Source organism: Lagopus muta, chromosome 2 (assembly GCF_023343835.1).
Source record: "Lagopus muta isolate bLagMut1 chromosome 2, bLagMut1 primary, whole genome shotgun sequence".
NCBI lineage: Eukaryota > Metazoa > Chordata > Aves > Galliformes > Phasianidae > Lagopus > Lagopus muta.
In genome coordinates, this window is record NC_064434.1 from 74,691,312 (window position 1) to 74,949,466 (window position 258,155).

Consider the following 258,155-nt stretch of genomic DNA (forward strand, 5'->3'; position numbering starts at 1 on the left):
AGTAACAATTAAAGTTAATGAGAACTTCTCATAACACTGTTGGTATCTGAAAATTCTCAATATTAGACAGGCAAGTGGAAGCATCTGTGTAAAACAGCTCTAGAATAAACATGAGATGTTTCACTAGGTATTTGATCATACTTGATTTTTGGGACACGTGGTGAGAAATGAAAATGTGGATAGATGGAGAAACATTGACAAAACTAAGAACCTGCCTTGGCATATTTACTGGGGAAAAAATTAAGAAAAATGACAGCCAGCATAATTATTACTTTTTTTTTTTTTTTTTTTTTTTTTTTACACCACATGCTTTATTTTGGTACTGGCGGAAAAAAGAGAAGTAATTCCATACCTGTGCTCTTTTAACATACTCTGGAAAGTTTTGCTTTATCCGGCCTTGAAATATTTCACAGAAAGTTATAGCATATTTTTCATGAATGCTGAGTGTACATCAATGTAGTTTCCACTCAGGGACAAAAAAGTAGGTCTTTCTCAAAGATCTTGGAAGGAGCAGTAGACATTAGTTTAAGGTTCAGTTGACAAAATGCGACTTGAACGCTACAGACTGAACAGGAGATAATAGATCAAAGAGAAACAGTAATTTGTTATTGACTGCTAACTTTGCTGCAGATAAACAACTGAATCGCATGGAAATTTTAACCTCTTGAGATGGATTCTTATATCTTCACCAATACCAAATTTCCTTCTTAGTTCATTGTCTTCTTTCTGTTGTGCTACTCTCTCACTTCTCCTTTGTGATTCTTTAGATGGGGAAGCAGCCTTCTTGGGGAACTGAAATGAGAAAAAGTAGAACTTTACTGCTTTATTTCTTGAATAATTCTGATTGCAAAGAACACAATTTCAGGAATCACCTGATATAAGAACAGTGGCGCATAATTCGGTAACTCCTGTCTCTTCAAGACAAGAAAACTAAAGATCAGGATTTCTACCTCAAAAAAAGACTGGAGGGAGTGTTTGTATTATTACAATAAAATAGAAATAGTAATAACAATAAAGTGAAGCAGGATGAGCTAACTGAAAAATGTCAAGTATTTAAACCTTGCTCTCTCCAGATATTTTTTTTGTGTCTGCCTTGTCAGTTCAGATGGATTTGATCTGGTGGCCAAATAAAAATTAAAAAGTTGCTAACAAGAAGAAAGAATGAAAACAAAGCCTTGACTTTTTAGGAGATAAAATGTGTTTATGTTGTGTTGGTCTTGGCACAGTGCCAGAAACGTGACGCTTGAGGAATTTCTCATTCTTATTTCTAGGAATGAATTTTGGAGAGAACTGGCTATTTTGTTTGTACTATATAGCTTGTATATTATTTGCCAGATGTGGAGTGTTTGTGGGAAAATTATAGCTGGGAACTCAGTTTTGCAAAGATAAACTGGGGCTGTGAGGTACATACATGCAGACTGCTGCCTGGAGGAAAGTTGCAATGAGGGCAAACCAGGGTAGAAAGCAATGTACCCCGCTGGGAGAGCTAGTGGGATAGGGCTTACACTTTGCACACTTCTTTAGTTTGCACTGTACTTTAAAAAAGGTAATGATGAGGAAGCTTGCTGTCACTGAAATACAAATTCACTGATGGGTAGAGGAACCTGTAAAGTGGCAAATTTTTTCTGTCCTGATAAATTTTTTTTTTTCCTTTTTATAAAACCCACAAACCCAAAGCCTTCAAGACTTTTTCCCAAATTTGCTGGTAAGTTTACTAATAAAAACGAGATAGCTTGTCAGATTTATTATGCTGTGTTAAAGACATGATGAATAGAAAGAAATAACAAATACAAAACAAATCTGTCAATTTCCGCTTGCTGAATAAAGTACCCTGACCTAACGCTGTACTCAATGCCACTTCCAATCTTCCTATTAACTTTGCTTTCACAAAATGAGAGTATAGCAGTGGGATGTATCCCCATCTGCACACAGCTAGCAGCTGTGTAGTGCTTGGCTTTCAGTAGGCACATTCAGAATACAATGCGTGTTCTATTCTTGTACTCTAGTTTCATAAGAAAACTCAAAAACAGTATAAACAACATATCAGGCTAAGGTTTAAACTCTAAGAACTCTATTTTCTGCTAAGGTAGTATGCCAAAAGTTTATATTATTTACTGTATTAGGCTGTTTAAGGTAAAATTAAGGACTGAGCTCTCAGTCATTTGAGTAGTGTTGTTGGATTCCACAGCGAAAGGATCCACACATTTCCTATGAATACCATATAGTACCTTGCTGCATTTTTTTCCAGTGATGTCAAGAGGAATAATCTCTTTTTCAGGCTTTTCTGAAAGCTACTTGGCCTATATCTAGGCCTGCCTGTAATACTGTATGCTGAAGAAAAGGGTTTGTCCAATGCTCTTCCCAAAAGATACTCAGACATCATGCTTGGTGTTCTTTAAACTTTCATACTGCATAGACTAATTATGTTTCCCTTTCTCATGGTCTCTTGCAGTGCTACATCTCAAGGTTGAATAAGCTTTTTCTGATTACTCCCACTCTTTTTTTCTTCGCTTTGACAAACCTGGTTCAAGTGGCTGAGCTTGCTGCTGAACAAGAAGGATCTAACATATACACACTGATTTTACTTTAATCAATTCTGATGACTCTTATTAGACTGTTTTTATTAACTGAATACGATGATGTAACTGAAGGAAATCTGGACAATTCAGGAGAAAAAAAAAAACAAAAATCAGCTTTAGAACAAGACTTGTTCCTGTCCATGAGGAGATTCTGGCGTTATTCATGTAGTGGGCTCACCCTTAGCAATTCATATACAAACATTTTGTAGCAAATAGTACTAAGATCTTAAAAAGGACCTGTCATGGTTGCTATCAATACTAACATGAGCTCACTACATTAGTGAATTTGAGTTTTTAAGATAAACTCCAAAAGAAGTGCCTTTGCCTAAGCCAGTAGATTAATTGCGCTAGTAAAAACAGATCTGGGCTGCAATCTTGTACTTTGACTAGTTTCACACTTGAGGAAAATTTAAATGCATATATTTTCATTTCATGTTCTACACTCACTTGCTTTGTGATTACTCTGTGTGATGTTGAAAGGCATACAATTGCATCTAAGAAATACATAGAAATTCGGATGAGCATACTATTAAGATACTATGAATTATGTGTTCTTTCAGAGCATTTATACATTCTTTAATACAACATTATTAGTTATCAAAAATAACTTTAAACATACACATAAAAAGATGCACTCCACTAGAGCATAGTGCAGCCAGATGTGAAGTACAGATTAAGACAGCAGGGATCTCCCACTCCTTATATGAAAATGTTACTTATTTGGAATCTTACTTATGATAAAGGCTATCTTCAGCATGATGTGCTACTCTTTGCAGAATGTTCACACAAAACTTGCAGAAATGACAGACTGTAACAAGAGAATGTAATCTGCAAAGACTGAGTTTCCTGACTTTCAATAGCTGATACAAATATGTATTGGTGCTGTAAATCTTTATAAACATTGTCAGTTCTCAAATAGAAAATGTTTTATGACAAAGGCTCAAAAAGCCCAAAAGTTTTGGAGTACTAATAATGTGTAATGATCACTTCAAGGTAATGAATGCTGTATATTTTTACACTGAGAATTAAGTGTCCTTCGTATATGGGCAAAAGCTCATTTTTTTCCATTTCTCTGTCCTGGTGGTTACCTTCCATTTAAATGTAGAAGCTTTGCCAAAATCTTCCTTAAGTTCACTGGGATTTATCCTCTTGAGATGTATTCTTATATCTTTAACACCACCAGATTTCTTTCTTAGTTCTTTGTCTGTTTTATATTGTGCTTCTCTCTCATTTCTATTTTGCAGTTCTCTGGATGGGAAAGCAGCCTTCTTGAGGAACTGAAATAAGAAAAATAGAACTTTACTACCTGAAAGTGAGTGTTGGATAGCAGTTTTCCTCCTGCCTGAGTCTCTTTCATAGCTCATTTCTAGATTCTTCTCTACTTCAGTGCTATAAGGAGGAATTAATTTAATTCAGTCAATTCAGTCAATTCAGTTAATCTCCTGCCAGTAGCCCTTTCTCTCTCCTCTTTAATTTCACTGTTAATTTAAGATATTATCATGTTGGCACTTATCACCTGTTTTTAGAAACAACTTCTCCCTTGGGAATGGGGAAATACTGGTGGTAGGTGGACAGCTGGACTAGATGGTCTTGGAGTCTTTCCCAACCTTGGTGATTCTATGATTATACTGAATTTGAACTTATTATTCTCCAAATAGCACTTTGCTGCTCACATAAGTGCAATGCTTTCACCCTGACCACTTACTAAAAAAACACTGATAGACACCTTCTCAGCATTATCTAATTTTATTTAATTTTAAACCATGAAAACTCAAAGACCTGCACCGATCCCTGGGGAACACCACTCATGACCAGTTGCCAGCTGGATTTAATTCCATTCACCACCACTCTCTGGGCTTGGCCCTCCAGCCATCTCCTTACCCAGCAAAGAGTGTACCCATCTAAGCCATGGGCTGCCAGCTTCTCCAGGAGAACGCTGTGGGAGACCGTGTTGAAGGCTTTGCTGAAGTTTTGTGTACTTCATCAACATTCTTTCCCTCATCCACCAGGAGAGTTACTAAATCATACAAGGAGATCAGGTTGGTCAAGCAGGACCTGCCCTTCACGAACCATGCCTGTTCCCCAGTTGTCCCACAAATGCCACATGATCTCCCTCTAGACAGTCTGCTCCATAACTTTCCCTGGCACCGAGGTCAGGCTGATAGGCCTGCAGTTTCCCAGATCCTCCTTATGACCCTTCTTGTAGATGGGAGTCACACAGGCAAGTCTCCACTCCTCTGAGACATCTCCAGTTGGCCAGGAACACTGATAGATGATGGAAAGCAGATTGGCTATCACCTCTGTCAGTTCTCTCAGCGCTCTTGAATGGGTCTCATCCAGCCCCTTGGACTTGTGGCAGTCCAGGTGGAATAGTAGATCTCTGACTGTTTCCTCTTGAATCATGGGGGGTTTACTCCACTCTTCATCTAAGACTTCCAGGTGAGAGAGTAGAGTACCCTGACAATAGCTAGCCTGACTTTTAGAGACAGGTGTAAAGAACTCCATCTGGGTTGCCACAGTCTTCTTGGGACAAGCCTGCTGTCCGCTGGAAATCATGAGTAAATTGCGGTCTCAGAGACCACCAGAGAGCTGGTCTCAAGCAAAGAGGGACAGCACTTACGTGCCCTGCCACTAAACCCACCTCCTGCTGCAGTACCATATGGGCAGCATGGGCTGTGCTCATGCACCGATTACCCTTCCCTATTCTCAGTGAGTAGTGAGGCCGTTTACTAACCATGTGTGATCACCCTAAGGCTGCTTATAGCCCAGCAGCCAAGGGTCAAGGTGAAAGGTGGGCAGTGGCAGCTCTACCCCTGCTTGCTGAGCAGTCTGCCCATAAGCTGCCAGCCCCCGGCACAAGCACAGCACTTCTGCCGCCTTCAAAAATCCCTAAAAAGAGCTTTTTTGTTGCTCTTTTTGCTTCAGATTCATTGCTCAGTGCAGCCTTACCTGTTCTGTCCTTTCACGGATAATTCTGCAAGTAACGAAAGAAACTGTGATCTTCCTGAGCAACGGATCTTGACTGTGTATTTCCATTTCTGTTGACAAAATTTCATGTCTCATTATGTAAGGGATGTAGACTTCTCCATTATGAATTATCATAGCATTTTCCTTAAATGGAATTTTCACTTTCTTTCCAATAGGGCTAATAGATGAAAGTGGTAAAATATTCTTACAATCCTTATTCTCAGCATTAGCCAATGACCTCAGAATTCCTGAAACAACAGTGTTGGAAGATTTTAAAATAAGAGGATATGATTTTGTTGTCTTGCTGCTTTGCTCTTCTTGTACAGGCTGTTTCACTGGGGTTACTTGGGAACACGTTACATCTTCAGTTACTACATCAGGACTAGAGCAGTACCTTGCTAAGTTTGGGCTGTTTGATATTAAGGAATTTGGAAGTCTGCCCCAGGAATATTTGCAAGCCTCTCCTATCTTTAACACTGGCCAAATATAAGTAACAGTTGGTATTTCTGTAGGTTCCCTTACTTCAGAGACGTGTTTAATTCTGGTAAATACCAGTTGCTGCATTAAAGGTGAGAAGCAAGAAAGTGGTGCTGATATGACTTGGGCTTGAGGTGGTATCTCTAGATTGTAGTTTAAAATCTGTGCCTCAGGTTCTTTGCTAACTTCAAGATTTTCAGAAAATCTTGAAATCGATGCTGTGTCAACATGAGTGAATGAGAGGCATTTCTGCATATGTAGCTTTTTCGCTGACCTCTCATTGCTCTGCATATTAAAAACTGTTGAGGAGAACTTCTTTTCTGTCAGTAGAGGTCATGCCAACATTTTCTATTACATCAAAACTTTTAGCAGAGAAATTTTCTTCACTCTTCACTTGCTGATACTCCAGCATCAGAACAGATCTGTTACTATTACTGGCAACAGAAAACCATTATGTTTTTGAAAATGCATTCAATGCTCAGATGAGCTACCACAATCAGGCAGTCATATGCAATGGTAAGACTTCCAGGCAAAAGAGAATGCGGAAGATGTTTCAGTAGGTCTTCATGTATTTCCTGAAGGGCTTTATGTCAATCTAACAAACTTAAAATAAAAACTGAAATAAATTAAAACATGATTATATATGTGTAAATGCACAGAAAGTGATTTTTTTTCTACTTGGCTGCCATATGATATGTCATTCTAAAATAAAATTTAAAAACAAATATATTTGTGATTTAAGTCTTAACTAAAGCTTATCTAGACAAGAGGATTTTTCTACAATAATCATAATAATTCTTCTTCCAAGATACTTCCAATCATTAATGAAATCAGCAGTGACTTTCTGCTGCTTTCAGTATGAGTTAGATTTTACCCAATACTGCAAACTGCTGGTTGACAGGATGTATTTTGTTTAGATGAAACACTCCTTCATATCATACAGTCTTATGACAATGCCATTAAAACACATATCTAACAAAACTGGTCTTGATTGATGACCTTCAGATGTTTTCTTTTTTTTTTTTTTTACCTTGCTTGCAGTATTAATTGACATCAGCAGTTAGTTCCAGCCTACAGCAGCCTCCGCTGTTACAGGATAAGACCCAGTAGCTCTGCAATAGTTTTTAATAAAAACAAGAAATCAAGTACCTAGCTGAGCCTATCATAGAAGGAAAGATAAAATATACATTTGTATGGCAAGACAGGCAAACAGTCCGAGAAGGATTAAAACCAAACTAATTTTGAATTTTCTGATTGCATTCCAGTGCCTCTGTTCTCTCAGGAGTAGCCTATTTAGCATTACAGACACGATTTTGTAAAAAGTAAACACAAATATGTACTTTTTCTGCATGTCAATCACACAATTAAAATGTTTTTTATCCTTCCTGATTATTTAAAAAAAAAAAAAAGCTGAATTATCTCCTCCATAACTGAAGGGATTCTACTACTTTACTGACAGCAACAAATGTAATAAAGACAGTAATTTCTCTCCTACAAGTTCTGTGAGCCCCCTCTTAGGGATCACATAAATGAACCTTCCCAGGTCCTTCTAACTAGTAAAAATGAATAAATTGAAAAATGATGTTTCTTCACCTTCTAGGTGGTGCCTCCTGAATTTATGATACATAGATCTTGATGTAATCACATAATTCCTAACTGTAATCATTTTTTATTAGAAACAGTTATATTAATTGTCAACAAATTATTTGAATAATTGATTGCATGTCTGAGGATAGCACTGCATGTAATGAGACAAGCTATGGTCTTCCTAGAGCAGCACACTGTGGAAGTGTATTTCCATTTCTGGTGATAGAGCTTCATGCAGATTTTTCTGCAAAAAAATTATGCAGGTTAGATAAGTTGCATTTAATACTTAAATCAAAGATGAGTGAGGCTCTCAGTAAAAGCTGGAAGTAAACCCAGTGTTTTTCCTTTGTTTCCTCCCAAGTGTGTTCTTTCATTTTGTTTGATTTTCTGCTTTTGGATTTACAGATTCTCTCTGTGTTCAAAATTTCAACATAATCAAGCTAGGACAGGTCACCTGCCCTAGGAAGCCTGTTACTGGCTTCTGCATTTGCTTTTGCATTCTTTTCATTGGCTGTCAGTATTACTCCACTAAGTATTCATCTTCTATTGCGCAGCCACCACTTTAGCAATTTCTGCATAATGAGAAACTTACTACTTACTACTTTCTTTCCATCAATGGGACAGCTTCTCCAACACCTTTAAACAAAAATGAACCAAGAAAAAAAAATTCCCAAGGTTGTGAGTTGCTGACACATCCCAAGGTCCTCCAATTTTGAAAAAGAACAACGATATTCACATACCTGAAAATGTCCTTGTTTACACATAGAATAGATTTCTCCCTCCACCTTAAAACCAACTAACTGCAAATAGAACTTCAGACTTAGGAAATAAGCAGCACAGATGACCTTAGCTGACGTATACAAATCTTTTCCATCTGAAATGATATTACAATATAAATTTTACAGATGACTCACCAGTGCTCTGGCTTAATCAGAGATTAAGACAGCAGAATTTTTAAGAGTACATGACTTACAAAAATACTAAGAATACTTCTTATTTTTTCATATGTTCACATGAATATTGCAACCAGGAACTTACGGAATCATTTGTGTTCTAATTTATTCTAATTAGATTTTCATTTGCAAAGCTTTGTCTTGGCATCTTAACTTAGTTACAAGGTCTGTTATAAATGTTTCTTGTCTCATTCTTAGCAACAGTTCAAGGAGGATTCCAAGGTAATCCCCGAGAAAAGTGTGGACTTCCTGAAATACAAGCATGACTGTTGCTGCCATGGCATGGACTAGTTTGGCCTGGACTACATATAACATCTAGGCAAAATCCATTTCACGTGTTACATCGAAACACATTATCTTAGTTAAGTACCCTTATTTCAAAATTGGCTCTACATGGAAGGGTCATTTTATGAGGCCTCCAGGATTTCAGGATGTGTGTTACAAATTCCAACTATAACACAGATCACTAGTTCTGCAACACGGTTTAACACACAGTTCTTTCCCTTTTTCAACAACTGACAAATACGCTGTCATAAGTGCAGTAATGTTCAGAGACAGCAATTTTGAGAGTTGCTAAAATAGAGAGATGTTTTGTTGTAAAGCCACAGTCGTAACAGTTCTCAGAGTTTTTCTCATTTTGGGCAAATAGTACTATTTTCTGAGAAGCAAGCATTAGTAGGTCAGGTTGGAATCCAAAAAGCAAGCATATTTTGCTGTTAGCAATCTCTCTGCCAGGAGCTGGACGTTAATAGTATATGTAAATTGTAATGGAAAAAAATCAGTGAGTCAAAGCCTGAGCTGGCCTTCCATCCTATCTCAGAAGACTGTGAAGACACTTTTACCATGTACGTATCACCCACAACCCTGCTGCCCAGCCATTTACCCTCTTGCAGTCAAGGTTTCCCTCTCTGGCTCTTTAAGCAAGGACACAACTCTGGCACAGAAATTTATATTAAGCTTCACAGCAAAGTTATTTTAAGAATAAAAATCAGATCACCCCTTCTCAAAACCAGTAACAGCTTGAGAGGAAAACAATCTCTATGCAGAGAGATACTGCTCCCTCTGCTACTAAGCCTGACATGAGAGTGAGGAGAGCTGGATCCAGGCTCCACCCCTACCAGTCACTCAGATGCATGGCTTGCTCCTGAGCTTCCTGGGTTAGACACGTCTTCTCACCTGGTGCTCAACCATTGCTTCAGGCTCTGGCCTGGCAATTCCAGTGCACAAGTATAGTGTGAGGACATAAAATATAATTTATTTACAGCTAAGTAGCACTTGTGAATATTTAAAAGACCTAAATATTCACTTCATAAAATGCTCCACCCTGCTGCAGTTTGCTGCTTTGCACTAGCCCTGGCACAGAGGGTTAATTACACTATTGCTCACAGGGGGATCAAGGGTCCTTCCAGCACAGTCCCTCACAGCAGCCATCTGCAGAGGTAGATGGTCCACAAGAATTACAGAGCACATGGTGATACACTCTTGAATAGCCCCACCACCCAACAGCTGCGGCCACAGAGCCTTTCAGAGGTAGTTAATTTCCTGTTAGAATGAAGCCCTGCTGTGCAATGCTGCCCACATCCACCACAGCTTCTGACCTTCATTTGGGCCTGGCTGGGTTGGATACAGCTGTGAAACCCCTTCAAGTCCACAGTTTTGGGGACAAATTTTAAATTCTTTGGACAAAGTCTAGCCTTTCCAGTAAGGCCTAGCAGCTGCAGTAGGCTGGGCATGGCTGGGCATGGGGATGTGAAGCTTGGTTACCTTCATGGGAGCAGCACAGTGCTCAAGCAGGAAGACCCGGCTGCTGTGGAAACTACCACCTGCACAGAACCTTTCAGAGCCAGGGGGCTGCAAGCACTACTGGCTGCAGACTAACGGCTGTCAGTTTCAACAGCCTTTCCAGCACCAGGGGCTCTTGGGCCCAAACAGTGCCACTGCTGTTGCCCACAGTCACTCAGGGTGGTTCAGGGCATGAGGCAGAGATGCCCAGGGACCACTCCTCCCAGCCCAGCCCTTGTTCTGTGTCCTGTGTGGCTGCTGTAGGGAACCTGCTTTGGCAGGGGGGTTGGACTCAATGATCTCTGGAGGTCCCTTCCAACCCCTACAATTCTGTGATTCTGTGATTCTGTATCTGCCTGTTTGCCCACCTGACCTCTCTTTTCCTGTGCTTGCTCTCTGTTGGTGCCACATAGACTGTAGTGTCCCTGTACTCGGCCTGCTCGGCCTCCACAGGGCCACAGTACTGGAGTTCCCATACTAATCTTATGTTAACAAATACAATGTAACCCTGAACATATTCAAGCCTCCTCCGGGCTTAGCCCAGCTCCCTGCAGCTGCTAAGTCTCACTGGGAAGGCTAACTGCCCACAGGTGAGAGAGAGAGCAGGCTACTGGGAGAGATACACTGCAGCATGAATCGGAAGGGGGGGCAGATTTCTGATTGGCTTGACAATGCCCACAGCTGTGTAATTTCACTTTCTTCCACAGCAGCAAGATCACCTAAGCCCTGGTAATCCTGTGGAGCTGAATTGAAGCTGAACACCCATAAGCTGCCACCAGTTGAAGGCTCAGAGCAATGCACTATGAGGAAAAAGGGCTGCTTAGATGCTCACTATTCCTGTAAGGGAGGATGCCACCACACAAGACTTAAACAGGCAGTTGTTTGTTCTATTTGACTCCTAGCATAATGTGCTCTGAAGTAGCCTACGGTTTTAGAAGGTGCTGGAAATGAGTAAGCTATTTTATTGTTCTTGTCCAGTTAGCTGCTCCTCTTAGAAATCTCTCCACAGAGCAGTGTTATGGTTTACTCTAGAAGGCAGCTCAGCAACCTGTAGCCATTTGTTCACCCCTCCAGCAGCAAAATGCAGGAGAGAGTTGAAATAAAAACGCAGAATTTGTGGTCTGACATCAAAATTATTTACTAAGGAAAGGAAAAATAATAGTAATGATAACTACTATATATATTGATATATACAGTATGCATACGTATTTACCAAAGAGGTGATGCACAAAGCAATTGCTCACCTCTCACCAACCAACACCCAGCTAGTCCCCTGCAGCCAACTCTCCCAGTTTTATTGTTCATGTGGTATGGACCGTGTCTTTGGCCAGCTCATGTCAGCAGTACAAGTTCTGTTCCCTCTGAGCTATTTGTGCCCCCACAACATCCTGCTGGCAGGATTGTGTGAGAAACAGAAAAGACCTTGACTCTGTAAGCAGTAATCAGCAACAACTAAAACATCAGTGTGTTATCCATGTTGTTTTTCTCCTAAATCCAAAACAGCATCATACCAGCCACTAGGAAAAATAATAACTCTAGCCCAGCCAAAACTAGGACAAGGAGAGTCAAACATTTTATTTTGTTCTCATCAGTGAAATAAAGCTAGAGAGATACGAAACAGACATAAAGTAGCTGGGCAAGATGCATTATGAAGATAACTACCTGGTGCTCTGAGTTTGAAAGTCTGGTCACCTTCACAGAATTTCACTAGCATTAGGTTAAATTCAACTGACATATGAATTTCCCAAGATTGTTCACTGTCAACCACCATCTGCCAACAATTTTTATATTTAGTCAGAGGACAAGTTTCAGAACTGTTGTGTGAGATGAACACCAGCTGCTACTTGCTTCCCACAGCTGTAAGGCTGCTGACACTCAGTATTTGTTCTCTGTTAGTGTCTATGGATGCCTCAGAAATCAAGGCCACTTCCAGTCAGGCAATAAAAAATATAGTCCTTGCTCCAGAGAACTTATCAAGCAGAAACTTCAGTAAGAGAATAAGGACTTTTTCCCCCTCTTCTGCTGACCTACAGAATTTTGCTGAAATGATGCCCTGTTGGGGATACAAGCAGATGCAAGAAGCATAAAGAGACATATGTGATTCTAGAACAGATAACTTCTTTGTTGTGGGCAAACGTAGGAATCACCCTAACCTTCAGCATTGTCTCTGAGTGTGACAAGATATTCAGTGTTAGCCTCTTACATGCAGATTTGGTGAGAAACAGAAGACATAATGGAAGGCAAGAAATGAGCTGAAGGACAAGGTAAAAAGCAAAGTCAATCCCTTACAATTTTGCTCTTCCCTCTCTTCTTCCTACCAGTTTCTTTGTGTGAGCTGGGAGACAATGTAAGTAAGGAAAGAAAAGCACTCTGGCTGACTGTGATCTGCCCACCTACAGCTTTCAATAAGAAGTATTTTAGGGAAGGTAGGAGCTGTGGTGCAGCCTAACACAGAAGAGGATACAAAGATGTTAACCCTAACTAGTGACATCTAACCAGGCATGACAAGGGCAGTGGGTTTTCATACTATGTACACGTGTGCTAGTGGGGGGGGGAAGGGAGGAATGTGAGGCAAAATTTTCTGTACAAAACACCATTTTAAAAAAGAGTAGTTAACCCTTATTGTTTCAGAACTTTCCCTACCTCTCAGTTGGTGAACGTACCTTTTGTTAGGTTAGCAGAAACTCAGGGCCCTTCCTCTGGCATTGTTTTTTCTTACATCCTGCAAATTTTTGTCTTTTGGTACTACTTAAAGCTCAGTCTAGTCAGTCACACATCAGAAAGGAAGACATGGCAGCAGATTGGCTGGAAAGTTGCTTCTAGCATTTTGAAATTGCTTCTCTGTGTTAATCTTGCCTCATGCTCCTTGGCCACAGCTATTGGTACCTATTCCCTTGTAGTTACTCATGATCTTATGTCTTCACCAAAAATTGACCATAAGAAGAAGGAAGGAAACATCAGAATTTTCTCTGATGCAATTCTATGATTCTGCCCTTCTGGTAAGAAGAACCGGCAGGCTGTATTCCTTACCAGCTCACAGGTTGGAGAGAAGGGAAGAGGTTTCATTAACAACTCTCTATCTGCCTTTTTCACACTAAGTTGGAACTTGCTCATTAATTAGGAAATAGTTCAGTGATAGAGCATGCCACAGACACTGAGTGATGTTACATTTAATCTTAATTAATTTTTTTTTTCTACACAACTTTTCTTTTAATACCTACAGAAAGATTCCAATTTCAGTGGGTTCTGGACCAAGTCCTAATATATCAAGATCTTGCTAATAATACACCCATGTTTATTTATCCATTTCAGATGTTGATTTCTGACATATAAATAAGATATAGTGCACCAATTTTGGATAGAGGTGATCTGAAATTAATCCTGACTTGGAGCAGCACTCTAATTAACACATACACACACACAAAAGTAAAAAAAAAAAAAGGAGAGGTTGAAAGCAGCAGTTATTGAGGATGTATTACTTTAACCAGAGGAAGAGTCCTTTTCACACTGCTCCTCAGTTCAGTGGAAAAGTTTCCTTGCCACTCCACAATACTTCTCCAGCTCTAGATCTAGCAACTTAACAGAAGCATTTTACTTCAACTCTGGTTCTCAAGGTACCCAATTATTCTCAAAGGCTCCCAATTATCTGTAGGCACACCTGCAGTCAACAGATTATCCATCTAATAGGTTGCAGCTGACATAGCCAAGACAGGCTCATTAGCTAATGTACCACACTGTTCTGTACAATTGCTACCAGGGAAGCACAGCTTCACAGATTTCATACCCTCATGCTTTAGAATGAGAAGTTCTGGGGAACACGGCATAGATGCAATCCTGAGCTTGACAGGAATCTACCAAAATCTGCACAGGCCCTAGTAAACTGAGGTTTTATTGTTTCCTCAACTAAGGCCTGGCAGAGAGCTGCAGTCCACAGTGCAGACAATGAGGTGAATGAGCTCCGTTGGATGAGAGCTCTGCTGGAAGCACGCTGCCTTGAACAGCTCATCCACCTCAGCACATCCTTCTAATCTGCGCTGTAAGGATTTTTTCCTTTACCGTGGGCATCCGAGCTCCAGGTAAGAGGAGTTCGTTGCTTTTCTTGGTTAGCGCAATTTGCAGTGCTGCCAGCAGATGGCATAAGATACTCAACGGTCCGCCTGCGAGGTAGCGTGAAATGGATTTCTTTGTCAAGAAATCCATTTCTTCTTAATGCTTCTGCTTCTGCTTAACAGCATTGCCAAGCGCGTCCTCGACAAAAAGAGAGGTATTGCAGCATTCCTATGTGGTAATGCTAGTGTGGTGGTGTAGTAATCACTGTAAAGTAATGCTACTTTATGCACACACACACAAAAAAAAAGACAAAATATACATCAGTGATGTCTAGGTAATAGGAAATGGTAAGGAAATGGTATTGAAATGCCAGCTCTCTGGCATGGAACAATAGAGTGACAGAAGAACTCCTGCTCATGTCAGAGAGAGGAATTATCAACAGGAAACAGTGACATATCAAATAAGGGCTCTTAAATATAAAAATGCAGCTGTGCATGCAATCCAACAGGGTACCAAGCAAAGCATAGTCTGTAGTTCTGTCTAGTGAAGCAGAATTAACTTGATCTCATTGCTTCTATACCTCCTCCAGAGCTGGAGGAATTGATTTCACTCAAATAACTACCTTTTAAAGTGGCTCTGATTATTTTGGGTCTTCATTTATGCCTGTTCCTAACTGATTTTACCTGACTACATGCACTCTAGGGAGCTAGGTATTTTATGGTCAGTAGCTCTGACACTAAAGATGAAGGAATTACCACTTTTGCTGGCAGATTTTTGGGTCTGTATTTGGCCCTGAACAAACATTGCTTTCCACTTTTCTTAGTAGTAAATGTAGCTTCTTATTGGGCACAATAACACAGCAGAATTCAGAATCATGCAGGAGCATGGACTGAGCTAAGAACTGTTGCAAGGTCCTCTATAGCCTGGCACACAGCAGGGCTTTGCTCCATCTGCACAGTATGATCTCCAGTATGATCTCTAACTTCAGGAACAGCTGTACAGAAGTTCTCAAGACAAATAAAAACTAGAACAGGAAGAAATTTGGGAAAAGGGAGAGCAGGGCAGTTGAAGATGGACTGTTGCTAACAGTTGCCACAGTTGATTGGGGCTGCTATACCTGCAATTGTCACTTACTGTTTATCATGTCTGGGAGCCTCCATTGTCTGGCTCTGTTCTAGGTTATTTCTCAGTCAGCTGTGGACAACTAACTATGCTCATGTAACAGTGCTTAAACCTTTAATGTTTCACCAGCAACTGAATTCAGAGGTATTTCAGCACTGAAGCTATTATTGCCTGAGCATCTGGCTCCTACAAAAGGCAGACTACAGCATAACAGGAGAGACAAACAGTTATTATCAGCCTGTCATCTGCAGTGCCAGTGCTGACATCAAGATTATTCTAGCCTGAGAGAGCACAGGGAGGTAAGGGATTTCAAAATTAAGTGACAAGTACAAAGATAAAAGGCCCATAAAGCTGGCTTTGTACCTTCGCACTTCCACCCAGCTGAAATACTACCACTACATGATTGGATTGGAAAAACCACAGGTGCAAGAGGGAAAGGTTGTGCCCAAACACAGAGAAGTTCAAGTCTGGACTTGCAGAGCTGAGAAGAAAGCAAGTGCCCTGAGTAATATTTCCTTGTAACATAATGCCATCTGCTGGGATTTGCTATTAACAGATGAGGTAGTTCAAATGAATTTGGGATAAATGAGTCCACAGGGCTAGATGACATGCTGTCTCACAGCCAGATTAGTGCAGACAGAATACAATCATATTTTCAGCTAGCAGCAATGTTTGTATGAAATAGAAGCAATTTTTAGAGATTTTTCACTTCCTACTGCGTAATATTTGCCACTATGTATGACAGTGTACATCCTATACTATGCTCACGCAGGCTGTTACTGCTGCAAGCTTCTCTGGAGTGAAAAACTGAAGTTGTTGTGTCGTGACAGGGTAAATGAATCACAGAATCACAGAATCATCCGGGTTGGAAGGGACCCCAAGGATCATGTAGTTCCAACCCCCCTGCCTAGCAGGGCCACCAAACATACACATTCAGATCAGGTTGCCCAGGACCCCGTCCAACCTGGCCTTAAACACGTCCAAGGACGGGGCATCCACAACCTCCCTGGGCAGCCCGTTCCAGGGCCTAACCACTCTCCTTGTAAAGAACTTCCCCCTAACATCCAACCTAAATCTTCCCTCCTTCAACTTAAAACCATTTCCCCTAGTCCTGCTGTTGTCAGCCCTTTTGAAGAGTTTACTCCCCTCCTGGGTGTAGGTTCCCTTCAGGTATTGATAGGCTGCAATGAGGTCACCCCGCAGCCTTCTCTTCTCCAGGCTGAACAAGCCCAACTCCCTCAGCCTGTCCTCATAGGGGAGGTGCTCCAGCCCCCTGATCATCTTAGTCGCAATGAAGCTTGCATGGTTATCCTGCATCAAGTGCAGCAGGTTGCCTAACAACCTGCTTCCCCAAGGACTAACAGAGTCAAAAATAGAAAGAGACCCCATCACTTGCATTCAAGATTGCTTCTTGAGAGCAAAAACTGCCTGCCACACAAGAAAATGAATGGGCACACAGCTTTGTCATTGCTCTTGCCCTTCCAGAACAAGGCAATGGATATATTGTAGTTATTTTTCTCACTTTTACCTATGTAGAGAAAGCATATAATGAAGGGTCTGTAGAGCAAAGTGTATGAGGAGTGGCTGAGGTCCCTGGATGTGCTCAGCTCAGAAGCAGAGGAGCTGAGGGAAAACCTCAGGACAGCTGCAGCTCCTCACAGGGAGCAAAGGAGCAGCGCTGAGCTCTGCTCTGTGTGACAACAACAGGGCCTAAGGGAATGGTATGGAGCTGTGTTAGGAGAGGAGCAGTGAGGGTTAAGGACAGGTTCTGCACCAGAGGGTGGTCAGGCACTGGCACAGGCTGCCCAGGACAGTGATCACTGCACCGAGCCTGCTGTAGTTCAAGGAATGTTTGCACAGTGTTCAGACATAAGGTTTGAATGTTGGATGGTCATGTGTGGAGCCAGGTGCTGGATTTGACAATCCCTCCAGATATTCTACGACTCTATTCTGTGGTCTGTTTGATAATAACAAACTGGGAGGGAAGACCCTAAATGAAGGTGTTGCATTTTTCTACTTTTTGTTATTTTCATTGTTAGGGATGCATGATTTTTAGACAACTTGGATGTTTAGGCGCTGTTTTGTTGTTGTTGTTGTTGTTGTTTGTTTTGAATACTCAACTGTTGCAGGTTGGAGACTGGTTTGTGCCCCATTCCTTGTATGTGCTGCTTACAGCACAGCTTACAGCAATAAATAGACTGAAGTTCCTCTGCAGTTGGGCATGTCATGCTGGATCTCGTTTCAGAACAGCAGCTTGGGAAGGCAACTTTTAATTGATTGACTAGTGTTTTTCCTGCTTTTAAATGAATGTATGCTGGAAAAATGTTCAAAGTTTTGTTTCATGCAAGCACCTTCGAAAACATGCATTCAAGTCCTCCTGTCTTTTCAGTGCCTACTATATAAATATGGCTTGGAACTTGATGGATATGCTGACATAAATTATAATTTATTTTAATTTATTTTTCTTTTACAATGATCCTTGGGGAAGGAATTGTTTTGCTTTGAACACCTCTGTAATACCTTATTTTTTCCTATTTTGGTATATCCTTTTACTTTGTGTGTCCCCTGAGAATCACACTGGTGGTGACCTGGGTGGCACAGAGTGCTGGGAGGCATTAACCTGATTACAAAAATGTGACTGAATAGTCTAACGTACCCTCCAGAGGCTTCAGACTAAAAGACTGGGCTTTGAATCTTATTCTTGATGCATGAAGCCTATGGTACCTAAGTTTCCACGAAGTATGTGCTGGAAAAAACTGTTTCAGTTCTGCAGTGGATGTGTTAACTTTGGTTGCGAAGGTGAGAGTTCTTAAAAAGAAACTTGTGCTGCCTGTGCTGCTTTCTTTTTACTTTGCAAATCCCATAGGAAAAATGCTTTAGTGACTTGTCATGCTGAATGCTTCAGGTTGAGATTTATTGTTTCAGGAAGGCTAATAGGTAGCTTAATGACAACCTTATTAAGGTTGAAATGATCAAGAAAAAAAATACTTCCATAACATCTCGTCTGGACCATCTATACTTCTGCGACGTGGCTACGTTGTCCCTATAGGTACTTTTGAATCCTTCCATTCTCACAAATTTTAAGAGACTTGATGAAATTACTTCTGGAGATCTGATGTTGAACAGATAGAAAAACTCTTTAACTCATAACAGTATTTGTTGTAAGATTATTGAAGGCATGGCTATATCTGGCTCATGCAGAAAGAATATATGTACGGGAATAAAACTGAGATTTTTTTTGCTCTAGAATGTTTATTCCCTAAGAACTCTAGTACCTACTATATACCTAGCTCTTGCCCAAGTAGAGATATTTTGGGTATGCCAAGACGGGCTTACTTGGTTGAAATGCTCCTCATTTTTTGATTGTAGTGAATGATGAATGTATGCCTTGTTCACTTTTGGTTTGCGGCCATGCAGGGGCAAAATGATTAATAATAGACAATTACTTGTCCTATCTTTAGCTAACAGTCAGTGTTAACATGTGACAGTGTGTGAGACTGCTTTTATTAGTGCTATTTTTCTTAAAATTTTCAATTTCTGGTTAAGGTTTTTGAGTCCTTGCAAAGAACCTTGGAGATTTTTCCTTAAATAATGTTGACTACTGTGAAGTGTGGTGGATGGCTGCAAAGAGCAGGGCCTAGTATACAGGTGTCTCCCTGTAAACAAGTAAACCTGTTTTTCTGGTATTTGGGAATGTTACTGTTTTTCTTATGTCTTGCCTACTTCATTTGGGCAGTACTGGCAAACAGTAGGGTGAAATCTACCGAAGGATTAGGGTAGGAAAGAGTTGGATTTGTGTGCCATTACTTGTTGTCAGAAGTAACTCCAGATGCTTAGAAATTTAGTTATACCTCTGAGTTCAACTATTAAATTAGCAGAGTTTAAAGTAAGCTGTTTTATGTGCCCTGAAACAGTTCTCACGTAAGCACTAGGGCACTGTTGAGGGTTGAAGGCACAAAGGTTTTGCAATCCATATAGTTTTTTAGTTGTAGAAGCAGTTTGCTGCAAGAATATGATCCTCAGAATGTCTAGCACACCAACTTTGAAAATACCTAGGAAGTTCTTAGATTATTTGTGTGTGCGTGCGTGTGTGTGTGCCTCAGGCTCCCAGGTTTCATTAGGGAGTAATAGTTTAGTCATTGCTGCACACTTGCAAACATCTCAAACTAGGTGCTCTTGCTCTTTGGAAGGCTGATGTAGAAAGGATGCTCCCACTGCACCAAGTACGCATAGCTTTGTGCAGAACACAGCTCTAACTGCTTGTTAATGATGGGCTGGAACGGTAATGCTGCCTCTCTCCCCAACGCTGTAATTAAGAACCTGTTGTCCAGATAGCAAGAGAGGAGACCTAGATTTGGTTCTTGTAAATCGTTGCTTGTGAAGTCTCAAATCACATCTTTTGCTTTCCAGTTATGTCTTGACTCCCAAGTCTGTGTATTATGAAGATAGATCAGGTCTGTGCTCATTCTTCACCAAGATGGGAGAGGAGGCAATCTTTTAGGACCCTTAGCGTGATGCATTTGTTATCTTCTTAGCAGCAGCTATAGCTGTCATTAGGAAACAAGCACGCAAAAATACCGATCTTTGACTGTATGATATGCAAATTACTTGGATAAAGGGCAGGTAGTCAGCCTTAACTGCGGTATCTGTTACTTCTGGTATTCATTTCTTGCAGTTAGCCGTTAAACAACAGCTGTCCCATTTTAATGAGCTTTAAAAAAAAAAAAAAAAAAAAAGCACATCATCTCATTATTTCTGTCTTTCCTAATAGGCCCATTTTAGAGGCCTTCAGTTAGCAGCCTTTGTGATTTATGCCAAGCAGAACTCATTTCCATGACTATTAGGATCATTTGCAGAGAGTTACATATAACACAGCATACATTTGGTGTGAACCCTCTCCGACAACTCATTTTTCTGTTGGCAGTGGCTTGTATCACAGAAGCACTGTGACCATCTGTGGATCTCCCTGCATCTGTGTGTACAGAAATTCCGCATAAAACCCAAAAGGTTAAATGAAAAGATCTGCTGCCATAAAAACCTGAGCAGCTCTGTTCTTTTAAATGTGCTAAGTCCCATTCAAAATTTCATAATGGAAGAGACCCTCATTTTGCCCTGTATTGGACATGCATACATACATCCCAAACCAAATAGCTATTTCAGATGCTTGAGGAGGACTAAATATGTGTCTGCTGGATGTCTAACAGAATTTTTCTCTAAGATTAAGAAACAGCACAATCTCAACTCTAATTCTCCAAATTTGCAAATGCAATTTTGAAGGCTAAATAAGGCATAAGCATTCAGAGCTTCTGAGTTTTACTCATAAGACAGACAGGAGGGCATTCAGCTCAGTGTAGGTTCTTGCATAATACAGACCTGCCATCAAGACTCCAACCCCACAATTGTTTTCTGACAGATAAATAGGAGAGCAAAGCTCGACCCAGTAGTCAGTATCAATGTGTAATGATTTACCAGTTTTTGCAGTTGTCATTCTCTGAATTGAGACACGCTCTGTGCAGATTTAAGTATTACCTAGAAGTAAGACACATTTAAATTAAGTAGAGTCATGACCCCAAGCCAACAGAGGCAGTAACAAAAAGGTGATTACAGTCACTAAAGGAGTTTAAAAACTCTGGCCAAACTTTCTACTTAATGAAACAAATACACTTTAGTACCTATCGTAGCTGTTATGGTAAAGGAAGGAGTAATGAATTCTGATCCTGCACATATGAATTACGGAGACTTGCTTTTGATTGTATTTTTCATAGATTCATAATTTTTTTGATTGTATTGTAAGAGAATGATGCTTTAGATAACCTGTAAGTTATACCTGTTAGAGCTCTTCCAGGCTGATGATTTTATCCCCCATGTCACTGGGACTGATTACAGGACACAGATGTTTAGCTGCAAATGATATATGATGTTCTTTTGGCCAACAAAGGACTTTTCCCCTAAGTACTTTTCCTGTGCTTTGTTCACCTTTCATTGTGTTCCTCTAGAGCCTCCTGCCTGTTGAAACAACTCTCACCATCAGCTTTTCATTACACTTTCTTTCCCCTGAATTAATCTGTTGCCCAGAGCTATAACCTCAACACATTTAGGGGCTGAAAAGAGCTCTAAAATTAAATCCCTGCAGAGAAGCTGCATTTGTTCTTTCCCAAATAACTTAAAAATGACTATATCCCTTTCAGAAACAAAGGAATTGATCCTGTAGAGAAATTAATGCTGCTGTTTCTTGTGAAGGGGACAACAGAGAAGCCAAATGCTGCTTCATATTGCTAGAGACCTTGGAGCAAAAGGCAAAAGAATTGTACCTAGCTTTGTACTTCCAGCTACTCACAATGGGAATGTGAGAGTCAAGCTGTGTGGTGTGCTTGACATGCTTGGTGAGGTTCACCTGGGCCCAATGATTGAGCCTGTCTGGGTCTCTCTGAATGACACCTCAGGAGATTCAACAAACCCAAGCGCAAGGTCTTGCACGTGGGTCATGGCAACCCCTCTTCAGTACAAGCTGGGGGTGGTAAGGATAGAGCACAGCCCTGCAAAGAGGACCTGGGGGTACTGGTAGATGGCAAATTAGGCACGAGTCAGCAATGTGCCCTTATAGCCCAGAAAGCCAACTGTATCCTGGGCTTCATCAAAAGAAGTGTGGCCAGCAGGATGAGGGAGGTGAGTCTGCGCTGGTGAGACCTCACCTGGAGAACTGCATCCAGATGTGGAGTCCTCAGTACAGGAGAGACATGGATCTGTTGGAGTGTGTCTAGAGAAGGGCCACAAGAATGATCCAAGGGAATGGAACACCTCCCCTGTGAGAGAGCTGGGACTCCAGGGAGACCTGAGAGCTGCCTTTCAGTATCTAAAGGGGAGCTGTAAGAAGGAAGGAGACAGACTCTTTAGCAGGTTTTGTGGTAATGGGACAAGAGGAAATGGTTTCAAACTAAAAGAGAGAAAATCTATACTGGATATAAGAAAGAGTTTTTTTTTTACAGTGAGTGTGATGAGGCATTAAAACAGGTTGTCCAGTTCTCAATGCTCCATCTTTGGAGGTATTTAAGATCAGGCTGAACAGGACTCCAAGCAACCTGATGTAGTTCTAAGTGTCCCAGTTCATTGCGGAGGAGTTGGACAAGATGGCCTTTAAGGGTCCTCTTTAACTCAAATGATTTTATGACTCTAAATGAACATTTTCATTTTCCTTGGGAGATCAAACAGCTCTGAAGTTCTGGTTTATTTTTCTCCTTTGTTTACAATTGTACTTCAAATCCCAAGCTTTTTCACTGAATGAACATGCTATAGAGATGTTACCTTGTGCATGGCAAATAACCCTGCTGCAGATGAGTCATTCTGTTTCCACTGTACATTTCTACTAGAAAAGGCATTTTTCAGTAGCTTGGCAGGTAAAGCAGTGGCCAGCAAAAGGTGAGATCAGCCCGTATTTACTCCAGCTTAAGCTGCACTACACTGGGAACATGTATCTTTAGACAAGGGGGGAAGAAAAAAAAAAAAAAGACAAAACAAAGCATTCCTCCTTCCCAGAACTGTATAACGGCGCCTGCAAAACACGCACGTGTAACAAAGACGGAGCCACGCGCCGGCCGCCATTTCAGCACCCACCTGGTGGGCAGCACCGGGGCGGCTGCACAAGATGGCGGCTGGCTGCGGGTGGCGTTGGACGTGCTGTGCTGCATGCCGGCGTGGCTGCAGAAGCTTCCAGAGCCTCGTGTAGGGTAAGGCAGCGGCGGGCCGGGTTTGGCAGGTTGGTGTGTTGGTTTCCATCCACGGTGCAGAGCTAGATGGGGACTGGTTTCTGTTGGTGTGTGTTGTTGCTTTTTGTCCAGGATGTGGGGCGTAGGCAGCAGGTGCCTCCAGGTGCTTTTGTTTCCCTCAGAGCTTTGGTAACTTGTGCTCATTTGGCGCAGCCGATCATAAACAAAACCTTGTGAGTGAGCTGCTTGCTTAGTGATGTAATCTGAGTGTGCTTGTGGTACAAGAGGTGGTTTTGGGAAGTCTTTTAGGACAGAAAATAGTTTCAAGAGTGTTGAAGATTTCTGTGCAACTAAATGTAGGATAGAAATGAATGGTGTTTTAACTGAAGTTATTGTATCCCTTATAGTAGAGCATGGGTGTCCAACCTTTTGGCCTGCCTGGGCCAGCTGAACAAAGAGGAATTATCTTAGGCCACATCTAAAGTATATATACAATATAGTTATTGTATATAAGTAACAAAGTCTATTTTATTTTTTAACGTTAAAAAAAAATTAAAGCATTTAAAAAAGAGCAACCACACCGTAGCACTGGTGGGATGTGTGACCTTGTTTCTGTGAAACTGGTGCATCAGTCTGGTTTGCTGGCAGTGGCTGCAGTTCTTGGTGAGCTCTGAACGCATTTGGATTTTTGGTGAGATTTACTCTTCCCTGTGCTTTGTCCTTGGAAAGGTTGTTTAGAAATGTATGTAACTGCCTGACAGCAATCACAGGAATAAGGTATGACTGTGAAGCAAGAGATGTTTCTCGCTGCTAAGAGGAGGCTTGTAAAAATCTGGTGAAGAGAAACAGTCACATTGTTGAGTTGAATGTCTGATGGCATTCCATTTGTAAATTTGTACATTCCTTTTGAAAATGTGCAGGCAGTTTATTTTGTTGACTGAAAGTGGAGTTGCAAATAGTCCCAGTCTTGAAACCTATTATCAAATTTCTTTATGGAATTTGAGGAAAAACTGAAAGGAAGGCTGTATTTTTTCACTGTTCACAGGACTGTGCTTATCCAAGCTATCAAAATGCTCAAGTTTATTTGCATAACTTGAGTTACTACTGCATTGCACTCTTTCCTTGTCCTGATTTCAGTGGAGACAGTGTTAATTTTACACCACTGTTTGGTTGTTGCTGAGTGATGGTGTGTGCCTGGAGCTGAGCCAGGCTGCTTGAGGGGGAAGAGCTGCCACTGTGCTGATGCAGGGATGCATGCAGCCCATGGCCTAGATGTGCCTCAGTTAAGTCATCCAGGCTCCTGATGCTCATTTCCTGTAACTGAGTTTATATCTGGTGTTGCTAATTTTGCTTCCTTCATTTTACCGATGCAGTAGTTTTGCAAACATTGAACCAACATAACACTTCAATTTTAGGAGCAAGAAACTGCATCAGTCTTTGTACTAGAGCCAGTAACTGATCTTTGCACAAGAACAAGCATAGATCACTGTTGCCAAACTTCACTGTGGTACCTGTGATTATTTTCTGACTTTATGGTGGTTGTGGACCATGTGGTGTTGATTTTAAAAAAAAGAACAAAAACAAACAGGCGAGTCATACTGATTTCCAGAGGTAGGAGTGTGTGCTGCTCTCTTCTGACGCACTGCTGGGATCCAGTGGTAATGATCTGGTTGGTAGCTAAACTGAGGGTTTTGGTCTTTGCAGGTGATTCAGTCTTCTTTTGTCATTATTCAAAAGCAGTTCAACCTGGCATTTTGCCCTTCAGTTGTCACAGAAGAATTAGTAATGTATTGCTGATGCCCAGGAAGCAGTACATTTATTAATAAAATTAAGACAGTTGTTCTGCCATCCCCCAAGTTTCTATGTAATATTTAACAATTTAAGTAGGAGAATCAGATCTCTGCATGAAGCTGAAGCGAGTAAATGAATGTGGGTGTGGGATAAGTAGCTGCAAAGATACCAGTGTAGTTGCTATTACTATGTAATAGCACAGATGCATTCCTGGAAGCTTGGGTTACGGTAGGAGTGTGGCTGCCATACAGTGGAGATGCTACCTGTAATGCTATAATTGGATAATAATAGCAGGCTGGCAAAGTCTTTGGGTACAGCAAATGAGAGTGAGCCCAGATACAGCAGCCATGGATGCGGAGATGAAGGAAGAGAGCTGCTTATTTTTGGATGGCCTCAGGTAGGTAGGGATCTCTGGCAAAAGATGCCCTCACCTCCACTGCCAACCCTTAAACGAAGTGTGGAAAGGGAGTGGATCCTGGCTCCACTCCTGATCGCTCAGGTGGATTGCATGCACTTGAGCTCCCATGGATTGGCCCCACCTCAGTCGCTGTCTCAGGCTGTGACTTTAGCATTTCCACTGCACTGCCATATCCAAGGAAACTGAAAATCCTGGTTTTTTTTCACTGTTGACTCTCTTACTTCTGGAGTCCCATGTTCTCTGGTTCTGGGCTATTTCTGTGCTGCCTTTCTTGGTTGCTGTACATCATAAAATAGGGGAGAACCTTAAGTATGCTGTGTGAGGCAAGGCTGTGGTGCAGATCAAGTTACCAAGTTCCGCGCAATGTTTTGAGAATTGTTGAAGAACTGAAAGGCCAGGTTATTTCGTTATTTCAAATAGTCATTTTGTGAGACTGGTGGGGTTGGGTTTGGTTTGGTTTGTCTGGTTTTGGAGGTCAGTTGAGATGACAAAGCAGTTTCATGAAAGCATGCAAAAGGCCAAGGGCTGATGCCACATGGACCACTTTTCAGCCTTATTTTCTTCTGTTGTGTCTTTATATGTATTTATATGTATATGCGTATATGTATATGCATATATGTATATATACACACACATGCATATATACACACACGTATGCGGGTGTATTCAGCCTGGTAGTGTTTCATAGCATGGTAAATGTGGTCTGAAAATGTCTCAGTTTGACACAGGTCTTCATTGTTTTGTTGCTGCTGCCCATTATGTTGAGAACTCGCTGGTGTAAAACTTTGAGAGAGCACTTACAAAGACTGTTACCAGCCCTAGCCCTGACAGCGGGTCTACAGATGGGTGTTGCTGAGTAGATTTTTCATCCCTTAAGCTCCGATGTTAAAAAAGATGAGGCAATATGAATATAGGTGTTTCCAGGCTTGGTTATAATGTCATCTGTTTCAAGGTGCAATGTTTCTTTATGTCAAGCTCCTTATTATTTTCCACTGTTACTCCAAGCAGGAGGACAGAGAAAAGAAAAAAAAAGGGTAATTAAAAGTGTCTTAGCAGGTCTTGTAGGATTTGCATTGGTGCTCTGAGGGGGAGGGAGGTAGTCATTCTCTCCCTTGGAGCAAAGCAGAAGACCAAACACTATGTCAAGGGTGCTTAAGTCTAGGCAATCAGTTGGCAGAAAACTGGTACCTATATTGCTGTTAAAAGATCAGAAGTGGAAGTGAGATGAATCCCTTAAGTGGGATTGGTGGTGATGTAAAATATGGAAGAATATTTTTATGCCACCTGGAAGTACCTAAGTACCTCAGCATACTAGGCTGCACTGTTTGCACTGGAGAAAAAATGACAGAATTGTAAGACTGTAGCCAGAGAGTGGTGGTCAGAGGCTCTGTGTTTGGATGGAGATCAGTGACAAGTGGTGTCCCTGGGATACTCTGTACTATCTGTATCAGTGTCATTAGCAGAAGGATTGAGTGCACCCTCAGCAACTTTGTGGATGACATTAAGCTGTGTGATGTAGTCGACAGCTTAGTGTCTGCTACACCAAGGAGGAGTCATGCCATTCAGGGAGACCCAGTCAGGCTTGAGCAGTGGGCCCAGGTGAATCTCAGGAGATTCAACAAATCCAAGTGGAAGGTCTTGCACCTTGCAGAATTGGCACATATTTAAATTAAAGACATGCAGTGAATTTACTCAGACCTTTATCATCAGGTACTCCTGATGTGTGTGCTCCTTTGTGCTGTGACAGTTCTGATACTTGGCAATCTCTAAAATATTACACTTCAGAGCCAACAGTTCCTAACGTAGCTGAACGTTGGACATTAAGGATTTGAGTTAATGTGCACTCGTCTGGGTCACTTGGGGACTGGGACTTGTTTTGATTCACAGATCCTCCAAAGATCTTTAATTTGACCTCAGCCGAGCCAAAAGTTGTTAAAATGTTATTTTTTTTCTAATAAATCACCAGCCACAGGATCGTACTGGCCTACTTAGACATGTGCTATGTTTGAAGTCAGGCTGTATTTGTTTCTGAAGAAATAGGGTCAATAACTGAGACAGAGTGATACTGAGCTTACAAGGAGAATGTCGCTTGGTTGAGATCGCATTCCCAGACGCTTTGACTGCAGAGGTTTGCCTCTGGAATGCGCTGGTGCTGTCCTGCACTTCTCTTCAGGACACTGCAAATTCGTCTAATGAGGCTCCAGCAAATGCTGCAAACTAATCTTTTGGCTGTTCTTCAGACTGCAGCCTGTATCTCATGGAGCCTTTTTACACAATGTCTGTTACTCTTAAGCATCCATCTAGGACTGTACTGTACCTCTGACTCTGGCAACTGAAGCCTTTCTGGTCCTTGCAGAGAATTTCCTTCATCACGTGTGAGCGTCTGTGGGTCCTGTGAAAACTCCAGTTGGTGTTGGGGCCTGCTCTGAGCACTTCCCTCTTCAAGTCTTGTGTTTGTTAGAGAGTCTGCCTTTGTTCTTAAGGAGACGCTGTTGTGTATAGCAGGTGTGAGGTATCAGGGGGGGTGAAAACCCAGAGGAACCAGACAGCATATTTAGGTAAAGGCTTTTTCCAGATGGGAGCTCCTGATTGTCCCATTAATCACTTAGCTATTAATATCATTCCAGCACAATTCCTGTATGTGTTCCAGAAGCCATAATGGTAGTAAACCCATCTTGCTCATTACTCATCTAACTAAATTCAGAACAAGGTAACAAAAGTAGGTAGAATTTCAAATAAGTAGTATAAGAGAATATATATAGCTTGCAGGAGCTGGCTTTTGTATTTCTTCTTCACTAAAATGGCAGTGGAACAAGTTCTGTCTTACTTGAACTGCTCATCCTGGCATTTGTTATTAGTGTGATTTGTCTGTCCATGGTTTGCCAAAGGCAGCAATGTGCAGTCCTGACAATATGGACTTTATGCTGAAGATCGCAATTTTGCCATTTTGATTGCTGTTATGTTTTGTTTTTAGATTATTCCAATATATTTTTTTTTACATTCGGTTCACAGTAACAACTGTGAGCATGCTTTCTTGTGGTTACTGCCATCTTTTCATGTGATTGTTAAGGTAAGCCAGTATCTATGAAGTGTTTTGTCCTTTTTTGAATGTTAAATTGTGGTATCCTGCTGCATGATATTGCAGTAATTTAGAACGTCTTTCTCCAAGTCAGATGATCAAGAAAACAATGGTGATCCTGCTGTCAGTTAGATATTGGGGAAAAAAACTGGGGTGTGGAATTTACAGGATGGTAGACACAGTTGGGAATGCTGTTTTTATTGCCTGTGTCCATTTTCTTTAGCCAGTACCACTAGCCTCCCCCATCTCAATTTTCTGTGCATGTAGACCAAAGACCTTTTTGTCAACTGGAAAGGGATCAGGGTTGTACCTTGGACTGGAAAATGGCCAGCCATAGGTTTTGCTACTCTACATGTCTGTAAGTACTGGCTGCACTGCTGATAGAGCTGCTGTCTAATTTGGAAAGGCCATCCATGAAAGTCATGACTTCAACTCCAAATGCTATATCAGAATGAAATTGAATGAATTTGTTGGTCCTTTTCTCCCTGCAGTTACCACATTGACCAAAAGCTCCACTTAAACCAGAAATTTATATGATCAGAGTTTATATGAGCATATGAGTTTATATAAAATTTATATAAACCAGTTTATATGAGCAGTTCTGTAACATAAGCAGTGCATAGCTGTAGTAGTATGACAGTTCTATGTGTGTTGAGATGCTTTAAGCATCTATAAGCATTTAAAATGAACTTGTGTAAGCTCATTTTGCTGCACAAGATGTCACCTTTCTAGTAGCTCATAAGTCCCTTGAAAGTTCAGCATTAGTATTTTGTTGGCTGAATGTAGTCTTTGGGAGTAGTGTTACACCAGCAGTAAAAACCTATTTGATGACTTAATGCTCTGCTGATTGATTCTGGCTATAATCATTGGAAGGATACAGAGTAGAGGCTAGAATGTGACCTTCTGGTACTGAGACCGATTATGTGTATTGTGTTGAAGGGATTGTTCAACTATTGACTGCGGGAGTGATGTGCTCCAAAAGTTTTATTGTAGTGAGCCAAACATCCATGATGTGTGTCTTTCTGGCTCTCCTGTTGAAGTCCATAGTACGTTTCCATTGACCTGAATTATAGGCTGTGGAGACCGCTTAAAACCTGGGCTGTCTTCAGAGGAGTTGTCTTTAGGTGCACCAGTTTGATGTTGGGGCAACAACATGGGGTATGCACAGTTTGGGTGTCTGTCACAGCACAGTATTACTGTGTTATGTCCATCTGCCCCTTTAAAAAGTGTACCATTTAAAAACCAAAGGCTTCTAGGAGGAGGCGGTTGTGTATCTTACAGTGTTATCAGCACAGTCCAGAAGCATACCACAGCTACTCTGCTGTTGCTTTTTTTCTGTTACATGTGCCATCGCTTGCTGGGTTCTTCCACTGCAGCATGCGACTTAAGTACGTTTGTGGCACTCAGTGAGTATTGGGACCCAAAATTAATCAGAGGTTAGAGAGGACTCTTCATTTGTAAGGAGCTGCAAAATTCTGAGTTTGAAATGTCGACATCTTCAGGAATCAGTGCCCTACCTTATTAGGTTATATCCCTTCTGTTCCTTGTGGTGGACTGCTTGGCCCACAAATGCGTCCCTTTGTGGAAAAAGCTTTCCCTTCCTAAGCAGAGAAACAAGGTCTTTGGGTAGAGAATTCTTGTTACTGTTGTTCTTATTTTCATAATCCAGTTTTTAGGATGTGAGGGGACCTGGACTATCATATAGTACAGACTGTTTTCTTTTTGTGCATTAATTTTTCAAATGCTTTCTTGCTCTGTGAGATGTAATGGGAGGTTGATAGCCTTACTTTACATTGAATTAGAGCTGCAAATAAAATTCTGGGCCATTGATTCAGGGTGTGCTGTCATTTCTGGCTGTATCCTAAAACAAACTATTCTGGGATTGAGGGAAATGGCCAGAGGCCGAGTATTAGAACTAAAAGCATCAGAGGGAGAGAGCAAGGGAGGGAGGCTGATATGCAGTAGGCCAACAAGTCTTGTTCTTTAATAACCAGAGAAAGTAATAAACAAGGGAGAAGAAATTACTCGTTCTTTTATGCAAATTTCCAAGCATGAAAATCTGCTGTACATTTTCACACTTAATGATATTTGCCTGTATCAAATGTCACTGCTTTTGTAGGCTGTTGTTCTGTGCAAGAGTAATTACGAGTTAACATAGAAGTTGTACCCACTGTGCTGTTACTGAACCAGCTACTTCCAGGTATAAAGCATGGAAGAAAGAAAAGAATCTGAGCTTGTTACAATCTCCTTTATTGGTACCATCTGATAAGCTCAGCTACTCCAGTAATTTACTGCAGCATCTTCAGGTGCTTCCATTTCATTACCCTATATAAAATGTTTTTTCTTCCTCCTTTGTCATTAGCCTCCTGCTGGTCTGAACAGCTATAATCCCAAGAAAAGGCTGGGGCTTGAAGTGCAGAGTGAGGCTCTATGGCCTTGATTTTTGGCAGAGCTCACATTAGATGTTAGCTTATTTGTTTCTTCTAGAACTTAACAACAACAACATTACAAAGAAGCAAAGAACTTAGCAGATTTTTTTTTTCCTATTGTTATAATATCTCTTCTAGTAAATGCTGTTCTTTGTGGGTGGAATAATGGGACATTTTATGGTGTCAGTAGCGACTGGTTCTGGTTAGTTGGGGAAGAATTGGAAATGCAGAGACAGAGTTCCTTGCTGGATTGGAGTGCTCTTAGGTAAAGGACATCCTGTAGAAGGCTGCACTTCTACAGGATGCACTTTGCCTGAAAGCAAAATTTGCTGTTTAGGTTCAGATCTGGATGGTATAGTGTTGAGGGTATGAGAGAGGCCAAGAGCAGTTCCTTGGCTGTATGGCTAGGTTGCACAGATTGATACCAGCTGTCCAATCTGTGCTTTTCCTCTTCTTTTCCAGGGCAGCTGCAGCCAGCCGTGCTTTGCTGGGGCACTGTCCGGTAGAGAGCAAGCTGTGGGCCAGCAGGGGGGTGGGTCAAGCTTGTACTGTGCTACTGCTTGACTTACTGGTGTTGATACAGTTGGCAGAGCTGCCTTACAGACTGAGAGTCTATTCAGTGTGGACATAGGTGACAGAGGGCCTGATGTGCCTAGAAACCAGATTTAGGCGTAGCTTTAAGAGCCTGAAGCTTAAAGCAGGAGTGAGCAGACTTGTGTTGCTGTTGCTGTGGCAGCACACAGCCTCAATGGAAATCTGTGAGTGAATGCCTCTGTCTGTGCCCAGGGCTGGGAGCTGGGCTGGGCTGCACTCAGAGACAGAACTGCTGACTGAAGCACAACCGAAATAAAATAGGAAAAGCATCACATACTGAAACAGGTTTTCTTTTATTTCAGTGCAGTACAAAGAAACAGGAGTTACTTAGGAGTTAGTTTGCTTTGAATGAAAATACCAAAACTAAAAAACAAAGCAGATGAAATTCATTCATGTAGTACTAGGAATCCTTGGATATCAAAGCAGTGAAAAATAATAGCTATGGTGCTGCAGCATTAAAATAAATATTTACATATCTTTAATGCTTTTTTTTTGTTTTCTTGAAGTAGTGTTATACCATTGGTAACTTAGTTTGCAGCTGTGCTGTATAACCCACTTCCAAAAGTTGATGATGCTCTGTTAGCCATCAGTCTTTCAGCCAGTGATTTCCTTGTGTGCCATGTGCTGCGGTACAGCAGCACCCATCCTGTACCAGGCCACAGCTTCCCTGCTCTCTGGCCAAGCCAAAGTCAGTTGTTTGTAGTTCCAAGGAATGAATCTGCTCATGTACATTGAATGTTGGGAACACAGAGTAATGCTGTAAACAGTGGGCCCAGTTCACAGACAGATACCACAACTCATTGTGGTAAGATCATAAGGAAGTTAAGAAAACAATAATAAAATAAAATTGTTACCTGTCCTGTCATCCTGCAGCATGAAACACAACAACTGCTCAGTTTGCTGTTTTTAAACAGGAGTGTTTGCTTTCAGATTGAATCAGGACAGGCCAGCTGTTTCCTTAATAAAGGCAGATGAGTTAAGTTTCCAAAGGTATCAAAAGATACGAACGTACTGGTTTACATCAGAGTTAATAACCCCATTTACAGACTGATTTTTTTTCTTCTAAGTACATGTCCATTGCCCAGGTATTGCTATGAACCAAGCCCATTGTAGAAAGGAAGCACATTTCTTGCCAAGTTAAAAGTCTTTATATAAGAACATGTTTTTATAATGGATTTGAAGAGCTGCTGTGTGAGTTATTAAAATCGTGTGTCTTCCTGCTTGCGCTTTGTAACAACACAGAAAATGGATAAACGTGGTAAAATGTAGTGTCGTTTAGAAAATAACGTGTAAAAAAAATTCAGTATCTTATATTAAAGCATTTACACTGCATAGGCATTCATATAAGGATATAGTATAATAAAACTTATCAAATATATAAGCATGCAGCAGTTGCCTTATTCACAGTTCTAGAAATGACCACACGTTGATTTCCTTAAATACAAATTGGGTTATCCAAAATAGATTTTGCAGCCACTCTCCTTTGCGGAGGCAGACTATGTTCTCATGTGCATTGCAGGTATTGACCTATATAACAGGCCTAAGCTATGCCACTGTATTGTACACATCTGTGATAAATACTGTGTTCTGAAATAGGAAGGCATGATGAGAAGTTATCCATACTTCTCGTAGAAGAGACTACACAATGCTTGAATTAACAAAATATATAAGCACATTTACTGTATTCTCCTTAGAGAGTAATACTGCAACCTTGCCACGTATCTAACTACTGCATAAGCTGGCCATGCAGTTTTCAAAATAAGTTTAGACAGATTTTTCTATTTGATAGAGGAGGCATAGTAGTAAACTCGTATAGTACATGTCCTCTCTGCCCTGCAAACTTGATGAAAGACTCCTGTTGCTCTCAGCTTGTATAGGGAAATATAATACAATGCAGTGCCAAAATCACACCCACAGGGAAATTTTCTTTTTTTCATTTACTTTCTTGAAGGCAGTGTTTGCGTATACAGCGGTGAGCTTGAACTGTTCGTCATCTATTGCAAGATGACAGTACCTAGATTAGACCTCTCTGTGGCTGCAGGGAATCTGTTGGAGAAAGTGAGGGCTGTGGAGCTTGCTGCTGTGTGTAGTTTAGCCTTGCTTGTTCTGCGCAGCTTGGCAGCTTCACCTGGTGTGGGACTCAGGACAGCAGTGAGTAACAGGTTTGGAGGCAAAGCTTTGTGTTAAAGTTGTGTGAGCTTTGATGCTGATAACAGGCCTTGGCCATGCCACGGTTAAACTGGAGTGAAGATTATAACTTAAAACCCTTCCTCCTTTCAGCTATTCTATTCTTCTTTCCTTGTCTTTGTATGTAGTAAAACTAAAATAAAAATGTGTTCTTTAACCAACATGGACATCTATCTCCTTTCTCTTGGCACTTCAGGTAAAGCTAGCAGAGGTAATGATGGAGGATGTCACAGCATCCCCGATGCAAGCTGCAGGGATTCATCGCTTTGTACAAAATAGCAAAGGAGTCCTACATAAAGGGCGAGTAAGAAATAACAGCTCAAAAACAACAACAAAAAAAGAGCCAGGTAAGAGGCGGAGGGGAGGTAGCAGAAACACTGTCTGATGGAAAACAGGTGTGGAAAGAGAACAGGAAGAACTGGGGGCAGTGGTAGCTGGGGGGAGGGGAAGGAAAGTGTAGTCCTCCCTGTAGTGTTTAGTTGAAAGAGTAGCATTGCCCTTTGTTTTTTTTAAAAAAATAAACTTTGGCACATATGTATGTGAGAGTGAAAAGATGAGCAGACTGCTTTGGTTTGTGCTATTGGAATCTGTTACGTTAATGTATTTCTATGCTGTGGCCAGTTTACTTCTGCAGTTTATCATCTATAGTCTCTGCATGCATATTCTGTTCCTATTTCCTAGTAGAGGACATGACATACAGCCCTTCCCAGTCAGGGATGTGCCTCGCAATAGAACAACAGTAGTGGAACAGTCACTGTACTAGAGATGTTTCTAGCTCTTCTGATGTACCCATTTCTCCTATGAGCATGTAGCTCTGAGCATTTGTGTGTGTGGTGCCTCAACTCCACATCAGGAAAGTGGTATGGAAGATATTTGGAATCTGAGATGGATATGGGGGCATCCTGATCTCTTTGTTGTATTAGCTACCTGACTACTGGAAAATGGGTTTACGGTGTATTCTAGTTGGTGTGCTGCTGTAAATATATTTTTCTGCTTTCTCCATACTTGAGATTTCTTTGTTGACATCGGAGGACTGTCAGAAGTGATTTGTTTTTTTGTTTTCTTGGTTTTTTTTTTTTTGTTTTTTGTTTTTAAGTTACTGTTTGGCAGTAAGGTTTGTAGAAATACACACAGAAACCTTATTTTTTTGCCTAATTTTCAGCTATAAATTTTCACAGGTGGACCATAAGACCTTTAGTGCCAAAACTTTGGGCTGTGCATCAAAGCTAGTGATGCACACTCTGCACTCTCTAATATTCAGAGCAGCAGTTTACATGTGGGGACTATCCACAAATCTAATGGCTTGATTATTTAGAAATGTCAGCTTTATTAATCTGGGATACTGTGCTGGCCTCCCAGTCTTCTTCCAGTTCTTGTTTATTTTTAAAATACTGGCAAAAATGAGAATGTGTTTCATTTTTGATCCTGACTTCTTAGGCATTTTAATATTTGCATTAGGTTCTTTATGTTTCTCACTAAACCTGCCATTCTTTGTTCTTTCCACAGGGAAAATTCCTTCAGTCTTGCCTGGGAGTTTATTTAAAGCGCTTGCAGATTGCTAGAAGCAGGTGCTGCAGCTGCTTTTAGTATGGTGCTCTCCTGGAAGTGGAACAGATTGTACTTTGTTGTGAGCCCCAAGATCCCACAGGTATGTATCACCTTTTGAGTACGAATAGAATCTGGATGGGTAGGACCTTTGTGTTTTCTAGAAACCTTATTAGCTTTGCTTATAGAAACCACTGAACTATTCCTTGGAAGGAAGAAAAAGTATATTTTCCACTCTTACCTGCCTCTTTCACCTATCTCTCAAAGTGAAGAAATGAATTCAGTTCCTAAAGACAAGTATCCTCTCCCCTTATTGTGCTTAACATCAAATTTCAGTCATTAAAATCTGGCTGCATGGTAGAAAAAAAACTAAAAAAAAAAAGTAAAAAAAAAAAAAAAAAAAAAAAAAAAAAAAGTAAAAAAAAAAAAAAAAAGTAAAAAAAAAAAAAAAAAAAAAAAAGAACAAAATGAGGCCATGAGAAGGCTTTCACCAGAACTTCTACATCACTTAAAACTTGCCAGATTTTTTTTTCTCCCATTCTTTATTCCCTTTCCCACCCTTCTGTATGTGTATTTCTCCAGGTGAGCACACCTTCCTTGTGGTTTTTATGCTCCTTTATTATGCTTTCCCTACTATTAATTAGGTAAGAGCTCTCTGAAAGGGCAAAAGCTTGCTGAGCAGCCCATGGTTTTCATATGGAGCAGGTAAGTAGAAGTGTTTTTTTTCTTTGCTCCTCGGGCAGTCACATGTGGAAAACCTGGAATGTGCTGCTGAAGGAGAAGGAAACAGTGAGAGGGCAGGTGATGTTGGCTCCTCAACCTTTAGAAAGAAACAGTTGTTCCCATAAAAATCCCAGGAATCTCCTCAAGGTTACAATTTGAAAACATATTTCCAGCTTCTGAATTGGAAACTTTATCTAGGGTAGCATTTTTGGTTTAAAAAAATATATACTTGAGTGCAAGTCATGTTTGACCTGATGCTTGTGCTTTGTTTGCACCAATTAGTTCAGAATGGTATCTGCCCAACTTGACAGTATTTGTAAAGTGAAATACCAAAATATGATACACGATACTTTATCTGGAGGTATTTGCTGCGTTGAAATCTTTTGTTTGTATAGCACTAAAGAAGTATGATGTACAAGAAAAAGTTGTATTTCTAATATTGCTTTAATTCTCAGTACCTGCTACATAGAATTCAGTGGTCATTCGTGCTGATTTCTTTGCTTTCTATTATGCAAATAAATTTTGTAATTGTTGAAGTTTTCCTCCTCGTCCTGGAAATAATCATGGGAATTCTCCTGGAGAAGAGAACATCACGGTGCCTAAGAAATGCAGGATTTTGCAGGGAAAGAAACAAAACAAGAACTTAGCCCAGAGCCTTTAGGACAGCATCCAGTCTGTTAATCCAGTCCGATTCAAGTTGCTTTGACTCTGTGGCTATTTGTCCTTCCTTTCTTTCTTCTCTCTGGAGAGGGACCTGGGTGTCCTGGTGGACGACAGGTTGGCCGTGAGCCAGCAGGGTGCCCTTGTGGCCAAAAAGGCCAATGGCATCCTGGGGCGCATTAAAAAGAGTGTGGCCAGAAGGTCAAAGGAGGTGATCCTCCCCCTCTACTCTGCCCTGGTAAGGCCTCATCTGGAGTACTGCGTCCAGTTCTGGGCTCCCCAGTACAAAAAAGACAGGGATCTCTTGGAAAGAGTCCAGCGGAGGGCCACGAAGATGGTGAAGGGCCTGGAGCATCTCTCCTATGAGGAAAGGCTGAGTGAACTGGGTCTGTTCAGCCTTGAGAAAAGAAGACTGAGAGGGGACCTGACCCAGGTCTGTAAGTATCTAAGGTGGGGGGGGCAGAATGGCGAGGCCGGACTCTTTTCATTGGTGAGTGGAGACAGGACAAGGGGAAACGGCTGGAAACTGCAGCATAGGAAGTTCTGCACAAACATGCACAAGAACTTCTTTACAGTGAGGTGACGGAGCACTGGAACAGGCTGCCCAGGGAGGTGGTGGAGTCTCCTTCTCTGGAGATGTTCAAGACCCGTCTGGACGCCTACCTGTGCAACCTGGTGTAGGGAACCTGCTTTGGCAGGGGGGTTGGACTCGATGATCTCTGGAGGTCCCTTCCAACCCCTACAATTCTGTGATTCTTTCTACCCAAATAGTGTGCAAAGCTGTTGAGGATGGGACTGTTATCAATTACTCTGTAAGATATAAAGGCCAGTGTGTTTTCATGATGCAGATACTCTACGTTACACACATTTGTGGCCATGTAACGTAAAACTTTTGAGTAGGAGCACTAAATAATCCCCTGGAATGCTACAATAGTGAATTGTTTTGCCATATTCTCTTTTATTTTGTTACTTCAGTCAGCTATCAACCTTATTTTCCTTTTTAAAGAGAAGCTTAACATGTTCAGACATGCAGCTCCCTGACTATTATAAGACTAGAATCTATCTGCTGACTTCAGCATCCACACTTTGTAAAGCATGTGAGTTTCTTTCATTGTCTAAACTGCTTTGCATGAGGTCTCTTTCTTTTACGTGCTACTTTGGCAAGCTTCTAAGGCATTTGTGTGAAGCAATGATGAAAAAGCTACCTGATCCAACACTGAGAAATTTCTAAGTAATATTCAGTAGTATTTATAGTGGAAAAATTACAGGTGAAAAAGGTATTCTGTGTAAAGTAACAGCTGAGCTACTATAGAGCGTGGTGTTGTAAGTGGAACATGTTCAATGGTGTGTTCAATTCAGGAGGTATCACTGGGAACTTAAAATACACCAAGGATTCATTTTTTTTTTTACTGTAGATTAAATTGGTCAAGTGAAAAAATGTGAGTACGTATGTGTAGAAAGGATAGGAGTGGAAGTAAAACAATGCCAAAAGTTAACATCTGCAAACATACAGTGGGTATGTGTGGCTGATATTTTTGTATTGAAAGAAAGGGTTAATTTTGAAGTCCAAAATGGTAGCTTACAACTCCCTATAAGGCCATTCTCAGGAGTCAAGTACATGATGTTCAAGAGAAAGATATTTGTAAAGGGCTTCAATTTGAAAATCTGGAATAGCCAGCTGATGTCTTACCATCTTATTGGAAAAGTCTGTGCTGTTTTCAGTAAGTACACAGTAAAGTCACAAAAAAAAAAAAAGCAAATAGAAATTCTCTGTCTGGGTTTCTCTTTGGATTAGGATGACATGGTAGGTAACATTAATGTGGATCTTAGTTCAGTTTTTATGAGTGTAATGCTCAGTGAAGTAGTAGAATTTAGATAGTTAGTAGAATGCAAAGATGGGTAGCTCTTAAGAGTAGAATTCTGAGCATTTTTACTCATTTCTCAGGCTTTCCCCTGAGCTGTGTTCACAGTCTGGATTTATTGGAAGGAGTACTGGGCCCTGAATTGTGTGTAATACATTGCACAGCAAGGCCAGCCAATTCACTTCAAAGATGCATTACTTACAAAAAAATAGTAAATCAGACAAAAACTTACTTAAATCTTTTTTTAGTCAGGGTACATCTGTGGCCATTGCTTTACTGGTCTTTGGAAAGAAAGACTAGAAAGAAATAAAGAGTAGCTGTAGGTATTTCTTCAGGGCAATAGTTAAGTGCCCACTCTATTGCATTTTTTTTGTCTCCTTCTTCCAGATACCCAAACAGACCCCCAACAACCAAGCCCCCAGTAACTATCGCCTCCCTGGTTTTAGCTTGATAAATAAGATGATATGCTAGAGGCAGAAAAAAAGCAGTGTTCTGCCCAAAACTACCTGAGCTGTAACATGTGAGATTTGTGAAATAACCACTGTATTGGACTTCACCCTGTGCTTTAAACGAATTCCTGTGGTGAAGTTTTGCTGTCAGCCATGTGTTGGGAGAATTTCGATTTCACTTGTTTCTATATTTGAGCAGCACAGACTGCTTTGATTGCTTTGTGAGTTAGTTGATAACAAATGCAGGAGGAGTTTGTGGAGTTCAGTTTTAAAACTGGGCTGGGATAAAAATTCTTGGAATTACATGCTTGACATTTGGACCAACATCACATTTACAGTTTCTGTCTTTTTGTGACTTTAATGTCAGGTACTAACCTGTAAACATAACAATGTGTAGTTGTCTTACTTAGGAGGCTTGCTGTATGCCTCAGAACCAAGTACAAGATCTTAGCAGGACTTGGCTTGAAGAACAGTTAAACAAAAACTATGAGTAAGGCACTAGTCAATGCAGCAAACAACAATTACAGTCTGTATTCTTTAAGAATAAAGCTGTTCTGTTTAGGAAATTGCTTGTAATATGACAGAGTTACCAATGCCAGCTAGAAGGGGATTAGAGAAAGTGCATCTTTTGGATTATTTCTCTGAGGTCTGTGAGACAATGCTGAATGGAAATTCCTGTTAGGTTTGGACATTGTGCAGTGGTGATATTCGGAAGAGCTGAAGCGAGAGGTAACTGGCCTAGACAGATCTCTGGTAACTTAATGTGAAATAGATTTGTTAAAGAATTATTTACATTGGCAGAAAGAGCTGAAGCCACAGTTGAGGCTGCTGTGGCAAATCTAGTTAAGCAGGAACAATGCTAGCCAGAAACAAATAATTGGCTGCAACAGCTTTAAAAAAATAATGTTTGTATGATATATATATTTTTTTTGTCTGTTTGTTTTCTCCTCAATTTCTTACTTGCTGAAGTCCAAGGATGCACTTTGTCTTTTGGCTAATGTAAGAGACCAAAGCCTTCTGTGCTGCTTTGGAGCCGCTGTCATTCCGAACAGCTATTAAAACACCAACCTGTGCTTTATACCAAATGAAACTTGAGCCTGCCAGTCTGGCTGTGGGATGGCTGACACTATTTTGCATTAGAGCTGCTCAGAGAAAACCAGACCCCTTCCATCATAAAAACAGAATATACTACTACATTTGGGGGGGGATCATTGAAGCATCACAATTTGTTCATCAAGTCAGTAAGAATGTAGTTGTAAACAGATGGACCCGGTTAATGCTCAGGATTGTATTTCCCTAAAATCTGTCCGATTAAACTACTAATTTGAATTGTTCATTTGGTATCCTGAATAGAAGGTCAATGGCAACTCCATTGTCTCATCACTAAATACTAAATCAGAAGAGACAGATTTGACAAATGTCTCTTTCACTGAGATTCTTCATTACATGTACAAAACGCCATTTCAGAAACTTAAGACATTGTTAGTATACATAATGTGAGGGAGAAAATACTACATTAATTGAATTAATTAATTAATTGAATATTATCGCCATAAGGAGCTACAGCTACCAACTCTGGACAGTGGGGAGAAGGGGTTCTATGTAGGTTTTCTTTTCCCTTTTTCTGAAGACTCAGTATTAAATTTATCTTGAGCTTTAAGATCACCCATCCATGGGGACTTATTCTCAATCTCAGAAAATTTACAAGTATTGCAACCTGTTTTTAAAAATGTTACTTATTTTTAATTCTTTTTTCCCCCATTGACTCAGAAGACAAATTTCATTGGTGATACAACTTAGCTGAGTGGTAAGAGTTTCACCAGAGATGAATCTGGACTAATCTTTATTTAATAATAATAGAAAAAACACTGTTAATTAAGTGCTGGGGATCTGTACCATGCCTGCTATACATATGCTGAAGTTATATACAGAAGAAGGAAAATATGAAAGTTTTTCTTTGCAAAGACTTCCTTCAAAGCAACTCAAGTAACTTTTCTCTCTTCAGATTACTTTTCTTTGTTTCTTAAATGAATGTCAGGATATATGCTCTTCTCTGTATGTGTGAAGGCTAATAAATTGCATGGTTTATGTGAATGTTACAAAATGTTCTTGAGCATTAGAGCTCTGCACAGTTTTTTCTGTAAAAGTGACAACTAATAGAATGATTTTCAGTAAGATGATGTACAGCTGGGAAATGGCAAAACAAACCGTGCTTATGAGAAGCATGTCAGTCACAACCAGTTTCATGGTGTGTTCCTCTCTCTCCAGTGGGAAACTGTCAGAAAATGGCATTAGGAAATTCTAAAAAGGTGCACATTCAAAAACTGTGCTTACTTCAAGGTAAAACTTTTTTTTTTTTCTTCAAAGCTTGTAAATGAAACCTGCATTCTGAGTCAGGGTGTCTTTTTAATTAACTTGTTCTTAAGGTGAAAGTAATCCTCTGAGACATTTCTTTTCAGTTAACCCACAGCTTTCAGATAGTCCCTTCTGTAACCTTCAGCATGGTAAGAACAGTCTGCATTTTGAATACAGTACGTTTTCAACAAAATGAAGAATGCAGTTTGCTTTTGCAGCTGGTATCATTCAGCAGAGGATAGGGATTTTCATTAAGAAACTAAGCTATTATGGGGCTGGAGAAAATTCCATTGTCAGACATTAATACCTTTTTTTTAAAGAGCAAATTCACACTTTTGCAGAACAGTTGCATCTTAGTGCAGCTGAGTCATGGTTGTAGAAGGACACCATTAATGCCAGCTGAAACTGGGGCCTAAATGAAAGCATCACATTTCTGTTAGACTGATATTTCTATCTATATGGATGACATTAAAAAAAAAAAGCTATTTCACGTGTTTTTTATTGATGTGAAGGGGAAAAAGAAGTATGAAATTAAACAATTCTTGCATTTTTTGCAGAACCTTTTACTATCCTAAAAAAAACTAAATAAAAAAAAAAAGTTTACATAAAGTTGTCTGAAAATGATTCAGCAAGCAACTGCTGGCCTGCACTTGATGAATATTTCAGTAAAATTTTTTCTTGAGATTGCAAGAAAAATCAATCCTCGATCTTTGCTTTTACTAAAGAGATTTACATTGTTATATACTATTGTAATTATAAATAGCAGTTATGTTGAAAGGAATCCATGTTATGCTATTGAAAATTAAGATTTAACTGAGAGGTTCCAGGGATTCTAATAAATTTGATTGGGTCAACCTTAATCCCTCAAAACCCTTGTCCCCTTAGAGATGAATAAATTACCAGTTACAGAACTCAAATGTAATTTAAGGCTATTTAGAAAACACACAGGAGTGATGCTCACACTAAATGCTGAAAACTAGGAAAAACTTGTATGACTGGATGTTTATTTAGAGGGAATTGTTTAAATAGTGAATATATCCTTACTCTGCTATCTTTTCTAATATAGTAAACCTACCACTACTTGTACATCAATAGTAACTGATCTTAGAATGCCATTTCATAGCCAGGATCTCAGTTCTGCCAAGGGTTTGTTCTAGCCTGGATGGCAATTAGGGGAATTCTTAAAACAGTATGAGTCAATTCTTCTGTTTCAGTTAAGTTCAAACGAGGAACATAAAAATTAACATGGAAGCAGAAATGACATTCAGTGTCAGAAGTAACAAACCTTGAAAGTCCCAAATCAATAGAGAATATATTTTAGACAGTTTTTATATAAGTGTGCTTTTTCCTAAAAACAATCACCCCCCCGAACCAAACTTTTTTTTTTTTTTTTTCTGAAGTCTTTTGTCTGTAAATATGAAAGAGGGCTACACCCCAGTGTAATTCTTCATTGCCATACTAAACAGTAAAATAGTCTCTCTAGTTCACATTGCTCATGGCAGTCTTATTTGATGTTGCTTTACTGAGTTTGTGATTAAAACAGTTTGGCATTTTTGTTGGTTGTAAACTTTTGGCATAATGTGAATACCAGTCTCTTTCAAAAACAGCCTTGAGTTGCTTTATGATGCTTGTGCTGTTCCCCGCGTCTGCTTGGTTGATAACGAGGCCTGCTCCAGCGTTCTGCGTAAAAGCATTTCCTACCCAATCAAAATTACCTACGAGTAAAGGCAGGAATACACAACAAGTGAGAACAAGTTACTTATTCAAAATTCATTTGCTCTTGCTTTTTATATATTGTGTGTGTGTGTGTGTGTGTGTTTGTCATCAACCTTTTCAGTGCCAAGAATGAAAATATTTTTGGGTCTTATAAGCAAGCTGATGTGATAGATAGTGGTTGCTCCATAATGGTGAACCAAAGCATCCCCATTGACGACTACTTCAGAAAACTAAAACAGGATTTTATGTTTTATTCCAGTTCTTACCACCTTTGTCAAAGTCTAAGGTAACTTTACAGAGTATCACAGATCTTAGTGATAGCAGAAGGAGTAGCTGCATTAATGGAAAGCAGGTAATCCAACTATTTCACTAGAACCCATAAATCCTTAAGATCTACATTTAGAGTGCATGGAGTATTTTGGAGAGAAATGCTGTTATTAGATGCCATATTTTAAAAAAGTCTGTTTAAACATGCACATACAAAGTTCTGAGGTATCTGAGAAACTTGCATCCTTTCTTTGGGAGTTATTTCAGCTGCTTCAGTAGGAAATGTTAAGAATTCTGAAGTTGTCAAGAATGGAAAATTGACACATTGTGAGGAATCGTTATTCCTGTGCTTGCAAGGAAAGGATATATCAGGTCATTAGCATCACTGTGGCACAGATTTAGTTGTATATTTCTTTGTCTGTAAATCCGTGTGTGCATGTATCTATCTATCTGTAGCAATGAAAATACAGATATGGAAAAGACTAACAGAAAACAAAATCCCAACAAAAGGCTTAGAAGCCATGCTACAAGGCACTGAGATTTTACTTGTGTATTGGAGAGAATTTAAAATGGAGTAAAAAAGATGAATAAGAAGCTCATACAGCTCAATATTTGGGGGAGGGGAGAGCTCAGCTGTTTGAAGTGAAAAGTAAGATTTGGATAGATTGAGAGGGATGCATCAGTGCATACCGTTCAGAAATCTTGTTACTTTTTAATTCAGTAGCTGTTTTTGATTCTGCAGCTCAAGCACACCTCTATCAGTTTTATTATCTTGCATTCAGTGAGCATTTGATAGTGAAATTTTCTAGGTGTCATGCAGAAACTTATATTAAGTGTACCTTCAGCCCAAAATACCAATTAGATGTGTATCTAATGATGAAAAGAAAGAGAATGTCTGAGATGTCAGTATAGTTAAGAATAAGAAGATGTCAGAAGGGAGGATGACAGCTGTTTGTATTTAGTAGAATTGACTATCAGTTTAGTAATGATGTATCATAGTGTATTATAATAGCCTTCCAGTATCTGAAAGGGACCTACAGGAAAGCAAGGGAGGAACTTTTTATAAGGGCAGGTAGCAACAGGACAGGGGGAAATGGTTTAAAACAGAAGGACTAAGTAGATTTAGTAGATTTAGAAAGTAGATTTAGACTAGATATTAGAAAGAAATTCTTTACTGTGAGGGCAGTGAGACACTGGAGCAGTTGCCAGGAGGGATTGTGGGTGCTCCAGAAGGTGTTTATGGCCAGGCTGGATGGGGCTTTGAGCAGCCTGGTCTGAGGTAGGTGTCCCTGCATATGGCAGGGGGCTGGAACTAAGTGACCTTAAAGGTCCCTTCCAGCCCAAACCACTCTATGATTCTGCGATGTGGGAAATGAAGAGCAGTCCACCTTTGTTGCATTGTGGAAACAGTATGTTAGTCGTATTTATGCCTATTTCATGAATTATATTGTATTTGTATTTTCTGTCTGTATTTTAAACTCTGAAAACATCATGCTACTTTAGAGAAACTGATTCAGGGGAAAAACGAAATTTAAGAGGTTTTAAATAAGAAACTCAAAGCTATCTTCATTCAGAAATTAGACCAGTAATTTAATTAATGAGTAAATCAGCTGTAGATTCCTCACTTATAAATGAGTGTTATTTCAAGCTTGATGGCTGCAAGTTAGAATTGCTGGAGAGATGGTAACTTACCAATGTACGCAGCTCCATCAGTCACCATGTATTTGTTACGGTTTAGTTTTGGAAGGGAAGTGTTCTTCTGATCTTTGAGAAAGCATGCACCCTCTTCCTCGAGGTCAAAGAATTTCTGCCATAAAAAAAAAAGTTAAGGTTAATAGGAACCATTCTGTCATGGATTAAAACAAAATATATGCTCTTCTACTCTTTATTGAAAACAAGTTTGTGCTGTAGAACAGCTCACATTGTAGAACACTGAACACTGTATAGAACACTGCACATTGTATTACATACTGAATTCTCACTGTGATACTTAGTATTCCTTTGCATTGTGAAGCATACAAAGTAGATGGCTACTGCAGATTAGATGTGATAAAATGCTGCATAATAGTGGCTTTGAAATAAACAGCAAAAAAAGCAACGCAAAATTGTTGTCCTCTGCATGAGAGCCAGAAACTTGAGCTCATTTCCCTTTTCATCAAGGAATCCTGGCAGTTGAAGATTGCTTCAGGGATACACATTTCCAGGTATGCCAGCAAGTTGAATTCACATCTTTACTTTAGATGTTGCGTAGTTTCCAGAAGGAGACCTGCAGATCTCAGAAACACTTCATGAAAAGTCATGAAAAGATAAAAATTTACCAGACAAGAGAAAAACACATCTGTTTTACCCAGAGAGCGATGGTCTGATTTGTTTTGAGGAGCTGTATGCTTTCCTTACTTGGTTTAGTGCCAGACAAAAATGAGATTTCCAGTACAATACCATGTTTTACTTGTTTTATGGAGGAAGCTAATAGCTAGGCACAGATTCCAAAAATAGAGATGGGAAATAATACAGTGAAGTAGAAATCAAATATTTACTGCATGACTTGGAAACTTTGAGGTGATGGTGTAGAACCTCAAAAGAAGTGTAATTCACAATACATTACTGATGAAAGTAACCAGCTGTACTGCTGCTGTTGCCTCTGCTCTGATTGCCTGAGGAATCCCTACACAAGGATGCACCCACAACAGAAAGCGTGTACTTAGCAAGTCAGAGATGGATCTGAATCATTCTGAAATACCTCATATTTCTGGATAAAGCCAGAAGAACAGGGCTTTCTTTGCAGAACAAAACAGGAACAGAGAAAGTTAGCAGCCATAAGGTGTCCTTCAAGTTTACTTGCATTAACTTTTCCCAATGATTTGGAAGATAAAGCAAACCGCTGCATTTGTAGGAGCTAGTCTAGAAGTTGTGCGTGGGAGAGGTTTTCAATGCCAGGCACTGAAACATGACAAGCCTAGGTTATGATACTTAACAGAAAAATTACAGATCTTGCCACAAAAATAGCCAAGCACAATCATCATACAAGCTTAGAATTGTCAGACTGAGATAGGTTCAACAGATGTGCAAACTGAGAGTTTGTATGCTAGTTTCCTGTTTGTATATGCTGTTAGAAGAGAAAATTTCAGCTTCAGGCAGGAAAAGATAGGATGACTGAATATATAACGTGTTCTCTGGCAGCAGCTGACAACTCATTCCTTATCAGTACAGATACCAGTAGGGAGCTGCATCTGTGCTCACAAACACTACAGAAATTTCCCTTAGCTAAGCAAGCAAACCATCACCAGCATTAAGTAGCTCAGATTAACATTCTCTTCACCTACCTTCAGCAGAAAAACTGTGTTAATAACAACACCTTTTGCTAGGATTTCATTCATTGTTTCCATCTTTATTTTAGGAATTTGAAACTTTAAAATAAAATTGGTGCTTAGGAGTAAAAGTTTCATAGTTAATGCACGATATTTTTTTGACTCATAGGGCAGCTCTATTTTGATGTTTCTGGAAAATCAGTGAAAGGTTCTGTTTTTTCCTGCCCCTTACCTTAGCAGGCAGTTGGTGCCGTAGACCTGTATGCTACTCTACATCTCTCCTTTCTAGGCTCCATTTCTCTAGTATCGCATCTAGTTACTTTCAGTGGGCCCTTCAGAAGCATGTACCTGCATGTGTTCAGCATAGTAACCAACAGTGCTGGGTCTCTTCTAAAGCTCCTTTGAGAGTTAGAGCATGCATTCTTGTGTTGTAGGATGCACTTAGAATGCCGAACGTGCAAAACTTAAGTACAGTACTTAATGATAGGTCAAAGAGGCGCACCAGTGAATCTTCACCTGGACTTCGAGCTTTACTTTCACAATCACATTTGGTACAATGCATGGAGCAGGATAGAGGTGCCTGAAGGAGAGCAGTTTGGTGGCAGCATACCTTGGTGTTTGGCGATGTGCTCCTTTTTTGTCCCTAAGCAAAGCTTCTTCCTCATGAATTCTTCCCAGTCTTTTTTTTTTTCCTCCACAGTATGTGCATTGAGGTTACACACTCAAAGCAGTGTCAGGAAGTTTTGTGGCAAGAGAAAAAGTTGTTTCTAGTCAGAGAATGCTGTTGAAATTCAGTGTTTGCAACAGGGAAATTGTCTTGCAGTCTGCTGCCTTTCTGATGTCCCCATCAGACTGCAAAATGACTGCTTCTTGTTCTTGCTCAAGGCACTCTTACACACAGTAGGTTTGCAGAGCCCTGTTTTTTAACTGCATTTGTACCAAAACTTGCACTAGTCTGGTCAGCAGCCACAGAAAGCCAGGAGGTTCCTCTCTAATGGAAAAATTACATCTGTGCTGCCCGCTCCAAGGTGACCGAGTACCTTGGGTTGCTGCCTTTGGCAAAAAACTGCAGAGTGCTGTGCAGCTGTAGCAAGCCAAGCCAGGCACCCTGGTGGAACCCCCCAGGCTTTGCTGCTCTTTCCAGAAGAATTAAAAAACAAGTCAAGGCGTACCACAGGAAGCAGAAGTTAATGGGAAGAAGTTCCTAAATGCACTTTGTGTAGGACTCAGCTATGCTATTTCCAAGAGAACAGAAGATGGGAGGGTATGATTTTGATCAGAATACTGTTAAAGCATTAGCATTAGCTAGAGGTTTAAGTACATTTTCAATCAGTTTGTAATGGAAGTTTCTCTTAAAATTGCAGCATTCTTCTATATAAGCCTATATTGTACATGTCTGCACATGACAGTAGTTTCTGTAGAGTTTTGTGTTCCCTCCCCCCGTGCACACATGTTATTACACTTTGATCCTGGCTAGAACAGATGAATACAAAGGATATACATTTTAAGAAAAGCAGTGCTCATCTCTCATGTTTTGTGAATCAGATACATGTCGTGGTGAAGCCTGAGGTACAGTTCAGCTCAAATCAGATGGTTGCCAGCAAACTCTGAGCCCTAGGTTATTACTCACACCAAACTAGTTTTTCTTTTGTTGTCGTCAAGGCAGGGACTTAGTGTAGCATATCTGATGCACAGTGCAGAGGTAACTGAGCTGTGCTGTGCCTGGAGCTTTTTTTGGAGATTGTTATGTTTTTATTTTAACTACAGATACTCTGGCTAGGATATCTAACTAGAAGAGTTGTCTAGGAATCTTCACCCCCCCCCCCCCCCCCCCCCCCCCCCCCCCCCCCTCGCCCCAATCATTCAGCTCTTTCCAGAATAAATTCTGTGCTAAAGATTTTACCTATTCTGAGTAGATGGAAATAGGTACAAGTATGTACACCATTTGGTGCCACTTCAAGAAAACATACATAGAATTTTCATGCTTAAAGATGGAACAAGTTAGAAGTTAATCAAAATAGAAGTGGCTTAAGCAATGTCATTTGTATTTGTTTTGTTGGTCTTCAGAATACACTTTATGCTGCTTCTCACATAAGAAATAACAGTGCCTTTTATAGCAAAAATGTCCATTTTTAGATACATACAATAGATCCCACATAACATGCGAAACACAAACAGTACTTCTTTTTTTTCTGCAATTCATAGAGTCACAGAACAAAGCCCACCCAGCCCCATGCTGTGGGCAAGGCTGCCCCCCACCAGCTCGGGCTGCCCAGGGCCCCATCCAACCTGGCCTTGAGCACCTCCGTGGATGGGACACCCACACCTTCTCTGGGCACTCATTATTTTTTCTTGTATTTTGTACTTAATAAACAAAAAGCAGGTGCCTAAGCAGTTGGACAGTAAGGTTGCACAAATCCAGACTAAAAAACATTTGTGCTGTTGCATTTACCAGCCTTAAGGCTCCAGTTGCCTTGGTTAGCTTTGCTGTGAAAGACCAGATGCAGTGTTTTATGCAAGCTGTCCCCCACACAGACTGCCTTTTGGCATCATTCTATTTATCTCTTAATTTCAGTGTCTGTTACTACTAGAAATAAATTTAGTTTACTATATTATGCAGGCTGCTCCAAAAGTAATGTCTATTACTTATTTCCATGGGAACTACAACAGGCACAAAGAGCACAGTAACACCAATTGATAAAACATTCTCATCTACAAAACACTTCTTCAACACAGTCACCACCGTTAGCTTAGCTGTGCATTTTCGCAGTGATGAACAAGAGCCTGTGTGCTGCACGTGTAAAAATCTGCACCAGTGGAGGTGTTCTGCTGTTTCAAGATGTTCTGTCATTGCTGGAAAGCACCACCCACCACCTCACTTTTTGATCTCCATCAACATTCAGCAAGCATTAATAAACGTCAGTGGGTGCCATTTTTTCTGCATGGAGGAATTGAATCCTGCACCCTTCCTTCATATGCTTTTCCGTGTCAGATGCCATTGTGTCACAGTGCTCTTCTGCTGCCATCTGCCACACAGCTACAACATGTAATGGAATAGCAGTGGGAAGGTTCAGCCTCTGCTGCAGTACCACCACCCATCTGCCTCTGATGCTGTGGGCCAACATAGTAACATAGGAGGCATTACTTTCAGGGCAGCCCTCATCCATTTCCCTTGTTCTTTAATGGCGTTCAAAGGCTTTGCTACTGATGGAGACCACTTCTCAGTTGTGAAATTTCTTCATTTTTTTCAGGACAGGGTGGGAGGAATATATAGGATTAAAAGAAAGAATACCGTTTATACTTACAACTTTCAAACTACAGCTTGGAACTTCAGTGCAGATAGCTTTGAGAGACGAAACAAAGTTGAAAGTAAGAGGATCTGTGTCTCTTGAGAAACTTATGAGGAGTCGTACTTTAATACTTCGTAAAACTAATGCTTCTCTTATCTTCCCATCTAAAAATGGCCAGTATCTGTGGAGAAAGAATACAGGATATTCACATAACTCTAAAAAAAAGGATTTTTAGGCAGCCAACGTAGAAGACATTACAGGGAAAACTAAACACATATGAATTTAATTTCCTGTTTAAGGAGCACTGCTCTCATCTGCAAGAGTTCTCGCTGAGAAGATCAGCCAGCATCCTGTTCCATGTCACTCTGCCCTGCCAGGGCACGGAGCAGTGCAGGTGGGGATAGTTGAGCTGTGTTCGCTCATAGCTGTGCCAGTTGCTCTTGCGTCACTGCCTGTAGTGAGAGTAGTAGGAGAACCAGTAGAAGCAGCTACAGCTAGAGGGTGCTGCTTACCTAGCCTACACAGAGGAACAGGAGAGATTTTCTGCTGGTTGCAGGTGTAAGGGAACAGGGACAATGAAATCTCTGCCATGCTCTCCCTTCTCCTCTGTCTTATATATGGAGAGGAACGGAAACCTTGTGTTAAATTCATGCTTTGAAAAGGAGAGCTGCTGCTGTGCATGGTGTCTACATCCTTTAATAGCGGAAGGAGATGGATTGTTAAAGGAGGATGCTGCTTTTTCCTGATAATTTCTGCCATGAACAGGATAGTGGCCTCCATGGTGCTATCCTCACAGCTGGTGAGAGATACTTTTGTCATTAGTTCTAGCTTTGTGTTCCCAAGGTGAAAGCAGGTCAAGACAAGACAGGGAAAATTAGACAAAGAGACAATACACTTTTGTTCTAGCAGTGTCGACGTTCAACCTAATGAAATCTGATCTCTGTAATGCTAGAAAATAAAAATAAAAAAATGGAAGCTGAACAGGTAGGGAAGCTGTGGCCTTGAATGCAAAGCCATACTACACTAAAGAAAATGTTGCAAAATTCACGCAGGTGACTTTCTTGGATCTCCCTGAATCCAAAGGATTTCTGAATTATTTAGGCACGAGAACAAAGAAGGGAGGAATACAGAAGGTAACATCACGTGCAACACTGCAGCAGTTCTGCATACATAGACCCTTTCCAATCTAAGGAGAGATCAGATGGATGGATGATGTGAGATTGAGGTTCCTGCAGCTCGCAGTACTCAGTACATCATTACGATGATTCCATCATCGTAAGAGAAGCTATGTGTAATGAGTTTATCTGAAAAACCCTCTTCTAGATTTGAAATAGTTTACACAGTATATTAGCCAAACCTTTTTTTTTTTTTTTTTTTTTTTTTTTGCATGTCTTCATGCAAAACTGGAAAAAAGCACATTTGGCCTAATGGCAATCAAAGTGCGTGGGTAGAACAGCAAGCTTAACGAGATGCTCCGTTCATAGGAACTGTTACTGAGGGACCGCTGGATACTTGCTGAGTGGAATGGTTTTCTAAAATTGTGGCTCCAGTTTTGGGTGACAGGTACTTTTTAACAGTTTACACAGACTATGTTTAAAAATGATTTTTGTTTTTAGCATTTCTCAGCCTATCAGTTATGATACAACTTAAAATGTGATCTACGCTGAGTTTGGGAAGACCTTTAATGTACCTGTGTATTTCAGTAAAACTGTGACATCTCCCATGCTTCAGGAGAACTCACAGCGCATTGTCTCTCTTCTGCATGCACATATATTCTCTCTCTCTCCTGCTGAATAGCTGTGTAGTTACGGTATCAAAGCAGTGGATATAACAGTGTAAGGAACAGGATTCGTGGATGTGTAGGTTCTTGTACTCCTGGGTCTCAGTCACTTGCAGATGGTCTGACTAGACAAGTTCTGAGCCCCTTTGATAGGCAGATCCAAGGCTTAGGACCCTGAACTGGAAATGTCTTCTTAGGTCCCAATTCTGCTCCCATTTAAGTCAATGGCAGAACTCTCACTGATTTCAATAAGAGCAGAATTGGGCCCCAAGAAATTGGTCCACATAGCAACTAATGTCCTGTGGGGTCATTATCTCCAGCAGACCTTATGGCATCGTGATAGCATGCTAGCCCTGCGCATGGACACTCACCGTTTAGCATTTGTGTCAATGACGATCGGCAAGTAGTCCATGACAGCTATGTATACAAACTGTTTGGCATCATCGATAACATTGTATATAGCTTCAATATCCAGGACTCTGTCCTTTGGGCAGAAGAGTTTAGGTGAATTCTGTGAAGGCAAAATTCAAATATTGCATTTAAAATAGAAGGACAGATTCTTTTCTTCTCCCTTCATATGTCTTAAGGTAATAAGCAATATTCTGAATTTCAGTAGAGACTGTTAACTTTACCCATCCTGCCGGAATGCTGAAACATCAGAGTAATTCTCAAGGCTTATTTTTTCCTTGAAAACGTCAGGTAGATACAGCTGGGTAAAATGTAGACATCACAAGCTTGAAAACTGTCCTCTCTGAAGCTCTGGCTGAAGGTGTTACATTTCAGATAAATCTGTTGTGGAGTCCCAGGACTGGTTACTGTTAGATAGAGTAAAATCTGTGAACCTAATCTATCACTTACTACCAGAAAGTAGTCTGTTACTCATGTTTACATGACCATACAGCTACATTTACTCAGTCACTGTTGCATGGAGATGCTGCAGTTTTGCAAGAAGCTTATCTTTAAAATCTGGCTTCAGATTTTACCTGGTACTGAGCTGGTAAGTAGCAAGCCCAGATTTCAGCTTTTCTGGTCTGTGTGTGGGGATGCAGAAGGTGACAGCCTGCTAGAGTCACCCACCTGCAGCACAGGCCAGGGCCTACTGCTCTTCTGCCCAGCAGAGAAGAGGTGGAGCCACCTGTTCATGGCACCTGAGAGCAGGAGTTACTAAAGGCATTTGTAGAATTAGAGCAAGTGCCAGTTCCTGCACTGCTGGTTCTGCCAGTGCACTGCTTTCCTGCTGCTGTGCCATCTCCTTTGTTTTCTGCTCGGCTTGCATCAAGGCTATATGTCTATTTTTTTTTTAGGGGTGCTGTTTTTTTCCCCCTCCCTTTCTTTGTACAGTGACAGTAGTGCCTTAGTCACTGATTGGTGTGAAAAGGCTTCTTACAAATAAAGTTAGGAAAATGTTAGAAAATTAACAGTAGCAAAATTGTAAGACCAGTATTCCAGATGCATTCTTGAATACTAAGAAAACCAAACAGAATGTGTTTTTTCAACCAGTCTGGAAGATGATCATGTTGCTAAGAAACATTACAGCAATGACTCCTGACTATAAGAAGGAAAGTTCAGTGACTTAGTGTTATGCTTGTTGTTTTATATAGCATAAAGGTTGAAAGTGAAAAAAGTTTTCAAGGAATAAGTCTAGACTCAAGAAAAGGTGTAAAATGAATTTGTTAAACATAATTTATATCATCTGAAATTTAAGGAGGCTGTTACACTGTTCTTATGCTCAATATCTTCTTGCAGAAAAGTTGTAAGTCACACAGAACAACAAAGAATTGCTACACATTGTCATTGTCAGATGCCTTCATTACAAAGACTAGGAAGTCAAAGATGCTTCAAAGAAAAACCTCTGTTCTGCCTGTAACAATCATTTTAAATATCCTTTTTTTTTTAGCCTTCCACTTGGTACCTTTCGGTATGGCTGACCTCTGGTCATCGTGGGTATTTTAGTGCTTTCCTCAGTATTGGATACTACTTTGTCAAGACAGCAAGCACTGCAGCAAGCACAAGCAGGCCCCATAAGAAGGGCAGCGATGAGGAAGTGAGCTCCCAGCCTCTTACAGGCTGTTCTTGTTGGTAGTTTAGGAGTAGCCAAGGTAGTAACACTTGGTTCCTCCAAACCCACACAACTCCAGGGCAGCCTTTCAAATAGGCATGCCGATAACCAGCTGCCAAATTTCTGAGGATTTTTTTTGTAGGTGAGAAATTTATTGAAAAGTCGTGTTTTCTGGAAGAAAGAACTGAATCTATTGATAGAATTTCCTCACCATACCGAGCAAACTTTGTAGATTAAAACAAAACGATAGTATAACTCTTATTCTCAACTATATCTTCCTGAGGAGAAAGGAAGCACAGAGACAAGCACTGCACTGAAATGGGGATACCCATTCTTCTAATGAAGAAGTGTTTCGTAACTGCAGTGTGATGGCCATCATCTCCCTTCGTACCAGCGAGGCCTCTGACCATTTCAAAGTGTGTGACCTGTTGGTGATAGACAGTGAGTGTCATAAAGAAGGTCCTTGCTTTGCTCTCCTTGCCCCAGAGGGCTCTTATGTAAAAGAGATACATGGGAGCAACTTCAGATCTAAACATTTTAGCAGCTTGTGAGCAGACTTTTGCTATTGCACCAGAACAATATATCAGAACAGTGTATGTGGAAGTAGCTCAGTTAAATTCAGATCTGCTTTGCAGCCTGCTGACATAGGAGAAAAGTTATTTTTCTTATGATAGATAAGCTAGTAACTAAACAGGCTGTGACTACAAATTCAGGTAGCTCCCAGAGTTGGACTTATTGATCTAAGCTTCTGATTACTGTAGCTCCTTCCTGTTTGTTTCATGAAGTGGAATTCCAAGATGAGAGCCTTTTTGTCCACAGAAAAGGAGAATGCAGATCACAGGGAACAACTGCATGTTCTGCAAGCTGCAGAAGAATAGTTTTTGTAAGAGCTTTCTCCGCTTGTCTTCGTCTAGAATTAATGGTCCGCTTAGGGACGGCCTTTGCCACATGACTGTGTGTCCCCAATGCAGAAGGCTTCCAGCAGCATTTCTTAGTTTCTTACAAATTGGTAAGAACAGAGTAGGATAATTTTTATAATTTATAATAGCAGATAATTTTAATAACAGCAACTACTTCATGTAGAATTCATTTTGCAGCTCCTCAGCTGTCTTAAAGTCGTTCTCTTCATTTTAGCCAGTCCTTAAGACTGTCCAGAATCAAGAGAAGTATATGTCTCCTCAGAAGACTGTTAGTTCTGGTTGCCTTAGGCACTTCAGATTTTCACTCGTTTCACTCCAGAACAGCTCTCTGTCTCTCCAATGACTGTAAAAGTCTGAAAATCTTGGGCACCTGAACTTTCTGTGGCTCCCAGCAGGCGAAGGTAAATCCTGTCCCATTTAACTACTCATCTGCATCAACATCTTGTGCCAGTAGCTTGTAAAAATTGAGTGCTACATACTTCATGTTGCTTTAGACTTAGCTGGCTATAAAACAACCCCTTGCTTTGTGTAGAATGGGAAATAACTCTTATAATCTTCAGTCTATTCCTGATTATGAAGGCTGTTTTATTTTACTTAGGTAATAATGTCCAAAAGAAAAGATCCTTCAATATCTGTATCAATCTGTGTACTTTTTTCCAGTTTTGCTACATCACTTCTGAAATGGATGAGTGTTCCATTTCTTCCCATTAAAAATACAAACACACAGGCAGTGAATCCACAGTGAATGCTGCTTGAATTTTAGAAGTTTGAAAATACCATTTAAAAATAAAAGTAGATCATGTTCTACAGAAGCATGAATGTCTCAAGGGAAGAGTGAAGATCCTTATAAAAGTCTTGTACAAAAATTCAAGCTCTGACATTAAGTTTATAATGCAACATTTTGGATCCCTGATTAAGAATTCATTTACTCCAAGCTATTTACCTTGTATCCACCATTGTAAGTAAATTAGATTATTTGAAGGTCGTCCCTACCATTTTCTAGATGAAAGAGGAAAAGTAGTGAAAATTACAGAGGAAAGAATAAGAATATTGCACATATACTGCAGCAGTTTTCAATCATGGCAAATTGCAGATAGGAACAATTACACAGAAGTCAAAAAGTAAAAACATACTGTGATTAGTTTCTATTGCAGCACAGGAAAAGATAAAACTTTCTTAAAACCTTTCAACTACTGAAATAACCACTTTCCCAGACAACAGAGTGATGTATGGATAACAGCTATAGTGGTCTTATCTCTGTATCTGTTTCCAGTCACCTGCACAAGTCTCATCTCAGCATTAATAGCTGCTTGTAGCTAAGTACATAGCAGTAATGCACATTTTCTTCTGTTAGGGTCAGTTGAAAGAAACACGTATGTACCAGCTTAAATTACACCACGTAAGTTCATGTTTATGGTAATTTCCATCAGTAGTCCTGCTAATTTGTAATGGGTTTATGTGCTTTCCTGAAGATTCAGGTGCTTTCGAAGAGCCACAAAACATTGGAAAATAAAATAGAAGATAAAAAAGCCAAAGTACTGAACTGTGGAAATAAAACCATTTAATATCTGTCAGAGAGAACACAGCCATGTGATGGACTTCATCCAGAGAACTGTTGAACACCTTTGTTTCAGTAAAGAGGTGCTGCAGTATACATGAGTTAAGTAATCCTCTCCCCTTCCCTCCCTCTCTGCAATTCATTTCAGAACTTACCGACACAAAAGCTTCGGATTTTGTCTCATTCAGCTGCAGCGTCAGTTTGTTTTGAGTATCGTAGACTCCATAGAGTCTCTTAGACCAACTTGGAGGTATTTTATTCTTGTATTTTAACGAACTGTACAGGGCAAATATCCTTTGTAAATCCAGGACCAGGCAGCTGCAGTTGTACACGATGACACCAAGTTCTTTCATCTGTGAAATTAAAAGTTCTTGTTATTAGTGGTGTTTTGGCTGAGGGATCAGTGGAAATAAGCAGCAAGAACGTAAACACTTTCTAAAAGGTGACTTCCAGAGGCGCACCTTGGACTCACTAGTATTATTCTCAGCTGCAGGAACATTTGTGAACAATACTCTGTTAAAGGTAAATGCAGGAACTAAATTTTCAAAGTCAAAAGAAGGCAGAAGTTGTAACAAGGTTTGTATGCATAGCTGTGTCACAGCCACGTGTCCTGACAGTACAGGACACCTGAGAGATGGACACAGCTTGAGAGCTGATATCCATTTGTCACAGGCACCTTTTTTCTTGCAGCTGTTGCTCAAGAGTTATAACTCTTAGCTGGGATGGGTCTTTTTTTTTCTTTTTTCTTGTTTACAGAGAAGGCCTCCTTTCTGCCTAGTGACAGGAGCACAAATGCTAGTGGTGACAGCTTCTTACATCAGAAATAAATTGTCTTCTCTGACTCTCAGAAAAGCTGAAAGCAGAAGGCTTAAGTTATCTCCCTGCTGAAGAAGAAATACAAATCTTCAGCTTCCAATTAATGCATGAACAAAATAGATTCTTCATACTTTCAGTAGGTGGGTGCATTACAGGCAATATGATCCAGTATGTGGAATACGCAGTTAAGGCACAAACACATTTGATTCTTAGTGCTACCATTGCTGTAGTACCTCATCTACACAGTCCACATTTCTGGACATCAGTTTTTTTGCATGTGAAAACAGAGACAGTTAAGCACTTTGAAAGCATCACTGTTCTCACAAGTAAAGATGAGGGAAAATAGCCCAAGCAAACGTAAGTAGTGTGAGACAATCAAAGTGCTTTAACAGTCTTCATAGTCCATTTAAGTGAAGGTACATCTCGTGATTATCCTTAAGTCTTGGTTTGGCAGAGATCTCATTAATTACACATACCCAGTACTTCTGTTGTTGAACTTACATTTATATTCCACTTACAAGTTATTTCCTTGGATTCTGGATTCTGAAATCGAAGTGTAACAACACAGCCTCTCTCCCTTTTGTTTCTTTACACGCTAGGCTCAGGAAAGCATTGCTGTGGGCACAAAAGCTATTGACCTCTTATCTGCATTTCACATTACTTCAGTCATCTTCAAAAACTAAGACAATCTGCATGTCACTTTTGAAAAACAACACGTAGGACAAATATTTAAAGGACCAATGCTGTTTTTTTGCAAGGCCATTCTCTTGGCAGCATGTCCCAAAAGTCTTCCTGACATGATGAAGAAAATAAGGAGGATGTGAGTTCTCCTGCATGCTCGGGCTTTCAACGACACAACAAATTCCTCACTGGTTGCCTCCCTTCAGATGGGCTCACCACGGTCACACCAGGCAGTTTCTGAGAGAAGCGTATCTTTTTGTAGAGCCTGTGTGAACTCTGAGACACACACAGTTATCTTGGAGATTGTTCCTGCACAGTTCTGTCTGCGGATAAGAAACACTCTGCAAGAGTGGGCAGAGGAGTACAAAAGAAGAGAGTTGAACCTTTGCTCCCTTCCAGTGGTGGGAGAGGAAACAGCAAATCCCAACATTCCAGTGTGAAAGAAATACGATGGTTGGCACCGTCTTCAAGTCCCTGAGTCGGAAGTGCCACATAAATAAGAATATACAACTCTTAACAACCTCATTCCCAAATACTTAACAAATTGGTTTAGCCACAGGAACGTTACCCAAACTTGCTATTGCCTAAGTCTTAATATTACTATGAACTTTTTTCATTTACTTTGGAGAAAAATAAGGTACTCCTCCATTAACCTGTACAGCTAGCAGTTCGTGGGTAGTTGAAAAACACAGACTGCTTATTGCACTGCAGCGTCTTATTCATAAGACAGTAAATTCATTTTGATGATAAATATAAATAATTCCAAGCTGTGCCCAGCATCTGAGCCAGTCTGTTTGGAGTAACATCTCTTTTTTTCCCCTGGGTGCCGCTATCTTTGAAGATGCTCCTGTTTTTAGTTTTAGGCTGTCTCTGACCTCTGCACACTGTTTGTCTCCAAACATTTTAAACTGTACATTATCTCTGTTTTCACTGAGTGCTGCAAATGCTGCTCCGTTAATTGCCAGGCACGTCATTGCAAAGGACTTACTAATAATATTCAGTTACATGTATCTGCATAATATAGCTTAATCGGCTTTTCATGGCTCTTAGCTGATTCCTACATAATTATGTGGTTACAGGTTTCCTTTCACTTTTGAGTTCCACTATTACTATTCCACTTTATCCCTTCCATTAAGCAGAAAGATAAAATAGTGACCAAACAGCACACCAGAGGCTGTCAGCCTTGCGTCTGTGAGAGCAGCCCTCTTCAGAGAAGCATGCTTTCTCCCTCTCTGCAAATCAAAGCATTGCCCTTCTGCCTCTTCACTTCCTTACCTACAGAGATGAGGAAGCAGCCTGTGGTACTACCCGCTTTGTGCCTCTGCCATTTTTACAACCCACCTTGCACCCACTCCGCAGTGCTCGCTGTGCCCAAACAGCAGGCCGCAGCGCCAGCCAGACCTTGCCTGGCACATGGGCTTCGGTGACACCACTCCAGGATGTGTGTTCACACTGCAGCAATGAACCTGGCTGCCCGCAGCACTGCAGTGTGCAGTTGTCCTCTCTGGAGGCACACAATGATCAAAGCTTTCCCTGCTTCTGGAGTCACGGTAAGAACTCTCCCCATGCAGGCTCACCACCATGTGATACCGACCGGACTCCTCCTTTTCCTCTGGCACAAGAGTTACTTCCTTTTCCCAGCTGCCTGTTTTCACTGAGCTTCATGGAGTTCAGTCAAAATTTGCCTGAATTTGGAAAGTAGCTTGAAAGTTACTGGAAAAGGGCAGACAGCAACTCATACACTTACTGTGCAGAGCTGATTTCCTTAGAAAATGAGGTTAGATGTCGGTCTGGGGCCTTGTTACAGTCAAGTTCAAGTCACCTTGAAAGGAAAGCAGCACAAAAAAATTCACAGAAACCTCAGCCCCATTGTTGTGGAACAGCCTTAAGTAGGTTTGGAGACTAAAACGTTGTGCTTCTGCTTCAGAAGCATCTTCTACACAGAGCCTGTTTTTACTCCCATACTGAGTTGATGAGAGACTGCTTTTTTCCCAGTTAATCACAAAGCCTATCATCCTGCAGGCACTTCTGAGAGTGGGTTACAAGGATGTGCTAGTGACAGATTTAGTATGTCATCTGGACAAGGGAAAAGAATTTCCCTTCAGTTTGAGAGCTGCTGTTATTACAGGCTTTTTTTTTCCCTCTCAGTAGTCTGACAGGAGAGGCAGAGAAAACATTTAAATTGAAAGAATCAAAATCTGAGTGTTGTTCTCTGACTTCCACTGACTGAAACCTGCAGCTAAGCATCATCTAAGATACCTGATGTGGTAAATTCCTCCAGTACTAGAGCTTATAAGGCAAGGGAAGTTTTTCTTCAGCCCAAGTTTTAAAAGCAACTTTTAACTTAGTAATGAAAATACCAGTGAAAAATTAAAGCGAAGAAGGTCTCAAGAAATCAAATCTATGGAAGATAAATCTGAAGTGAAAACCACAAATTTGAATGCCTCAGAATGGAACTGAAATACTGAGATAAGAAAATCTGAAAAAAAGCTGTTTGTGATATTTTAGTTGATATTTTCAAAACATCTGGGAACGGGGAATTTTATGTCCTCTCTTTCCTATGATCTCTGGAGGTCCCTTCCAACCCCTACAATTCTGTGATTCTTTCTTTCTGTGATCATTAGTGCCCTTTTCAAAGAATGAAAAACAAAGGAGCGGGCTGCCCTTGTTCTTGCTCACACCATTTCCATTTGTACAGAGCATCTGTTAAAGACTGCCAAATCAACATCTGTCTTTCTTGCCAGGAAGTGCTTTCTTAAATCACCAGAAAAGTGAATGGTTACAAAGACTCAAGGGAAAATGGCAGTGGCCCTGTATGATGATGATCTAACTACAGAAGACAATTAAGCTGCAAAAAGTAATAGAAAATTAGAAAATTAAGTATTTCTAATTAGAAAAACCGATTTTTGTGACAAGAGGAAGAATAATCTACTAGACTGGATATGAGCAAGATTTCACTAATAGAAATTTTTGCTTGTTCTTTGCTCTTACACGTTTGACAGGTGTCACTTACAAAATGAGAAAACAAGGGGAGATAATCTAAAACAAAAAGGTTGTGGATTTATAACACTCCAGTTATATAATATTAGAAACGGTGTTAGTAAGGCTTTGTAGAAATTGTGGATGATGGGGTTAGGGCTCATGTTTTCTCCTTAGCCCACAGTGCACAGACCAGACAGCGTGTTCTGTATTTATCTTGGGATAGACTCCAGGAAACAGCCCCCCTGTGTAGGCAAGGTACTATCTGACCTACATAAGAGTGGCACAGTCTGGTTCACAGCTTGTAGTATCTGACCTGTGTGAGCAGAGCAAGAGGCTTTAGAAAATTCCTTATTAATTTCTTAAAAAACAAAAAGAAGGTTAATGATTGCTCTGTCTGAAGTCTGATCATCCGATCCTGAAAGTGCTCTGCAGCTCTCCTGAGGCACCAGCTGCCATTTGCCTGAAAGCTCAGACAATCTGCAGGCGCCATCCATTGCCTATGCTAGAGAAGCACTGGAATAACTACAGGGAGTCCGTTGTTGGACTCTAAATTTACTCAGCAGACCATTACGTATAGGGCTGCATGTGTTTGCCTCCTGTCTGCCCTTTGTCTGTGTTTGAAAATGTATTTCATTATCTTTTCAGGTCTGTGGGGGGCTTTAATGAGCAATTTCCGAATGTATGACTGAGCAAAAGCAGAATGACAGCAGTAGGGCAGTGGGGTAACAAGAAGTGTGATCTGTCAGTTACTGAGGTTTTAAATGTCCTCACGTTTTCTGTAGCTTCTGAAGAAAAATAACAGTGTATTAATTACCACCATAGAGCAGGCTGCAGATATTTTCAGTGGTAAACTCAGGATCTTCTCATAACGTGCTATAGATACGTGGTCAGCCTGCGCTCCAGACACTGGGTTCCTTTTCACTCAGTTATCATCCTCATGTGACACCCCCTCCCATATCCCTCCTGTTTCCATCTGGCAGCAGACAGTGCTCAGTGACTCTCCAGTCACACACACATTACCCGATGGCTGCTTTCACACTGCTGTTTCACAGCCCTTACCAAACCCACTGAGAGGGACAGGAAGGATGTGTGCTGGGTGCTCTGCAGCCCTAGTGCAGGATGACCATCCCCAGGGGAGGGAAAGCTGGGAGACCTGAGAAAGGGAGAAGTGTTTCTTGGTTCTTGGTGGTGTTTGACAGGAGTGTTGTAGCAGGCTTGGCTCTAACGGGATTACAGGAGTAGTGCTCATCACAAATTCATTAGGTGTAACAGACCCCACTCGAGTGGCTGTCACTTTGATGTACAACAAAAACACAACCTGACTCTGAAGAGGCTATGCAGGCTGCAGCACTTCCTCACTTGTCTCACAAAACAAATGCAGACATTAGAGCTCACCAAAATAGCAAAGCACAAAGCTCAGCTAACACTTTGCTAGAACCTGCAACAAAACCCTATGCATCAGGAGCCAGAATACTCCCGCCATGTTTGGTTCTTAATACAGAGCAGAGGCTTCAAAGATTTGTTGTGTTAGAAACAAGAGAGAAAATTCAGTGAAATCTAAATCCAGCACAGTCCTGCTTCTGCTCCGAGTTCCAATTTTCCCTTCCATGCAGGTAAGAATGAGACCTACAGTACTGTTGGAAAATACTAACTAGAAAAGATTAATACAAATAGTAAAACACTACATTCTCAGGAAGTGAGTAAAACTCTGTCTCACATCAGCTACCTGACAGTAAGTGCTTCTGTGGATGTTAATAATGGTATTCAGAAATTCGTAGAATTAAACTCTGAACCATTCTCCAATGTATCACCTTGCAAGACCTGTTCATAGACCACCCTGGTGCCTTGCCTAGATTCCATAGTTATCTAATTAATATAGAAGTTATCAACTGTATCATGTTGTCCTCTGGGACTCACTTGTCCTAGGTGGTTTCTGTAACAAAATACACTGCATAAAACAACAGTTAAAAAGTCTAAACAGTACCTGTTGGAAGGGTTTACACTTTTACAGACCTGTATAAGTTAAAGCAGTGAGTCACAAGATGGATAAACAGGGTCCCAGGCTTCCGTAGTATTTGTGCGCAATATGGTATTTAAATGTTACTGAGAACAGGATGTTTGTGCTTCTGCAAGATCCAAGTTTACATTAAAAATAGTTAATGAACAATAAGAAAATCACATAAGAGATATAAGTCAAGAGCTAATTCAGAGAAGTACAGCTCAACCCCTGAAAACCTGGGTAAGAGTGAATTTATTCAAGTTGAGTGTTCTTTACTGTATGAGCAAACTGGAGGTGACCTGTATCACTGTGCCACTGACAAGAAAAGTTTTAAAATCTTTGCACATGAAGAGTCTTTCCTCCTAAGCTCATGGTTTTCCAGACTATTACAATAAAGAAGAAAATAGTACTGAGATACGTAAGACAATACAAGCCCCTGAAGGCAATAAATGACCCACCTTTCTGTAGAAAGTTTCAGTGGCGTGCACTAAAGTTTGTTCAGTAACGAAAAGCAGAATGCTGAATAGCTGTTGATTTGGTATGGATAACCCATTGCACAGCTGGAAGAACTAGAAGTGTTGGGAAAAACCAAATATGTCAGTAAACATTATTGCAGTACCTATGCACAAAGTAGGGTAATGTTACATAGGCATCTTTTCTAGCATTTCTGCAGTTTTGGCAGCTTTGTTTAGTTTAACATACTGACGCTGTATTAGAGGAATTCTGCGTAAATAATGCCTTATTTTTTTTCTTACAGAATCAGCTTTCTAAATTTGTACAATCTCATCTGTGCCCCTACCATAGCCCAGTCCAGCAGCTCTTCCTAGTTCCATTTTTTTTGCTCCCTGTCAGTCCCAGTGTTTTCTCCTCTTGCTCGCTCACTTCAGTGACAAGCACTGGGCCCTGTGGCTCAGCCAGCACTCTTTACGTGGTTTCATATATTCTTAGCCATGGTACTCAGCTCTTCAATTTTGTTAAGTTTTCTGGGTTGTTTTTTTTCCACTGCTTTCAACCGTCCATAAACACTGCTATCACTCAAGGTTAAAGGTTAATTCTTTATCATCCTGGTTTTAAGCAACTCGAACATAATTGGCAGGCAGAGTTTCTACTAAACTAGAAAAAAATCCCTTCCATTTGACATCAAAATACAGTCTCAACCTAAGCTGGAAACTAGATCCCATCACTGAAAATGGAAAACTGTCATTCAAGCTGCTGTGCTGAAAATTAGCCTGAACACGTGACTGAGGAGAGGTCACGCAGTTGATGCATGGGGCACACTGCATTTGCATTGAACGTCGGTACAAAGCCATGCTATGCTCTCATCAAACGACAAGAAGGGACATCAAAATGGACTAGCTGTACTCTGCTGGAGTACAACTGAATTAGCAGCCTCTGTCAGTTCACTGGTCTTTAATTCTCACTTCTAGAAGGTATAGTTGATAGATCTCAGTCCACGGCTCTCACAGATCAGAAGTGTCAGAGGAGTTACAACTTCATGTGTTATTTTTGCTTTTATTTCCTAACGGTAAAAGGCTGCCACGATAAGGCAGATAATTCCAGAGCTGATAATTTGGTTCAGCGTTTCATTTCTGTTGACAGATATTGCTGCAGAGAGGCAGAGGAAGCTAGAAATGCCAATGAAGGGTCTTTCTATCTCATGGCACAGTGTGCAAAAGGCTTTGTGGGAAAGAGATATCCACGTATCTTCAAAGTAGAAAACAAGAAATCCCCCTTGTCCTTGGCACATTAGAAAACAGCACCAACAAAAACAGTCCTTGTTTTTCAGCTATCTGCTCATCAGTATGGAATTCATCAAAAATAAATGCACTTTTTCAAACAATACAAATCAAATTTGTTTAAACAACAGGCCACTCTGCGGTGACGTTCCCATGGAACCCAACCTAGCACTGAGTGGAAGTTTGCGCTTTATTACCTCCACTGCTGCTTTCACTAACAAACCAAAACATAACAACACATCACTGCCTGTCAGAGCAAGCCAGAAGGCAGAAGAGAATCAGTTAAAAATTTCCTGCTGTAATCTCTATCAGCATAATTAATATTGCTTGGCATAATCATAGCCTAATTTATCATTATCAAATGACTTTTCAGTTTACAGTTTCATAGCCCCCTCAAAGCAAGCACAAGTGTCTCTTCAGGGGGAAAGCAAATGAGAAACTGCAAGAAACCATTTCTCCAGAATCAAGCTTGATTTATTTCTTTACTGTAGAATTCACATTAATTAGATTTCCTAACTTGGTTCCATTTCTCTTTCTAAACGCAGTTGTTGTTCATTCTATTAAAGAAGAGGGCCGGTAAGGAAGGAAAGGAGCACATGGTGCTGCCCATCATTTCACTGCTGACAAGATGCATCACATTCAGTACCCGTGTCACTCCTATGAAATCAACTCACTACCTTACTGGAACTGCAGCAAAATTAAAAGGTGATCTGAAGGATCCTGCTGGCTTCTGGAAGGCCCTGGAATCTCCTTTACCACACACATGCGCATATATGCCGCTGCCTCTTTCTGACGCATCAGAGCCTGTATCGCCCTCCGTCAGCCCTTATCTTGCATCCTCCTCACGCAGCTGGAAATCACAGCGTGAGCTCTGAGCATTTGTTCTCACCCTTAGTAATGCTGCAAGGGGCAGCCTCCCTACATCTGCTGCTGCACAGTGCATGGAGGAGAGCACAAAGGACTGACCTCAGAATAAAGGCGCTGTTTGTGTATAAACCTTTTCTATCAAAGCACAGTTTCTTTGGGGCTTTCAGATTCAGGAGCTTCAGGGAAATGCAGCGGCACATAGCTGACTAATTGAATGCATTATTTATAACACTACTGACACACACAGTGGGTTTCCATTTTACAAACTGAATATAGATTGGTGGCAGCCATGCTGTGGACGGAAACTGGGACAGTGACATTGCATATGAATTATTGCTGTAACTGTTCAGCCTTCCCCTGCTACCTGATCACTGACTTAGCAGTGAGGGCCAAAGGCTTTTTTTGTTGTTGTTTTTTTTAATCTTGATTAAATGAAATGTATAGGGCCTTAAGGTAAGCTGGAAGTCCAACCAGCTTAGATAAGGGATTTAGTTAAATATTACATAGGCATTATATAGGCAGCCCCAGGATAATGGCTAGCCTATACAAAAATGTGTTTTAGAAATCCATACTTGCTTTTTGTTCCTGTTCTTCTGAGTAGTAGCTTTCTGGCTTCTTTAACATGGAAGCTGTCACTTCTGTAAAGATGTGGCCCTACTGTATTCTCCAGTGGAAAAAAATTGGCATTAAACTTAATATTTGATGCCATTTCCAACTGCAGTACTGAGCAGTAATCACTAACTTTATAGGAAAAGGAAAGAAACACCTGAAAACACACTTGAAAATATGTTATTCAAATACAGCATTAGCAATCTCTTTCAATCTGAAAATAGGGAGATAATATTTTTCTCCTATAATTTCTTTTTAAACTGAGTTCTTTGTTATGGCACATAGAGTGTTGAAGGTATTAAAATATCGGTCACAAAGATGATACAAAGTATTTTCAATACTTTCAAAAGTATTATACTTTTAAAATAATACTTTTAAAAAAATTTTAACTGTATGCTAAAAAGCAGAATGTACATCATGAAAGTGTTATATATACGCATGGTGCACGTACCTGGTGCGTTTTTTCTGTACCCACGTGGCAGAGCTACATACAGAATGATCTGCTGTCCAGTCATAGAAATCTGCCATACCATTAACTTCAAAGGAAATGCCTATTAGTCATTGTATTGATTACAGAACTTTGCCTAACAGAGGAATCCTGAAATTTTCTGAAGATACATCTCACGTTTCTGTTGGCACGTGCTGCCTCCCCGTGTATCTTCATCAAGTGAATAAGTTTGCCACTGAGCGCTTCCATGCAAACACTGATGATCTCACTGCTTTGGAGACTGCTGTTTACTTGGCAAACTTAATAAAGGTGAATGCAAGATGACTTCCAAACCAGGCTTTAATGCTTATGAAGACAGTGTCAAAATCTGAAAAAGTTTAGAGGTGCTATTAATTCTGCACATTCATATGGAAGGAATGCTTTGTCAGAATCTGTTTTGTTCTGCTCGATGACTTGTGTATATAGAAAGATGAGATTTTATACTGAACTGTAGACTCATTATTCCTTTCAGAGAATGACTGAAATGATTGTCCTTCTTTGCCATACTCATGGAGATTTATAGCCTTGTCTTTCAGCCTGAGGTACCATGTATCTTTTTCACAGAATATTAAATCCAGTTTTCCTTGAAAGGCCTCCACTGTAAAAGTGAGAGATTACTGGGCTGCTGCACCAGGGAACTTTTAGGAGCTGAGGCAATTCTGAATGAAGATATTTATCTAGGAGGGAACTGTCTGCGCAATATCAAAGTATGTATGCATGGATGGAACCACTGACATACTGGGAATATACTGTCATGATTATTTTAATGCTGTTATTTTAATTGTTTAGTTGAACAAGACTGATCTGGTGGGGTATGCTAATAGCTAAATTCCTCTGAGAGGAATCTGCCTTCATTCATTAACATTACTGACCAAGATTAGTTGCCAGCATGTTCTTGTGGGAGATGACAACAGGCTGTGGTGCAGTACCTCCTCCTCAGAGATTCAGCTGTATTTTAATGATCAAGTTCTCTTTCAGCTCAACATATATAGAATTTACAGCCTTTCTTCTGTCCACCTAAGTTCACTTATTTAAGACTCTGCCACCAGGCCAGTGCAGAAATCAAACAGGATATTCCATTATTTTGTTCTGTAGACGTACCATCTATTGATTTAACCAACTTATTATTGATTACTCCAATGGAAAGTGAACCTCTTCTATGGAACTTTCACAATAAATGAAAAAAAAAGGGATGAAAATAGATATCTAATTTCAAAGGTCAGAATGATGAGCACGTTCTTTGAGTCAACAGAAATCAAATAAAACTATGCAGCAAGACAGAGTTTGCCCTGTTTTACCCTGAGTGCATCAAGCAGATGATACATGTGAGAATGGACATGGCCTTAGGAGAGCTATACTATCAGGGAATGCTTTCCTAACGTGTTGCAGTTTGGGATTGGCTCTGCATCTTGAGAAACTAGCAAAGCTGATGCGTTACAGGAAGTCTGCTTGGCTTTAAATGCAAGGGAAATACACAGCCCTAGGCTATTTTCACTCACTTGATCGCAAAAAACAGAAATCCACAGAACTAAGGAGGAACCAAAAACAGTGCCAGGCAGCAACAAAAAGCACAAAACACAAGTATAGTAGTCACATTATCCATATTTCCGTTCAGCTTTAATCAGTCTTGTGTTTGTTTGCAGTGTACAGCAATGCTGGCGAGAGGCACGACAGCCCATTTGCGTCACTGAGATTTGTTTGTAAACACTGAATGGCAAGATAAAAAATTTCAAGCCAAGTAAGTGTAACAGGGAACGCTGACTTTCCTCATCTCTGAATGTAACAGAAAAAACTGGCCTGTCTCAGTTAAAGAACAAAATAAAATGCCTGACTTCCAAACATACAAACTCTGCACCATGACAAAGGCACGTTGCGTGTTCTGTGCATTTCCAAGAACAACGTGTCTCCTGCCACACACTGTCCAAAGAAGAAGAAAGAAAGAAAAGAAAGAAAGAAAGGAGTAAAGAAAAGCTGATATTTTGGAGAAACAGCACTCATTGAACTGTTGCAGGTTTGGTTAAAGAAAAGATCTGGCCAAAAGATCTGAGCAAAAATAATAAATATACTTCCAGGCATCCTCTGAAGGATGAGCTGTAACAACGTCACGGCAGAGTTTTGACAATCCAATTTGCTTTCTATGCTATGAGAACTAAAAGCACAAAAAAAGGTATTTCATTGTCAGTACAGCTGTGTAATACCTACTCGCGTATGTTTTCTTCACATCTTGACTCATCCACATATGCTTTAAGATCTAGGTTACATTTTAATCTTTATAATATGGGCTAGTTTTGGAAATAATCCCATTGAAGTCAATCAGACTAGCAGTACGACTATTTTCAGGATTGGATCACGGAGTTAATAATGTATACAAACTTAGTAGCAGCAGATATTCTCTGCCAGATGTGAGGGATAACATGGAAATTTAGTAGATGGAGTATACAGGTAGTCTGCTACATGTACCGTCGGTATAACACTTACCTGTCTGAGCTAGCTTGAGCTTTGCTGGATAATGAAGTTGCAGAAGCTGTTTTAAGTTGTTCAGCACTTGAGACTACGCCCGACTTACTAATAACAATAAGATACCTCCGGGACAGTAAGAAAATTAAGCAAATTATTAGAAGAAAACAGTAGGGATTGGCTATAGTCTAAAATGCACATTAGGGACATAACTGTAGTTATACAAGAAACAGCATTCTATCAGCAGAAACACAGTGTAATGTTTGCTAGAGTGAAAAGATGCAATTCCACTAAGTGTCAGACAAAGTATCTTATCTCAGAAGGACCAGATGCACTGTTACATAACTTCAAGAGACTAATTTAGATAAAAGTTAAAAAAAAATGACTGACCGATAATAGCATGTTTCTTGTTCTGTGCAGTTCTGTAAAGATAAGATGCAGCTGTCATTACTAGAAATTGCAAATGTACAGATCCTGCCTCAGTGATCAGTTTGGAGAGGTGGCTGTGCTATAGCAGGATTTTCGGAAAGCAGCAATAAATGAGATCACCATAACGTACTTTAAAGTGTAGAGAAGTTAAATACTTACATATATTGTTCTTAAGGAAGGATAACATAGATGACACAAGTAAATAGAAACTACGGTTTTTAAGGATGCAGTTTGAGATAATAATTATTCCTCTTCTCTGAGAGAAAAAGAAAAGCCCTATAGACTGTATTTGCTCCTAGAAGCATTCAAGATCATCCTGAGTTTCAGGAAACAACTTGTTTTAGACCTGTCTCAAAGGATCAGATCCAGCCAGCATGGGTTCATGAAGGACTGATCCAGTCTGACCAACCTCATCTCCTTCTATGACAGGTGATTTGCTTGGTGGATATGGGAAAGGCTGTTGACACAGTCTGCCTAGACTTTAGCAAAGCCTTTGATGCTGTCTCCCACATTATTGTCCCAGAGAAGCTGGCAGCCCCTGGCTTGGACAGCTGCATTCATTGCTGGGCAAAGAACTGGCTGGATGGCCAGGGCCAGAGAGTGGTGGCAAACGGAGTCAAATCCAGCTGGTGGCTGGTCATGAGTGGTGTTCCCATCGGTACTGGGGTTTGGCCCATTGAATGTCATTCTTGATGATTTCGAAGAAGGCATTGAATGCAGTCTCATTAAGTTTGCAGGTGACACCCATCTGGGGGAAGTGTTGATCTGCCTAGAGGGAGAAAGACCTTACAGATCTGAACAACTTGGATCAATGGGCTGAAGCCAGTGGGATGAAGTTCAACAATATCAAGCTGTGACAGAAAAAGTCCTCCACACATAATTGGGATGAGACTTTGAGTAAAGAACTGGATGTATTGTGTCTCATTGATTTTACTCCTCGAGCAATCAGGGCGTTGCTCCACCATTCTTTTGTACTTTAGGAATTAATATTACCATATTTTTGCCCTCTTGTGCAATTTATTTAATATCTCAAAGCACTGAATAAAAACCAAGCCCCTCAGACAGAATAAGTTACTGCTTGTGTCCTAGTAGTGCTGGGACAGTTTATCCGTTTTTCTGATGAGCTTTGATTACGCAGATAACCAGCCATTTCTAACTTACAGCCCCAAGGGAGAAGAAGAGTATTGAGAGAGTAAAAGACCACTGACAGAGAATGTCGGGGTTTGTCTAAGAACAGATAGGAGGCAGCTTTTCTAGCTGCTGAATTTTTGCAAGCACATTTCCTTGTTGTCCACCTTGGGCCACTTCCCATCCCTTCAGGGAGGTGGCTGCTGGTCTGGGATGATGGAACAGAAAGTTGGGGCCATCCCTACTTTGTGGCTGCTGACATTCACACCTCCCAATTGTTGCCAGCCAAAATCTGTGGGACATCACTAGCCTCCATCTTCTCACGGATCCCTGATCTCCAGGACTTCTCCTACTTCTAGGATCCTTTCTCCAGCCAAGAACTTAACCTTATTTTCAGGCTTCTTTTTTTTTTCCCCAAGAACGTTTCTTCCCAGCACTCCTACCTTTTCTGGCATGCCAAGACGCACATTCTTCCTCAGTCTAAACAGTTTGTGTGCTGAAGTGCAACACAGGAGCGACCTCCTAGCTGATGGTTCTGACCTCAGTCTTGTCAATAACTGGAGGACTCTGGATATTTGCACTTGATTAGTGGTCCACATGTTCACAACCAGTCTACCAGTTACAGGGAAGGAACAGACAGCAGCCTTGTTGAGAGCTCAGAAGTTCAGATGTGGACATTAACTGCACACAGATGTTTGGATTACCTACCGCTTGTTAGAAGTCACAAGTTGGGCTATTGTTAGCCTGCAGCATGAGTAGTTAATATTAGCCTGATTCCACTTCCAGGAAGACAACTGGATTAATTTTTACTCATTTCAGTAATTTTCCATAATACATTTTCCAAGGGCTGATTACAAACGTTCTTCTGAAATGGTTCAGCTAACGCATTGCAGTTGTTTGCCCACTGGATTCAGCTGCTCATGTGTGAATAATAAAACTTTTCCAAAAATGCTGTTAGCATGAAGAGCTTCAGAAGTGTATTTTGAGCTGATTAACAGTTCTGTTTGTATTACAGACACGGTCCTTTAGAGAATTAAGGAGCAAAAAGCATTTTCAGGTTCCACTAAAATTATTTGAGGAAGCCATGGAAAAAATGAAACATGGCATTTTTTGTTAGCCCTCTCACTGCTATTATGGATGATAATTTATTTTAGGTACATTGTTAAGCTACCTGGTTGAGTAACCAGGTAAAACAAGAGTATGGCATCATTGCTCCTTTCACTGTTACCGGTGCAAATCACAGGCAGCAGCTGATGGAGTGAATCTGTGCAATTTTAACCCTTCTTAACCAGACATTTTAGCAGGGATGTATGCATTTTGCTGACTAACTGTAGACTTCTGTGTGTCACTGCTTTAAGTACATCCTTAAGTGGGTTGCCCAGCTGTGGCCCAAAGATGTTGCTTGGCTTGTTCAAAGATTGCAAGACTAACTTCCTAGGTGAGAGCCTGGCAACACTGGGAAGATGCTTCACCAATTGCAGCAATTAACAAATATGTCAGTGAAGCAGAAGATGGAAGTTGTACAGATGACCACATAGATCTCTCATATGAGATACAAAGTTCAAAAGTAATTTAAAATTTTTTCTTTACAATCTACCTGTTCTAATGTCCCTCCTAAATCACATTTTAAAGGGCAAATGACACCACAGAGAATGAGTGACTGCCTTTATATAATTCTTCCAGGTATACCAGCTTGATGAAAGAGTAGTTTGTAGTCTTCACACCATTTTATCAGTTTAACAAATGTACAAGAAAGAATCTAGATCAGTGAGAAGACTATTTTACTGCTATAGTTCCAAAAGGAGATTGGAAAACTTTCAAAGAAACCATCATTAGTAGCATAACAGTTTATATCCCTGCTCAGAAAGAATGGGTCAGTAGAGCAAAATTTAGAAGAGAACAACAAAAAAATGCAGAAAAAGCTACTGGACAAAATCACACACTCAGTGTTTGAAAAGCATTTTCACCACCTCAAAGGACTGTAGAAGGTATATTTTCCAGTCAAACAGAATACTACAATTAAGAAAAACAACAACAGGAGCTTACTGATGACACTAATTTTGCAGTGCTTTTAATGTTTTAGTTAAGCACGTGAATGATGGTACAAACCAGAGCCTGAACAAGAGGCAGAGACTTTCTCAGCCCTTGGCTCCCAGTCCTTACCCACCAGTTCCCATTGCAGACCTCCACACTGCACCCGCAGACTTTGTCTTTTGACTGAAACTCATTTCTCAGTCTCAGCTCCCAGCCTCTTGTCCCTGTTCTGCTTCTGCTCAGCAACCCTCACATGTGTTTTCCTAGCACATCACCATACAGTTTCTCACTTCCTAACTGATTTTGCAATTCTCTCAACACCTGTGTAGTCTGCCATCTTTTCTCTACGGCAAACCTGTCCTGCAATTTAATCTGCCTGGCTTCCTCACATAGCTAATTTCACTTTTCCCCGGGATCATTGTTATTCAGCATCTTCTTCCTTCCTTCCTACACCTCCCCAGCCTCATTATCTTGCAGTGACAGTCTCCTGCAGGTTCCTCATCCCCTCCGTATCTGGCTTTCTGTCTTGCCGGTGCTTTTTTTAGAGCATCCAAACCAAACCCATGTCCCTTTAGGGATCTGTTAGGTTACTTGACCAGAGCATCCAGACCAGTCCAGCCAACCACTTCTCCTTTCTGGTCTAATCTCCCCCAGTTACACCTCTGCATCTCAGTGGTACTCCAGACCCAAAGAGTCCCCAAGCTGAGGTACGTAACCACAAAAAGCTCAGAGAATGAAGTGAGACAGACAGGAAAGGACTTCCTGAAGAATTACTGTTAGGCATCGACAAATGGCAAACTTCCAATAGATTATGTGATTGAGGAGTACTTGGCATATATTGTTAACAGCAGTAAAAGATACATGTTCAAAGAAAAGATCAAAACATTCCACTTTGAATAAGAAAACATTCATTTTTGTAAATGCCTTTTTTCAGAAAGGCTAAACACTGTTTTTCACTTGCCTGCAGGGTTTTGACTTCAGACAAAAGCAGATAGCTGGCATAGATGATTTCAGCCAAAATGATTACAGTCTTGGAAAACTTGCAACTCACTTGAAACAGTTTTGCACAGAAATAATATACAATATAGCCTATGCTATCAGCTTTGTCAGCAGTGTTAAAGATCAGATTCAGGTAAGTTTTCAATGGCAAAAGCACAAGGATATATGCAACTATAAATGTTATTCCATAAGTGATATACAACACAGTATATGAAAATCTCTCTTCCTGAAGCAGAAACACTACTTTTAAAAGAAATGCTAGCCCTGTTTCTTGTCAGCAACAGAAAGTCAGGAAAATAGCAGCAAAACTTAGCCAGTCTCATATGAGATTTATATCTAGTGTCAAGCTCATAAAAGCAGAGAGGAATTCTCCACAACTGTTGTAGAAGGAAATCTGACACCTTTGTACATGTAAATCCTGCTGCTGGTTTCAGAGAAGCTGTTGGAGTTAAATAATTATTTCGGCTTTAGATTCAGATTCACAAGTATAATGCTGTAACAGATAGGGACTGAACTACAAGACAATCAAGTTATATCTACCACAGTAACCTTGCATAAATATTCTGTTTTGTGGAGATGTTTGACGTTACAGTACAGAGCATTTAACGACTCCTTCTGCACTTCCAGCTCCCTAGCAAGCAAGAGGTAAGAAGGGTAAAAGATTCTGGGACTGTAGCCCAACATATTTGCCAGTGTACAAAACTTGCTCAAGCTCAGAAGGCTGTGAAGCTGTCAGGCTCCATTCTGAGCTCTGCTGCAGATTACCTTTGCAACCCCTGGCTTGTAAACTTGATCTGAATACAAATGAAGTCATACAAGCTGCCTGAGCACATGGTGCTTCCAGGGAAAAACATTCGCCAAAGGAAGGAGATGTGCAGATATTATGGAGTACATTACAATCCCGATGGCACAAAAATGTTAACCCACAGCTCCTGTTTATAGTTACTCCTCCACCCCCCCCCCCCAAAAAAAAAAAAAAAGCTAGACCAGTTTCTTTGCTGCAGTTTCACATATGTAATTCTCCAATAAACACCACCTTCTTCCATGCTGAAGGCAAGACTATTGCTGTTTGAATTGAGCAGGATACAGCAGTGAGAAAATCTGTAAATAACTACCTAGGTAAAGACAGAAATACTTGGAAAAAAAATCTTGATTTCTCAAGAGTGAGTGATTTTTTCTTGGAGAAGGAAGTATGTCATATGCGGATTGTAAATGTCAAGTTAAAAGGGCTAGCTCCCCACATTTCATCTTGTTAGTATCCTACACAGTTCTGAGAATATGCTTCTTTGTGTAAAGTCTGTAAATATGGAAATCTGTATTCTTCTCTTGATTTGTACTTGAACTTGATTTGCACACCTGGAAAAATAAATCTAAATGAACAGCCTGAATAAACTCAATGAGCAGCCTACCTTGCAGCTTCATGGCTGCACTGTGTTCCTGTTATTTTTTCCGCTAAGGCTTTCCCTTAGAACTGGCCTGTTACTAATTCAGACTCAGTAACTGAAGTTACATTCTGCTAATACTCATATATCAACACATACCCTGTAACTAATTACCAATGACACCTTTTAAACTCCTAACAAATTGCAGAGGCTTGCATCTTTTTTTGTTAATTACAGCAAGATGAACACAAAAACTTCACTTGGTTGTAGAGCATTGCACCAGCCTCATGCCTAATAGAATTGGAGATGCATTTGCACAGGTCAGGTGAGCAAAGCTAACAGCCACCTACTTGTATTTGGTACAGTATTAAAAGTGAGCATCTTCAGCCCTACCACTGCATCAGTGGAGCAGGTGCTCCTAAATGAATAGTGCAGTGCAGTGGCCTGAACGTATGCAAAGTCTGAGTAGGGAGAAAACAGTAAATTATGCACACAGAAAATACAAGGGGAGACGTTCAAAAAAGATCTGACAACTGTGCACAGCTAAAATCTTAAGCTTTTCATTGCATTTCAGATATTGTGAGATGTGAGTCTGAATGCACTCAAATAATTTACGCTTAAGCTGTGCTGCTGAATAGAGCTGCTGCTAGTGACACTGAGACTGACTCATAGGAATCTTTTTTTTGAGTGAGAAGACGACTGCTGTGCTTGACTGGCCGAAGTACCATGTGTCTCTAGAATAGCACAGACCTACTTTATCCTGCAATTTGCTGTCAGGGTCCAGAGAAACTCGCCCAGGTGGTTTGCTGATTCAGTATCCACAGTTGTGTTAGTCTGTAAGTCGGATGAGTTTTTAAAGAGACCATATGTGAGTAATCAACAGCCCAGTCTGCCTTTTCACAGCCCCTTCCTTGTAGGTAAAACCAGGATGGAACAGTAAACATGTAGTGACATCTTCAGAGACTTCCCTGCTTTCACTGCAGAAATGCAGGAGTTCTACTCTGCTGCCAAGAGCACGAGTACGTGGCTCTGGATGATATCCCTTGATCCTCCATTTCCCAGTTATACGTGGTGTGTACTCTTTGAGGCTGCCTGAAGAAAAGGAAAGTGGGCCTGATCCCTCTGACATAGCTACAGGAAGACTCTGATAATGAAATCCAGTGGGAGCTGAGTCTCCCTAGTGATGACTTGGCTTATTGTGACACTGGGCCCTTTGCACATGCCAGAACGTTCTCCTTAGGAAGGCACTCATAATAAAATGGAAGAACTCTGTGCTTGTTTTGCCTCTTAAGTGGAAAGGTCAAGACAGATTATTATTTTAGGACTGCATATCAGATCTTTTTGGCAGTTATTCTAATGTATTAAACTATAACTCTGGGGTAAGGAAATTGGATATTCATACCTGATGTCAACAGAAGCCAAGCATCTCATGTCCTTAGGCTCTTCTGAAACCCCAGCATACATTTCTCAGCTAATTGAAAGCATATTTTGTTTAACAACAACTTGCAAGAAGTACTTATTTTTTCTCTGTGCAAATATTCCTCTGGGCTTTGTCTTATCACCACATATAAAAATATACTGGTATATGATGGTAACAAAATTTCCAAACATATGCAAAAAAGACAATAAAATTAACAATGAGGAATCATATTCAAAATACTAAAATAGCATCCAGTTTAAGGTAGGTATGTTACATGAGCAAAGATTTACTTCACTCTGACAAGACTGATCCTGTAAGAAAATCTTAAAAGCTTCATACTGAACATGCCTTCTTTACAGAATTCTTACAGTTATCAAAATTATGGAGTTTTTTTTCTTATGTTCACGCTCACATTAAGAAAATACTTTCAAAATAGAAATTAATAACTATCAACCTAGAATGCTTCCTTTTTCTCTGTTGTGCCATACAAAAGTACAGGTTCCACTCCCTAAATATAACTGATTATGATCTCACAGGGCCATTTATGCTCCATTACACTATTACAGTCTTTTGCATTCCTGAGACATCTGAGGGAGAAAAAAGCTACAGATACCTACAAAAACATAAATGACATTACTGATTAATTATTTCTTCATAGCAGCAGATTGTAGTACCTCAGACCTGGTGGTTGATGAGGCTTACTCTTCATTTTTAATTGGTAAACCAGAAATTATAACCTTCAGGCAACATCATCATCCCAGAAATCAGTAAAAGGCAATCCCTTTAAAAAACAAAGAAACAACAACAACCAATCCCAAAGCATAACTGTTGAGGATAGATGATGCAGAGAATTACTGTTCATAGTAATACACTTTTGTCAATGCAGAAGTCATCAAAACTGTAGCACCCCTCTGCCAGCAAATCAGAAACAGAAAGCAATGCATCTCCACTTGTTGGCCTCAAAAATATTACATGTTCAAAGACTGTAGGGTTACTTTTTCCATTGAATTACCTGTCCCAGTGATCTCCAGTCCAGGCTTGCACTTCCAATGTACACGTGCTGTTTATCTACAATCCAGAAAGATGACTGAAGGCGTCCTTCATTATACGCTGACATGTTCATATATAGCACTTCAGCACCTAGAAATTTAGGGACACGACAATAAATAATGTTGTTTAAAAGAATAGAAGTTGCAAGCATTAAAATGAAGAAATTTCACATTCTGTGGTCTCAGCTGAGAGACATAGTTAAACATGTTATTAAGGCTTAAAATCAAGGGTAAAGTGTCACTATCCCACATCAGACTTCATTAACATATATTTAATTAACATATAAGGGGGAAAAAAAAGGTAAAGGGAACATTCTCTTTGTTTATTATCTCCCATTTAAAATCAGGTAATTGCTTTTTTTCTGTATGTTCCTAAATCCAGTTTATTTTTAAAGATCTATTCTGTAACTCAAACCTGCTACGTATCATAATGACCTCTGAAATAAAGAAACCCTTCCTGAAAAGCAAACTCAGCTCCTTTGCTCTGCGCAATGCTTTGAGCGCCCAGCATACAACAGGCTGCCACATGGAGCAGGCATGGGGAATACGAGGGAGTGAGGAAGGAAGCAGAGGCCTGAAGTACACTTAAACTGCTTCGTTCAGCTGTGACGCCAAACCTGCTGATCTGAATGGCATGGTTTTTATTAGGATCAAGGGCCACTGAAATCAACCTGCACATGAGGAGGTAAAAGCATGTTGGCTCCATCACGAGTGAAAATGCCTGGATCAGCCCCGTCAGTCTGTTTGCAGCACTAAATCCAAAATATATTTGACCTTAGGTAAGTTCAGGGGATTGTTAGCACCATGTTTTTTCAGTGATATTTATTTTTAAGATTAGGTGATTGATCTGAATTAATTATTGCCAAGGGTAATTTACAGTAACCCAGTGTGACAACTAATATGAGACTAACTGATGAAGTGAGAGTAGACTGGAAAGCAGTAGCAGTGCCAGCACCTCCCTATAAGCATTCCTGTGCTCATCAGTACCACGCGTTTCCATCATGTCCAGAAAGAAATGACAACTTTAAAAACTCCAGGATACTTAGGGGAAAAATAAATATGTTTTTAACTTCTTATTTCTGACTAAGAAATATTCTGAATTTTAAGCTGTAATTACCAGAGCTCAATATTCCTTTTATTCCTTTTGTTCCTTTTACAATTTTGAAAATTGTAAATCTCACTTGAATGAATGATTCTAGAAGTTCAGGCACCAGGAAGAGAAAAAAAATCAAATATGGTGAAGCACCAAACACACAATGCAGAGCAAGAAAAAGAACATGCCTTGTGGTCTCTACATTCATATGTACTTGGCACTAGCCAGCCATGCTTCCAGTTTTTTCTAGGTATCACACATCCACATTCTTCAATGCTAGGAAAACAAAGGAAAGGCTGGAAACAAAGCATTACCCCTTTGAACATTTCTGCTTTCAATCCATGTGTTAATGAGTAGAATTATGCTAATGAATGAGATAATGTGTGTGAAATGGGAAAGAAATGAGAAATTATTATAGGGGCATTAAATGGATTAGATTGTTTTCTGATGAATAAAGGTGATTCCTCCTACTAGCTAAGGCAAACAATTCTGGAAAGCACTGAACTTCTAGCTGCATGTCTGAAAACTGCTTAAAAATCAAGTTTAACATAGCAGTTCGCTTCAATCAAATTTTCTTACATCCTATTTGCAACATTAAACAAGTTTGAATTTAACACCCACAGCCCACCTACAGCGAATAGCTTATAAATGAAGTGTTAGCATTTTTGTATAGGAAAGGTAACACTGTCAACAGAAACAATGGTCTTCCTTCTCACAACTGAGAGCCTAAAATAAAAGTCTTTTTAAAATATTCAGTGCCGAACAAAAATGCTGATGGCCAAATCCACAGCAGTAAACTATTTTACCAACAACATGCACATTAAAAACAGTAGCCATGATCAGTAACCCAACACAAAATTCTGGCTATCAGACCTAAGTAGCAGTTCACATATTGGTATGATCACTGGGACAAGACTATCACCCTAAAATATAAACTTAAGTTTCAATTACCAAAATAGTGAGTACAGCACGCAGACAGCACTGCTAGCACACATACAATTAAAAACAAAACCTGGAACCCAATTTATTTTCCTCCAGGAAGCAGCCCACTTACAAGGTTGAGGAAACAGTATCTCCAAGTTAATTAAAAAAAAAGTCACGTGTTGCAGCAGCAGCTGCTGTACAGCCTATTACAGCCCTTAACTTTTGATGAAAGGAAACATGCATCAGTATTGATAATTGCCTCTGTTCTAGAAGCCCTTGAGATGTTTTGTTAAAATACGCTTATCGGGCCTTCAACACAATCCATCATCCCTAGCACAGCCCAGGTCCCATGAGGAAATTAAACTGGACTGATCAATATGAGAAGCCATAACAGAACTCTTTATCATACCACAGCCTCAGTTACACAAGGCTGGGTCTACTGAGTTCAACCAAAAGGCACAATTTGTAGGTTTGATTGCTACCATAGATACCGGACTCTTAGAAAATAAATTTAACCATTTTGGTTCACTAAACATTAAAGTGCAAGATGAGAGCTTAGAGAAAAACAGTGCTGTCACTCAGAACTCAAGTGGATTTCTCATGAAACTGTGCACTGTAAGGGTTGGTTCAGAGTGCCCCTTTCCTGCAGGAAGAAAGAACACTGTAGGATAGGTATCAAAGCACGCTTTAAGTGTCAGGCATTTCTCCGAGTACTCTCTCTTGGCCTAAATGTTCCACACTCCAGAGCAGAGCAGTGACTGAATCAGGTTGAGGTGCACAGAGAGGCCCCTGCCCTTGAACACCTGGGCTTTCTGTGAGGCAGGCTGCAGCAGGCCAGGGTGCACAGGGCTGCCCCTCAGCCTTGTTCATGCCACAGACTGGAGGGGGTGAACAGAGGCTTTAGATCCTACATCTGCATGCAGCCTGGAATAGCACCAGGCTGTCCTGGTACAAAGGCAGTGTCACCGAGCCAAATCAACACTCCAGTGGACACAGTAAATTGTTTTTATAAAATAACCAGAAAGAGCAACTGTTTAGGCTGCAATGCTGCTTATGGCTCTTTGGAATATTTGCTGTTTGAACCTGGCAAACGTTCCTGCCCCACATCCAATCCACCATGCATCCCCCCAGCCACTGCTCCCCACGTCACCATGCTGGCCACAGCAGGACCAGCTGCTCTCGCCGAATTACCCATCTTGCTGTCCCTTCGCTCATCGCCATGTTGCATACCCTTTGCTCATGGCACTGTTGTTTTCCTCTTCTAATTCTATGTATTCCCAAGCAAACATACCAAGTAACATGACCTTTCAGAAGGAATCTAAGGGTTTGAGCTATGGCTAATTTGCTTTGCACTGCTGCTGACAGTCACTTGGCGCACAAAGAGATTCATTTTGATGCATATATTTTGGACAGTGGCCTCAAGCTAAAGCCAAGAGCGGGCTTACCCAGTCCATACCAGGAAATCTAGAGCTCACAAGGCACACATACACTTGAGCACAGGGGTGCTTGAGCACTCACATGCGGATAGGAGGCATTACACACTACGTACTGTGCCGCTGTTGTGCCAGGGAGCAGCTGCCCTCCTTCAGCTATTTTGACTTTTCAGAGCAGCTGCGATGCTGTTAACATGCAACTCAAAGCTCAACAAAAGATCCTTTATTACCCCTAAAACCTCAAACTTACTTTTTAAACACAACTTGCTCACTACGAAACATGAACACGTGTACACACATCTATGTAGATGTATATATTTTCAATATATAGCTTTCAGCTACAAGACAAAGTACACCTATAAATAAAAATCAGTTTCATTGTACTGAGACAGAAATCCAGAATTTTCTGTACCCTGCCAGGTGGCAGAGTAGCTGTCCTGTAGTGTACAGACACAAGAGACCCCGGCAGAGGATCAGCTCCCCAGGAACATTTCTGCTTTCTTCTTAACTGATTGCAAAACTTCTGGAGTTGTTCCAGAAACTCCATTAGTGTGACCTGCCAGTGCTCAGAGGAGGACAAGTACAAAAGCAAAGGAATGCACAACTTGACAACACAAAGTTGTTTTTGCCTCTGAATGATTAAAAGGCAAAATAGACTATCTACTATTTCTTGCTCTTTATGGAATATTGGATTTGAAATGTAATTTAAAAGTCTGCCTGGTTGCAGAAGGATTAATGATTCAGACTAATATTACAGAGAGAACACTCATGGACTTTTAGGGAAATCTCTGAAGGCAATACCTTCAGTGCAAATCAGCTGTTTTGCTTACATACTCCCCTGTTTCTCTCACACATACCCCTCTCATTGCAAACAACCAGGACTGGTCCTGACATTGTGGAATTATGTGCTATTCACCAGTTCAAACCCATAGTAATTAAAACAATACAACATCAAACATCCATTATCTTCAGCAGCTCCATATGCGACTGCCAGGTACATACAAAAATGAAATAACTGTTACACAAAGAAATTATGTTCTAGTACAAGGCCAATAAAACCAAGAGAGTCTACTTATTACAGCTAGTGTTCACAACACCTTGACTTTGTATTGCCTGTCTTAAACTGTAGCAAACTGCCTTCCAGGCAAAAATGTCTTTTTTCTGAGTGAAATTCCCACTTTCTGCCGATGTACAGTCAAACTACATGCACACACAGCTTCTCTAAACATTATCAGTGCAGTAAATGGGTCTGCTTCTGTTTGAGACTTTATAGTGGAAAATTACTGGATTGCTTGCTGCCTTACTTTACATCATATTGTAGTTCCTGATACAAGGGCAGCTTTGAGGAATTCAGCACACGGAAAAAGAATCACCTGCATCCCCAGAGGCCCCTCCAGTCCATCACTGAGAGATGTGGCTGCCTGCAGTAGCCCCTAGAATTGAACTGGATGGGCTCACAGACCCAGGGCTGCGGTGTGAGTGGTTCAGAGAGAGCACACAGAAAGCACACAGCTTTGCTGGCACACTCCCAGCCGGCTCTTGTGTCCAAGCTTGGCTGTAGCTCGGAGGCTGCTAGGAGAGCTCTTCCCTGAGCAGATGGGCTACAGTCAGGGATCTCCTTGCAGAGATATGGGCGTGAGCAGAGAGGCCTTTGCCACTGTCAGTTGCCTTCCCAGCCCCCTCTCCAGGCACGCAGCCAGCTCCTTGGCTGCTTCCCTTAACAGACCATAACATGCTGCTAGGCTAAGGTCCGTGTGATTAGGGACAGCAAACATCCATGTTCAGCAGTGGGTTTTGCTTTGTTTTGCACATATTTAGTGATTAAAATAATTTACATGAACCATGATTCTATGATTCTACAACCAATGCAACCCCAGAAACTGCTCGATCCTGCTTTTTTAAATTAACAGTAATAGAACACATCTCATTTTCAGTGATTCCTTCCTTCCAACACCACCTCAGCTGTGCCCGAGTCACTTTTTGGGCATCCAAAGAATGCACTGGATCAGAAAACAGATTAGGTTAAAAAAATAAGTATATAGCAATAAAAAAAAAAGAAGAACAATTCAACCAGGCCCAGTTCACCATGTAGCTGTGAACAATTTATCTGACAACTGAAGGCACAGCACAAGGATGGGAATGAGTGGCTTGTGAGTGGCTGTGGCAAGATGCAGGAACTGCTTTCTACCAGAGCTGCCATTTAAACATATGCCCGTGTGAGCAAACTCGCGGTGCCTCTCAAAACCAGACGCATTCACGGTGCCATTTCCCAGTACAGGTTTGCCTTTCACCTCACATAACCACTTGCATCACACAAAGTAGATACGAGGGCAATACTGGTATTTGATTGCGGTGACATTTCCCGCATGCTTACACAATGGTTCAGATTGACATGGAAGATCCAAAGAAGACTCATCAGGGGATGCACGTGTGTGCGGTTTGCTCACAGTATGCGGAACAACAGATTCTTGAGAACAAAGGAAAGGTCAGAATTAATTTATTTCAATTGCTTGTTTAACTGCAGTGACATCTTGGGAACTAGTTAGTTCCCAAGGCAACATTTATCCAAATACACCATAACAGTAGTTTCCAAGATTTCAAATGTCGGCCTTTGTTGCTTGTCCGCGTAATCAAAATACCAATTTCTCAGCTAAGTACATTGCTCTGGACAGGGTTCAGCATCACAGCATTACAGCTCTCACCCATGTGAATGCATTTTACACTGACTGCTGTGCCCTTTGATTTATTCAGCAGAAAACCTGACAAAAACCCAAAGTGTTTCTTTCCATGGCACAGGAGCGATGAAAGAGAGGCCTGACAACATTTCTTTGTAAAACCCACTCACAGCAACTAAACAACATTTCTGATTCACTGAACAAAACACCAGAGGTCCATTTTAATACAAGGTGGGCAAACCATGCCATATATGACAGTGCAGAGAAGGGTTAAGAGATCGTTTATAATACCATATGTTTGAAGGGGTTTTTTGTTGTTTTGTTTTTTTAATCATTTGCACTACAAGGTTCTTTCCTTTCTTCCTATTTTGTCTTCTAAAATCCTGCGGTGCGTACTTGAATTTTTAGGTAAGAATTTCATCTGTTATTTTAGAGTTTTATATGCCACATTTTCCAGAAGAAAGCAGACAGAGTCTGTAAGATAACTATTGTACAACAAAGTTTGATAGAATATATATCTATAATTTTAATTTCCACACTTTTTTGGCCTTCCATTGTTGGAGAGTGTGCTGCTCATTTACTAGATGAAGCTATAAAAGTGATTGCTTTAGAGATTGGGAGAAATAATTTTCTTACTTAGCTGATTCAGGCGACAAAGCATATTATCACTTAAAGGAAGACTATTAACTATCAATAAAAGCATTTACTAAAGCTAGATTGTGACTTCTTTTCTTTGCCTAATTATAAATGCATGAGTTTTTACTGTAAAAGAAAGCTATTTTAAATATAACAGAGATTAGTAAACTCATGCACTTTCCATTTTCAAAGATCCTTTACTTGGATTAGCATTATGAAGAACTAGATTCCTTTACATATTTCCTAGATTAAACATTCTAGAATTCAGGGACATTTTTTCATCTTAAGCAAGGAATGAGAATCACGACTCTCCAGGAATGAATATTTCAGGATTCAATCCCTTAAAAAAAAAAAAAAAGCAACTATTTACCTCTTTTTTTTTTTCAAAGCAACATTATTTCATTCTGATATTTATATATCTTCTAAACCTTTCAATATTATCATCAGCCACTTCTAAATGTTAACTGCTCATAACCCAAAATGTGCTCTTCAGACACCTGCAGTTCTGCTTTGGGTAGTGTTAATTTCCTTTCCATCAAGGAGAAATCTTAAATCTAGGTGAGAAGGTGTACTGCAGGACACGCAAAAAGAAGAAGGCAGATTATACCTCCACAAAGGGCAGTGTTCTCTGGTTCTAAGATGCTGCTTTTTATCTTTTGTTAACAACACCTTCAAAATAGAATTCATTTTTTTTCCTGCGCTTGCATTAACTGATGTTCTGAGCAGCTCTTAAGTATTATCAAAGCTACAAAAGCCCAGGATGATGGAGCCACAGCAATTTAAAGAAAACAGAAGCACAGCCAGCACTAATCTGGGTCTGTTAGTGACACAGCCATTTCCTTTTACTACTCATTTCTTTCTCAGCATCTTTCCCTAACCCATTCTATCATCCTGGCAAATCAGCCTTTAACTTTTCTATCTTTTTTTTTTCCCAGATCACTGCTATCAGAGTTCCAATTATACTTTCATCTACTTTGTCACAGGCCCACCAAGAATGTGCCTCTGACTAGCATTCTTTTCTGATGTTTTTCTAAACAAATTAATCAGTTTTCTCTTCCTGTCCTCTTTCATCTGGTTACTTCCTCATTAAATCATAGAACGATTCTCATAGATCTACCTTTTATTCCATCTGCCCCACTACTTTCCTCCCAACACCATTCTTCACACTCTCCCACTTCAGCCTTAGTTCATCATTTCACTCTCGCCTTGCCCACTCATCCACTGCTTCATTTATTCAGTTTTCCATTCACTTAAGGAACATGTCTTATTCTCTAACTACGTAAGTAGCATGATGCATTCTACAAGCCTTAACAGAAAAGTTTGTGGAAAGAATTATTTTTTCTTGGAGTTTTAAGACTATTTACAGTTTTGGGGTACGCAGTTTGGTCCTAATTTTATTTTGCATTTGCTAGAGCTCCTGCAAGTGTTAACTGAGGATATACAATTCTAAGGTAGTCAGATTACTGGCAGTTGTTGCAGATTAGGACTGGGAGTGTTCTATTGCTTTCTTAGTCCAAAAAAACACCTGAAGCTGGATCTAAGGTTTTTAAAAGAATAAAGCACTTCCTATAGTTTCTTCTTTAATAGAAGAAAGTATGCAGAATAGACTCTGCAGCTCTGCTGTAGCTGGCTCAACTGTGTCACACATGATTTACTATTGCCTCTGACCACACTGGATGCATTTCTGAAGGCTTTAGCACTCTGCTTTGGCTACAGAACTGCTTCATGCACTAAAATGAAGAAATTTTAAAGGGACAGCTGTACAATTCCCCAGTTATTGGCCATAAGTAGAAAAATCCACACAGTGTGCTGAGAAAAAACAGAAAGTACGTAAGGAAAAAATACTTTGAGGATATACATAGGGGATGCAAATCAATAGCTTGTCAGTTATCAGCTTTTTAACACAACTTTTATCTGAACAGCCTATTTGAAACTTAGAAAGCAAAATAAAAGGATGTCACAACTCCACAGATTCTGTCATTAATTGAGTGAAGGGCACATGCACTGCACAGTCAAAAATTAAGGAACAGCACATTGAAATCACAGAGGAGCTTAGTGTCCTGAAGGACTAGACCACAGGTATCATCTCATTTCTTCTTTGTAAACATCAGCAACTGTCTGTGAAGGATGACAATAAAGATCCAGTGTTACTCTCTCATGACACCTTCATCAACCAGGTCTGTAGAAATTTCCTTACACTGGAATCCTTATGAACGTGAAGTCAGAAGATAGCACACACACTTCTAGGCCCAACAATCACATCACAAACTTGATGCCAATCCCTTCAAAGCACTCACTCTAAACTGCAGGAGAAAGCGCTGTCATTATTTCAGAGGCTCATCTGAATTAGCTATCTGAAGGGGAACCCTGAGGGACTAGAGTGTAAGAGAAAAGATAGAAGGGAAAAATCAACTAGATTCAATGAAAGGTCAAACTGACAGCAGTTAACAAGGTCACACACAAAGCACAGGAAACAGTTCTGCTGGGGAAGGCCTTGGAATAAAGCAGTCCACTGCTGAAGGACCTTTCTCATGTGTTATGAAAAGCAAAATGGAGCAAATGAGGCTAGTTTTCAACAGAAAAAAAGAATTGCCTCATATTTTAAGCTGTTTCAAAGTACTGAGAATTTCCAGATCCCACAGTTGATGTTCCACAGAGTTGCTCTGTATGACAGAAGGCAGCACAAGACAGCTGCAAATTTCATATTTCGAAGAATTGATTTGAGCCCTTGGGGTCTAATTTTATTCAATGATGCATGCTGAGTGCTACACAATCATAAATATCTTTAAAATCACAGAATCACCAAGGTTGGAAAAGGCCTCCAAGATCACCCAGTCCAGCTGTCCACCTACCACCAATATTTCCCTCTAAACCACGTCCCTCAGTGCAACACCTAAATGCCCCATGAACACAAAAAAACAAACAACAACAAAAAAAATCCCAGATTGTGCATGTCACAAACTGGCATCAAAATAAGTGAATGTCTTGGCACTTATCTCTGCATCATTTATTCATATGTAAAATGGGAACTAAGCTATTCCTCCTCTCTGATAACTACGAAAGTTTATTCTTGAATATTAATGAAGCATACCTATTTCAGCATTAACGCCATAGAAAAAAGAAAAAGTTTATCTACAGATTAAGTCTTGATCAGTGCTCATTAAGCAAAAGATGAGACTGCACAATGAAAATGATAGCAAGATAAAATACTATACACATGCTTACATCATCATAAGTACCCCTGCACATTAAATTTGATAGGGTCCAGTGGGAAGAAGAGTGTCATATTCAACTGACATCATAGCTATAAACAGTTTAATGGCATAAAAAGAAATGACATAAAAAACGTGGTTTTTTCGTACCATAAATTACTGTTTCTCATATTAGGGAATGCACAAGTGAAGTATCAGCTCTTAATTTATTTTGAGGAATACACAGCATCAATTCAAAATGCAACTATCAAAACGTCCTTGCAAGGATGACCACTCTATACTTAATCTTGCTATCTTTGGAATGCTAATGCTTCCATCTCTCTAGGCCCTTCTGGTAATCCTTAATTTCAGGAAGAAGGCCTTCATATTCCAAGGATGTATGCTACAAAGAAATCGAAGACTAAAGACAAAAATCTATACTGGTTTCCTGGTAATACTCAAAAACATTCTAACAGAGGTTCAGTGTTAACATAAAATATTACCAAAACCCATCTTTCCCAAGTGATGATGCAAATACAGTTATAAACCAGGCTAAAGAAAATATTAGTTTTTAAATTGCATCCTTCCATAAGCATATTTGTGTTCAAGAGATCAAAATATTTTGGAAAGCAGAAAGGAAAGAAGATAGAATATGAAAGGAAATACACTCAGATAAGCTAATTGTTGAAATAAATAAGAAAAAAGATTTCAAGGAACAATGGATATTGAAGCTGCAGAACATTGCTGCTTGGGTAGTGGTTTGTGGATGACAAAAAGGCAAACAGAATCAGAAGTATTTGTTGAAAGATCAAACAAAATGACAGATTTCTAAATTCCATCACAAGGGAGTTTGGAAACTACAGATTGCGGAAAAAATATAAAGGGTAAGAATATTTTACTCCACTTGTTTCCATTATGCTTCTTGCATGAGCATGTGATTCTGATTATTGCACCAAGGCAAACAATATACCCTCAGTTTGTTTCTATTATCTTACGGCTGGAAAAAGTTGCTCAGTGACCATTTGCATGAAAAGTGTTATTTTTGAAAGACACTGTAATCTTAATAACACACTGCTGACATAATTTTGAACCTTAATATAGATATTATATTGGCCTGTAACTTCACTGGTATTTTTCACATCACTTTGTATGTATACATAACTCCTTAGATTAAAATGACCAGAAACAGAAATCTGTTCCACTTTGAGTGATGGAAGTGACTATAAATTTCTGCACTAGATGTTAATATTTGTTCACTATATACACTTAATATTCTGTCTGAAGGACAGAAAATATGCGGAATGTACTCTCTGCCAAGTGTCAGCATTAGAGATAATCACTCCGTAAGAATGGGCAAAGAGGGATGGAAATGATGGAGAGTAATGTAGAGACATTATTCTGAGATCTTAATTCCAGATGAAGTACTTCAGACTAAGCTTAACGTAATTTCATTTCCAGCCACTAGGCTGTATAAAAATTTATAAAACACCTTAGCACTGTAGAAATCTGTTGTTACTTTAAAAATTAATGCATGAAATCTACAAAAAAGTTGGATGGGCCCTGGTCAGCCTGGTCTGATGGGTAGCAACCTTGCCCACAGCAGGAGGGTTGGAACTCTATGATCAAAGCACAGTGCTAAGAAGTCAGTCAAGTTTCAAGTGGACAAGAAACATCTATGATCTGGATGAGCAGACAAAATTCATCAGAGAGAAAATATACTGCTTTCTTTGGATCCCTACATAAAACATCATTGGCTATCATCACTTTTTGGGATGAGATAGCACTAGTGTTTTTGCAACTAAGAGAGAGCATGGGGTGCCAACACTTCCACAAGGGGAGCACAGCTACCTAACAAATCTTTCCTGAGCTCATACAGTCCTGGCAGCTCTTACCAGCTCTTCCAGTAACAGTAGGTAGGAACTTGCATGCAGTCTATATGTTGTAGAAATGTCATAACTAATTTTGTCTAATGCCATCTGCTATTGGTTTCTCTGTGCCAAAAAGTGTCAGTGATTCCAACCACTATTGTCATACAAAAAACCATCCATGCAAATTATCAAACAAGATTTGGAGACATTATCTGTGGTGTGAACCTGCTATGTTGGACCTGAGTTCTCATCACTAAACAAAAGCAATGTGACTGTTGACAAAATGGCTGGATTATCAACACTTTTAACTGTTCTGGAAGTTACAAAACACAAGCACGCCCACTTCCACCAAATCCATGAATACACATGCATTAGTAGCAGTCTTAAATGCAAATAAATTTGCGAACTGCAAATATGTACAAAAATACTGATCCATCAACTGTGAAAGACTTTTTCAATTAAAGATTTTAAAGCAGAAGAATTATGACATTGTTTCTACTAAACATCTAGCATGTTAGAAATGTCTTAATTCATGATTCTTAATTCATCAAGTCAGATGTATTACTACTACTATGGTTCTTTTAAACAGTGGCTACAGATATTGGAAAACAAATGAGTGATGTTATATAATGCAAAACTGCACATTACACATACATTTCCTTCATAGAATCTCTCAGGTTGGAAAAGCCCTTAAAGAGCATTCATTTCTAAATCCACAGAAACAAATGTTGTAGAACTTAAAATTAGACTTTGTCACCTGCATATCTGGCTTCCGTGGGCACCAAGCTTAAATAAACGTCTTCCCCTCTCTCTCTCTTGAAAACAAGCCAGTACAAGCCAAGGCCCTGATTGCCTCTAGAATTTAAAGATTTTTTTTTTATTTATAAATTATTAAATATAAATATAATTAATATAGTTTATTGGCATAACAGCCACATACTACTAATTTTCTATTGTTAGAGCACTCTTTAAGGCAGACCACGCCTAAACCTTCTTAAAATTGGTGGGTTTCAGATCTGTAAGAGAAAATAAGCTGTTTCACACTGCAATCTACTATGGTGCCTATTTTGAGGATATTTATGCATCTGATGAAGTTTTAATCCCAGAGCTGGCATTGTTTCCCATAGAATATTAAACAAAAGCTGGACTACAGCACCTTCTGTTTTTGAGCTAAGACATCTAAACTAGACAGTTGGCAACGACAGTAGAAACTATGCCGTTTACCTCAACAACTCATTCAGAACTGCACAGAAGGATCCATTCTCTGACCAAGTTTCAAAATCCTGTCCTGTAACCAGAAGCTTAAAATAATTCTTCCAAGTTTCTTTCAAAATACGTGAGGTTAGAAGGACGAACAAGGCAGAGCAAGGACTAAACATCAGGTTTCTTCTATCCCAAATAAACATCATATTCAAATGAAGGCAGAAATTTCAAGAATTTCTGCCAACTGTTAGAGCTTAAATATCAAGGACCCAGATAGATCCTCCTCAGAGAGACATATCTTCTACATTTTCCAAACTTTTGTGATTACACTCCTATTTTATGAGGTTAAGGATCTTCAATACTGGCTCAATCTGATTTCTGTCACATGTCTGGTAAGGTAGATAACTCTCTTTCAAGTTGAAAATTTACAAACTTTTAGATGGATCAGGATTTTGAACCTATTCTTCCACAATTCAGGCAGATGTTCTGTGTCAAAAACATTTGTCCATTTATATGCATCTCTAAGATGTAACAGAAGTTTTACCTGCCCTCTCTTTTCAGTCATGATTAATAAGGTTGGACATGGCTTGGCTTACCTTATATTGCAGGATCTAGCTCCCCAGCTGAAACAAATGAGAAACATTTCTTATGAGTCCTCATGGGATTTAGGCATAAAACCAATGCTGAACACTTCCTTGCTATCAAGGCTTCAGTGGATGTGTGTACACTTAGTAACATAAAATGAGTCAAAGAAGTTTAAGTGCCTAAATAGAAAGGTGTTTCCCCCCCAGAACAGCTAAACAGGAGTTTCTGCGTATTAGCGTGTCCAGATGTTCGGTAGATACTTGAATGTCCAGTGTGAAACTGAATTATGTGAAACTCAGATACAAATTGCTTCCTTCAGGAGGACTCACCCTTGATCTGCTCAAAGGATCCTACTTACTTGTTACTGAAAAACCAAAGATGAAATGAGTGTGTTTTTGGTAGTTATGAATTTTAAGAGATGGAGCTCGTCTCTATCACCCCTCCTTTCACAGTTTTACAGAACCTGGCCTAGGAAAGACTGACTGATAAGAAAACAGTGGGGCTACAACTCTATTCAACACCTTAGATATAGCCATCAGCTGGTTTCAGCTCTCAAAAGCACTCTTTACACTCCCATGCATCAAACATCCATTAGCATCCATTCCAGTTTCCCACTGAATGAAGTGTATTATTATTTTAGCCTTCACACTGTTTTTTACATTGATTCCCAGCATTATCTTTACATGAAGAGGGACTCAAATGCTACTTAAATACATAAGTTTAGGTTATTCTTCTATATAATGCAACTATTAAAGCAACCCTTTAAATGGAGCCTAGACCTATTCTACACACCAGAGATAAACACATGAGACGGCACTCATAGAGGCCTACCTACTTTCTTAAAAACTCCTGTGGTTTCTCTTTCATAATCTGCTCAAAGTCCACTGTCCACTTGTTTGGAACATTTTTTTCTAATATTAAAACCAAATATTCTAGGCTGAAAATTTAATCATGCTTTACCCAACCACCTGCCTACAGAAAACTGCAAACTCACCCAGCTCTCCTCTCCCTCCAAGCATATTTTATGTCAATTGAAACTTATCAAAAGGTGCCCTTGCTAGCTCTGATGGATTTGTCTTTTCCAAAGAAGTAGTTTTCTCCCAAATGGAGGACTCCACATTCCTAGGACTTGCATTACACGAAGGCTCTAGGTTAAAAAACAGCGCCTAACTGCCAGCATGTTTCTTAAGGAGAAACTGGACTGAGGTTCTCAAACGTTCTCCATCTTTCGACAACAAAACACAAGTTTTTCAGTCTTCCTATAACATATTAGAACTATGAAATCACCTTCCCATTCGCTCACACCTTGACATAAAGAAAAGGAATGTGATTGTGGTTGAAGATAAGAACTAACATTCCAAAAGCCTGACAGCTCTAAAACCAATCTAGGCCTTAAGTGTGCCAACAAAAGCAGATAGAATATGGTTTTACAGACATGTATGTATGGATATATGCATATTTGAGATACAAAATAAATAAACACAATTAAATATTCACTACTGCTGTCTGTTGGGGAACAATTTCATTAAAACAAAGGTAAAGAAAAAAAGCATTCAAAAACACTCAAAATTCCAAAGCATTACATGAACTTGCAGATCAAGTCTGTCTAAACCAAGTACCAGAACCAAGTGGTTCTGCCTCCACTGTCAACTGCAGCTACGTGTTTCCTATCCTTATGTTGTATATAACCTGTGAGATAACACGCTGAGTAACACAGAAATCAAATGCAAATCAGAATTATGCCAGTTAAAAAATAAAAAAATCAGTCTGTAGAGCAGCCAACCAGCCTCCTGTCTGTTTTGCCGTATGAGCACTGATGCAAGGAAAAAGGCAGGGAGGGCCAACATATGGTTGGGAGGGCAAAGAGCAGCTTGGGATCACGCAGCTGCCCAGGTAGATTTGATTTGTCGTGGAATGGCAACTGCTAGTGTTTGCAATGCAAAGCGTACAAATAAAAGCTCAAAAAGCTTACAGTGCTCCACTTTTTACTAATTTATTTGTCTCTCCACAGTAATATCTTTTATCTGTTTTTCTAATTTGGTTGCATCTAATCCTAAACAAATGTTCACAAACTACTCAGCAAGTCAGAGTATCACCTTATGATTAGATCCTGCCATATTTAACACAGAGACTTCATATGATTCTTCAGTTTCAGCACTAAATTCAATAGCTGTAGGTTAAATTAGATTATTATTTTTTTTTTTAAATCTTATTTGTGAAAGGGACAGAGTCCTCTTTCCATATCTGCCACATCAAGCACTGACAAAAAGCATTCCTTGCAAATATATGAAAAATGATTTATGAAACAGGAGTACTGGGGAAAAGGAAAAAAAAAAGAATGAAGCCTACAAACTGAAGGAAATGCATTGGCATGCCTTAAAAAGTGTTAATACTGTCAGCTAAAATAATACTGTAATTAGCATAGAACTTAGATTCTGTGCACGTAAGAATTGATACAGCAACCTGCTAATTGAAAACAATGCCACTCATGTTACTGAGGCACAAAGTCTGGTACACAGTTATGTGCAAGGAATGGGAGGGTTACAAGAAATGTTTCAATCTAGTAAACCAACACAGCTGAGAAAAGGCTAAAGCAATAACCTTGAAAACAAGCATTAATAAGGTACTGTCACAGCACAGGAAGGATAAAGTGTTTGTTTACACAGTGAGCCAAATTTTGCCTACAGCAGGCCTACCTTTCACAAGACAGTCATATACATACATGCATAGTATTTATATACACATGTGAGAAAGCGAATACAGCTTTAACTAAAGAGAATCAAGAATTCACCCTAAATCTGCCTATTATTAAAAGTCCTATAAAAATAGAATCACAATTTATATGTTCAGTGATAAATTTGACAGTGTTAGAGTTGGGAAAACATACTCATGTTTGCTGTTGCTTTTTTTTTTTTTTTTAATGAACATATATATTTACAATTATGATTATAAAAAACAACTGCCTGGATCTAGCTTTTGGTACCAGTGCTGGAATTAATAATTGCCAGATGTCCCTGAGAGAGAGAGAAGCAGCAACTGACCTGCCTAACAGTGATGCTGCAAGAAGAAATTCATTAATACTGTATTTGCAGAGCACTCAGATACCACAGCAAGAAGCACTACCGAAAATCCTATGAGGAAATAAATCACTCTGTATGCAGTGCAGGATCTGGCAGATGTGCAATAAAGAAAGCCTGGAGACATACATTAAATACGAGATAAAAAAAGATTCTACCCATTATCAACAGAGATAATATCCCCTGAATGAGCATCTTCTCCCTCAGGCATTAAATGTTTGATGTATTCTCATTTGATACAATGGAAAAGACTTCTTATTAACTAACATGGTAAGATTACACCAAGTACCAGTTATGTATTTCATGTAAAATATAGCATCAGATAATGTAATTAAAGTCTATCATAGATACATGTTCTGGGGTTAGTATTTCCTCATTATTGAATGCCTAATTTTGCAACTAAACAACACTCCTGCAGTGCAACAATCATTAGCAAATGTATGCTCTGTAGCACTCAGAGGTTCCTATCGCCACAGCTCAAGGTGTGTTAGCTGAGTAAATCAATTCATGCTTCACAGTGCATTTGCTGTGCTGTTCCTGGAATCAAGCTACCATTTTCTACAGTTAGCTCAAGTCAGTCAGGATAGCAAAGACGTGGCAAGGAAAAGATCAAAAGTGGTGAAAAAACTTACAGGTTCAGTGCTAGCTCAGATATCTGTACAAACATGCTCACTGTTCTGTAAGTTACTCTATTTTACTCTACACCACTTCAGTTCTGCTCTTCTGTCCACGTAAACTGAGCTTTGTCTTACTCCATCAGCTCAAATCTGAAATCAAAGTTCAATTTCCTTCTCTGTCAAACAGCAGGGACAGGAAGGATGTGTAAGGAGAACTCTGGGATGCACTCCTATGATGGAAAGAGCTACTTTCTGCAGTACATCAGAAATGGGGTGAGGAGGCAAGAAGACACCACTCATATCTGTCCACAGATATGAGTGATACCCCCCCCCCCCCCCCCCCCCCCCCGAAAACAACAACACCAACAACCACCACCAGAAAAACTGCATGAAGCATTATGAATGATCAAGTTTATCAAGCAATAACTTTGGCTTTTACATTGGCCACTAAAGTCAAAAGGGGCACTCTACCTGAAGATGCACAATAAGGGAGACTCCCTGGGCTAAGGAAATGCATGTGATGTTTGACTGCGCCACACTTAAAGGTTCTCAGGTACCATTTGAATAGGCACAGCCTGTGGTTGATGATACCCAAGTTAACACTCATTCTGACCTCAGAAACCAGCCTACACAGAGTAGGGGCACAGTTCATTGGTGCTGATCATGCAGACTGGTGAAAAGAAAGACAAGGCTCTTCCACAACCTATGTAATAGCAACTATATCTTGCGTTCACTAGGACAGTCTGCTAGTCCCATTCGGCTCTGCACTGCTGTGGTCTCACCTTGAGCACTGTCTGTAGTTTTAGGTGTCACAATACAAGAAGGACCGAAACCAGAAACCAGAAGGAAGAAAGGTCAGAGAGCATCCAAAAGAGGGCTACAAAGATGGTAAAGGGTCTACAGGGCAGGATGTATGAGGAGTGGCTGGGTGTCCTCAGCCCAAAGCAGAGGAACTGAGGGGAAGCCTCACCGATGGCTGCAGCTCCTCACAGGGAGCAGAGGGGCAATGCTGAGCTCTGCTCTGTGTGACAGCGACAGGGCCTCAGGGAACGGCATGGAGCTGCGTCAGGGGAGGGCAATGGGGGTTGGGGACAGAAACTGCACCAGAAGTTGGTGAGCATGGAACGGGCTGCCCAGGACAGTGGTCATGTCCCCAAGTCTGCTGGAGTTCAAGAAGCATTTGGACATTGCTCACAGAAATATGAGTGGTCCTGGTGGAACCTTTGTGGTCTGGGTGGTCCTTTGTGGAACCAGGAAAGATCCTTGTGGGTCCCTACCAACTCAGGATATTTCACAATTCTACTATGCAGAAATGGTCTGACTATTTCACACGATCTCCTTAGAAAGAAGATGACAGTTTTTGCTTACCTAGCAAGAGGAAGGCAGGCTCTGGAACGTGAGAAACTCCCAGAGCCAAACAAGCTATGTAAATGCTTTCTCTTCTCACTACTGCTTTAGCCCTGGCCACATGAATATTTGCTGTTTAGGAACAACCAGCTGAGTATATAGGTTGGTGAAGCATGAAACAGTATTTGGACCCTCCTCCGCCCAATTCAGATAGACAATTAAGTCTGACCTTCTAATTGAAAGTGGCATGTCAAACCTAAGTTGTCTCTTAGGAATGCGGAACCAAATAAAGATTAACAAGTTCCTGGGAATAAGAAACAACAAACCAATGTAAATGTAAGGCAACAGAGCAACAGAGCTGGCAATCACTTCATCATCATTAAGAAATCTTAACAAAAATTCAAGAATTTGAAGAAATAAACTAAAACACAGAATGAGGAAAAGCATTCATACTGAAAAAAGCAAGAATTTACAATTATTGATCTTCAGAAAAGGTCAAAAGTAGAACATGGGTCTAAGAGCATGGCAAAAAAAACTCACAAGGATTACCACATAAAAGTTACTCTGATTCTCAGAGCAGCTCAGAGCACTCAATTATATCGATCCCTTCATTTGAATACTCTAAAATTTCCTGTCTCAGGAATCTGAATTAGTCATAAGGGAAGCTGAAACTAATAAAACAGTAAAAGCCTATGTTTTATTTGCTTACTCAGCAAGTTAACAGATCTAATTAATTCCCACAAACTGACATAAATGTTAATGACAAATGGTTTCCTTTCCTAGTTAAAGTTCTTGCTCATCTTTCTTGGAAAGGGGATTATTTATTTATTTATTTACATTTGATATTCTAAATAAATTATAACTAAAATATCAATTGTGAGGTACACCAATATAAACGTACAGGTCCTATCCTTAATTGCATTTGACCCTGTGCAGTTTGGGACACCAAATCACAGGTGAATTAAATGACTTTTTTAAAGAAGTTTCATTGGTGTTGATATTAGAATAGACATCTATTTTTCAACACATCAGAAATATATGATTCCTTATTTCACAGATGTCTGTCAAAGCTGATGTAGCCTCAGTTGTTATCAAGGAATCAGTATCACCTTTAGTCACGCAGCAAAAGTAATCAAAGTCCTGGAACAGGCAATGTCATGAAGTGACAAGTCTCCACAATGATTACATTGAAATAACACATCTGTCTTCAAAAAACATGCCTTCAAAAAACATGCCAGTCTTGATCAAAAGGCAGTCCACTATGTGAAACAGGACTTCCACTAGTAATTTTTTGTTTTCCTTTCCTAGTCGGGGGATTATAAGGAACTTAAACAAAGATTAATTACAGTTGGAAAAGGATGTTCTTTATTCTTTGTCGTGCAATGACATGTTATGTTACGGTGCTGGCACAAGTAGTGAACACTTAACTTGATTTGTTTTTAGAATTCCCTTTCTGATCCATATATTAAAGTAACCTGTCTCAAAAATGATGATTATCAGGATATATAGATTACCTATTCCTTTTAAAATTTATCCTACCATTAAAATCAAAGTTTTATCAGGATATTTCAATAACTAAGGTATTTTTATTCAAGAGAAATGTGTGTGAGGTTGTCAAAATTCTTAAGAGATCCTAATTTCTTTTAGCATTTCTTAAATCCTCTTCAATTTTATTATTTTTTTAGACAGTTTTACATCAAGGAAGTTTAGTCATGTAGCCTCAGTGTGTGCCTCCTCTTTGAACAGGGATTTTGAATTTCAAAACAATCCTTAGGAAAGTAGGCACACACATAACAGAAACTGGTGGCAGTTGGCTAAATCTGACTAAAAGTATTTCCTGTGCTTCAGAATCATCAGTAACATAGGCATGTTTTAATTAATTATTTTGCTTTAAAGAGAAAACTACCTTGTGCCACAGGGTATAACAGCAATTTCTCAGGTAAAACTGCCTACCATTAGTATGGCTATAGTGCATTTAAACGCCTATGTAAACACCTTTTTAACCAGTGCAAATGGCAAATATCTACTCCAGCCACAGTAAGAGTTTCAGATTTTTTATAACTACGAATCAAAGAAAACTCCAGGCTCATAGGATAACACTGCTCAACAGCAGTTTGCAGTTCACATGTCATCTGGGTCTGCATTTAAAATCAAATGAACATTACATAGCAGCCAGTGGCATAACAACATAAAGACGTTGGTCTTACCCTTTGATTTCAAGTCGTTTAATACTTTTGATTCCACAGGCAGTATGTCGCTCACTAGTTTTATCTCAATATTTCGGGATGCCAGTTCAAGCAATTTTTCAAAAAGACGTTGACCCTGGCAAGAACAGTAAAGGAAAGCAAAAGTGATGAAGCACTGAATTGTTTAAATAGCACATCATCAAATAAAAGATTCATGTCATATGCATACCTAGTACAACAGGGGAGTAACTTCCTAAATATGGTTAAAGCTACACTGAAAGTTATCAAGTTACTGTTCCGAAGGCCAATCTTGCCTTCTGCTTTTCCCAGGCTATGCAATATCACCGATGACGACAAGCAACACAGAGAGACAAGTGCCTAGTTCTTGACGCTGCATGAATGTAATTTTATATTAGGTTTCTTTTAACCAATTACTTTATGTTAAATCAGGATGAAAAGTGCATGGAAAAGACTTCATCACACACTTTTGTATTGATTATCTATTGTTTTTTTGAGTGGTTCCAACTATAGTGCAAAAAACTTTCATGTAGTCACATGCTCATATTTAGAAGAGCTATACCAGACAGAAAGACAATAATCTACATTTATTTTACGTAATTTTCTCTGTTATTATGCATTATTTTTACTACGTAAGCCCTATTTCTAAAAACAACACAAAAAGGGAACCTCATACACGTTACAGAAACGGAGATTAAGGCAATTAAGGCAATTGTTTCCCATGAAAAATAAAAATCCCCAATCAAGTCATACTTTTCCATGTCCAAAAAAAAAAAATTTCTACTTTCTCTTACTTATGCTGAGTAAACATTTAATTTTTAGGTTCAATATTTATTTAAAGGAAAACTCTTGGTTAGAATCACATAGCTACTACATGACAAAAATAAAATATCCTATGTGCCACTATTGTGCTGTGTTGCTACGGTCACAGAGTTGGAGCTTCTTTCCTTGTTGCCATTTGAGCTTCCTTCAGCAGAGACTAGTTATAATTATCAGCATCATACACAAAAAATTTGGGTCTAATCAGTTGAAAAAGTGTCTATTCTACCTATGTAGCTCAATAAATTCAGTATAATGTTAGCACCAAGGTAAAATCTTGCACATCAAGTTTAACATTATGCCAGTTGTCAGTCAAACAGGTAGAAGACAGAGTCTTGCACAGGACTGGGTTATAGAATTTCTGTACAACACCACAAACTGTTACTCTAAAATTCTTAAAAGGATCACTCTATTCTACTAAAACAGCTGCTGCAAAAGCAGTTTCTGATGAAGGAATGTGACGTAAAATGGACTAACAAAAACTTGTTCAGAAGCCCTCTTTCCTCACCACACGAAAACAGCAGCGAGTGGGATGCCTCTTTGCCCTGTGATGCCCAATTGAGCCTTGCTGGGATTTCAGCAGTCATAGAAAGTAGCTCTTCATTTGTCTACAGTACAGACATTTCCTAAGATTCACTTCCAAATGTATATGGCAAAATAAAAATACCCAGCCTCCTGAAAACTGGCTTTCCCAAAATTACAGAGCAGCCAGAGGCTGCAATGGAAACACAGATCTGCTGTTAGTGCCTGTCTGATGGCTCAAATCCACAGCATAGCTCCCTGCTCATCCCAGGGCTTCCAGGCATTTAGCAGTCAACAAGACGCTGCAGCAATGAAAGCAAGAGAACATAACAATAAAAGCATGCTCTACATGAAGATCCAAATACTTATTAGACTCAGCACTTTTGAGATGACTAGGTGTTCCCGTTTGGAAGAAATAGCACCCACATTTTATCTCACAAGCCTAAAAGCCTTTGTTGAGCTGCTATGCAAATCAGACATTCCCATTAGTCACAAAGCTAAGAAGATCTTTCTCATCTTTTTAGTTTAATTTATTCGTGAAGGATGTTAGTTGGAAGGATTTATTTATTAAAGAAGGCAGATGTTAGCAGAGTTAACAATTAAAGAGATAACAGTGTGCAGGGGTTGGGTGCTGCATACAGAATTATGTAGCAGCTCCAATGAAACCCTTGGGCAGCAGCACATCGCTACTGAGCAGCATTCTTTGGTGCCCTGGGTCCCCCAGAAGGTCTCTCCTGTAATTGCTGCAGACTAGTGCTGCTAGACTGCAATCAAATTTGGGGTCCACAATGAACTGCACTGTTTCCAGCCCATACCTTGACCTGTTTTACCTGATCTTAGCATGTGCTGATCTGTCCAATGCACCCTGCCTATCTCTTACAGGCTACTCTGACAGTTGAGTGGCCCACACAAGGGGTGAATACATCATTTGGAGTGATCCAATTAAGACATCTTCTCTGAAAATACATCTGTTTTCCCATCAGGAACATCAGAAGCTATGTGTCTATCATGTCCTTTTTTGTCCAGATATGTTGATACATAGTGAAACTTCAAATTGATAAAAACATGTAAACATCTCTAGCAATTGTTACAGAACCATAAAGTGTGGTTGGCTAAGGCTAGGACTGAACTAACTACAAACATCTGTATTTACACACAAATACAAAAAAATATCATCCAGCATCAGAACTGGAAATAAGTCCTTCAGTCACATCTCTTGCTACATAATTTCTCACCAGATATTAGAACTCTCACCAAGGCCTAAGTCTAGGCATTCTAAACAACTATGAGAAATACACAAGTTGTTTTTTTAAAAACTATATGTATTCTAGTAAAGTAGGATATAAGAAAGTATTTCTCATTGTTGAAGTACCTGGCCTTCTTTTCCCATTAATATTAATTTGAAACTCGGTTTCTATACTTTCTGACATGTTCACTTGCAATTTTACTGTTTTGTTCTATGAAAAAGAAAAGAGACAGGACAGAAGGTCTGAAGATTTTTGTCACTGCTGTCAGCACATTTGAAATGCTTCTGTTAAATACAAACCCTCATACTGTCATACAGACCACACTTTCTCTGTGAGACAATACGAGGCTGCTGTGCCACTACATGACAGCAATCTGAATCACTCTTATACAGTTAGATTGTGAGGACTGAGAAATAGTAACAAGCCAAGTGCCATGGAAATGCAGCACACTACCTATCACTCTTTGCATTTTAGCAGACAACATTAAGAAAACAGCTCTCCTGATAAAATATTATCTTACATTTTCACAACACTGTATCAGAAAATCTACTGAAAAAGACAAAATAAGTTGTAAAAAGTATATATCAAATGAACAAACAGCTTTAGGCTACCATCCATCTCAAACATCAGTCCCAACTATCCATGCCACAGCAAGCTGGTGAATGAAATTTAAAAAAAAAAAGTTACAGCTACCAAAAAGCTCTGAAATTCCCCACAAAGAAGTTTCTCAACTCTTCCTAGGCAGACTGATTCCAGCCTGATGATTTCCTTTGCTTACTGTTACCTTTGTCAGCCTGCATTCCTCATTAAATAAAACAGGGAAGATAAAAACCACAAAATGCATTTACTGAAGTTTTCTAAAAGTGAATTACTGTTCCTTCAAAAGCTTAGATATCTACAATTTAGACAGTGCTTAACTTTTTATTTCAACAGAAATAAAACCATTTACTTCCAGAATTTTCTTCTGAATTTATTCTACATAGTTCTACTTACAGTTTTAAAAAGTTGCCCTACCATCAGTTGTTAAGGCCATCTGCAAAACATCACTGACAAGCACAGCATGCTGGCAGAAACCAATACAGTAAGAAAATAACCCTAAATTTAACTTCTGCTACTTAATGCAAAACGGAGAAACTCAAAATGCTCTCCTCGTGTTTTTCTAGCAAAATAGCCAGCGTAGACTCCAACCAACTTTTAGAAGTTCAGAGTCCAAAAAAATGCTTTCACTATAAAAACTTTCTCTTTATTTCTGTGTCTCATTTTGTATCAGCAGTATCAGGGAAATGCCACCATCTGGCAGGGAGAGATGGCTTTGGAAGTATTAGCGTACAGAAAGAAAATACACTGAAATTTCTGTAGCTGGCTGTAGCCAATTTCTGCTGGCAGCTGCTAGGTTTACAGATGTTCTCATCCTCTTTGTACTTATTGATGTTTTTTAATAATTGTAAAGGACGGATAACTAATCTCTGGCACTAACATTTGTTCTATCAAACAAATCACGTAAGGCCCTTGTATGACACCTGTCTGCAAATGACACACAGCTCACCTTCAGAGATTTCATTACCAAGCTGGACAGATGACTTAAATATAAGATATTCAGGTGGAGTGGGAGACTTCTCCCATCAAGCCATCCGAGAACAGCACAACAGGTAGGGAAATAGAGATGAAGTCAGAATCACGTGGTTTCTGTATGATCATTGTAAAAGCCAGACCACTGATCATCTTCTGATCATCAGATCTGATCATCACTGATCATCATCTGATCATACTCCAAATATCCATCCAGGGGGACATGTGCCATACTTATGGCAATATCAATATACCAAAATAGAATTGATGCTTAATTGTTAAAATGAAATTTGCGAGGAAAGACTTACTGAAACTATGTAAGGTCATAGTAAATCAATGTTTCTAAATGTTAGAAGACTCAGAGGAAGCTAACTGTGAAAACAACTAACTGTGAATATAAAATTGCAGAATTTCCTGCTCTTTTTCTTCAAGATGTGTTTTGGACTTGTATATACATATGCACATAGATTCACGTGTGCCCATAAATACACATACACAAAGAACATGGCTAGTTCCTGCAGTTAAGGAAAGGCAATCTAGCCTACTCAGCTATTCTCCTCCAAAAATCAATGTCTTTTAAACCGGTCATGCAAAGAAACTTGCTTTGTAATACATCTTACCATTCACAAAATGAAAACTGTAATACAGCAGGACGTGAGTCCCTAAAGAAAATTGTTATGTTCTCAGTTTCTGATAAAAGCAGCATCATTTAGGGAACAACTAAAACTTCCTCAACTATAACCACTGCAGTACCTAGAAGTCGTGCAGCAGTCCCTGCATAATATTTCTGTTATGCGAGGATAAATTTCCCCAAATCCAAATTTGTAAAGACCCGAGGACATCTGACTTTTGAACATTACTGGATTACAATTACTGAAGCTTCACTGTCATTTCTCTTTCATCTTATGACCTTAAAAAGCAGATGCAATGATACAGATTTCCTTCCCTATTTTTCACTCGCTAAGCTTTGTACACACTCTCTAGGGCAGCAATTTGCTAAGAATCCCTGCCTCTTTGTCAATTTCTTTAGCAATTAGATTGGCCAATAGCAGCACAGTGTTAAAGGATGAATAGACAAGCTTGACAAAAAAATCTATCAGCTGTTCAGCCCACACTGCTGTACAATTGAGGGAATGACTGGAATATTAATCATATTTTAAACAGAAGTAATTACTTTTGTAAGGCTACTATGTATTCTAAATAGAAAACTAAAATAGAATATTACTTAAAAATATGCTACATTTTTTTATGGCTTAAACAGTGCATTTAAGGATGAAGAAGCAAATCCACCTATGTGTCTCTTCTTCCTTTTTCCTGTTCTGACACTCAGCAACATCCTACAGTTCTTTGCATGAAAATATGGAACAGTGAATGGAATTGATGCTCAACTACTGAAATCCCAATTTCCAGTTTGCTATTTTTATTCTCTGCTTGGGATTTGTTAGGCTCTGCTGGTTTTGAAGTGAATGACACGTTGAATTTTTTCAGACAAAATTTTTTTAAAAGATTCATGCACATACCAATTCATGCACATCTTGAAAACATCTAAGGCATTCTCTGTGAATTCATCTGCTTGAATGACAGAACATGGGTTTGAAGTTTCTTAGGCAATGAATTTAAATAAAGCTTAGCTACATAATTACATTGTGAAAAGCTTCAATATTTTGATATTCAATGAATTTATTCAAGAACTCTACACCAATATTTATAAGCATTATAAGAGGAAGGGTTTGTGCTAAATTTTCCATTTGAATGCTCAGCTCAAGCTTTCACTTGTTTAAATGGACATAGAGTAGATTTTGAAGAAAGTGAATGTATGCCCTTCAGCTAGGCAACAGCCTCTCTAAAAAGAAGTACCATTCAGTTCACCATTTGAAAACACAGGCAGTTTGAAGCACCATCTTTGGTTGCTGACAATACCAGTCACTGTCCACCATTTAGCGTAAGGCATTTTTTTTACTGCACAGTATCATCCAAACTAGAGAGGAAAGTGAAAAGTTTGTGACATAGTATGGTATTGTAGATTCCTTATGTTTACTCTACTGTGATTTTAACTGAATTCCATTCCAGCTGAGTGGCTTTTTCCAGCAAACAATCCATTATGAAAAAAGATACTCTCAGCTCATCATTTCTTCGATATCTTAGTTTGACAGGGTAACACTAAGTGGAAATCTGCCCTTTCCCCATTTTCTAAGGTGACTGCTATCAAGAATAATATATTTGTTGGCACAGCATCACTGTAATGCATATTTGTCTCATTTGGTGATTTGTGATTTTTCCTACTGTACTTTATTGCACAAGCCCTAACTCATTACCCTTCAGATTCATTTTGAAAAGATATTAAGAATCATCTCATACATTTGCTATCAGATAATTTGTAAGTGTAATTTTACACATCAATTTGGCTGCAGAACTAATCCACATAATTACTCTTTTACCTGATCATTTGCACCAAATAGAAAATAAGTATATAGTTTTATGGATATTCCCAAATTATGATGTGTTTGAATAGTTACAATTTTGCAAGTTTCTTAAGATTATACAATGATATCCTTTCCTAAGATGGAAGTGATATGAATGTGTTGAGTGTGTTCTCTAGTCCACTGTGCCACCACTCTCATATTCTCATAAAACTAATATCCTGACAGGACAATCCTCATAAGAAAATGTTTGTTTGCTTTTAAACTACCCAAACAAATAGGTTTGCTACAGAGAAGGGCTGCAGCTCTAAACAATTCACAAACAACAAAAACAGATTGTTAAAGTCCCATCTTTCTTTAGTCTAGAACATACCTGGCATGCTGATGGATGACTGTGATTGAGGTCCCACTGGGAAGATACTATGTCAACAGACTTTTCAGCCATATTAAGCAAATTCATCCAGCCTTGGAAAAGAGACAAGTGGGATGGTGCACTGTCTGAATAGTTGATCCCTTCAGGAATATTTTCCACAAGAGCAACCCTGAGAATAGATAAGGAAAAAGTAACCACTTAACATGAGCGCTTTTCTTTATAAAAAAATCTCCAATTGTAAAAAAATGCCAGGTTTGGGCCTGTGGTTCAATATCAGTTCCCAGAATCTCTCAGCAGTCAGTTATCCTACAACTCATTCTGAAGTTGCCAACTGCCATGCTCTTCACTTCCCAAAACAATAAAACATGGAGATGACCTAATGCTAAGGCAATAAAGCAATTTAAGCTTTTAAAGCCCTGGAACATCAGCTTAAACACAGAAAAGCCTAATTCTTATGACATGATGGAACCAGTCCATAAAGAGAAGATGGGAAGCATAAAACAATCTCTTAATTTTTTGCAATGCTTCATCCTTGCATTTAATGTCTCTTTTCTCTAAGCAATGTGGTAATGTGCATACTCTCTGATATTCTCTTACTTTGCTTTACAGCTGACATTTTGTTATTAAAAAAAAAAGAAAATGTCTACATAGGAATTTTCCCTTTCCAGTTGCTCTAAGCTGCCTAGTTGTGCTGTTGTTTTTCTGTTTGTTTTACCGACATAGGGCTTTGACTGAGATCCTGTGGATAAGGAAAGGAGAATGATTATGCTTCTTTTTATTTATTTATTTTTTTTTTTAAATTTCCTGTTCTTTTCGAAAGACTCTTTACGGTCAGTATTATTCAAAATGCTTGCAGGTTACACACATTCATATGCATCCAAGAAGCTAAACAAACTTCATAGTAAACTGACAGTTTCAAATATGCCTCTCTATTTCAAGGAAATTTTGTTTCATTCATCATGCTTGACTTCCTTAAATTACAGCAGGTAAGGCTCCTCACTTCACTCAATAGAAGAACATTGAAAGTAATCACAAGTGAGAAGTGTGTCTTTAGGTAAACAGATAAAATTATCAACTTACACAAGTTGCACTTCTTAAAGTGCCTCTTCTAATGCAACTCAAACAAATTAGATTTAGGAAAGCTGTAACAAGGGCTCCGTTTCATTGCAATCAAGTATAACAAGTATTTCCAAGACTGTTTCTATACTACTTCTTATCATAATTATCAACTCTGGCAACATAAATAAAATTTTCAATGTTTTGTTTTGTTAGTAAATAATCAATATAGATATCTAATATGAAAGAGAAGTGGGCACTTTCTGCCCATGAAAATAAAGAATAGTTCTGTATCTTCTGTTACTGAAAATCATCCCACACTGTTACATGGGAAATTTTACAGCTATTTCAGAAAATCTAACATGTTTGTGAAGCTAAGACATAAGAAGACTGAAGTTTAGTACTCTTTAATACTAGGGGGAAGGATGGGTGAAGTATTGTGAGAATGTGGTTATTATCACATGCTTGTTTTTCCTGCCTGGCAAAAACAAGCCAACACCAAACTAACAAAAAAACAGGTGCAGCTCTTCCTTTCATTAGCTTCAAATGTTCTCTTATTCCATCAAACAACTCAAACAACATACATATTGCTGAACTACAATTACTGACGAGACACTCCACAACATAGTTGAACATACAACTTTACTGATGATGAACATTAAATTTAACAGCATTACAGTAACATAATGGTAACATCAACAAATTAACGGTAAGAGGTTAAAAATACAACATGCTTTTTAATGTCTTCAAGTATACTCTATTATAAAATATTCTAACTTCCCCTCTCATAAACTTCCAGAACAACTGTCCTCTAAAAATAAACTACCCTTTTGTGCCTATTAGCAATGCTATACTTTAAAAAATAAACTATTTTAGACCAACACCCAAGGTTTATACATACATTTCTGCTGCATCTAATATTCTTACATAACTTATTAAAACTTTATATGGATCCCTTAGAAATCTAGGTTGCCTCTTTTGGAATAGTTAACATTGCTAAAGTTAACACTGCTAAAAGCCCCAATAAAATTAAAAGCTTTCAGAGTCCCAGAGCTCTTCTAGTACAAGAAAGATACTCATCTACTATCTAAAGAGAGAGAAAACAAGGCACAGGAGCTAAAATGATTTCTACAAGGGCATTATAAAGAAAAACCAACAACAACAATCCAGTAGCAAAGATGCTAAATTAATCCATGTCCTTTAGGGCCTCTTCCATTGTCCACCCAATCACACATGAATACAAGAAAAAATTTTCTCCAAAGACATTTTACATATCGAGTGATTATTCCAAAAATAATCCATCAAATTTTGTTCTGATTTAGCAAAAATTTAAAAGTGCACGATTTCTTAATAAAAGATCTGACCAAAATTTCTCAGCATTGCCTGACACTCACAGTGATTTATGTAAGCAAATAGACAAGAGCCCACAAAATATCTAACAGGATCAAATAAGTCCTATAAGATTATTCCTACTTGATTCCTTGATAAGAATCAAATAAGATCACTTCCAGTGACTTGCAGAGGTATTTCCTATAGACTGTACTGGCATGCTGCCTCACTGCAGAGCATTCAATTCTCCCCATCTTTGTCGATTTGCAATTTGACAAAAAAGGTAAGACTGTTACAGAATCACAGGGAATCATCTCGTTCATCCCTCAAAGCTGGGTCAACTTCAGCAGGTTGTCCAGGCAGGTTTTGAATAGTTTAAGTACTTCCAAGATCAAGAAACTTAACATTATTTTCGAGATTACGCCCATATTCTGCCATATTGACTTGACCTCATTAGGTGTGAAATAAGAGAAAACACTACAGTATGATGTGTATACATTCTATACCCAGGTTCCACAAGCAGCTTCCCTCCTCCATGGGCACAGAAGCAAAGTTCCTGTGCTTAGTCAAGAAGAGTTTTATTTAACTTCCATCACAAAAATTTGAGTTCAGAATCTTCAATTCCATCAATAAAAACTGAACTTAGATCTATTTTGTTCCAGTATGACCCACAAAGTGCTTTTTGGAATGTATAACAAAAATTTCCAAGAGAGAAGGTCATTTGCAGCCCTCAAGGAACATCAAACCTGGTGACATCATTTAGTCCGCAAAAGTGGCATATTGTCAAAGGAAAACAGAACAAACGTAGCATGGTGATTAAAATAGACTTTACTATGCACAAAAGTCATTAGCAGACAACCTTACACCTGCTAGATACCTTTCTGACTTCTTGCAGGATATCTTTCCCTGACTTCTTGGTGGTTTATTTATTTCAGCTGACTAATGCCAACATAACCTAGTCCCTTCAGTAATACAGCTGAATGTTCTCAAAACGACTTCTAGCTGACTGAGAAACCTGAATGTATATGATTTCTGTGATGTCATGGAGAGAAGGGTCAGAGCTGAGATTCAGGCTCCTCTAAGTGAACAGAAACGTGGGAATTAGTATAGTAGTATTTAATGCCTACAAAGAAGCAGAACTTGACCTCTATAATAAGTCACTTCTGAGTTCAGCTACATGAGTCACATTTAGAAATTAAAATTGAATTCTGTCCCATGCTGAGGATTCTCCTTTTCCTCTGACAATCCGTAGGTCAGAAAACAAGACTCATTTCTGATCTCATATCTTATTTTCTTCTTTTCAAAAGGAAATGGTTTAGGATCTGAGTTAATTAGAGTAGAAAGGGCACCAGCACAGCAAAAATAGGCAGAAGCTATATGCTTGCTGCTTCAATAAGTTTAGTATATTAACAAATATTTATAGTTTTACTTAAAATGAGCTCCAGTTAGTCTCTATCTAGAGTCATGCAGAAGAGAACATCCAGGTCTAAAGCACCTGAGTGACAGCTGAATTTACACATTAAAGGAAAGAAGTTTAAAAACACACTCAACTATTTATATGAGATAATAAAGAAATGAAAGATAGAGCATGTTGTTGTCTGAAGGCTTCTATAATTGAGACGGGAAAAGAATAAAATAAACAAAATAAAGGAAAGGAGAATGAGTCATGCCCTTAAATCAAGGACCTAGGTAAACATATCCACATGTAACCCCTATTGCTCTCTTAATCCAGAAGCTCCAGAACCAACACATCCTCCCTGGAGGACCAAAACTCCTCACAGAATTTCAGCTCCCCTTAGGTTATACCTCTGCAGTCTTAATATCCATTCAAAACCCACTATCTTTCTGACACCACTCCTTTCAGCTGAGGTTTCACTAGATCACCTTCATGCAATCTACTCTACATTGAATCAACCCTGTCACAGTTCTTCCTCATAGCTACTCAGCTGTAACATTGGTCAAGACCATCTTTCTTCTCTTCAGCTCAACAGAAGAACAGCTGCAGTTCTTATTTCTGGAAGGGAATAAGAAATATCCTAGAAAAAGTATAACTACTATTTCAAAATCACACAGAACAAACACTCTCAGAGAAGAAGCGTCCTAAAAAATAAATAAAACTGAAGGAGGTGCTGGCACAGTTTTTCAATACATTCGGCTGTTCCATTACAGTTAGTGGTAAGGACTTGGAAGGGCAGCTTAAGAGGAGTCTTTGATTTAGATCTGCACTAAACACAGACGTGCTCAGATTTCTTGTGTTAAAGATTCTGCAAACATACAGCATAGATACAGAGCTTTACCTGAACATTTCTGAGTACTCAGGAGAGAGAATAGTGTGATGCTTAAATTAAAAAGCTGCTATAAGTGCTTCCCTAATGAATACACATTTTTTAAATTATATGCAATCAGTGATAAAACACTGCAATGAGCATATTAACACTTCTCACTTTAACAAATCAAACTGTGCTGGAATTCTAGGGTTCACAACACCAGTCTTTGTTTTAAAGGAATATTCTTCATCTCCTGACTGTCCTCATATTCAGAATCTGGTTGGAAATCACTCTGGAAGATAACAGTAACAACACACAAGATATGAATGTAAAAAGATGAAAAATGATGACAGAGTACATTTAATTAGATGCTCTAATTGTATTTCCTAAATTTTCTTTCCCTACATATATCAACTGCAACTAAGAGGGACACAAGAGCAATGGTTGAACAGTTGATAGTGTGCCTCTGAACAGGACCACCTGACTACCACGTTCCAGCATATAAGGAAATGTTATTTTCAAACAAAGGTCCTGTTATATATGAACACAAATCATCTAAGGTTCAAAAAATGTGAACAACTTCTAATTAAATGTATTTTAGGTGATATTTTGGTGTCCTATTTAATTATTTCTCTTGAATGGCAATCCTTTAAGAACTGATGAGCACCAGATCATCAGTATCTCAATCCAGCCTGTGTCAGCAGCTCTTGAAGACCCTTTGTTTCGTCTCAGAAATAATCAGAATTGAAATGTAGTACAAATTAAAAACTAACCTTATAGTTCAGAACCCCAAAAAAATACTTTTGCTATTCAACATAACACAAAAATGTGCTTGGATTGACTGATAAGGCCAGTAAAGATATAAAAAAACAGCAGTTGAACCATATCAGTACAACATTCATCTGACTCTTTCCACATACTGATGGGACATTTCAAAATTAATAATCAATACGAAGGGCATAATACTCTGTATTATCCAGCCATGTAATTCTTTGCTTATTGTTATAATTTTGGTTTGCACCCTATTTCAATTGAATAATTCCTACTGATAAGAGAGAATTTTTCAGGACTCAAGTGACTTTTGCTTCACTGAGCAATTGCTTGTTTGAAATACTCAAAAATTGTTCTCAGATGCAACAGTGACACTTCTGTCAAAGAAAACAACATTATCTCTATACACTAATCATCATTCATTTCATCAGAGACTGTAGCTGAATTTCACATATGAGAAAGCACATCAATACAGAGGTCAAATGTTCTGTTCATGGCTTTCTTCATGCATAACAGAGATAAGCCTTGGGAATACATCTAAAATTCATGTAGTGGACACAAACTAAGAGTGGAAATTGCCATCTGTTTCTCATGTATATTTAGGCTTTAAAACATTTTCATTAGGCTATTGTAACAGTATGCACTGTGACAAGAAGTACTAAAATTTGGTTCTGACATACCCCTGCCCTCTTCATGCCTAAAAGATGTTGCAAAACTCTGCAGCACCTTACCATGTCAGAACAACTTCTATTTAGAGCATGATTTCACAGCAGTGTTTTAAAGACAATGCAGGAAGAAGAGTTTTCATTGTAATGTTACATAAAATTTTTTAAAAAACAGAAACAAACAAACATATGAAGGATGCCAAATCAATGTTTGCAAATGACTGACATTTGTCTGGGGTCACAACAACTCAAAAGCTCACATCTGCTCAACAAAACGGCAGGAGAATAAAAATTTCTCGCATGAAGCTTTCTCTATGACTACCAGAACCTTGCTTTTAATTTCTCGTTCCTTATTATTTCCCCCCCTCAGCTTTTTCTAGATGCTCAAACATTTGTTCCAGTGCATTGTGAAGCATTAAGTGACGGAGAATAAAGAATTTCTCTCATAGCTATGTTTTACACAATGACACGAACTCTCCTCTGGCCAGTGCTCAAAATGCATCACTTTGAATGAACTATTCTCTCTCGGGAGATTTTCTTACCCTGCTCTCAAGAAAACATTAGGAAGCAACCAGAGAGTGGATTCAAAGTCCTTTTGTGGGATCACTAGTCTTCCTAAAGCTAGCTGAGTCCTCCATGCTTCTCCCTCTGCGTTCTTTACACAGAACAGCTTACTCCATCCATATGCCAAATTTTCTTTCACCATCTTTTGCTTTAGTTCTTCTCCATTTCCATTCCTCTGCGTTCTCCTTTGCCTTGACTCTTTTTTTTTTTTTTTTCGTGGGTACTACATGCTAAATTACCTCTTTATTACTCTTTGGTTTGTTCCTTGTAGCTTTCTGCTCATTAAATATCTTCCAGATGAGTTAGTTCCCTGGCAGAAATCAGCTGATATGAAATCTGCAAGGCCATTCTGTATGTATTCTGTTCAGCACCTCCACTACCTCCAATTTGTCTGTGCAGACTGAAAGCTCTTCAGTAGTAGAGTCCCTTGTTACACCAGAATCACAGAATCACCCGGGTTGGAAGGGACCTCAAGGATCATGTAGTTCCAACCTCCCTGCCTAGCAGGGCCACCAAACATACACATTTAGATCAGGTTGCCCAGGACCCCGTCCAACCTGGCCTTGAACACGTCCAAGGATGGGGCATCCACAACCTCCCTGGGCAATCAGTGGGACCCATCTGCAGAAAAATCCTAGTAATCTCTGCAGTAGAAAAAAGTAATGTGGGTCTATAAAATGTGATATTTAGGGACAGACTTCTAAGTGTTGATGCTTAAACTGTCATCACTCCTCATATTATTAGAAGAATAATATCTAATTTGGCTTTTTTTTTTTTTTTTTAAGAGGGTTCATGATCTTAACAGTTTCCCAGTAACAACAAGCACTGCTCTATCATCTAAGATTTCTGATTATTATTTCTAGAGATAATGATTCTTTGAAAGTTTGGCACAGGTTGCTTAGTTGTAATAAACAGGAAAAACAGAACACTTAATTTAGAAGCGTGTTTACCATGTGTATACACAACTTGCTTGGCAATATACCCAGCTATGGGCAATGTTACGGAATTAAGTTCATATCTGAAATGGATAAGGCTTCCTGGGAAATCGAGCATCCACATCCCTGTTACTTCAGACGTCTTTTTCATATACTTTTATTCCTAAATTATTCAGATGAAGAAAAGATATTGGGACCAGGAAGGGCTTTTACCTCCACTTTTCAAACTGGTGTATTACCTTGCTTCTCTCATCGGCAGAAATTGTCTCACATTGTATCCTTTACTGCTCTATCCTGTATCTTCAGTAGCCCGGCTTCCACCCTGGAATTCCTCTCCCCTATGATACCTTCAAGGATGACAATCATTTTCCTTCTTAGCTTTCACTTTCCATGGCCAAGTGTCTTTAGTGCCATTTTATTAAATATGCTTCTAATTCACAGAAGCACCTTTTTTTGCTTGCAACTACTCAGTATGAGTTCAGCCTTACTGAACACCGATGACAACATTTATACATAGTAATTCAGGTTAAAATTTATCCATACCTTTCAAACTGACATTAATAATTCCTTCGCACTTCTAGATCGAAATTCTAAGCAATTCTGTCTTCTTTTATTACAGTTTCCTATGGAATAACTCACATCAAATATTGTAACAATGGAAAACTCAAATTATATTTGGACTAATGCCTAGAAATGACTACAGTCAAACTGTTGATTAAAATGGCACGTATATCCCCATGAGAAATCAAAAGCTATTTAAGATCCCTTATAACCTCACAAATTTGAAAGACTTCTCCCATTCTCAGTCAGAGGAAATGGTATTTTTGTATCACCTACATTTATTTTCTGCTTCCAGATCATATATCTTCTGGTTCAAAGTCAATTCTAATGATGTCCACAGGGAAATGTATCTCTAGGAGGCTCTATAATCAGTTGGTGTTTAGTTCACATACCTAGTTAGAAAACTGATTAAAACAGAACTCTGTCATTCCCTGCTTCTTCATGACTGCTAGAATATGTAAAGTTAATAAGTGAAACAAAGAAAAAAGAAGCTAAGAATAAGCAGACATTACATGCCAGATGAATGCTGAAATGCGAAACAAACTTAAGAAAATGTTTTTAACAACTCCTTTCTAAAACACTTTCTAGCAGAATAGCAGAAAACTACAGTAGCTGTATTTCTCTGAATGTTGCCTCTGATGATATTTTATTTTCAATTCATCCAAGACTACTTCAGAACCTGAGCATGATAAGCTCCAGAAAAAAAATGAAACATGAGAAATGTTGTCAAGCAGAGAGGACAAAAACAAGGTCAAGGTATAGGAAGTCTTTGAAGAGCAATTCTGAAGAGTTAAATCAATCACTGATAAGAAATTGTAAAATTGTATCACGATGTGGATCTGCAGGAAAAAAAAAAATTCTACTGAAAGACACAGAACTAACCCTTAGTGAAAATGCTAAAAATTGCCAAAACAAAGAATCACCTATGCCATACTGAATTCTACGGAAGGCAGGCACCCCACTAAAAGAAGTGAGCACAAAGAACTCTCATAAATGTAAGGAAGAACATCACAGGAAATAAGAAGCTCCAATCTACACATCAGTAAACAAAACAGCAAACTGTCACCAAATAATTCAGGCTTAAAGGAACTCTTGGAGGTCATGTAGTCCAACCTTCTGCTCAACACTGTTCCATCCAGCTCAGCTTGCTTAGCGTCTTGTCTGCTGAAGCATCGAATATCTCTAGGCATGGAGATTCCAAAGCCCCTTCTGGATGCCTCTTTTGATATTTGACCTCTCCCACAATGAGAAAACACAACATCTGTACTAACTGCAGTTTCCTATGCTCCCATTTGTATCCACTGCATCTCATTCCATTACTGGGCACCCTCATGAAGAGCCCAGCACTCTTGTAGTTATAATCAACTAAATGACAGTCATAGAAAACACTAAGATCTCTCTTCTTCTGCCATTCTCTCAGCCTCTCCTTGTGCCTACCACACTTGACTCTCTAACCACTTTAGTAACCTGTTGGATTTCCTCCAGCAAGTCAGCGTTTTTCTGAACTTCAGACTGGACATAGGACTTCAAGTGAGACTTCAGGAGTGCTTAACAGATGGGCAGAATCATTCCTCTTGCACTGCTGGTTGTACTTTTGCTGATGAAAACCAGTTTGTAGCTGCCTCTGACATTTAGCTTGTTGTCTTACCAAGACTCTCAGATTCTTTCCGTAAAATTGCCTTTAAGGCAGTTTTACAGAGTTATTTCAAACTAGGTGCAGGACACTGCATTTTCCCACTTCTCTAGGCTGTCAGACTCCCTCACAGGACTTGCTGAGAATGACTCTGTTCTGCTGCACAGGACATTAATAAACATATTAAACATTCTGGCCCCAGTATTGATAAACCCTGCAGGATGTCACTACTAATGAGCTGCCAGTTGAATTTGTACACATGATCATAATCCTCCGAAGGTAAAAGTACAGCTCATAATCTATCCAGTTTCTGCTCACTCTTGATGAATGACAATGGCATTAACCAGAGCTTCAGCTGAATAAAACTGATGAAACAGCTTCTTACTAAGCCACGAATACAAAATGTGTCATGTCTTTATATGATTGAAACAAGATTTGTGATTACTTGAATGTGGTCCAACAGCTTCTCAAGATTATTTTAACATTTATAAAAGTAAAATTTGCAGACTGCAATCCATTTGCAAGTAGAACATAATATCTCTAAATAGATGACAAAAACTCAGAGCCATCTCCTTAAATCACTACTTCACTCTAAATGCAATTTATGAAACTTTAAATTAAACTTAAACTTTTTTTTTCACTTTAAATGAAAAAAAAAGAAGAAATTACTAACTTAGAAATAAAGAATCTACAATAATTAAATATCTATGATATTTTTCACTGACTTAAAATGAACAACAAGAAAATTAAACATTCCATGCTAATGAGAAAATAAAACATCCCACTCTATTATCAAGGCTCCTGCAGTTCTTCATTTATAGCACTCATTCTTGTTTTCTATCTGCAAATGAATGATTTTGCACTTTGGAATATTAATCTTTTTAGGTTTTCTAGAACTCCAAAAACCATAAGGTCTCTTTCTTTCATAAGGTCTCATCTCTTCCTTTCCTCCAATACTCCTTGACTCCTTCGCAGAATTACCAGGTTCTTTTCTAATACTGACAATGGTTCTCAAACTTTTTTTTAAGCAAAACGCATTAGTTAAAATATTAAATAGTGTTGATCTTGAGGATCACAGACTACTGAAAAACACTTGTGGTAGTTTTCCTGGTCATTACTTTGCAGTATCCACTGTTGTAATTGCTTTTGACACTTTCACATCCACAAAACAATTTATCATAGAATCATAGAATCACAAGGTTGGAAACGACCTGTAAGATCATCTAGTCCAACCATCCTCCCATTACCATTGCTATCACAAACTAAACCAGATCTCGTAGCTCCTCATCCAGACGCCTCTTGAACACTGCCAGGGACGGCGATTTGCTTAGAGTGATACAGAATAGACTCTCTGCATCACCTTGTTACAATAGTCAGATGCATTATCATAGGCAATATTTTAGTCTGATAAAATCTTTTACAAAATCAAGGGGGAGTTTTATTCCTCTTTCCAACATCTGTGTGCTAAGGAATTATATAACACTGAAGTCAAAATTATAGGCTCTAATGACTTTATTTTTTTTCTTAAATAGAGGACGTGTTGACCTACAAACACCACTCAGCAAAGCATAGAACTCCAAGTAACCTATCCCAAAGAGACCAGGTCCTCATCACAACAGATGAAAAGAATTTTACTTGACTTAATCATGCACTATAATAAGTAAATTTAAAAAAAAAAAATGCAATACAGATGTAAAAACTTGCTTGCTACAGCAAATTAGAGATATGAAAATGGTTAATTAAACACCTGCAGACCAATACCTGTAAAACATGAAAGTTGGATGCATAAAACCGAAAGTAAAGCTTATTTCAAAGAAAAATCAGTAGGAATACCAACTAGTTAACCAAACGTATTTCCTAATAGGCTCTAGTTCGGCTACAGTGCTTATAAAAGGATTTTGAAATTTGCTGCTGGAAATCTCTGCATAAACACACGTTTAAGTATAGGGAAACACTAATAGCTTAATTTATACTGAGTGATTGCATATCTACCTATCTTATCAAGATCCAAAATAGGGGGGAAATTTAGACACTCAAGTTCTTTTCCCCTGCAAAAAATCTCCAAGTGATTTCATTTTTTCCATATCCAGTATTTTCTGCCCTTGTATTTTTTGGCTTAACACAAGTACAGGTAGGTTTGTCTAAGCTGCCTGCAGTATCCACACCACCTAAACTACCGGTCTTTCCTTATTCTGATACGTAATACTTATCATAAACCATGTGTGATAGCATATAATGGTAAATAACATACCTAGGCTTATAGGAATGTAAGGATTATCTGACAGGTGCACACGGCTAAAATTTTACTTCCCCACTGCAGGATAGAAACATTTGATGGAAAACTCAGCAATACTTTGAGGTTGGAACTGCCAATCTTCTCCATAGTTCTACCCACTCTAGCATATTTCCTGTGATGACTATTTTAGACATTTAATGAAGTCATTACAGCTAAAGTACTTATTAGATTAAAACTAAGTTCTTTCACTTTACAATCTAGTACTTGGACTTTCAAAACTCCTCTTCCTGCCTAACATTACTGAAGGAGAAAGACATGAGGATTTCAGATCTCCTCTGTTCCCAACAGCAATGAAACCTCAGCGATGAGAAGGCGCAGAGGACTTTACTTCTGTGTAGCGGTACTCAGTTATAATTGATAACAGATGTGCAAATGTTTCAAAATGTCATCTTCCTCCCCATCTTTCCTCCCAAATCTGGCAAAACCAACAAAAGAAGAAAAAAAAAACATAAAACCAAAAGCCATACTTTACTGAAAGCAGAATTCCTATGTTCTACTTCCCTTTAAGCAAACCATGCCAATCAATAGTGATGCTGGGACAGGACAAAAATCCCCCAGTGTGTCTCTGGCCCTTGGCCCAAGTCGTTGTCAATAAACACAATATTTGATCAATGCGATGTGCAGCATCTTCAAAACAAAGCCACGGTTACTGAAATAGGGGCTAGTCTACAAAATTTACATTAATGACAACAGGAATGGGAAAGGAGATAAAATATCAGGTCACCTCTCATATTCATCCGCTGGCAGACAAAGACACCTCACAAAATTGATGATGTTCTTCTTACCCTTTGCATGCCCGTTTGTTTTTTTTTTTAATGGAAACTGCATTTCCAAGAATCCCCATGAGTCCCTTGCCTGAGAAGGCAGATGGTGGATCGTGGTGAAGTAAAACAAATTAAACACTAGCCTCCCTGAAGTCAATAATAAAATTCCTAACAGTTCAGTTGGAACAGAACTTAGCTGTAGCTTAATCATTTTAAATAGCATCCAAAAAGCCTATACATAAGGGATTCTACAGTAGTTCACTTCACAAACCCATTAACTGTCTGTTTGATCTCATTAATGCTCAACTTTAGTTAATTCTGGCACAGCGTTTTTTGTATCACATGTGTTTATGCACATAACAAAAAGAATAATCAGTATGTAGATGAACCACAAGTGCTTTAACTTGTGAGACCTAAAAACTGCAAGTTTTTAACAGACTAGCTTAAATGGTTATAGCTGATCAAAAGCAGCATAGGAAGAAGCCATTCAAGCATGCTTAACATGTACTGCAAGTGCCTCCTAACGCCTCAATACTAAAAATTAAACAATAACAACAACAAAAGCAAGACACACTCTCCCTTTAGGCTCCTGCTCATTCTGTCGGCCTTATGAACCTCACATTGTTTCTGACCCACAGTTGCCAGATGGCACAAAACACAACCTTACCCTGACCTAGTCCCTTCATATAACAATTGAAGTACCTTTCTGAAAGGGCAGATACAAAGAAAAACTTGCTACCCAGCTCTTGTGCTCTCCATAAAGGCAGCAGGCACCTACTCACCTGGATGTGCTCAGTTTGAGTATATCTGCCAGATCAAGGGTTTCCTAGAGAAACATTCTGATGTGAGACCAATGTTTGCTGAAGGGGAATATGGCTAGAACGTGATAGGAGCCTTACAGAGTATTGCAGGTTTGAGGTAGACTTCTAAAAACGTGGTTAATTTTTCACCTTCAACAGTTTTTAAAAAAATTCATTTTTTATGGATTATTTTCTGTCTTTCAGCTCCCAGTTTCTGCCTAATTTTCACTTTAGAACACAAAGAGAAGTAAAAGTTACAGTGAGGTAAGGTGAGAGGACAGAGCTAGCAAAAGCAATTGAAAGTACTCAAAATAATTTAAAAAAACATCACGATGCTGATAATGACAACATAAGCATAAGCATATTGCCTGGTCTATTCTAGCTCTAGAATAATTGCACAGTGAAGAATTTCCTGGACACAGAGAGCAGCCACAAAATCAAGATTGAAAGATAAAATCAAGACTGAAAGACTGATGGACTTTTAATTTGCTAAACTTTATTAAGGTCAGAAATTACTCCTATGCCTGGGGAATATTATAACAATGTTCCAGTAATTTCTTCTAAAGAACTAAGATCAGGTCTTTGCTAAATAGTGTTTCCTCTGCTTTTATGAGTACTACAGAGATGAGAAATAAACCACTCAAGACTATTACTTCGACCAGACAATTTCCATTCTATTGACCCTATTTTTATTAAGCTGTCTTCTGACTTGATTTTTGTGATGAATACTTGCATGATCAATACTTGCTTATGTCACAAACGCACTTCTAAAAGAACTATTTCATATATTAAGTTAGCACCTGGAAATCTATTTTGGATAAGAAAATGTAGTTTAGATAACAACAGAGCAGTTACAGTTATTTAGAGCACACAGGTAAAAAATTTTAAATCATTCTTATTTTTTGGTCTGTATATCCCTCTCTTACCATCCAGTTTCTAATACTAGTAGGGTGAACAGATTCATCATTTCACTTGCTGTATACAACCAGAAAAAATACGGTTTTTAAGACAAGTCTGCTTATAACAGCAGATTTTTTTTACACCTTATCTAAATACACAGTAAAATAAATGTTAATCTTCAAAATGCATGACTGGAAAATAATTTGGGAAACCATGGGAGAAGAAACTGAAAGACACCATGATATTCAAAGAGATTCCCTGAGTAGTATGTCTCCTCAAAAGTTTGTTTTCATAAATGGGAACAACTACAGAAGGATAAATTCTAACAGACAGTATCAAAAAGAAAAGTAGCACAAGCAGGAGAGGTCTGAAATGAAAGTAACAGCTGTTCAAACAGGCAGAAGGTATGTAAGCAGTTCTTCAGAGGCCAAAGGTATGTTCCCAAAATACCATGATATATTCAGCTTTTGAAGTTTAGGACAGACTTCTTAGGTACTGATACTTGGAAATGGATTTGGCTGATTCCTGTTACTCCCTTCTGTGTAGTGTTAGTGAAAACAAGCTGCAAGCAGAGAAATACGAGATGCAGAGTCAAGATACCAGAACAGTGAACAGTTTGATGCAGTGGGGCACATTCTGCCTGAAAACTGGTTTCAAATATAAATAGCATGCTTTGAACAGAAAATAGACTCCAGACAAAAACAAAATACCGATGGTCCTAAGTGACATGAAAGTTGCTTCTCCTAGACACAACTGGCACAGACACCAAACATCTCTGATTGTAAATAAGTACATCCATAATAGTACTCCAAAATGAAACAGAATATCCACACTGCAGGGAGCACTGGACTTCATAGTGCAAAAATACTACAAAACCTCAGAATAAACAAATTAAAGCAGTGTGGAAACAATTATGAATGAATTCTGCTATCTATTAAATTCATTATCAGTGTGTGAATACTAAAAGGTATCCCAATAATTTTATGCTTTGACACAATTGAATCATTGGCTGTTTGGCAAGACTGAATGAAGATGAATCAGGATGTTAGGTCAGTTCATCGAATTAATTCCAGATATTATTTGCAGTCTTGTTGTTTTATTTGTGTTTTTAAAGCTATGACACTTTTAAAGCTATGACAATAAGAAATAAAACAACAGAAGCGAGGTTTGTGGCAAATTGAAATTAAAAATTAAAAGCTTTTGGTTTCTAGAGGTTTGTTTTGTTTTTAAATTTTAATGAACTCTCCCCCATTCCCTACATAAAGCAGCAGTTTTCAGCATCAACTGCTAATTTTTAACACTCCTTTGCATTTATGCAAACCACGTCTTCTTCTAGGCAGTACTTCTCCCCTATCTTCTTCATTATTGCTGAGCTTTTATTCAGTATTTAACAAATACATAATCATCATTTTGAGAGCTTTGGTGGAAGTCATGCATTTGTCACTTAAAATAATAACATTTCTTTCACTGCTTATGATTTAGAGATAAACTGAAGCCAACTCTCCCATCCTAGTTCCAATTGCTGGAACTGGAATACTGGAATACATGAGAATCACATTCTAAGAGTAAACCTATCTACATTAAATAAGGAGAAAGTGAAAAAATTATCCATTATTATGCTCTGGCATTTTAGTTACTGAAATAAAAAAAAAAAGCAATAGAATTCATCAGTGAGCCATATCAATATGATCTCATGTAAAAGACCAGTTCTGCTTTAAAGCATATGAAAGGTGAGAAAATGTACCGCTGTCTTCTCAACAGACATGGGGCCATTTATGAAAGCCAAATGCTTTTGATGATTTCAGGCTTCCTATATATGTGTGTATCTATATCAAATGACTAAATGATACCAAATAGCAAAAATAAAGATAAAGAAAATAAACTCAGCTGTTAAAAAAAAAAAAACACAACAATTTTAAGAATAACTGAAGACGTTATGAAGCCTTGCTGACAAAACAGTGTAGGACTGACAAGTCCCTTTCAATCCTGTCCGAAACCACACACATTGAACAAGTTAAGGAATGTTTTGTTGTTGTTGTTTCTTCCAGTTTTCACATTGGTAAATTCTCTCCTGAGATTTCAAGGCTTCATTTGCTGTCTTTGCTTGTATAGGCGTTATTGATTGGTTAATATTTTTATTGTGCTTTTTATTGTGCTACAAGGAACAAGAAGATCATGAACGAACCTACTTCACTAAAGAAAATAAAATTACCGCATATTTTCAGCCAACTGTTGCCAAGAGTTAATCAAAATGTTTTGCTTCTAGTTAGCAGATCTGCAAAAAATAACAGCATTTCTGATGAGAATCACTTTTTTACAAGGTTGACTTCAAATTCCTAAGACTATTTCACTAGTTTAAATGTGTTTTCTATTACATCAAATTGTTTTTGTCCATTGGAAGTGGAGTGTCGCGGAGTGTTAAAAGCACAGCAAAGGGTTAATGAAACACAATTACTCCTTCCAGCCCACATACAAACTTCAAGTAGTTCACAACATAAGTGCTTTGCATACCAAATATATTTTAGATTAAACTGAATGTTGCTTTTAATAAGACAAATCTTGTTACTAAGAATGTACTTTTTTGCTGTCATCATATTACCTGAAAAAATCGTAATTATTTAAATTATGGAAGTTTTTGGGGAAAAAAAAACAAACAAACAACCCACAACCTTATTTGTGAGACATACCTCTATAAATGAAAGAGACCAAGCAGTCACCAGATGACCAAGCAGAAACTACTCCAGCATAATGTTGTAGCAGCATTTTCAACTTCCAAATCAGTAGGTTTCTACACTGAATTTCAGAAATGGTAATTAATCCTCCTAAGAGGTAATGATACTCCAAGAGAGAAATTTAAAAATAAGAAATAAGCACCCAAAGAGTACAGATGGAGACAGCATGCCCCAACTTGTTGCTGGTCCCAATAGCAAACACAGCTCGCTGCCAGCCTGCCTGCAGTCAGGCTCCTGTCCCACACAGATTCAACTGCTAAGAGGAGATTTGAGAAGTACTTTAAGAAAAAGATGGCAACAGTTTTACAAATAAGCAAAATGCTTGATGGTAAAACCAAAGGGTGCAAAGACTGACATAAATGATCATTATTTCACTTAGCAAAGTGACAGAAAATTCAGTAACTCCATCCTCCCCTCCTGTTGGTCGCAATCCTTTCCATTTAAATTCAATACTAGTATGGGTCTTGCATCATAAGCCAGGGTGAGTTGGACAGAGCTTTGCCTTTAAAGCAGTTGCAGCTGCAGCCCACAGCTGCTAAAAGCAACAGAAGAGAGCCTTCATAGATTTAAAAAGAAACAGACAAACCCAAAAAAGCTGGAAATACACTCCATACCAAAAAAAGCAAGGAATCTTTCTTTATATTTTTCTCCTTCTGTTGCACAGATGGACAATTCTCATTTCTGTTGCATCTCATGAAATCAGGTATTCTCAGCTGACCACCATGCATGCAGCGTGATGGTGTTCCTGCATGCATTAGCTGTCTAAAATGCTGGCAGTGAGCCATGGGACATGGGCAGTGAGCCATGGCAGTGAGCCATTTACAACATACACTCATAAGGAAAAAAAAACACAGAAAGCAGATCTTAAAGTTTTACTACTATTTCTGAACTTGAATAAAGATGGTAGCACTGGTAGCACAGAAACAGAGTATTTCCTGGGGATTAAGGAGCAATATCTAAGGCTTTTCAGCGTATCTCCTGGTATCTTGCACTCCTATCTTCCTATTGTTTAGGAAGACCATCCCGTACTGTAGTTGTTATTAATAAATGCCAATCAACACCCTTGCCTCCGAAGATGGTGAGAGGCATAGAGAATCTATTAAGCTTTAAATGGTATGTCAAAAGAAAATGTCCATTTTTCATTGCCACGTGAAGTACGAGTTCAGTGAATTCTCATTAACTGAAACCTGGAAGGAAAAAAAAAGGTTCCATACCATCATCATGATGGATTGCTGGAGCTGGAGAACACAGGAGAGAGAGGATGCAGCAAGAAACTGATTTTTACCAATTCTCCTGACTTCAAATACAAAGTAATTGAATTCCAAATAAAAGGCAGCATTTAGAAAACAAGTGGTTGTTCTTTGATCTTTGCTACTGATTAATTATCACATCTCTGTACCTCCCAAAGAAAATAAAAGCAAACCTTTTATTGTTCGGGCTTGAGTAGAAGTTTTCACTGCCATTGATATTCCAAATAAAATCAGTTTGTTATAACTAGAAACAACAAAAAGTCAAAATTTATGAGTTAGGACACTAGTTCCAGTTCATTTCCAGATACTAGAGAAACGAGTAGCACGAGAAATTCTAAGTTTTCAATTACAGAAACCTACAAATAATTCTTTCCAAGAATTTCTACACAAGGTCTATCTATCTAATAGCATACTATGCCAACATAACTGGGGCAGGTGGAAAAAGCAGAGAAATGTATTTTTTATTATAAGACTTATTTATATGTATTTTTATTATTCCACAGATGCACTAGGTCAATACGTAATATAATGCATACAATATTAGAACCATAACACATAAGTCTGATTTTCAGCCAGCTCCATTGATAATCACTTTAACCTCGCAGCATGATTTCTCAGATACAGGTTGAGGATCAAGTTTGCTACAGCAAGAGGTTATCCAGCTGATAGGCTGTTGATTATTAACACAGGACTACAAAAATAAATAAAGAAATGAAAATCCAATACAAATCAGTCTTTGATTGCTGAGATCTCAAAATGTAAACACAAATAAAAATCTTTTGTAAGTTGTGCCAGTGCTGCTGAGCCTCTTAAGAAGAGTTGAAAGTCCTTCCAGAATTTTTAGGATACATTCCTTTGTGGGAAGGTACAATTCCTGCTACCTTCGTTAGATTCTGCTCTCATATGTTACACTGAGTATTAGAGTATGACCCAGATTTTTCTCAGAATATGCTATAAAAATCTCCCAATACATTTCTTTCCTGGGTGCTAACACAAAAATTAGCCAAGATTGAAATACGTGTATTAATTACAAACCGGGTGTTACACTGTGGAGCTCACTACAGAAACTTGACCAGAAAGAGCTGCCGTGCCTTGACGTTGCTGAATAAAGTAACGTTCATGAAGCATTTGTTCGCACTTCAGTAGTGTTATGAAAAAGTCTCTGTAGAAGTATTATTTTGTCTTATAATTTATACTTGTGCAAAACATTCTGTAAGTGTGAGTGACAATTCACAGAGACGTTAACATGTTGAACTGCAAAGGATCAATCCTGTTTGCCTGCATCACAAATTATCTAATGTAAACCTGAAAGCTAAGCTGAAACGTAGCAAAACAAACACAGTAGTTTAATATAGGTGACCATGACATATGGGGCAAAGGAGGGCTGAGAGGATGAAATTACATTGCTATAGGAAGCATATTGTTATAGTATAAAAAAAGCAGATATATTATCAACTGCACCATTCTTTTTCTGCCCCTGATTAAGAGAAGAAAATAGCATCCTTGGAAACAGTCTTAAAATATAACATGTGGGACAAATGATAATTTCAGCTGAGAGATAAAAGAGAATTTTTAAATTTTCTGATCAAAGGTCAAAGCCTGTTCCCAATTCTAGATAAAGTATTCACCATTCTTTTGCACCAGAAAATACTCTTATATTCATTAAATTTAATGAATGTAATTCAACAATTAATGGGTTTAAGCAAAAAGACAGAACCTCTCCAGCTCTGCATCCCACAGACAGTCAAGGGCACAGCCCTGGGCCTTTCCCTTGGACACTGTTCTACAGGACATCAGTGCCCACACACAGTTAAAAATCTGCTGAATGAAAGCTGACCCTCCCACCCTGCTGTTATATAGAGCTTCTAAGCACAGTATTTAAGCTAGGGAAGATGGTGCCTTTTTGGAGCTTACAAAGAAGCCCTTCCTTTGTGCACCAACAGAGCAGAAGATCACCTCTTAGCCTATTTTCTATTAAAAGAAAAAGGTACAGACAGTAAGAACTCTGTACCAAAGTCCTGAAGTGACTGAAAAATACTGGTGGGTCTTACCGATTGCATAAGCTTCTCTCTCACTGCTTGAAACTGTATTCCAGCTGTACCAAAACTCCCCTAAATCCTTACTCAGCAGTGAAATATTTTAGAAAGCATTTCTTGGCATCTTGCCCTTCAACAGAAGAAAATTTACATTTTTACAGTGTTTCAGCCTGTCAGCACTGAAATATTTTAGTGGGTTTTGCAGCTGTGTGAGGAGAATTGAGAGATGGTCAGCAGATTCTTACAGCATTCTGCTGGGAGACAAGTGCCCAAGGATGCTGAGGCAGGAGGAAGCAGCTAACCTGATCGGTCTTTAACACTCCACAGAAAATCCAAACAGCAGATTTTACCTGCAATGAGCATGCCAAAACAAGGACATTTATGATCCATTGGCTCTTTGTAGCAAGGAACATTAAAACCCTTAATTCTCAGTTGATTTGAACAAAAGCAGCAGCTTTCTGTAAGAACAAATGAAAGAGCAAAAGCATATCTAACTGCAGCTTCAATTCCCATAAACTGCACTCGGTCTACAGGCCTTAAGATCTTTATTGTCTAACAGCATGCAAGAGCAAAATCAGAGAAGCATGGTGTCCCTACTTGGAGGAGGGGACGGCAGCACATCTGACTTCAAGATGCTTCTTCTAAGGACATTACCTAAACACATATGCAAGAGGATGAGCCTGCCAGGGCAAGGAGGTAGCAGAAGTGCCAGGAGCTGTCAGCACACGAGGTCTCAGTGAGAGCTACATGCTGATGCAGCTGGCACAAGAAGACTGCAACATCACGAGCTCAGAGGAACCATTCAGTGTGTGGACACTAACTTTCAGTAGGGGGATTAAGTCCAGCAAAACAGGTAGTGAAGAAAATCCACATTCCCTCAGCTAAGAGCAGGGATGCACTCCTTCTCTTACTTTCTTTTGGTTTAAAGTTGCCCTGCAAAAAACTTCCCTTTGCCATACCAAGAAGAGTCTGCTGTTGCTCTTTCAGTACACTTTAATAAAGTCTACTAATTGTGGCCAGAAAAAATGGACTTATGCATAGGAGTAATTCTCCTAGAAGTATTTTGATTCAAGCCTAATAAAATCGAGATCGCGTAAGTATATTCACTGGATTAACTATTCAATGCAACAATATTTAATAACTGCACCAAAACATATCTGAACTAATTAGCCAATCTTTTCTCTTAGTTATATTAATACATAAAATAGTGGATTTGTTTGATTTTCTCAGCACTGTGGCCAACACAGATTTATCCCCAAGACATTCTGAATATAGACTTTCTTAGATAGGGATATGACTTGAGATAGGGAATATGAATGTGTGTAGGAAGAATCTTGTAGAAGTTCCAAGGAATGAAATTCATGCCACTTTCTAAACCACTAAGAGATGGGAGGAAGACCACAGACAGGCTGTATAGAAGATCCTAATGGAGACACAAGCATGCTGTCAGAACCTCACAAAGCCAATTCTAAAATGACAAGGAAGTGAAAGAGAAGGAAAGCAAGGTTACAGAAGTCTATCAAGGGTCAGGAAAGGAAACATAGCTGTAAAAATAAGTAAGCAAAGAGAAAACTTACTACATGGCAAATCCTATCACAGTGTCAGCCAGAAGAAAACTAGTTTTACAGAGCAGTAACACCTCAAAATATACCAAAAGATTCCACAAAGTATTAGTAATTTAGCATACCACCACTTATCACAGAAAATGTTCACATTCAAATCAGAACTTTCTGAAATCTCTTACTACTCTGCTTTGGAGTTAATGTAAGGAAAGTCAGAGTCAGAGTTATGGATGACTGTTATGTAATCTGTAATAAGCTGGGTTACAGCTATTGAGCTTCTTAGAGCAGAAACCCAATGACTGTTCACCCACCTGTGAAACAGAAATGGATCCTAACATATCACTTTTACTGAGGCTCTTAAAAGGTCAAAAAGTAACAATCAAATAGCTACTATCATATATATGAATTACTAAGAGAGATGCTTTTATTTTACTTCTATGCTCTGCTAGGACCGTGTAAGTTCATACAAAATCCCTTTAACCTGAATATTTAGCCTGAATATTGCTAATTATTATTACAGGGATGTGTTCTTCTTTAATAGTGAAATGTGCATTGTTTTTTTACTTTCTTCCACAGAACCATGATAATCTCTGAACATTTTAAAACTGTGAATAGTAACATTAATTTGTCTGAATAATTATCACAGAATCCTTAGAGTTGGAAGGGATCATTTTGTCCAACTCCCCTGCAATGGACAGGAACATCCGATAGCTAGAGTAGGCTGCTCAGAGCCCAGTCTAGCCTCACCTTGAATTTCTGCAGGGACAAGGCATCCACTACCACTCTGGGCAACCGCTTCCAGCACCCTCACTATGTTAGACTTTTTCGTCATATTCAACCTAAATCTGCACTCTTTAAGTTTGAAACCATTTCCCCTTATCCTGCTAAAGAATCTATCCCCATCAGATACTGAAAGGTCGCTCTTAGGTCACCTCAAAGACTTTTCTTCTCCAGGCTGGCCAGTCCCAGCTCTCTCAGATGGTCCTCGAAGGAGAGATGTTCCATTCCCTTGGATCATTCTTGTGGCCCTCCTCTGGACACACTCCAACAGGTCCATGTCCCTCCTGTACTGAGAACTCCACATCTGGATGCAAATACATCAGGTGAAGTCTCAACGGCACAGAGGGGCAGGATCACCTCCCTCATCATGCTGGTCAAACTTCTTTTGATGCAGCCCAGGTTATGGTTGGCTTTCTGGGCTGTGAGGGCACATTTCTGGCTCATGTCCTGCTTGCCATCCACCACTACGCCCAAGTTGTTTTCAGAAGGGCTGTGTTCAATCCTTTCATCCTCCAGCTTGTTTTGGTAGTGGATGTTGCCACAATCCAGGTTCAAGACCTCACACTTGGATTTGTTGAACCTCCTGAGGTTCTCCTGGACACACTGCTCAAGCCTGCCTAGGTCCCTCTCCATGGCATCCCATTCCTCAGGCATGTCAACTGCACCCCACAGCTTGGTGTCATCAGCAAACTTGCTAAGGGTACACTCAACCTCACTGTTGATACAATTGATAAGGATATTAAAAAGTATCGGCCCCAGTGCTGTACCAGTTTCATTATATACCACTGAGGCAGAATGTGACTGATACCTTCTTTTCTTTCGGCCCACGCATCTTCCAGAAGATAACACCTGCTTTTCTTTGTATGACTTGGAATGGACAGATGTGTTAGATGATCTTAGCTGTAGAAACCAGCTCAAGAACAAAGATATTATTTTTCTGATAAATTAATGCCATTTTATGTTGTTGGTGGTAATTTAATTAGAACCTTTTAAGTAAGAGCTCTCTTTCCCAGAAGAGAAACAAAAGGATATTCTTTGATATTGTATTCTATGATCTAACAATTCCTTATGTTTAGTCAATGCCCTTCTCGCCCAACAATAACAAACAAAACTACATTGCAAAAGAATGAAGGAAAACCAAGGTAAAACTCCTAGTCAGCAACTATTTGAAATCTGCACTGCAAATTCAGCAAATATACTGTAGGTAAAAAAAGGTAATAAAAATCCACAGATGAAAAGAATGAAGTACTCAAAGCATTCATTCCCAAAGGACATTGCCAGCACTCAAATTACAAAGGCAACAGTCTACAGTAATTTCCAGGAGATCTTCGGAGCATTAAAATAGATTTGACTGTTATGTGCTGTATCTAAGTATCTATTTATATATCTACTTAAAAATAAAATATATATACTAAAGAGTAAATTAGTAAAATCCATACAGAATTGTAAGTGATGAAAATTACATATGGTTAAAATTTGGGAAAAAAAATGCAGGCAAAGAAGAAAACTAAAAAGTATAGTCAAGATGAAGAGAACAAAGGAGCCTCTTTCCATAACAGAGACAGGCTATGTACCTTGATAAATTAGTTCTTATATTTCTACTGGAAATGTATTTTGGTCTGATGTACTTAAAGTAAAATAAACAAATAACCCCAATTATCTCTTTTAGATTTTACTAGAAAGCATGAACAGTTATTCATAGTTACTTTGTCCAGAATTATATTTTTAATAGCAACATTCCAATTCTCAAACCAAAAGCCCTGAAAACATGAAAATATCCTGAAGTGTTATAAGCCACATAATGACACAGCCAGAACAACCAGTAGCTCTAACAGAATCACTTGGCTGTTCATACCAAATACTTGTATTGCTTCTCAAGCACAGCTCTGACATGCCCTGTTTTCAGTGTTCTCCTTTCCAGTCAGTCCTGAAGAACTCTTTTGACAAATGAGTGACTGGCCACAACAAAAAAAGTAGCTTGATGTTACCTTCTAGAGGTTACATCCCTGCTGTTTTCCCAGACCATTCCCATAAGATGCCATAGCAATGGACTGGCTCCAGGCTGTGAAAACCCGTCTTTGCCAAAAACTGGAAGGTGTTCAGGATATCTTTAGGGTGGCATATGATGTATGTCCATAAAACTCCCAGATGGGGCAGCTCTAGAGCCCAGTAGCCCTAGTTGCATGCATGAGATAATTCTAGCAGTCCAGCACTTCACCCTTCACTACTCAAAATGCTTCACCTTCAGATACCACAGTACCCTTTAATACACTAAACATCTACTCTCCACAATCATCCGTAATGAGCTCAAAACATGCACTGTCAAATTGATACAAATGAACCAAGAAAGTCTGATGAAATTTTAACAGTGTTTGAACAAAAATCAAAGCTCTAGGTTTGCACTTCAGCACCCAGTAGCATGAGTGCTTCAGTTTCAGTGAGCTTTGGCGAATGGGAGCTTGCTGCTGCAGAGATACGCCTGCATCTGTATGTAGAAGCTGTAGGCCTGCCCCTGAGGAACACAGGGCATTCCATGGTAGGAATAGATTGCATGGCCTATCCATGGATGATGTGCCACTGAAGGAAACGGTAGGTGGGACTAGATGATCTTACAGGTCTTTTCCATTATGATTCTATGATTCTATGACAGTTGATGCTGGGTGTGCCCTAGGGTGAGAAGCCTGAGTTGCCTTTGCCATCCCTTGTGCTGGATGTCATGCATTGCAGAGCAATGCACTGTGGGACATGCACTGATTTCCTTCAGGAACACCTCTCCAGTGCAGAGGGATATACAACCTCTTCCCTTTAGTTGCATATATATACATATATTATTCTGCTGTCTTTACAAAAATCATCCTTTGGTTTGAATTTCAGGTATCAAATATAGCTTCGCGTGAGCACAAAATAGTATACTTTAGTTCATCTACTTTTCTAGTGAAATTTGTTGCGGTTTTGGGTTAATGCATATTCACTGAGTTTTTGCATATTTGTATTTTGCTGGGTTATTAGTAACACAGTATTTTTCTCTAATACACAGCCAGTAGAAGTTAAGCTCCAGGATTTAATTCTGTAGAGACTGATTCAAGTCCAGCTGGCTTGAAGATGTAGTGCATAAATGACACCAAAGAATATTCCTTTTATTTTCCCAACTGTTTTTAAAGAAATACATTGCAAGATCAGTTAGCTATGTACCTATCAAGCTGGCAAAAGACCAGAAAATAATCTGTTTTCATGTTCATATGAATACAACATACATACTTTCTGGGAGTAGCAAGTAAATCAGCAAGAATAGTAAGAGGTCAAACCCAACAGTTCTCATGTGCTATTAAATACTCATCAAGAATCTAGTGTCAGAGGCAAGATGAATCTTCCCCCTTACATTGGAAGGCATGTAAATCACTGGTGGCTCTTAGAAAAACCATTTCAATATTTACTATGTGAAGAAACCAGATTTAAACTTAAATTATGATGCTATCAGCCTTGAAAACTAACTTCAAGCAGTACGATAATTTTCAAACACCCTTACTTGGAAAGGCAGGACACTAAATAGAGAATAAAGGACATATAGTGACTTGCATCTGGCAGAAAGGAAGGCTAGTATTTGTCCTTTATTTTTCTGTTTTCTGGTCAGATTGATGGAAAACAAATTTGTTAAGGAAAATAACCCGTAACACATAATGTGGAAAAAAAATTAGTACTAGTTGTAAGATGGATCAAGATTTCCAATACACTTTTTCATCTTGGTCAGGAGGGATTAGATATGAGTAAGGTCAGTGAGGGAAGAAAGCTCTTCTAAATTCAACAGAAGCCAAGCAGAAAGGTTCAACTGCCCAACAAACAAACACTTTATGCCTAAGGCTTTATTCATAGACAGTGATTCTGTGAACTAACTAGAGACATACAAACATACAGAGATCTCTGCCTTTGGCTCACAATTCACTCATTAATATAAGGGGAAAAAAAATGAAGGAGAAAATTTTAAAAATTACACAGTGTATCCTGAAAGCTTCAACTAGTACCATCCTACCATCCTACTGAAGCACATACAGAGTATGTGAAGACAACAGTCCTAGCAAACTTCAACCATTAAATTTACTCCATGCTTCCCAGTGGGGCATTAGCACCAAGATCCACTGCCATTTGACTTCAGCCTCAGTGCTACAGCTGACAAAGTGTGCTGCATGCCACTGAATAAGATGCTGTCAGCTCCAGCTTACCCAACAAAACAGTACCAATATCTCTAGAACGCTGATGGGGTTCCAACCAGCACCCCGACTGCTTATTCATGATTGATGCTGCCCTGGCACTATGGGCAGAGCACCCATCCATGCACAGGGTGGGGCACCAAAGACAGTGACTAGCATGTCCCACTTGAACTCTTGAGAGTATCATATCAGATCACGCTTGCTGAAAGGACATTCACAGAAGCACTGTAGGATTAGACACAGATCTCAACATATCTACTGTAAGCTGACAGGACAGTAAGTATCTTTTAAAATACTGCTCTGAGTGAGGAGTAGAGATTAAAAACAAATAGTGTCACTGGATCAGGTGCTTGCTATGGTCTGATACAAAGTTAGCCCAAGCTGAATGCACAAGTCATCCTGAAATTGAGCATGAGTTCAGACATTCTGATGGAAAATTTAGCCCCTTTTAATGCTTTTTCCACAGAGGAAAGGAAGAAATATTTATCAGGGAGCTTTATTAAATTGGATTTCTATTCTCAGCAGACAGAATAAAAACTTCTCTGTTGTGTAGCAAATCAGTCTTCAAGATCAAGAGAATGACCAATAATTCCAGATTTAATAACTTTGTTTAAAGCAGGCTTGCAGTCTGGTAAAGAAAACGACCTTGAGAATTTTATGAGTCTTGCTGGGAAGAAATCATCTGAGTTTTCTGCACGCATTAAGTTAAGAAGGAATAAAGATAAAGAAAGATTTGATTATAGAGGAGATCGCCAGCAGACCAGATAGAACAGGCTACCTGGTAAAAGAATTGTCTTTTTATCCCATTTACATCACCCAGGATCCATGAAATAATTGGAATTTGATTTCTGCAAAGGTTGCAATATTTTCTTCAAAGTAAGTTCACAAACTCTGGGTCATGAAACAAGAAACAAACGAATACTTAAATATATTAATTCCAAGAATACAAAATACATCAACCTCTGTGCTACACCATAAGCAATGCTTAGCATAACAGTAAAAATGCTGGCTTAAGGACCCTCTGGTGCACTGTCAGAACATAGAAGAAACCATTAGATTTATCAGAAAAAAAGAGTGGGAAAATGGTTTGTGAATTTGGACAAAGTGAAGCCCAAACTCATCCATACAATGTAATTAATGCTGGACCATCTTTTGGCAGTAATGCAGTAGAATAATATTTAAACAGGACATGTTCATGAGTTTTGGCACTTATCTTTTAATTTCTGAAAGCATTCATTATAGCCGAAAGTAAATGCAAAACAAATTGATTCTCTTTTGGTATTGGCAAAGGAACAGAGGAAAAAAAATTATTCCGTACAGATACCAAGGACCTGTCTATAGAGTATCTATTCCACAGAATACATTAAAAAAAAAATACGAAAGGGAAAGGGAAAGGGAAAAGGAGGGGAAGGCAAAGGGGAAGGCAAAGGGGAAGGCAAAGGGGAAGGCAAAGGGGAAGGCAAAGGGGAAGGCAAAGGGGAAGGCAAAGGGGAAGGCAAAGGGGAAGGCAAAGGGGAAGGCAAAGGGGAAGGCAAAGGGGAAGGCAAAGGGGAAGGCAAAGGGGAAGGCAAAGGGGAAGGCAAAGGGGAAGGCAAAGGGGAAGGCAAAGGGGAAGGCAAAGGGGAAGGCAAAGGGGAAGGCAAAGGGGAAGGCAAAGGGGAAGGCAAAGGGGAAGGCAAAGGGGAAGGCAAAGGGGAAGGCAAAGGGGAAGGCAAAGGGGAAGGCAAAGGGGAAGGCAAAGGGGAAGGCAAAGGGGAAGGCAAAGGGGAAGGCAAAGGGGAAGGCAAAGGGGAAGGCAAAGGGGAAGGCAAAGGGGAAGGCAAAGGGGAAGGCAAAGGGGAAGGCAAAGGGGAAGGCAAAGGGGAAGGCAAAGGGGAAGGCAAAGGGGAAGGCAAAGGGGAAGGCAAAGGGGAAGGCAAAGGGGAAGGCAAAGGGGAAGGCAAAGGGGAAGGCAAAGGGGAAGGCAAAGGGGAAGGCAAAGGGGAAGGCAAAGGGGAAGGCAAAGGGGAAGGCAAAGGGGAAGGCAAAGGGGAAGGCAAAGGGGAAGGCAAAGGGGAAGGCAAAGGGGAAGGCAAAGGGGAAGGCAAAGGGGAAGGCAAAGGGGAAGGCAAAGGGGAAGGCAAAGGGGAAGGCAAAGGGGAAGGCAAAGGGGAAGGCAAAGGAAAGGGAAAAGGAAAAGAGTTTCCTCTGATGAAAGTTTTTTTAATTACTGAATTCCCCCCTGGTCCAATTCACTGAATGCCCTTATAAGGAAGGTCACCAGCTCTCTGCACCATCCAGCCACAGAAACTTCAATGATGAAGTTGTTTTCAGGCAAAAATAAAAATAAAAATGTCTGAGAATATGAATCATTAAAAAAAAAAAAAAAAAGTGATTTTATAGCTCATTCTCTGCATCACCCCAACACAGGAAGACAACAGGCATCTTGTTGACAGAAGGCATTCTTATGCCAAGTGCTATAAGTGTTTTGTAAATAGAAATCTTCAGCTGCTCTTTAACAGGCTTGTTTTCAAAATCTGAGCATCTTGTTCTGCTGAGACATTAAATTATTATGCCTGTCATAGTTTGTTTATTAAATAGAAATCGGTCAATATAAACCTTGCTATATTCAGAACCCACGCAGCACAGAGAAAATCTCCCCCACAACCAGCCATGGGCAAAGCATTTCGAAGGTATAACTATGTAAGCATGTGGCTGCTGTATGCACACTTAAGTGCCACAAAACCCTACTGAGTGAAGTAGCAGAGAAGAATTGAAGAAAAGGTCTATAATGCAGTAGAAAATAAAATCAATTTTGGGTCCTCTCTCACAATCCAAGAGTAATAGGTACATCTGAAAGCACTACATTAAAAGCTGATTAATGCAAAAGTGCATTGTGTATAACTAGATTTAATCTCTGGATCTCAGTGCTGAGCTCTGTTGAGGTCTAAAACTTAGCACTTAAAAGGGAAGATTCAGCTCCTCTACAAGATACTGAAATTATGAAGGATACAAATCCTTATCCAAGACAATCCAAACAATTGCCAAAGTAAATGGAAACACAACCTCAGGCTCATTATTTGCTTGCTGTAGCCAGTTAGTGCCTTCCTACAAACACCAAAGAAACCACCTACACTTTCCCATTCACATTATACCTAAAGGCAAGTTCCTTCAGTGCAAATCCAAACAAGAGCTCAAGTGCCTTCATTACTACTCCGAGGAAAAGATAACCAATTAAAATAGCAAAATATTGTCATTGAAGCAGAATCTAAGCCAGAATCAACCTTGAACACACGCAAAACCAGGTGGCCAGGTTGTATGGGGCCCTTGGCAGCCTGGTCTAGTATTAAACAGGGAGGTTGGTGGCCCTGCCTGCGATGGGGGGGTGGGGGGGTTGAGAGTTGGAGATTCATGATTTTTGAGGTCCCTTCCAACCTGGGCCGTTCTGTGATTCTGTGATTTGCTACTAAGAACTTACCTCAGAAATCTAGAAAAGCTAAAATTCACAAAATAAGAAAAATCCCAAACCCCCATCAGAAAAATGAGGAGGGGAGGAAACAGAAGGAAACAAAGTATCCTCATGACAACAATCTTTCTACATCCTAAACCGTAGCTGGGAACCATACAAAGTATCCATCATTACTTCCTTTTTCACCTTGGTCCTCCTTGGCCCCAAGAGAGAGGCAAGACTAGACTCAAGGCCACGGAAAGATTTATGTTTTCTGCCACATTTGCTTCCATGGGCACTGGAAAGGCTGGCAAGACAAGGAGAATTAAGACAGTATGCAAGTTCTGTTGCACCCCTTGACTGTCTGCCAGCAGCAACAGGAAGAAGAGGTTTGCTGAACGCTTGAATTCCTGATATTCCTCAGATAACAGCACATTTTGTCAGATGTAATTTCTTCTGATTTCCACACTTTGGTTTTTAGAGATCACCAGCCAGTTTTAACAAAATCATGTAAGTCTTATGTCAGAGGCTAGCCAAGATTTATTCAAATCAAATCAGCCATAAAAAGGTACTATTTTCAAATTACAAAAATCTAATTTTATAGATGCAGTGTCTAATGGACCCAGGATAAGACAGGCCAGGCAAAGTTCCCAGACTGCTAAGCATATGCTCTTAACCAGTCTCATCTATCAGTACCTGTCTAACAATATATGGTAGACATCTCAAGAGAATTATTTGCATCCCGTTAGAAGTACAAACTGCAAAAACTCTGCTTTTCACAGTCGTTACTATTTGTAATTTTTTTTTTTAATCCTTAAATGTCAATCAGTTGACACTGCTTTTAATAGAAAGGGTCAAAAAGCCATTTGTATTTTGTTAAGTCTGATATTCTAAAATCAAATTTAGTGGAACCAAGCCAGGAATGCACAGCATTCTCTGTACTGAAAAGATGCCTCTTAACTGACTTGGTCCAACCGTAAAAATAAAAATAATTTTTTAAAGGATACAACAACTACTTTCAGTAAACCAGTTTCTCCATATGTGACTCATGATACGAGTGTTACATGGGAGACTTTATTTCATCTAAACCAATAAAGTTTTCCAGTTCGCACTCAGAACTCAGATTCTAATTTCAATTCTGAAGCCCAAAATTTTTCTGACAAATAAATTTCACAGACCTTTGCCCACCTCCACCCAACTCTAATTTTGAATAGCACTATGTGTCAGCAGAAGATAGTAATTTTTACATTGGCTCTTAGTCATTATTTTTATGGTACATGTATTTGCCCCACTACCTGCCCTTAACTACTAGGACAGAATTGTAATGTCTTCTAAGTTACCAATTTCTGTACTCCTGTAAGCAAGCTTAAAAAAAAAAATAATTCTGTATGAAAAGAAAAAAAAAAAAAAAGAAAAAGAAAAAAAGAAAAAAAGAAAAAAAGAAAAAGAAAAGGAAAGAATTTCATTCTTTTCTTAGTTAAATATGGAACATTCAAGTTCTGCTTGAATACATCGAATTGTTTGCCTGCCTCTGTAACTAACAAAACAGAAAATGGTTTGTAGCCTCCAGGCACCTGGCTTCACATTGTGAGAGACACAAACCGTCTGTAAGCAAAATGCTTTTTAGAGTTCTTGATTAAAGACTCAGCTTTTTAGCAAGAAGTTCAAAGGTTACAAATCATAATCAATAGTCCAAGCATAGCAATTTTTAAAGAAACAAAAATATTTCCTATGTACCCTCTTAAATAGATGGCAACAAATCCTTCAGCAATTAGCAAAGACATGTAATAAAGTCTGCTTTTCCACTTCCCTGCCAAATTTTTGTTACAAAGTTCCCAAGAAAAATAAATACGGTGGTAAAGAGGAAGGTTTTTTTTTTTGTTTTTTTTTTTTTTTGGACAACAAATCCAGTAAGCATTCATTATGTACAAGGAGTTTAGGAATTAACAAATGAGGAACCTCATGCTGAACTACAGTAATCTCATCAGAAAGGTTTTATTCATATTCATGAACAACAATACAATCATAGTAACAAAAAGATGATATAGAGGCTTACTGGAAAATACTACTTAAAGTATAACGATTTCTCTCTCAACCTAGGAAAAAAAACGGCTTTCTAGAAATGGCTTCATTTTACTTCATTCAGTTTTCTATCTCTGCCTTTTTTATTTCTAATTATAGAACTATTCTAGACCACAGCTCTATTTTAAATATATTTTCCTGTAGAATCCAAACACCAAAATGGAGTTGATTTTCAGTAGAAGAAAGAGTTTAACAAACCATCATCCAAGTTCTTGTCAATTCAACGGCACATTTCCCATCAAGTTTATTCACAAATAAAAATAAATCTAGACTCACAGGCATAAAACTTGTATTTGATAACAGTTTCATCTTAAAAAATGACATTCTATTGCCAAATGTCTCAGCAATCCTGCAAATGTAAGCGCCTGTTCCTGAATTTCAGTCAAAGTACTCACACAGCAGAAATATAAGAATTCAATAATTCTTGTCTTACTTATTAAAAGTGCTTACTAAATAGTACTAAAGTACTAAATATATGCCTCACAGCAACTGATCTCACAGCACTTCAGTTAAGTCTGCAATATATTTAACACATAAAGGAGCCTGATTTCCATCGCGCAAAGGAGGATTCAATGTTAGTAGGTAGCAGATACCAGCACTTTGATATTGCAATAGCTGTTATTAGAGATGGTTTATACAGTGTTATGGTTCAAGTATTAGTAGCTAGATCACGCACTTGAATCTCTCTTTGAAAGGCATCTTAAAATAGAGCTGCGATCACTTTTATCGCTGTAAATGCAGAACAGTTTCACCAACTCTAATGGTTAACATCAGTGTGAAGTTTTACTCCCAGATTCTACTTTCACAGTCCAAAGAGACAAGAATTACATATGCCAACCAACAAAGAACTGAGCAAAGATGAGCATTTTTGGAAAGGGAGATTGCTGTGTCCCATAAAAAGCATTTCTTCCCTTAGTCATGGAATAAACAATTCCCCGGTTTACCATGACACTGCTCCCACTCTTTTTTCCATTTGAAAAGTACAAAGAGAAGATCAAGGTCTTTCATGGCTAAGCCTAGGGACAAAATTGGGAACTACTACATTATGAAACTACAAGGAAAGCATAGTCTATAATTGAAGTCATGTGCAGTGCACTGAAGCAACTGAGCAGAAAAGACTTTCCCCTCATCTGACCTAGTTCTGTCAAAGATTCCCACATAGAGGAGTGGGTGTAGAGGTGACACATACAGTTGTCTTCAAAAATTTTGGAAGGCAATAACTCACAGTAGAGAACATCTCATGCCCTGACAAGGAAAAGCTAACTGAACTCCAGAAAATTCAGACAAGTATTAGAAGGCCATCCAGAACTGTGAGTGTACAAAGTGAACAGGCCAAGTCATTTTACAAGGGGAAAAAAAAAAAACAACAGCAACCAACAACAGAGCCAGTGCTAGAAAAATGAAAGCATGGTGTGGACAGGTTTCTGTTCGCAAAGAGGTCAAACACCAAATGTACAACTTGCAGAAATGATGAGAAAAGGCTCCAACAAACAATAAAATTTCATTAGATTATTCTAATAAATACAAACAACCTCCAGCTTCCCACAGGCCCAGCCATTGGTAGCTGAGTAGATTCTGCACATGTCTTATGAGAACAAATTTTCCCTAAAATCCAACCTGAACCTCCCCTAGCACAGCTTGAGGCCGTTACCTTTCATCACTGTTACATATCACAGAATCACCCGGGTTGGAAGGGACCCCAAGGATCATGTAGTTCCAACCCCCCTGCCTAGCAGGGCCACCAAACATACACATTCAGATCAGGTTGCCCAGGACCCCATCCAACCTGGCCTTGAACACGTCCAAGGACGGGGCATCCACAACCTCCCTGGGCAGCCCGTTCCAGGGCCTAACCACTCTCCTAGTAAAGAACTTCCCCCTAACATCCAACCGAAATCTTCCCTCCTTCAACTTGGATCCATTTCCCCTAGTCTTGCTGTTGTCAGCCCTTTTGAAGAGTTTACTCCCCTCCTGGGTGTAGGTTCCCTTCAGGTATTGATAGGCTGCAATGAGGTCACCCCGCAGATACATGAGAGAACAGGCCAACCCCCATCTTGCTACAACCTCATTTCACAGAGTTGTAGAGACTGATAAGATTATAAGATCTCCCTTGAGCCTCAATACAGACAATACTCTAGTCTTTCTGTCTGTATCCCTATTTTTCTCACAGTTTCTGGGTAAGACACCACATACATTAGGGGTGTGCAAGAGCAGTAATAGGTTATATAAAAGGAGCAGTCTCAGGTCAAAAGCAATCAGTGACCTTCCCTGAAAGAAAAAAAAGTCTTGATGAAAGAAAGATGCAGTAAAATTGAGAGCAGTGTGAGCTACCTCAGGCCTCATTTATTGAAATGCAATACATTTTGACTCAGGAACACAAAATAACTGAACAGGAAGACCTTGCTCAAAACATACCACAAAACACAACTTCAAGAAGTGTGCTGTATTTTGCCAAACAAGCTTCTAAAATAAGAAATTTAAAGCAAGAAAGCATTTCACTGGATGTTATCTACTTCTCTTACCAACTACACCACCGAACTATGGCATACCATCAAATAGTTCATATCTGTTCTTATCCACCCCAAAAGAGAAGTTTTGTTTGTTACCTCTTACCGACAGTTATTTTGACAGTTCTTCTCCGAGAGTCCATCCTCATCTTCTCCCATAATATCCACTGCCGAAAATATCAGTGCAACGAGAATTGCAAAGCAGCATACCAGTGCAAAGATCACAATGCATCTTTGCTGGGACTGAAAGAGATTAAGATTAAAAAAGTTTTAACAGATTGAGCACATTCCAGTCAATGACTTGAGACTCTAAAGCTTTTGAATAAAAATGTAGAAACCTTTGAAGACCTTACTGCCATAGCTGTAAATATGAAACACACCTCAGGATGAAAGTATCCTCAAAGCCATCCTTGAGATTATCACCTTGAGATGTAGTATATATCACTCAGGCATCATTAAATAATTCATGTCATAACTAATATTCATAATTTAAACTTGTCTTCTGTTGGCACCACAAGAAAAGCATTTTTAAAAAAAGCATTATGCATTACAATAATGATTCTCACATTAACTATATACTTTCTGATTGCACATCACAACATAATACACACTTCAGGATGGCAATCAAAATCTTGAGAGTTTTGTTGTGTTTGGCTGAAATAAAACATGTCATTGCAAGAATGAAGAGCAAAGTCCTCTTTTATTGCTACAGAAAGCAACTGACATTGTAAAAACTGTTGCAGCAACTGAGACACTTTGGCCAGTCCTTGCCCTGCAGCACTCAGGATACAAAGAAAGAAAATTCACAAACACTAGGAGAGGAGTTAACAAAACAATTGGAGATTGCTGGCAAAACACAGCATAGCCTTACTCTACAATATGAAATCTTGCAGCACTAAATGGATACGAGTACAGCGCTAGATAAACGTGAAACCTAAAGAATTTCCTGACATGAAATTTACACAGTTGCATGAATAGAAAGATTACTTTATTCTGAAACCTATTGTTCAAATATACAGTGTATTTTTCTACTAAAGAAAATTTGCACAATCTCAAATATATTTAAATAATAATTTAAAAAACTCTAACATTTTATCATAGTTATTTTCTTAATTTCTATCAACCCTGTACATGAACTTTTATTCAAAAAAGGTTTATAAAGAAATAGGAAACAGAGAAAGTGCAACCTCATATTTCTTCCCGAAAAACAATTTCACAATATTTCCATGTTTTTTTTGCTTTTTTTTTTTTTTTTTTTTTGCATTTAAGAGGTAATAAATTTCAGGGTACCACATGCACATAAAGAGAAGGGTCCACCATTTTTTTCCTTTTTTTTTTCCTTTCTTTTTTTTTTTTTTTTTTAAAGTGATTTTTCCAAAACTTCCACTTGAGTGTGCATCCCAGGAGAACCACACTCACACTTGTCAGAACAAATCAGATGTTTGTACAGAAGAAATGAAACACTCGTCAGTAACACAGTAAAACAACTCAGTGAGACAGAAAGAAATTTTCTGAAATTCTGTGAGAAATGTATTCCTTTACCTAACACTGAATAAATGTAGGTTATACGTGTGTTTTAAATATAATGCATGTTAAACATTTTTATAGCTTCCAAGTACATATTTAAATCTGTGCCAATATATTATCTAAAATCTTATAAGAATGTAGCATAAGAAAACCCTCTTCAAACATTCACAACACCTACTCCTGAAATAAATGCAATATGTACTTACTTTTCTGCTAGGTATAATCGTGGTAACGTATAAACAAGAATTAGAAGCAAGTGCATTTGGGTACCCAAAAATGAAGCTATAGTCATGTGCACAGTAGGATTTAATAGAGAAACGTTAAAATACTGCCTTGTCATAGTGGTGAGAAAAACTAAGAAGTGCCAAAGAGGCATTTGGACCTGGGACACTGCTTTATGCCCTTTCCTCATCAGGACATCTAATCTCTTGCTACGATGACCTTTGTCTCATGCAGTTTGTTACAATTCCCCAAGTGTATTTGCAGAAACTGCTGCAGCTTCTTCCAAGCGCTGAGTTTATCACCATGGCAGCAAGACAGCAGAGCTACTCCCATGGCAGTAAGCCAAGCAGAGCCAGGGCTTACTCTCTAGCCCTGAGGGCAGGGGAAGCCAGCCAGGACAGCTCGTGGCCCTAATGCTCCTTTCACTCTAATCACAGGATAACTGCAGTTGTTCTGCTCACTGGGAACAGTCCTGAGCCCATATTTCGGACAAAGATTGACAAAATTGTCACAACTGGCATCCTAGCTACTATCCTAGCTACAACACTGCTCCACCAATTGACTCCCACCTTCTTGCTGGGTGTCTTCACAAGCAATCAAATAACCACAGAGCATCCCAGGGACTGGAACAGATAGGAACACATCAGCCTTCAAAGTTGGGCCAGCCAGACTAAGGCAGCAAGAGATGTTGCGTTAAAAGGAGTCACCAAACGTCCCTGAAAGTCTTGCTTAAAGGCCAAAAGGTATGTAAAAACTACAGAATATTTAACATGATATCATAAGAAGAGGAAAACAAAAAAAAAAGCAGGTGAGCCTGACAAATAATGTTCCTTCAACACCAGGAAATTTTACGGTAGCAATTTCCAGGTGGTGATATCCCAAGAATAAAGAAAGTGGAAGGCCAAAATAATCCTCCTGATCTACCTTAAATCCCATTTCACATCAATTCAGGGAACATACTCAAGGCTTCTAGACTTCAGTGTTGTAGCTTGAATTTGTAAAAAGCTTAAATCCCTATTATTTCAGTTCTGAGTGCGTGCATTTTACCAACTTCGCAGTTTGACTGCTTCTCAGTACGAACAGCATCAATTTAACATGATGAATAAGACCAAGCTAAAAAACTAGAATAAAAAATTAGGCATTTCTGTTTGAATATAATAACAGATTAGTTGTTTCAATGTTTTATTACTTTTTTATTGTTTTTTTTTTTAAAGTCCCAGCACAACAGCATATTGACTTGTAGCACACAGGACCTATAAAATTCACCCACACTATAAAGAACTTTATCAAACTCCAAGAACTCTGCTTTTTTCCTTTGAATGAAGGATAACACAAAATACACAATTTTTTGAAAAACTAAAAATCCCAAGTTACAACTCTCCTAATCCCAAACATTCAATCACAGATCTGAAAGGCTGGGTAAAGATCATTAAAAAAAACAACATTATACAGATAGTAAAGGGGATTTTGAATGCTTTTACAGTTGAAATTACTGTTGCTGAGTGGTGATTTTTGACAACATTTAAACATGTATATTAGATTAGGAATGAATATTTAAATACTGCTTATCTTCAAATTGATGCTAATATTATTAAAGAAGAATGAAAAATAGCTGTTGGCACCAAACGTGTCTCCTGAGCTTTTCTTTTGACAGTGATAGTAAATCTTAATTTCCATCACTAGCGTCAAAACTGCAGGCAATTTTATAATAGGCTTTTTCTAATTAAAGCTGATCAGAACAGTCCATGCCCCTATTCTATTCTACTATCCACACGTGCATGCATGTGGGAGTAACAGCAGGCTTATTGAAAGAAATTAATTCAAAATAGAAAAGCTCACACATAGAGACATTAGAAGGAATCTGTTAGATTTGCTGTTTGGGCTCAAGTCCACATGCTTGGGAAAACTGCTTGATGTGACATAGCTTTGCCTTGGCTTGGCAACTAGGATCTGAGCTTGTCAGCTTTCTCTTTCTGCTTCAATCAGAAAATGCCTAAAACCCCTTTGTCTTTCATACTTCAACACTTAGTTAAGGAATACAGATTAGAGAGAGAACTCTAAAGCTTATATAGTCCATCTCTTCATAAACATGATTAATTTATACAAGCAGTACTTTAAGAGATATTTATCTACCCTGTCCTTAAGAATTTCCAGAAAGAAACTCCCGCAGAAATAAGGACCATCAAAAATGCTGTTATTTTCCACTTTCATGAGCAAAATGTGTTTATTTCACTTGCCTCATTCAAGTTAATACCAATGTTTAAAAGAAATCCATCAAAACACTGCATTCACTAAAAGAAAGCATGGTACTTTCATGCTGTTATGCTCCTAGGTAGAGAACGAGAAAAAGAACAAAACCTGCACAAAACGAGTATGCAGTGCAGCACCATTCAGAGAAGATTTTCATTTGAGAAGAACGTTATCTGTTTATTTATCATTATATCATTTCTTATCATTAAGAAAAATGACTAATGACAATGCCTGTGGCAGTTAAGGTTGCACCAGAGCTGGGGCTATCCAAGCAGAATTTCAAATGAGAGCTAGAAGAAAAAGCCATCCACTTTCACTGCATACCCATTGTGCAAAGCCTGGTAAGAATTCTTCAATGGCCCATAAAGCTTTCACTTTCTTCAGAAACAATAGGTATTTCTAACACGGTAAATGTAAGGAGGAATTTACTTTTCCCTCAGCACAGTACAAAAAAAAAAACCAACAAAACAACACCTCATCTCCCCAAACAAGAGCCACAAAATCACCACGTTGCATCTACTGAGAGAATTGAGTATGTAACAACCAAGCATGTCATGGCTTTGAAATAATGCTTTATTTTTATATCTATTTGGAGAACAAAGGAGGCAGGATTTACACAGCATACTAATACAGAGGTCATTTTTGCTTGTAAGAACCACAGAGGCTCTGAGAGAGGTTTTCAGTAGCCTGCTCCTTCCTGTAGTGTGTCTGAAGATCAGTATGAGAAGCACTCCTCTTCAGCACGAGTAGCCTGTCCAACAGCTCATAAAATTTTGCACAATCGGGATTGTATGGCATGCTATGCTACATGCTTAAGTACTGTGTTCAGTTTTGGGCCCCTCACTACAAGAAAGACGTTGAGGCCCTGGAGCGTGTCCAGAGACAGGCAACAAAACTGGTGAGAGGCCTGGAGCACAAGTCTTAAGAGGAGCAGCTGAGGGAGCTGGGATTGTTCAGTCTGGAGAAGAGGAGGCTCAGAGGAGGCTCACTGCACTCTATAACTTCCTGACAGGAGGTTGTGATGAGGAGGGGTTTGGCCTCTTCTCCCAGGCAACAAACAGGACCCTAGGAAATGGCCACAAGTTGCACCACAGGAGGTTTAGATTAGCCATATGGAAAGAACTTTTTCTCTCAGAGAGTGGTCAGGCACTGGAATGGCTGCCCAGGGAGGTCGAGTTGCTGTCCAGGCGTTTGGATGAGGAGCTACAAGACATGGTTTAGTGGCTTGTGGTCATGGAGTCGCCGTTCCTGGTCAAGAGGTGTCTGGATGAGGAGCTGCGAGATGTGGTTTAGTAGCTTGTGGTAGCAATGGTAATGGGAGGACGGTTTGACTAGATGATCTTGTAGGTCCTTTCCAACCTTTGATTCTACGATTTGCCAAAGGTAGTATGCAAATGGACTTCAGGGATTAGAAATCTTAGAATCCTAAATTCTTGGCTCTTAAGATCATTATATGCATCTATTAAAATGTTATATAAAAACTGTTTCACATTAATCTGGAATTCACATGCAGCAGAAATATCAGTCTTCAATCTTATAACTAGTATGAATATCTTTCACACTTAAATCTCTATTGAACATAACTAGGAAGGCACTGATACAAGAGTAGTAGGATATGTCATGTATTTTCAAATTGGTTGGGCCCAGGGAGCTTCATCCTTGTATATTTATGATGAAAGAAGATTTTGTTGATTTTTTTGAGATAAAATGAGATTAAGATATTTGTATCTGGATGAGGTAAAGAGAGAACTTTAAGCATCTTTGCAAAATCGTGAACATGAGTGAAGTGTCAGAAGACTGCAAAAATGGTTTTAAATTAAAGACAAAAATGTGGACAGATAATGGGGGTTTAGAAATAAACTAGTTATTCCAGTTTCCATCTCTAGAGAATACTTGAACAAGTAATGAAGGCATTACATGTAAACATCTGGGAAAAAAGGAATTGGACTGAATAACAGTTTCGTCATGAAAAAGTCACATCAATCAATTTACATTTCCAACTTTCCTAATCCTAAGCCTTGGAGAAGCGAAGAATAACATACTTTGCCCTTTAGTAAAACTTTCTTGCAAACCTGAGGAACTGTGTTGAGATTATTACAGGAGACATGTAAAGCTGGATGGAATTTCATGCTTACTGAAAAAAGATAGGAGGACCCTTTAGATGGATTTAACATGAATGTGCTGCCTGTGTTTTTGTTCACATCTTTATCAACGATCTAAACTGTGAAATAGAAAGGATATGTGCTCATTAAAGCTTTCAATAAAAAAAAAAAAATCAGGGCAAGGTGAAAGCATGCTGGAAGGCTAGATTGAAATTTCAAAATATTCTTGATAATTTAAAAAATACATTGAAAAATGTTAAAAATCAATTAAGGAAGAAAAAAGAGCAACAAGTAGGTACACGCAAACCATTGTGCAAATATAGGAAATTGGAAAACATTAGAAAAAAAGAGACAATCAAAACGATTATAGGCTGGAACAGATGCTCTGGGAAGAGAAAGCCAAAACAGGGTAGGACTCTGTACTTTGGCAAGCAGAAAATTCATCAGAACATTGGGTACAGTGAAGCCAAAGTTGTTATTCACCAAATATCACAACACCAGAAATGGGGAACGCTATAACGAGGAAGAGTTAAGTTTCAGACAGATCAAATGGAATTGAGCATCTGGAATTTATTACCACAGTCTGTGAAAGCAAATAAGAGCAGCAAGTTTAGAGAGGAATTACACAATTCTTTCAACATGTCCTGAGAAGCTGCTAGACAAAACAGGCAAGGATGCACCCTCTAATACAGAAGCTGGGTGACCATGCTATTGTCATTGTTAAACACATTGTAAAGGACTAGATATGCAAGTGGCCAGAGCATTAGCATATATATTCTTTGCTCTTGTATTACTTAATTATTCCATGGAAGGACCCACTAGTAATAGCGAAGTGCAACATGAAAACAAATCAATCATGCCACACTTCAGTATTGGCTTGCATTTCTATGTCCTTCTGTAATGTTTGTACTGCATACAAGATAAAAATAATCCCTATCTCTACTTCAAGTATGCATATTTTGTTCACCTTTTAATACTGCATGGAGAGAGGTAAGAGAAATATCATCAGTAACCTTTTATTCATATAGTCACTAATGAAAGTTAGTTCTCCAAAAAACATTCTTTAATTTCAGTGTTTTCCAAGCAAATGCCGTATATGAAGTCACACTGTCTGCCCAGTATCTTTTCAATCTGTATTTGAAAGAAAGATCTATAGAAATGTAATTATCTCAGATGTTTTATGAAATCCAGTACCCAAAATAGTGCCTCTACTAAGGGAAGGATGGCTGAAAGTTTCACCTTTCAGTGCATGCATGCCTTAGCACCATGCAGCCAGGGATGAGAAGAATCATCCTGCAGGGTGCAGGACTCTGAGCGCGCACCCCCAGCAAAGTAGCTGTGGTGGTTCCACTGCTTACTGAACAAATGTTTGATCGAGTAGGTCAGACGTACAGCACAACGACAGACACATTACTATAAAAAGAAAAACTAGAAATTACCTTGGAAGAATTCCAGGGCTTTAAATACGGCTTTTCTGAACCTCTTCTATACAAAGCTCTATATAAAGGAAGCTATTTAACCTATTTAGAATAGGAGCTCTAAGTTAAAAGTGTTTCCAGCACATGACTAGCTAACCTCTAATGCATTATGTTGACCAGAACTGGCACAATAGAGGGAACAGTCAAGTGTTCACGTGTCATTTTCCTGAAACAGGGTCCTAACATCTATCCAGGATACACTGACTTAATCTTCATAACAGTGCAAGACAGTACTGTAGTTCAGGAAAAACGGAGAAAGGTCATCATATACCCTAAGTACAGCCTACCCAAACTCAGTATCTCCTGGAAGGAAAAATAAAGTGTATTCAACAATCAGCCTGGCTTGAACAACCAACTTAGAATATATTAATACTCATTAGTAAAAAAAAAAGAAAAAAAAAAAAAAGAAAAAAAAAGAAAACCAACACCACCGTACATACTATTTCTATATCATAATAAAGATTAACACATCTCTAAACCTGAAGCCTGTACATAACTAAACTTACCATAATATCATCAACCTCATTACTACCTCAGGAATATTGCAAATAAAAATTGCTGCTTTAGAGAAAGCTATAGTCAATTTCTTTCTTGATGATCACTTCTTCACATGGTGAAAGATGAAGTACCTTCAGAAAAGAAAGACCAAATTAAAACAAAAACAAAAAAACCCCAGAAACACAGCATAAAACCCTAAAAGCAAAAACTGACAGCAACAGAACTTAATTAAATTTTTGGGATGACCAAAGAAAAAAAGGTCATGAAGTACATTGAAGGGAATTGAAGAGAGAAAAACACAAGTTGGAAAAAAATATTCACTGTACTCCTACAACTTCTAGTCCAAAGATGTTACCATCTAAACAGGTTGCCCTTAAATGTACCTAAATAGCACAACAAGGTTGATGCTAAAATTTAGAACCCTTTTGGCTGATAAAATTTGGTCCTTTAGGAGCCTTTCCTGAAGAGCTAAAGATGTCCAACAGTTGCTGCAGCCCTCCCTCATTTGGGGCAGAATCATGCTGGCAGAGCAACATATATTAGATTGATTCAGGGGGACGTGTCATGAAGACATTAAATTAGACAAAAAGAAGAAAAAAATCACTTTCATTCTGGTGAAATAAAATATAACTAATAAAACTTTTCCCTAAATTATATATTTACAGAAGTTCAAAAAATGAGATTATCTCACAGGGGAAGCATTTATTTTTAGCTCATTCTGAATTTCTAGTGATGCTTTGAGTAGATTTGCCACTCAGCCAAGCAAGTTAATTCCACTGTCACAGTGAACACAACCAGTGTGACATTCATAATAAGAATTATGTCCTACTTTAAGGAGAGATAAAGGAAAATAAAAAGAGGCTTACAATCCAGAGCTAATCAGAGGGATAAAGGTAAACTAGTTAATCACAGAGATTTTGTGTATCTGATCCATGCTTTCTTTGTTATGACAAACTTGAGAGGTAATTTAGCTACCAAGGCTTTAACTTATAAAATTCTGTACTCCAATTAAATTATAGTATTTATAACTTTTGTATCTTAAACAATTCTACTTGATGGATAATTTCTTTACTGGATGGAAAATACGTAACAATGGGTAACGACTGGACTATTGTTTTGAATTTGGCTTCTAGGAACTCAAAACTTGGCTCCTACTATTATTTTTGGAAGACCGAAACAGGTATTTGATCCAGAACACTCCTTGCCTGCTCACTTCTCTGAAAAAATTCTGTGTGTCAAGATCCTTGAATTTCTGTAAAAAAGGAATAGTAGACAAAAATCTACCTCCTTAGCATTCTGTCTCATTCACCCGTCACCTGCCAGTGATTCCATATGACTCGTTTTACAGTCAAAGGGGACAGAAGAGTGGGGTGTCACCAGGTGCATCACCCCTTACTCTACATGCAAAGCTCTGACTTCAAGAAAGCCAGACTGGAAGTCTCAGCTTCCATCTCACAAGAGCACCTTGGATCTCCTAGAAGGTTTTCATACCTTCCATGTAAAAGGAGCATTTGAGTTCTAATGGTTTTATCTCGTGATTTTTGTTTCATTTGTGTCTGCCTGTTTTAAATGAAAGCACTCCCTAGCAAAGCAGGTAGGTAAGATTTAGATAAAGAAAAAAATTTTCTCCAAGTGTTCACTATCTGCAATGTCTTTTGCTAGCCATTATTAATAATTGATAATTGATTAGAAAGGCTCTCCCTGAATCACAACAAAAGAAACAAGCTGAATATATACAATGGGTATAAATGTTTGAGCACATTAACATACATAAAAGGGAAAGTGAACCAAGAAAAAATGTCAAGAAACAAGTAAGTATAGATCTTCAGTCTTCTATTCCTTTCTTTTCCCTCTTTCTGTATGAGATCCATTACAGTGTTCTCCATACAACCTATTGGAGAAACAGAACTTTTCCTAACCCAATGGGGAAACACATCTTTAATGTGGAGGAAAAAAAAAAAAAAAAAGAATCAAGTAAACTGGCAAAAGTATATCGTTTCTGAATGTCCTCTAGATACCCACCCACTATACCACTATTCCTATTTACCTTGTCCTTCTTCCTGGACACAGCAAACAGCAAAACAATTCAGTATTCTCACAGTTACCTTTACCTTCTCACAATTTCCATAACTTTATACAAAGAATAATCAATCAACATCATAACTGACAGGACATACATAAAAATAATGTTAGCTCAACTTCTTATATTATCTATTTTGTCCTTCTTGTTTGCATCAAAGTCACTGAAAATTCAGATAAAACAGAGCTCATCATGTAAAACACTTCAATGTGGACGACCACACAGCCAAATGTTTGTCCTGCAGCTCTTTTGTCCACCGGACCACTCCTTTCCTCAACTCATCATCAGTTTTCATGGCACCCAACTGGAAAAACTATTGAACATCTTCATCTTTTTAGTACAGTTTAAACAAAATATAAAATGTAGCTTTTTTGAAGTTCTACTTTATTATTCTCAGTTTTGTTGCATAGAATCTCAATAAAGGCAAAAAAAAAAAACCAAAAAACTTAGAGACGGAGATGAACACTGAATACAAAATCACAAATCCTGTAGCACAATAATTTGAAGCAGTAGATACATGTACCTCACTGATGTTTCAATGTCCCTGAAAGGAGAGGAAGTGTATTGAACCACACCAGTACAAGTGATGATGTATCCGAGAAAGTTCCGAGAGTAACTGCATGCCAGAGCGTATCACTAAACATTATCACCTTTCATCCTACTGAGTAGTCCAATATTTTTCCCAGCAAACTTCACTGGGAATATTTAAGAGAAGAAATTACATTGTTTGCAATAAAGGCATCATAGAGGATACCATCAACTGGAGAAAACTATTCTGAGCACAGATTTATGCTCACAAAGATCTTGTAAGTCCTTTCTAAACTGCAAAATGAAATGCAGTTTGAGTTCTCAGCATAGATTAGATTAAGCATAGAAAGTTGGTTTTTAAACATGAAGGGAAAAAGTCTATCAGTCTCCATCCAGCTACTGCAGTTCAAACAGAACAAAATTACCTAGCAACTTATAAACTCAATAAATAACACTGTGCTTATCCAGAGATTGCTCCAAGGACACTGAAACTATTTGCTGTATTTGCAGAAATTAATACTGTCACTTGCTGATGTTTCGTAGCTGTGCAAATTACTTTGTAGATGGCAACTCTGGAAATTTGTCTTTTTACTATATAAGAGCAGACCCAGACTGTAAATGACTGTTTGGGCACGTTGACAAAAAGCATCTCAACACTTTTGGCTCAACATGAGAAATTCCCAGTGCTCTGTCCTCTGTTGGACAATCCCAATTCTTCACACAGCCAGATAAAAGAAAGCACCCGGGTGAAGTTATTGACTGTGAGATCTACATACACACAAAAACAGAAAAATACGGCGCAAAAAAGTTTGCTGTCATCTTCCACTTGTTTTGCCTTAGGTAAACACAGCACAGATTACCTAATCTAAAGAATGGTTTGGATGATATGCTTCTCAGAAAGCAATGCCCCACCTCCTCCTCCCTCCAATCTCTCTATCCTGTCATAAAGTCAGCAGAGCTACATCAATCAAGAAGGGTATCTAATGTGTAGGTAAAGTAGGCTACGCTCCTGTGGCAAGACAGGGGAAGGGAACAGGCATGCTCCAACATTTCTGCAAGCTGGAACGGCTACAGGGCAACACCAATGCCATCACACTGACCTAATGCTCACTAGATTATGGCATTTCTGAGGTGGCCAAGGCTGATGAGTTTGCAGAAATTCTTTAAGGTTACTTTTCTCAACAATAATCTTGACACATTGTAGAAGGTGATTAAAACCGAGTTTGCAGATAGTGTCCTCTCTGTAATAGCCTTGGCCTTTTTCTAAAAATCTTTATTATTTTTCCATAGTACATACAGCCAGTAAGATCAGGTTCTGTTGATGTAATGTTTCAGGATCTGAACTGCCCCTTCAGCAAATCTGAGGGAAGACAGATCTACAGACCAAGATGAGGAAAGTCTATAAAATGAAATAGGACAAGAAACAAAAACTGAAGTTGGAGCTCACCCAAGAAGAGAGACATAATAATAAGATAGAGGAATTTAAAGAACTACTTTTAGAAATGGGAAAAGATAAATACCACAAAAATATTATTGGTATTTTATACTGAGTTACCCTGAAAATGATATTTTGCTTCAGAGGCAAATCTGGCAAAGGCCTAAAGACTCACCCTTGCAAGGCCAATCAGGGTGAGTGTCCTGGCACTATCATGGTAACTACAGCACTTGTGTCTGCTCAGTGTCCTTGATACTGGAGCACACAGTGAATGAAGACAGAATCCTGCCGTGGTAAATCTCATATGCAGAAATCTCTTCCATAATGAAGCTATGCTCAAACTCCTTTAATCTTTTTTTTCTTCTCTTTCAGAATAAAACAAGGAATAAAGTCCAGTCTTTTTATATAATGATGGCAGTATATTTTGCTGCTGCTTCTGTGATCGTGTTATCAGCCAAAAGGGTTCTAAATTTTAGTTTCCTGCCTCATCTTTGAAAAGATGTCTTTGCACTGGCAAAAAGAAAAAAAAAAAAAAAAAAAAAAAGGTGCATTTAGACTTTGCAGCATGGCACAACACCTTCACTCAAAAAGTCAGAAAGATTTCAGTATGTTCTACAAAAATCTTTTAACTACTGTCAGAAGTATAAGAAAACATCAAAGTCCCCTAAGATTATGAACAGGTGACAAAAAGGAGCGAGCAGAAGCAGCAATATCCATCTATCATTTTAGATCGTCTTCATTTCTATTAAGTGTTCTGAAACTTTAAATTATTTCAGTTTGCCCCATCAGCCATAGCAAATAGCTTATTACTACTCTTATTATATCTTAGTCCACCCAAGATACTTTATAAAAAGCTAAGAAAGTGTGGCACTTCATTCCAAAATGCCAGGCAATAATTAAAACACAACATACTGACTGCCAGGAAGACCTCCCTCACTTAGGCTACCTGAAGTACTTTTTCCACAGCTCTGTTTATGAAGGACCAGAGAGCTTTTTTCTCCTCTTTGAATACTTACATTGAGCTTAACCATTTCTAAATTTCTAAAACCACTAATCTTGTTTGAATTCTATTATTTAATATTTTAGATATTTAGATTATAAATACATTGCAGGTGCACATAGATAGCACGGAGACTGTAAATACCAGGACTCATTCACTTCAGCATCCTCACTCAAACTCCTTCAGAGGCTGGGATTCAATCTCAGTCCCAAAAAATGGACAGAGATTTAGATTTACCTTAATTCAGAAAGTTCTGAAGATTGGGAACCAAGATAAACATCGTACAACATTTTTTAAAGTGCACCTTGGCTAAAACCAATCTCAGTATCTCCCTCATCTTAAACAAACAAACCCCCCAAACTCCACAGAAATTATCCATAAAATCACACCAGTAAATTACCGAAGGAAGTTAATAATTTTAAGATTTCCACCTCCAAAATTAACAAGTGTTTTTTGAATAAACATGCTTTCATTGTTCATTTTCCTGGTTAAATTACAATTTCTTTTCCAGTAGGCAGACAGCTGATGATACAGTGTTAATCTCATACTAGTAAGGAAGGCAAGAACTGGCAGAAGGATCTCCTCATATGGAGTGACTGCACATAGCAGAAAATGATGGATTGTCTGGATGAGGAGCTACAAGATATGGCTTAGTGGGAGGACAGTTGGACTAGATGATCTTGAATGTCCTTTCCAACCTCATGATTCCATGATTTAACTACATATGACACAGCGCACTAAAATACACATTCTTCCAACTTTGTTTCAAAATCAGTTTTAGGCTGAGTAGCACAATCCATGAGCAAGATTACAGTTATACTAAGTAGTTTTATGGAAAATATTAACTAAGTGTCCAGAAGTCAGAGGTCAACTGAATTACTGGAAAAGAAACAAAACATCAAAGAAAAGTCCTTAAATTAATGAATAAATTCTCAATATGCCCACAACCTGAAAGCCACATGCAGTTCTAATCCACTAATCTCAAAAACTTCAGAGATACAGGAAGAGATATGAAAAAAAGAAGCGCAGTCAATAGAATATCCCGAGTTGGAAGGGACCCGGAAGGATCAACCAACCTTGTTCTGCACAGGACCACCCAACACTGTCTGAGAGCATTGACCACTCCATGAACTCCAGTGGCTTGGGGCCACGACCACTGTGCACTGAGCAGCCTGTGCCAGTGCCTGGCCACGGTCTGGTAAAGAATCTTTTCCTAATCTCTGCTCCTCCACTGACACAGCTCCATGCCATTTCCTCAGGCCCTGTTGCTGTCACCAGAGAGCAGATCTCAATGCTGCCCCTCTGCTCCCCATGAGGAGCGGTAGGTCACTATGTGATCTCCCCTTCAGCTCTTCTGCTCTGGGCTGAATAAACCAAGGAACCTCAGCTACTCTGTACATCTTGCCCTACAGACCCTTCACCATCTTCGTAGCCCTCCTTTGGATGCTCATAGTTTTATCTCCTTGTATCGTGGCACGCAAAAATGCATCCAAAAATGCACCCAGAACTCAAGTTGAGCATGGGCTGCCACAAGAGACAGAGCTCTCAGCTGCACCTGCTTAGGAAGTCTGAGTTTTCACTTCTGTTTCAGATAAATCATTAGTAGTGTTTATGTGCATAGTAAAGAGTGACCATACAAACAGATTTTGTATCTACATAACTTAAAAACATCAGTGAAGTCGTGCCATTCAGATGCTCGTAAATCACAGTAAATTGCACATTAATCTGAACTATCTTGAACTTACCAATTTCAGAGATCACATGTACACTCTGTACATGTAACAAGTACTTAGGCTTTTTGAGCCTGAACTCTCAGCTTATCTTGGAGATGCTCACTGAAGTATCTGTTCTAAAGGACTTTTACAAGGTTTCTTGCTTGCGTATCAGTGTAGAGTGACAATTAACATTAACCTGCCAGCTTTATTTAGTCACCATTACAAAGGAAATGTATTATTTATGAAAAATAAAAATCAATCCGTGGACAGTTAAGTAAATTTTATCCATAAAATAGGAAGAGAAGGAAGACCAAGATTCCTTTATAGAAAACTTTAAAAATCTAAGGCCATCGGTAGCTGGATTTATGACAGAAGGGTTTATTAATTGGTTTATTAAAATGAATGACACCAATAAGAAAGGCAGTGACAGCTACATACAAAGAGAATCTACATGAATTTAGAGAACTGGTTCCAGTGGCAAAAAAAAGAAAAAAAGGAAAATAAAGCTATCATTAGCGATGTTTAAAGGGATGTAATGTTACCTGATTCACCCTGTCAAAAAACAGTAATCCTATCAGTTAAGACACAGATAGTAATGTGTTATGACCCAGGTATGTCTCTGGGTTCTAGCCCAGAGACATACATTTTTTCTGTGTTACTGTACAAGACTTTGGAGCTGCTTAGTCCTAAATACTGAGATATGGTCTGTACCAAGGCACTCCCAGAAAACAAGTACACTAGATTCATGAAGACAGCATTTTATCTATTTGCATTTTATTTTAATAATTGGGGTTATTAAGAAAATGTAAGGGAGAAAATGTAATGTCTTAAGTTAGACAGGCATTATGCATACTGATTTGTGTGATTTCATAAGTATACATTTCATAAAAATGCGAGCAGTAATACAAATTAATCTTAATGACTGCACAGAAGTACTCTGTATTTTTGCAGTACAGATAGCCTGCTGCTCTTTCACAAACCATAATGGAGGATAAATTTGTTCTGGCAGTCCCCCACAATCACCAGAGAAGTCTAGTCTTCAGAATTATCTCCATTTTGCCTTTAATAGGCACCTTAAGTTGTTTTTTACTGTTTTGAATAGACTGTGATTATAGTCAGAGATGCTCATCACAACTGAAAAATAAGTAAAAAGGATAGGTTTCAAGCTCTTTGAGTTGATGTAGTTACCAAAGATTTGGTATGGCTCTGAGGAAACAAGAACATTATACACTCAATATCAGACAATGAAGCAGGATTCACTGACTTTAATGGAACAACTGGCATAAAAGTTGCCACCTTAATTGTTATTACGATGAATGAAAATGTTCCACTAGCCCCACTGGAAGCTTGACAGGGCCATAACTGATAACAATTTCTCCTAAACAGAATTAACAACTAATAAACCAGGTAGAGAATTGTCACCACCACGTCACAGTTAAATAACCCAGGCAAAATGCATCTCATGCAGCCAGCACAAAGGAGACATATTGCAACTCGGCCGTTCCTGGATATATCTTTGACCAATCTTAACAGAGTTCTTCCTCTTCCATAACTTAATGTTCTCTCTCATGCTCTATAGAGAAGTCTCTTTCTGTTCAGTTCAGGTTTGAGGAGTATTTGAAGTGGGCAAACCACCTAGCAGTAAAAATACTGAGTCTACATCAATTATGTGATTAAGTCAGAGTTTACATGATCCAAGGACCACAGAACTAGTTGCGTAAGCACTAGAGTTATTAAAATAGAAAGCAACACATAGATTCAAACAAACAAAAAAATAACAAAGTCATTTCTATCAGTAAAACAAAGTTAATTAGGATTACCAAAAATGGAAAGTTTCTCAATCTTACAGAGTAGGATCTCACTCCTAATTTATGAATATTTTTATGAATATTTTAACATCTCCGCAACAGACCCACATTCTTTACACCTACAAATGCAAATCCATTATGGAATTTTTTACTGGATTACTAGTTTCTAAAACTTAAGAAGCCCTAATATGCATGAATAAAGCAAAATAAAGCACTCCTTGCCTTCTATAATATTGATTATTCAGGTAGGAGGAATATATTCCAATTCAGAAGATGAATGAGAGATTTGTCATTTTCTCCTATGCGCTCTTCCTGCTGCTCTTCATTTAAAGATGTAACATCTACAAGACCAATACTGATAGCTCAATTAGAGTTACATTAATGCATTATGAATTTCTTAGAGTAACAATAAAAGCAGCAATGTATCTTGAATTGAAATGCTGAAAAGGTTCATAAATTTAGAGTATCAATAACATATGCACCTTTGTATTATACAGTGTACAGGAAGAAAAACAACAGAATTTATAGCTTTTAGTCTGAACTTAAGCAATGGACTTGGAACTATAATCAGACCTTTAAAAAAAAAAAAAAAAAAAAAAAAAAAAAAAAAAAAAGAGAGATGAATCAGTAATTCAGAGAAGCAGAGATCTAAGTGACTTTAGTGACCAGAGAATAACTTATTTTCTTTCTTAACATATTGCATTTTCATTTATGCTTTCCATACTGTTGCTGTTAAAAAGGTCAAATCAAAGATCGGTCTCCAAATCAAAGCATGCAAAATTATACTGTGCAGAAGACAATGTCTTTCACTCCATAAAGTTTAAAACTTCTGGTTAATTTTTAAGTAAACAACTTCCTAATCTGATTCACTACAATTTACAATTTACTCGCTAGAAGAAAGGGATAGGACTTCAGAGACAGAGGCAGGACAGCAGTATGCAGCCTGGACTAGGTCATTTAAGCTGCTTTGCAAGCACAGCTTGAATAGAGATGGTCTTGACAGCTTCCTGGAAAACCTCTTTCCTAATTACAGAAGCTGCACTGAACAAAAGTGATTATGAACCATTGCAGCTGTTAAAGTCAGATGCTTGGAGCTGGAAGATTTGAATGTTCATTCTATATTTTAATTTTCAGCCATGCTGGAGCACGCATTTATGAAATTAGAAGATATTATGGATGTACTCCATTCTTATTGGCTTGCAATGTTTCTTTGAACTCTTGCAAATTCACAGTGGTCACTGGAGATGAGCAGAACGATTCTGTCGATGCTCTTCCATTATTTTCAGGTTACTAACTAATTGAAACAACTTCAAAAGCAAATACACAATTCTTTGCTGAAAACAAAGCTCCCTAGATGATTTTCTAGGAATGGTAAGTGATTCGTAGCTATCAGAATTCATATTATACACCTACCTCAACACAAATCATCACCAAAAAAACCTGAAGGCTGCAATCTTAACGTTTTAGACTAACTCCTCTGATTTCCCATTTCCACTTCTAATTTGCAAGTATCATCCCACGATGTTTTTCCTGAAGTCTTCAGCACCAGAACTCCCTGGAAATCCTTTTCTCTCAGTACTGAGAAAGGAAGATCATCTGTTGTCAGTGTTAATTGCAATACAGTATTAGAACCACAGTTGTGAGCTTGTGACAATGATTTAAAGATTGGAGATAGTTTTCCAGAGTTTGAACTCATTCAATTTTTAGCTGCTCTGTTTTACACTCCAAAAGCCAGACACGGGCCATTTTCTGATAACACTTACACATTAAGGGCAAAGACTTGATGGCTCTAGGACCCTGCCTCCTCCTCCAAGTCCTCCCCTCCCCTTCAAGAACAGTTGTTTCACGCTGACAAAACAGCATGAGGAAGTTTGGACTGCCACTGTCTAGGGAGCACATATTCCGTGGGCAGGCAGACTATTTCATTTGCCAGAGCTGTCAAGCCACCACTTTCTACAAACACTAGCTTAAGACAAAATAAAAGAAAAATTACAATAAAATATTTTAAAAGCTGCATGCAGAGTGCTGAAGCAAATGCATAGTAATTAACTGGTTTCCTGGGCAACCAGGGGCAAAATGATGAAATCTACCTGCATAAAATTAAATCTTACATTCAGACACTCAAAAGTTGCCCAACTTCCAGGTTTTTTGAGCTGCAGTTGTTTTGATTAGCAGCGTGTATCCTGAGGTACAGGAGCATCAGGCTACACTTTTGGGAAGATAAAAGGCAGTAAGATTCCTATTTTACAACTGTCATTTCAGTACAAAGTGTAGAAAGGACCCAACATACCAGTGCTTCAGCACTTACAATCTGTAAGCAGAAGTGACCTTTCAAAAAATACAAAAAAGGTAAGACTAAATTCAGACACTAAGACTAGCTATGTCTGACTACCTAAACACAGGTGCAAATGTAGCCTGCAGTATTAGAGTGTATAACATGAAAGAAGACATTAAAACCCTAGTGTCTGACTTAGAAGTGACAATTAATGGCCCAAAATCAAAAAGAAATCTTGGAAAATTTCCTCTCTCATTCCCCCCAAATGTATCCACACTTCTTGAAAGGAACAACGCGGACACGACACAGGTCAAGCAGTCAGGATCCTGCATAAGTCCACTGAACTACACCAAAGTCCTCATCCTGATGGACTTCCTGCCTTGCAAGACTAGTATGGGTGCTCCACATACACTGTCAGTCTTTTTTGCCTTCTGTTTGTCAGCATTAGCAAGCGTGAGATCTCTGTAATGAGCTCTTCAGCAATGATTTAAAGAATTACTCTGAAATTTTGTTTACCATACGAAGAATGAAATGAGCACCCTGGCAGATGGGCAAGCATGAAAGAGGTTTTGGACTGTAAATCATTTTTATTTCAGGAATAGATAAGCCCTAGTACAGCTTTCTAAACCAAGGAATCAGACATCTGGAAACCTAATTGTAGCTCAAAAACTTATTTTAATACTTTTTTTTTTTTTTTTGTATTTTTTGCTATGTAGGACACTGTATGCATGTGAAGGAAAAATAGCATTAACTAGCTAATCAGCTATTACATACTGCCTACAGACAAAATCTATTATGCATGCTTTTCTTCTGGTTTGTATGAATTACCAACCAATTCTTGGAGTAGCTTAACAAAATGACTGGATTCCCATAAGGAATTTGTCCAGGTGTAGAAAAAGTTATGTTTGCATGTAATTTACTAATTAGGATTCAGCAAATAATCTGCTGGAAAAATAAGAAAATGAGAAGTATTCTCTGCAATTCACTCCTTTATTTATGAGTGAGAGAGAGAAGGGGAGAGAACGCTCACTCTAAATACGTACACACACACAAAAAATTGACAGGCTTTGTCTGAATTACTTTTCAACTCTTTAAAGAACGGAGACGGGGGAATTTTCATCTTTCAAAATAATGTGAAATCTTCAGAACACTATTCTCTGTGGTGTTTCCTAGAAGCTTTTCTTCACCAATTTAAGTAAGAACAAACAACGCTGAATTTTAATTAACTGTCAGGTACATCAGTGTATACTCCAAGCCTCCTCCAGGAAACAACTATTTTAGAATTTAAGACAGAAGAGTGTTTATACCACAATAAAATGATATGCATCTCAGTGCAGCACAGTGTCAGGCCCTAAAGGTAGCAAAGTACGGTATTCTACGTCTTGTATCTATTTCCCTAGAGAACACTGTCCGTTCAAAAATAACTTTTGATTTAAAAAGATATAAACACATTAACATTTACAGAACACAGCCTGAACACAATTGAAAAAATAAATACCCCTACTGATCTCGTGGGTGACAACCCTGTCCACAGCAGGCACATTGGAACTGGATGGTCCTTAAGATCTCTTTCAACTCAATTCTATGGTTCTACTGAAAATACAGGAGGCCTGTGCAGGTTCAGGGTAGGATCTCCATCTATATATATATATATATATGTATATATATGTATATATATATATATATATATATATATATATATATATATACATATATATACATATATATATATATATAGATGCAGTGCATTGCCATATTCAGATTCAGATTTCATTTCACTAAAACCAATAGCACCCACTTTAAAAGAAGTTGTACAGGATTACTTTATGAATGCTCTTAAGCCTGACAGAAATATGGCTTCATGGTTGTGGTTGGGATTTCTTGGCAGTAAATGCATACTGAATCCACATACTTTTTCCCAATTGCTGAGATGCTATCTAGGTCAAAATTACGTTTTCTGTGCAACACTTGATAGCAAATCAAAGCTGAACTAGCAAGAACACTCAGCTGCACATCCAAATACAGTAATATATTGTCTTAGTGGAGCACGAAGACAGGTGCAATATCCTAAGGTAGCTCCTATTCAGTAGCAAAGTTTACAGAAAATCAAGCCAAAAAGAGTCCATCTTAAAACTGAGAACAGTGAGCTAGCTCTTATATTTCAGATGCAATGTATGGGTTGTATTATTTGTTGTATTTTTAATAGCAGTTGAGGAAAGCCATTTGATAGCACCAATTAAATCTTTCCAAAACTAATCGCTGCATCATTTTCTATTCACCACGTATGCTCAAAGCATTCTCAGGAGAGATGGGGCCACTTCGGGCTGAAGGCTTCTTTGGGCAACACTGAGAGCACAGGCTACTACCTGCGCTTCTGCTGCAGAGTTTCCAGGTGTGGCTAAGCTGTCTGGTCTTACAAACAAATGTCACTACACACCATGCCTACAGCTTTGTTTGAAGAAAGCTTAAACAAGATCCACTGAAGCTCTTCCCACACTAAATGGAGGAGTAGTGGGAACTGGGATATTTTTTATGTTTAGGATGTGGTTAATTCCAGGAAAGTCATACCACACTATATGTGGTAGCAAGCATTTGCAAGATTAAGCCCCAAGGAATTGACTTTGTTTTCATATCCAATGTCTGAGTCACCTTTGAATTACTTTCTAAGTAGCACAGTATTTCGCAGCAGGTGAGTTATTATTGTGATCTATTCTAGAAGGTTTTTTTTGTTTTGTTTTGTTTTTTTGCTTTTTTTAAAGAAGCATGGATGTGATCTCATAGCAGCAGCAACCACGTACACAAATTAAAGTGCAGTAAAGAGAAGGGAAAAAAACAACCAACAGTGTCTTCAGAAAGCTTTCATACTTCCCATATTTCTACATAAGCAAAACATTTCTAAGCAATGAAACAAACCATGACAATAATGGCCTATATTAGTTCTCTATTAAAATTTCCACATAACAAGTCACTAACACATTTTGATCTAAAATTACTTTCTAAAGAGACAGACATTATTAGAAAAAAAAAAAGTACATTACAAATAGGAAACTATTCAAAAAACCTTTACACTACTGGTAAATTAATAACATATCCAGAGAAGTAGTTTTTCACCCTATAATTTTCCATTCCTATTAAGCACCATCTCAGGCAACATCTTGCAGGTATCTTTTACATATGTGCATTTAATTATGTTGTTCCTGAAAAAGCCCTCCTACTCGCTCTCCATCATCTATGGGAAGGATGTAAGTGCTTCCCCTCCAGCAGAACTGACAAAGATCTGAGCAAATATTTCACTGTTTTTGGACCATTAAAATGATACACAGCATATGCATTACTTCCATAACTTTGCATGAGGGACTTAATACACCTGCTAAAAGTACTAACACCATTCAGGTCATTCTAAATAAACATTCACTAGCAGTTGTGAGATTTTTGGTGTTTAGTTTTATTTTTAACATTTATTCATCCTTAGGATTCTTCTACAAATATTTCCACGTTTTGCTTTCTTAAAAAGAGACTTTAAATTTTGAAGGCAACTTCAAACTTGAGAGGTATTGCATTGGGGGAACTTGTGACATACAAACAAACCAAAAAGTACCACAGATATTACCGTAACAAAATCACATGCTTTAAGTTCTAAAGTGTTGTGTAATAACCTTCCTTCTACACAGATAAGAAATTGCATGTTCTCTCTTGTTTTACAGCATCATAAATGGTTTCCTCAATTAGATTGTTGACATTTATCATGACTTCAGGGGGTTCTAAAACACAGAAGAACTCACATTTACCCTGGTATGCTTTAGATTTGTTAACTTTTCCCAAGCACTTAACTATACTTATGTCCTATTAGGCTGTAGCACCAATCTTTGTTTAAAGTGAAACACCTGAATACTCGGGTATAATAATAGTCTTCTCACAGGTGGAGAAGACGGAACTGCCCATCACTTCTTGGCTACAGGACCACATCAACAGCAAGGAACAAAGGAAACACAGTACATGAGCAGCCAATGTGTACAGAGAGGAAGCAGCTAAGTACAGGGATCTTCCAAACCATCTAAAACAGATGACTGCAGAGACTCCAATACACTCTGCTTGTAGTATTTCTAGTGTGTTGTATTCATCCCTCACACAGAACTCATTTTCTCATGCTTTGCATTTATAAAGAAGCCAATTTTCTTTCCACCTGTGCTGTACTGAAAGAATTATTAGATGCAACTGCTGCTTTTGTGATTGATCCTCTGTAACAGTGGAATGAATAGTAGCACAGAAAAAGGTTTCTTTTTAACCATACCTATCACTTTTGACAATCATACAAAAAGAAAAGTAAGAAAATTTCAGCAGTGTTTGCATGCAATATGTTTTGTACAGTCAGTAAAGAACCTAACAAAGGCTAATTGACTTATAGGAGCTTTTCATCATACAGCACTTTTTCAGCATTTCTAAAATTACTCCCTTCTATTTCCTCAATGAAAGAGGAAAAAAAAAAAGATTGAAAGGATTTCTTTTTTCTAGCCTAGATTTTGCAGGCTGGCTTCAGTCAATTGAACGTTATTTATTTTTACCTCAGCGAATCAGAGGTCTGCAAAGTATTTCTTTGTTTATTCAGGACTCGGTAGGTGAAACAGTGTGTTTGGTTGAAATCATATCTATACAGTTCCAAAACTTTCTCTCCAGAACTAATGCTGATAAAACCTACATGATATTACAAAGATTCTTCTTTCTGGACATGAAGGAACAAAAACTGTCAGAAGTATCAACAGGAATAAAGTAAAGTGAGAGGTGCAGTCCTACAGCATCCTTCTCCTTGCCATTACTCCTAAATAAATCTCCATTATCACATAGTCAAATAAATACCCACTATACTGCCAAAACAGGAATTCTCCCTATTATTGGGTATGCAAATGTATACAAAAAAAAAACCACATCAGCAGCCACTAGCCTGGTAGCCTTCAACACATGCACTCCCTGGTACCCTGTGACAGAGAGGAAATCATATGAAAGCCACTAAAAAAAGCCACATCTCAGTGAATAATGGAAAGAAAGAACTGAAACACACAATCTAAGTACACCTCTGGCCTACACAGAAGGTTAGCAATACTGAGTTTAAGCCTTGACTATAACCCTACTATAGAAATGGAGGTAGAAGAGCTATGGGTTTCACACGCTTATCTGTCTATTCTTTTCAAGTGAATAAAGAGCTACACCAGAGATTTCCTCATTCCAAAATCTTCATGGATCCAAAAGCTTTAGTTCTATACCTGGAGTGTATCTTGGTGAACAGAGGGGAAGTGGAGCTTCTGGCACAGTTCCTGACACTTGTCTCAGAGTCCTCCACTTCCTTATTAAATGATAAAAGAGAGCTGACTGTGTAGCTGTATCCCCAGGTGACACAGCTACATTGGAAAACATATTTAAAGAAAATGTCCTTAACTGCTGAAATACACAGTAGACTGAAAACAATGCATAAGACCTGAAGAGCTCCAGTAGCAAGCTTCCCATCACTAAACCTCAAAATCTGGTCAAGCTGTGCAAATGCATCTCCCACCAGCACACACTAACCACTCTCAGTTCTGACCACATCACACTCCTTACTACAAGCACTGGCAGCATACCTTCAGTGCACAACTCTCTGACTGACTTATTTTACATCTCTACATTATCAATTGGCATAGAGGCATCAGTACACTTGTCTACTCTCAGTCATTTTATTTATGTAGAACTCTTAATCACAATTTTTTGCAGTATTCTCAATATGATCATGACACATACAAGCAATTACGTGCAGCAAAACGTCACTTTGCTATGACGGTCCTAACATACACAGGCAACAGTTTTGTCTTGATATTTCAAAATAGCGTGAATACTCTAATATGAACATCACCAAGTGAGGAAAACTACAAATTATCCGGCTCACTGTAGCTCTATTTTTTGGAAAGCTGCTCCCATTAATTATTTCATGTGGAGACCAGACTGACCTTTTCACCTGCTTTCATTCTCCCCTGCCTTCCCTTTTGCCATCAGGACAGACTAAGGCTAAAAGCATCCCTTCCTAATAATTTCTTTGTATCTCACACAGACGAAGGAATTAAACCCTGCAGCAGACATGCTAATACATTATGTAAACCACAGCAAATAATTTATAACTTCCTGAAAGCATTTTATGTTGTACTGCCTCTCTGATGGCACAGTTTAAAACACAGGTTTCAGTGAGCTAAACCTGATCTGCAGAGTATATTGATATTGAAATATAAGTAAAACAGCTTAAAAAAAAAAATCCACCACCACCAAAAAAAAAATTATTCCAGTTTAGAAATTCTTGCATAAACCTTGTTTGCTATCATATTTTGTTCACTAAAAATATTCAAACTCCATAAATATGGATGCTGAAATTTTAAAACAGATGCTCTTTTCATTAGGAATGAACTCAAACACTTACCTGCACAGATTTCAGCATTACGTTTCAATTAAACATCATAGTTGTTTTCTTCTTCCTCCTCTACACAAGCAGTATTTATGGAGCAAGGTATGAACTTCATCCTACATATGGTGCACAGACTTGCTGGTGCGTTAAAGAGCTGTTACACAGCTACAGCATTATCACCTGAATAAAACTGTGCCAAAAGTTAATTGAGGCATACCAGCTAGCACTAAGCGCACACACAATCTGTCATTCACCAAAGCTGTAGTCTACTAAGATTTTTGACTAAATCTATTCAGCAGCAGTGTTATGAGTGTCAGCATGACTACTTCTGAATGCACAAAGTAAATTTTTTGGCCAAGAAAGTGGCAGGAGAACAAAGCAAAAAAAAAAAAAACTAACACTGAAAAAATCTAAGGATATTACCAAGTGTGAAGTCAAGCTCACAGAGACAGAAAGCAATTACACTCCCTCTTTCCCCTGTATGTGAAACATAGTTCAAATGTTTATAGCAATGCTCTTAAAATACAGGGTTATATTTTCAGGCAGGACTTCTGCTTAGTCACTGGGATTTAAAAGAAATATTTAACCTAAATTCATTTGGATGAACACTGTATCCAATTATTGAATTACTTTGTTTTTTAAACAATCCACGCTGCACCCAGCAATCTCTTCTACTAATCTTAAATCATACTTCATTAGAACTTACTCCAATAGTTACGTTTCTGTCCTCCCAGTTTTTCAAGTAAGGCTTGTACATTACTTGCTATTGTTTCTGTTGTTAGAAATACTTTGAGTGATTAAACCTGGGTCTCCATTAGATAGTTTGCAATACTAACATAGGACCACTAATTTACACTGAAACAAATCCTATCATGCTGAAGTGATAAGAGACTGCCATTCAGACTACACATGCCATTCTTTAAGCAGCTGATTTCTATTGAGAGTTCTTTTCAGGAGGAGTGGGGAGAATTATTTTTTTTCCTTATCAGCCCCCCCCAGTCCCTCTCGCCCCAGGAACAAACATGGAAGATCTTTTTCCATGCAATCTTAACTAAAAGAAAGATCCCTTTTGAACTGCCTGCACTAATTACCTAACTAATGCATGTCAAGCAGGACACAAAGCAAACTTACTTCAGATTAATCTTTATCACGAACAAATACATGGCAGTATATGAATGGCTTTATTTCTAAAAGAGAGCATTTTCTTTGATTTGCTATAAGAGAAATCACACACCTGGATACATGCATAACCTCATTTGTTATTTGTCAAGTTCTGAGTTTACAACAGGAAAAAACAGCCGGTTCCTGCATTTCCAATTTGTTCATGTACCAAAGTTTAGATACAAAGCTCTATAAACCAAGAGCACATTGCTGAGAGTAAATGACATTATTATAAAGTCTCCTCAATTAATGAATATCAGTACTTAACAGATATTCAACAGTGAGCATTTTTGTCAAGGAAATGGTAAGTAACATTTCACAATACTTAGGCTCATACTCAATATCTTTCCAAGAAGCTTATAGCCTGATTTCCGTTCAGTTATTGATTTCCTAATCTATGGTGTATGTTGAGAAGGGTAATAAATCTTTAATATATTAAAGTGTGTTTACAGTCATAACATGGAACATATAGGTTAAGACAACATTTCTGTACCTACTGTATTTCAGCATTATTTCTTGCTGAAACCACTCAGAATAGGAAAAGATCAGACAGCATTCGGGGATAGTTTTACTTCTAGAATTCTAGTCCTTGTACTGCTGAGCAACAACAAACAAACAAGACAGACAAACAATACCAAATCAGACCTTCTCACATCTGCTATGCGCTTTTCAAACTCTCATAGTTGCTATTTTAAAATTATTTTCTCCCATTTGAATCACAAAGAGAATAATTTCCCACACATCAGCTGGGCTGTCAAGGAAGCATATTTCAGTATTCTCCTGACTTTAGTAATTTGATTTCCTTTCACTCTGATGTAATGTAACTTTATAATCGATGCATTCCTGGACTTCAGTATGCACTTAAAACAAATGGCTGAGTTCCCATGTAGGAGATTGGTGGGAGTTTTTTGTTTCATTGCTGTTGTTGGTTTGGTTGTTTTTTTTTTGTGGTTGTTTTTTTTAATTGAAATACGCACATACTCAGTCTTAACAACGAGTCTTGGGAGTAAACTCTCCCCAGATTTGCATTTCCACCCACCAATTATTTAATACCTAAAAAACACCTGCTAGTAAAAGTATTTTATTGCATCTTCAGGCATTGCTTTAACTATTAATAGAATTGGCACTGACAGTAATTTCAGATTCTACATTAATGTGCTTTATATTCTAATTTTATTATTTTCATATTCAAATTGTTACGAAGCATAAAAGTACTACCCCAGAAAGTTTTCCTTCATTATTCCCCCTCGCATATATAATGTGACCAATAGGTCTTCACCAATTAAAAACACAGAAAAATAAAAACTTCCTAGCTCTCTGAAAGTAGAAAGGTACATACTGAGGAGCTCTGCTCCTTAAAAAACAAAACCAAAGAAAAAAAGCAGCACCTAAAAAGAAAACAGAAACATGCAACTTGCATAAGCAATCAGCATCAATTTTTTATATTTTTATGTATAAAATCTCTGTCGGTGTTTATTAATGTGAGATTATATTAAAAGCCCATACAGCTGTCGTCCTGCACTGGAACAAGCAGACAGACAGGCTCACATTTTACATCAAGTTCTAGTAGCAGTCCATCCCAATTTTAAAAGATTTTACATTAGCTGCACAATATGTTAAGTGCCAAAGATATTTGTCACCAACTTGCTTTGCTGATCTCTTTCAGCAAAACACTGAGGATGCCTCTGTAGCTTACACACACTGGTTTTGGTTTAAAAACTGTTTCCTACTAATTTAATCACCTTTCAAGCATTCTTTTCAAAGTAATAATCTAAAGCTGGTGAAAAGTAAAGCGCTTCTTACCATTCTGATCCAATATTTTCCACGTCCCTGGAGTCTCCCAGCAAGGAGCTGTTGTACTGCTTACTAGAGACACCGGAGGCTTTGGAAGCAGAGAATGTTTTATGTGGTTAAAATGTATCACCACTGATTATATTTCAGTCCCTCAATTCCTAGTCTTGATGCTCTGGAAATCAGCCAATCCAAGCAATAAAGAGGTTTGCAATAAGAAGGTGCAGGATTTTCACAGCGAATGCTTCATGAAAATGTTTTGCTTCTTGACACTTGTTTTTTTTATATCCACTAAATGTTAAAATAAATCCTGGCTCCCTCTTCCCTCCTCCTCTTTTTTTTTTTCCTCCCCTTCAAAATGAGATTCATATATTGTTCACAAGGGACTTCAGCACTTGCTACAGCTAGGCACAGTGCAGACAGGCTTCGTGCCAGATTCTGCATACATCTCTGCCAAGATACCTGAATCTTGACTTGCAACACACCCTGTTATTCCAAACATGGATCTTCCTAAGCCAAAGCTCCTAACTTTGCCAAAGCACAGAGTGTTTTGTGAGGTAGCCAAATGCCCCTTTGGATTCGTAAAGATTATTTGCAATGTGTTTGTTATTCGTCAGATTTTTTATAACACAGTTTGTTTTTTTTTAGTGAAGTCAAGGTGATGAGTTCCAAAGAGATGAAATGATCAGTTGAAACTTCTACTGCATGCCTCCAACCCCATCTCTCTCAAAAACATACACTACAGAAAATCTCTCTGCAATGCTGCGATTAAGGTTAATTACTTACTTCATATTGTAATGGTCTTAGTGTGCCCAGCAACTGTCCAAGATGCTGTGCTAGGCGTGATACAAATAAGTGAAGAAAGATCTGATTCCACAGAGTTTATTAGCATCAAAGAACAGAGTAAGTAATGGAAGAGAGGTGGAACCAAACCAAACAATGTCTAGTTTGACATGGACTTACAAAAATACCTTAACAACAATGAATTTATTTTAAAATTACATCTAGGAATAAATTTTAGATATCAGTAAGATTGAAAACTATTTTTGTGCACAGAAAGATCATAGTAAAAAAAAAAGAAACATATGTTACGGACATCATGGCAAGATGAGGCCGTTTTCCAAAAGGAAGCACCAATACAGAAATCCACTAAGCTAGATAGCTAAGCTTGACAGCCACAAGCAGTTTTCTTCAGTTCTAGCTGAAGAAGAAACATCTGAGATATATTTATCTGCAAATCTTTTTATAAAGATTAATTTGATTTACATTTACAGATGTGAACATTTGGTTCACAAATAAATAAAGTTCAATCCCTTTGAAATGCGGGAAGATGGAATGGAAAGAAGCACTGAAAGACTGATTAAGAAAAGAAGTGGGAAAAATTTGAGAAAACACAAAATTTCAGGAAGAAAACGGGCCACGGTGTCTAAGACAGCTGAAAGGTTAAAGGAAACCAGAATAGTGCACTAATTTTGTTATTTGATCAGAAAGCTGTCCACGAGGAGTTTCAGCAGTATGGAAAGAGCAGGAGCTGCACTGGGAAGCATCCAGTGCTACCCCAGAACTCAGGCAGTAACAGCAAATGACTTACAGGGAGACACTAGTCAGACTGCTAATGGATTCTGCTACAATAACACCGAGACCTAACAAGCAATTCTGTGAGAAATTCAACTGCAATTAATCAGGATTTAGGGGATATTTAATAAAAACTTCTTCATCTGAATATTTTCAGTTATCTTCCTAGTCCTGATAGTGTGCAAGGCAACAGAATAAAGTTGCACAAGGAAGAATTTCTTTGCTGAAGGGGTGGTTCGGTATTGAAGGGGCTGCCCAGGGAGGTGGTGGACTCACCACCACTGGAGGTATGGTACGGACATGACAATTAGGGACATGGCTTCCTGGTCAACTTGCACTGTTTGGTGGATAGCTGAACTTGATGATCTTCAAGGCCCTTTCCAGTGTAAATGAATCCATAATTCTATAATGCGCAAATATTTCCCAACACCCTTCTGAGAAATTTATGAAAGCCTTACATTAACACAAGATACCTACTGGGATAGGGATCAAATGCCAAATATTAAGATATGTAGCCAACACTTGTCTCTGTGTGTTTCTGCAATAAGTCTGTATGGAGCAGGGTGATATGACTCCATGCAAAACTCACAGTTTTCAAGTTTGCCTCTTGGTCAATGCAGCCAGGACGCCTTCATTGTATTGCTAAGTACTTAAGCATTAACTGAATAAAGACAGATTTCAGACTGAATTCTGGCACTCCATTCTAATAATTAAAATACACATCTTACAAACTTACAAATATAACCTCCTAAACTCAACAAATATTATTCATACAAGTATAGAGGCATAAAAAAAAAAAAAAAAAAAAAAACTTATGTTGGCTTCTTGCTTCAATAAATTGCCTTCTTCCTTACTCCTTCCAACATACATACTGAGGAAAAGGAGAGTCTTCATGGTGGACATAATATACTGATATAATTGCAATAGTTTAAACTTGAACCTCAACGTTTACATCTAGACAAGCCTTAAAGTTGAAGTTTTTGCATATGTCTTCTGGACAGGTCTACAGTTTATCTTCTTTATAAGAAGAAATCATATTCCTCCCAAGTTTGAGTTAAAGCCCTTAACTCAAACCATTAACCCTATGTTGACTGCCTACAGCCCTGTCCTGCAAATGCAGGCATATATTGTCAGGCTTGACTCCATGTGGCAGATTATCATCAAGAACCCCATGCTTTAGAAGCCATTTCAAAAGTCAGAAGAAATCTCTCAAAGGCATCTAACCACATTCTTCTAGCACCTGTAGAAATACAGCTAGCAGCCCATGTGATAAAAACACATAGCAATTCTTAAGCAATAGAATTGTCAATGACACAAGGGTATCCTTGAATGATCTAAATGATCAAGGAGCTCAGAAAGAAACTCACTGACAACCCAAAGTTGGATTAAAAGTAATCCGGTAATTGTGATGAACATAACTGGTGTTATCAGATCTACTTTTGCCTCCATGTTCTTTGTTACTTAAAACTTCACACTAGAGCCCTCAATCAGCAACAACTGAACAGCTGAATTAAGAGGTACCGAACAAAGCAATTGATCAAAGAGTTTCTACCCTGGTGGAATTTCTTTTATTTTGGCATTTGATAGCTGCATTAAGACAGGATGGGAAAAACAAAGTATCTCAATTTTTCAATTAAGGAAAAGTCCTAGAAAATAAATTAAATACAGAACTGTTGAGTCATTTTGGATTTGCTTGAGACACTGCAAAGCCAAATAGGACATACAGTTACAGTCTTCTTGGCACACTCTGTAAGCCTGACCAAATTGTCCCCAGCATTACGTAGCATCATCTCTCCCTACAGATTGTAATAAGTAATGAAAAGATCCATAGAAATCTTGCTATGAATGGCTAAAGATAGATCATAGTTCTAATATTTATTAAGACAAATGTACAAGCTATTACTTGGCTTTACAGTACTAAGGTAAACTAGGTTATGTTTGTCTGCATGAAGTCTAAACATCACAAAACAAACCAAGTTCAAAACTTCAAAAGCACTTACACAAGAGAAAAAAATGAAATAAAGGACTTTGAAATTTTAAATAATTTAATATTTCAGAAAATATGCACTTTTTTTTTTCCTATTCCTTTTCCAAAACATCACTCAGAAAAGGTTTAAAACCATCATGATAATTGGGATCAATACAGAATAGCAAAATGCACTCTTTTATGTATATTCAATTCAATCAGGAATGGGAAAACAGCAAATCAAGATGGAACACAGTAAGTTGTTTCAAAATCCTTCAACATTATCTTCAGGTTTAAAATTCAAACCCAGTTTAGCCTGTCTTTGTCAGATAGTCTTGAAAATATAATTGTTAAAGGCTTCAAGCACAGAGTCTTAAACTGTACCAAGACAGTAGAGAAATGAATAATCAAGACTGAAGAATTAATATGGCAATAAACATCTTTGCTTTTTGTGTCTCCACAGAAGCCTGGTAGATCCACAATACCAGTGTTCTGTGGGAATAAGAACAACATTCCTACATTTTTTTCTTTTACCATGATATTATTTGCGAGACTACATTTCAGATAGCACCTTCTCTGTTTGCTTAAGCTTTTTCACTAGGCCCATTACATCAAGATGAGCCCTAACATCCCAGCAGTTTGTTGCAGTCTTTGGCTATCATGATTCAGACTGGTTTTTCAGCTGCATCAAATGCAAGGGTAAGACCATTTACAGAATAGCAAAGCCCGATTAACACTATCAAAGGATGAAACAGGGCTGTAAAAATTTAGCTCTCCATCACTTCTTGCTTACTCAGCCCTGAACTGACATGCCAACTCACAATACAGGGAGCAGCCCTGTCCAACGCCAGCATCTGCTATTTAATAGGGTAGCATCAATATGCAAACAAAAATGAGTTTTCACTGTCATCAAGACAAAACTTTGTTATTTGTTAAGTTATTTTGGGAAGATGTGAAATCATGAGTTAAAGGTAAGAACAGCTGCAAAAGAACTGTCATCACATTCAGTAAATTTCTTTCTTAAAATAAAGTTTTTGCATCTACCAGATACAGCTGCAAAAACATATGAGTGCTGCCTCCCAGAGTCCAGCTGTCTGGAAACGATGCTTTCTTTTTTTGCTGTGGAACACCGATTCAGTGCCTACGGAATCATCTTCAGTGAAACAACAGCTAGACTCCCTGCCTCTGCCAACCATCACAGAGAGGGGGCCATGTAGGGCCTTCCCAGCTCCTGCTACGCACAAACTTAGGCCTCTCTACTGCCTTAACAGTGACACTAGATAACAGCTTCAGAACAAAGTTAAACCCATCTCTCCCACGCCCATAGGAACACCTGCCCACACAAGGCCATATCAGAAAGCAGTTACTAGGCCAGCTGTCCCCAGTGCTGCACAGCCTTGGCCACCCACTGCTCCTGCAACACCTGGAACAGCCCAGCTGCAGACAAGCCCTATAGAGACAGCTGTGAGGGCGGTGCAGGAGACACACTGAGAGGGTGGGCAGCTTCCACCTTCTGTCACCATCAGAGGGGAGGACGCTGTTTCGATATGTGCCACAGCCAAACATCTCCAAACAGCAGTATTTGATCCAACTACTGAAATTAGCACGAAATCACTGTAGGTGTGGTCTAGAGCAAGAAACAGATGTTTAAGGAAAGATGTTCTTCTGTTTAAAGAAATTAGGGCCCGAGGGAACAGCATAGAGCTATGTCAATGGATGGGCAGTGGGGATGGGGGCAGGGTCTGCACCAGAGGGCAGTGGGCATGGAACGGGCTGCCCAGGGCAGCGGGCACGGCCCTGAGCGCCGGAGCTTAGGGAGTGTTGCAATACTGCTCCCAGACACTGAGTTTGGATTTTGGGAGGTGCTGTGTGGAGCCAGGGTCAGAGTTAGTGCTCCTTGCAGGTCCCTTCCTGCTCCGGGTAATCTATCTTTCTATTTTTTAAGCATCTCAAATTAATTCAAAAGCTGTTTCTTAAGCAAACAAACCAAAAGATACAACAAGTCTGATCCTAATTTGTTTAATCAAAAGAAAAGACAAATAATCTTTATAATCTTTCTTCCCATATATGTCAGTGAATATGGCACACAGCCTTTAAATACTGAAATTGTTACCAATGCGTATACCTCATCTATAAGCAATTTCCAGCACTGAGAAAAACAGTTAACGGAGCAGTATTTCCTCCATTAACTTCCGTTCCCAAAGAAACACTTGCCCATGTTCCCAGCAGGAAAGAAGTCTCAGTGCCACAGACGTGCACAGCCTTCGGTTCCGCGGCGGCTCCCGGCAGCCGCTGTCCGCCGCCTTCCACCACGAGAGGGAGGTGCAGCACTGCGGGCCCCCGCTCCGCCGGCAGAGCGGGCGGCAACCACGCAAGGCTCTCGTTCCTTTATAATAAGCACTTGAATTAACTTAATTAAGCTCAGTAAGAACGATTGCAGTATATGCTAGTGAGTACTTAATTAAACATTGTTATACAAAAAGCTTACATAATGCATACGTTGAAAAGCAGCCGATTTTTAATGCGGCTAATCATCACACATACATTAGTACTTGGTCTCCTATGTAACAGCATTACTTGTGTTGATGTAATTCAGTTTGTTTCCATGAGAAGTCAGATACAATGTAATTTTCCTGGGTTGCAGAAGACATTTAATTGTGCTGCAGTACTCCGCTTATGCCAGTGTCAAACTGGGATAGAAGAGGAAGATGGCAGAAAGATCAAAGTTGGTGCCAATGAGCTGAGAACAAACTGAGAGAAACTGAACTGCACCAAGGAGATCTTCAGTTCAGTGTGAGCTCAGGGCTACAACAGATGAGGATTACCTACATCCGTGATCAAGACGTTCCTGCAGCACAGCCTTCAGAATGCAGGCGCCTGTTACAGAGGTGCATGCTACAAAGAAAGAGCTCTTGAAAGCTCTAGAGGAAACAAGCACAGCAAGGTACTACTGCAACATCACATCAGCAAGAGAAGGCTCAGAAAAGCACCGGATGATCAAAAGTCATCCAGTAGTGACAATAAAGTACTTGACAGATCAGGTGGCGTGATCTGAAGCAACAGGGCCAGGAAAGTACCCAGAGTGATCCAGCATAACTAGCTCAATGACAACTACAACCTACTTTAAAAATCAATGTTAACCTCACAAGCTGGAAATGGGCAGTTCATAAGAAAGAACTGAAAAGCAACCAAGTAGGACCAGCACTTGTTCAGGTACAAGACACTGGAATGCTGCGTGCAGTTGGCAGCGCTTATTAAACCCCTCTCCGAACAAACAGAGGCTGTCAGCAGGCAAAAGGCTGCTACAGATTTGTGAAATCTTGAGAAGCGTAGGTGTAAGCAATATGTACCTACAGTACAGGCTGAGCAGGAAATGGACCCACAAGGTTTTGAATGACATAGGAAAATTCCCTTTGCCGTGGAACAAGATCATCAGCATTAAGGAGCATCTGGACTACCATCCCATGAGCTGTCAAGTCTATCTGGCATGAGCTCTGCAAGAAAGACAAACTGTGAAGATACAATGAGGATGAAGCAATTGGCTTAGAGAAATTTGGTGGGATTTGGCCCCAAATTAATCCTTAGAGGCAGTAATGCGAGGTGCACTAGGGACGTACTGAAGAAGCCTCAGACATCACAGAAGAGTTTCCATACATCCATTGTGAAAAATAAAGAGAAATAGTGAACAGATGCTATCAAGTATCCGTGTATGATTCTGCACGTACACTGCAATGTATGCAAAAATGTCAAGAGAGTGAAAAATATTCAAGAGCTCAAAAAATAAGAATTTTCAGTACTAGAGCTGAGATTAACAACACTCAAAAGAGTAAACAATAGCAAGGACAAACATTCTCATACTCCAAAGGCTTTCTTGATGTTCTGAGAAAATGTCTGAAAAAGTAATTAGAGGATTACCAAAACTTTTATCAAAACAACAGACTGGAAAGTACTTTGGGAAAGGACACAGCAAGTGGCCAGACAACTGAACAGAAACGGTCTCTGAAAATGACAGCACATCTGAAAAACTGGAGATAGAAGCAGATGATAATCTGTCCCTCGTGCAACAAGGTGTGAAAGAAAGTACAATAAGGATGACTTGATTTTAGTGACAAGATCTTTCCAAGGCTTTTTACCCAAGTCCTATCTATCTATGTTGAAAAGAAAAAAAGATTTGAGGATGGACTGCTTCTCTAAAGACAGATGGAGTTTGCACTTGAGTCTTTGCCCCAAACTAACTGTTGGCAAATCCAGTGAGATTAACAGGAAAGATCTTTCATTCATTTTACCAGGCTTTAAAAAAAAGTTTGTTTAAAGAAGCATATTAAAATGGAGTATTCTTTGTCAAGTAGTTCGAGGCTCCTACCTTTGAAAAAGTGAAGTCAAGGGTCTCACAATAAACTCTGCAAACTGATGAGTTTAAAAATAAAAATGCTGAGAAAGAGTTGAGTTATCTCATTCTGAGACGGACAGAACTGATATGCAGAACTGCCAGTCCAAGATTTAAAGTACATACACTTTCAAATTAGACCAACAATCTGCTGCGATGCAGCTAAATTTGACCTAACAGACACACAGAACAGATGTCCAGAGAGCAACATTGCTTGTTTGCAAATATATATATGGTCTTTATTGTATATCATAAATATATGAAGTATAAATAATTACACTTAGATAAACTTTTGTGATGTGACAAGTTCAGACAACAGACAAGCATCCACATGGCTGCTTGCTCTTTTCTCCCCACTGATATGACAAGAGAAAGAATGGGAAGAAGCAAGCTTGTTAATTGAACAGAGACAATTTAGTAGGTGGAAAAGAAAAATACAGCAAGGGACACAGGAAATCACTCACCACCTCTAATAAACAGATTGATTGCCAGTTAGTCTGCAAGCATCTACCACAGAATTCAAACCCCTCTACCCCCTTCTTCTAAACTCCAATCACTCCAATCTAACTTCAGTCACTGAGTGCAGTGGTGTATGGCAAGGAAAATCCATCCTTCTGACCAATATGGGTAAGCTGTACCAGCTGTATCCCTCCTACAAACCTCTTTCCCACCTCAGGCTTCTTGCTGTGGGTGGCAAGTGAGAAACAGAAAAGGCCTTTATGAAGTGCAAGCACTATTCAGCAACAGCCAAAAAACATTAGTGCAATATCAACATGCATGTAGCCACAGATCCAAAACACTGCATCACTCTGTGCTATGAAGGCTGACTACATCCCAGCTGGACCCAGAACGCCTCTTTTGCAGCTGACTGTAATCCCAGGAGAAAAGGACAACAACCTGAACAGCTTCATGCACTTGCAAAGTCTTAACACGAGAAAATGTTACTACACTCTAAAGTAATACCTCCTATGTATTTCCACAGAAACTAAAAGTAGGTACAAAGAAACACAATAACGCTATTTGCTAGAGCAAATTCTCATCTATAAAACACTATTTTTCAACACAGTCGTTACCATTACCTATGTGTTTTTGCTAGCAATGAACAAGAGCCTTATAAAGCATAGGTTACCCACTGTTTCACAGCTGCTATGATGACACTGCTGCTAGGAAAAAGTTGTCTATGCAGTCCATTTTTCATTGGTTTAAACCAACAAACTTACAAGGCTCCGTATCTGGACAATATGGTGGGCATGATACGACAGACCAGCCAAGATTGGCAATACAGTCTATGATCTTCAAACTGATATAGGGCCTGGTACTACCATGTTGCAAGAGAAAGACTGCCCTCTTCTCTGGCCTAGTTCTGGAATTTCAAGCCTTCGGCTTAGTCAGCAGCAAAACGAAGCGGTCAGAATGATAGTTTGTCTACATTCCAGGAAGTCTGGAAGGATCAACTCCTTTACTATACCAAAAGGCAGTGCACATGATTTAATCCATTGAAGTCTACATCTAGAGCTTTTTCTTCTATGGGGAAATCACATGTCACCACTCTGAGGACTGCTGTTTTAACTCCATTTCATAGTAGTGACGCCAATTCTTGCCACTGGAAATTATGCAATCCACAAAACTGTCACATTCAGCCTTCTGTTGGTTAGATAGGTCCTGACAAACTTGCATACAGTGTTGTTTTTCTTCCTGTGCGAGTATTCATGGGACCCACTTGGTGCAAGCTCTGCAACAATATTTCAGTGTTGCCACCAATGTTGCTTTCTGGAATGTGGCTTGTTTTTCATGCTGCTTTAACCACTGCTGAAAGACAACACCCACAGTCTCTCTGCATTCACATCAAGTGTCAATGAATGTCAACAGGTACCATTTTTTCTGCATGGAGGAATTTGACTCCACCATTTGCTTTGTATACACTTTCATGTCAGACACCATTCTGTCAGACTGCCCTTTTTCTGCCATCTGTTGCACAGCAACAGCACGTAACAGAATATTGGTGGAAGGTTCAACCTCCATAACCATATCACAACCATCCACTTCTGATGTTGCAGGCCAACATAATAAATCAGGAGGCATTACTTTCCTAGCATCATTAACGTCTCCCCTGAAGCCCTCGCAGAGTTGATGTTAACTCAAAAGATACTAAAGAAGTACATTGTCTAAAATCAGCTACAACTTCACACATGAATATTCTCAGCTTTACTCATTGATGTTTCTACTGTTTGCCTGGAGTCAGCTGGTAAAACAACATCAACAGCATCAGTAAAGAAACAAGAATAGGAAAGAACTGATCAATAGGCTGGAGTTAAGAAAAACAAGACCAAAACAAAACAAACAGTTTCACTTCTACAGACATCTTCTAGATGAAAGATGACCTGGCTGCTTGTAGAGCTTTGCAGGCTAGCAAGAAGTGACTGGACAGCAGAATAGTGATGGAATAGCAAATTTATTTATGCATGTGTGTTGAAGCATGAGATAGAACAAGAATTTACTATGTACCAGGTGCAGAGAGTCACTGTAAGGCACTGACAGAAGCAGAAAGGAATAACAGACATTTACAGTAATTTAGATTAATACCCACATTTCTGTAGCGAAGGTGAAAGCTACTGTCCAGAAATTTATTTAATGCCGAGTAATGAAAAACTTAATGAATTTATTACCAGTCAAGTTGAACTGAAGGCACAGTTTAAGTTCATTAACGACTTAATTACCTAATGATTTTAAGTTGTCTCCAGCTAGTCCTGTGCATAATTAAGGCATGGGTATCCTTCTTAGCCGAATTCTTTAGTGGTTCAGGACATAGTCTCCAGAAGTTTCAATTGTATTTCTTTTGTTTATACAACTGAGAAACATGGCCTTGAGACTGAAGAGTATCAGTATGACCTGCCAGGAAAAAATCTGTTTTGAAAAACTAAGGATCAGAGAAAAGAGAAGAATCTCACACACTATGGAAAGAAGCCTTAAACTCTTATTTTGAGTACCCATACCTCTCTTACTTTGCTCAATGTATCTTTGGGTGACGAGCAAAATACTTTCATCCAAAAGATGACCTGATGCCATGTTCTTATCATTTTTCAGGTAAACAAATGATTCCCTAGGTGATGCACAAAATTCTGCGGAGCAATGGCCAACTCTCTCAGTCTGAAATTAAACCACATCACAGTACCACACTTCTCACTACTGACTCAAATCTAGTGCATTCCTGAGGAGGCAGTTCAATTCTACAGTAAAAAAGTACTTGGGCTCAAAGTAGAGGGAAAGCAAAAATTATCTGAAGACAAATAAATTACCTGTAAAATATTACATGCCAAACATAAAAAAGCCCTGCCATTTAAGACTTTTGCCAGTCTAGGCATGTGGAAAAAAAATCACCTGCTTGTAAAAGGTTATACAAAGTATAACCTGCTTATACAAAGTAACCCTAAAAAAGAAAAACTCATCAGGAACTAAAAAAAACAAAGTTGCTGGAAGATTCTGCCCTAACAACACACAAAAATTATGACTACTAAATATAGGAGTACACAAAACATCAAGAGTGGTATCCATCTGTGCTTTCAATGTTATGTTTGTGAATGCTGTGATTTTATTTTCAGCTTCATCTGAACAAGCTTCAGTAAAAACAGATCCCAGTAACCCACACAAGGAGCCCAAGAATTTACAACCTGCATATCAGAATACTGAGAACATGGTTGAAGCTGCTTCCACACTGCAGCACTTTGCTACGTCCTCATTGGTTAAGAGCTCAGAGAGGCTCGTCCCAAAAAGAATCATCTCCTGAGACAGATGTTAGTTCTTGACTGAAGAATCTGAAAGATCCAGTGCTCAGATTTAGTTGATAGATTAATTAAAATGCTTTCTATATAATATATTTTCTACCTTGATAATCCTTCTCCTAGGAGAGATCATGAAGTTTATTTCCATTATTTACAAGGATTACACAACATTTATCTAGCTAACAGAATAAAACCTGCTGAATATATAGACTAATTTCCTCAAGACTACAACAGCCGGAAATTGCTGTAAATAATTTGACCACTACCTGGAGGCAAAGCCATAGCCTGTCAGCATAGTTGGAACAGTTTACAGGAACCACTCAAAACATGAATCAAGCTGGGCTGAGTTCCAAATTTCTTACCATGGACCTGAATAATTGATTTCTTTTTTTCCTCCTGTTTTGTTTTGCACCACTTTATTTTCCATTTATTATTAGATAAATTATATTTGAATTCTATTTGCTCTATTAATAACTGGAGGTAGATACTGACACCTTCTTCTACATCGTCTTTTTCTAAGACTGCATTATTCTGTTTTTCAGGAATGCATGCTTCTCCAGGCAACTGACTGTGACTACACAAAGTACAATTTTTCATGTCTCCCTGGGGCCACATCACACAGTATATGCAATATTGGCTTAAAAAAAACAAAAACAAAACCAACACAGAATAAAATAAAAACACCTAAAGATCGGATTTGCTCTTGGTCTCAAAGCTGAGAAGTTGATTGCTTCACAAAAAGCAGCCTCAGAAAAGGAAGTCAGACTTCCAATGGAGTTATATCTAGGTATCTTCTGAGCGCCTGTTTTTCAGTAGACTGTTTTCAGAGTCCTACTGAGTCCTCTGAGCTGTGCAGAGCATTCATCTCAGACTTGATTTGAGACATATTTGTGTAGGAAAACAACAGATCCTTTCCTAGTCAACAGACAAAAGCTTCAATTCCATGAAGTGAATTTTTAAAATTATGCAAATGTAAGGCCTACTTTGTTTTACTGAAGAGTCTATTTTTCTGGCAACATGATGGGTATGTCTAAATTCATATTTTAGCTTGCTCCAAGAGCATACTTCTGCAACTGCGTAAATCTCTTAACCATCCCTGTCTTGCACTTGGAGATGAAGTGCCATTCTGTTTTGGATACCAAAGAGTAGGAAAGAAACACTCCCGAGACAGATAAATCCATTAATACTACAGAAAACAAAGGTGACAGCAAATTATAAGATCACTTGTCTCTTTTGGGTCTGGAAAACCCAAAGCAATATAGGTTTGGATGAAGCTCTGGTCGGGGCATTGCACGTGCACTGATCATATCTGTAGAAAGGCTTATTCATTCTACTTTTACTTTCATTTTTGTAGGGTCTTGCTTCTTACACAGAGTCAACTACCACTCACAGTAATTAAGTGTGGAATACGGACTTGACATTGGGGAGGACTCAGGTGTCAGGGACATATGAAAACTGGGGCCAGATGCCTTTACAATATTTTCAATAAAAAAGACAAACAAAAAATGAAATACAGTGGCTAGGATGGTTCAACCTCTATTGCCATACCACCAACATCTGCCTCTGACATTGCAGGGCAACATAGTAAAATAAGAGGCATTACTTTTGAAGCAGCCTTCCTAACACTGGACATACAACACAGAAAGGCTAAATCTGAATCCACAAGAATGAATGCTAAGGTCTGTAATACACACACATGGTTTTTATTTGTATTTAAAAACACGCTAGAACGATCTATAAGGAACCTATTAGAAGAAGAAAGATAAAGATTGTAACCTGAAATAATCTGAAGGCATTAATAAATGAGAAATAACGTTCTGAGAAAGAAAGAATTTGTTTTAACTTGGGTTTGTGCCTTACACAGCTGGAAATCAAGTAGTTAAAAACAACAACAACAACAACAACAACAACAACAAATCTGGGTGAGATGAAATGTAAAATAATACAATTATGGCTGGATTACAATGCATATACATAGATATGTATATAGATATAGATGCACTTGTTACAAAAACATTTTCTGAGCACTTTACTGAAGAAAGTTGACCCAATGATTCCAATCTCCTGAGAAACATGAACAACTATTAACTGGCTGAAAAGTAGCAATGCAGCCATTACAATGGACAGAGTGAAGTCTGATTTACACAATCCCTTCGCTCCTGCACAACGCTTATTCTGCAGCACTCTAAATCTACAGGCACTGAAAACATTGGGTTCCCCAATGACAAGCAGTGCAAAATGTGAACAGGTTCTAAATCATCTCCCAAGCTCAAAGTAGGTGGTAGGAAATAAGGCTAGGATGGCAGAACAGTTAATCTTTGTTATTAGAAAATATCTATATATCAGAAATTAGTACTGGTTTCCTTCAGCATGCACAATTATAGAAATGTTAGGGTACCTAAAACTACAAGATCTATTTACAGAAAAATACATTTTTGATAGAAGATAACATTCCTTTTCAGCAAAAAATATCATGTCACATCTGATAAAGCATGACTTTCTATTATTCTAGAGGTTTTGTTTTTACTAGAAGAGAAAAAGGTACATTGTACAAACATGGTTACCCATTCATCTTTAAATAGAAAGGGGAAAAAAAAAAAAAAAAAAAAAAAAAAAAAAAAAAAAAAGAGAACACCCTAAATACCAAACCCTTTGGTAACCGCAATATAATACTACAATCCTTTTATGAAGAAATAGTCTCAATATTTTAAAGAATGTCAGGTTAACTAGCAAATCAATACCTAGGCTGAATATTGTCTTTTAAATGAAGCATGACCTAAAACCCTCAAAACAATGGCTTTGCGCTAACCAGCATTGCATAAGCCATCAATGTTATGTTCCAGAGAAATAAACTGATACAAGAAGACAGAGAAGGTAAGACAAATTAATAGAAAAACACACAGTGCATGAGAATTTATTTTATGTTATGAGAAACACGTGCATATCCAATTTGCTTCAAAATCCTAATGCAATTATACCACAGGCTACATCTGTATATAAGGCAGAACTTTCTTTGAACTGAAATGGAGTAACTTATTCAAGATACAACAGTAAAACCAAGTTGTTGTTGTTGTTGTTGTTAAGTATTAATAGCTCTCACAGACCTGGTAAATTTGTAATGAAAAGAATATTATTTCACCACTTTAATAATAACTGTAATGAAAAAGACTAGCTAAAAGTAATAATTCCAGAAAATGCAAGACAGTCTAGTAAGCTCTAAATATTTTCATACCAGCAGATGTTATTTTTGTTTGTCCTGATGCTTAAAAAGTAACATCATCCACAGTTATATATTACACTACGATACACTTAAAACAGCCCAGGGGTATAAGCATGGAATATGTGCTTTTCAATGAACTTCCAGCTCTGCTTTTTTGTGATTCACTCAAGAGAACTACATATTTTGTGGGCAAGTTTCCAGTGATTCAATTATGAAACGTAGCTCCTTGTAAAAAATAAAGTATATATACACTATTACACTGTTTTTTTCTTCCCCTCATTTCCCTGCAAAGCAACCTTTAAATTCCAATGAAGAGTTACATAAGACACTTATTACACCTATTTTAATTTAGCAGTCTTTCACCACTACAACAGGTATCACTTTGCAGGTGTTCATCACATTGCTTGCCTATATAGGCAATAATCTTACTTTAAAAACGCATTTTATAAAGTTATGTAGAAATGCAATCAAAGGAGTTAATAGCCATCTATCAAAGGCTGCCTGTTGGTTTAAATAATTACTCCAGTTATCTAAGAAAAATGAAATGAGCTGGTAATTTTTACAGATTTATTCAAGCATTTACATGATTTTGTTCTTGATCTTTCACAGGCCACGATGTGCCCATTTTCACTGAACATATCATTTAATGCATATTGTAACCTGCAAGTCTCGTTTTACACAGGAGGTGAGAAGGTAAACAAAACCTATGTGGGTACCAACTGTGACAGTCTCTCAACATGGAGCTGGACCACTTCAGCACATTCCCTCCTCTCACACTGCCAAATTGCTCAGGCTGGCAGACAGACTTCACCATGTGCTGATAAGGTAAGTACCTCTCGCCTCAGCATGGCATCTAAGTTGTACATGAAAGCTTTCGGAGGATGGAAATAACTAAATAGCACGGAACTGTGAGACTTTCTGCATAAACCAGCCTCAAACTCACTAAAGAGATCTGTAATACATTAGTGTTAAATATTTTTCTCAGTGCAACAGTACACAGAAACATACAACAACTATTCAGTGAGATGCTGTACCTATGCCCCAAGCAGTTGACTTCCCAGAAGACAGCAGCAAAGATCAGGAGGGAGCCTGATAAAAGGCCTAAACACGGCTTTAGACACTGTCTTCAAAAAGACTTTCATGAAGAAGGCATTAAAGTACAATCTGGATGAATAGACAAGAAAGTGAAATGAAAATCAAGTGAAGGGCAAGATCCAGAGGGTGATGTCGAGGGCAAAAGAAAATCCCGTTGAAAGCCAATAACTAGTGGCACAGGTCAGGAGACAGTACTGAGTCTGGTGCTGCTGAGCAGTTTCATTAGAGAGCTGGATAAGAGGATAGAGTATAGCCTCAACAAATATGCAAAACTGGGTGCAGTGGCTGACATACCAGAGAACCTTGTTGCCATCCAGAATTTTGACAAGCTGGAGAGATGGGCTGACAGAAATCTCAGGCTATTCAACAAGGAGAAGTACAAGGTGCTTCACCTGGGATTGAGCATGCCCAGGTAGCAGTACAAGTTGAAAAGTATCCAGCCAGAAAGCAGCTTCACAGAAAATGATCTAGGGGTCCTGGTGGACACCAAATTGAGTAGGACTCATCAACGTGCCCCCATCCCACAGGTTAACAGTATACTGGGCTGTGTTGGACAAGGCATAGCCAGCAGGTAAAAGTCGCTAAGTACATGGAAAGAATCAGCAGTGTGATGTCACATCTGAAGTGTGGCATTCAGTTCTGGACTCCTCTTTACAAGAGTGACATGGACATAGGGCCACAAAGATTAAGGTGGCAGCACATGATACACAAACTAAAATATAGGAAAATCCATCTGAAACTTAAGAAAAAGCTTTTTTACTGTATGAGTGAATGAACATTGGCACAGGTAGTCAAGGAACGTGATGGAGTCTTATTCAAAAGCTAAGACAGGAACAGATCCTGAACAGCCTGCTTCACGTGTCTCTGCATGAGCAGGGATGTTGGATAAGTAGTCCTTTCCAAACCAATTGCTTCTGTGACAGCACAGCATGACTTCACTTGCAGGAGCTCTTTTCCCCAAACCTTCCTTGAGTTTCTTTCCTCCCCCAGTCTCAGCATTCCAGGCTTCTGTTCTGTTTTTTTATTATTTTGTTTGGGTATTTCTATGGGAGACGTCTAGGGAAAGCAAGCACATTTTACATTGCCCATTCTGAGAACAGAAGCCACGATCAAGATTTTGACTGTGCTCAATATTTTCAATTTTTTCAATATTTTTGTGTGGTATTGAAATAGAGAATAGTTTTGATATTAGCCTTTTTCTTCCCCCACAGGTGCAAGGGAAAAAAAAAAAAAAAAGAAAAAAAAAAAGCATCTGGGTTTTTCTGTTTCCAAAGGATTCTACTTCTTTTCAGAAACAGGATGAAATTGCTTTTAGTAGTTAGATCCAGCAGATCAGGCTGGCTGAATTCACCATTTTTCATTTCTCTGTAATCTCTTCTACTTAATGCAATGAAGGCCATATACTACAGTAACATTTTTCAGAACATTCACTGTACCAGCATCTCCTGATGGTTTTTCATTTTACTTTCTCCAACAATACCTTGCATTGCTTTTCTAAATATTCAAGGATAAGATTCCTAAGTTGCTCTCAGAAGCGATGGTCACCCAGAATACAAAAAGAGTAGAAGGTGCTATAAAATAATTATTGCAATGTATGCATCGTCCATGTCTGTGTTAAGAAGTGCACCCCTGAAGGGAGCCAGACAAGAAGCGTTCTGGGGGGAAATGAAACGACTGGTGAGTAGAATCAGAATTTATACTAGTAGTACATATTTAAATAAAAAAAAAAGTAATACGTCTCAAAGTTTCACCCTTCCTTACAGAAAAGAATAGTTAAATTACTATATTAGAAGATTGAAGATAAAAATTATCTGAGGTTGCTTAAAGTCACATAAATGTTCTCCAAAATATTTTCTTACTGATTGCTCATATCAATACTGCCTTTCAGAAAACACATGGTCCACAAGGCTCTAGGCCCACACATATTTCATGGAAGCAAAGACATTTTCTGAAGAACAATCAAGCCTTACCTAGGAAGCAGAAGGCTGGTCTACAGAAATAACTTAGTCCTGTTATTTTGGAAAGTATTTTTCCTTTAATTCTTTCATCTTGGGTAAGTAGAATTTTACTTTCTGAGACATCACTGGATTATGCTGACATTTACATTAAAAAAATCTGCAGGTAGTTGAAATAATCTGTACTCAAATATAATTGTGTATCACAACAGCCTGCAGCCTCAGGCTCAGATATCTGGGTTCCTACTCTGACAGAGACAGCTCTAGAAGGAATATAACAGGTGATGAAGTCAAATACATCCCTAAAGATATTATTTTGCTTTGAATTTCAACTAACTCAGAAGTATAGCAGCTAACAAAAGAGAGAAGCTACTGATGAGCTCCTCTTCTCACATTTCTACTTCTCTCTACAACAAATTCGTCTCACTTTGCAGCAGCATGATTAATGGGTCTGATTAATTATCTAAAAGAAATTTAACAATTTCATTAAGGTGGAAAGGTATTTAAATTGCCAGTGAATTCAGTAAGTTGGTCAACTCAGTTTCTGGCCACGTGATCACAGTCAGCAAATAAGGAAGGTGGCAGACTACGTAACTCAGGAAGCTGGGCATCACTGAACCAGATGAGACTTTATATTTGTTTCCTGGATCATCTAAATCCAAAATGAAATGAAAGTTCAGTACCATTTCCCACACTCAGCTCCATCACTCTTCCACAGAGTAGCCATTTTCAGGAAGGCAGAAGACTTTCAAGCTAATCAAGCTAAGCTAATTTTACAACAGAAGAAACCTCTTGCAGATAAGGAAACAGTCACAGTCTTCAGTATCAAAGTAGCACTTCTATTGTTAGTTATTCCTATCTCTACTGCAAAAAAAAAAAATTAATTTCAAACAGAGTCCCTAAGTCTCTCCATCAGCATAGCAGACAAATTGCAACAGTTTAATAAGGGAGTCATCTTGAGAAGGTAATAGCTAGATGTACTGAAGGACAGGTAGAAGGGAGGAATTTACATCCCTTTCCTTCTCTAGAGCAAACCTGATTAACATGAGCTATCTTGACTAAGGGATGGGGGGGATTACAAAGTGAAAATGGTTGCTTTCTGTATGCAATGATCAACTCTGTGGACAAGAGGAAAGCAGAAAATGTTGCTAATGTCTATCTTGACATTAGCAATGCTCTGTGACTGACTCCCTTATAATCCTTCAAGAAATTGGAAAGATGTGCATTGAATAAACAATAGTTATTTCATTTCCATAGTCGTAGAACCTTCAAGACTATTTTATTTTCAAAGTAGTTTTCCACTGCAAAGCAGTATAAAAACTACTTGAGTACTGACATGAATCAATTGCAATTTACCTGGAATAAGGAGCGCAGAAAGAAAAAACCCTACAGTTCAGAATCAGTATGGTTAAACAAACTAGTAAGACAGCTACATATCAAAATCAATATATAACTTTTAATCCATTTTACCTGTTTTCAGGTGATATTCATACATACATACATTTAGAGTGGGCTTTTCTTTTTTCACCAGGAAAAAAGCTTCAGAAATATTTGTGCAAGTGAATACTTGCAAAATGATTACCTCAAGTGTGCTAGCATGCCTATCTCAGAATCAATGACTCTCTGCATGTGTTTTTAAAAAATAAAATAAAATAAGATAAAGACATATTATTTGTATCCAGTTGTACACAGATTTGTAAATAAATAAGGATTTTAAAACAGTAAAAGCTACCAAAGAACTAGTGTACTGAAGTGGGACTGCATTAGAACTCTGACACAGTTCGATTACAATACCTCTGGCATTTGAAAAGCAAGAGTTGCCTCTACGTTCAGTCTAAAACACTTCATTTTTATTTTTTTTCCTTAAGTGGTCTATGTAGCTTCCATACTCCTTATTTAAATCTAACATAAGCTAGTTAAATGAACCAATGACTCCACACGTCCTAGAATCAGAATAAGTGGTTCAAATATCTGTTCTTTTATTATGTTAAAAAAAAAAAAAGCCACATAAACATTCTCATATACCTTGCTAATACACAGCAATGCCAAAAAGGAGTTGGAGGTTTGGTGGACGGCAAGCTATAATAAGGATATGAGCCAGCAAGATGCCCTCACAGTCCAGAAAACAAACCGTACCCAGGGCTCCATCAGAAGAAGTGTAGCCTGCAGTTGAGGGAGTTTATACATGGACATTCATGACAGAGTTTCATCTCAGCCAGAGCCTTCAGGTGAAATCACAGTTCACCTTTTAAGTGACCATGCCAAAGAACAGAAAAAAAGCAAATACCAAAAAAGACAACAACCCTATTTCTAATTACTTACACAAAAATACCAAGCTAATACCCTATAACAGATTTGAGGTTTGGCTTTTGTATCTGAAAAATAACTTTGTATCTGATAAAAAAACTTTGGCCCAAAGTTCTTTCACAGCAGTTCTTCTCTTTAGATTTGCTCTCTAATCCAATAGCTCTCACTGGCTTAATTGGACAACCTGATGTTCTCCTTTCTGAGGCCTTGAAAGAGCTTCTGTGTTTCTATCACCACCCTAATACAGACAACAACTTCTCCAATACCAATGGTTATGTTGTTTTTAACATTACATCATCACATCATCACGAAGTCCCTAATTAGACATGCAACCATTATTTGGAATTATATTTTGGGAAGGCAATAATGGTGGCAATAATTGAACTCTCAGCAGTAGCTGGTTCCTCAAACCACTATACTCAAGGTGGAACTTCTGTACTCAGAACCTGAAGAAATTACCCAATTATACTATCAAAAATTCACAACATCCAGAAGTAAACTGAGGACATTTAATATCAAACAGAATAAAAGGATAAAACATAGCAACAACTGTTTCTAAAGGTTCTTATGAAAAATGTTCCGCTTCCAAATACTGAAAAAACAAACACTTTAAAAATCCCAGCCAGTTGGTGGGGAAAATCTTTTAATAAATAAATAAATAAATAACAGCAAGAGCTCAAATATAGTCCTCCAATTATTCTTACTACAAAGGAATCTCTGTGCCTTTTTAAGAAGGGACCTGGGGGTGTTGGTTGATGCTCAGCTGAACATGAGCCAACAGTGCGCACAGGTGGCCAAGAGAGCAACGGCATCCTGGCCTGCATTAGAAATAGTGTGGCCAGCAGGAGCAGGGGGGTAAACATTCTCCTGTAAGCACTGGTGAGGCCACATCTTGAGTACTGTGCTCAGTTCTGGGCCCCTCACTACAAAAAACAAAAGACATTGAGGCCCTGGAACGTTTCTAGAGAAGGGTGAAGAAACTGGTGAGGGGTCTGGAGCATAAGTCTTATGAGGAGTGGCTGAGGGAGCTGGGATTGTTCAGTCTGGAGAAGAGGCTCATTGCACTCTATTACTTCCTGACAGGAGGTCGTGATGAGAAGGGGTTTGGCCTCTTCTCCCAGGCAACAAACAGGACCCGAGGAAATGGCCACAAGTTGTACCAGAGGAGGCTTAGATCAGACACAAGGAAAAAACTTTTTCTCTCAGAGAGTGGTCAGGCACTGGAATGGCTGCCCAGAGAGGTGGTGGAGTCATTGTCCCTGGCAGTGTTCAAGAGGTGTCTGGATGAGGAGCTGTGAGATTTGGTTTAGTGGCTTGTGGTAGCAGTGGTGATGGGAGGATGGTTGGACTAGATGATTCAACCTTGTGATTCTATGTATCCCTCCCCCTATTTAAGGAAAGCGTTTTTTTAAAAAAGAAAGTCAGCAAAAACAAAACACTTAGCTGAGCTTCTATATTTCTATCATCAAGTACAGAGGTAGCCTGAGAAAGCTTAGATATTTCAAATACTTCATGTGTTTCTTGTGCACTGTGGCTTCTAAATCATGAAGTATTAACATACAGTATTGCTCCCACAACAAGCAAGCGTTTCTATATCTGTTTTAGACTGCTGCTCAGATCAGAAGAAATCCTACTTACTACCTGCACAAACTAGCTTCAAAGAAGCACTCCGTTACCTACATCTGAAAAATAAGAAGTATGGGATCCCTTGCTCAGGAAAAAGATTTCATAAGACTCAGAACAATTTTTCTTGTTCCCTTCAATATACAATGGTACTGTTGCTTTTATTTCCGCTCACTGAAAACATCCAAGCTTTCATTTAATTACAAGGAGAGGATTTTCTGAAAGAATTCACTGCTGGTTGGCATAACAAAAACCACACTTGTATCAAAAACTTCATGTAATTGTGGCCTTTTAAATTATTAGATATTCACAAGGTTGGCACGCAATTCAAACCTTCCATTTTCACTGTAAATTCAGGGTTTTCATAAGTGCAAATTCAAGATTTATGAGCTTAAGTCACTTAAGATCTTCAGAAAGTGTTATCCTGCAGTTCAAGACTTAGATATAACCCTTGTGATAGAACATATATGTAGAACTTACAAAATTATTTCACTCGCCGAATCTTCAGTGGGAGCTCTACACAAAAAAAATCCAGCTGGGAGGTGACACGCAATACCTAAAATAGGGCTGTGGACTTCCCAGACAAGTCAGAGGGAGGGGCGGGGGGGGATGTGAAGCATGGATTAGGGTATTAAAAAAGTAATCATCAGCTTCATGGAAGAAGCAATGAGACAAAATTACAGCAGTAAAAAAAAAAGAGTCTTGATTTGGGCAAGTAAATTGGTTAAAGTAGGTAACAGTATCCCTGGAAAAGTAAAAAGGGAAATAATTGTACAACACGGCTGTCATGGTTTTGTGATTTTTGGCTTTTGGTATTCCACATCATAACATCATGTGGGGCACTGGGACTTTAACTGTCAATGCTCAAGTCCTGGGTACCTGCCCTGAAGAGAAGAAGAACTACATTCCCCAGGGGACCTTGCGGTCAGGGAGAGGAGGTTTAACTCCTGGCAAGGTCACCTGATTTCTCTTTCTTGCCTGCCCTTCGTCGTGGATGCTGCTCCCGTCTCCCCGCTGCTCAACTGAACTGCGCATCTCAGCGTTGTGGTGAGGCCTATCCACCTTTTGGACATTCTCTCTCTCATTATATTTGATTTATTAGCTTCAATTCTGATTATATTGTATTATAGTGTGTTATCTTGCATTCCGATAATATACTTAGTAAATTAGTTTGTTTCTCCTCAGATCGGTGCCACTGTTTTAATTATTTTGGGGTCTCCTGTTTCCTTTTTTTCCGGAGGCACGGATCTGCAGATCCCTCCACCCCGCTCGTCACGGAACCGGGCCGAACCAGCCCTTAAACCGTTGACAACGGCAGATTTTTTGAAACTGGATAAGAAGCAACAATTACTTAGAACCAAACAGATTGCTTGGAACAGACTCAGCAACACAGGCCAGGTGAATAAAGTAGACAAACTTAAAACTATATATATTTAAAAATTGAGATTTCAGTCTAAAGTTTCAGTTGTCATACAGTTGCAGAAATGAACTTGTTTAGGCTGATGCATATCAAGACCATATGCAATACATCCAGAGAAGAGAGACTGGTATATTCCAGCTTTCCACAGGAGTTTGCTGCACCTGAACCAAGAGAACCAACCTCAGACAGAAGAACACCACATGAAATGGAATAAAGCAATACAAAGGGCTAGGTGCTATCTGCCTGCCACATGCCCAACAGGGAACTGAAAGAAAAGTCAGCAGAGACAAAAGCTTACAAAGACAAGTGCATTGTTTAAAGGGGTAACATTTTCAAAAACACTTAAGTGACTTTGTTTCTCCTTACGCTCAAAAGAAATGTCACTGTTCAAACAATAAATCACAGTCCCCACAGGGGCCTAAAACAGCATTTGATATATTTATGATCTTTTTGTGCTCACGGCATCCCAAATACATGCCAACCTTCAGCATGGCAGATTTGGCAACAGTCACATTACACAAATATATCACTACAAAAGAACTTTAAGATAATGTTTAAATTTCAGGGCATCATTCATCAATATCCTTTTATGTTCACTTGTTTTAAGCCATTTTTAAGTTACGTTTCCTTCAAACATCCCAATCATCTGCACCAACCAGGGCGACTATGAAGTCCTCAGTTATGCAACACAACTTACTGTAAAGATGCATCTTCTTAGAGATGTAGAAATTACAGATACAACAGAGGCAGCACAGAAGACGCTCCATACAGTACTGTTTCAAGCAGCACTTACAGGAGTCTGAGTGCAAATGACTTTTTATCTAGCAAACAGCCCAGGTTGACTCTTTCTGAAGAGTGCTGTTTTTTCATGAAAAGACACATGAATAAATAAAACAGTGTAGCAAATACTTCAGACTGTGACTGAAGCCACCTCTATGGGAAGGAGAAGCTCACTACCCTACTAGAATATGTATTTACATATACATTACATATTCTGCTGAAAAACCAGGGAAACAGCTTTTTCTGCAAGGCATCAAAAGACCACTAATGTCAGCAGAAAGTCCTATAAACTCTAATGATGAAGCTATGCTAAACACATTATTACAGGCCATAACATTTTATCTAGTGAGCAGGAAGAAGTTATCTGAGATTCTGATTTAGGAGAAGAAAGGAAAAAAAAATACGATGGCTACCTCAGCCAATCATTTGCTCAAAAGCTTTGAAGAACTTCATTCCAAAAGGTAACAGTGAAGGAGCAGCACAAGGTTACAAATGAACATCAACTTCCATTTACAGGGACAGAAAACGCTCACTCATCGCACTGCACAGGCTCTTAGAGTTGTTCAGGTCCTAAAGCAAACTGACAGAGTCAGCCCCACCTTAGTTCCATTCCACTCATCTTCCCAGCATATCATGGGCTGCATCATCACCGCCAATCAAACAGCTAACCACAGGGCAGCTTCTGTCCGCAGTCACAAGAAAGCCTCAGGAAAGATGCTAATTCTAAGTTCCTATAGATCATCTGATCACTTGATTTCTTTTCATAGTGTTCCAGGAGTAAAACTTAATGGGTGATCATTCGTCCCCTAGTAAACAACCATGTAGAATTAGCAGAACTTGACAAGTCTCTGTTACAGACACCAGTCACATTCATGCACTCTTTGCTCACCTCATTCATTTTCCACAGTTGTTTGTGAGGCAATAGTTGTTTTTTGTTTTTTGTTTTTTTTTATTCCCTGTCCTTAAATCACCCACGTATCTCTACATAAATGAGCACATAACACATACAAAAAGATAATTCCTGTTATCATTAAAGTGATATTTTTAAATTATTAAAAGTGATATTTTTAATTATTATTTCTTAAGCCTGGTGGACACTTTTTCACCCACACTTCCTAATTAGGACCAGAAGTACACAGTCTAACAGGAAGCAAAGAAAGCATTTCACAAATAGTCTTGTTTTTCTGAGATACCCTTAAATATCCATTAATTCACTCTTCTTCCAGCTAAGGGAAAGTTCAAATACACTTGTTTGATCTCTTTCCACATTCCTCACTCTGAAACACTCTAAAGAGGACTTTGACCTACTTGTCATTTACCTCATTTCCTGCATACTTTCATAAACCTTACAATTTCTTATATCTCATCTATTACAATCAGCAAACCTCCCATTTCATAGCCTTTAATGGACTTTTTCCCATGCTAACAGGGAATTGTTCTATGTAAGTTACCCGGCAACTAGCTTAAGCCAGACTTCTCCTTTATCTGCTTCACATACTTCAAGGGCACTTTCATTTTTTTGCCTTAAACTCATAATAGCTGAGCTGATCCATAGTCTTCTCTCAAGGAGTTATATACAACTGAAATCCATAACAGCAAAGCCAATGGAGACCTTACCATAGCTCTGGGACAAATCTAAGCAGAAGCGCACAAACAGCATTGAGAAAGTAGCCTTCAAATCACTGTTATCTTTGACATCATTCTCAAAGTTTAGTAGGGAGCCTCCACTGAAGTAACGCCTGAAGTCGGTACAGCATATGTAATACCTTATTAAAATAAAATAAATTAAAAAAACCAACAAACCAACCCTGCCTAGGAAGGATCAGACAAGGAACTTAATGAGCAGCAGCACAATTCTTCTGTAATACTGAGAGCCCTACTGAGACACCATGCTGGAGAGATTGCTAACTCTTACATATGTCCAAAAAAAAAACCAAAAAAAACAAAAAAAACCAACAGCAACAAAAAAATCATATTTCTCATTCTGTTAGGCTTTTTACAACAAATACTAACATTCACAGAATTGTTAGCAAGTAAATTTGCCTTTACTTTGGTGTCAACACGATCACGAAAGTTAAACTTGAGACTGATAGCCTTACAATCAATCACTGACAAAATCCCCTTCTCAGCACTGCTCCACATTTGGTTCTGTTCCAAATGGCATAAAATGCCTTGGGGAAATTCAGCCTAATTTATCAGAACGGTAGGAATTATCTGAATTGCTCTTTGCTTTATTAGCAGCAATTCTCAAAAACATTAGCTCTTTTTTTTAACCTATTAAACATTTTATTGTAACTGTAAATAGTGAAATACGAATAGCAACAAAATTAAAGCAGAAAGACTATAATTTGAACTACAACAATTGAATAATTTGTAAAACAAGCTGCTGATGATGTTGACATCATGCAGGCAGAAATAGTAGTAGCTATGCTTTTTGAAATTCTTGGTTTTAATAAGAATTAATAATGTACGACTCCACTGTCTATAAACACTGAATACTTCATCTAGAGAAATGGGAGAATAGGTTTATTTGTGGTTATGTTCAAAGAACAAGTCAATGAAGCAATGCTAAAAACACCTTTGATATTTCTCTGTCCAAGGCAAGGCATTACCTATATAGTGAAATTACTCAACACAGTATAAAAAAATTATCCAAAACATCATGAAAACACTCTAATTCTGTTTCTTTATAAAAACTCAAAGAATTGTGAATACTAAATAACAGTCAAAGCAAGTTTTGATAGATACGCATCCAAAAAACCAGGAACAAAACTATAATCTGATAAGAAATGACAGATCAAATTAATTCATCAGTTGTACCAGAGTGGCATCAATTCCCTCGTTCTCCTTCTGAACCAGAAGTTCTAACTCCTTGCATGTATTTCTTCACTTTCACCTGAGTGGCCCTCTTGCCTACTAAATCACAATAAGACGATCACAGTCACAATAAACTCACTCTTCAGCTCTCTTTGAGAGAACAGCAGGTTAACTTGCTGCTTCTATAACACCTGAATATGGGATGGCCTCAATTCTCAATAAGTGGTTCAACTGCATCCCCACCAGATAAGGTGGCATCCAGTTACGTATTCCTTATTCCTCATACTGGAAACCTAGGCATACAGGTCACATAGTCTAGTAACACGTTCTCATGCCTCTTCCCCTGAAGGAATGCATCCCATGGAAGCAAGCCCACATCAGACCAGGTGAAAAGTATGAGGAGGAAGGAACAGCAGAGATAGCAGAGTTACACACTGGACAGAGATCCTACCCTCCACTGCCAGTGGGTGGAAAAGCACGTGAAGGAAGAACAAAAGAGCAAAGTCAACAGCAGGAAAGAGAGAGACGCAAGATGATTAGATTTCTTTCTCACTATCCTACTCTCTTCTTAATTGGCAGCAAATTAACTACCCCCGAGTTTGTATTGTCTATGATTACATCTGTTAAGAGAACTCCCTGTCTTCATTTTAATCTGTGGGCTTCCTAATCTTACTTTTTCCCTGTTCACGTTGAAGGACTGGAAAGCATCTCGGTGGGTATCTAACAACCAGCCAAAATCAACTCACCACAACTAGAAAAATGAACTACTAGGTATCATATTTTCATTCTTTAGAACATGCAATTACGTTTATGTATGGTAACCACACAAGTCAATTCTTTCCTCTGTAAATCCAGAGACATCACTCTATTTTTCAAGTAGCATGGGGAATTTGAACTCTTTCACATTTTCTACCCTAAAACTACTCAGTATTTTCTCTCTACTGTTCATGCATCTTTATCTCCCCTTTTCCATGCTTTTCTGAATGGTTCTTTTTCTCTTAAAAAAAAAAACAAACATTTCTACAGAAGAACCTCTCCAGTCCACCTGACAGCAGGGAAGATAACCCTGTGCTGCTACTTCAGCAGGGACATCAACACATGCTAATGACACTGGTACAGCCAGGGGACTCCAAATGTCAGCTTTTTGTAGAGAAAGAACCAAAAATCACTCTACGTAATGGAGTTTGATCTCTTGACTTTAATGATAAAATCTAAATATAGATATCAATCTCCAGGACCAGATAAGTATTTGGAATTCTAATCTACCATGAAAAGCTTCTAAACCAACACCTCTGACTCCTATGAATGGTCTCCATTTATGTAGCTTCATGTAAGGAGTACTTCCTGGTATCCAATGTTATTCCATTACTTATTCTTTCCTAATGAAAATTACCTAATTTACAAACTCCCCCCAAACCCTCACCTTCCCAAAAAAAGAACCCCAAGAAAACTCCAATGAGTTTGCATTCACAGCAGGAAGTTTTGGAAGAATGTGGAATAGTTTTCTAAATTCCAATTCAGATTCTTTTAATTTTCTCCCTTATGCTAAAGTGACTTGGCTTGGCTTTGAATTGTAAACCAAGTAACAGGAGTGCATTAAGCTACATTCACCTTCTCTGCTTACGTATTATTGTGCAAACAGTATCTTCCACCATCCTTGGAATGCATTTCATTTTTTACTTGGCCACAAGGCTCTGAGAAGTACTACAGACATGCTAGGTCTAAGACAATTCACAGTGCTGCTGGATACTTGCCTTTGTTGCCGTACAGCATTGCCCTCTCTCTGCCTTATCACCTCCTTCCTCCACAAATAATAACGCAGCCAAAGGGACAGCAGTATGCTGATCAACTGCACAGCACCAACTGGTCAAGACAACTCCCCTAGCAAAAGAGCATTTCGAATCTGAAAATCCCAGCGTTGATTTTGCACTTAATTAGAATTTACTTAAAAACAAGAGATGATGCAAGACCTATCAAAATTTTTTCCTCATTATGGCTATATTAAAGGTAACAGATTGAGCATGTCCAAGAAGGTACAAATCTTCTAGTGCCAGGTCTCCCAGCAACACAAATGTTTGAATCTGATTCAAAAAAAATGGAAGATTTTTTTTTTTTTTTTTTTAAACACAGTTGAGTAACCAAGTAACTTTAAAAGTTTAAAGGAAGATTGCTAATATTTGAGAAGTTGTATCTGTATTTGTAATAAGAAAAGAGTATATGCTTGAAGCATATCTGTGCTAGATTTAAAAAGTCTCTTTTTTAATGTTATTACTTATGTTCTCTTTTACAGGTGAAGGTACTTAGAATCTCTTTTGCTGAGCTCCTACAAAAGCTGCTGTCCAATATTTATCATTATTGAAAGATGCACAGATATGGCTGCAAATTAAATTAGATCTAGGTAACTCCCACCAGCTAAAAGCCTGTTAGTCATTATTCCTCTCTATCATGTTCTCTCCTTCTTACCCAAGTCACATCTGATTAAGAAGACAACACCAGAGACAAACAAATGCTATGCAAAAGGAGACAGTTTTTCACATAACAGTTTCTAGTCCAGTTATTTCCAGCAGCAGACAAATGACTTCACAAAAGGCATTTGGAACCAGCTGAAGCAGGCGCTCTGAATTTAAACAACCTGAGCTCTGCAGAAATACCAGTCAAACATCTGCAGCATCACTGTGGTCACATCTGCAAAGTTCCTCAGACCTCTGTTTTCTCTGTTAACATATAAATTTGGCTACAACAGAGGTATATAGAGGCCTCACTTCAACAAAACCTGCTCACTGGTGTGTTCTTTAAGCATGTTAAAGCAGTCCTACAGTCTTAAAGATATCATTTGAGTTCAAAGGAGAAAACCATCAAGCTGCGCTCAGAACCTGTGTGGCATGGATTGCATTACTCTTATTTGCAGTAAAGATAATCCTTATGAAAAACCAACCAGTGATGAAACATTGTATGAAGGTCATTTAATGTAAGAACAGTTAGCAAGATGCCAGCAATACGTTTCACCTTTTGACTTCCACAGTCAGTCAATAATGAAGCATAAAATAACTTAAAGAAACTGTATCACATCTGTGCATCTCAACATCTTGGCTTTTAGCATTTGAAACGTTATGGCAACAGTTGAATTTTGAACCTCTTCACTACACTCTTCAAATTTAGACCCATTTAAAAGAAGCAACACCAAAATCTCCAACTTTGTTTTGCAATCCAGAAGCAAACTGTGCATTTGAGGTTTTTCATATTATGTACGCATATTTGAAAATCGACTTCAGAAAATGTTTTTCGGTCCCTCAAACTATATATGAATTCATAAATGTCACATATGAATAAGTCATGCCACTCACTTTAACGAAAATCAATACATTTTATCTATTGTGGTCTACCAGAATTTACTGGAAATAGCATTCAAAATATACCGGCATAATTTTATCCCCATTACAACCACAACGAGGTCAATTTAAGAGAATTTCAATGAGGCAAAAAAAAAAATAAAAAAAAATAAAAAAAAATCTTTCCACAAGTCTTACGGAATACCTGTATTCACTATAACTATATGCAACTTCTTTTGCCTACACCCACCATCACCCATCAAATTTATGACGACGTACTTTCAAAACATAGGTGCCCATGTGAATGCTCACTCCTTGCATATTGATTTTTTGTAGGTATCAAGCAATGTAATTAGCTCAAGGAAAGCATAGGAGGGTGAGGGGCTGCAATGAAAAGTTTTTCATGACTGCCATCTACCTTGTAGCTTGTACAACATCATCATCCAATATTGGCCATAAGCTATCATCCATCAATGCCTACACCATTCAAAGCAATGCAATTCTAATTAATAGGTTTGTCTTTGGGGCTGGAAGAGCGGGGTGTAGAAAGTAATTTCTTTGGTAGTAAAATACTGAAGCTCTTGAAGATTTATCTGAAACAGAAAATAATCTTGCAAGAGAAGTGTATAAGCAAAATGCAATCTAGAAATTAATACATGTTTTATTCACATTCATTAAGGGAACATATCCAACACCTTGTCTGTTACAACACTCAGGACTAATGCAGTTACTTTAAATCACAACAATATTTTCACATACTTGAAGTTGGCACATCTAACACACTGCAGGGTATTCACAATAAGTGCCAATGAAATACTTCATTGAAAGAGAGAAATATTAATGTTATAGATATATTTTTTTCCATGGTTCAAGTATGGTCTGGAAATAAAAATAACTGGATCAAATGAGAGGGAAATCCCCAGAAGAACATGCATTTGTATTCAAGTGATAGCAGAAAAAGCTTTTCACACTAATGCTGCAGGGTTATTCAAGATAATTTCCGTGACTAAATACCCAAAGATCCCAATGACAAACAAACAAACAAAAAAAAGCCTCCCAAAATAAAGGTTTAGCACTTGGTCATCCTCAAGCAAGCTAACACTTACTTGATTTCAAATGCAGATATTTGAACATGCAAATATTCAGCTACCAGAACAGTATTTAGCTACGAAACTTAACAGATTCACCACCACCTCAAATGAATTATCAGTCATTTGCTGATACATATTAACATGTAGGCACACATAGCAAAATCCTGTCACAAAAGCCAGAGGTCAGACTGCTGTGTGTCCTGTGTTTTAGCCATCAGCTGTGCTGAGATAATGCACTGGCCTTTCTTGATTCACAATGGGAGAATGCTCTCCTTACAAGCTTACTACTGTGAAGCATTGTTGTTAGCATGAGAAAAAAAATCACAAAAATGCGTGTGGGAAGGCAGATAGGATTCAATATCTTTGTCAAAATTTGAAATGTGTTATTTCCAACAGTTTATCAGTTCTCTTCATTTCCCCAGAAGCATAAACAACTCAAATTTAAGATTCCAGTAACAAGGATAAGATATTCTGCAGGTTGGTGGGTAGACAAGGGAAGGGGTGAGGGGGTGGGGTGAGGGGAAGTGTGATACTCTATCAACCACTCAAGTGAGGGTTTTTTTCAGGTTTTGTCTTTAAAGGACTATACTATGCCATTTATGATTTTCATATAACAAAGACAATTTATCCTTGTAATAAGAACATTTCTACCTGAAGAGACTTCAGGTAGCTGTGTCATAGGAAATATTTTTCTGTGCATCTTGAAGTCAGTGTGACTGATTACAAGTTATTCATCAATACAAAGGATAACATTTTTGTATTATGCAAACCCATCCACATTCTTTTGCATTCCTGTACACATGCAGCCACTTTCATGTTCTGTACTGTACACTGTAACAGTGGAATTAATCTAATAAGCTACTCAGAAAACTCTTAGACAGTATGCATGCCATCTCAATCCATTTCCTTCCTGTTAGAAGTAACATGAAAAATGCTTTCAAATATCACGAGGCAGGAATACTTAGAAACACCTTAAATTCTCATAAAATATTCACTAGTTACCCACAGCATCAGTTCAACTATGGTTCCAAACGCACTTAGTTAAGCCATGTATTGTTGCTGCAAAAATAGATGCCTTGAAAGAAATCTCTACTCCATACAGACTGACATTTTCAGGGTCCTATGCAGGAAGGAGACGGAAGGAAAAAGCCACACAAACACATAATAATTAAAAAAAGAAGAAAAAACTATTTTCATTTGGCAATTATAGAACTTCACTATAAACACTGCAAGATAAATGCTCTAACCTCCATCTGCACCATCCCAATGTTTCTCCTCCCACATTTGGAGGAACAGAAAAATAAGCCAAGAACATTCACAAATATTTCCATTGAGGGAAAAACTTCCATGTGGTTTGGGAACAGCACTGACATCCTCTTTACCTCGGAACTGACCAGCCTGGGACCTCTGAGTAGCTCCTTTCTCTAGCACTTCAGAAATGCCATACTCAACCACTTGCGCAAGACCTCTCTTCTGGAGCCCAAGCTGACAGAGACAGCCTACTAGAGCACCCACATAGAGGTCTAGAAGGAAAGAAAGAAGGGAGGGAAATAGAAGCTGGCTTACATGCTCCAGTTTGTCTTTCCTCCTCAGCCAGACGCTGGCACTGTAGTCCTGCTGCTTGACGGTGCTGTAGAAGTTCGCACCTACTCTCGTGAGGCTAGGTGATGGCTCCCTGGGTCTGCTCTTCAGCCTCATCTGCTCGAAGCCCTCATGGGGGGATGAGGAAAGCCAGTCATGCCTGACTTCCATCTTGACATGACAAGGCACAGTCCAAAGAAAAAAATTAGAAGAAAGTGGAAATTAAGGGACACTAGAGGAAGAGGGTCAAAAAAAAAAAAAAAAAAAAAAAAAAAAAAAAAGTGGGGGGGAGAAGGGGAAGAAGAGAAAAGCAAAAACAATAATAAAAAAAGAAGAACACACAAAACGTGAAGAGAAGGGAAAAAGAGGGGAATAGCAAGGAAGGAAGGAGGGGCGGAGGGAGGAGGAGAGGCTGCAGGTACGACAAGGCAGCGGACCGAGAGGACTGAGGGGTACGAAGGCGCTTCCTGCCGCCGCTGCCTGCCGCCTTTGCCGCGGGGAGCGGCTGCGTGCTGCTCCGCGCGGGACGGCGGCGCGAGGAGGGCGGCCCCGTGCAGGCGGAGGCCGGGCGGGGCCGCAGCCTCCAGCCGCCTGCAGGTTGGCGCAGTGGAGGGGCCGCCGCCCGCCCGGGCTGAGCTCCTCCCCGCCTCCCTCCCCGAAGGTGGCTGCGTGCGAGAGCACAAAGCAGCGCGGCTCGGGGAGAGCGGCTGCCGCAGCCTCCCTCCTCCCGGAGGGCAGAGGCTCCTTCTCTGCAAGCCTGGGAGCCTTTGCTTGCCCCTGCCCCTTCGGCTGCCGGGTACCCCCGCAGCACCGCTCCGCTCCTGGGCGGGAGCTCCCGGGGCTTCCCAGGACCCGGCCGAGCCGCAGCTAGCGGTCCCCGCCCCGAGGAAGGCTGAGGCGAGCACGGCGCGAGCCCCGTGTCCGGGTGTCGCCTTGAAGCATCGTCGGGCTGTTGCCGTGGGCCAGGCAGAACCGGCCTGCCCGCACACCTGTGTCCCGAATACTGGCGTTTGTCTCAACGTAGAAAATGCTTTGTGGTAGCTTTTACAGCCCAGTGCCATCTCATTTTGTAGAAGTTACAATGTGTTGCTATTTAGCTGAAACTTGTTTCAGCAGGGGAAGAAAAAAAAAAAAAATACACCACAAAGAAAACTACAACCTTTCTTTTTCACACTATGAAAAGCCACATCAGTAGTTGCCCAAACAGTCTGCAAAGCTAGGATGTGAAAGCTTTCTCATATAGCACCAAGAAACAATTAGTGGAACTTAGCTCAACATTTCAGTTTGGTGGCTGTTTACTGGTAGACAATCTGCAGATTGCCAGAGAAGTAAACTGATGCAGTCATTCAGATGAAGTGATACTGAACTCAGAAGTCTACACTTGCATCTAGTTAACTGAGAGTAACCTTTGAATGGTAAAGCTGATCATTCGTATCATTGGATGAGAACACTAGAGAAGAGCCCTGAGCTTACCACTTCAGCTGGAGAAAAGCCTACTTCTGTATGAATGGAAAGAACAAGTTAGTTATAAACAGAGTAACTTATGCTACAGACAAATAATTTTTGCCAGTATAAAGGACTTCCAGGTTTTCCCCAACTCCAACAGAGAACTAGAGAGAACCTTCTCTTTGAAAGGCCATCAATGCATTTTCATGACACCTGGAGCAAAAATCAAGTCCACATGAGCACTGCACGCCAGATGACCCTGAAGGATCTAAAATTCAACATGCAGCAAATCAGAGCTGCAGTAGTATCTTAATTTAAGACTATCCTGATTAAAAGCATACTGAACAAAGCTTTATCTGCTGATGCCCTCTTAAGAAATTTATATGGGCACAGATGCCCCTATTACCAAAGGACAGGAATGCATTCAAATGTTCAGTAAATAAAGAAATAAACCAAGCAAACAAAAGGATCCAGACAACTTGGAGGTTCTACAAATATCTGTGTGAAGTTCTTACAGAAGTATGCTGTAAAGAACAGCCTGCGTTATGCTGTTATTTGCATAGGAAATATTTTTATATCGGTATATAAAGCACTCTAATGCTTTTTTTTGTTCCTCTGGCTTTCTTGGTTATGGTGACTGCAACGATTTCCAAACAAGTTATTAGCACTCTGCAACTGCCACCTGCTTTCCTTTCCATCCTTTCATAGGTCACTCCGTGACAAATCAGAATCAATATGCCACTGTACTTCAAGATAATACAATCAGACTCCTCCACGTATTTTAATATGCAAGCTTCGGGGTTTTTTTGTGTAAGGTTAATTTATCTCATCTTTCCTAGCTATTCTACCAGCAACATCCTCATCTGCCAGATAAGCTCCCTTCTACCTATCTAGAATGGTCACAAAATGGAGTGCTGATGTTGTTTTAATCCCTAGGCTATGAAGTAAGTTTGATCACCTTTCAAGATAATTTCTTAGTTGGGACCCAACTATTTCATCTGTGTGCCTTCCTGCCACTTTTACTGACATTTGTATTACCCCAGTACTCTTCCGATTAGGAATTAGAGACAAAAGAAATACAGAACAAGTGCATTCGAGTCATTGTACTTCCTGAGCCTTTGTTTCTTAAACCTAAGCAGGAAAGATTTTGAATGGGAAAACTTAGTCCAGTGTCTACATTTTTTGTGCTTTCATTAACATTTTGCTCAGGCAAACTGAATCTCAGTTAATACATAGCAGTTAATTCAATTTGAACTGTTTTCCAGATTTTCTTTTGCAGTTTATTTCTACTTTGGACCTACGCAATAAGCAAAGTTATTCAGACCAAAAACATAGCATCCAGCTTAACTCAGAGATAATTCAACTCATTAAAATTCAATCAGCTCTGCAGTAGGTCAGCTATTCCAATTGGCTCTATGAGGTAGATTCAGCTGCTGTCTTTCATGCAATATTCAGAATTATCAAACACCTGCTCCTGTGAAAGCACTTTGCTTCTATAGGTAGGTGATTATAGTAGCAAGGCTGACTGAAAACAAATGTACTTACATCACTAGCAACAGATGCAAGTCAAACATAGGGTAATGTTATTTCACTTTACTGTGGCTTACATGGCCATTTTCTCCAGTTCTTCACCCCTCTTAAGATCAAGACTCAGAGAAATACCTTCAAGGCAGCCTACAGAACTCTCCATCTTTTATACCAATATGTTGTAGGGTTAGTGTTCACTCAGGCCCATGAGAAGAATTAAGATACAGGCAGAAACTTTTCAGATAGGATTAGTAAGTGTATAATATATAGTTAAAATACCACAGACAAAAACCACCACAATCTTTTCCCACAAAAGTCATGCCCAGACAAGTTTTAAGGGGTGCAATAGCTTTCTAACCAATTTTTAGATAAGCGACTCAAGCAATATACCCCATATACAATCCATTACATATACATTAGACCAATAATCAGCAAATATCAATCATACACCTAGACAATTTAAAAAAAAAAAAAAATCATACCTGTAATAGCTTCAAGACCTCTTCACAAAGCACTAGACTCAATACATTCGTGCTGCAGATCTAGACAGTGCACAAACCCTGGCCCACTTTAATTTCCTACACCTGCCCAGAGCAGCAGGCAGTGATTGCCTACAGGCTTCACCTGGTGCTCAGGCAGAGGGCTGTGTCAGCCACCAGCAGCACTGCTCCTGGCAGCCAGGCAGGAAAGTAATGGCCCAGCTGAACTTGCCTTTTCATTTAGAAACTGCCAACAAGACTCAGCTTGGGGAGAGAAGGAGAAGGGTCTCTATAACTTCTTGTGTAACATTGGCACAGCCCAGCTTGAGCTACGGGCCTTTCAAACAATTCGAATTGCCAGCTCCTGCTTGGCTCTCTGAATTCTAGTAGCATACAAAGAAAAATATCCATTGTAGTGGCCTGTATCCTCTGTGCTGACAGCTTTGTCATTTCTGCTAGCAGGAAGCAGCTGCCAATGACTGAAATGTGGGTCTCACAGGAAAGAAGAACCATGGGGGAGAAGGTTTTGCCCATAGTGTGATCTCCTACGCTGCCATCCACAAGGTCAAAATAGTAAAACTCACTACATGAGAAACTGGAAGAAGGAAAAAAAAAAAAAAAAAAAAAAAAAAAGCTGGACTTCTTTCATATTGTTGTTTTCCCAAGCCCCATGCAACATAACATGCAGCCTTTGGACAGAACTTATCTTCAGTTTTTGAAGTCATAAGTATGTAATAGTAGGGTCAGGCTAAGGTTACAGCAAAAATTTGGAGCTTCAGAGTTAAGGTTATGAATACATCAGACACCTATTTCAGAAATAACATGGAAATACTCTTACATTCCCTGTTTCAGGCCTCCATGTCTTTATGGATCCAGTTAGTAAATTATTCTGTGTCTCTTGACTTAAACTTCAAGCCCAAACTCTTTCCTCTATTCATAACTTCCAGTTTTCACAAAACATGACAACCACCAGGTAGGAACATCTGGGCATCACTCTCCCCTCCGTCAGACATAGTTGAAATCAGTCGTGTGTTTCAGAACACATTGGTTTGGAACTGAAAGACAATCAGTGTAGTTACATAAGCTTCATTTCCTTTAGAAGGCAAATAAAAATATCAACTAGCCTATCTCCCATTTGAAATATACTATTATCCTTTAAACATCATTAAAATGTTCCAATTTAATTAGAATTAATCTCCCATACCATCCTTTTTACCTTCATACAATTAAAGATAGTCCTTTTGGTTCATCATGTGCTGAACACATATCAGTGCAGATTGGGATGCCTTCATTTTCACTAGGGATAGTGACAGAGCATTTGATAATTTTCATCTCAAGGCCAACTGTGCCTCCACTCTTTCACCCCTCCCTTCTTTTTTAGATGTGGGCCTTGATAATCTTGTCCAGACAAGTTTCATCTTGCATCTTAAAATAATGTTCATTAGAGGCACATAGTAATGGGGCCAAATTCTGTCCTCCTTTACACCTCTCTGTCCCCACCAGAGTCAAGAGACAAAAATAACTGTATAATGAAGGTGTATCCGGGGGACAGAATTTGGCCTACATTTCTTTAAAATAAATCTGCAGCAAGCAGTGCCTGTCTAACTCCCCCAGGAAGAGACCCTTTACGCTCGTGTGAAGGACACTGGCTTTCTCTTTGTTTATCAGGCAGGTAAGTTCAAGTCTATCTCAGCTTGGGCTCTTCATGCTGAGTTTATCTTGTTGGTACAGCTAAGTGCAATAGGCAGACTGCTGATAAGATCTAAGCTCTTGAGTGCTCATACTCTGAAGTGAGTAGTTTAAATTGTTCCAGGGGTTTGTTAGTCAGCAGAGGAAAAATACTTTAAGGAATCCTTTTTTTTTTTTCTAATGAACTGAAACAAAAGCACAGCAGGTGAGGGATATGCACAAGTAGAAGAAGCATCTCCAGGGACAATGGAATACCTTTCGTTTTTATTTTCAACACAAACATAAATTGTGATTGATAACAAGAGATATATTCTCTACATCTACACAATATTAAGTGTTTGGAGGGAGGAGAGAAAAATTGAACCTTTTACAAATGTTATTATATAAACAGCAAATAATGTGGAAAAAAGAAAAACCACTTAGTGGGTGAGGGGAAGAAGAACAAGGGGAAGGGAATGTTTGAGAATGCTTTCTGTACTGGATTCTTTCATATAGAGAAAGAAGGTGCTCTAAGTTTAGCATTCTCAAATACTCCTCAGATATGTTCTCACAATGCATTAAGACAGGAGAGAGGAAGAAGCATGTTCCAAAAAGGATAAAACACTATGGAGACTTTTTTCTTTCATCTTTTATATATGATATGTGTATATATATATATAATTCATCTATAGTACACATTTCTTCTTACTAAGGAAAATTTGTAGTAAAAGTGGTATTAGATCAGAAAGTATCTAAAGAGATCTCTTACATGTAAGACCTCTTCTTCTAGAAGATCTTGTTTCTACTATACCAAAGAATACACTTCAAATTAATTGGAAATCTCTTAAACAGAACATTTTGTGCTTCTAATTTCATAGGATACCAGTTATTTGAAGAAATTTCTGTATTTCATGAAGCAAAGAAAAATGTCCTGAATTCTAACTGTCTTCAGGAAATTAGCTCAAAGCTTCCTGATCAATAACATGAGGCTGCAAGCTACAGTAGCATAAGCTTTAACACAGTTTTTTTTTTTTATAATTGCAATAAAGCTTAGACCTCAAAGTAATTCATCTTTATCTGCTTCTTACTGCTACTGTAGATACAAATGGCTTAAAACATTTTGCAGTTAAGAGTTTTAAAGAGTCTGGATTCCAATGAAATACAGGTGTAAGGGTCATTATTTACTGGAACATTTCCCACTGAGAACAAACTGGAAGTGAAGTCACAAAAAGCTGATTTTTTCCCCCCAAAGATACATTCTGTTACAAATATCAGACTTCTGTGACCAGAATGACCAGAATTTACTGGTGTGAATGCACCTAAAAGTGGATGAAATAAGACATATGAGACAATAGGCACTATGAGTTCTATAACTTCATGCTTATCTATGTATTCTGATCCAGCTGACCCAACAGCAGTTCGGGTGATAGGCTTTCATTCAAACCAGCTATGTATTGAAAAGCAGAGTAGGAGGGAATATTTTTTCAGGAGAGGTGAAGGAGAGCTACAGCAGCTTGGATTTAGAATGGTTCATTCATAGAATGGCTCACGGGAACCATGTCCTTACAAGTACGTGTACCTCATATGAAGTGTGACTGGCCTGTAGGGATTGTATATATAAGATAAGCTTTATAGAAGGTAAGTACACATCAGTAATGAGCATACATTATAGCACAGGTGCAATAAAAATGAATTAAAAGACACTGTTATATTCAAATTTACTGTGACAGAGACCTTGGGATTCTGTGCAAGGCATTACACAAGTGTACTCATAGTGACATTCTGTCTCTCAAGTTCTCTACCCAAAGAAACAAGACAGACATTAAAAAAAAAAAAAGGATAAATGTTTATAAATGTTTTTCCCATGTAGCAGGTATAATTTGAGATACAAGGAATGCACATGACATGCCAAGGCTATTAAACAGCCTAAAGAAAAACTAAAGATTGAGATATGGCCTCTTGGTACTCATTCCACTATTTAGCCAGAAGATCTACCAGTGCATTTGTGTTAATCATTAAACACCACAGGTGAAATTTTGGAGCCACTCCTTTTGTAGAAAAAGAGTTCACTCTCTTCCTCTGCAAGGGCTTTACTATCACAGCAGTGAGGGTTCTGGAAATACAACGGATACGCTGTCAGATTAGTATGTGCTCCAATGAACAATTGTTACTATTGTATTAACTTCTTCAGGTGCTCAACTATTTTTACAGCCTTTATACTATTTCACTAAGAAGTCTGAAAACAAAGCAACACAAAGCGATGGAGTAGTAAGGTATAGGAAAACAATTCAGAATGTGTGCAGTGCTATTTATAAGGAGGAGAAGAGGTGGGAAGAAATAACTAACAGTACCAAATTCTAACAGGAAAAAAAAAACAACCACATAATAAAAGGATGATAAAAAGCCAGCAATATGGCCTAGCTTTTGAGTTGCAACAACCAAAGGAAAAAAACAAAACAAAAAAAAAAAAAAAAACACCCCACCACAATAGTGTTCAGATATCAGGAAAATGCACCCACCTCAACAACACTGAAAATAAGTGAAGCACATTCTCAGTGCAAAGGATTTACTGTTTGAAGGCTAGAGCATTTCTACCAAGACAAACTATTTCATGGAATAGAAGGAATGCAAATCTTGGAACTCACTGACAGATTGAACTGTAAGTCAGGGAACTGCATAATTATTTTCTTGCTAGCCCACTCTACAGTGGGAAGGCTTATCCCCAAAAGTTCATAAATCTTGAGAAGAAAAAAATTGTAAGACTAGCTTAAAAGCACATTTTCTATTTAAAGAGGAGTTTTTATTCTGGGATTTTACAAATGCCTGATGTGATATTTTCAAGCATTTTGTTTTATTATGAGGGATAGAAAATCCCTTTTTTTTGTTGTTGTTGTTTGTTTGTTACAATCTGATATTCACAAAATAACGACACTATCAGGGAACTAGGTCTTTAACAATATTATTCAGGATAATACATACACTAAAAACAAAGCATTGTAATGCTAGGGAAATGTCATTGCTAGTTTTGTTTTTCATTTAGTATAGATCACTTCAGCAGTGTTCCTTGCTGTATTAGGGGCTAAGATCCAAAGCTGAACTTCTGTCTGTGATATATTGTTTCCACCAAGAACAGCAGTAGCTGCTTTGAAGATTAATGTTTGTATAAACTATTTCACATTTCAGAGAAGTGGGGAGCTTGAATGATGTACTCTTTTTCCCATATTGATGTGCAATAAGCTTTTTGACCTGCAGTTGTGTAAAGTCAGGTGATCAAACACTTTGCTTGATCACTGCTGGCTACAGTTCTGAAATAATTAATCTACCTGTGGGCTCCTCGCAACTTAGGATAGTCTTACTTTCACAAACCACTATTAATTTCTGTGGTGAGATGGAAGTAATTAAACATAATGCATTTTGCCTTCAGAGCCACAGCTTTAGAGAAACAATCTTAGCTCATCCTCACTTAGCAGTACTCTCACTTGGATGAATGAGGGCATATACTTTCCTTCAAGCTGCATTTCTTTCATTGCATCAAAGTTAGGTCCTTGCATGCTGCAACAGCTGCTACCATAGATCCACACAGTTACCTCTGTGTCTGAGATATGTTTCAACATGAACAATACTCATCTTAATTTTTTGGTTATTGCTGTTGCTGTTTCCATTGTTCAGCTCTGCAGACTGTGCAAAATCTGTTTCATTCTAATAAAATCCACATTAAATGTTTTCCAAGGGAAGAGTGAGTTTTCTAATGAATACACTCAACGGCTTAAACAAAGTCTTCTTGTAATGTAAAAATAAAATCTTCTAAAAAATTGGAAAACTTTTCTTAAATCCCTGGAACAACAGTAAACAGGTAATGGAAGAAATGCAGTCAAGACGCTTACTGTACTCTAGAAATAAAAAGTTTCAACTCTTTGTGGGACTGAAAAATAGAAATACATTTAACTTTTTACAGTGTGGAATACTGATTATCTGTATGGCCTAGAAATTGCTTTGAGTGTTCAAGATATACTGTATTCATCTCTCCTGAAAACTGATTGTGGCGAATATGCTGCCTTCCTACACCGCACAAGGATTAAACAGATGTACAGCAAGCACTTCACCAAAACACTGCTTTAAAGATAAGCATATATGACATAAACTTTTCATCTACATATTTTGCTTTCTTCCGTCAGTAAGAATTTTCATGCAGAAATGCAGAAAATATTTGCAATTTTGATCGTTCCTGATTGTAGACAAGATATATGCAATAAAATGTATCAGTATTTAGAAGGTATGACTAAATTGTATCAGATCGATATCTGGACCATAAATACCCAAAGGAAACTTCAGAAGCACGGTGGAAGAAGCAAACAAGTCACAAAAATGCTGCAGAGATCTAGGGGCTCCTGTGAAATTGCAAAGAATCCTTAAAGTTGGGGGCAGAAAAGGCCTTAAATGATTATCTACATTTTCCCCAGTAATGAAACCAGACAAGCGTCTCAGATTCAGCTTAATACAAATTTTCCACTCTTCCTTTGGTGAGGAAGATTCCTCAGCTCCTGTGATTTACTCTTTACAGTCTCTATACTTTACTAGTTTATTAGCATCTTCTTCACTATAAATTATTATTAGTAACTCCTTAGCAGCAACTAATGAATAAGTGATTGTTGTCCTGCTCATAATATTCTTTCCATGTTTGAAGTCTGGTTACATGTCTCTTAATCACTGCTCTTAGTTCCTCTCTTCAGAGCAACACTGATTTTAGTTTTTTGGGATTTTAGTTGTTGTTTTGTTTTCCTGAAGGTGTATGTCCTCTAAACACTACATTCCTATTGTTTTCTTCTTTAGCTACTTCAGCTATCACACATACTGCCTAGTCACGGTGAAAAAGATGGTCATAATACTCACGTACATGGATGGTACATAGCTGAAATACTGCAGTGGCCAATCAGGATAGAAGATTTTTATTTTGTTACTCGTATGCAGCTCTTCTTTTTCTTTAGCAAAGACAGAGGTTCATTGTTTACAATAGAACCACTTTGTTGGCTTACATTCCACTTGTGATTTCCTATGAAGCGCCTATTAACCTCTGCAGGATGGGAGCACACTCAGTCGCCAGTTACATTTTGTGCATGGACTTGCGATTCTTCTGTTGAAATGCAGAGCCTTATTAACTTGATTTTTTCCATTTCAAAATACTTCTCCAATTCATCAAAATCATTTTGAATACTAATCCTGTCTTCCACAACAATAAAAAAAATCTCAAGTCTTCCACAAGCTTGGGGGTAGTTATCGACATCCCATAATTACTGATATGAAAGGAAATACGTGGCAGGACTGGGCATAAGAGAGACCACTTAGATACTTGAAATCTCTACTCAAATTTACATCAGAATATTTATATCTGCTTTTCCAAGTATACTCTTTCAATCAGTTGGGCCCCTGTTCTATTTTATTTCTTAGTTATGTTTTTGAGAAGATACTTATTGTGAGAACATAAGACAAGCAAACCTCTTGCGTACATTTGCTGTACAAGGAGTACGTACCTTCCCTGGAAAAAATAATAGGGAACAACAATAGAAAGATAATGGAAAGAAACTGGAACAACTGACACAGCTCACTCTTCCTCTAGTCTAACCTTACCTGAACACTATGTGAGATGGAATCTAATCATAATTGAAGTTTTGATATACTTCATTAATTGCTTTTTCCTTATCTTCTCAATTAATTCATCAAATAAGGCAAAGTACCTCTCTTTACTAAGGTTGCCAAACGAAATTCTCCTTATTGGACAATGTTCTTAATTTAGTAATTTAGGCTACAATTTTTCATTCTGCTTTCACATTCTTTTTCATTTATTACTTAGTGCAACCTTTAGCACCACAGCTAAAACATATTTTTTTATGACAAGATTAGGAAAACAGATTGTGCAATGCACTTTACAAATATTTTTGAAAAGCTTTTATATGATTCAGACTTTGGAAGATAAATGAATTCACAGGGCATTGATTTTGTATCAGGAATTTGCTTTCTCACTTCCTGTAAAAATCCATCCAGAATTGACCATATTATACTTCTAATTCCTACCGTATGCTCATTACACACTTCTTAGAACACACTTGAAATTCCAAGAAATTCTGTAGTTGTATCACAGACTAAGCATGGTTTGGGAATCAGAACTAGAAAAGACTTTCCTTCTGTGACTTTCTGGCTTACAACAAGCCATAAAGTATAAAAGACAAGAGGCAGCTCAAAAGAGAAAGAAAGGTTAGAAATGGGAAATGAGAAGTAGAAGTAGAATTGGCTTTCTAGGAATCTAGGCAAATATTTTTTGATCAGAAGAGAAAAAAAACTTTCTTTTAGACAAGACAGATGCTTCTGTTTCTGAATTCAGTACAGATGTCTTAAAGAACTATGCCCAGAAAACTCATCGTCTTTTCCTGTGACTATAACCTAAGCCAAATGCGGTGCTGTCAGGCTAGCACCATTATAGAAGGAAAAAAAAAAAAACAGTATAATCTCAATTTTAGCTAATGTGATCATAGGGACTGTATCAAGTAATACGCTATGAATGACAGAGTACAAGAGCGGCAAACAAAGAGGATGAGGACGGGGTAATGTGATGAAACCTGGTAATTGGATAGAGAGGTAAAAAACTTGGAGCGAACAAAGAGGATGGGGAGAATGACCATATTTAATTGCATGCCTACTGTGTACTTCTCTATCCATAGTAATATCAGTCTTGTTCAGTCTGACATGGTAAGGGGTCCACAACTCAAGAGAAGATGCTCGTTACTTACATTTTATTCTAGAATAGAAGTGCATCTTTCAATGTTGTTTCATAGATTTTAGTTCTATTGGCTAAAAAGGATGAAAATCTTTGTAAGAATTTAGTGTCTAGATTTCTGTGCTGGTGATGCAATAACGCCAGCCAGAATATTTAAGAATATGTTAACAGTATCCATTTTGGACAATTCTACACAGAATAATTTTTTTCCAAAGACTAGCTTATTAATAATGAACATATCTTGCAAATCTAGCAAAGCAGTCAACCTATTTAGTTTCTTCTTATAGCATACGCTGTAAAGGACTTCAAAACAGAAAAAAAGCATGCTAAACAGTTTCAAATTATGGCAATATCACAGTTACCAAACATTAAATGTTATTCTAACATTTAATCAGAGTATTTTTATATTAGTAATCTGTTCTTATATTTTTGGGTAGGCGTCTCAGAGCTTTCCAAATCTGACATAATTGTTTAAGAGTTGTTATTCTGTTTTTCTTGTATGAGATTACCCTTGCCTGGACACTTCCTGGCATTCTCTGTCTTCTCCATCACTCACAGTTATATATGAGACCATTCTGGAGGGCTGAAATGACCTTTCTGTTCACCATGTCTTTTTGGCACAGTTCATATTGCTCATAGCCTACTATTAGCTATAACGAGTCATTCTTCTCTCCCTGCCCACACAGAGGAACTAAGATCTAGATGCAACTGCATGTTTTCAGCAAAGGTTTGCACATTTACTTAACTGATAGGGTTGGTGAACCTTAAACTCTAACTCAGCCTAACATGCTATGCACCAACAATTATCAAAACAAAGATGCAAAGTCACTGGGAGCTGACATATTCCTCTCAATGTTCTTTCCAAACAAGTCTTTTGTAGAACTGAAACAACCAAATAGGAAAAACATGTCATGCACCTCATCTGAAAGAGCAGTGGGATGTGTCCAGACATATCCACAAAAAGGAAAAACAATGATACGGGCAGGAATTTGCTGCAAGGAAGTTTACATTCAGGACAAACTAACCCAGCTACTGTTGCCTGAACAGATTGGGAAATAGACTTATCCTTCTAATATAGTACAATTTTCAATCATTCATTTCTGTCGTAGTACAGCTTGCATTTTCTCTTGTTCTGGACAATAGAAGTTAAAATACTCTCAATTATAAAATGAGTAATGCAGTAGCAAAGAATTAGGAACAATGGAAAAGTAATGCAAGCAAAGAACAATTTTTTTCCTCTAAACTGAGTTGTAAAAGCCTCGAAGAGAGCTCATTCAATAAAATGATTTTGAGAGAGGTTACTAAAATAATGGTAATAAAATTGCACACAAAAAATAATGAAGTTCTTGATATCGTCTCAGATTCTCACATTTCCTATTATTTTAAAGAAAAATGTTGAAGGTAGCAATCTCCTGACAATGGTGTCCCCATAACCTGAGATATCATGACATTAACTCTGATGGTATGAACTTTTCAGAGGAGCTGACATTTAAAAGGAGAGTATCCACAAAGACTCAAACAACAGCTGACACAGGCATAGCAGAATGCTGAATTTCTTCTAATATGTCTTCAGTACTGCCAAGAAGAAACTGGGTGAGAAAGAACATGAAAAGGATGGTTGGGGTGCTGGTAGAAGGAAGAACTCTGTTATTTTCCTTAGATACTTCTTGAGGAAAAAAAGTTGAGATGTTTGGGATGAAGAGAACATAGAATTGAGTAGAGATATAGCTAACCTAGACTATGTAGGAAAGCATGCAAAAGCAGTATTCTAGGGAAGGTATCTAGAACTATACGAAAAATACAAGGAATGCAAGAAATTTCATTCTATGTCCAATCATAAAATCATGGAGTCATTATGTTAGGAAAGACCTCTAAGATCATCTAGTACAACCATCAATCCATCACCACCATGCCCACTAAAGCAAATCACATCTACCCTTTTCTTGAAAACCTCCAGGGTTGGTGACTCCACCACCTCCCTGAACAGCCTGTTCCCAATACTTCATCCCTCCTTCTGAGAAGAAATTTGCACTAAAATCCTATCTGAATACAACTTAAATCCAACTCTGACACAACTTAAAGCTATTCTCTCTAATTCTATTGCTAGTTATTCAGGAGAAGAGGCTGAATCCTACCTTGCCACAACCTCCTTACAGGGAGCTGTAGAGGGCAATAAGGTTTCCCCATGAGCTTCCTCTAGGCTAAACAATCTCAATTCCTTCAGCCCTCCCCATACAACCTGTGTTCCAGTCCCTTCACAGCTTTGTTGTCCTTTTCTGAACATGTCCGAGGGCCTGAATGTCTTTCTTGAAGTGAGAGGCCCAAAACTGAACACAGAACTCAAGATGTGGCTTCACCAGTGCTGAGCACAGAGAGAGGATCACCTTCCTGGTCTTGCTGGATGCAGTATTTCTGATGCAATCTGGGATGTTATTGGCCTTCTTGGTCAGAGGGCACACTGTTGGCTCATATTCAGCCAGCTGCCAATTAACACCCCCAGATCCTTTTCCTCTGCAGCTTTACAGTCATTCTGCCCCAAGCCTGTAGCAATGCATGGGGCTGTTGTGAGCAAAGTGCATGACTCAGCACTTGGACTTGAACTCATATAATTGGACTCAGCCTATTGATCCAGCCTATCCATATCTCTCAGACCCCTCTGTAGAGCCTTTCTATGCCGGGGCATATCAACACTTCCCCCCAACTTGGCACCATCTGCAAACTTAATGAGGGTGTGCTCAATCCCCTCATCCTGAGGGTCAATAAAGATACTGAACAGGACTAGCCCCAGTACTGAGCCCTAGGGAACAGTACTTTTGACCAGTTGCCATTTGGATTTAACTCCATTCAACACCACTTTCTGGGCCTGGGCATCCAACTAGTTTTTCCACACAATGAAGAATATGTCTGTCCAAGACACAGGATGCCAGCTTCTCCAGGAGAATACTGAGAAACAATATCAAAGGCTTTATTGAGGTCCAAGTAGATGACATAGACAGCCTTTTCCTGATCTACTAAATGGGTCACCTGGTCATAGGAGATCAGTTTAGTCAAGCAGGACCTGCCTTTCATGAACTCATGCTGACTAGGTCTACTCCCCTGATTGCCCCCCACACACTGCACGATCGCACTCAGGACAATCTGCTCCATGACCTTTCCTGACACAGAGATGAGACTGATAGCCCTGTAGTTACCCAGATCCTCCTTCCAAAACTTTTTGTAGAAGGGTGTCAGATTAGCAAGTCTCCAGTTGTCTGTGACCTCCCTGGTTGACCAGGACTGCTAATACATAATGGAAAGTAGCTTAGCAATCATTTCTGCCAGCTCCTTCAGTACCCTTGGGTAGTTCACACTCAGTTCCATAGCCTTGTGACAGTTCAAAAGGAGAAGCAGGTAGCTAGAGGGACCAATTTAGAACCATTATTATGTAAAAGTAGCCCTCGATCCAACCAGAATTCTAAGATTGCTTTAGCAGAAAAAAAAGATTGATAACAATTAATTATTAACTTGAAGTCCTTTATTTCACTACTCCAGAAATCAAACTCTGGTATTCTGCCACAGGTTCCTATTAAAATGGCTGCACACATCTAAAGATAGGTTCTAAGAAGTTCTGAAGTTGGTAAACAGACAAAACCCTGGAGAAACAAAATGCATTTTCCTGTCTTACATGAAGAGGAGAACTCTGAAAACTGATCCTAATAAACTAATCCTAAATAAACTTACTAACCACGTAAAAAGTATATCCACTCTAATCTACTTAAACCTGTTACTGGCTTTACTCATTCAGAATGTCTAAATAATTCCTCATGGGAGAAAATAGAGTAAGATATGAAACATTTCCTACTAACTTTGGGTCAAATTACACAGAGACGTCAAGAAGTAATGGATATCTACAGGATCTAATTGAAAGATAGAAGGCTGTTCATTTATCTTGTAAGGACAAGATAAAGCTGTTCTACTCAGAACAAGAAAGAAAAAACAAGAAAGCTGTTCTACTCAGCTTTCTTATTTAGAAGTACCCACCAGCATGTAGTTTAGAAAATAAAATACAAAAACTTCAAAAGTAATTAAAAAACAACCTGGAATGGCCTGTTCTCAATTCCTAGAGTATACTGCAGAGTCTATGTCACTTACAAGCTTCTTCCTTAGACATATTCTGTCATGTCTTCACTACACAATCCCCTTGACAGATGATTGATGAATACAACGGGTTGACCCCAAAACAGTTTGGAAGATCATCTAGTGACATTCACAATATTCAGTTAAAAAAAAACAAACAAGCAAGTAAATAATCCAATCCAAAAGAGCTTCTGAAAACAAGAAAGAAAGAATTTCCTATGTTGCACATCTGAGGGAAGAAGTAAGTAAAGTATGTTTCTAGAAGAAACCCTGAAAATATGACCCACCTGCAGCCCATAGTTTTAGAAAAGAAAAAGAAAAAAGAAGGCAGTTATAAATTTCAAATTTTAAGAGAATTCTGTGTTTTGGTTTTGAGAGGGGAGGTACAGCGTGATTCACCTTTTAAAGTGATTGGATTTACCTATAATATTACAAAAGATTTTCTCTTCTGGAGAGTACATAGACTTCCTAAGCTTCTTGCTTATCTTACAAATTAGGGTATTAATAGCAGTTCTAAAGAATAACCTACAGTTTTCCAGAGTGTCTGTTTTAGAAATGAGAAACAATACTGTTACTCTTCTAGTTCATAGTTTCTGTAGTTTTGCATAGCGTGATAAAAACATACAGGGTCTTGTTAGAGAGCCAGCTTTAGAAATGCAAACATTTGTCAATCTTGTGCTTGGCACCAATTAGACATTTGATATCAGAGATAAACACTGAAAACACCACAAACAGGAAAGAGCCTGAGAATAGAGAAGAAACTCTGTAAGAACTGCATTACTAGACAGAAAAGCTGGCAAATATCTTGTTAACAAAGTCCTCAGGCTGCTTGGGATAGGAATAACATTATTACTTGTATCAATGGAAATGGACCTTGCAAAAAACATATGTACTCGGGCTTCAGTTAAATTGCAAGGGGATTTTTAGTACATACTTTGACAGAAAGATCCCTAGATAACTATAGGTGCTTGGTGCTCAGCAGTTCTAAGGCAGTTTCCTCTGGGCTTCAGTTTTTATATCTTCATATAAGTTAAATGATGTAATAGATACTCCTCTGCCTACTAAGATCCAAGCTAATTTCTGGTGGTTTGGTTCTTTTATAAAAAAAGTTTTATTAGACTAAACAGATGTGGCATAATTAAAAACATTTCTGTAGGAAAGAGAAGAGAGATTCTCCTGTAGTGGTAAATAAATAAACAGTCAAAAATCTGTGTGCTGCAATTCCTTACAGTACTATAGATGTGTTCACAACTATATGTGAATTAGATGTCCTTCTTGAACTTCTGGTGTGCTCTCCAGCACACTGACCCAACATTCTGCCTATTGTTCTTAAGCTCTACCACAAAGGAGCGGGACCAAGAAAGAAAGAAAGAGAGAAGAACAACAGTATAAAAAATGTGCTGCTGAACTTCCTGCAAAAGGAGAGCAAATGGCCTTTTGCAGCCTGTGGCACTTCCCTCTCTGTGGATCCCATTAATTTTAAAACACAGGTCTGACCACGTACATCCAAGGTCTCATCTCGTTTTTGGAGCCTTTTTTGTTCCCTGAAGATGCAAAAGAGGAAGTAGGACATAGATTCACAGGACAAAAGAGGGCAAAAACTCTAAGGGAGAATTTTCTGAAACAATGTCAGATTGCTGGCAGTCTTGCAAAGCAGTATGTTGCACTTCCTCTCTTCATTCATCTTCATTTTACAAACAGAAAGAAGAAAGGTTTTTCTGCAGAAGTTGAGTTTTGTTCCATTTCTTAGAGTTAGAACTTGCAATGACATGATCATTTCTAGATTGTAATATATGAATTTCTAATCAAGCAATTAAAGTGTATTTCAGAGTCATAATGAAATAAAAACACAGATGTTTCTTTGCAGTTTTCTTTAGTGTCTTAGAAATGCTACTCTTATTAGGTTTAATCAAACCCACAAAAATGACGTTTAAGAAGGTGGTCTACTGGTTACTATTGATGATCAGTGACTGATCAGCACACTGCAGTGTGATTGCTGTCACCTTCAACTGTAGTTGAAAAACACTATATAGTTTTATAATACAAATGCACAATCCCCTCACTGCAAGAAAGACATTGAGGCCCTGGAACGTGTTCAAAGGAGGGCAACAAAGCTGGTGAGGGGTCTGGAACACAGGCCATATGAGGAGAGGCTGAAGGAGCTGGGAATGTTCAGCCTGGAGAGGCTCAAGGGAGACCTCATTGCTCTCTATAACTTCCTGAAGGGGGTGAGCTGGGGGTCGGCCTCTTCTCTCGTGTCATTAGTGATAGGACCAGGGGGAATGGCTTCAAGCTACGGCAGGGGAGATTCAGGCTGGACATGAGGAAGTATTACTTTTCAGAAAGGGTGGTCAGGCACTGGAATGGACTGCCCAGGGAGGTGGTGGAGTCACTGAGCCTGGGGGTGTTCAAGGAAAGACTGGATGTTGTGTTGAGGGACATGGATTAGTGGGAGCTACTGGGAATAGGTGAACGGTTGGACTGGATGATCTTGAAGGTCTTTTCCAACCTTGGTGATTCTATGATTCTAATTACATGCAAGTTGGAATAAACAAGGTACAAGCAATTTCTATTTTTGGGTGAAAGGCCTCTTGTTTACTCTTGGTTCCTAGTACACAAATTACTTTTAAGAAGAGCAACTAAGAACAGTTCAGATTTTAACCAAAATTTTCTTCACTGTTTTTGCCTGTGATTGCAAAGGACTACACATTACACTAAATAGAAAAAAAAGAGGGAGAAAAATGATACAATCATACATTCACAAGGTTGGAAAGGATATACAAGATCATACAGGCCAAGCTTCCCCTGCATCAATCTCCAGATTTTTTTTTTTTCCATACTTGATTAACAATATTCTTCCCCAGTCCATAAGCAGAGGACCTCCCTCGAAGAACTGAGCACAATTCTATTTTTATGGAGATTGGTATAAACAGCTACTTACTGCCTATTTCTTACTGCCTTGAAGTTTTCAAAGATGTGATTTTTGAATTTCAATGTATTTCTCATATTGTCAGAAAGTAACATGTAATAAAGAATTGTCAGAAATATTTATTATTCAAACTGAAGGTAGTTTAACATGAACATTTCACAGACTATTTTGTATTCTGCTAGGCACTTCTCTTACATTTCTGAAAGAATATGTCTGTGTTTCCTGTGAATTTCTGGGCATTATGATTTAACCCTTACAATTCCCTAAGCATATACAAAACAAAAACTACCTCCCCCAGGACAGATAAACAGATAACATACAAACATTACATCTTCCCCCTCTTTCCTTCTGCGTTTTTTTTCCCCCCATCCAATATAGCTGATTTAACACTAGAGGAAACTAGAAATAACTAGAAACTAGGAATGAGTGGAGTCATTCCTAGCTGTAGGGAAAGCATAATGGTTTGTAGATAACCATGAAAACCATAACTATCACATCAGTTCTTATAACTGACAAAAGATAACTAATTCACTGTGATATTTCTGTATCAATAAAAAAAAAAAAAAAAACACCAACAACCAAAAAACCTGAAAAAAAGCAATGCCATTTTTTACATCTACAGAAGATAAACTGACATAGAGGTGAAAGCAGGGATTTCTGTTCAGTCCATAGCCACACTATTATTGCCAAATGTGTGTTTCTGGTCACATGATTGTGAAAGATTTATGCAGTCCCTTACCTTTCCTTCTATTACCACCCCAGCATGCATACTGTACCTGTATGTACCTAATGCATAGACAACAGTTTTAGTTCCCTGGAGAAAAGTTATCAAGCAATAACGGAAATTAATTTTTTAAAAAGGGCAGTTTTTTACTGCCCTGTATAGGATACAGAAATACTTTATGAGCTGCTGGCTACAAAGCAATGCAAAGAAGGGCAGAAGTCACTTAAAACAGAAGAATTGTGCTTTTTTGACAGGAAAAATATGCAAACTTCAGGGTGCAAAAGCATCAGGAACAGACCGGCACTGAAGTTTCATCTATAGCGTGAACATTTTAAAAAGTGCTTTCCCAGAGAAAGTACAGCATATCATCATTATATGTTGTACTTCCAAGCTTTTTCCTTAGAGGAAATAGTAGCCACAATACTGGCAAACTTAGTGGTAACTTTGGCGAGGAAGGAAAGTCTTCAAGCCAGTATTTATATGAGAATGAACACTAAAGGTTAATGAACACTAATATTCTGGTCCTTTAATTCATCCCCCTACGTTTTTAGGAAACATGGTAAAAGAATCTTTTGAATAACCATAACATTAAATTACATCAATATAATTAATCAACTTGATTACCAAAGTCATTGTATATGTGCATTTTCACATTAGTAATATCTGCAGTAAAAACATGCAAATCTTAATTTTCATCTCATGTGAGCTCAAAAGAGCTTTAGGCATATAGCAAAAAGAAAGAAGGAAGGAAAGGGGAAAAGAATGGAGAAAAGAAGGAAAGCAGGAAAGGGGGAAAGCAAACAAGCAAGAAAACAGTTTGACTGTATTAGCAGAGAGTTGTTCCTTTTTTTTCTTTTTTTTTTTTTTAAATGGCAGTTTTACTACTACATCTGATCTCCTCTGTTTGGTAACTTAGTAATCTCTAAAAACTCCATAGGGGATATGAATTCTTTATCAGCCTTAAGTCATACTGGAGTAAATTCAGATAAAAACCCAAGCTGTTTTTTGTATTAGTGCCCCATCGATCTAATAATGACATACAGAGCGAGACGACACATAATGGAATCAGTCCGGGGATTAAGCAGAAAGCTTCTTGTTATTTCTATGCACAGTGCTGGTTTGTAAGACTCCGTAATGGAGGCCAGATTTTTCAGTCATGCAAGACTACTTCCATATCTTTTCTCTGCACAAAAGTAGTAAGCAGCCTCATAATTCTCAAGTCTATTGTTTCCTCTGACTTCAGCTACCCTTTGTTTACAGGTGCAGAAATAATTCAAGTCTAAGCTTTGTATTTCTGCCAACCTCTTTTTGTAATCTATTTCATCAAAGAATGCCAGAACAAAACAAAAGGCATCATAGCTGGGAGAGGCATTTTGGCACTTCGAAAATGCTCGACTCTTTGTTCTTGTGTAGGCGAATAAGTTTTTATCACATTTGTCACAACAGAGGTTTTGTGACTGCTACTATTATTAGTAAAATAAATAGTAACACTCAGGAAAAAACAACACAAATCCATGTTAAAAACCGTGCTATTACTAGACTGAACTGGTGAGTGTTTCTAGAGTCAGGAGAAGTAGCTTGAAAAAATTTTGCATTAATCATTTCAATTCAGGTGAATTCCTGCAGACTGATACTACTAAAACTTAATAATAGTGTCTGAAATGAGGGGCAAAAATACAATATATCATTTTTGTCCATAGCATAATGCCATTTACTTCAATGTGGTTGCAACAAAATATGTACCATTATTTTGATTTAAGATGCAGGTACAAATCTACTATCATAAATGAATTTATTACAGAGTATTTCCAATATATTGTTCTTTGCCTGAGAAGATTAATATAGAAATGTTCTCAATTATTAACAATAGTCCTTACTTAACAGATTTTGATTTTTCCCCTCTGTGTCTTCTCAGCACATGTAAGAATCAATAAATGTCTGAGAGTCAAAGTCATCCAGTCTGCTCTTCGGCACACAGGAGGATTTTCTCAATGTATTTTAGTTTCCATTATAGGGAGAACACACTGAATTTGCTTTGAACTTCTATCTGAGATGACCACCAGCAGTACTACACAGAAGCAGACGTAAGATTTACAGAAACTTACAACCAGAAATCTTCTGTTGGTACCCACTGCATCTGCAATCTGCCTGCTTCATTTCTTATCAGCTAGCAAGACTGGGATACAGTATCAGAAATGAAGTTCAGAACGAAGAAAAACAAAATGTTACAATTTATTTCCAGGACCAAAGTTGCCAGAGAAAGAACAGGCACTTTAATCAGAGAAATGCCTGAGTTATAGCATTTAATCCTCAAAAGAGTTATGTTCAATACTGCACTTCTAAATTTGAGTGTGGCTGGAGGGCCAAAAAGAAGAATGATAAAAAAAGATAAGTTTCCACAGCTTTTTCCAAAGCAAGTAATAAATAGAGATCTTCATTCTTTTCCTGTCATTGCACAAAAAAAAGGAAAAGTGAAGAGTAAAAGAGTGCTGTGAAAATTGCAGGAACAAACATAAATTCGACAGTAGTTTTCAGAAATTAAGACTTAACAGAGAGAAAACAGAATTAAAGTTCTTTTATTACTACATTATCCTAACAACAAGTTACACATATCATCTTACTTTGTTTTACCTGAGCATAGTCGGAAAAAATCTAAATAATATCTGATTTATTGTTTGGTAAGAACATTCTTAAATTTTCTTCTACTATCTTTTTTTCTTTCTCTATTTTCATCTTCTAGCATCACTGTAGAATTTCAATCCTATCAAAATTATCAAGAGAAAACCAGAAGGCAACCATCACAAGGCAACATGCATAAAGAGAGTACTGAACACAATAGAGCAGTGTATTATTTTCTTAGACAATTCTCTTCAAATTCATCAGTCAGTTAAAAAACAAAAAAGCAGACCATAAGGAGTTTGTGCATATCTGTGTATGCTGAAGTATACGCATGCATGTTTGTAAACAGCATATGAGGGCTGGAAATATTTTCTTCATGAGAGGAAAAAAAGGCCCTACTTACATTATGATAACATATATGAGACATGTATCCCCACTTCATGCTTACAGAAACAAGGTGTATTTCAGCAAACCATGCCTTTTCTTTCTGTAACACGCTTTCTCCCTCTACCTCTCACCTCATGCCATTATTGTCATGCATTGATCTTCTAACCCACAATCAGATGTGTTGTAGTGGTTTGCAAATTTGAATATAAAGGTGAGAATTGGGAAGTGACATTTGAAAGAACGCACACTAGAGATCACAGCATGGCACGGGGCTGGAAGGGATCCTGAGGATCATGAATTTCCATCCCACCTGCCACAGACAGGTGCAACAGAAAAATGAAAAGCTGCTAACTCAAGATAACCACTGTGATGTTAATCAGTTCTATAGTACCACCAGGTTCCCTTCCCTGTGATGTTATCACAGAGCCTGGCTGCATTGTATGTGCCCCGCTCCACCCTCCCACTATCTCTCAGAGTCAGCATACCAAGCTCCCTTGGAGTTGCTAACAATCTAAGATTTACAGATCTTCTGTTGTTGTGGAAATATCATGGAACAGACTCCTTGCATATTCACCACATTCCACACTGACGTTTCCTCAATACTGTACTTTCTTTTAAGAGGGAGACATCTTTATATGTTACCTCCAATAATTATTCTACATAATCCATGCTGAAACTATAGTCAAACTTCAGTTCCTCCTAAATATTGTGAGGTGGTCATGTGCAGTCTTGCTGGGAGGATTAGAGCTAAAGGGGGAGCAGCTTGAGCAGCTGGCTATGTATAGGGTAGGACAATTGGCTCATAGTCATGCTATTTAGTAGGCTAGTGTTATCTGCCAGACCAAAGGAAGCAGAGGGGAACACATTGACACAAATGTCAAACACGTAAGGTCATAAAGAGAATGAAAAGGATTTTAGAGATGCCAGAATTCAGATCAGCTGCTGATATCTGAAGTTCGTAGAATTCAGACTGGAAGAGACAATATATATAGTAGTGAGATAGTCAAAGAGACTATCAAAGAGTATAAGCCACCAGTTAGAATTCATTCTTCTAAAAGTTGCACTCAAGTGGATCTTATAAAGTCGGGTATAGTAATCATTTTCATGGATTCTACCAAAAGGTTAAACAGACATTTAAAATATTTGATTTTGTGAATGCTATTAATATGTACATCTAGAAAAAATTGTATAAAATGGAATTATTATGAAAAAGAATGCAATAAAATTTTATTCTAATGATTCTGATGTTCTTTTTTATATTTATCCTTAACAAGAAAATAAATAGGGTAGTTCTATTGGATAACTGCAAGTAATTGTAACTCATGTTGTAAAACAGCTGCTACATGTTAAAAATCTATACACAAATGACAAATAGCAATAAGTCTGCTTTAAAGAACAAAACCAAAAATGTTTTTAAGCTTGTTGAATCACTTGTTTTATGTGGTTCTACCCTCCAACTGGAAGATGTGATCAGAATGGATCCATCAAAAAGTAGCTACGGCCTGTAAGTGGTTTCACCATGGTCACAGCTGGAGGCTGAGCTGTGGATTTATAGGTCAAGCTTTTACACTTATTGCTGATAACTGTTAGAAGCTACATGGAGTGCTGACAGATTCTTTTCAGGCACTGACCTAGATTTACACTGTTTTAGTTCAAAGTACTTTTTGTAGGGAGAAAACCCCAGCCTTCCTTGTATTCTAATTTATGTGTCTCATTTAATCTAGAAGACTTCACAGCCAGTAAAATAAGACAATTCAAAGCATCAAAGGAAGGTACTAAATATAAACAAATCCCAGTTCCATCACCTTTGTATAAATAACTACAAAAAAAATCACTCTATAGCATTATAAAATCATGATTCCTACTCCACTGAAGAACATCAATCAAAGTTTCAATCTCATTATAGACTTGCCAGCTTTCATCTTCTTTTACAAGTTCAAGATGATGACTCTGACCTTCCAAGAGCACTTTAAATTCACAAAAATGGGAGAGCTGGTGATTTTTTTTTTTTTTAATAATGGGCACATTTTTCTGTATATACAGCAGAGCAGCTATATTCACCATAAGCATAGATTTCACTCTTTTGTGGTAGCCCTTAATAAAATATCTTCTTCACATCTAGAATCTCAGACAAAGATAGCGGAGTTACTACTTTTTTCATCCTAATTATTCTCTACTAAAAACCCCCACCTCTTTAAAGTACAAATATGACTTTACATTTATATCTTTCTATTGTAATTCTTACATTTAAACAGAAAATGAAAACATTTTCTTTCCTCCTAAAAGACTGTGTAAAACTTTGGCTGACCTTAAAGATAAGAAAGATGTGCCCAGCTACACATGGAACTTGTGTGATCTGTGACCTCAACCTTCCCCAAAATACAAAAGTTTTTTTTGAAACTACTGAGACTACTGATATCATATGTTCCTTTCTTTAAAATGCTTGAAAAGTTATCTAGAAGAATATGGAGTCAAATGCAAGTATGTATATATATTTTATGACAGTGTCTAAAATAATCCATGCATTTTTCTTCAAAAAAAAAAAAAAAAAAAAACCAACAATAGTTTTACCTCCTCATTTAAAAAAATAAAAATGAGGAAACAGCCATTGTAAACAGTGGGAGAGCAGTATAACCTAATAATGAGCAAACCGGAATCAGTTCAAATCTCTATATCAAGATTCATCCTATTTTTCAACATGGTATCCTACACACATTTTGCTTACCTTTACAATGAAGGCACTGCGTTCACTGATTGTCAGTGCAGAACGTTACAACTTACACTTACTCATTTAAGATGTTCAGTAACTCTAGAAGCCATCAAAATAACTTTCAAATGCAATTTCCAGTGTCTTTTCAGAGGTTTGTGCGTTTGTTTTATATTAGAACTAGGAGTACATGAAGGAGCAAATACACAAAAGAAAATAAGTAAATTGAACCCTGGTTTTGGCTCTCCTGGAAGAGGGAGCTCACTCCATAACTGGAATAAAACTATTGGAGTGGAGCAATCCTTAGATTTGGAAAATCTGATTTTTAAACACACATTGCTATTTCACAGGCTTAAAACCTTTCTTCTCTTATTGGGTCATTTTCTTCCAAGGCAACTTGTGTTCCAGAAGCATACATTACCTAATTTCAAGCCTACTAATTTTAACTATTTGAAATTCAATTAAACATTGTAGCACTCATTAACAACAAATGCACTGCCATTTTTCCCCTGTTCTACTCGGTTGCTTTTTCTTTTTTTTTCTGTTCTATTTTTTAAAGATTCTAATGCTGTAAATGATTATGTAATCTGCCTATTTTTTTTTCCTCTTTAATTGAACTCTCATTTATTAATTTTCAGCACTACAGCGGTGTTACAGCTGGAAAGATTATCGCAGCAAAAATGGGAAAAGAAGCAAACAGGAAAGGAATGCTCACCTGTATCCAAAGAACTAGGTTCACAGGAAAGAATCCACAGAGAAGGGTTCTCCAGAAAGAGATCCATCCTTAGTGGCAGTCAACCCTTAAATGAGGTCTGAGAGAGGTACAGCCAGGCTCCATCCCTTCTGGTCACACAGCTGAATTGCCTTCACCTGTGCTCCCAGGGCTGACTGGTTCTTTCCCCAGGTGCTCAATCAGTGGTTCAGGCCATGACTCAACAGTTCCCATACAGATGGGGGTGTACTCTCAAATAGTAGGCTGCATTTAATTTCTTATTAGTAGCAACGCTGAAATTTTTCTTTCAATTTTAAAAAAAACATAATGAGCATCCAAAGGCATGAATTGAAACACACTTCAATTCCTTCACTCTGGGACTGGAATTAATTTTGCCTATTTAAAGAAAAAACAGAATATCTATGAAAAAATCTAAGTCACTGTTCTGCTCTGTTCAAAGTTATTAATACTTGTGATAAAATCATTAAAGTGGCCTAAGTTTCTATTCCTTGAATTCTATTTGCCAAACTGTCAATTCATATAGTTTTTTGTTGTTTTTTCCTTTTCTAGTAGCTATATGTTTGGCCAACTTAGTTAGAGTAAAATATATATCTGCTTCTTGGATTGTCACCAATATATATCATGAAAATGATTAAAGAAGAATTAACTATGTGTAATTTGCAAATATCTAACTGAAATACTTAATGTGGTCTTTACTTTTCTTGTGTGGTCAGTAGTGAGCAAGAGGACACTTTACAGGAAACTACCTCCTTTGCTTTGCATACTGAATAGTTACTATACAGGAAAGTGAGATTTATCTGAGCAAAACCAGATATGAAGAGCTGGTCTCTTGAGGCTCCCCTTTTAGAACAGTGGGAGAAATAGGGAGTAAATCTCTTTCTAAAACGACTGTCTGAAACAGGCCTAATGAATCACTTTCTGTTTCTCCCATTGACCTTAAAAAGAAGCCTCAAGTGACTTGCTTAATTGTATATGCCTACAGCACATGTTAAAAACGTCTGAAGTTGGGTGAAGAGATGAATTCCACACTAACCTCCTAATTTGGATGATTAAATTTAGCCAGTAACTTCATGTGTAGCTCTAGGGTACTCAGTAGCTCATCTTTCTCTTCCACCAATTATTGACAAGTGTATTATTTTGTTCTTTAACTCCCACTGTTCAAAGCACATTTCATGTCTAGTTTTCAGGCAGTGAAAACAATTTTGCAGACATGTTTCACTTCAAAACTCCTTCCAGACCTATGGTTGTGGCTCCATCTCTACGCTAGATAGACAGATTCATGTAGATAAAATCCTTTAACTGTCAAAGAGCCTGCAGTTTCTGTTTTATGTTTGCTAAAGATGCATAGCCAACTTGAGAACATAGGTGTACATTTCTTGTTCAAAAGTTACAGCCAGTCATCTTAATCTCACCACAACTGACAGTTTGGAAATGAAGTTCACAGGCCACCAGAATATCCTTCTGCTGCAAAAGCACCATTCTAGGCCATTGGATTAGTAACCAGTATGATGGAGATCAAGGAGAGAGCCATCTGTGTTATGTTAGGAGTAATAAGACTGAGACCAACAAGGAGACAATGAACAGGGCTCCATGGGGAAATTAACAGGAAAACAGAAACCGGGAAGGAAAACAAAGCCCAAACAAAGACATAATCTCAATTAGAGACTGAGAAAGAACAGTGGACACTTTAGATGTAGAGATGCTACAGCTTGAAGCTGGACTAGTATGTGGCTGAAAGGCCAGTGATCCAGCAGCTTTTCACACATGCTTCAGATTTCTGAAGTGCACCAATGAGATCTCATGGCTGTGTCATTCACCTGCAATGTCATGCGGGCAGAGTCAACACCTTTCGTGAAGTCCTTGTAATCACAGCCCACAGAAGCACAAATTGATCCTTTTGGATGATGGTTTCTAGGAAACTGGAATAACTTCTGGATGCATCAGGAAAATACTGGTGGGTTAGAGGTGTAAAAGTACTAGAACTGTTTTCTTGCTTGTAAACAAGAAGTATCCATGGAGACACCTGAGATGGCTGGCAGAGACTAATTCATAGCAGTCAATGAAATTGGACCATCACCCAGACAGTAGTGGTGGTAAAACAGAAAGCAAACACAGAAGAAAAAGAAGCAGAGAGGAGTCTGACCTGGACATAAAGAGAAAATATGTCATCTTTTTCCTGGTAGAGTTCTGTCTTAACTCAGAATCTGTACATTTTGGCTTGAAGGCATTCCAGTGTGCAGCTGGGATACCAGCATTCTGAAAAAAAATAAAAATCAAAGGGTAAACCGTAAATTTTGTTGTATTCTTATAATGAGATACTTCTAATACTATCAAAGAATTTTGACAAATAAGAGATCATCAATAAGATAATTACCAATTCAATTTATGGTGTGTCCCACTTGGCAATATGTATCAACAATTTTTTTCATAAGTCTGAAAAATATTTTTCACTCTTTCAATGCTTTACAGATCATGATTTTTTTTTCTTTATGAAATACCTCTTGAAAAAGAAAAAAGACAGCAGCCAGAATTATATCTGTATGACTTTCAAAAGTTAATGCTTCTAGTAATGATATGAATTTCATGTCGGGTTAGAATTATACATAACCAAGTGACCCACAATGAAAATAATGCCAATTTCTGAAAGGCTTTTCATCTGTTTGAAGGAAACATGTTTCCCTCAGCAGCTGGCAGCATATTTGGAAGCAAGACCAACACTTGCATTGTGTACCTGCTAAAGGGAAAAATGAGAATGTGACTTCTGCTACCATTGCTTCAGCTGGCATCATAACAGAGCTGTTTGAGAAAGGGGAGAGCAATACAGGTACGTATCACAGTCCCCTTCTGTCAGTAACATGCTCTATGGAGAAGTGACTGGAACTCTTGAAGAAACAGGAGCAAACCAATTCCCCAGGGAAGGAAAGGCTGCAATCTCACTGATGTGGGTAAGTCAAACTGTTGGCTTCTTTCCCTGCCTAAAAAACGTACTTTCAGGCTGATGTGAGAATCAGAGTCGTAAAGACCAGAACTTTACAAACTGTTCATGACTACAGTGATAACTGAAGCTGTAGGTCCAGAACAGCTCCTTTAAGAAGCTAAAAGGATTACTTCTGCAAAAGGCTTAAGGAGTTGAGCTGCAGGTCTCAGTTTGCAGAGAGAGCAGGAATGCACAGTAGGAGCTAGGGGAAATGTCTATGACTCTGGACTAGAAATACTGACCTCGAAGGAAAATGATTAAATGGTAGAGATAGTGTGCTATGGTGGTGGATTAACAAGTAGAGTGTACACTGGGGCTAGAGGAAATACATATAGGCATATATGTATGTACACTAATGAATTTCTTTGTTGTTTTTTGTTGTTGTTGTTGCTATAGACTATTGTTTTCTTTGACTAAATTTGTTATTAATTGTTAAAATCATGCAGTGGCAGGAATATATTTCTACTTACACTGAAGTTCATTCATCACAAAAATTAAACACTGTATCACCATTCTCCTTTTTATGACTAACCTTATTGAAAGCTGCTGGCATGATTCACAGAAGAGTATAACAAATGCAAGACTACTCAGACTTCATTATAAGCTGTAAGTACCTATGAAAATGAGTCTAATGCTGTACTTGAGTGTTGCACAACTCAGAGATAATGAGCCAGCCAGACTGCTCAACATCTCTTGTGTAAAGCAGTAATGATGAATACTACGTATTGCAGTGTGATAGCTGATATTTTAAGACTTTGTTTTTTAATCAGTTTCTTATCCCTGTGCTACATAGTATCAAAGAGTACAGAAACAGAGAGAGAGAGACAATGACTTTGATTTTTGGTGCCTGTAAGCATGTGACATTTGTATTTTAAGTGGTATTTATGAGTACATTTTCATGCCAAAATATTGGCACAATATGCTAAAACAAATGAGGATAGCAACATTTCTAAATATAGACGCAGTAAAACAAGGAAGAAGGTTTGCTCCAAAAGTAATGCCTCCTGTTTTATTATGTTGGCCTTTGATGTCAGAGGCAGATGTTGGTGGCTGAATTTTCCCAATATTCCACTGCATGCTATTACTCTGTGATAGATAGGAGCAGAGGGCAGTCTGACAAAATGGCATCTGATATAGAGGTGCATATGAAACAAAGGTATGTCACTGAAATCCTCCCTGCAGAAAACTGACATTCATTGAGGCTTGCTAAATGTTTCTAGAGACCAAACAGTGGATGCGAGCATAGTGAGGCAGTGGATGGTGCCTTTCAGCTGTGATGAAAGCAACATGAATGACAAGCCTGGATGCCAGACAGATTTTTCCAAGCTCAGCATGCAGGCTCTTGTTCCTTGCTGGTGCTTAGCTAATAGATGTGACTACATTGAAGAGTAGTGCTTGGTAGCTCTAGAGAATTTGCAATATCAACTAACATTACTGTGCTTTGTAGTTTCCATGTAAATAAACAGGAAGCATTGCTTTTAGAGCTACTTAGAATCATAGAATAGCCTGGACTGAAAAGGACCACAATGACCATCTTGTTTCAACACCCTGCTATGTGCAGAGTCACCAACCACCAGACCAGGCTGCCCAGAGCCACATCCAGCCTGGTCCTGAATGCCTCCAGGGATGGGGCATCCACAACCTCCTTGGGCAACCTGTTCTAGTGCATCATCACCCTCTGAGTGAAAAAATTCCTCCTAATATCTAACCTAAACCTCCCCTGTCTTAGTTTAAAAATATTCCCCTTGTCCTGTCACTATCAGGTGTAATATATGTTTGATAAGAAAGTTCAGCACTGTCCACCTGAAGATTTTATTTTGATTTTTGATAGTGAAAAAATGTTTACATGTATTTTCCAAATTTCATGGCTTCAAACATGATGATGACATCTACTCTTCATACTCCTGAAATCAGGACATGACTTATACTGTGAATCCTACCAATCTACCATAACATAGTACTTAAATTCCCATAGGGCTTGTACAGTTTGAACACACCTTTCTGAAACTACAGCCACACCTACTTTTTGAGAAATAACATGTTAGTTTGTGAGAATCCTTTTCTTTTTTTTTTTGGCTCAAAGCTTGCTTCCGGAGGTATTTCTTGTGATAAGTCTCTAACCAATTTATTGAGGAGGCAAGTGATGGGTGCTACTGTGTGACAATCAACATCACTCCATGGGCATTTGAAAGCACCTTCCTCCAGAGCTGTTTGCCTCCAGAAGAGAGTGCTCAGGAGCGTTTACTGGTGGAAGATCTGGGCTGTGACTAAATAGCTCCAGCTTGGTATGGGAAAACTGGGGAATGATACCATCGTGTTCTGTGAAAAACAGGATGTGGGTGGGTATCTCTGCTCCCTCTTATCTGCTGGCAAGGCCTGGAAGATGGGAACAAAGGAGTTTCTGCTGACATCCCAGAGCCAGAAGCTGCCACTCCAAGAAGAGCTGACTCAACCACTTTGGATTTGAGCTGTCACTCAACTACTTCGGGGTCGTCGTCATCAACAGAACAGCAATGCCCGATGACCCACATACTGAAGATCAGTGACTGAAGTATGAGCCATGCTGGATCCATGGTAGTGACTGTCTCCCTCTTGCTTCTTACAAAGACTCGTTGATTCTATTTCCTGTCTTCTCTATCACCCCTTTTCCCTTCCCCATCTCCCTGCTTAAGATTTGTAAAAAACTGGTCAGACCAACATTTGAACCCTTGTTTCTTAATGTCACACCGTGAATATATATATCAAAAAACCTCCTATAAATTGGAGTGAGACATAGTCAAGATAAGGAAAATATCATGTTGCATGACATTTGGGCCCAGTCTAAGCAGTCTGAATTCGCTTTATGTTAGTGAAGTTTAGACTTCATGCAGCTGAATTTGAAGTTTAGACTTCATGCAGCCCACCACTTTTGTAGAAAATGTGTTAGAAGTTATTCAGAATTAACAATTTTGCTTTAGAGCTGGAAATCTTGTTCATATCGTGCTTCTTGTTTGACATTAAGGAAGTACAAATTGCCAAATATTACAGCTACAACTGTAGTGTCTGTAGAACAAGAGTACTTTTTCCAAAATCTAATCCAATGCTGCTTGCAGAACTGTGGAGAAGCACACTAAGGGATTCAAAAATGCAATTGCTCTTCATACATGCCCAGGAGAGCTGAGTGAAATGATTAGAGGCTGTTGCTGTAAACTAAATGACCTCCCCAGCACTGGCCATGGTGTATTCATAGCAGCAATATTAATTACATGTAATGGACTGCACCTCCTCTTTGCTAAATTAAAATCATTACAAAGAACTGATGTATTAAAAAGTGTTAAGAATTAATTGATCCATAATTGCATGATAGAAAATAACTAATAGAAATTTTGGAGGAAAGGATAACCTTACCAGAATGTTAATGCTTTGCTTTCTAAATGTGATCCAGCAGCTCAATCCATTAAACTGCAATATCTCTGCTGGCATCAGTCAGAATTTACCATAGTGGTACCAGTCAGCATGAGATCTTTTCTCTTGTTCAACACTGTCACTGAAAACACAAGACGTATGTTTAAAAAAGCCTAAAATCACACACGTTTAGAATCTAAGTGAAGTCTATCTCCCTCATTCATACTAGCATTTTCTACAGACTGCAGTATAATACATGAAACAGACTGTATTTACATCTTCACAAAAGCTAAGAATTAGACCAGGCTTTGAGCTTAATTGATCTCAATAAAAGATCTAAGTGAAGAACTCAGTATGGGGCCTTATAATTCATGTAAGAATAAGAGGCACCCTATCCACACCGAACTGCCAAAACACAGAAACACGGCATCATCTCAATTATGATTCCTTAGTAACACCTGTATGCCTAGAATCTTTTTGTTTTAAAAGTTATCAAGAATTCTATTATTAAATCTTTTGAGGAAACCTCAGTCTCCGCTTGACCTCAAAGTACTTGCATAATCTAACACTTGTCCTTCATCAAAAATGACACAATTACATTAGATATTTTTAAACTGAAGATTACCCTTACAGAAAATATCAGGCTTGGATGTTTTAATTGCATCAATTATCTTAAGTAATTCACTAAAATGTCACAACAGTGACAGATGACGCTTTCCAGAGTTCACATGTATGTGATCTCAGTTCCTTTAATGTTTCACTGATAATCATTTTACTCAGCAAAGATGCCATCCTCATATTGTAAAAATGTGTTTGTACAGTGCATGCAAGGAGAACAATGAAAATTTTGTAGTTTCAGGGTGTGTAAAATTTGAAGAACATTACACATTTTTTCTCTTAATATGCTGAGTTAGTTATTTTAAAATCTATGTAAAATGATTGCATAACAATAGATGAATAGCTACATGTCAATAAAAACTGAAACATGAAAATAAAAATGTTTTAAATATAACTGAAAAACTGGTCTATGGAACAGTTTAATCTTCAGCTCCACTGCATGCTTAAAAGTCTTCAAAGAGAATGCATTTTAATTAGGCATTTAGCACTCTTAATTATTTCAGGCCACAACTAAAGACTTGTTTTAGGGTGATGAATGTCAGATGACAGGAGAAAAAAGTGGCATTTTGATTTCCTGGCTTCACAAAAAAGTAAGACATTCATTCATTAATTTAAATTCCCACTGCCTACAAATATTGTAAAGGAAAAAAAAATATCCTATGTGATTAATACAGCAAAGTCCTTCTTATCACATAGGTTAGAAGAAATAAATTCTGTAAACTAAATAGACATCTTTTTTATTGATCAAGTTATAAGGTTAACAGAATTATCAGTAAAACTTGTTGAAGTAGTGCAATTTGACTGAAAGTAAAGTGAATACATCAACACAATTTTTACACTGCATATATTAAAAAGATTGAAGCTCAGTTACAGGCTTTGAAATGTATTGGTAACTTAGATAAAAAGATCCTCAAGCACAATTCCAGCTGGCCCTTCTGAAATCAGATCAATTGTTTTGATTTGGATTCTCCCCTAACAGAATTAAATTCTGGCCCTAGTCTACTTCAGATTTTCATTTTTGACTTGTTTTTTATGACAAGAAAAGAATATGGTAGAAAATGAAGGTAGACTTTTGATACAGTGACAATCATTTGGTCAGCAGGACACAGTGTTTAATCATCTCTACATATAGGTAGCTAAGGCTAGAATACAGTTTCAACCTCGTGTTCACAAGTCCATACTGTTGAGTATGGAAATAAAAATAGATCAGTGCCTCACTGTTTGGAAGTAAATATCTCTTTTAATTCTGTTTTATAGCCTGTTTTTAAATTAAATTCTGCAAAGACATGGATGTATTGTATTGTACATACAATAGATGCAGTTGTTCACAGAATACCATATGGCAACTCTATACCTAACTAATCCTTTGGATTCAAAGCGTATAATTTGTTTTGTAAAGTAAAATGGTGCTTTGGTTGAATCCAAAACTGTCTGCTTGAAAACTGAAGAAGCTACTCTAGCTAGTCTGCATAGATCCAAGAACAGGGGAAGAATAAAGGAAAGTCTGACCAAAGAGAAACTTTTTTTGGTCTGTGTACAGGTAATGCCTAATCTGAATTTAATTCTCTGAGCCAAGTACAAGAGAGATAAGGAGAAAAAAACTGAACAAATAGCTCTAAATCCAATGCTAATGAACTGCTGAATTTTAACTTGGAGATAATCAAGTTTTCACAAACATGAATGATTCAGTGATCATATCAGTTAGCTTTATTGATCTCTGTAATACCTAAAAAAGATGTGGTTTTTTTTCAGCTGATTTTGGACTGGGTGGAAGAAATGTCTTGTATCAGATCAGATTATTCCTAACAGCCAGAATGTTCAACTGATAACCAGCAGCAGTTCAGGAACTATAAAAATCAGTCTCAGCCTTGCATATGATAAACATGGCTCTGAAGAAGAGAAATATGTATTGGCAAGCCTACCTATTGAGAGAGAACACTTTAAGATATTGTGAAAAACAAATTTAACATCTACAGGACTATGACATGCTGTGTTAGGGAGCAGTACAAAAGCAGTATCTGTGTCACTATTAAAGACACGAGGATTGCATTCACACAAAGTTTTAACTTATCCAAATAGTATATGGCATTGTATCTGACTCTAAAGGGGAAAAATAAATAAATACATAAATAATAAAACCAAAACTTATTAAACACGTACGCTCCCTGTTGAACAGGCTTTCCCCACCACTATTTTTTAGAGACAGAAGTAGTTAAGTTCTGGATTTTCATAGTTGCCCTTCAGGTGACTCATACAATGCAGAGGAGAATTCTGGGTTTGCCTGTTACTACACTGTAAGTACTCTGTTATAAATTTAGGCATCTTGATAGAAGTTACATTTTCTGTTTGCAAAATATGAATAATTAGAAGCACTGGCTTTTCAAGACTTACTGAAAACCTACATGCTCCTAAACTTCCTCAGAAATTTCCTTTAGTCTAATTGGAAATACCTGCATGCACAAAATAAGAAGAATGGGCCTTTTAGCATTAGAAAATTCTTACAAAATAAAGAAGGTTTTAAAAGTTACAGTAAACTACTAAGTTTTTCTGGCAATTCAATGCAGTCATGTGAAAAGTTTTTTAACATACTATTGATCACTTATAGAGGGCTATCATTCTTCATTAAATGGCAAACAGAGGCTTTTTTAATTCGTCAAAGCAACCTGAACAGGAAAGATTCCAAAAATCACTGATGCTAGTGAAATGAAAGGCGTTCAAGTTTCTCAAATGGCATATCTAGGAAATAAAGTTCAATTTTATTTTAATGTCAGTTACTATGATTTTCATAAGCAACCAAAAGCAACAAGAACATTTGGTCAGTAAGAAGTTTGATCTCAGATTAGTGAAGATGTGAAACAAAAATCAACAAATAAGACATACACTCAGAAAGAAAAGCTTTTTGCCTCTTATTTGCTACTTCACCTAAAAGCAGGTTTTGAAGCTTCCAGGTGGAGTACAGTTACGTAAATATTTGCTTTTCAAAGCAAAGATAAATTAAAATTGCAATGTTATATTAAAGTTTCATAAAAGAGTTTCTATGACAACTCTGTGAAGTTATTTCTCAATGTTCTCAGTAGATGCTGCTCAGCAGTGCATCAAACTTGCTTTGGTGTTTGAAAAGGCAATAGTTAAGCTATGTCTTTTGTATTAGTGACCTTATCGAAACATAGTGGCATAGCTGTTTCTTCTGAGCTTAAATTTTAAGTAAAGATAATATATTTTCACAGTAAATGTTTGGAGTGCCATGTGTATGTAATTAAAATCTTAATGAATTAGAATCTCAGAAAAATTATACAACCAGAAGGGGATTTGAGATTTGGCTGACATAAGTAAATACGTGCAGAAATCATTAATTCTCTGTATTCAGGATTTTGACACACATTCAATGAAATGGAAAAGGGAATTAAGTGTTTTTTTTTTTTATTAACAGAAAATTTAAACAATGTGATGAACGGCTACGATTTGAGTCAACAGAATTTTAACTAACATTTTAGCTAATTTCCAAGAATTACTTCTGATATATCTAGTACAGTTTTTCCTTGACTTCTATGATGATATTATAAGTATGTTCATGGGAAGAATTTATTTGTGGTCTTAATCTGTGCATTACAAACTCTGAAAAGTTGATCTGAAGAGTCAGAAACATGTCTAAGCACATTTAAAAATTAAACTTTAATTCCAGGGTATTTGTTTATATTGTAAACAGATTAGGATGTCACTAAAAAAAAAAAAAAAAAAAAAGCATAGACAGAAGGGAAAAAAATTGACAGTAACCTAAAGACAGTTTAGACTGTCCCTGCAGTATCATCTTGATACTTGTGTTCAAGCTAAAGCAATCTGAAAATAGAATATAGATTACAAACTCTTTGGCATTCTTCCACATATAACTAAGTGCATCTAGTTCATCCTAGGACTGGATGAATGATTTTATTTTAGGCAGCGCCTCAATGTATGCTGTGCAAGGGCTGCTCTGAAAGTAATGTCTCCTGTTTTATTATGTTGGCCTTAGGTGTCAGAGGCAGATGTTGGTGGCAGAGGCAGATGTTGGCAGCTGAATTTTCCCACCAATATTCCATTGCATGCTGTTGCTGTGTGTCAGATAGCAGCAAAGGGCAGTCTGACAAAATGGCATCTGACACAGAAGTGCATATGAAACAAAGGTGTGTTACTGAAATCCTCCCTGCAGAAAAATGACATTCACTGAGGCTTGCTAGATGTTTCTGGAGACCAATAAGGGATGTGAGCATAATGAGGCAGTGGGTGGTGCATTCCAGCAGTGATGAAAGCAACATGAAAGACAAGCCATGTGCTCTTTGTACCTGTTGTAGTTTCCATGTAAATAAACAGAAGGCAATACTTTCAGAGCAACTTACGTAGATTGAGATCCTCCTTCAGTCTTAATAATAACATAGCCACAGTATGCACAGATAAAAAGCTGAAAGATCTAGAGAGGAACTAGATGGCCTAGTAGACTCAGTTAACAAGCTTTGTACGATATGGGCACTGAGAAATAAACGATGGATTTTGTGAGATTTATTTTTGATGAGAATAAATCTAAGCTAAAACAAAGAATGCTTATCTTTCCAGAACTTAAAACAAATACTTCTCTAATTACAAGATGTGTCCTCTTCCTTTCCTTTTGTATAAACGCTCTTTGCACATGAAGCAGGAATGTTTACTGCATTTTCTGATTCACTCTCTGCTCCCCCTCTTCTCCATAGATCACTTTCGAGCCTTAAAAAGTCCCTTCCTGAATAGCTGGTCATGGCCTGTAAATAATTTTACAAGAAACTCTACAAGATAACAGTGATCATGTATTCCACATTGTTCACCAAGCCTTTAAGTCAGCGTTCAACCTATCTTTCAATCTGAGTTATGCTCAGATTTAGAAGAGAAAGCAACACACTCAGATAAACCTAATTGGACATGACCGTTCTTAAGGCAAAGAACTATTCAGCTCAGCACTTTATGGCCTCCAACACACCATTCTTAATTAGTTTTGCCAGTTGGTTTAGTTATACAATCATATCCTTCAACACACTCAGCATACTTCAAATTACTTCTCCAGTCCATTGCCCCCTGAATCTATAAAGCTGAAAGCCATAAGTAGGCTCAATCTTTGTGTATCAAGGTAAAGTTTTGCTGTATTAGTAGAATGTACAATCAACAGAGACCAGCCAGCAGAGATGCTTTTAAGAAAAGTTGTTTGTTTCAAGGGCTCAAACTGAAAAGACAAAATAGAGAAGCTTTCCACAGCCAGATTTCAATTCTACACATTACATCCAAAGGAATTATACTAACAGTAATACTTCCATTCATTCACAAACTTTATTTAAAAATTAAGATTTATTTATACTTAACTCTTAACTCAATCCATTAACTTTGCATTGTAGATATACCTAATTTAAACAATAAATGAAAACAGTCATTTGTGCTCCTTTTTCCCTTTTTCACTTAAGAAGGTAATCACAAACATGATTAAAGCATCATTCAGTACAACTGAGGGAAAAATGAAACTCCAGGGGTGTGAGCAGGGTCTGGCAGACGCCAATACAGGAAATGCTCAGGAATATCTACCACAACTGATAAAGATTTCTATCATGTGGTAGTCAGCTTCTCTTCTGGAGGCTCTTGAGCCTCCTTGTCTGGATTAAAGTGTACACTCTGTTCTGTGTTGAATTGCCTATATCACATCTTCACATTCATTCATTCATTCACCATGTGAATTCAGCGGCATTTGTGAAGTCATTCTCAGCTTAACCAGCACTTTAGTTTTGCTCAAGAGTGTGCTTTTGAAGTTAATCTCCTGTTCATCAATATGTATCATACTTTGGTTTCACACCATAGAGCAGCAGCAAGAGAGTTTTTGAGTGAAACTGACATGAAAGATGTCCTACAGGAACATACCTCCAGTACACTAGAGATCTCCCACATAACCTACAAAAGAACGGTGTCCATGCTTCTTCCCAATAATAATTTGGAAGGGAGATGCAGGGTAGAGACCTCTCCTACCTGTGACTGACATATTGCATTAAAGAGAATGAAGTGACCATCTGAATCCAGATGCTAGCACCTAGGACTTAGAGCTATGGTTGTGGTTGCAGACCCAGGCTCACGAGGCCCCTGCCCTGCCAAATGTGAGACATCACCTTCTGGTCTCCAATCACTTCAGAAGCAGCCTTCTGCTACTCTTCTGTAATGGACCCTTTCTCAGAAAACATGAATTCTTCCCAGTTCTTGAATCACCAGATTTAAGAGATACTAATTCTGACAGAAGACACTGTCATAAATATAGCTAGAAATAATCCAAGCCATTTTTTTGACACTGCAAATTTCCTGTGCTGGGCAGCATTTCCCTAAGAATATACTAAGGTAAGGACTTCAGCATTATTTTTGAAAGCAGTATGTTTGCTCTGAATCATCTTTGCATCCTCACTTTGGAGTTTTTCTTTGTTGGAATCTTCGTTTTGATTTGCTTAAAATGTCAGATGTGGTTTCTGAATAACTTCAAAGATTTTAAAACAAAGATGTTCAAACACTGCAGCAACAACTGAAGGGACTAGAGGTTGATTCTGAGGAGCAGCAGAGCTACCCAGTGGTGGACATCTCCAAGTTGAATCAGAGAGCTCCAGCCTGAGTCATCTCCAACTTGATTGTTTGATGCTTGTGGTAAAAGACAATATTTCTACCCTTGCTTTGTAACTGACCACAGCTCCCAGCTTTTAGACTGTTGTTGTTACACTGTTTGTGTGCACTTTTTGTGACTCCTGTTTTATGCTACTGTCAGCATGCAAGTAGAGTGCATACATCAGGTACAGCTCGAATTTGATTCAAAGTAAACCAATAAGAGAAGAAAGCCATCAGAGTACATGTGGTTCTTCAGAGTCCAAGAGCTAGCTATAGCTAACAAGCAATTTTTTCACTTAGATTATTTCAAGTCTGAGACAAATTTCTTACTATTTTTATTAAAAACTAACATAAGAGCACCTCTTATCTTACTGCTGCTATAACTGCTCTATCTTTTTTCCTTCCCACTCTCTTGCAAAGTCAGTTTCATCTTCCTCATTTTGAAAACCTCATTCAACGCCATGACCATGCCTTGCTGTGACCTTTTATATGTTCTTTCCATATTTCTCCTGGCTTGATTCATTTTGTCTGATTTTCTTCCTCCGGTACTCTTATTAGCACATACTTCTCTCATACAATCTGTTTGGCCTTTGTCTCTATTTACCTTTGTCTCTCTCTTCAGCCCTCTGCATCCTGTCCTCTATCTATGCTCTTTTGAAAGAAGTAAAACGCTTCTTGCTGTGCTCCAACTATTTTTCTTTCTTCCAATTTTGAGGGCATTTTGACTGTCCTCTTTTGCAAAGCCTTACTATAACATGTTCCACCAACAGCATTACCGATCTTTTGTTTTTTGAAGAGTTTGTAAAATTGCTTAGCAGAGAAACCTCAAGGATGTTTGCAGTGCTAAAATGAAAGAGATCAAACCTTTGCTTGAATCACAACTGCGTATAATGCTTAGCTGTTCTTCCTTCCCTAAGCTTTGTCTTGACTGTTCAGATTAGTTTTCTAAAAGGCATTCTTACTTGATTTGGGGATAATTCATAGCAGGGATCACATTGTAGAAAAGCAGAAGGCTGTACGGGTTTCCACCCTTTGCAGTTATCCACCACTGCATCCTCAGCACCCGGAGCACTTCTGAGCATGAAATAAACAAAATCTGTACCAGGTGATAAAAACAGTGTTCTGGTGGAACACAGAGCATCCCTCACATTATTTCAAACTATTTGAGCATGGAATTATATTTTAGGGCCACAGGAATAAAAAAAAAAAAAAAAAAAAAAACACCACCTAGGGCCAAGTGCTATACAGTTACTCTGCTTTAGAAAGAGCCAGATGAAAGTTATATGGACATAAGCCCATCTAATTTGGCTTTACATACAGGAATCTTTCCCTGTTCCCTTTTATTTCACTGTGTAGATCTATTTGCAGTTACTAAGATTGTAACAAGATTAGGGCAAAAAAACCGTCATATCACTCTTTCCATGACAGTTTCTGCATTAGCAGAGAATATGTCAGTTATAGTTTGGATGGAGAAGAGCTGTATTTTTTGGATCAGCTGATTAAGATGGAAAAAATAGATAAGCATTTTTGCAAATGTTTTTACTCTTTTCAACTCAGAAAACAGAAAAAATAAACCCCAAATATCTTACGAAAAATTGCCAGAGTATAATTTAATTATGTTTATTAGTCTGAAGAAATAAAAAGGGCTAAGAGTTACAAGTTTTATGCCAGGATGGAATGTACACGAAGGAGGAGAGAAGGTCAATAAATCATATAAGAATTGGGAAAAAAAAAAAAAAGTAATTACATCATATGGAGCGATGAGACATGCATGATGTTTGGCACAAGAGAAATCCTAAAACCCTCATCTGAATCTGTGAATTTTTGTGTCTAAATATTGTGAACTTCTGTTCTTAGTCTTGCATTTAATGATAATTTGAAAGAGTCTGGGGAAACAATTGCTGTACCAGTTTGATGATTTCAAACCTGTTCCCTGCTGCTCTTATCATCTGTGATTGTCAACAAGCAATTTTTACTCTTTCATCAAGCATGATGCTGAATTCAGAGTAAAAAAATAAGAAAGAGAGAGCAGCATCAGACTAATCAAAATAATGTCCTTATTATGAAGAGCTTAATAAGCCAGAAACTCATCTTAATTAATTAGCTTTAAATCAGATTCTAAAAAAAGGATCTAGGTTTTAAGTGGGACCTCAGATTAACTAATTAGTTAATGTTTGCAAAGTATGGTGAATATGCGGAGGGGGAGTTTGTTCTATAGCGCAGGATCAGCACTGACTACAGAGGAGTGTGGTCTCACAGCTGAGGCCCTGTTTGGAATCTCGGTTTACACCTAGGTGTATCCTTAAGTATATTGTCATTTAGAACTTAACGCTGCCTTACATTTGTGCTTGGGAAGACTATGAAGCAGAACCTCCTGGAAGATATGTTACAACACAAGTGAGAGAAGAAGGTGATCCAAGACAGCCAGTATGGCTATACTGAGGGCAGATCATGTCTGAACAATCTGATTGCCTTCCACAATGGAGTGACAGCATTAGTAGACAAAGGATGAGCAACTGATATCATCTGAACTTATACAAGGCTTGTGACATGTTCTGTACAACATCCTTATCTCTAAATTGGAGTGTTAGGGATTTGAAGGCTGGACTATTCAGTAGATAAAGAATTGGTTGGATGGACACAGCCAGACACTTTTAGTCAATAACTTTATGTCCAAATGGTGGATGGTGATGAGTGGTGTCCCCCAGGTGTCCATCATGGGACCAGTGAGCTAGAACATCTTTATCACTGGTACAGACAGGGGGATCAAGCACTCTCTCAACAAGTTTGCTGAAGACACCGAGCTGAACAGTGCAGCTGACACAATAGAAGGAAGGGACGCCATCCAGAAGGACCTGGAAAGGCTTGGAAAATGGACCCACTTGAATCTAATGAGATTCAATGAGACCAAGTTCAAGGTGTTTTACTTGTATCAGTACAGTCCCAGATATGCGTACAGACTGGGGGGAAGGAGGGAAGAACTCATTGAGAGCAGCCCTGCAGAAAAGCATGTGGGAGTATTGGTGGACAAAAAGCTCAGTGTGAACCAGCACTGTGTGCTTGCAGCCCAGGACAACAGCATCTTGGGCTGCATCAAAAGAGGGGTGGCCAGCAAGGTAAGGGAGGTGATTGTCTCCCTCTACACTGTCCTTGTGAGGTGCCATCTGGAGTACTGCATCCAGCCCTGAGGCTCCCAGGACAAGAGAAATGCAGAGCTGTTGGAGCAGGTCTAGAGGAAGGCCACAAGGATGATCAGAGGGCTGGAGCACCTCTCTTACGAAGGGAGGGAGCTGGACTTGTTTAGCTTAGGAAAGAAGAGTCTTTGGGGAGACCTCATTACGGTCTCCCAGCACTTGAAGAGAGCTTACAAGTAGGAGGAAGAAAATTTTACATGAATCTGATAGTGATATGACAGGAGGAATGGGTTTAAACTAAGTGGGGAGATTTAGGTTAGATGTCAAGGGGCAATGTACTCAGAGGGTGGTGAGGCACTGGATGGAGCAGGTTGCCCAGAGAAGTTGTGGATGCCACATCCCTGAAGACATTCAAAGCCAGGTTGGATAGAGCCCTGGGCAGCCTGATCTAACATGTAGCAACTGCCTATGCCAGGGGGTTGGAACCAGACAGTCTTTAATAAAGTCCCTTCCAACTCAAGACATTCTATGATTCTATGAATATCTACAAATAGTATCTAGCATGCATTGGGATGGATTTATCAGCAATGAAATTTATCTTTTATTATGTCACCAATTTATCTGCCTGCTCTTTTCAATGACTTTAGTTGTCTTAGCAATTACTTGCATCCTTCAAAGCTGAGAACATCTTAACTTCTCTGAGAAAGCCAGGATCAATGAAAGGGTAATGTACAATGGAGCTGAATAGCAGGGAAAACAGATTATATTGAGCTCAGTATTAGAAATACTGTCTCCTTATAATTTTTTAAAAATATTTTTGCTATGTTCTGGAATATACTCTAACAGAAGATCATGCCATATAACTGATGATTCACGCTAGAATCATCACCCAAACTGTGTCTTGAGAAAGTAAAGCAGTATCAGAGACCCTCACTCTCCTATGTAGTAGAAATGAAATGGATGAAAATTGTAGAAGTTTGACATGCAAGTCTGGTATTAGAGATTGACTGTCCTGTTCTGAGGAAGATGTGGCTCAGTACTTCTTTTGCCTGGTAATTCTGATTGTCATGAAGGTAGAATTGCATTGAGTAGCTTGCAGAATGAAGAGCTCTGGCTACGCAAAAGGTCATATGTCCACAGATACCACGTTCTGCATGGCAGTCAGAAAGATTCAAATGCATGAGAATATATGCAAACATCTAAGGGGGATAAAATTCATTCTCCACAGTTCCTATCGGAGATCCAGGACAGACAAATTTTCTGGCCTCATACTCATTATTACTCTTTTTGTCTTTGGAACTTCATCCTTTTCTCCTAGAAGAAGTTCCTCAATACATTCCCATTTACTACAAGTATCTCCATTTATCTCATTGCCACAGCATTTGTACCCCTGCCTACACACTCTTCTTTTTCTGAGTTCACCATGAAAATATTGGCATACTTCCTCAACTTACTGTTTAAAAAACATTTATATCCCTATATCTCTTTTAAAATATATCACTCCTTCACTCTTGTGTACCCCCAAGAAATACCTGAAATACACAAACTAGCAAACACAGAACAGTCAACCATACTGAATATGAGTGATGCATTCTTTCCTTTGGTCATCTATGCTTCAATAGTAATAGGCACTGTATGGAATTAAGACTAATTTTACACATTGGAAAAAAATATTGATTTTTTAAGATGGCAATGCTCTTTTTAAGTGATTCCAGTTTCTCTTTAAAAGATAGAGAAAAACATAAAATACTTCTAGTGTGAGATATACCATCAGAGGACATGACAGTGATAGGTTTCGAAGAGAAAACTCAAATAAAGTGTTCTGATAAAGTAGAGAACATTTTCTTTGTTTCTACTTAATTTGATTCAGCAGGAGATATAAATATAGCTCTTGATATCTGCATTCAAAGAAAAAGAGCATAGACATCTTTTCTCCCACAAAGTAAAACGGAGTTGAGCCAGTACCTTCAAACAGAATTTTTGATCAGTCTGTTTTTTTTTTCATTTGAAATCTGCTTGTCAACCCTGTATTTAGATCAATTTTGTCACATTTTAGATTAACATGATGAGGAACAAACAGTTTTTAGGTTTCCAGAAGAAGTAGAAGGTTCAAAGCAGTTTTTCTTTTATTTCAAGTGGGCAGTTTGTAATCTCCCTGACATTTTGTCCACTGAACACACAGTATTTTTAAATACTCTGTCAGGACAGACCTAAGGATAGCACAAGAAAACAGTAAGTCAATAGACATGTATAGTGATATCAGATGCATAGTTAACAAAACTCATAAAAGCTGGAGGTTTTAGAATTGTGGGTTTTTTTTTTCCTTTAATACTGAAATGTGATATAATCTCCTGTCTCCTGTGACACAAGTTTGGTTTAGGGACTGAAGAATTCATTCTCACTAGCTACGGTGTTGAGAGAAAGATTTTGAACAATTCTTAAGACATTGTTGGGCAAGAATAAGAAAGATATATGTTTCTGTCCAAATGATTCTTTTTCCTTCCCTGGAAAACCCAAATGGCTATAATCTATACGTAAATAATATCTTCTTTTCATTCCTTTCCTTTGTTCCTCACGAGAATAAGAGCTAAGTGATGTTTTTATTTTTATCCAAGCTATGATTTAAAACACAGAGTTCCAGAGTTTTAACAAAGGGGGAAAAAAAAACAAAAACAGTGATTTATAAAATTTTAAAAATCTAAAATCTAGAAAATACCTATTGAAGCCTGAGGGGAATTAGCTATCATTGTTAATAATTCACATTACTAATTAGCTATTGACTAAAAATACCTATGTAGGTATGAAAAACAATGTCATGGTAGATGTTACAAACTGAAAAAGAAGCAATGGCTGTCTAAACCACATAGTTTGCAGACCAGCTATAATCTGATTTTTGTTATTGTTTTGTTTCTACATATGCTACTCAATTGCGGAAATATGGAAGAGTAATAAAAATGAGTAATAAAATGAAATGTGTATGCATATAAACTAAATTTAGCTTTCATTGTATCTCGTCTGCAGACTAGGAGATATGTTTGTGAAAATATGCTTTTCAATATTTGCTTCCTTTTGTTCTTTTTCTTCATTGTAAGGATTTTAGATACTTCCTGAGCTAATGCCATGAGTGTTTTTTTCAAAAGGCCTCAGTCTTCTAAGCAAGAAGCTAACAGCTGAGAATATCCTGCTTCTTTAACTGTTTTGTTTTTTGTTTTTTGTTTTTTTTTTTCCAGGGAATTCAGTGTTCTCAAAAACTAACAGGGTGGAGCTGAAGCTGTGTGTATTCATGGAAGAGAGAAAAGCCAGTAACCAGATTTCCTCTGCAGGTCCTGTGCTTGGTGGCTCAGTGAAGAAATGAGTTGGCCTTTTAAGCTCCATACCTGAGCATTATTTGGTCCTTTTCTGAGTCTGCAAATAAGCCTGTCAGTTAGAGGTGAGAGAATAACGTATCCTCTAGAAACTAGAAAAAAAGATCATTTCATACAGCCCAACACCATCCTAGCAGACTATGTGCCTATGCTGATCAAATATTCTCATAACAAGAACACCTCCCAGGGAAGGGAATGCTGAAAAAAGACTCTTCCTACTACATCTGCTGATGAATACTTACTTTTTATTTCATATCCTATGTGTTATGCTCCTCTTTCTATACTCTTAACTGTGGAATTCATCTTAAAGGTAAGGTGAAATGAGGTCATTGTACTAGGCTGTTGTGCTAGAGCAGCTTCTAATAGGAAAAAAATAAGAGCTACAGATGACTGCTTAAATAATGGAGAAAAGTCACATTTAAAGTGAAGTTAGTATACATACATAACTGCGTTAGTTACAGATCATCATTTGTTAAGAGGCCTGACTCAGCTAGGTACAAATTTCGTGGCTTATCATTTGAAACACTAACCATCTTCATAATACAGTTTGACATTGCTTTAGAACACAAACCTAGGTTTTAGATAAAATGGGACTTTTTAGTATCACTAATGATCTCAAAGGGAAGACACTGTGTGTTTATGCCAAAAAAGGAATCAGGAAGTAAAAGCAGTGACACATTATACTAATCTAATTAATAATTCTACAGAAACAGGGTTTATTTCTAGTGGAAACTAACAATAAAATAAGACCTACCAATATTTTTATAGAGTAGTTGTGAGAGATCTTTTTCTCAGAGAACTTACCTTTTCTACCAGTGCTCAGCCTCTTTAGGCAGCTAAACACCACACAACGAAAACAGTAGTAGCCACTGCAGATCTTAGCAGCTATACAAATTACATCTAAATAATAATACTCTGCTCATTTAGTCTCCTCTAGTAGGATGAGGAAGAAAATGAGAAAAGTAATGGTGAGAATGTTTGTGGGTTGAAGACTGCTTAATATATAAAGCAAAAACTGTGCTTGAAGGCAGAACAAAATGAAGAATTCCTTCACTAGTTCCCATTTCGAGGAAGATGTTTAGCCATTTCCAGAAAAGCAAAACTTCACCTCATGTAAGAATTATTTGGAAAGACAAACACTATGATTGTGAATATTCTCCCCTCTTCTTTTCCTGCACCTCAGCTTTATGTCTGAACTTGATACGATATGGTGTGGAATATCTTTTTGGTCAACTGGGGTCAACTGTCCTTACTGTGTTCCCTGCCAACCTCTTATGCACTCCTTTCCTATTTGCTTGTAGAGCAATGTGAGAAGCAGAAAAGAACTTGACTCTGAATAAGTACTGTTCATCGACAGCGTGAACATTGGTGTGTTATCAACAACTTTTCATGGCAGATCTAAAATATAGCACCATATGAATTACTATGAAGAAAGTTAACTCTATCTCAGCCAAAAAACAATACAAGTAGAACTTCACGTTCTACCATTCTGTTTGGGAGGAAAGACTGAATAGAAATAGCAGAACACTGAGTATATTGACATATATATATAATATATATATGCAGAATCCTGAACACCTCTTTACCCGTGTACTCCTGCACTTGGCTGTGGAAGTTCTGCTCGCGGATTGACACCTCGTCTGCCTCCATCCTTCATAGTCCCGCGGACCCCGCGTGCAATGGCAGCTGCCGCCGCCGTGCCTACTGCTGTCCTTCCTGTATATACATATATATATATATATATATATATATATATATACTAGCAATACATATATATATATTCAGCAATAGGAACTATATCAGTTCCCCAACAAAGTTGTAACAGGTGTATAATTTTAGACATTTTTTGAAGTGTGACTACACAAAACATTCTTCCACTAGATTTAAATGCTAAATGTCCATCTTCTAAGGCAATATGAGTTTCTTTTCTTTAAGTCAGTATTTCTCCTCTTTCCACTTTAGATCAGTGCTAAATACAGATTTTGTACGCCTGCAATAAATAAATGTATCAATAAAATCTGGAGCAATTGAAATATGTACACAGAATAAATATGCATTTTATTATAACTGAAAATTATATGAGTGACAGAGTTTGTATTACTTTTTGAGAATTTTGTGTACTTCTATGTCTAGCAAATGCATGTGCAAAATCACAGATTCCTAGACATTTCTGCCAAAAAGGATAACGAGCCTCAGTAAGATCCAGACTCAACAGCATTTCTCTTCCTCACCACAGCTCTCATCTCTCTGTAGTGGATTCGAAATATTATGGAATTATGTGTCAAAACAATAGTACTCTGCTTATTTACCACCCTGCCTTCCCTTCTCAAATGAAAGAGTAAGGAATGATAGATGGACAGGGTAATAAGCTCTCAAAAAACCCATACCAATTCAGATGGGATGAGAAAAGGGCTGAGTGTTTTTATAAGCTGAGGACTCCGGAATGAAAATGCAATTTTCCTACTATCCATTGCCTTAGGCTAAGAAGATAATAGTTGCTCTGCATACCACAGCTTTTGCAGGAGGCTACCACAGATTCTGCAGGATGACAGGAGAATGCATGTTGTCTTTAAAAGAGATAAGTCCTAATTTCTTATTATCTTTGTCTTTGAAATGAAAACAGTAGTAGCCATTGCAGATCTTAGCAGCATACAAATTACATTTAAACAATTTTAAATGCAGCTGTCTCTAATTAATGTGTCCAGTCTAGTCTAGCTATGTAATCTTCTTCAAAAGTGAATGAAGAAAGGAAAACATCTTCACCAAGTAATACCATTTTGTTAGTTTAGTTAAGGTAGTTTAAATTGCTATTGATGGTAACAATAAGGGAAGATTAATCTTTTCCATCTGCTCTATGCTTTCAGAAAATGCACTACTCAGTAAGTGAACATTACACACTTTTGAGTGCAGTGTGTCTAGTTGTGGGCTCCTCAACATCTCAGAAAGATACAAACTAGAATGAGTCCAGTGGACTGCAAATACGATAGTTGAGGAGGTGAAGCAATTGATATCATGACTTATTGGTAAGAAGCTAAGGGACGAGCTTCGTATGTTCAGTCCAAAGACAAGAAGGAGGATATCTAATTGTAGTTTTCAACTATCTAGCGAATGGCTATGATAGAAAATGTAGCAAAAAAAAAAAAAATCCAGTATCTTCACAGAAGTGCACAGTAAAAGGAGAAGTAACATTCCCAAGTTGCAGAAATGAGTATTCCAAACAGAAGAAAAATAATCCTGTAAAGGAGTGGGGTCAAACATGAACTGTTTGCCCAGAAAGGCTGTGGAATCTCCGTACCTGGAAATATTCAAAACTCATTTGCACTAGGGTCAGAGCTGCTCTGACTGCACAGTTACTGTGCTGTAAGCAGGAGGTTTATACTGTCCTCCAAAAGTCCCTTCCAAGAAAATCTCTAAACAGTGTTTAGAATAAATTCACAGTAGCTGAATGTCATACTAACTAGAAGTGAAATAGCTGCATCAGAGGAAAGATGATAAGGCACTACAAATATGTAGTACTACGTAATCTCAATCACGCTCTGTCATTTCAGCATGAAAAGTTAATTGAATTTACTTTCAAAACAGGGACAGAGAAAAAGTGCTTCATGAATCACACTCATTTTTTTTACCTCATCAAAATCAGAAGATTAGTTAACTCAGAAAAAGTTTGGGAAAAATATTTTTGAGAAGATCCATGATAAATAAAACTTGATATTCTATAAAACCAAGAGATTATCTCATATATACTAAGACATAACACTGACAAAATATTGATTCTGCCCATGACTTTGGCAGTGCTCAACTTCAAATGCTTTGATTCGAAGCTGTAGGGGCAATTGAACTGGTCAAAATAGCTTAAAGTGCGTAGAATTATTAGCCTATCCTCTTAATGGTTCATCAACACAATAGTCATGACTTTGTACTTGCAAATGTGCCTATGGTTTAATAAAACTGCAAGAACTATTTTCAATTGTACTGTTCATTTGTTATGCTTACACACACTTACATTTATCATGAACATAAAAGGGAAAAAATATGTTCCAAGTAACGATCAGTATTGAGAAGCTTCAGTGCCAGCCGACTGAGGAAATCAGAATAGTAATTTTACTCTGAAAATAAGCACCATTCAAAACATTCCTTTTCACACATAAACTCTCATTTACAGTGTATTTAAGTCAGACCTTACTAATTTGTTTTAGTGCTATTTACTCCAAGGAACTACAATTAAAATAACAACAATAATAAAAATCAATTACTAGTATTAGTCATTTAATGATCTGAACAATCAAGATATTCATAAAAATTAATATGCATGCAAAATATTATAAATGAACATAAATTTAATGCAATTTTTGCCTGTTAAATCATAGCATTTACTAAAAAATTGTCTCACTAAAGAAACAGTATATATATTTATGTATTTATGTGTAATACATATATGGCCTAAAGACAATTTAGATATTTGTCTCACAGAGGTGCTGTAATGCAGCAGCATGGAAAGTTAGCATATTCACATAACTAATTTTTGCCATAGATTTTTTTAAAAACAACCTACTTTGCAATTAAGCAAAATTCTGCATTAATCTGTTACACTATGCTTGTTTCCAGTAAAAGCCACGGACTACTGTAGAAACAGAATCTGGTCCTATTGGTTTCTGAAATAAAAACTAGCTTGTGCTTATGGTTCATTTGCTCTGGATAATCTGTGCCCTTCCATAAATCAGTAGTGCGGCCCCTGTGGCCAAGAATGCCAGAGGGGTGCATTAAAAAGAGAGTGGCCAGGAGTTTGAGGGAAGTTTTACTCCTCCTCTACTCTGCCCAGTGAGGCCATATCTGGAGTGCTGACTACAGTTCTGGGCTTCTCAGTTCAAGGAAGAACTTCTTGAAAGAGTCCGATAGAAGGCTACAAAAGTTGATTAAAGGCCTGAAGCATCTTCCTTATGAGGAAATCCAAACAGATCTGGGACTCCTCAGCCCAGATGAAGAGAAGTAAAGAGAAGACTGAAGGGTGATCTTATCAGTGCTTATAAATATCTGGTGGGAGTCAAGTGAATGGGGACAGGCTTTTTTCAACAGTTCCCAGCAACAGAACTAGGAACAGTGGGCACAAACTGGAACATAGGAAGATCCATATGAACATGAGGAAAACAATTTTTATTGTGAAGGTCACATAGCACTAGAACAGCTGTCCAGAGAGGTTGTGGAGTATCCTCTGGAGATATTAAAAACTAACCTGGACACTTTCATCTGTAACCTACTACAGAGAACCTACTTTAGCAGGGGACTTGGATGAAATCTCCAGAGGTCCCTTCCAACTCCAACAATTCTGTGATTCCCCACAATCATGCACTGATTAAAATGTATTTCACTTAGGAACTCTAGAAGCAGAAACATGTAACAGCACAATATTGTCCCACTTTTGTCTGCATCCCTTTAGAGATCATTTCACTGAGAACCTTAGATTTTTTTTTGCCAAATACTTTGTAGCTAATATGCCATAACTCCTATTCCTGACAAATATTTTCTATAACATTCATTAGAACTCAAAATCTTCTCACTACATTTTAGTGCTATTTTTCCTATTGTAATCACCATGTTTCACTCTAAAGAGAAAATCACATTAATTATTTATTTCTTGATTTAATGCAACGCTGAGTAAAGCGTAGCGAAACAGCTTCAGCTTTCACTTCACACCACAGAAAACCCTGAGAAGGGATTCATATTAGCCCGTTTCTTTCCAATATGAATTCTCCACAGCAGCTGCACTAAATATTTTATCTAACCCTTTTTTTGCATCTAATTTATTCGCAGATTACTTTTTCTAGAGGCCAAGTAGAGAAGAAGTGTAGCTTGAGCAGAGTGAAAAATAGGTTACTCTTATGCAAGATTTGTCATTTCTGGAATTTAACATCTTCTTTTATTAAGCTATAAATGCATAACAACAGAACAACGCATCAAGAGTAATCACAGAAATATGCAGGAGGGCTTTCATCATGTATGTTGCTGATCAATTACTTTTAAAAAACTAGATCAATTTCAAAAGGAAGTGTATTTTAAAAAGAAAAGTTTACTCAAAATATTAACAGCAAGTAGGTGGAAGATTCATGGTAAGTAGGCATTATTTCATATTATGACACACAAGAGTGTGAAACTAGAAGTATATCATAGGTAGTCGTCTTTTAAACAGCTTAATAACATATAATTAGCTTTCAGGTTTAAAATACCTTAGGTTTTTAATACGTAAAACACTTTTTTAAATTACCAAGAACAATATTTTTGTACCGTAGGAACAAAAGAGCCCTCCCTTGACAGCACCTAAGCACTCAAGCAAAATCCATAATCAGAGTACTGGGAGGTGCTGGAAATGGCAGAAATTAATGCACCAGGCAGAAAGATTCCTAAAATGTTGGAGAAGAAAAAATCTTTATTCTTCATTCTATACAGTTAACACACTTTCCATTGTAATGAATTAAGTCATCTAATTCCCACATGTCATTTGCTACCTCAGATTTGGTATTAGGACAAAACACTGTCCTTCCCATACCCAGCATCAACTAATTCTATAACTTGTACATTTGTATTGACCTATCTCATTAATCAGCTGTAGGGACCAAAACTGCTTGCCTTAACTGAAAGAGCCTGGAAACTTTAAACGCCATGCATTGGAATTTGTGAATTATTTCTTTGGCAAGCAGAAGTTTACACACCTGGATACTAATGAGATTGTTACTAATCCACTTAATTAAAAAACTAAATAGCCTTTTGATACCTTTTAGCTTGCTGAATAAATTGAATGAGAGTCAATACAATTATGGAGAATCTAACACTTGTTTCAAGCAGCTCATCTATCATAGTAAACAGTCAGATTTTGGCTGATTGTCATTCCCACTCCAGTGTGTTTACCAAGCGGTAGGATATGTTTCATTCTAGTTGGTATTTACAGAAGAAATAGCACATACTACAGAGGAAATGTTGTGCAAGGAATAAGCATTTCAGTCAGCCATCTTCTTGTGAGAATTTTACTACTCTTGCCCCACTACAAAAAATGTCAAAACTCTCAGTAGACCTCAGCTAATAATCCTTATGTTTGCAGCCATTTGGAAAGCAAAAAAGGTAACACAAAAAATAACACAAGAATTTGGAATGCTGTTTCTGAAAGCAGACAGATGATGTACTGACTTGATGCCCATCACTGCAAGTTTGAAAGGCATACTCTCAATATCATCCTAGTCAGTTCATCCACTTATAATAGCAGCTTAACACAAGCCATATCACAGACATATATATTAAAATTGCAGGGAAAAAAGTCACCAAGAGATAATCAGAAATTTCCTTTGCATAGTTGAGAACAGACATTGTTAGGGAGTTCAAGTAGCTAACAGAAGAATTAATGGATAGCTAAATCAGCCAAAGGACATTCACGAAAAATATTCACACTGTAACAGGGCACAATCATCATATTTTCATATTCCATAATCAAACATTTATGCAGCATTTAGTAATGAATTTCCTGTAATTTTCATCCTTCATCAGAATTATGAAGAGATAACAATCTGTCCCAGTCAAAATCTAAGGAAAAAATTCTTAATGTCTTCAGAGCAGACAGGATCGATAGTGCGTTTGAGAAAAGGTCACTGCTAAAAGTATCTGCTGTGGAGTCAAAAACACTAATGCTTTGTATTTTATTTATTTCTCAGTTTAATTTCTCTTATAATGTCAACACACTTATGCTGTTATATAAAAAAATCCATATGAAAAGAAACAAAAATATTTGAACACAATAACTCAAAAATAGTGGTTTTTGTACATCTGAATTCTACTACAAACGCCAGTTTGAACTGAAGTTTTGTGAATTGAAATTACATTGAGAAATCAATTGTCCCATGTATGTTCAGTTGTATGGTTTCGCAGACTTCTTTGTCCTAGTCCAACACTGGACTGGAATGTTATGAAATAGCTATACAATAACTACATCACTCAATTCTGAGTTCATAATTATTGTAATGTCATGAAACAGAATGGTAAGTAATAGTTGATAAAGGAAGCATGCATGCACAAAATTTGTATTCTGAGCACCATTTTTTTTTTTGTAACTCTACCAAAGTTTAAATTTGAGATTTCAATTTTGACACTATTCAAATTATGAAAGTGCATTTCTGACAATACTAATTCCAGAGAATAATATTTCTAGAGTGGATTCAAGGAGCATGGATTTGCCTGTGCAGTTAAAAGCAGAAACTATTGAGCAGATAGAATAATATAAAGTAAATCTGCAGGTGTATGAGTACAAACAAAATGAATACTCCTGGAAACAAAAGTTCTGTCCAGACTGGCATGATTCAATTTGAAAGTGACAACTACTTTCTCCTTACCATGGATGTACCTGTGCCTTCATGAGTTTCAGTAATAAGGAAATTAAATTTCTATGTCTATTAACTTCTTGTTGATACTGTTGTCAGAGGATACTTTATATATGCAGTGCTTCAGTGACAATATTAACAGTAAGTTTAATCTTGGTGACACAGAAAAAAAAAAAAAGAAACTGCTAGACTGCACCCATATCTTTGCAGACATACCAACTGAAACATCCACTCATACGAACAACTTCACAGTGGGCTGATGAGCGCAAATAAACAAAGAGGGCAAAAAGATTCACTGAAAACATTTCATACTATTTGCAACTATAACTTGCGCTTTAGGAGAGTATAAGTTGAGAAAAAAATAATCGACTGTTTCGTATGTGTATCCTAAAAAAACACTTTTGTTTTTTAAGCTGTGACAATTGTTTTTCCTTCTGTCCTTGTTTATCTGCTCCTAGTGAATTTATTCCAGTTCTGAGTTCACTAAAATCTTCTCAGCAGGTCTACAACATCATCTTCACCTAGTACTCTTCAATTACACAGAGCTCATCACTTTGTTGTGAATAGATAAGTAGGCAAAGAAAAAGATCTATCAACTCACTGCCTGCTCCATTGGAAAACACTCTCTTGGACTAAACTCTGCATGAGGAAAGATCTGCCAGATATATCAGAGAAGTCAGTTCAGTGTCACAAAACGGTTTGGTACAGAGTGCTCACTTAATAGCATCTAAAAGTGGAAAATACAGTGCCAGCAGGGATGGAAAAGTAAACAGGTGTTGTCACTGCAGGAGAGAGTTATATGCAATGTTATCAGTATTCTTACTGGCTCCATTTCAGATGATATAGATGAAATCCTGTGGTAAGACAGAAAATCAGCAAGCCTGAAAATAACAAGACCTGCTACTCCCAGTTAAGTTTGAACATTAAGATATATCCACAGTGTTGCTACTAGCAAAGTCAATCAAGGGTCAAGGACAGACATTTGAAAGTGCCATCATATTCATTGCTGGATGTATTGGGCTTATATAGCAGGGCTTTGGTAGCAGAGAGCTGCAGGTTTAGCCTCTGTGGGAAGAGTCCAGAAGTGGCCCTGTATCAGATAAGAGCTGGTTCTAGATGGCTCCAAAAGCAATTCAGCACTGGCTGAACCAAGCCAATCAGCAGTCCTGATTGCACCCCTATGAGAGCAGCAGCTGGATGAGAGGATTGAGAAATGTGAGAGAAGCATTAATGCTAGTGTGGAAGGCAGGCAGGAGGGTCTTCATGCATGGAGTAGAAGTCCCCTGCAATCCACAGAGTCCCATGGTAAAGCGGACTGTCCCACTACAGCCCATGGGGCAGAAGGTAGAGCAGATCTCCATGTTCTGACCATGGAGGAGCAGAAGGTACTGGATGGATGTGATCTGAAGGAGGCCATAGCCCACAGAGATTCCACAGGATCAGACCCTGGGCTGGGGTTACAGCCCATGGAGCAGAAGGCCTGGGATAACTGCATCCTGTGTACAATTCACAAATGAATACTGAGCCCTGTGATATAGATGCAAATTGGAGCAATGGTTGGAGAGCTGCAACCTGTTGGAAGCCCATGCAGGATCAACTCAGGAAGGAACGCATCCTGTGGCTGGGATGCCAAGCTGGACCAAGAGCAAAGAGTGACAATGAAAGAGTAGCAGATGACAAAGCGTTACAGAATAATTGCAGCCCTACAGATTGATTGCAGCCCCCATTCTCTGTTCCCCATTGCTGTTTGGGGGAAAGAGGTAAAAGTGCGTGGATGGGGAAGAATGTGTTTTTATTTTGCTTTTAATTTCTCACTTCTCTAGTCTGTTAGCAATAGGCAATAAAGTACATTAATTTCCCTATGCTGACTCTGTTCTGCCTGTGATAGTAATTGGTGAGGGATCTCCCTGTGTTATCTCAACTTGTGAGCCTTTTTATAACCATATTTTCTCTCCCTGTACTCTCTGAGGAGGAGGATTGAGAGTGGTGCGGTAGAGCTTAGCTGCACATCACTGTAAAATCACTACACATGGTACACTACACTACAGTGGAATGGAGATTGGAAATTGAAATTTATGTGTACAAAGCCAGTCAATCTGTACTCTAATGTTCCTAACACCTGATAGCTTTATTTTGCACCTATTTTTGGATTGTTTGTGTTCA

At 38.4% G+C, this 258,155-nt stretch overlaps 1 protein-coding gene across 8 annotated transcripts; it reads right to left on the bottom strand.

The window, feature by feature from the left end:
• Nucleotides 1-453: 453 nt before the first annotated feature.
• On the bottom strand, nucleotides 454-227,566 carry PLD5 (phospholipase D family member 5). Of its 8 annotated transcripts, none has more exons than XM_048936320.1 (11): nucleotides 204,882-205,103; nucleotides 201,412-201,597; nucleotides 140,317-140,453; nucleotides 105,089-105,257; nucleotides 98,142-98,256; nucleotides 77,249-77,376; nucleotides 56,366-56,563; nucleotides 52,045-52,184; nucleotides 49,909-50,074; nucleotides 44,988-45,102; nucleotides 454-792 (listed from the first exon to the last, which is right to left on the bottom strand). In XM_048936320.1, the coding sequence occupies exons 2-11, from the start codon at nucleotides 201,595-201,597 to the stop codon at nucleotides 764-766; spliced, it is 1,383 nt and encodes a 460-aa protein (XP_048792277.1). In that variant the 5' UTR covers nucleotides 204,882-205,103; the 3' UTR covers nucleotides 454-763. The 8 variants fall into 8 exon arrangements, with proteins under 8 accessions (XP_048792277.1, XP_048792276.1, XP_048792274.1 ...); XM_048936319.1 differs by lacking the exons at nucleotides 454-792; nucleotides 201,412-201,597; nucleotides 204,882-205,103 and adding exons at nucleotides 37,144-43,027; nucleotides 168,514-168,592; nucleotides 227,513-227,566; XM_048936317.1 differs by lacking the exons at nucleotides 454-792; nucleotides 204,882-205,103 and adding exons at nucleotides 37,144-43,027; nucleotides 227,513-227,545.
• Between the last annotated feature and the right edge of the window lie 30,589 nt (nucleotides 227,567-258,155).

Bases quoted from the DNA above. Each gene is read 5' to 3' on its own strand.
- PLD5 (XM_048936317.1), bottom strand. From the start codon at position 201,597: ATGGAAGTCAGGCATGACTGGCTTTCCTCATCCCCCCATGAGGGCTTC. The intron at 140,454-201,411 runs GTAAGCCAGCTT...AATCTCTTTCAG, and splicing joins GGAAAGACAAACTGGAGCAT to TCCCAGCAAAGATGCATTGT. The intron at 43,028-44,987 runs GTAAGTTACCAT...CTTTACTCGTAG, and splicing joins TGATGGAGCTGCGTACATTG to GTAATTTTGATTGGGTAGGA.